The following is a 288,358-nucleotide window of genomic DNA, read 5'->3' as shown; positions in this document are numbered from 1 at the left end:
CATTGCACTGCATTGTGTTATATGACATGATATTACATTTATTACGCTGTTGGTGCTTCTCTGCTGAGATTTTTAGTAGAAAGTTCCTTCTATTCCATTTCCCACAGTGTTTACCATCTCAAAGTGCCTAGAAAATCTATTGTCGTTGCTTACAAGAGAAAGAAAATACATAACAAAAATTTTGCCATACTACTTTTCTCATCTGGATTCTACACGTCTTATCTGTTCTATAAATGCAGGAATCTGCATCAATGTGAACCATACTCTCAATTCCTGGGATACCATTGTTACAGTGTAAAAGTACAGCTGGTGGCGTTCTCAGTGAGAGGGTTAATCATGCTTAATGAACCTAGTGAGATGGAAAGCAGAAATTCACTCACAGCCAGTTTTAGTTTTCCATGGTCCTAGTAAATTGTTCAGTAAAACTCTTTACTGAGAAAGAAATGCTGCAGGATGCTGTTGTTAATGACAGGACACTGTGAAAGGCATATAACGCTTCTCTTGTTTCTTTTGTTCTTTTTGTTGGCTATAAACATAATCTGTGGCAAGGCACTTTACCGACACGTGTAAATGCTGGCTGTTGTACTGCATGCCTTTGACGCTGTTGCTGAGGATGAGGGCTGAAAGCTATCAGCAGTGGAAGCTGATTGCACTATGAATAAGTCTCAGTGCTCCCAAAGTCCTTTTTCAGTGCTCTTGCACAGCTTTTCTCTGCCTAAAAACCAACAGGAGCATCTGTGAAAAGGAAGAGAAAAAACCAAACCTCTTGGAGGCCCAATGAATTTCTTCACCATGCACCAGCTTTCTCCCAGACACTGGGACCTTGCAGCCATTGGGCTGTCATTGTCATTTATTATAATTTCTTAGCCTGTGCTAATGGGACAATCACCTGAATGCACCAAGGGTTTTCCTGCCAGGTTGGGACCAGCAATATTGCAGCACTGAGGTGCGCTTGCAGCAAGTATTTCCTGTGCCAAGCCAAAAGCCCCAGCCTTTGCTGTTTAATCAACTGAAAAAGCTGTTTATTGCTGTCTATACATGAATGTCTGAGCACCCTGCCTTAATTAACTGTGTCAGACTTGGCTGTCACTTGACACAGGTTTTATTGGAATAGATGCTAAATCCCATCTTTCATAACTGCTGTCTTCAACACATCTGCGCTGAGCACTTTTATGTAATAATTAGTTTCCAAGAGCTGTCTTTTATTCACTTTGTGTTCACTCAAGGGTAGCCTCATCAAAGTCTACCATGGTTTTCTCCTCTTCCCTGCCTTCCTCAGCACTGAAGGAAGCTCTGGCCCAGGCATCTCTGCCCCAGCCCTGAGGTACAGACCCAGGAAGCACCTCTTTTGGAATTTAATTAATCTTCCTGAACATTCCTTGATTCATGGAGCCCTCGTGGTAATGCTGTCCAAACCAACAGTGTGACCTTGTTCATTCTGGAGAGTCTTGCCCTGGCAGATCCTTGCCTTCCTCTAAGCACTGTTCTAGGCCCACCACTCTCCCTGATGTGTCCTAAGGACACAGACCACTCTCCAAGGGGACTCAGAGAGCCTTTGTTCTGCACAGCCCATAGGCGGGTCTCACCTTCTGCAGCATCTCTGATCCACCGACTGACTGAGGCTCTCAGGCCTCCATTATTTCAGCTCTTGTTCTTTACTTTCTCTGCCTGTTAGCAGGGAAATATGCTCATAGTGTTTGTCAGCTAATGTCACCTGTCTGCTTACAAGTTAAGCAAAATTGCCAATTTCCTCTTCATGACTCTTCATTAGGTACTTAGGAGCACTTTGATACCAGCCCTGTGCTTGTACATGCACTAGATCACTCCCAAATGCATGTTGTCTCCTGTGGCTCTCAGATACAAGCTGCCTGCCCCACCACTGCCTGCTTTTGGAGATAAGGAATCTGAAGACAATAAAGGTATGCTAATTTTCATCCAAAAGTGCTTCAGACTCCGGGGCTTTGTATTTAATGGCGAGGCTGAGTCAATGTGCACACCTATGAATGTCCTCCAGGACTGTCACCTAAGTGAATTCGTGTGTTATGGGTTCAGGCTGCCTTGACATCACAGATCTCTAAATAGGAGACTGGAAAATTTGAGAATAAAATTGCTTTCACAGTAAAGACTGAGGTGGTGGGTAGTAAGGAGAACCAGGAGTATATTTTCCTGTACAGTGTAATGCTATCACTATTGTAATTGCACATGAAGCCTTCCCATCATTTTTAAGTCCTTTTGGGAGACAATATGAGACCCATCTTTCTGTACAAAGATATTTAGTGATGAATCTTGACGGAACTAGCTTGAAAGCGTCAAATATTTGTATTTAAATTTAAGTCATTGCTACTTGCTCAGGCATTTGGAGAATGATCAATTTTAGTATTTCTATGATGTCTACTGTGATCTTAGGTAACACTGCTTGTCATAAGAAAGGAAACAAAAGAATAAATCACCCTCTCCTGTTTGCATATACATCTTTATTACTCTAGAGGTGACCAAACCACACTATTGGTGGCTATGTATGCCAATATGCTAGAATTCCAGTCTGTCCTCAAGAGCTTACCTATAAAAATACTATATATATATATAAAATAGTTCACTTAGTGAAGACATGAACCACTTGTGGGGAAAAAAGAAGTGCCGCTAAATTCTTTCCTGTAAACTCCTACTGGCAGAAGTGGGGATGACTGGCTTTACTCTGAGTAGGATACTTCCTTTGGAGACTGAATTAATGTCAGTGGGTATATAGCAATGATATATTTCAAATCCCTTCTGCAAAAATAAATAAATATACTGCCATCTTCTCCTAGATATGTCTTTACCCTACGTGCAGCCCCTTACCAGACAGTGACATCTCCCAAAATAGGATGCTCTTTTCAGCCATTGGCTGTCCCAAAGGTATCTAGCAATTATAGATAGCACATATTTTTGCCATGTTATCTACATGAAGACTTGCTGGATATACAGCAGTGAGGACAATCCTGCAGAGAGAGAGAGTTCAGGGCTGAGGTTATCTCTACCAGATCTTCACATTAGTGCCAAAGTAGCTGCACATTGACCCATCTCCCAAGGATTCAGAGATTAGCTGGCATGAGCTCTGTTTCTATTTCTTTTTTCTTCTTTTTAACTTTATGTAGGATGTCTGTTCCAGTGAAAGTAAAGCAAAATTCAGTGGTAGCAGATGTAACATCCTTGCAGAGGCACAGCCCACGCCACTGCCTGCCATCACACCAGCATCACAGTCTTTCCTAGACAGGTGTGTACTGAGGAAAAGTAATAGGTCTGAACAGTGTCCTCTCTCACATAACTGATATACATCAGGTTTGTGAGCTCTTTCTCCCTTGCCAGCATCCATCACATTTTCTTCCCACACACTTACACTTCACTAAGGCTATCAGTAATGTCTTCCTTCTCCCATGTATTTCGCCTTTTTTTTTTTTTTTTTTTTAATATATTTCTCCTGATACATTCCTGGCATTTTATCAATACTTGCTCCCTATTATCCTCCCTCTGACTCCAGCTTCTCTCTTCAGTCCTAGCACAGTGCAAAACATTTAAAACAAGTAGCTTCCCCCCAGTATGTCCAAATGTCCCTAAAACCTATGGAAGCTTCATGACATTGTATAGAAGTGAAAGGAGTGCATGCCCTTCCCCAAGCGCCCACTACAGAGGCACAAACAAAAAGCTGATGCTCAGCAAGGAACAAGGCACCTTGTCCTCCCTCAAACATGGCAGCCCTTCTTTTATTTATGTTGGTCTCCTTCTGACAGCACGATGGTCTTAGAGAACAAAAGAGAGATATCTCCACTGATGAAAGGAAATAGTTTTGTTGTTACTGGATGAAGTTTATTTCTGCCCTGGTTCAGAACGGCAGAGTGATACAGGGATTCTTCTGGAAACTACAGGTAGGAAAAAAGCATCACTTATTCCATAGAATTCTGCCTATTTCCCAACTGTACGAAAAGAAGTTTGACACACAGATATCTTGGCAGTGGTCACTGGGTTATGGGGTAAGCTGTATGTTGGTGTGGTGAGCCAGAGCTGTATCAAAGCCAATTTGCCATTCTCCCCAGCATTACCTTCATTCTGCCCTTCAACTTCTAGCTGAAGTGGAAAGAGCCAGCTATGAGCCAACACTGGCTGTTTTGACCTATTTTCAACTTCTTATGTAGAAGTTCTAAATGCCCTTTTGTTGCACAATGCAGTGCATTAAGTAACATTGAGTCCCTATGTGACAAAAGCACAGAATCCGCTTTGATCTAGTCCCTTGATAGAAGTACAAAAATGATCCTGCACAGCCTCTTGCAGAGAGACCAGAGGCAAAGTTCCCCACACCAACTGCGTGTGGACCCTCTGCCAAGCTTCAACATGACCACAGCTCATAGACAGGGGCACACTAAGCTGTGGGGCAGGTTATTCGTTTATCAAAGCAGGAGCTTGTGCAGAAGCCCACAGATCTCAGGGAACCATTTGCTGCTGTTGGGTCAGAGTCCGTTTCCTCATTTCTAGCAGATACTGCAGCACGATCCCATCACTTGCTCAGTGTCGCTCTGCTGATGCTACTCTGTTGTTTTGCAAGGGGGTTGTTATGATATATATATTTTTCTTTTTCTGTAGCATCCCAGCTGGAAATGTAAGATAATATCCAAAATAATTAAGAGCTCCTCACACTATATTTCCTGCTTGCATTCTGTCTCCAAGACATCTTCCATGGGAGGTAAGTAAAAGGGAGAGCAGAGTGTCAGAAAGCTGACAGCCGAGGCGGACACGAGAAGAATTATAGGCATTCAACAAACATTATAAGGACAATAACACACTGGCTTATGGGTATTTATTTTTTATGAGCGGCTTTGGCAGTATTTTGTTTGAAGTTTTGATGGCCATATGTTTTCCAGGGAGGCACAGCACTGTTTGTAAACTGTGCTATAATTGAAATTGAGTTTTTATGAAATCTATGTGAAATATGATAACACATTAAAATACTCTCCTTTGGAGAGTTTCCTCATTGATTTTTGTTGCATTAAATCTGTTTACACATCAAAGGAAAATATTACATTCTGTCTGTCTTCATTTCAGTCACACCCTTCCTTTTGTTTCCTGGAGACTGCACATGGCAGAGCAAAATCCCCTCTGTTCAGAGCTCTTCCAGCACTCACACTTCTTTTAGTGAAATGATGCTTTACACTATAATTGGACTTCTTTCTCCCATCTGCTTAGCAAACCAGGAACTTTACGATGCTTTTTTCTTCCTTCATCTTTTGAGCAATTCAGCTCTATGTATACACTGGGACCAATTTTGCCCTACTGAAAATATGTGGAATTTCATGGCTGACTTCTCCAGGATCAGGATCAGTCCACAGAGGTATCTGCTACGGACAAAATCTGTAGCTGGAGTTGTCATGGCTCAGTTCACCTCAGAGGAGCTTTGCTGCTTTGTCTGAGCATCTGTCCCTGGAAAAGTTCTTTTTTGCTATGGTAGATGATGTTTTAAATTCCATCAGCATGCTTTATCTAGGTCTTCTCAGGTGCCACTGAGCTTTCTTCTATTTTTGCACATGAAAATATCATTTTATGTATATTTATATAAGTGTCTATCAAACAATTCTATATGCCTTTGAAAAGTGAATGCATAGGAAGGAAATAATGTAGTCACAGCAAAGGCATGCTTTTGCCTTAGTACTAAGGAAGAACTCAGAGTGAATCCATCTTAATGACAAAATGAAAGTGGAAAGTATTCTCTGAACTGATAACTAGATACACGGTGATAAAACTTACCTTGTTTTACTCACAAAGCTCCTTGTCAGGGCATCAGCGCTGTGATAACACTGTTTGCATCATCCAGTCCAGGCTGTTCTTCTATGGGGCTAGGACAAAGGCCTATTTCAAACACTGTTTTGGTGTTTTTCTCTGTCACTGTAGGGATGACAGATAGATGCTATCATCAGTGCCTGCTGGATTTGGTTTAGAGTTAAGCTCTTGCCAAATCTTATTTTCATTTCTCCTCTGCCATCTGAAAATTTGTTATGTGTTTGTGTTGTTTTATTTTTTCCTCCTCTTTGCACTAGTTTGGCTTTCATTTTCATCTTTTTTCCAGAAAATATAATATGTTGTGTGTGTCTGGACCATCAAACCCCAAAGCTGACCCTGCACCCTATGTACAGAGCCTCACCCTGACCAGCAGAGCTGTGTAGGGTGAGCCTCGTCATGGAACTGTCTGCACTGTCTGGAGCACAGGTTTGCAATGCCATTATAGTGTTTGCTACTGTGGTGTGACTGAAAATGCTTTTACTGTTGACAAAACCTATAATTCCTCATAAAACTCCTCATAAAATACCTCTATGGCCTCCTAGTTGGGCAGATACTCCACACTGTTGGCAGCTCATAAGACATATTTTCTCTATGCCCCTGCTTTCTTTTGCTGTGCCTTTGTTTTGGTTGATGTTTAGGTGTAAAAGAAGTTCATTTGTAAGCAGTCAACAAAGAAATCACTGAGGCCTATGCATGGGATTGCCATCTGTGACTGAGATGGAGGAACACCAGCTTGTGGGGCAGTGATGGTACAAGGATGGCTCATAAAGATAGAAGATGAAATAAAAAATCATAGTTATGTGTAGTGGAATTTAGAGGCAGAACTTGGATGCTGAGGCCACCTCTAAAATGGCTGTCCAGGTACTGAGGGAGGATAGTTCCTATGTGAAGCATAATGTATACGTGTAAGGAGAACAATCTCAGAAGATATTGAAACATTTATATTGATGCTGCTTTGAAAGTGCTTTGAAGGAACAGCAAAGTTAACACGATTTAATTGACTTATTGATCTCATGAATTAATATTCCACAAAAGAGCTGTAAGATTGCAATGAAAATTTGTTTTCAACTCACTGTGTTTTCAGTGCCTGAATGCAAATTTGGTTCCATCCATGAAGGCCCTGGTGCATCAGCCCCAGAAGTTTCTTCTCCCTCTCTCCTTATGGATATGTATATGGCAATGTGTCTGAGGTGTGAAAATTCAAGATCTGGGGTTGCCAAAGATTGCTGCAAAGCCTGGTGAAGACCACAGCAGTTGACCAGTGAATTTTCTACCCGAGGGCTGCATGATCCAAAGGGGCTCCTTGGCAGCAAGGTGGGAGAGGTGCATGTCTGATTGTTCTGCACATTACAAATGACAGGTGAGGCCTTCTATGTGTTATTTGCTATTAGGAAGAGTGGAAAGAGAAGTGGGAAGTGAATATTGTATGTAAGACATAGCTTTCACAAAAACCGAGTTGTAACACAGTGCCCAAGTAGGCATTTGAGTACAGGAAAGTATGAGATATATCAGGCATTTAAAAAATTAAAAGAAAGGAAGAAGGGGGAAATTTTGAATGAATTGGGGAAAATTATATTTCAGTCTAGCAAACTTGAACTCTTCCACCTCCTTGTGCATTAACCAAAGAGTAAAATCTGCCTCACTCTGTGGTTGTGGTGGGCCCCAGTTCAGCTCAAGGGGAGGTGGGACTGCCTTTGTTCCTGGCAGTTGGCTTTCAAGAAAGAACAGAAGCTTTTAAATAAGTAAATAAATGTGAATCTCTTTTTTTTTTTTTTTTCCTGAAATTCATACTTGGCTAGTTACCTTCTAAACCAAAAATAAAAACAAAATGAAACAAATCCTCAAGGAAATGAGGTGAGACAGAACAAGAAAAGGGTTTCTGGGCATCTCTTCCTCTCTTCTCATGCAGGTCCCTCCTGGCTTGCAGGGCTTTATTTTTTGCTGTTTTTCTGTACGGTTTTGTTTGGTTTTTTTTTTGGTCCTTTTTGTTGTTGTTGTTAATTCAGAGTTTCTGAGCAGCAGCAAACTGTGCAGCCCTCTTTCTCATTCCTGAGCAGGTTTATTTGCTCTTCTCCTCTGAGGCCAGGTTGTCAGCTCCCCCTGCTTTACTGCAGCTTCTCTCCTTGAGCTACAGGCTTTCATAATTGTAGTTTTTCTCTTTCATGTCCTTTGCCGCATGACATGCTAGGCAGCCAGCTCCAATGCTCCAGCCGTTGTGCTGCATCTTTGCTTCTATGCACACGGGACCATTTGCTCCCTCCTTTATCGGCCTCCAAATGAAATGGAAGAAGCTCAAATCAAAGCTGCAGCCCAGTGGAGTAGGTACAAGGAAACAGAGTGGGATAAAATGAGCAAGAGACATAAAGAGAGAGAGATAAAAATGAGGAAATAAATAAATTTAAAGGAAAGAAAAGGAAAGGAAAGAAAAGAAGAAAGCAGTAGAATGGAAGGGCAGAGAAGAGAGAATCCACAAAACAGAATAGAAAGGCAAATATAGTGAAAGTTGTAGGACCTTAGCTGCTGTGAGATCAGAAAGACAGTTTATGATGAGTGGGAAATCACAGTTTGTGTGTGCTGTGCACAGAAACTTTTGAAGAGCTTATTTCTTCAGGGCAGGTTCTGAGCATGCCCTGAAGAAATAAGAATATTAATAGATATTTTTGATGGGGAGGGTCTGTGTACAGGAACAGATACTGAGGTTTCTGCTTCTGTGTAGACTGTATGATGAGTGTAAGTGTATACACACATGTGTGCGTGCATATGGATATATAAATTATATTTATTTTATATATATATAAAATGTACCTAGATGTGTGTCAGCTTATCTTTTTCAGGGTAGCCTCCCTGTAGCAGTGATTCCTACCTGTGAGGAGCAGACAGCCTTCGGGAGGACTTGTCCATATTTACTTTGTGTCCCCATCGTGCTGTCCTACAGTCACCTAGCAGCCAGGTAAACTCTTGGGGTTTGACATCTCAGCAGCAATGGGAGGTTCATTGGCAGTCAAAGGTCAGTGTTTGTGTGAAAATAAGAACCCAGTCTGTGGGTCACTGTGAGTATACCCAGTGTTGAGTCAGTGAGAAGGACTAGGAAAGCTAGAAACCAGTGCATTTCCTACAGGAATTGTGGCATGCATTAATTATGAAGTAATGTCACGTTGAGGAGCCATACAACAAAAATAACAGCAGCATACAATTTGGGTAATTTCACAATTGGATTAATTATCAAGACATATTCTGGATGATAGCAAATATATGGCTGGTTAGCTTTGACATAATACAAAATAAATGTAGACGGTAATAAATAGCTATGCGTTTCTGCCCTAACTTTGATGTTAATTGTACATTATGTGTTCTATAATACATGAGCTGTTTTTCTATTAAATGAACATATTGCACAAAGTATTTATTATGTTTTCTCTCTGTCTACAAAAAGAATAAAATGCAATAGCTCACCAAAGTATTTTCATTTTTTAAGTAATGATAGAAGCAATGGTCTATGCTATGAATACATTTTCAAAATTATATTTAATAATTGTTCCTGTTTTGGTTCTGTGTATTTCTTGAACTTTCCAATCTTCTCAGGAGAATCATGTTCAAAGTAATATTTAGCATAGAGAAAAATACTAAATATTTCATTATACAATTTTCTCTTATTAATGTAATTGTCTGTACAGCTTAGATTAAAAAATTACAAGAATTCGTTTCTCTTTCAATAGAAGTTGTAATTTCTTAAGAATTTCCATAAATGTTTTGAGATTAATTCTCTGCTCTGGGAATCACTGGAAATATTCTCATTATTTGATACTGAATCTGAAGTTGAAATTGGCTTTACACTTATTGTTCTCTTTATAGCCCTTCCAGAGATTCTTTGTCATAGAATTAGTACTATTGTAACTAAGATACAAAAGATTAAATATTTTCCTTAGCAATTGCATGAGTAGACTTTGACATTTAATTTCTTATTGATGATTATTGCTTTTCTTGAGCAGATATTTTAATGTTTTAATACAAATCCCTCCACACAACCAGTAATGTTTTTTAGTCTGAGCAGTTCAATGCAATTCCATGTCACTGTTCACTTGTAACACTGAAGAAACTGTATGGCAGTCCATGGATGCAAAGGAAGAGCACGTAGGATTAGGGAATGCAATCCATTCACTCCCACAAGCCCCTTGCCCATAGTAACCTTTCTGCTTTAGTCAGGAGCAATAACTAGATCAGTTCTTTCCTTTTCTGACATTTCTGTAAGTAAAGAGACTGTATACTTGCCATTCCTGTTCTTTAAAAGTTTCCTATTGTTGGACTGGAAAAAAAAAAAAAAAAAAAAAGCAATTTCCTTTAAGGAGTATGAAGGGAACATTTCTGTTTTTCTCCAGTTTCCTAGACCTTTTTTAATTAAATTGAAAATCTTATGATGTTGCCCTGAATCCATCAAATATTCATCCAAATGATTCTGTTTATTGGCATCTCCACATTAGCATATCAGTCTGTTAAAATTCCTGTAACCATCCATCTGCCTTGTGGCTCCACTTCTAAGCAGACTTTCTTTCAGCTGCTAGTACCATTAAAACCAACTTTTTCGCATGAACTTACTTTCATTTAAGCCACCACTAGTGTAGAAAGGAGCTCATTTAGTGATGCTTTTTCACCTTTTAGGTTAACTCTGAATGCATCATTAACAGAAAGATGTTGACTAATTTGGAGGGAGTTTAGGGAGAAGCTATAAAAATGGTTAGTGGGTCAGGAAAGTATGCACTCTGCAGAAAGATAAAATGAACTATTCATGTCTAGACTGGCTGGAAATCACAAATAGGAATTTTTAAAAGGTGTAAACATGAGTAGTGGAAGAGTTCAGTGCATTAAGACAGAAGTTATGAGGGAGAAAGTAGAAAATTCTACTTTGGATGTTCATGATGGCAATTTGGAGAGAGTCGTGACACCACAGTGCAGGTAGACAGACTAGAGGATTGCAGGAGCTTTTGTGTTGCATACATGTGTGTGTTTTGTACTTCTATAGGGAAAAATATGCTGCCAAGAATCAAGAGAATAAGCCTAAATATGAGAAAATTGCCATTTACTTGTAGCCACATGTCTTCTGATGGGCCCCAAATTAAGCTGTGAATGTGTCCTTTTAGAACTGCTGGAGGGCTTGGCATGCAGGCCATTAAAAATCACAAAATAGTAATAAAAATAGGAAGCAATCTGGCTTTGCTAGAGATTTTTGACCCAGTTTCCCACAGTGGGGCAGCTCTAATAGTACATACCAGGGCCCAACTGCATAACTCGATCAGAGGGACTCTGGGTGGTCTGAGACAGTATCCACTTGAAATTTGTTGCTTGTTTTACTTTGATTTGACTCACAGCTGGGCAAGATGGGGATTCTGAATTTACAATTTCAGCACCACTGCAGAGTACACACACAGTGCACGCACATCACACAGGCTTTGGGTTGTACCTGCCTTGCTTCATATGGTGATCATTTACGCAGAGGTCCCAGATTTTGTTGCTGAATGCTGTACAGGACTTTGAACCGTCACAGAATAGTATTTAATTTGTGGTTAGACTGTAAGAACACTAGGTGATGGAGTTTAAAAAAATAAATGATGGGAAGATTTCAAATGCAATATCTTCTTTAGTGAGTGAACTCATTCACATTCCAACATTCAATTATAAAATGGCCTCAGGAAACTCAGTACTCTCTATGGTCAGCAGTATTGGCAATATCTTTGAACAATATCATGTTTTGGTTTAACTTCCAAAGAGGAAACCTATTAAGAGGAACGTGAAAACCACTGTAAAGGTAAACATTTCATAAGCCAACTGACCACCACATTAGAAATATTAAGTAAGCTTAGAAAATGTTATCTGGTTTGCCTACAAATTTAATGTGCTTGGAGAGAAAAATGTTACCTGACTGCATCGCAGGATCCAGTGATTAAGAACCGAATGAGACCTAAAGACCATCTATTTCAGTAATCTGTCTCTGTCAGTGGTGAGATGCTTGAAAAAATCTAAGGAAGCTCTTTTCCCAAGCTCAGGCTACAAAGATACAAAACACGCACTAGTCACACTCTAATATCTGAAACATGAATGTTTAAACTTCATTCTGTTTTCTTGGCGCTATTAATTACATCTCTGGATACCTTGGATGGCCACAGATTATCTAGTTCCCTTAAAAACTCTTGTCCTCAGGCAAATTTAATCTACAAATGAGGCTATAATTTAGGGAACACTATTGCAAATGGATGAAATTCTTGTTTAACTTCAAGTAAGGATTCATTCAAGTTATTTTAAGCAGTTCCAGTTGTTTGCTTTGTTTCTGTGTAAGTGTGTGCAGCATGAATGAATGGTAAAAACTTCCTACAATCCTTATTGGACATCTCTCTCTCCTTGCCCCACGGAAAGCAGTACAGGCAAGGGGCTCACTGCACTGACTGTGTGGTGGTTCCAGAGAGTAAACGACTGCAGTTATAATAGACATTGATGCAGCACATACTGTCAGGAACACATACTGTCAGTTCATACTTATGCTTGGCTGCAGTCTTTTATACTCCAAAAATTCAGATGAGAAAGAATCTGCTGAGTGTGAGCTGACCACGGTGTCCATATGTCCCAGGTAATTTTGTTCTAGAGATATTCAAAAGGAATGAAGTGAAGTAGCTTTGTCCATTCCAATAGCTATCTATGTGTCTATCTGTGGTTTATTGCTTTTTTTTTCCCCCAGATCCATTGACTGTTTTATTCCTAAGGAAAATTTTTGTAATAATTGTGGTGGATTTTACTGCAAGTCCATAATACAAATCACTGTTCCAGCAGGTACTGCAAGTGGCATTTGATCCAAAGGCCAAAGCTTCTCTTATTAAACAGCAGAAAGGAGCACATACTTTCAAGGGAGTGATGTGTGCCGAGCAGGAAGAATAATATAATATCCTCTCCTGTGAGCTGGATTGACTCTGAGATGGCAACCTCTAGATTGCTTGTTGTGCTTAAAAAACTGGTGAAGCATGAGTATAGCTTGAGGGAAATGCTGATGCGAAAGATACTCTAGGAGAAAAATGATGGGTAGAAAATGTAATTTATCTTGACCTTATATCCTAATAGTCACAAAGAAGAAAAGAAAAAGAAAAAGAAAGAAAAAAGAAAAAACCTCAAAACAACACCTACCACAAAATAACAGAACAAAAGTAAGGAAAAAGGAAAGACCTACTGAGCTGCAGTAAGCAGCCCCTCGTGTTTTATACTCTAAGAATTTCAAAAATAGTTAAAATCTAGGAGTATGTTATTTTTATTGTGTTAAAAAACATTGATATTTTATAGCAATACTCTCATGAATAATTATTGTCTTGCTGTTAAGCCAGATTTTTTTTCTAATATCATTTTGTTCCTATTTAGATCTGGGGAAAAAAAGGCACTTCAGAGTAAAACAGTCCACAGCGGGGTTTATCTATACAAGACTTACAAATTTCTGGGAGACTGGTGGTAAAATGAGATTTACCCAATATTACTGCAAATTAAGCTGTCTTTCTGCGCTATAGCATGGCTCAGTGAGAACCAACAGATGAACGAGGTATGCCAAAGGTAAAAAATGTTATGTCGCTCTTAAAAAGCTGAAGTATTATCATTCAAAGAGGTGCAAAGATAAGAAATGTTTATTGTTTCCAGTTCTTCTAGTTCCCTACATTCAGCAATATGTATTATCACAATTAGTTTTCTATAAAGTTCAAAGCAAGTGTGTTCTTGTACACAAATTTAAGCAAATTTGTTAAAAGATGCCTGGTATTTCTTGGCTGGAAAACAACACAAATATGCTGAAAACATTTGATCTACACCAGTATAAAATCAATCTGGAATTGAGTGAACCATAAAACAGCATCCTCCATCTCAGCACCTGGTCTGTTCCTATCTTCATCCCTATCTCTTTGCCTTTCAGACAGCACCAACAACGAGCAATTTCAGAGCCCCAATTAGTGAATTTACTGACAGCTCATGGTAAGAGGGTGAATGCATGCACCATTCTATTACTCTTAGCAGACTATTGGAGCTTGATTGTGCTTGTACCTAGACATGCCCTGTAGTTTTCCTGGGCACTTTGCGTGTGAAACATTCAATGCATTAATTTTATTTCATTTTCATCTTTGATTGATATGTATCCAAATGTGCAGCAGCCAAAAAGCATTTCATGACAAGAAAAGAACAAAAAATCTTATTTTTCTGAATATGGTGAGGAATTATCTCTACTCAATGGGAATTCCCTGTGCTAGTTCTGTGGAGAAAAGCATTATTTCAGAGTTCTGCTTGGATTAACTGATGTGTTTTGAGAAATGGGAAGTAGGGAGAAATTGAGTGCCGCCATGCTCTGACCACAGCACTACCATTCTCTGCTGTAGAACATATTATTACCTATAATTAAAATATTATATATGCAAGATGACAATGTCATCATATTTCCCCCAACCAGCCAGGGAAAACTGTTTTATATAGGCACTCCTATATCACAGTAAATACAAATATTTAAATTAGATGAGGATAGTGCATTAGTGTTTTTCAAAGGTTACTAGTCTGTGCTTTAGCAACAGAATGATTAAGATTTGCATGAAAAGTCCATTACAAGATCAATCTTCAAAAGCTCTTATTTGAGTGCCATGTCCTGCACTAATGTAATGGTGACTTGGAAGAAGGGTGTCCAGCTTCTCTATGGTCACATATTGCAGAAGTCCTCCATCATATGCACTACTGTTTCCAAAGTGATTTAGCTAATGAGTTAAAACTAAGTACAGCATCGTGTTGGCAACAGTTAGAGCTGCTAATATTATTAATAAGGATATTATGACTTTTTGGCAAATCTAAACCTAAATATTAATGAACCCAACTGATGTTCAAAACTGAATGTAGTTCACGTTAAATTTTAAAGCTTTGAATTACATGAAGATCTTCGCAAGTCCTAGTTCAATCGACAGTAATTGCAATTTGCCTTCAGCTACTGTGCCTCTGTGTTATTTTTCCCTGTTGGTGTGGGAGATAACAAATGTGTGAATGACATTTCAGCCTGGTAATTGGGCCATTTATAGTTCCTTGTTAGTTCTTGCTGGATAAGGGCTGTGGTGCTGATTTTACACAAGGATCAAGCACCTCATTAAAAGCACAGTGCTGAAAGCATGCCTCTGATACCTGACTGCAAGACAAGTGTTGCCATGTAATACGTGAAAAATAAATGACTTTGTACCTGCCATTATCATAAAAAGATGGCACTTCTGACAACTGACAACCTCTTAGTCTTCTTCTGTATTGACATCTAATTTAGAGAAGTCTTTGTTGGTTCAAGTGGTGTTACCCCTCCTTGTCCCAGCTTTGTTTTTGCAGGAGCTGAGCCATCGTGGCTCAGCCCTACTCCTGGCTGTTTGCTGGGACCAAGCATGGGGCAATGAGATACGAGCCAGCAGTGGGTCTTAGAATCATAGAATTGCCTGGATTGAAAAAAAGATAATGATCATCCACTCTCTGCCCTGCGCAGGGTTGCCAACCACCAGACCAGGCTGCCCAGAGCCACATCCAGCCTGGCCTTGAATGCCTGCAGGGATGGCGCATCCCCCCCCTCCACTGGGCAACCTGCTCCAGTGCATCACCATCCTCTGAGTGAAAAACTTCCTCCAACCTAAACCTCCCGTGTCTCAGCTCGTAAACAGTCATCCTTTGGACAAAGCCCTGTATGGGCTGGGGATGCAGCTCGCTAAGCCCAGGTTGTTTTCCTCCCATCTTTTTGGACATTTTTCCCTGTAAAAGCAGTGGAGATGTTCTGGATGCCAGTTTACAGTGAGATTTTTATTGTCTGTCAGTGACTGTGCCAAAGACAGCAAAGGTTAGAGGATTCTTCAGCATAGTCGGCATGAATTAATTGGGAATTCATTGTAGGAAGAAGACCAATTGCTTGCAGTAGAAGAAAAAAGAAAAGAAAGATATTTTCGGTCACAAAACTTGCACCAAGGGCACAGACACACTGTTCTTCTAGCTACGCCAACAAGTTTAATAAAAGGTATTACCTCTCCCCCCACAAACCTTGTTTCTATTATATTGCAAGACCATCACAGTAATAACAATGCTTCTGTCATAATATTAGCAGGAAAATGTTAGTAGTATCTATTCAGCTGCAAGCTATTCCCTGATACCATCAGAGAATATGATTTTTTTTTTATTATTTGGATATATAAAAGCAAGATGTTCAAGATATACTTTTTTTTTTTTTTTTTTCCTTTTGGTAGAGAAAGAGGTTTTCATGCAACTATCCACTGAAGGTTTGTAGCTTTATGCTTGTTTTTGGCTGCATCGTTTCACTGCAGCTGTTGCTGCTGAAATTGTTCAGTAGCAAAATGGGAAGAACTCAGTGAACGTGTAGGAGAAAAAATCTGTCTAGACTTGTTGAGATTGTCATTTAGGAAAAAAGCCTCTGTGAAACGCAGGTTGCATTTAGCACTATGCTAGCAATGACTTGGAACTCCTATTATTATTAAATTCACAGTGTTCACAGTGCTCAGAAGTGACTGTGAAATGTGCCTGACTTCTCTAATGGGTTTTGGAATCAGAAAAATATGTAAATGCCTGAAGATCTTTCCAGTGATATTGTCATCATCCATCTGCATTACATTTTTGCCTTAAACTAGAACATTCTTTCATAGTGAATAGGATGCTTGAAGGGGAAGTTTCTTTTGCCTTTTTATTGATTATTAATGAAATCACAGTGCTCTCAGCATGTGAAAACTGCAGCTCTGAAATAAGGCTAGGCAGTGATAATTGTTTCTCTTAAATCAAATATAACAAGAAAAGGGAGCTTTCTAGGAGACTTCGTGATTTATGAAAATTGAGTAATAAACATTGCTTGATTTGCTGGGAATCTGGAGAAGTGTTTCAGGCAGCTTAGGAGAATCAAACATATTTCAGTTTTCTTCAATTTCAGGCATTGTGTCAAGAGGAGTGACTGAAAAGCCCCAACAGATAATGATGAAAAATGTAAGTACAGTGAACATTCTTAATAAAAGCACACTATAGAAAGCCACTGTCTGGCTTAGTAGTTAAGAAAACAGAGAACTAATGATTATAAAGAAGAACTACATATGTTTAAACTGTTTTTCAAAGGGCTGTGATGTACTGCATAGCTAATAAATTTGCCAAATGAAGCACGAAAGCAGCAGATTGACAGAAGAAATTCATGACTGGGTTGTGAAAGCACAGGGGGACACAGCCCCTACAGCTGTCCTCCCACATGTTCTCAGAGTGAAAGAACATCCTCTACAGCTACGCCAAAGGATGTTGTGTGCAATGGATTCCTTCATCTGTGCATATTTTATTAACAAACCTTCATGCGCAGATTTCCTGCTATTAACATGAGTTTCTCCACTGTCACACTCCAAGCAGCATATGTTGTCCTGGATTGGAAAAAGCCTGTGGTTTGCATTGGACTCAGCATGAAACCACATCTGTGGGCTCATCCCATGGATACACATTGCAGATGTGATCCTCACCACCTCTTCTGTGGCTGCAGGGCCAGATCCTAGCAGAGACAAATGCCCTCATACAGGCTAGCAGTGCAGAACTTGAGGTGTTTACAGTGATTTCCACATGAATTATGAAATGCTACCCATGGCTATTTCACTACTTTGTTTAACTCACGACAGTAGACATGCCAAAACATAGAACAATGCACAGATAGATGTGGTAGCTCTCATCCTAACACTGGCTGCATCGTAAGTTTGGGAATATGCCTTAGTCACTTATTTTCTTTGCCTTGTCTCAGAACAAGCTATCTTTTCACATCAATATTTTCTTTCAATTTGAAAGAAGGTAGAAAGAAAGCAGACATTACATCAATTGTGTAATATCAGGATAGTGCAGCACTGGAACACGTTGCCCAGGGAGGTGGTGGATTCCTCATCTCTGGAGAGACTCAAGGTCAGATTGGACCAGGTTCTGAGTAATATGATGGAGATGTAGGTGTCCCTCTTCCTTGCAGAGGAGTTGGACCAGCTGGCCTTTAAGGGTCCCTTCCAATGAAAAACATTCAATAGTTCTATGAATATAATATATATTGTAAAAACCTTAATACTGGGCTTTTGACAAAGATTTCAATCTTCCTAGTAAATCTGTGCTTGACCAGACGTGTCCCTAAAAAGACAAGGCCAAACTGTCTTACATGCCAGTGTGCCTTGCCATGATGACACTGGGAAAATTGATGTTGTTTATCAGGGGATATAATTATTTTGTATAAATATGAAAGATGCTTGACATAGTAATCCAACTTAGAATATGGCTGAAGCTAAATGTTCAACTAAGTCCCGTGAGATAAAAAAAAAAATAAAAAATTAAATCAATTATTCAAGAATTATTGGAGGAAGTGTTTTGGAACAGCCAAATAGGTTTAAATTAAAAATTTTAAATTGCAAATGGCATAGCATTGTTTCTTAAAATTCATCAAGATTAACTAACGCCTCTGTTCTGGCTGCGTAATTCTAACCCAGCAGAACAGATGCGTATGGTAGAGAAGCTGGTGACATTTTGTGTTATATTATCATCTAATTATTCAATAAAAGAATTAGAAAGCACAGTTGAATGTAACTCTTTGGCAGAGCTAATGCTTATGCTCGCCTGGCTTTGCCACACATTTAACAACACGAGACTATACCTCTGCCAGGCACCGATTGATGAAAATCCTCATTCCCTTCATTTTTGTCATTTCCCCAGTGTTTCTATGGAATTACCATGCCAGCAGGATCAGGTGATGACTGGTTAATATGCCTCAATATGTGCTGCTTGGTTATAATTTTTATGTTTTATTGCTGTGTGTTCTTTGTCTGGGCAGAAACTTCCCTATAGTGCTAAGGTTTCCATTTTATTTTTTCATGCAGGACATTTCTTTAACTACACCTTTGAGTTTCTGAGGGTTTGAGAAGGAGCTGAAATGCTGTTTCAGGACGGTTCATTCTAATTTGAACAAAGGAAGATTTCCAGCTTTGACCATGTCTTCTTAAATTCAGTTCTCGTAAAGAGTTTGTATGGACTGAGCACCAAAGCAGGTATTGTCTCTTCTTAAATACCTTTGTAGGGATATTCCTTTCTAGTTTTGGCAAGGGATTTGCTTAATAGTTGCCAGATAATGATAAATATAATATAACATTAATGTTTTTAGCTCCTCCACTCGATTATCATCTGAAGGAGTAAGTCAAAATGACAAATGAATAAATAAATAAAAATGACCAGAGCTATTGTTTTAAAAAGTTATGTAATTTTGACTGCAGAAAATATGAAACACCTGAAAATTGACACATCAGGAGAACGTATCATCTGGAGGCTGTTAAGTAGTACAAGTTTTCACCTTTAAGTAGGCAGAGGGGTTTAGCAGTAAGAATTTTGTTTCTGCTATTTCTCAGCAGTAAACGTTCTTAACATTTGGGGAATTAAGAATTTAGAGCACTTGTGAAAAGGATTAATTTTACTATGAATTTTTTAAGCCCACACAAAGGCTTCTAAAAATGAGATCTTTTCTTGCAAATGGGGATGAGGAAAGAGCCATGTGTGTACACCTCAAGCTCCCTGCTGCAGGCTGCTGGTAGTCATGATATGGAAAGTGAGAAGGCAAGGGAAGCAAATCTGCTTAAGAAAAATTTTGCAGATCCAGTTTCCTTCCAGACCAAAGAAAAAGGCCACGTGCTCTCTCATTTCATGGGTGGAAATGAAAGAAAAATGAGACCAAGGCCATAAAAACTTCTTCTTCTTGTTTTGTATTTTAGATGATATTGTTCTTCTATGTGTCTCCTGACAGCAGTCTCAGACATTGTCTTCATCCTCTCCTATCTCTTTTCCCTGAAACCCACCTCCTAAAATCCACCTCCTATAATTCCTTTCACACATCTTAAGTTAGAAGTCTGAGACAGACTGAGGAGAACTGCCCAGGCCAGTCTGATCTTCTCCTGTCTTTCCTGTCTTCCTCATTCTATCTTCTAGGTAAGACTGGTCATCCTTAGAACTCATCTTTTTCTGTCCCTAATGTCCCACTCCAGTGCACTGTGGCTCTCCAAGGCAAAGAGGAGAGAAAGTAGATGGAGATGGAAGAGCTGGAAATTCAAACTCATCTTGCACTCCAAGGAGACAGACAAAGAGCTCACCCCCCTCACATCATTTAAACAGTTCTTATCTTTGAGGTCACCTTGGGCTTTATCTGAATGAGTCTTTCCAGAGAATGGGATGAAATGCATGTAAACTGTAAAAAAATGTATCACTACTCTGTTTGCACAATCATTTATAATTTGGTGCTTATAAAGTTACTATCAAGAGCACCGTGTTGTAATATTTGTTTTGTATTTTTATTGCATATAATGCTTCTTCTAATGGCATTGTTTCAAAGATCCAGAAAGTTAAATATGCCTACAGATAATCACAATCTCCTTTTGTTTTTCATATCGATAGCCATCATTTAATTTAAGTACTTAGGATTCATTTTCTAAAGAAAAACGAGATTTCATAATCGATAAAAGGAATATATACATCTGTGCATTGTGTATATTTGGCAATATCTTTCTGCAATAGTCTTTGAACTCAAGTAGTTATTACGATAAAATATAAAAAACTTCTGCAGATGCTGTCTGATTCATATGGACTGCTATTTAACGAGTATCAACTCTATCAAACTATGGTTATTTAAGAAACAAATCCTTCAGGTTCCTTTGAAAATTTCTAGCCTTAAAACTTCGAATGAGTTTTTGTCAGAGCAAAGTTAATGCTTCATCTCTTCTAGGTTATTAAGTTTTAGTCTTACACTACCAGTAAGTACAGTGATAGGTACATGGAGAGGGCAATTGACTGTCTCTAAAGGTTAACAGTCTTCTGGCTGAAAATGAGTACAATTACTCACCAAAAAGCAAATGACTAAAACCTTCATCTGAGGAGTTTTCAAATGCAACCGAAATGGACACTGCAACTCACAGAGGATGGAATTTATAGAAAGAAATAAAAAAGCATCTAAAGAAATGAAAGATTAAAGTGATTCATGAGAGTGTTCCAAAACAAATGCAGATTATTTTAGCTTTGGGAAGAGAGTACGTGGTTTACCATCCTTTCTGAACTTAGTTGCCTCAAAGCATAATTTGGTTAGTTGTGAGGTGGGGGACTGAGGGAAGAGCATAGGTCACTGCATGGATCAGTTCATCCCTGTTTGCAGTGCCATGAGAAAACATTATCTACCAGGTTGAACTAAGCATTGGATATTATTCTTTTTGGGGAAAGCCTGACTGTATTATAACCAATGAAAAGTCTGAGATATAATTCCAGGAAGATGAGGTAAGGACTCTGCAGGTGTAAGAGATGTAGGAACTCTGCTGGCTTGCACTACTGAGCTGCAAGCTTTCAGGGCTGGAAATAACACTGTGGAGAAGTGCCGCCCTGCTCTCACCTCTCCTGAAGCACTGGAGCACTGAGTGATCTTAAACCACCAAAAGAAAACAGAAATGAAGTGGAAAAATTAGTAGTGCCCTGTAAAGATAATTCAAATGTGATTTTTTTTCTCTTCTTTCTTGCATGTTAAAGAACAGTTCAGCATTTCATCCCTCTCTAAGAGTCCAGACAAGCCCACTGAAGCACAAGTGAGAATTATTTCCACATAATGCTATATTATATTGGGGTCAAATCTTTACAAGGGTAGATAATGGCAGGACAAGGGGAAATGGTTTTAAGTTGAAGGAGGGAAGATTTAGGTTGGATATCAGGGGGAAGTTCTTTACCAAGGGAGTGGTGAGGTACTGGAACAGGCTGCCTAGAGAGCCTGTGGATGCCCCATCCCTGGAGGTGTTTGAGGTCAGGCTGGATGGGGCCCTGGGCAGCCTGGTCTAGTATTAGATGTGGAGGTTGGCAGCCCTGCCTGCAGCAGGGGTTTGGAAGTTGACAGTCCTTGAAGTGCCTCCCAACACAAGCCATTCTATCATTCTATGGTTCTGTGATTTCAGAAATGGATGTTTTCTGTCTCTCCAGGATGACAGGGAGAAGAGAGGGAAAGTCTGAAGAGCACATCACAGAAACACAGTGTAATTTGGACAAATAGAAGTGCTTAATTCCACTTAATGTGGTAAGTTCTGTATCATTTTCAAGTTACAGTTGGTTTATTTTTTGTCCCTAAGTAATCTTTTAAATGGGAAAAATCATAGAGTTTTGTCCAAAGCAAAGCATTTCCATCTATAGAGTCAGAGTGCTTGTGAACAGGTCCCTTTTCCAGGTGATGTGAAGTAGTGAGGTAAGTCAGATGCCTGATGGCAAGTGTCAACATTATCAAATTGTTTTGTTCTTCATCTGTTTGTACTTCAGCCTCCTGCAACATAATCAGCAGGCTACTGTCCTGTGGTTGTGGCATGGAGGTGAAGATCAATGGTCATTCCCCACAAAAGTGGGGAAACAATTACTGTGGTTAGAAAGTCAGTGTGGAGATTAGCAGCTCTGTCCACAAAGCAGTGTTTAAACCATGCTGGTAAATATGATGCAACCGCACAATTAACAGTGGTGCTGAGATAAAATATTGACTAGCCGTACTCATTAAAGGAGCCCTGGTTGATCTGTGCACCAAATGAGTCAGGGTCCTGTGGAAATACAAGCGTGCCATGGTGTAATTAGAGAGCACATCAATATAGTGTATGAGAGCAAAAGAGAAGATTGTCCAGACATGTTGACTTATGAATGTTTGACATTGCAATATTAACAACAAATGTTAATAAATTATTAACATTTATATTTCGTGGTGGGTATGAAATGTAACAGAAAGCTTCTCTAACCTTTGTGTCAGGTATACTTCGACAAGACATGGGCCTAATCAGTAGCTAAGACACATGCAGATGTCTTTCAGCTCCGCTTTCCTGGGACCCTAAATTTGAGTTGCTGCTGGGAAGAGTGTTTTTCCAATCACAGAAAACAAGCTGAGAGTTTTAAACTGAAGCAAACTTTTCTGGTGAGAAGGAAAATTCAGAGAAACTGTTAAGTATGGGAAAAAAAAAAAAAAAAAAACAAAAAAAAAAAACAAAACCCAAAAAAACTGAATAAGAAATACATACCAAATAAACACACGCCTTCCTCAGGGATTTGGCCCCATTTCTGAGCACTGGATTCCTCCTAGACAGGGACTGTGGCAGCAGCCATCAACTGCTCCATGGTGCCATCAGATGGTGCTGCATGATCCAGATGTCAAGCCCTTTGTCAATTACTGCCTCTTGTTCCCTTGCTCTTGGACTAGCTAGTGAAATTGCTGGTCGCTGTTCATAGAAAGTCAAGAAAACAGAGTGTTAATTCCATTTAAAAAACAGAAGATTATGTCAGGAACAGTAGCCTAAATGGCATCATCTTGTGAAAGCACGCTGGCATGCAGGGGCTTATTGTCCAGAAATGCCTTTTGCAGGGCTGAACTATTTCCTCAGCTTGCTATCTAAGCAGAGAAATGTTTTTGTTTTTTTTCTTCATTCAGTTCTCCATGAATGTGAGTGGAACAGAAAACCACAAGCACTGTAGTGATGCACATCTCATTATTTCGAGGCCAGATAACTGCATCAGTGCAATGTTTTGTGCAATGTCTGAGGGGACGTGTCATACCAGCAGTGGGTAACAGCCATGTTGTTGTGTTTGTCCTGTGCTCCAGGAGGCAGAGAACTGCTCATCCAGCTGGCTAGCATTAAATTAAAAGCTCTTAAGACCAGGTTTCATAGAGAAACTCAGTTTTTTGCCAAGTAGTAAATAATAGGGGTTAAAAATATTCTGGTATTCCACTGGCAGCAAAGTTAGTTTTTCGTCTGTGAATTATATACTTTAAATGTTACAGCAAAAGAAGGTAAAGGGTAACTCTTAGTTTTCAAAAAAAATTTTAGAGCTCTTTTCTTAACAATCGACTGCTAGCTCAGTATCCTTTGTTTTTCTCTATGTCTAATTGATTTCACTTATTTAGGCATAAGCCATAGCAGTTAGCTCTGTCACATACCTGTCAGCTTCAATTCCATTCCTCCAAGTCGTTTGTGAACTATCTATGCTGCTGTGTACCGAAGCCAGTTGGAGGCATCATCTGGATGCACAAAAGCTGCAGCTGATTTGGAGCTATCCCTTTGTATCTTCTGGCTTTAATTAACAAAAAAGTTTTGCCTTTTCCTCTCCTTTTCCTTTACTTTTGATTGATCTTAGCTGACCCACAGGATTTCACATGAAACAAAGTTTTTTCCTAAAGCTCCTTTGAGCACATGTCATGTTGTTTCCTAAATTCGTTAACAGCTCCATCTGTTTGGCAATCTTCATTTTCAAACATCGTATCATAAGATATTCAGGAACTGTAAAAGGTCATTTAGGCCTTAAAGCTTTGTTCTCTCTATCTCTGAGAGTTTCGTATCCAGCTATCTCACATTCTATCTGGTCTCTTGGGCAATATATTTTAATAAGCCTCTAATGCCAAACTTAATTATCTGAATCTGAAAATTCAAGCTCCTAAGCATCCTTTTTCTTCTTTGCTTCGGAGTGCCTATAAAATACAGAGAAGTATCTCATGTTCTTAATTACAGTTTGGGTTTTTTTGGCCATTAGCTGCACATTAGTAATATGTTTAGAAGCAAGTCATTTTGTAGCTTTTGTGACCAGTTTCAATTTTTATTGGTTAGCTCTGTCTGCTTAGCATGGAACCCCAGGTCTTTTGCTTGTGGGACGTGACTCTGCACTGGACAGGGTTGAAGCTACCTGCTAAGAGACCTCTGTGCACAGAGGAAATCTCAGAATATGGCACATGGCCATAAGGATGGCTGTGAAGCTGTTCAGTTCAGTTTTTTATCGCTGGCAGTGGCTGTTGTCAAGTAGCAGAGGAATGAGAGCGTGGTTTAGCCCTTCTGCTCTCACCCTCAGCTCAGAGAGGTGGCAGCCACATCTTGTGATGATTGGCCCCAGATGTGCATTTCTTCCCTCTATTGGTTTAATTGCTCTTGAACTTTTCTATGACTTTATTATCCATAAAACCCTATAATAGTCAGTTCTTCAGTTTAATCATGGCTGCACAAGAAAAAAACTTTGACCTTTGCCTATTCTTAAATTACACAAATTAATTTATTGCACACTCCCAAACTCTTCCATTGCAAGGGATTGTGAATAATTGCTGCCTATTAACTTCTTCTGTCTCGTTCATAACTTCCTCCCATGACATCCCACCTCAGGCATCGCTTTCCCAAACAGATTATGTTCAAACCTATTTAATCACTCCCCACGCAGAGCCAGTTCCTATATACCTCTCCTAGCACTGCCACATATCTCACACTGAATAACTATCTACTTGATTTCTAGTCTGAGTTGAAGCAGTTGAATTACATAAAGTCAGCTCCACATAACGCATGTAAGAAAAAATGTATCCAAAATTGTGCTTTGATGTTACTTCAGATGCAACTTCAGATGAGAGATCAAACTAAAGCACTAAATAGAGTCCCTCTGTGGATTCATACGTATCCATGGAGCAGTACTTAGGTTTCTCTTGTAGAAGACAGTTTCACAGTTCTCATTTTGAAAGTGCTGCCTGAGACATGATACATGCGAGAGAAACGAGACCCTTTAATTGTGCATTCATTCCTCTTATGTAGGCAAATAAAGTCCTTTCTGTCATTTGCTGTTCATTAGCCTGGGCTAGGCATCAGGCTGGACTGTTCCAAGAGCAGTAAACCCCAGACCTGTGCCTGACAGAGGGCTGTCCACTGAGCAGGAAAGGTGATAACCCCTGTTACAGAAGCTAGTTTCTGGTGAAGGCTTCTGAGGATTTGTACTAATTGTATTTGAAACGGTTACTTCTGCTTGCATATAGTTAGTAATCTGATCCAATATGATGTGCCTGTAGGGAAGGCATGCTCAGCCTGAACACTGGGCCTCAGGAGCAGGAAGCTACATCAGCCTCACCTCTGCCTGCCTGCTGTATTGGGGAACTCAAAATGTTTTCTATGTTGAATGACAAAAAACAACTTTGTCAACATACAGTTGCTAAATGGCTCAATGAGTGTTCTTTTCTTGTGTGTGCATTCTGCATTTAGTTGTTGAAATTTACATGGTTAAATCAAAGTTTTTAGCTATTTTAGCACCTTCAGGAGAGCACTGATGGCTCAGGCTTAAAGTTTGATATCCAAGATTAGGGAAAATTCATTGATTATTACTAAAGAAAAGCTAGAATTCTGCTCAGATCTATTGAATTAGTGCAGTTTTGATGGAACTGACTAAGATGTTTCAATTAGACCTAGAACCAAACATTTTTACAATGCAAGCATGGAGTTTTCTTTGGCTTTGTTATAGTGTATGATTGTACCATTAAAAACAAAAATTAACCCATCCCATCACTTCCCTCTGCTTGTTCCCAGCTAAGATGCTTTAGGGGAATCATCAGACTTGCTGTGATTATGTCAGAGGTATGATAAGTAAATTACAGACTGTGTGTTATGTGTTATTTTTACCAAATAAGAAACCTACAACTGAGTGGTAATTACTGCACTGGCTATCTCTACATTGCTGCATCCTTAGAGGCGGTTAAATTATACGTTGTACATCCTTGTGAATAGTAATAACATCCTGAACAACTTTAATCATTCACCTTAAGATCTGTCTCATGGAAATCATTAGCCAAAGCCCTATCTTAGGGTGAAGGTCTGGCTGGGTAGGACATCAGATTCTAGTGTAAGTAGCAATCTGCCGGGAAAATGATTCTGAAAATGTAAATGAGAAAGAAGATGCATTTCAGATCATCTTTGATAACAAAGGAGAAATAAACAACCCAGCTGGGATTCAGTGGCATTTTCTGATTTGTGTAGGTCCTGTTCCCACCTCGTTACCAGCATGTGTGCAAACAGTAGCCATGCATTTTGTACTGATTAGCCTGACGGTTTGAAAGATTAGCTTGGTTTGACGTGTAGCAGTGAATGCAATTAGGAAAATAGGACCATATGTTATGAGGACCTTAGCTGGATAATGAGAATGGAGGAATATGAAAAGTGTGTTCCAAAGTCTCGGGGAAATGATACGTTTAGCAAACAGAGGCTGTCAAATCTCAACTGACTAGACAGAAGGGCTGATACATGTAGTTATTACTGCAGAGGATTTACAAAACATGGTGAGTAAATGGCACATAATTTCACAAAGCAAAGACAAAAAAGTTAACAAATACAGAGTCATCAAGAGTCTACTCAACAGAAAACATTGTCACAGTCACTAATCCCATTTTAAGTTACAAATAACATATCTTAAAGACAGAGCCTACCAGATGATGGTAATGTGCAAGTTGTTTGGGCATCAAATCAGTACAAACTTTGTGCACCACTTGTTCTGGCAAATCACGGGTAGAAAAATGTGTCCTCAGTAGCTCAGACTGTTCTCTAATGTTTTCATCCTCTATCTATGAATTCACTCTCTGTACTGCCTTGTCATTTAGTACCACACCTCTTCTTTCCACATCAACAAGATGGTAGCCATGTCTACACACCTGTAAATAATGAGAATTTTATAAGACTAATGCTTTTGATTGTTCCCTGTTAAACTTGAAGTTTGTTCCTTTTGAATATCACCATAGCACCTTTATTTTATTTTATATTTTATTTCATTTGATATTTTTCTCCTTCTCAATTCCACAACTCATTAAGATCCTTTCAATTTGAGTACACACCTTGTTATAAAAGAATACAGTTTTCCCTGCCACAGTTTTTGATGATCTTGTTTCATCTCCTACCCATTTCCCTACTTTCAAACTACTTGTTTGAAAAATGCATTGGAATAAATCATTAAATAAACTACTTTCAAACAAGTAGTTTGAAAGTAGTTTATTTAATGATTTATTCCAATGCATTTTTCTGTTAAGAGAGGCAAAGTGGATTGGTTTGCAAATCCGTCTCTTCTGTTTATTCAGAGTTAAAGGCTTTGTAATCTTCCAGTCTTCCTTTTCCTCACGCATTTTCAGTACATTCTAGCTGACAAACTCAAAGTCAGAAAGAGCTGCCTGTCATAAGCAATCTTGTTGTTGTAAATCATTATCCAAAAGAGAACAATCTATTTACAAATGCTGCTTAAAATCTGCATGCTTCATTTTGCAAAACATCAGCAGCGATCCTTCTGGGATCGGACAAATGCAAACACTTGGAGAAAAGATGAAGTCAGCAGAAACCACCGGTGTGCTACAGGATTAACCAAGGATTATCAAATATTTAAAAGAGACTTTTTACTTGCTCAAAGTGATTGGACTTTTTCTCCCTTAAACACAGAGAAGCCTTTTTTTCTAACATTTTTTCTAATTAAAAACAAAATAAAAATCCCTAATAAAACAATGACTACTTCTTGAGGCCATCGTCTCTCCCAGTTAGTCATTAATGCCAAGGAAATGAGCCATACTTGATTGTTATTGCTACAATGTAATTTAGAGCTTCCTAGAATCAGATTTCTTGAATATATTCTAGTCCTCCTGGTCCACCTGAGAATGTGTGCATGATTTTATCTACATTAAAATTAGAATATGGTCACAATAAAGAAAATAAAGGAGTTACTGAGGAAAAAATAATACATATATATTGAAAACTGCAATGGAAATGATAAATTTGATTTTAACAAAACTTTTATATCAAGACTGTGTGACTGAATAGCCTGATCTAGTGGGTGTTAGTTCTGTATGTGGATGGGGTTGTAACTAGGCAATCTTTAAGTTCCCTTCCAAGCTCAGCCATTCTATCACATTCTGGCAGACAGACACTAGGCACGACTTACGGAAAGTGGGGTGCATTGACTCAGATTCTCTTCTGATATCAACAACACAACAACAACAAAAAAAAAAAAAAAAAAAAAAAAGCAAGGGGAAGGGGAGAAAAGGGGAGAGGAGAGGAGAGGAAGAGGAGAGGAAGAGGAGAGGAGAGGAAGGAGAGGAGAGGAGAAAGGAGAGGAGAGGAGAAGGGAGAGAGGAGAGGAGAGGAGAAGAGGAAAGGAAGAGGAGAGGAGAGGAAGATAAGTTTGGGGTTTGTTTTGTTTTTGGTTTGGTTTGGTTTTTTGTTATTGTTTTTTTCTTATATTTAAGAAGTTCTAAATATTTCCGTATTTTCAGGGGATAATATTAATTGGATCCTGGAAAGACAAGCACTCCAAAACTTCGTCTTCATCATCTGATCACAGTTGAAAAACTGATGCATTTGAAATGGCAGAAGCTTTTTAATGTGGAACTGTTTGGCAGCCAAGATAGACTCCACTCTCAGTTTTAACAGTATAAGTACAGAACATAGTGAACGACAGAGGAGAAAAATAAAAAATAATTTAAAAAAGAAAATCAATATACTGCATAGATGGTGAAAAAATGCAGCAAATCATGTAAAAATGACTTACTTCGGTCTGGTGAGTGACTGAAAAATATCTCTTTCTTTTTGGGACTTTGTTTTAACAAGCTGGCAACAAGTCTAATGAGATCAGGATCTAAGAGACAGGCTGTGAAAACGATGTGAGTAGTATACCTCTAGTGGAATCTTCTGTCCTCTCTTCCATGATTGTCACTTCCTAAATGAATGTGACAGCAGTAACCCAAGGTTTGGCCTGAGTTTTGCAGCTGGAAGCACTGTGTTAAGAACAAGCTTCACAGTTTGATGTAATCCCTGACCTTGCTGTTATCCATGGCTATGTTCCCAGTGGCTTCCCCAGCTCTCATCCTGAGCCAGATGATAGAAACGAATTCAAATGATTGAAAACCCCATGAAACTGTTTGGTCTCTGGACTGTGATTTCTAAAGTGTGACTTAAGACCAAAGTCTTAGTTATGGAGCACCTAAATACATCTCATTCTGCTACCAAGCAGCTCTGCTTCCCTCTGCCCCTACCCTGGGTTCATCACTTAGGTTTTTGGGAGACTCACAGGTGTTCATAATGGGACAACACCACAACATGGCTATCCTGCAGAGCTCACTAGATGCTATGCTGTCCAGGTGAACCAGGGGACATATATCAGTAATAACAACTTCCAAAACTATCGCTGCTGGGTCAGTGAGATCCAGGAACTCCTTCAAAAAATGTTTTTGCTGTTTTCTATTTCCTATTCTATTATATTATTTTTCCTCTCTACAAAGTGATTGTTTTCAGGCTGTTATGATGCATATTTGATGATGCTGGCTGATTAGTTTGAACTTGTGTTGCTGCCTTCCCCACAAACATGTGATGAGGCTGATGCATCCCTTACTCCCTCCAGCAAACAGCGTGGAGAGCTAACTACCAAGTGGGCATGTGATGAATGCAAAGTATCAATCAGAATAAGCTTAAGATAGTAATAGGAAGAATGTGAACGTGGGATCACATCACAGCTATCTTAGCTTGAACAGAACAGAGTGACTGGTGCTTAACAATCAGGAAACAAGGAAAACACCAGTTTCTGTAATAACACCCAACTGCCTGTGAGTCATCATCTATGAGCAATGCACATCTTTGCTACGTTGTCTTAAACCAGTACTTTTTCTACATTTTACAGAATTAGCTTTCAGAAGTGTTGCTGCTGTAGCTACTTCTCAGTGCACACATTGGTGGCTCAGAGGCTGGAGGGGAGGACCAGTGGTACTGCAGGACCCCTGCTCAGTGCCTGTCATCAGTGAACCCTACTGCTGCACAATGCATGTCTGACCCCAAAGCAAAGGAAGGTAAAGGAGAAACATTTATGTGAGCTTCAGTAAACTTTGTCCTAAGGTCTAACAGTAACGATTAAATGAAATGAGGCATAGTGAGAAAAAAGTTTCCCATGGAAGAAGGGTGCGTTTTAGTTGGCACATTAAATTATGCTTTGTTATATTTGGTTTATTTGCTGCCTTGCTCTGAATATAATTTAAAAACTGGCAAGTCAAATTGTCTGCGTGGCCCCGGTGAAAAGAAAATACCTTAGAGAAATTCTGATTTGATAGACAGCATAATTGTTGGGTGCTTCAGGCTATCGAAGAGCCCAGAACTTAGATCACAGGCGAAATGGGAGATCTTTATACAGTGTGGTCCCATCTGTAATTAGTTAGTGAAGGGGATTGTTTTCTACATTTCTGGTATGTACAGAGCGATTTCTGCTTCACTGATGATTGTAAACATTGTTCTAAGTACTATTTTATGATCCCTATAGGAATAACAATGTAAACAGCATAATTATGTTCACCTTTGAGGCATATCTAGAAACTTTGTTCTTCCAGAAGAGTGATAACAGAAATGAACACTGCTGACAAGGTAAACAGAGAGACATGGCAACCTGCTTGTTAGAGACAGCTAATGCTTGAGGGAACTCTGCATTCAACACCAATGCAAGGAAAAAATCTTAAGGTTTGTATATTTATCTTGTGCACATGTTGAGATTTATTCATAAATGTATTACTATGTGGGGAAAATATTAAAAGCAATAAATTTTAAGATCTGTTTTCTTCTGGAGAAAACACAAAGACTTACTATTAGTAAACAGTATTTCTGTATATATTTATTATGAGCACCATAGATCACATGCATATTGGTGTCTGTTTTTACCATCCTCTTATTAACACCAGCAGGATTCCTGCAGAGTAGATTTGCATTTGGAAGACGCTCATTTCAAATTTTACCTTTGTTTTGTCTAAGAAGAGCATAACAAAGCCTCCTGCTTTAACCTCTTTGTTGTTTACTCTTTACAGAGAGGAAACCTCAGGAATATTTCCTTCGCAAATTGTATTTTCAAGGCCTTTCAATACTTATGATAAACATGTAGGTAAGATTAAGGGTTACTGAATGTGATTTAGCTAAATGCTTTAGCTTTAGCTAGCAAAATGCTTGCTTTCTTCAAAGCTGCCCTTTTGTGACTTTTGGGAGATGGAATATCATCCGTCTTCTTTCTTCGAGATGAGTTCCACTCATTGGGGTGGATTTGCTTCTCAACGTTTTTCACTGAGGTATCATTCGAATTTGGCTAGGAATCTTAATATATTTTTGACTCTAGATTACTACATTAATTTGATTTAATTGCATTTATGTGGCATATTCTTGTTGACAGACTTTGGGGAAAATGCTGGGTGAAAAAACCACTAATCATGATACAGTAGTTTCCTAACACTGAAGAAAGTTTCGTAACAGAAGAAAAACTCTATAGATAGATGCACTCGCTTGTCTGTAGATGGAGAATATAAATGCGTTATTGCTGTGGAACTTCATAGTGCAATTTATGTATTTGATTTATTCATAAATTATGTTCACATTTTAAGAATAAACATATTCAGCTTTCCACTGCAGAGAAAATTATTCTTAGATTTTAAATACTACTTTTCATCAGATTAGTCTTGTTTGTAAGACAGTATAAGGTAATAAAGGTACATTTTCCAGCTAAACGCATTTGGGGATGGAAAACACCTAGCGATAACAATAACAGCAATTCTTGGCATTACTATAGCAACTTTCATCCAAAGATCTCCAAATGCTTTCCAATAAGTAATTAATTAGGCCTCACAGCACCCTGGAGAGTTAATTACAAATTATCAAGCATACTCTCAAACCATTTCTATTGAAATTATACTTGTACCCTTTCCAGATGAAAACAAAATACACTGGCTATCATACCATGACCTTTCACTTCTGTTATTCATTTTGAAAATGTAATTAGATGAGAATTTGAATGCATCCAGTTTTAGGAAAAGCTAACATAATTGCTACCTGACCACAAAACTCATTAGAATGTTTTGTTTTGTAAGATGATACTTTTTAATCTAAGTCTTTAATAAAACAGTGACATCCACAAGAAAAAAATGAAATACTGCTGGATATCCCGGTAAAATTCCAGAGAGATTTTAAATTGTGGACATCCATCTGTTCTTCTGTCACAAGAGTGTTTGGTTTTGAGGATGTTTGATCCAGACTTTGCTTCTGACAGAGTCAGAAGAGGAGGACAGATCAGTGTTTCCTCCAGACTGAGCATCCCTCCAGGGATGTGGTGAGCTCTGCTAATTCAAATGCTGCAGTCTGGGCTGGAGGAGGTATTTATTAGAGAATGTTGTGTCCCACAGAATGTAGGAGGGGGCAGAGAAACAGCAAGAAAAGGCTGAAATCTCAAATCTATTTATAATGGAAACATCCTGCATTTCCTCAAGCATTGATAGTACAAGGTATAATTCCTTCCTACGAAAAATCTGAAGCTGTAATTTTACCTTCATCACATAGAATCATAGGAGTAATTAAAAACACTTTTACTATGTCTTTTGCAGCAACATACTTATTGTCTTGTTTTGATGTAAGATTAAAGTAGTTTTCTTGCATAATTTTCTGAAGGCAAAGAGTTTTGTTCTTTCACATACTAGTTTTGTAGGAAAGTAAAATAATGCTCTTGTTTGCATGGGCAAAACTTGCGTACAACTTGGAAAAAAAAAAAACTAATATTTTATTGATGAAAATATTGTGCAAATGAAAATATATCCAAATCTCATCTGTTTCAAAGGCTGCTTTACTATGTACATTAAATTAACTGCAAAGACCTATTTTTCCCTCCTCTAGTACAAGTGTCTAAAAGCTATGATGAAGGCGCCCATCCCTACTTCTATAAGTGAAGATCTAAGCGTTAACAGAAAGTGCTTAAACACAGATGTGACAAACTGAAGCAGTATAAAGACGATGAGATTCCTCCCCTTTAAAAATAAATAAATAAGAGGGAAACAGCCATTAGGAAAATGAAAAGTTTGTGAGGTATCATGAGATAGCAGAGGGAATTACATTCCAAGCAAATTTAGTGACAACTAAAGACAACCTCTGGGAGAATAACTGAGGGCTCTCTGTTGTAAGTGTGTGGTTGCAGTTGGTTTTGCACCACTGCTTCATCCCAGCAGAATAGAGAGCCAGCTTTCCAAGAGCATTAGTCCAGTACCAATTCAGCCTTCCTGTTGTTTTCTGTTTTTACATCCACATACACAATCCCAGTAAAGTTGACAGGTTTCCACTGGTGTGCTAAAGACTCTGTCCCCTTCTTTTCCATAGCTCCCCTTTGGATACTGAGGCTGCTATCAGGTCACCTCTCAGCCTTCTCTTCTCCAGGCTGACCAGCCCTAGATCTCAGCCTGTTCTCACAGGAGGTTTTCCATCCCTTCCAACATTTCTATGGTCCTCCTCTGGATGCACTCCAACAGATCCATGTATCTCCTGTACTGAGGACTCCACATCTGGATGCAGCACTCCAGGTGAGGCCTCACCTGCACAGAGCAGAGGGGCAGGATCACCTCCCTCACCCTGCTGACCACACTGCTTTGGATGCAGCCCAGGATATGTTTGGTTTTCTGGGTTGCGAGGGCACATTGCTGGCTCACATCCAGCTTCCCATCCACCAATCCCCATCCCACACCACCACCCCCCTCCGGTCTTTTTCATCAAGGTTGTGCTCAGTTGTTTCATCCCCCAGCTTTTCTTGATAATGGGGTTTGCCTCGACCCAGGTACAAGACTTTCCATTTAGGTTTGTTGAACCTCATTAAGTTTACCTGGGCCCACTGCTCAATTCAGTATGATTAAACTTTTAAGTATTGCTTGGGCTAAGGAAAATATGTAGCAACTCCTGCAGAGAAGTTTAGTGCTGGTGAAGGCAGAAGGAGGTGAAGAAGAAAGCCGTAGGAAAAATCTGAGCTGATATAATTACATAAGGGAACAAAGTTGCTGGTGTGTGCTGTGGCATAACCATATGCAAATAAGCATATTAACTGCTCAGACATTCTGTTTTTCAAACAAAAGCAGTATGGTAAGAAACAAGAATTTGTAATTACACTGTGTGGCAGAATTGAAGTGAAGAATCTTCTTACAAGAAACCACAGCTCTTAAGCAACTGTTACTAACATTAATTATACAACTCTTACAAATGAATGCTTGAGTGGCAGTCCCTCCTATAGAAATATTGAATGAATAAAATCTATCTGCCCAGCTGCAAGTGCATGTCAGCAAAAGTATCACAGGGAGAACAAGGGTGATTTTACTCACTGTTCTGGGAGATGGAAGTTCTATGTTTATTTTAAATGAGTCAAGCCAATTAGAGGGTCTTGATCGAACTTTTCTCTGTTTCATGTTTACTACTACTTTTAATAAGAGTAGAAATATTTTCCTACATCAGAAACAGGCTAATGCTTGATATTTAGGATGGTTTTAGATGATGAAATCTCCTTTAATGTTGGTCTTGAAAAGAATGCCAAAGTGAGTCAATACAGTGTTAATCTTTTGCCAGTAAAGCTATAAATTTCCTTATAGAATTTAAGCCACTCTTCTTATCTTTCCTGGAATTTACCAGGCAAAAAGGGGCAATTACGATTAGTACAGTTCAGATTTAATACAAAGCACAATATCTAATATGGGAGCTCAAAAAGAAAGCTCAAATGTTGTACATATACCAACAAGCAATATAGCAAAACTAAACCATTATATTTATGCTGCTCCAAAAGTAATGCCTCCTATTTTATGATGTTAATACAATGATGTCAAAGGAGGATATCCGTGGGATGGCAATAGTGGTTGAACCTTATTGCTAATTTTCCATGACATTTTGTTGCTGTGTGACAGGTGGCTGCAGTGGGGCAGTCTGACAGAATGGCCTCTGACATGGAAGTGCGTATGGAGGAAAGGCATGGGATTCAGTTCCCCCATGCAGAAAAAAAATTGCACCTATTGACGTAAACTGATGCTTTCTGAACATTTATGGAAACAAAGCAATAGATGTGAACACAGTGAGGCAGAGAGTGGTGCATTTCAGCAGCAGTGACAGCTTCATGAAATACAAGGCATATTCCAGATAGCCATGCAGAAGTTTGCAAGCATGGCACAAAGACTCTCATGGTAAAAATGCACACTTATGGTGGTGAGTATATTAAAAAATATTGTTTCATATCTGAGAATTCGCTCTATCAAGTAGTGTTATTGTGCTCTTTGTACCCATTGAAAGTTTCATGGAAATAAACAGAAGGCATTACTTTCGGAGCAACCCTCATACATCCTGTAAAAATAAAATAACAACTACTAAGCATCATTTCTAGTTTATTTTACCTTTATATACTGACAGTGTAAAACTATTTTGAAGCTATTTAGGCTCTATTTATCATTAAAAGCCTAACCGTGTCTTTATCTCATTTTCAAATTAACAGGCACATGAATCCAAATGGAATCCACCTCTCTTTTAGAAGAAGGAACTGTCCACAGCTTGTTCAGAGCACACAGGTTCTGCTCGAGAGGAATGCAGAGGGCTCTGGGCAGGACACTGCTGAAGACAAACTCCAAACATGCTCTCTTCAGGAGTCAGATAGAGAGTAAAACGATATCTGGACAAGGTAAAGATTTTTTAATATATTTTATATATATTAAATATATATATAAAGATATATATATATATATCTTTAGTAGTAGTTGTTGTGGTATAATTTTTTTGGTGGGGAGGGAGGGGAGGAAGGAGGAAGGGAAAACGCCGAAGTCATTCCAGAAGAATTATCAGTGTTTTATGTCTCTATGTGGACAGGAATTCTGAGTATTTCTGAACATATGGGCCTTGATCTTGGTAAATATATATAAAGGGAAATATATCTATTTTTTCCTGATGAGTCTCTCCTGAAATGTTTCACGTGGTTACATTGAGAATGGAAGCTGGCTTTGCTGTTGATGTAATAATATGAGAAGGAAAGTAATCGGCTGTTTTCATGCAGTCTGATAATGAACTACAAGCTGTGTGAAATCTACTTGCATAGTAGTAAGAAAGATGTACAATAAGCATTGGAGTGATTAATTATCTGAGTATGTTTGTATCCAATTTAGAGGCAAAGACTGACATAATCAGAATATTAAGTCTGTCTAGAGAAAATAGAAGCGTGAATGAAAGAAAATTATTAAGTGCAACATTTCCCACAATGCTCTTGAATTTGGTTTAGAATATTAAACCTTGGTAACAATTAGTAGTATGTGCATGACTCCCATTATTGTTAATGGTGAACATGTGCTTAACATCCTGAGTGCTCTACCAAAACTTTATTGAAATAGCTTCACAAGATGTCCAAAATGTTGCAGAGATTAGAGTAAAACAGATTGCTAATGCCAACTAATGTGTGCAATAAAATCCATGGCAATGGTGCACTGATTAGGATGTGTTTTTCAGAATCTTATCTTTACAGAATATTTAATCTTGAAAACCCAGCTGAAAAACACCACACTACACAGGGCACATCTTGCTCTTGGATACAATCAAATAAATCTAAAGTACCTTCATACAAGTCAAACTTATACAGCCATAAAACCGGTGAGAGAGTAGACTTTGGTCATGTCTCAGAGCAGTATTATGTTGATGCATTCTTGATGTGCAAATGTGTGTGCAATCAAAGCTTAAAATGAATCATGTTGTGATACATCCTCAGTTCTATGGACAAATTTTTTTAAACCAAGTGCATAGTTCCCAGGGAATGCATAATTAAGGAATGGCAGATCTCAGCATAAATATTTTGAAACTTGGGTGGAAGAAATTCAAAGTCTTTGCTACACTAACTTGAACCAACTTTTGGCATCTTGCATCGCCTCCTTGTGTTAATTTGCCCAACTTTCCAAAATCTGTTTTTTTAAAGCTCCTGATGCCTTAAGTTTTTAAAATATAAAGAAGGTTACCACTTCTGATATCACTCTCCAATCCTTTTTTGGTACTTTATGAGCCACCAGGATGCTCTCCTGGCCAGCCTACTCCTCCCATCCATAACTTTGTGATTTGAGACTCAGTCATTGACCAGCTCTTCAAAAAGTGATAACCAGAGCCAGCAGGCACCAGACAGCAGTTGCAGCCATGGCTCTGTGTCATTGAAAGCAAAACCCCACTGAAAATAGCAAGCTGCAAAAATAATTTAGGATAGAAGAGGAGGAATTATAACCAGAGTGGCTTTCATAATGGAGCATTTGATACTTGGAAGCATGGCTGAAAAACCTCTTTACTGTTCCTATTTATTTGCAAAGAACCCTACTATTTCAGAGTTGTTATTTGTGATCAATACAGGTTTAAAGACCTGCAGAGTAAATCCAGATGACTAGAGCTCAAAGTCTTGTTAAATTGCTGGCATTTTTTTTCCTGAAACTGGCTCTTCCTTGGCTCACAAACCAGGGTCTGCAGGAGCAGTGGTAGGAAGAGGAGTGATATATGCAGGGAGTGTCTGGGGCTCTGTTCACTATTGAATGGGAGAAGAATGAGAGGAAAGCACAAAGAGAGGAAATTAGCTGTGCACGGGTGTAATGAATATGTGGCACAAAGAGGTAATTAAATGAAGAATGGTTTAGCAAAGGAATAAAGGTGTAGTATTTATCTTCACGGAATAAACAGGCTGGGGATTTGTATAAGGTTCCCATCCCTGAGGACAAATCCTTCCTAATGCTAGGTAAATATAAAACTAGCGTGAAAGAACAAAAACTAGATGGGTGTATTGTGACTGCTTGTAGCTGTGGCTCCTGTGTTTTTGAAAATGGATACTATCAAGGAAGAGCCTGTGTGTTCATCACCAGTGATACTACTAAAAAGTTGCCCATAGTAGATGAGATGATCACACAAATAAGTGCCTAGGGTATAAATTGTGAGCTTATTCTATGTGCTAAGTTGGTTCTAGTTTAGGGAAAAAATGTCTCTTTATGTCCAAGTGGAATGAAATGGTTTGGAGCAAAGACAAAGCACTTCAAGATGCTTAATAAATGTTCATTAAAATTGCAGGTGAGGTGCTATGGAAGTGTAAATACAAGCAGAAAACATTCAGCTCAAGTATTTGGAAGCAAACACAATACACACACACCAGGAACACAAAGCAAAATATTTACCAAAAGTGCAGAGACTTTATAACTCAGCTGAGTTTCAGCATATTAACATTCAAAGTAAAGATATTTATTTTAGTTGGAGTGCTGAGTATTCTAATAATGCTGATGATTCCAGTACTTATGCAACACTTCTGTGAATGTATCTTATCATGAATGGTTTATTAAACTGGTTCAAGTGGTCAACAGGCATTGCAAGTGCATTTACTTTAACTTTAATGTTGCATGTTACATTAGGAATGGCTGGCTAAACATATTTAAGACATTTAGCAGTGTGAAGTGCTACCCAAAAATTCAAGCAAATGTATTTTTAATAGTGGTTGATGTGTTATGACTAGCCTGTGCCATAAATGTTATGTGTATTATTTCTGAGATATTTACACATTGCTAGATTCCATCTGTAGTACTTCTCTGTTTATTAAATTATATAAACAAACATTAAAATGCGCCATAAGAGTAACAGTCAAGTGTAAAGTTCTCTCTCAGATCTGCACAGCAGGTACCAGTTTGGATATCCCACCACCATTAAACGTTCAGGACTCTCATGGTAGGAAATACAATCAAAATTACAGTCCAAATGAGCAATTGAAGTGTTGGCATGTTTATCTGAGTTTTATTGATATGGAAATCTGAAATGGCAACCCTACCTATTTTCAGACAGCCTTGGTGAAAGCAGATAAGATAAAACTTAACATGTTAAGGCGAGCTCATGAGGACTGTAAAACAGCATAAGCTGGAGTGTTTCCTTACAGCTAGACTTCTTTATAAGTGGTAGGGGATCCATATCTATAATGAGAAATATGATATGTTTAAGTTGAGTTTGCCCAACTGTTCCCATAAGCAATTTCTAATTTTCAGTTGCTTATAACTTTCTCTGCACTTACATTTGCTTCTGACTGCATAATTTATGCCACATTGTTTCGCATTTAGTCTCTGACTATAGGTATGAGGAATTTTGGCAGCAGAGCTGTTCTGCATCAAAGAGGTGACTTTTGCTAACTTTGTAAGGAAAAATTCCCAAAGGGGAAAATCTTTGCAATCTTTGGCTCACTTCTGCTTAGCAGAGATCAACATTGCTGGTGCTGGCAGCAGATAGAGGGTGAGCAAGAGGGTCTTGCTCTGATGATGAAGGGTAAGGACTGAGATGAATGAAAGGAAGGAAATGAAGGAGAGAGACCAAGTGAGGTCATAGGAAATGGGAAGGATCTGGGGTGAAAGTAGTTATAAGAAAACTGATGACAATATTAGGAGCCATAAAGAAGAAAGAATAGGAGTGATGATGCTGGTAAAGAGGAGACCTGGATCAATGAAAGGGCACCATCAGAGCAGAGATGGGGTAGGAGATAGGAAAAATAGCAGTGAGAAGAAACAGCTAGAGAAATGGAGTTAAAAGCAAGAAGTGAGTTAGATGCACATATGAACAAATAACAGCCAAGCACTGGTGCACTCAGCTCAGCTGTGCTTGCTGAATAGACCTGATGCTTGGTACACTGTTACTAAGGACCCTTGTGGAAATGTGTGGTCTTGTGCCTATGTATAGTACACAGCTATGCAGTGTGTTGTAAAGCAAGTGCACAAAGAGGACACAGCAGTTCATAACTTCTTTATTGTCTGGCACTCACCATAAGCACACTCTTGAGGCACAGGAACAAGCACACTTACGGAGGTCAATCATAAGATGTCCCTGTTAGATGCGTCCCCATGGCTCTATACCTATGCTCTTATTTGTCTGTGATGAAAAAGATGGATCTGGGTAATTCAATTCTGGAATGGATAAGTGTCAGAGAAAGGTCTCTGGCTCTGCTAGGCAGAAAGGTCTGCAGGGAACACTAAGAGGATGCAGTTTGTGAGGAATGAGATTGGGATAGAAGAAAGAACCCACCAGGAATTGCCCAAGGGACAGTTAGAGCAGCTTCCCATCTGGCTGTATGGAGATGGAGGGGGGATGTGATGGGTATGTTTGGCAGCTCCCCCTTCCTCATTCCTTTCCTGGCAGGGACTGTGAGATTCTGAAATGACCCGAATCATCATGCGGTGTGTCATATGGTGAGGTGGAGAGGTTTTGTGTCTGCAGTTGGGAGTGTCCACAGTTCTCTGTTTGCTCTAATGAGAAAATAGATCTCCCTGTCTGAACAGAGCGCAATCATTTCCATGATTTTACGTTCTATAAAAGATCTTACTGCATTTTATACAGTCTGAATGTCCTTAAATGAAACTTTTATCTCAAAAGCCTGCAATATTTCCAACCTGGGAAGAGACTTGCTGAAAAATGAATATTAGAACATTTCAGTACTGTCCCCAGCTCTTGCTTAGCTCTAAATTATAAAATTTGTGAATTAGCTACTGTCTGTTTTCTGTAGTTTTCCATTACAAGGGGTCAGGCACCAGAGGAAATAGTTTTCTGAATCAGAAAGGAATATTAAATGACACCACCGATAAGTATGAACAGTGGTGCAGAAGATTTATTGAGTAATGTGTTAGGTTGATAAATGATAACATTTATTTGCAATTTGAGGATGTGACCCAAGTGACACTCATTAGCTCAGCTTGTGTAGAACCGATTAGTTTTGTAAATTTATTATTTGTCTGGTGCTATTGGAAGAAGAGTCTGTTTAAGTGATTGGAAATCTGTTTCATTTCAGCAAGTATTACGTATTCTGTTCTTAATTGTATTCTGTTGTTTCCTCCTGAATGTCAGGGAGATTACAGTCTATTACTTGAGTGGGGGAGTGCTCGGCGCCTTACTAACAGGCTGCAGCAAATGCATTAATCCACACATAGAGGGGTGGTAATAAAGCAAGGTTTCAATTACCTACCGGGCTCCTTAGGAATACAAGGCTCACAGTATCATAGAATGTTGGAAGTTACCAAGAATCTTTGGAGGTCACCTGGCCCAGAACCAGGTTGGATATTAGGAAAAGTTTCTTCTCACAAAGAGTGGTAATGCACTGGCACAAGGTGCCCAGGGAGGTGGAGGTATCACCATCCCTCAAGGGGATTGAGAACTCTGGAGATGTGGCACTGAGAGACATGGCCTATTGGGTTGTACTGGTGGTAGGTGGGCAGTTAGTTAGACTTTGATGATCCTAGGTTCTTTACCAACCTTAATGATTCTGTGTAACACCAGCTCAAGAATAGCTGTCTGGAGCAGGACCATGTCCAAATGGCTGGTTCTGTGGGTAAAGCCACAGAATAATGACACGTGTTCAGCTTCCCCAGTGAGGCTCCTGGATTTAAAAGCATAATTCCAGAATACATATTGTTGTGTTTGGTTGGTTGGTTGGTTGGTTGGTTTTTTTTAATGTGAGATTAGATAATGTCTGTCTCTCTTCAGGATCCACTGTACTTAAGTCTAGGGATTTGGAGAACCTGAGAGGAAACTGTTGTGTTTGGGGTTTTGAGGAAAAAGTCCAGTGAATATGGACTTTTTTTTAATTAAAAAGACTATTACTATTCCCTGCAGGAAATACTCCAGAATCTGGAATAGAAAGTGGTGCCTTTCTTTTAGTAGGGTTTGAAAAAATCCTAAACGAAGTCAGAGGGTTTCTGCGAGTCTGAGCTGTGCAATACTCTGAACTAGGGAAGAGCTTCAACAGTTATGGGAAATACTGACAAGTAGAAATTGGGAAGAATATTATCTTCACAGATATTAATATAAGACTCTTCAGAGAGGAAAGCTGTCACATTATTGAAGAGTCCCCTTGCAACATTTTCTAAACCCAGTAGGTATGTTCCAATGGCTGGAGATGAGTTTTGTTTTGACACTTTGTTATCCTTTAGTGAAGTGTAAACATTAGGAGATGAAAACTGAAATGAAACCTAAGAAAAATAAAATCCTTGAGTAGACCCATAATAACTCCATCAGCCTCACAGCCCTCATGAAACAGAGGGCAAGAGTAGGCTCCTCATCCTCACCTGGCAGCAACAAACCTTCAAAGCATCAAAAACTCTAGGCAGACAGGCATTCAGAATTCCTGCTTCCGGCAAACGTGCTTTAGTGTAGAGTAAGCCTGCAAATACAGGTGGCACAAATTTACATATTCTGTGGCTCCTAAGAACTTCTTTGCCTTTTCACATCCAGCTAAACCTTTAAAAACTTCTGAAAGATCAGGAACATCCAATCATTTCCTTATACTTGTTTTTCCTTGACTCTTCCTGAGTTTCTGAACTAGGGCTAAGGCATTTCAACCTAAATGTGGCATTGCAAAATTGTATGGCTCTCATAAAAAGACAGATAATTTTTTCCTTGAGAAAGCTGAGGTCTGGTTTTGGAGTCATGGGACAAACTCTCATCTCCTTGCACTGTTTCATCTCCTTGCACTGTCAATGCTCCATGGATCACTGAATGGAGAACTGGATGGAAAAATGTAGTCATGGACCACTGATGGGAGAAGGCTTTTTGTCTTGTTTGTTTGATTCATACCTACATGAAGAAATACAGGTATACTAATCAAGAAAGTGACCTTTCCTTGTACAACCCTGTTAACTGTCCTGGGTATTATTTTGTTGATAACTTCAGTGTGGATATTTTTCAACCTGAACAGAATTTGCAGTTGGAAAGTATTTCCTGACAAGATTTGCTCAGCTAGTATTTCCTAGCAAAATAGGCTTAGCTTTGATAAATTATTCTACACTGGTGGCAGTTCATTTTGTACCAGCTAGATGTAGCTGGTACTGATGTGGCCTCCTTGTTTGTGTGTGAAATCAGTGCTCAAGACATGGTGACAGCAACCAGCTCTGCCACAAGGCAGGACAGCTCCTGCTGTGTTAATGAGGGACCCTGCACATGCACAGGGCACATACATTTTAAACTATAAAAATGCACATGGAGCCTGCTCTTTCACTTTGACATGTAAAGCTGCATTGTAATTTTGTGTTGCCTTTGTTTTCTTCAGAATGGATTTCAGATCCATCTTAAGAGATAATATTCACATATCCAGTCTCTCTGTATTCTCATATTACTCTCAGAGCCATTTTATTTCTTCTTTTCATATCCTTCAGTAATCACACTGCGTTTCATGCAGTTATGAGCAAATGAATGGAGCTCACGGATAAACCTATGCTACTGCAAATGTGAAAGGCAGCTGCAATGGAGCCCTGAGGGCTTCTGATGTGCATTCATACAAATCCTGGCAGCAGGGTTTGTACCAAAGTTGTGATCAAATAAAGGGTGTGAAGTGGTAATGTCAAAATACACATTACCTCAGGAGATGTGACCAGAGCTGCCATACCCAGGGTGGGCTGCTTACGTTGCACTGTCATGGCTGTGAATCCTGTATCAGATGTGGATAAGGTTGTGAGACTACCTCTGCACTAGCTATTTTCTAGCATGAGGGAGATGTACATAAAACGTACAGAGTAAGATGACAAATACACGGTGCTCTATTAATTACTATAGAGATATATTTTATCCACATTTAAACTTTCTGATACAAAGTTTTGTCTTCTGTTTTCTGCAAATACATTGGCTGCTGCTGTGGAGCAGAAAATGCTGAGTGGCTTCCAGTGAAAACATAAACTTGCTCATAACTACTGAACAGTTACTTGCGTCTCCATAACAGCATTATCCTTTTTGTTGTTCACACATTATAATTTGCAGTGCAAAATAAATATGCATGGTATAACTGCTAATGAATAGCATTTGGATGCAGTTCTAGGGTAGATCTTAGGCATGATGTGGTGGATGCGAATAAGTGAAGCTCTGCTAGTTTAATCAGCAAATCAAGCCAGGGATGGTATTTTTTTTCCTCATAACTGTCACCTTTGGCTAGTTCCACTCTACCAGCTTTCAAACATTTCCCTGTTGTGCTTTATGTATTAGCTGTTCTTTTTCTGCTCAGAACTTTTCCTCCTTTTTATACAATCACAAAAGAAGAACATACAGCAGCCAAGCAGAACAGCTGCAGCTCATACACGAAGTTATAGCTAGGAACACTCATGCTAAGTGCTACACAGTGCCTATCTGCTGTGCTTGCCTCACAGCAAATGAAAGCAATACAGGCATTACCCACTATCTTGCTTGCACTTGCCTGACCTTGTCCACAGTGCTGCTGCCTGGCCTCACTACTAAGCACTTGCTCCAGCAGACTTGTATGTGTCTGACAGTCCTACTGCATATATCCCCAAATCAACATAAAAATCTTCATATTTATACAAGTATGGTACATAACTCTGAGATTATATTTTGTATGCTTGCTTGTATGTAGAATAATTGATAATCTTTCCCTAGTATAAAGTATGTCAGCCCCATGAGGCTATGGACAGTGCTGAAAAACAATGCAGCATTTCCTCTGTGTTCTCTATTTATGCAATGTACATAACTCAGGGATATAGAAATTAACACTGCTAAACACTGAGAGGGAGGATGTAGTCATTTCACTACTAGCCCTCTTATTAGACCAGGAGAGACAGTTACTATTATTTGGTGCTGTAGCTCAGTCCACGGTTTAGTGTCCCATGGTTTCCTCTCACTAATAAGTCTTTAACAGAGAAATAGCTTTGTAACAGAATAGCCTGCAGGTGCTAGGCCAGAACTTGGTAAGTTTTGCAGAGGATTTACTCCATTTCCCACCAAGGATCTGTGGGCTGCATAGTAAGTGAGAAAGAATGCCTTGAACACATATCCTTCCTTCTATCTGGTGTATTTGCTGATGCTGGGATTCCAAGGTATTAGTGAGAACCAATTCAGGCCCTAATATACCCAACACAAACAGCTAGCATGAGGAATTAGCATCCACCCATCCAAAGTCTCTTAAATGGCAGCTTCTGTAACACTCCATGGTACCATGGAAGCAGGCTTCTCTCTTCAGGAAGGTGTAAGAATGGTATCTTAGTTTGTGATACATAACATCGTTAAATCATCTACTAACTGAAAAGCATGAAGATTGAAATACCACCTTCAGCTTTCATTCTTCAGACAGGTTTCAGAACAGTGCATGAAAGGTCTGGGGTTAAATTTATGCCATAGAATGGTTACATGAGAAAAAGTCTCAGAAAGTATAGCATATTTATTCTGAAAGAAGCAGCAGACTGGCTGATGATCTCATTATAGTCTCTAAATATATAAAAAGATTATAGAAGAATCTGATCGTGACCTACCTGGCTGGACTCTGAAAATTAAGGGAAGATATATTGCCCATGACGGACAATGAAATCTGCACAGAAATGAAACAGGGAAAACCTTAATGATGCCTTTTGAATGAACTGGAGCACAAAGTCTTGAAATAGAAAATGCATATATAATAGTTTAACTAATAATCAAAGGTGAGGTATAGAGACTAGAGGTGAGCACAGTATTCTTAATAATGTTTCTGAAACAGTAGCATTGTGAAAATTATTATGACAGCCTGATGGAATCATTTTGTAGAAGCTGTGCTCCAGTTTGTTGTCTGAAGTAGTGGAGGAGGATAGTTTCAAACACGCCATCCATATGAGGTAGGAAAAGACTGCGGTGCTGAGGAGAAGCCATTTCTGGAGCTGGCTACTCAGCTGAGGGCTGTATGTATTGGCCCATGCCCAGCCCTTGTGACAGATATCTGTTATGTAGGGTATATATGTGTAGTGTAACAGTAAGATATCTTAAAACTTTTTCCAACTGCACCTAGCATAAAAATGCAAAAGATGCTGCCAACAGATCTCCTAGTAAATGAACAAACAGGCAATATTTTTAGCTACTGAGTCAAAATAAATAGCCATAAGTATAACACTCACACTGGGGACAAATTACCCAGGACAGCCACACAACCTCAAAATCAGGAAATTAAGATCAATGAGGGAACTCACTCATGCAGGGCTTTTTACTTAGGATGGAAAACACAAAGAGTAAGTTATCAAGTAAGGTCATAAGAGGCAAAAGGCAGAAATCATCTTAAGAGACAGCTAGACATTTTTATGGAGAGAAGGGATTGAAGCATTCAGAGCCAGTGACAAATCAGGGAGATGGGACTGAGATAAAATTAACAAGGACAGGCTTGCTTGTGGCCAGAGGCATTTTACTGTCCAGCAATACCTTATGTCTTCCATTATTACATCCTAATCTGACATTGATATCTGAAGGTAGTGAGAAATCATTTACATCTCTTGGTATATTAAAGAGGAAAAAGTGCTTTTGGAGCTTTTTCCAAAGAAGAGAAACATAATGGTGTTGTTTCATTTCAACACATGCACAGATTTGCAGTGGATGATCTTTCAGATCAAGGAGAGCAATCAGAGATTCCCATGCCATTGCTCTGCTTTGGTGTTGAATTTACTCATCCTGCTATTGCAACATCTCTACTTGCTGATGCAGCGCCATGTGCTGATGAGGCAGCAAAATGGCTGTGGTAGATTTTGACAAGGTGCCCAGGCCCCCAGCAGCCTTGTACTGCATTCAGAGGTGTCTGAAGATGTATTTTTTGTCCCTGATGTATGAGGGCATGATGCAAAAATCTGACCAAGTTAAGGGAAGAGCAGCTCATGCTGTGAACTGTATCCAGAACTGAAAAAGAGCTGTGAAGTGAGAAGTGAGCTGTATGCCAGAAAGGAACTGTGTCTGTCCCACACTGTTTAGGAGTTAATGCTCATAAAAGGAACACTGAAGGAAATGGGCCTTGACGTTTTGGAGAATGTAGGTTTACATTTGTTCCAGTTTAAAAGCACAAGGGCAAGCAGAAGCCATGGACAAGGATATTCAGGGTAACAGAGCAACTCCACAGACTGACAAGAACTAAAAGCTGTGTCTTGAAGGACATATGGCAGAAGGACTTTTCTGGGTATTAGAGAAATCTCAGGTAATGCAGGAACCCTTCTGAGACCCCACTAGTCACCTTGAGACAGCAGATCTGCCTGTGGCCCAGAGTGCTTTCCAAGTCCAGAGAAATCACCATCAGATACATCATGTACACTGTTCTCAAAAAATCATAGAGGTCTTATGTGGCTGCACTTTGTGGTAATTCTGTATCAGTATTCCTAGTGTCTTCTCTCCCTTTATTCTTTGCAATGTAGAGAATGGAATAGAAAATAAGTCCGGCTCTTCTGGGTGGCCAGCAGGAGAGGAGCACAAGAGTCCAAAATCCACTTTGGATGCAAAAGGCTCTCTGGAGGCACATCAGGGTAGTGTGCTTTGCAGTATGCGTGTTCTGAAGAAAATATCTTGGACACAAAATCCTTTAATGTTTCCATCATGCTGAAAACATAGTCATGTTCCCTTGTTGGCAGAATAACTTTCCTTCCTGCTAACAGCTTTATCTTATTTATAAATGTTGAATTTGACATCAAAAAAGCATGGCATTTTTTGTCTCTCTAATGCATTTGTGGTTCTATATAAATATACAGTCTTTATACTCCTCTGTAGAGAAACTTAGCAGATTTTTATGGTGTCCTCTTTAAAAGAGAGCACATTCCCTTTTGCTGTAACTTATTTCTTAATCTAAACCTTGCTAATGAAGGCTAAACATAAACAATGCTAATCTGGAAGAAAAAAAACAACAACCTGATACTCTTAAGCTTTTGTTGAACACAACAGCAAGACTAGTATGCATTTTCCTTCCTCTTTAGCTGCTTGCACCGTAATCTGAATATCAAGATCTTAAATCCATCAGAAGCCCAGCAGGCAGCCCACCTTTATGAACAACTTTACCCTTAAAATAGAATGAAAATGGCTATTACGAGCCATCAGGGGATGGGCAGCCCTGCAGGCTCAGTGTGTTTAGCTAATATAGAGCAGGAGGAGGTGGAAGTTCTTGAATTTGTTTTTGTTTTAAATGGCCCCTCTGCTACCCAAGGAGCTTTATTGATGGACTCTGAAAGAAAGCTGAGGTCAACTCTTTGTGTTGATGAGTTAGTGGAGAAATATTTATCTAAGGACTTATGAAAACTACTTAGCTGTAATAATAATGTCAAATTGCTGTTAAATGTGCTTCAGGAACTGTCATTAACAACATAGCTGTACAACCTAATTCTATTTGTTTAAATAAAGATCTCCTGAGCTCACATTATTCTAGCATGTATTTAAAAAGCTTGCCTGCTGAAAACAGAAAACTGGAGACAGAGAGCAGATTTTGGATGATATCCAAGCTTTGTCATATTCATTCTGTATTGTGAGCATGTGGGGACAGTGATCTCAATAGAGCTTTATGGACTCTGTAAACAGTAATACTGTAGAATTCCTTTTTGCCATTCTGTGATGCAGCTGCAAAAAGAAATCACCCTCTCCATCTCATCATGAGAATCCTGGCAGGAAATATTTATGATTGATTATGATCAGGGGGGTTGGAGCTACATGATCCTTGAGGTCCCTTCCAACCCCGGGTAATTCTGTGATTCTGTGATGGCACAGAGGAAACTGCCCATTTACCTCTTTTTTCTTGGCTTTGTGGAGAATTGCTCTGCAGTGAGGGCAGGAAGATGTTGCATAAGGACAGGATGGGAAGCTACTAGTGAGAAAGATGCTTAAGGCCAAACCCAGTAAGAATAACATAAAATACAGACTATATTAAATAAAATGAACAATAAAGAAATAAAAAGGTAGATTGCATTTAAGAGCATCCTACTTCATCTATTAAGCTGACAAAGATCCAAAACTAATCTGAGAGCAGACATCTGCAAAAAAAAAAAAAGATGCAAATGAAAGAAAAAGAGGAAAGTGTCTTACATGCCAGTACCGCTGCAGCACAGGTCTCTCACTTGGGACTTTGAAGCCTTGCCATCATCCACTTGAGTCTCAATTGAAATCATCTAATGAAGAGGGTTATCTAGGTGCTTTCTTTGAAGGACTGATGAATGCTCACTTAAAAACAGGATAGTTTGCTAAAAGTGGAATGCTGCTTTCAGAAGAGTCATTTTGCATTTTTTATGAGTAGGCTGAGGTTAGGCTATCAGCCTTGTGATAGGGATGAAAAACCTCCTCAGCCAGAAGTGAGATGAAATTTATGCCTCCATCAGAGATGTTTTTAGTGAGGATGCCATAATCCCTCCCTCTACCTTCAGTCCGCTGTTCAGAATGTAAGATTCATTAAACCAGGAGAACTGAAAGTGGTGCCCCCCAAAAGCACTATCATCTACAAAGGAATCACTGCAAAAGCGACATGGAGTGGAAACCCTGTTTCTCAGTATCAGGAGTATATTTCTGCACAACACCTTCTTCTAACAGAGATAATGATAACTTGAATCCCAGATGGAATAATTTCTTTTAAAATTTGATTATATCACCTGAGGGGAAAAAAAAAAAAAAAAAAAAAAAAAAAAAGATAATTTAAAAATAATATTAAGAGTTGGCAGACATTGCAAAGGTTAATTAACAATGTAGGAAACGTTTCAAACTGACCTGACACATCAGTTATATATTAATATCTTACCTGCCTTAAAACATCTGTTTCCATTTTTTATTTCAATAGATCTTAGGAAATTAGCTTGTATTTCACAGTTCTTGCAGTCTGGATCACATTTGTTTTGTGTTTGAAGTTTGTTCTTGGATGAATTTGAAGAACACAGATATGCAATTAAGAGTAGTAGTGATGAATTTTAAAGATACAACACAAAAGTGCAGTTCATAACAGTGGAAAAAATAACAGGTCAAAAGTGGCTTAAGCACCTACTTCAGGCCAACATTGCCTGGAGTGCTCCTTTGTGCACTCAAAAGCCCTGTAAGAAGCACTTTAGACCAATATATGCAAAAGAACTTTTATAAAACCACTGAGAGGAGGAGATAAAAATGGCAAATACCATAGCTATTATCTAGAATAATATGTTTGAAGTGGAGAGATGGAAACTCAGAGTATCTTGACGGAAATGTCAGGATTCAGATGAAATGCTTAGCTAAGAAGATGTTTCTTTTCAATCTGGAAATTATATCAGCCAGTTGCTTCTCCTTTCTGTGGACAAAACAAAACTGAATTTCTTAGGAGATGTAAAAAACAAAACAAAACAAAAACCCTGCAATATTTGGGTTATTACTTTGAGTAAAATACTTCACCTATCCTACATTCAATTTCTTTACCTAGTTTCTGAATTCCTTCACTCTATATTGCTGGTGACTGATGTATTCTAGTCCCCCACTGGGGCAGGACTGACATACAAGGATGGTTCCCTGAGCAAGGAAGGAGACATTTCCTTTAAAACAGCATTCAAGATCTGCTTTCATTTGAGCCTGTCCTGAAGTCAAAGAAGTTAATGTGGCTTTATCTGAGAACAGAATTTTGTCTAAAATCTTCATAACATACCAATTCCACAAGGATAATTCATAGTTAAGGCCTCTGAACACATTTAAAATAATCCTCTTTTGCTTCATATAATGAATAGAATAGATGGAATTGCTTTCCCAGACTTTCTGAGGAAATTGAAGCGATGTGTTAAAGTTTTAACAGCTTTTATTTCTCTTTTCAGATCTTAACCCAGTATCAAATATTAAAGTCCTAATACATTTAAGAAAAGCAGAAGTTGCTGTGATAATTAATTTCCTATCTGAGGGGGGAAAAAAAAGGTATTGCTAACCACTTTTGGAAAGAAAGTAAGTAATCCTTTAAAAGAAAACCAGAGCAAATGTGTGCACATGTACAAAAAGCTTTCTTTTTTTCCCTAAGCCTCAGCGACATTTGTTGTACTTGAACAAAAAGACATAATTTCACTTGAGAATGCCACATCACATCAAGAACATAAAAGTGCAAAATGTATTTAAGACATAAAACTTCCAGATTCCACAACCTACATACACTATGTGTTGGGAAACAGGCTGAGGAGTAAAAACATTTGATGATCCCACAAATATTTCTACCAGATTTTCACCTTGTTTAAATAAGTATGTAATTTCAACCCAATTAAGTGCAGGCTATGAAGGAAGATTAATGCAAGTAAGAGTCTGGGAAGTGCATAAATTAGTACAGAAAGATGGCATCAAGATATCTAATAGGCTATTTGCTTTTCTTTCAAATACATCAGCTCACTTGCCCGCTTGTTCTGATCACCTGGAAGAACATGCAATAATTTCATGAAATCACACTAGAAGAGAAATAGGGTGATTTCACAGGTGGGCAATAGAAACATTTCTAAAGAACCATTTTCCCATTTTTTGTCATCAGAAGGGCTACCATTTCAAGTGTTCACCTCCTTAAGGATCCCCCTTAATAAATGGATAGGTACCCCGTTTGACAAATGGCTCATCTCCATGTCCCAGGAAGGGGTGAAGCAGGATGAGCTCACTGTATCTGTTTAGGGTCCAGTGAGCAATGCACTCCTAGATGAAGTTTGGGCTGGAGATAACCCTCATGTGTTGTCAATGTCAAGCCCAAGGGTTGAGGTAGGCTGATGGCTGATGACTCAATTTCTGCAACCACACACCCTTACTTTCCTCATCTAGCATGAATACATTGCAGGATGAAGAGAAATCTTTTTTGTTTGTTTTGAAGGATAGAATGTTGGAATAAATAACAAAGTCCAAAGAACATAGCCATCCCTTATATATGCAGTATACGAACAGCTTTAAAATTATTGTCATGTTCCAGTTTGCTTAGGCATTCAAACAGTCAGTGGAGACATCTGGTGCTTTTGCAGCTAGATGAACACATAAAAATACAGTAACAATAGGAAAAAAAAGAAAATATCCAACAGTTAGGCCACAGCTGGAAGAAAAGTGATATCTGACATAACCATGACACACCATGTCACCTGTTTTGATTTACCCTTCTGTATGCTATTACCTTATTTTTCCTCTCTCTTGTTCAACTTTATCAAAGATTCATTTAAAATGCTACTGTTCTTCACACTATTATTTGAAGTTAAAAGAAACATATGGTGCTTTGCAACAAAAGATAATTAGATTTCTCATCTGCCTTCAGTATTATAGTTTTTAATGCACTTTAATGGAGTTTACAAATAGAATAGGCAGAATTAATGATAGAAAAGATTAAGAGGTTTGAGATGAAGATTTCTGAGTTTCTGGGTTTGTTTCCTGTCCTATGGTCTATCTACTGCAGCATCCTGTGCTCCTTCAGGCACTGCGCACTTCTGCTTCAGAAGTATGATAAATTTGTTGATGCTGGAAAGAACAGATCAGACCAGTATCTTCCTCCTAAGCACTGCAGTTAACTGCAGCATAGGGCCTAGAGCACAATGACTTGTAGCCCTTTCATTCTGTCCCTGTTTGATGTTACAGTCAGCATTTTCTTCATCCACACCAGTGATGAATCTTTACTTTGAATCTTTCTAAACTCGTCCTCAGTGTAACGTCTGAAATGAGTTCACCAAATTGCATATGCATGGTCCAAAAATGAGTCCATTTTATTTTATATTTTTTCCTTCTCAAAGAGATGCTGATAATGTAACTGAGTAGTACTTTATAATAAGACCACAGGGACTGTAAATAATCTGATCTATTGGCATACATCCCACATACAATGTGTAGAGATTTTGATGCATCTGTTGTGCTCACCTCAGACTGTGCTTGGAATGGAACGGAAACCTGAATGTGAGGAAAAGAAAGTAAAATTCTCCACAAACTTACTGAAACTAAACCATGGTGATATTTTTACCTATGACATATATTTTTGAAAAAGAAAAAAAAAGAAAGGAACAGTAACTGAAAATCTTGTTTTTTGGCTTTCATTAAAGCATCTGATATGGTACACTGTAGAGACTTATTCAGATAGAAAAGATGTTGATGAAGTCATCAGCTTGACATGTGAAAACGCAACATATAGTACTCGGTAGGATTCTGCCTGTAAGCTACTCTGTAGGGCATTAGAAAAACAGCAAGTACAGCTTTTTTTTCCAGTGCAAATGATAAAATATTTATGCTACTGAATACGTCTCTGAAGTGGATTGCTGCCTGCATTACCTGTTGTCTATCTTCAGATAAGATGAATCTAGACTGGAATAGGCACAGAGAAGGGGTGAAGGATTAGCAAATGAGAAGAGCTTGTTTACAATGACAGAATCATGCCTTTTAAAACTTTGAATGGGAGAAGGTATATTTACACCTGATAATTCATTTTCTGAAGTGATTAGTGCCACAACCTTTTCAAATCCAAACTCAAAAATACATGGGCCACAGTATCAAGGTTTGCATTCAAGAGGAACAGCTTTTATTTCCAAGTGAAGTGATAGCGCATCACAAGTTTTTGTTGTAGGAATCAAATATACTTAAGTCCTCTCTAAAGGAAGGCAAAGTACAGCCTTGCCTATATATTCTCTTCCTTAAATTCACTGTGACCTCTGCCTAAATTGATTTAATCATTAAATAATATCATATAATTTTTCTTACTCATGGACTGATTTCATTTTGTGAAGGATTTTGCATTATTTTTGCATCAACATGTTATCAACAACAGTTTGTTATGTAAATTTGTAAGATAAAACTTTAGATCTCTATGTCTTCATATTTTTGTACAGATTCTCAGCTGATGTATTTGCTTTGCACTTAACTCTGGGTAATTTTATGTCATTATTCTCTTACATAATCATTCAAAAAGTACACATAAGGCTTTTTTACTAAGACTTACATAAATTCTTTCTATTAAGTATGTGATTTTTAGTCATTAATGAATCCCAAGGCCTACTTATGAGGTGGTGTAGGCAAAAGATTTAATACCTTGCTTGGAGAACAATGAATAGCTTCCAGGCTGTTTGTAACCATATGGGAAATTGGTAATCACAGCCTGAACCTCTGATTAATCAGCTGAGGCAAGTGTTGGGTCAGCTGTGGGAGCACAGGTGAGAGTAATTTAGCTGTGTTCCTGGAAGGGGTAGAGCTTGACTCCACCTCCTCTAGAACTCATTTAAGGGCTAACCACCGCTAAGGCAGTATCTCTTGGAGACTGCTCCCTGGTGGAGATTGCTTCAGCATTTCCCAGTGAAGGCATCTATATTGGTGAGTCCTTCCTTATAAATAACCTTTTGAATATCTGCTACCGTCTTTGTATCATTCCACCTATAAGTAACCCAACTTGGTCTATATTTAAGATGGAAAATAAGAAGATTATTACAGAAAGTCAATTTAGAATTTCAATTTAGAAATTGATAAAATGAGGTTTAAAAAAAAATCAACCCTGATAAACAATTAATAATAACATTGAATTTAAGCTCTAAACTAGTACAAGCACCAACAGATCAAGTCACTGTATTCAGTGAATCCTGAACTATGTGTGAGAGAAGCTCTGCAGATGATCACAGGGATAGATATGTATTTCAATAATGTAATTGTCTTATACAGTAAGTTACATTGTTTTTAGTGCTTCCAAAAATATTTGCACAGAATAATTTGACTACTAGACACTAGTGATTCCCCAGGGTTTATGTCTTTCCCGGGCACTGATCCTCCAGAAGGAGGGGGGCAAGAACATGAGTAAAGAGGCTGTCCTATCTCCTGCAGAATGAAACCATCAAATTTCCCTTTTGAAAATAAAGAACAAATCACGAGTTGGCAAGGAAAAAATAAAAACAACCAAAAAACTGTGTTTAAAATGGTTGTTGTGGAGACCTAGTGACAAGAACCTTTTAAAAACTTGATTGGAAAAAAAAAAAAAGAAAAGAAAACAGAAAAGAAAACAAATATATCCACCTCTTGCCAGCACAACAAGGAGGCCAGGTTTGTTTAAGCTGAGGAATGGGCATGTTTGCCTTCAACCCTTTTGAAAGAGGTGACAGATATTGTGCCAGAAACAATTTACTGACACAATTATTGTTTCTTTGGTCAATGTTTGACCTAGACCTAGGGCAAAGTGTGTTTACTCTCCTAACATAATCTCTAGAATTTTTTTTCCCCAAAGGTGAGGAAGTTTGCAGTAAGAAAAAGAATCAAAGTGCACAGACACACTGAAAGCTTACAAGTTGGTGGCAACCCAGGGCTAAAAATATTTGAAACCCTGTTCTAGCATGTGGGCATATCTACTTGAGAGTCAGAGCCTGTTTGTACAGCCAAAGCTTGGGTCCTAGCAGTCTGCTCTAGACAAGTCCTTCCTTCTGCTTTAGCTCCTTTCCCCTTAGAGGCTGCTTATAAATGTACCATGACTGTCAAAACAGATCAAGGTTTTTGACAACAATTAACATTAAGAAAATAAAAAATAGATACTGGGGAGTTTGGGGTTTTTTGTTTTTTTTTTTGTTTGTTTTGTTTGTTTGTTTGTTTTAATTATTTATTTAAGTGTAGAAGAAAAACATGTAGATCCATAGAAGAACAGAAATTGAGTTCAGACTTTGACCAAATTGAAAATACATCTTTCCTCCAAATAAGCTCTTTATGAGAGTTCAAGTTCTTTTCAAATCATTTCTTTTTAAATGTGTTTGCACAAAGAAGATTCTAAGTATATGTCTGTGTATTTTTGCAATATGAATGTCTTCTTTCTTAATATTTGTTCCTCTTCTTTGTTAATTATTCTTTCCTCATATACTTATTAAATTTCTGACCTCATTTCATCCACTCATCTAGAAAAAATGTAGTTAGAAATGTATATGGGAATCCTCTAAAATTAAGTAACAACTCTGACAGCTACGTGTTCTCTAGGGAAAAAGGACAGTACACTTCTTGACACATTTTCCACTTAAATGAGTAATGCCAAATCTTCTCCTTGTATATCCTGCATGATTTCACATTGCATTAATAGTTCTGGATACACATCACTGTTCTGTTTGTATTAGTTTACTTTTATTATGAAATATTTCAAAATTTGTCCAAATGCCCTGGTTCTCCTCTATCCTTGTACTGTTACTCTCCTCTCCATCTTTCTCCTTTGGTGCCTTCCTCTCCTCCCTTGTATATGGAGAAATATAAACTTAAGTATCTCCCTAGCAGACATTCTTTATGCTGAAAATAAAAATCCATCATAGAACTTTCTGATGTCAAGGATGGACTGCAGTATACTTCACTGTAATTGGTTATGGCTTCTGTAAAGAAATTTTCTTCTTGTAACAGAAGTAGTGGCTTCAGTTCAGTTAGGTCAAAACATTATTATGTTTCTCCATATCTGCTTGTTTCTTTCTACCATTGCTTTTACAATAATTGAGAGTATTGCAACACTTCAGAGCATTACAGTGCAAATAACTGAAGTGGATGCAGGTTATCCATACCTCTCTAGATACTGTGAATTGTGCTGGAAGAGCCAGACCTATGGACAGAAACACATTTGTGTGACTTAGCCTTTTGATAAGTCCTCCATCAGTAGATACTGAAAAAAGAAAGAATAAAGATTCCCATCTGACTCATTCATTTATGTTTATCTGAACAGATGAAATGAAGACACGCAGTGCTTTTGCAATCAGAAAAGAATTCATTCTTACTCACCTCAGTGTCAGGGAAGGTTATGGGACAGATCACCACAAGTGCAATCACACAGTGTATGTATGAGACAACCAGGGGATCAGGCCCAGCCAGTGTGGGTTCATGAAAGGCAGGTCCGACCTGACCTTCTATGACCTCATGTCCTTCTATGACCAGGTGACTTGTCTGGTGGATGAGGGAGATGCTGTTGATGTAGTCTACATAGACTTCAGCAAAGCCTATGACACTGTCTCCCACAGTATTCTCCAAGAGAAGCTGCAGCCTGTGGCTTGGAAAAGTATACTATTTGCTTCATTAAAAAATGATGGTGGGCCCATACCATGTGGTGGTGAATGGAATTAAATCCAGCTGATGACTGATCACGAGTGCTGCTCTCTAGAGGAGTCCTCTTTAGTATCACAACTGATGATCTGGATCAGGGATTGAGTGCACCCTCAGTAAGTTGCAGATGACACCAAGTTGGGAGGAAGTGTTGATCTTCCTGATAGAAGGAAGGCCCTACAGAGGGATCTGTGCAGGCTGTATAGCTGGGCTGAGATCAGTGGGATTCGGTTCAACAAAACCAAGTGCAGGGTCCTGCACTTCAGTCATAACAAACCCAGGCAATGCTTCAGGCTTGGGGCAGAGTGGCTGGAAAGCTGCATGGAGGAAAAGGATCTAGGGATGTTAGCTGACAGCTGGCTGAACATGAGCCAGCAGTGTGCTCAGGTGGTCAAAGAATTTTCTTTTAAGGTAGTCAGAAAAACTAGAGTCCTTAATGTCCAGACAAGTAAATAAAACTTGCTGAGGAGTATATGACTGAAAGATTTTCTGTCAAGATGAAATGATAAAAAGCCTATATAGAACAGACCAACACCTCCATGCAGCAGCTGAGGTCATTGATAAGCAGTGGAGAAGAATAAGAGAGGAAACACAAAGTTATCTAGAATTCTATATAATCTTTCATAGGATTATCCCTTGCAGCAAGGGATCTATGGCAACAAGTATTCCTAATCACTTTTAAAACTCTTCTTGTCCTATCTGAATTTAGTCATAAAGATGAGCTGGTTTGCTGTGGAATTCGTTTTCCAAACACAGCCCTTGCTGAGAACCATGACATTGCTCTGAGTGCAGTACTGGACTCTGTTGTATTGTAGATTATTCAAAAGCATGGCTACTGCTTTGTGGGCACAGGAAAAAAATCAGTGAAACTTTTTGAGAATGTGAATGTCAAGGGCAGCCAGATGATTTTTGCAGTGGAAGATTTTAATAGCAAAATCCTGCTCATCCCAGAAGAGCAATTATGATTTACTGATATAAGCATTTAAGAGAAGCTTAGTCATAAATCCTAGCTGCAGTCAATGACAGTGAGTCTAGATTTAAAGCCTGACTTCTCGGTTGTCAGGGTGAATAATCTGAGGGCCTGAGTTCGTGGCAGCAACCTTAGCTGGATGATCGTGATGTATTGGCTGGTGACCCTTGAGATAGGGCCGAGTCTCCATCTAAACTCAGAGCTAGTAAAATCAAGTTCCTCTCCAAAAATGTGTGAGTGATTGAGAACTGAACTTTTGTATTCCAGAATGCAACAATGGTGAGTATTTGATGAGCTCAAGCCACAGATCTGCAAACAGAAGAGCTATAGTTCAGGAAGGCTTTCAGAGAACACGGTAAAATTGGAGATGCAATGTTCAGCTTCTTATGCTTGTAAGATCTGCTAGTTTCAGAGGTAGAGCAAAAAGATGCTGAGAAGATATCTGTGAGTGCTGGATAGAACAGGGCCTTTTTCTTCTTCGTTAAAATGTCTGATGTTGAATGTGAAAAAAAAGAGAGGATTCAGATTACAATGAAACAGATTGTGTCTGTGCCAAAGCAGGATCAAAGGAAGCAGTATATTCTCTTGGAAAGCTTTAGGTCTGGCAGTCGAATAAAGAGGATATTTTTCAAATAATTTCTTTGGGAAAAAAGTGCAGAATTTGAGCTTTATCTTATATGTGACTCAAGAATGTAGGTCTTTTACTTCTTATTCAAGATGAAATCCTGTTACATGGCTGCCTTTTGAAGGATTTAATTGCTCCAAGGATTCATGCTTACACAGTATTCTTCACCTCTTAAAAATCACCGTAAGTCCTACTTTAGTAATGCTATTCTTTGATGAGAATATTTCACGTCCTGTGTAAAGTGGGTTAGGACTTTCCTCATTCCCTTGTCATCACATATGAATTCTAGCCAATATAAATGTCCTGTCTTATTGGCAGGGACCAAAGAGAAATCAGACATACTGAGAGGATTGCAAATGAAGGACTTTTACAGCTACAGTAAGTAATGGTTTATTCTTCCAAAAACCAGAATATTTTGGAGGAAAACATGGAGATCAAGACAACAGTTCTTGGCTGCTATTGCTTATATTATTGTCTGTTTTCTGGGTAAACAATAGCTCCAAAGCTCTGCTTTTCAAATAAGGAGATAACTGTCTTCTTCTGCCAGTTAAGAGTGTAGAGACAGAAATGTGCTGATAATTCCCACGAAAAGTGGGAAGTTTCTGAAAGTCATAATAAGAAAACAGCTCAAAGGAAAAAGTGGTTTCAGTTTTTAAGGTCGTCATTTTCAGAGTGCCATGTGTTAAATATTTCTTTTCTCAGTTCTTGCTTTCATTCTGGCACAGGGTTTTTATTTATTCATTTATTTATTTCCTATAGATTTCACTGAAGTGAAAATCACATTGCAAAAGATAGTGGAAAGCAGAAAACTCAAATTTCCTATGTGTTTCTCACACCAACAATAAATACCTTTTTAGGTAAAAATTTGTATTTTCTTTTGTTTTCTTAGGCTTACTCTTTCTTCAAAGTTATTGCTTCTCAGTTCTGCTTTGGTTGACGAGTAATTCCACTTGCAGATCAGCCTGAAACACATTAAATAAATTAGAGGATCCAATTTGCTAAATTACCATTTTGAAAACATTCCATACTCCTACAACTACAAAACAAAGTTTGGATCCATTATTTATTGTATTTTGTAATGCAAAGCTAATTTGTTATTTACTGGAAATTTAGTTTGTTTTGAGCAGATTCAGGAAGTTTCCCAACCATGCCTTTTTTGTTTTAAACTGTCATTGAAATAAAGATTCAGTTATTACCATTTCCATATTCTGAATATAATTATGCATTAAGCAAATGAAGAACAAATAGAATTGGTGAGATAGAATGTGGTTTTTTTGTGTTGTTTTTTTTTTCTGGAAATCAAACTCTACCAGAAAGATCCTTTCATTCTCTTCTATTTATTTATTTATTTTCCCCCCATGAATTAAAAATGTGTTTGTAGTTCCACTGAAGTAACTGCATGATGAAGAGAAACACATATTAATGTTGTTATTTTGGTATTGTCGTGGTGCCAAATGACAGAGCTTTTATAATATTTGTGAGTTAGTGACTGTACAGAACAGTAGTTCCTGTTGATTGATTGTATTAGACAATTATATGAGCAGAGGTGAGAAAGCTGCTGCCAAGAAAAAACAAGACAGCAATGAGAAGTACACCAATAATAAATATCTAAGGATGCGCTGATGCACATAAAACCATGTAGATGACAATATATTTAATGGCAATGATGTCAATTTCAGTGAGAAGTAAGATAGCACTTTATGTTGACAGTTTGAGTAGGTGAGAAAATCAAGACATTATGCCGGCTTGCAGACATTGAAATCAAAATCTCTCTTGGAAAAAATAACATAAAGATCACTAAAGTAAATATAAATTTTGCCTAGATTTAAACCTTCAAAATAAATGTCCTTCAAATTTAGAATAAAGTATATAGTAATCGCTTTCATCAATATAATTGCTTTATCTTTCAACTGACTGAAGGTCATGTTCAAAACCTTACTGAGGTCAGGTTCACAGTGAGCAGGGCATGCGATTTCAGTGTTGCAAATAGGGACATGAACTGGTTTCTACAGAGCATTATCCATATGCTCAAAGCTTTTTGAACATCTCAGGCCAAATTCTGTCTTCAGAAATATGTGTGCTGATTCCAGGTGGTTTGGGGTGTTTTTGTTTTTTTTTGTTGAATATTTATTTTAAAGTCACCTTACCTATAATATCATCTCCTCTTTTGTTTATTTTACTTTATTTACTTACCTTTTTATTTATGTTTATTTTACACTTACACTTACACACATATAATTACGGTTAACTTAACAATGATGGCTCAGGGAATCTGTTTAAGGAGAATTTATCAGTTCTGAGTAAGGCTCTGAAATTGTCCCTTAATTGGATGCTTTAATACACACCAAACCAAGTATAATCTGCCATTGGCATCTTTTTATCTAGCAGTAATGGAAATCACTTAAAGCTTGCTGGCCATTTAGGCAGATGGACCGCCAACAGACCCAAAACGTAGTCGCTGTTTTGGTGCAAAATCACTGCACAACAGCTAACTCCTCCTGCAGGCAATCTGCGAGTCAGCCTGAAATGGGACTTAAAATTGTAGAAGGGAAGGTCCCTGTACTAGACACGTAAAAATGCTTTAGCTGGCAGACAAATGAAAGATGATGTCATGGGAAGCCCTTCTAAAGCCATACTGCAGTCTGGCTTGGGAGAATGTGGAAAGTCCAGAGGGAAAACCTGATTCAGAGCAAAGGGGAAGTGCTCACCCAGTTCCTTCTGATGTAGAGAGACTTGAAAGCATTCGTGTTTGATGATGTGAGACTCAAATGCTGCAACTTTGTGACTGCTTGTCTGGCTGGTTCTTAATGGTGTTATTTGCTATCCTGAATGGACAGGAGGATTTCTTCTAGGCAGGACAAGGTGGGGAATGATTTCACGAGTTTCCTGCTAATGCTTTGTCAATTATTATTATTATCATCATTAAACAGAGCATTAAACTACATAGAATCTCATAACAGTAAATGACACTTTTGGTATATTACCTGTTTAATACTACAGTAATTGCTTGTGATTATATATAACTAATAAAATGTCTTCTTGCCAACATGATGTTTTTAATTAAGTATTTCATAGCTTCTAGTAAAAGCAAAATGTATTCTCAGTTGGTGTAATATCAATCTGGGACACCAGCACTGATGGTTTGTTTTTCTGCTTTTCCCCAGTGTTACCTCTGCAGTTTGACGCAAGAACTGAAGGCTATTGATGTCACTTTCTTCAAACAGTTCTGCTGACCCCTTTTTACCATAGCTGCAATTATTCAGATTTTGACACCACCTCTTCCTGCGCTCTGTAAGTGCAGTCCTGAAGGAGTTTACGACTCAGTAATGTGACTCCTACCAGTTCTATGAGCAATTAAATCAGACTTGCTTGACTTCCAAATTCGTCAGGAAATGAGCATGAAAGCTTGAAAAATGTTGAAGTTCTCTATGCATAAGCAGTTAATGTTAAACAGATTAACAGGCAATATAGCTCTGACAGGTTTATTGGCATCTTTAGAAGTGGAAAACATAGATAGAAACACCAAACTTCATCCCAGCCTTCATAGCACTGATACTTGTGAACTCTTACAAGGAAACATCAGGTTGTTTCCAAAACCTCCTAAGTTTCATATTACCATTCTGTCCACCTAAAATCAGATCTTGAGGTTTGGATCATTATCAAATATTAATAGCCAGTTGAATAAGGTTTCCTTTAATCATCTTTCAAACATTTGTAAGAAGAATTTTCAACAGCATTCAATAGTTTTCCATTTCTGCTTCATTTCAACACTGGTGTATTTTAGCTCTTCACTCTGAATCTACACCTACTAGTGTTTCTTAGGGACTAATAAATGCAGATCTTTCTATTATTGTGCTTTTGGAGTCTGTTCTCTCCTAGCATAGCCACCCTAACCCAGAGACACATTCCTACAAATCCAACTGCCGTATTATCCCACCCTGCATCTTTAACGCTCCAAGTATTAATTCTTCTTGTGTATCTGTATGTCGTAGAGCTGGGATGGTAACATATTGTTTATTTTAATGGCAGAGGATGGAAGTCTCTCAAGATCTTTCCTGATAATACTGAGGAAGATGTCATTAGCAGGAGATGCTGCCTAGCATGAGACTACACTCTCATGAGACTACATGGTCTGGTCACTGGAATCAGTCCGTCTGTAGCTCAGGTACTTGATCAAAATTGACAGGTATCCAATGATTGCAAAGTAACTGTAGGTTGAGTTTTAACCCATTTCTTATGTTTATTTTGATTGTACTGATTTTTGCAAGTTAAAACTAGAAACACAAGCAAATTTCTTTCTCCATCTGTAACAGTAGGAAGAGAACGCTTCTAGTACACATATCTCCTGAAAACTGCTATTTTGCACAGTCCTTATGTCACAGTTTTCAGTTTCTCAAATGATTCGTTTCAAAACTATGCTGACACAGAAAGCTGAACAGACAATGTTTGCAGAAGGGGAAAAAAAGACAAATGAAATTTTTTTGGGATCATTTCATATACTTTTACAGTGGGTCTTCAGGCTCATACTGGTCATCAGGGACTCCTTCAGGAGGATATTTAGTATCTTTGTAGATTTCATGAGAGAAAAGATGCAAAATATGTAATACAAGTACACTTACAATTAGACTATTTATTACTTCTAGCTGTAAAATGATTGTAAATATGGCTTTTCTGGCATAGCTCCTGGCAAGCAAACTAACTACAGAGATGCAAAGTTGTGGAATTTCCATTTCATTTCTTGCCTCATTAATTTCATTAACTTACAAATAGATGAATACATAAAATTAAAAAGTAATTTCCCTTTAATATTTTTAAATTACTCTCTCAAAGTATTCAAATCTTTTAATCTGCTCTTTTAAGGTCTCCAACTAATTGCTTTTACGGAGACATAATTGAGGTTTTGTGAATCAGAAATCAGTGTGATTGATTATAAAAAAGCTAATCAGAGAGTGCCATTCACAAGACAAATGCAATTGTTTCTAAAATATTTACTTGCAATCTCTACCACTTACTAACTTTGCAGCATGTGCAAAACTATGTGTGGGTGCGATGTGTTAAGGTGCGATTTTATGCAGGGAAATCAAACCCTAGTCATGGAGAGAAGTGTGTTTCTTCTTTTTCTTATACAAGGACAGATTGCATGGGTATTATAGTGTTTCCCATTTAATAGAAGTAGCCTTCATTTTGATGTTTTTCCCAACAGTGACAAATGGCAGCTAAAAAGAAAAGAGGAGAATGTAATCAATCTTCCCACCTTTAAAAATAGTGAAAAAAAGGAGAAAAACTAAACTACTTTAAAACCTCATTTGAGATGAACAATTATCTGCAAGATAAGGTGAGCACAGAAAATGACTGGGACTGGATGGCCTGGTCTTGGAGCAGGCAAAAATGTGGCTCTGTTTCTCCTATCTGTTTGGAATTCCAGTTTCCGTGGGCAATATCGAGCAGCAGGTATGTCCAGAAAGAAGAGTGCTCACAGAAAGGGCCCCAGGGTAAGTCTGAGAACAGAAAATATGTAAGGAAGGAAGAAACTAGAAAGAAAAATGGGATTTTATTTCAAGAATTCCAAAGTATTGGTTAACATTTCTCTAAAGTTAAGAGAAGCCACAATAATATAAAGTTGAAAAATTCACTGTATCCTTGGGAATCAATTCCAAAAGCTTATATTACAAATCAAAGATGAAAATATGTAATGCCTTGATCATTTTGCTGAACTTGGTGGAAAGTTAATCCTGGAAGGATTAGATTAGACTCTGCAATTGACAGTTTTGGTGATGGAATGCTTGGAAGGGAAAACTTGTCACTTCTCAGTTTGTGTAAGATGTGGAAAAAACAGGTCTAATTAAGCGGTCAGTTGTATATTCTGGTATTAAAAATGGTACAGTTGATAAGCAAATATGAGCATAGAGCCAGTTCACAAAGCAAAATTTGTTGGATAATTGTTTCTCTGTCCCATTCCTGATCTGCCACGTTGAGATGAGAACAGCAGTGAGTAACATCCTTGTAGAGCACATAGTGACATTAGCAGCTAAAACACATCTGGTAATCATTTTGCTGAAGATATTTTTGTCAACATAAAGACTCCTGAAATAAAGCAGTGAAGCCCAAGAGAAAATTGTAACAAAGTGCCAGAAAAAGTGGGAAAAGTTATCAAGGCATCTGACAAGCTCAGCAAATGCCAAAATTCCCTCCCTGGTGAATTCTGATTTAAAAATCCACTGTTTCCATTCTTGTTGAATGATACTGATGATGTATGAATGATACATACATAAATACATGTACGTACATATACATGTGTATGTATATGTGTGTGTGTGTGTATATATATATGTGTGTGTATATATATATATAACAAATATATATTACAAAGAGGCCGGAATGTATTTTCCACTTTCTCATTTGGTAACTGAACCATAAAGAATGAGGTGGTGGTATAAGAACTGGGGAAAACAATTTAAGTCACAGAAGAAAATATGGCATTTCAGATGTTGTGGTGCTTTTTTCTAGGAAATAAACAAACAAACAAACAACAGTATACTAGCAAATTAAATTAACTTTCTCTACTGAAGGAAACTTGTCACTGACTTCTCCACTTTTGCTCTTGAATTCTTATTGAGACTCAGCATGAGGAAATGGCACGGTTGTTTTTGCAAGTAAACTAGAAAATACATCCATCAGTGCATACCACTCAGTGTGTTGTCCAGAAAGCTTAATTCTGCTGCTTATACTTGTGTGCTAATTGTCATGATGAGTTTTGTTGTCTATCCAGTAAGCCGTGCATCAAAACTCAAGATTCAGTATTAAAAGATAATGCTCATGGAACAAAGCAAGTATAAATGAATAATTTTTCAAAACAGTAAATGGTGATTTAGACTATTGTATGTGGGGAAGCTGTATTATTTAACGTCAGGAAGACCTTCAGAAGTATTGTTACACACTGGTCCCTGTATTACCTACATTTACTACTAAATGCATGACCTTCAGAAATGCATTTGCATGATTCGCTTTACCCAGGTTACGCAGGTCTGGGATAGAATAATTTTACTAACAGAAAGTCATATCAATGTGGAAAATGTATTGTAACCAACTCTTCACTCAAGGACTTTTTAAATGTTGTGGTTAACGTAAGTGCTGATTAGAAGAGAACGAGTCTGACAAAGGGTTGTATTTTAATATGAAATTTTCTGTAGGGAAAGAATTACATGTGGATATGTGTGAATGCTTCTTTCATGTCTATGCTCAGTGGTAAATCTCAAAAATGTTAATATTTCTTAAAAAGATCTTTCACTGTCATCTCTATTCCAGTCTAAGTGGCAATATAGCTTGAACACTTTGGCAAGTGTGAACTCAAATGAGATGGATGTGCTTAGCTGGGTGACCTTGCTTGTGCAGTATTTTTATGTCATAAATTTTATTTTATTTACATTTGCTGCTGCCCTGTATTTATTTTTCAAATTATCTTCTCCTCTTCTTACCTTCATTTATTATTATTATAACTTTGTTATCATTATTAACATTTAATTTTTCCACTTGTTTTATCTGCCTTCTTTCCTGTGAAAATATGGTCATATCTATCTTTCAAAAGAGGATACTGTAAACAGATTAGCTCCATTTTCTTTTAAAGCCTTGCACTCTCAGTAACTTTAATCCTATAACCTCCCATATTCTTATAGTTTTTGAATGGATTTGAACCAATGACCTGCAGGTGAAAGATCATTTTCCACCAGGAACATTTATGTTTCTTATATTGCCTTTATGGCTATGCTTTATGTGGCATTTTCTTTTGCTCAGGCCCATGTGTATGTGTGTGAAGGTTAACTGTAGGAATCACCAGCCGGCTTCTCTCTTTTTGTTAATGTGAACTACCCATATCCAGCAACGATTTTTGACACAGCAGTGTCTTCATTTGTTCATTTACTGACATCAAGGAAATTGATTTCCTCAGGAGAAGACTATGGCATCTGACCCACTAGAAAAGTAGAGATTTAATGTTTCGGGTTGGGAATCAGAGCACAGAGCCTGGGTGCCACACAATTTGAAGCATCCTTCACAATTACATGTCAAAGCCAATCACAAGTTTTCTAAACGAATAAAATCGGTGGTATTGATAACCAACCAAAAACAATTCCCAGGTGAAATATAGAAGTAAGTTTTACTTGAAGTATTGTCTACAGAATCTGAAAGAAAGAGTCTTCTAAGGTTTGGGGTTTTTTTGTGTTTTTTTTTTCATGTACTGTTTGGAGGACTTTAGACACTGCAAATAAACTGGAAAAAGAGGCTAAAGCAACATAATTTTTGTCTTCTTCCAGTGGAAGAAAAAACCTACAAATTTATTATACCCAGATTTTTGCTGAGAAACAAGCATTTAAGGTCTATTTAACATTAATTTTGTAAGATTTTTTTTTTTTTTTTTCCAGGAAATAATTTATTTTCCTTCTGGTTAAATCTTGAAATACTAAAAAGCAGTATGAAAGAAACACCTGTAGATAAGCTTGAAAATTCCAACATTTTAGTTTGCTTATGCATTCACCTTCGGCTTATTATTTGCAGTCTAGTAGTCTTTGTGTCAGACTAAAACCTTTAATTTCCTCCATAATATATATCTCCTTGAAAGTGAACATCTCGGAAGACTACCAACACGGCAACAGGCAGCCCTTTGAAAATGTTTTTAAGGTTTCATTTGAAAAGGAAATTATGCCAACAGGCATTAATCATTTTGGAAGCTTCATATTGCTTCACAGATATTTATAATGTTAATGAAAACAGTGATGCTATTATGAGCTAGTGAATCAAGAAGTTCATTTGCCCCAGTAACAGCAGGGGCTTGAAATGAGAAAAAAATCTTTCATACAGGGATGCTGCATAGTTCTGAGACTGCTAAATCTTATGAGCATTGTTACATTCAAAAATGTCTCCAATTATGTGTTATGCCAAAAAGCATGTAAATAGGCACATGCATATCTTTCCTTTCTGCATTTCTTTGTGTTGTAAACTACACAACAGCATTTTTTTCTGCCTATATCACTTTACTTAACAATACAGGGCATAAAACAATCTTTTCTGCATAATTTGCTTTTTTTTTTTTTTTTCTTCAAATAAGCAATTAAATTCCCAGTTGTGTTATATGTTACATGATATGTGATATGTGGAGGGAAGACAGGAAGGAAGGGATTTTCAAGAGGGGTAGGCTAAAAAAAAAATAGATTTAAAGTTACACAGAGTTTTTTCTGTGGGGCTATGCAATCTGTGTGTGATGTTGGTTGTGGTCGCATCTGGCAAGATGTTGAATATGGTCTTATTTGTGTTATTAGACATCTTCTATTTAATGCCAAGGCTGTAAAGGGTGGTACAAATGTTGGCTTCATTTCAGAGTCAGTAGTACCAGCAAACACAGCCCAGCTAAAAATAACAGTTTTTCAACTACTTATTTTCCTATTTTGTCTTGTTGCCCATAGCTTGAGGTTAAGGCACTTTGGCATGCAAACCTTCTGCAAGACATATTTGTGTCTACCAAATGTAGTTTAGCAGGTAATAAAATGCATTTTTTCATTGGGGTCACGCTACCTAATCAGATGCTAAATGCAATTATTCATGGTCGAAACTCAAATAAAAAATTAACAGGAGGACTGCTTAAAGCATGTTTTCAGTCTGCCAACATTCCCTTTAATTATTTTTTGAAGTTTTGTATAAATAGTCAAAAGGCAAAAAGAACAAGCTCTGAAAAAGTCATAAAAAAAGTGATAGTATGTGAGTGTCAGAAGGATGACGGGGAGAGAGAATGTGATAGAAGTATAGGAAAAGGAAGTACTAAAAAGATGAAGAAAAAAATAAAGAAAAAGAAAGAAATAGAGAGAGAATGGAACTCGCATATAGCCCTTGATAGCTGTAATTGCTCTGCTCTTTATAAAGACTTTCTTTTTCTGATTAGAGAATTTAAGATAGTTACTACCGAAAACAGTATTTAAAATTCATTCTTTTCCTCCTTTTTCTTTGAATTCTTCATTATGTAAAATATGTACTTTAGTGCTCTTGAAATGTTTTGTTCTCTTCATTAAATTGCTCCATTTTTATTTTAATATCCCTGTAGTCTGGATTTTTCTCTAAAAATGTCTGTATATCTGTTAAGAACATTTGTTCTTTCAGAACCTGTTTTCCATTTTATTTTTTTAAATCTTTTTCTGAGTGAAAATGTGATTTTGTTTCTTTTTTTCAATACCTATTTGTCCTTTTTCTTTTTTTTCCCCTCAACAATTCTTTTACATCAGGAAAGGGCCCATCATTCTGTACCACATTCATTTTGTCTAAATCTGGCTAAAGAAGCACTGTGCATGATTAGTATATACAATAGATGAGTAATGATGATTTTTCTTCCATCAGTATTGATTTGATTCCCTTGCCAAAGATTACTTGTAAATGCTCACATTTTAAGTGCTAAACGTCACTCCTATTGATATTCTGGAAATGTCAGGTTAGTTAATTGGGGTAATATACAGATACAAGTGTCTAAACCTGCATATCAAACATTTCCCACCATTGGGCTCATGCCCTGTAAGCTAGCAGAGGAAAGAAAGCCAGAGAGCAGCTCAGGCCACCATAACCCATTCCTATCTGCTGCTCACTACTCCTTTTTGCTCCCCAGAGTGAGTTCAGCAAATGCCTATTTAGTTGGACCAGTTCTTTTGATATAAGCTTATATGTCTTCACTTAAGGAAACACTTTTATTGAGGGAGAAAAGCCTTGTGATGGTATTTGTTTTTACTGTGAGTTTCAGCACTGCAAGAGTTATGGACACCATCTAACCAGCACTAATGTGCAGAAGCAGTATCGGGCTGATATACTGAGCATCATTACTTACCGTGGTCTTTTAAAGAAGTTGGGAATTGAAGGCTGAAATCTCAAGACAGTCCTCTCAGCAGTCCAAGGACTTAAGTTTAGAGTTATCCATAAATTCTGTTTATGTTTATCCAATAAGAACTCAGCCAGTGAGTGCTGCAAATAATCATTTACTTAAACATAAATGGGAATTAATTAGTCTATTATTATCTGGAAAGAAAATTCTGAGCCAGGAATGCACTCATAGTCACAGTAACACATCATAACTTTGCTGGATGTACCTAAAATTTCTTTTAAGTGTGACTGCCAAGTCATCAAGATTCTTTTGTTTATTAGCCAAAAATCCTACCAAAATTGGAAAACTCGCAGTCTTTCCTATGAAACTTATTACAGTAGCTGATTTCTTATTAGAAAATATTCCTCTTAAATAGATATATATACATTTTGTTATTTATTGATTAGGGCTTATTTTTTAATGGAGCTGTTTCGCAAAGATTCAGTGTCAGGTGCATTTCTAACACCCCAGCTCCTCTATTCTGTGCATCAATTGGTATGCTCATCAGTTAGCCAGTCCTGCAATAAAATAAATTAATGGACTATCCTATTTCATTTCATGGCATCCGGCTGATGGAGTACAGAAACTGCTATAAACCCTGGGACTCAGTGGGACTGCTGGTATGAGGAAGGAGTGCAGCATTTGGCCCACATTTTGCACTGAACAGGCAGAACTGAAATTAGCACAGCAGTTTGCCTTGAATGAAGCAGAAAAGTGTGGTGCAGGCTATGTAGACTCCCAACTATTAAAATGACCCCTTCTCCCTTTTATTGTTCCTTAACTTAATTTTTGCCCTACTGAAATAAATGAGACTACTTATATTATGAGAAGAAGGATTGGATAATCTGGCCAATATAGCGTATTATAATTATATGTATTCTACGGTTCATAATCAAATATGATTCTCTTCCTGAAATAAGCACTGTATGGTAGTAGTGATAATCACTAATGGGTCAACTGGGTACAGAGCGCTGTAAATTCAGGTGATGAATACATGGAGATGCTGTAGAATTCTGCTTTGCATTATTTTAATAGAGAGCAGAGGAAAATAAGGGAAAATTTCCTCTGAGGTATACCAATAAAATCTCACTTAATTATATGTTATAGATCTCACACTGCTTAATTTTTTTCTTAAAGCTTCAGCTCTTAGTATCAAATTATTTAAAAATGGATTTGCCTGGAAGGAATATATATATAAATATATATAAATAGAATTTTTCATAGCTGGGAAGAAAATCTTTACACCGGAAGCTTAAAAAACAGAGAGTAAACGCAAACAAGGGTTAAATGTGTTGATATAAAAGCCCAAGTCATGGATTCAGAACACGATGGCTAGCACTGCAGTAACATATCGATGTTCTTCAGCAAGGTTCCTCAGGAACAGTATAGCCATGAGCAATGGGAGGACAGGGGAGGAAACAAGTATTTTCTGAACAACAGCTATATTTTCAGAGATATTGGATGCTCTCAAGGTACTTAGCTACAAGCAACAAGGACAGACATTAATACTTTTCCTTGCCCTTTCAGATGAAACAAATGCAGCAGGTAGAAGAATTTTGCACTGCAGAACAAGAGTGTGATTCAGCATTATAACATATTTATATTCTACACTTTGTACAGATGAAAAATGGAGGACCAGGGGTGAAATCATAGGCTGAGTGATGTCATGGAAATAATGTCCTTAGAGGAGGACTTCATGCCAAAACCCAGGAGCAGACAGATTTCTGAGAAAGATCTTGATCATCAATAACTCCTTCTAATTCAGTGGAAATCACAGGTGGGCACTCGATATTTTGAAACTCCCTTGGTATGCTCAGTACTTTGAAACTCCCTTGCTATGTTATCTTTCCTGTTCTATTTCTGTCTGCTTTTTATTCCTGTATTGATTTTAATGGACTTCAATTAAGGTCTCTTGTCTCAGAATCTTTAGTGCTTTATTTATACAGAGCACAGACTGCTTTCATTTTTTCCCCCCTCGGAATCCTTAAAGCACTGGAATTTTTATTTATTTTTTTCCCACTGGTATATTATTTTAATTGGGATAAATTTAGAAGCATTTAGATACCTTTCAAACCATCTGTAGTTTCACTGATGCGTAATGACTTTATGGATATATTTTGATAATTGACATTTTATTTCTTGCCATCCGAATGATATTAAAAAAGTTCAGATTTGGTTAAAACTGTATTTTAGTCTCGAAGAAATTCATAAACCATTCCATCACTAGCTACAGCAAATGGTACAAGAGTTTTAGATCAGGAGAACATAATTCCCTATTCAATAATTAACATCACTTCTTCCTCCTCACATTTCACATTTATGGGAATATAGCTTGAATTTTAAGATTAGCACCTCTGTCTACTGCCAACTCCTCCCCTCATCTTTCCAACCACTGTAAATCTTCACTACCCACTGCCAATGAAGCACAATATCAATTATGTACAAATAAATCTATGTAAAACCACTGCACAATTTCCTTCTTGAAAAAGCAAGGGCAATCACAATCAGCATCAGTAACCAGAATCTTTGGAAGAGAATATTTTCATTCAAAATTATGTTCTCACTAATTGGCTAGATTTCCACTGTCACTCTGGTATGTTATGTATATCTGAGGGATGGAATTGCCCTCAGAGACTCCAAGAGTGGCTTTCAGGGAATAGAGATCAATGAAGCAGAGTCTTGCTGTGGTCAGAGTTTGACTTACTTTGTACATATGCACATCAATCTCATAATAAAGTCATAAGCATGCAATCTATGATCCTTTCTTCTATAAACTTTAACCCATGTACCGCAGTTCAGTTCCCAGAAAGCTATTCTATCTTGGGAACTGCCTTGAAAGATAGAGAATAAAATGAAAGAACATGTTCTCAGCTATCTGACAATTTCTCTCAAAGGATTGCTCTTCAGGAGAACAAAGGATAACAGAGTATTTTCTAGACAAAATCTCTGCTTTTCCTTTTTCCTTTTAAATAAACAAACAAATAAATAAAAATTATCTAGTACCTCCTACTGTGACATGATAAATCAATAATACTTTTCACAGAATGACAGTGGAAACAAATATGTCTATAATCAAGTTCCTCCTTAGTATTTAAAACCCACTCTCTCACATGCATCTGCATGTTAAAATTGGATAACCTATTCTTCATTATACCTCAGATGACTGAAGTGGTTTTACAGGCACAGAAAGTTTCTTCCACCACAGAAATGAATTTTCTTTTGGTAATATTATTGTGTATAAATCACCCCTTCCACAACAAATTTTAACCTCATGCTCCTCTTCTTGGTAACCTACCCAACAAAACCTGTGGCTAAACTTCATTTTCCTTGATGTGTACCTATCTAGTGGCCAGGAAAAAAATGGACCTCTGTGCCAGTATGCTATAAAAGAACATAAATTAAAAAATTCCTAGGTCAAGACAACTTCCCTTATTTCCTCTTTAACATCCCGTGCCCTATAGTGCTGGCACAGCTGAAGAGAAGGTGTGGAGCAAGACTGCTAAGTGAGCACCATGCCATCAAACCAAAGGACTCTGTTGGACACAATCTGTATTTCTGGTTAGAAAACCAGCACCAGCTCCTGAATCTTCAAGAGAGAACATTTGCTTTTTGGAAGTCCACTTTATCCACTCAATTTGCCGATAGATAAAGCTCCTTCAACACCACCTCTTATCTCCCAGCAAGGCAAAGGTAGCTTTAAACACCACAGACTTTTAGCAGCATAATACATTTCCAGGAGCAATAGCCCACATCTTTATTCATGGTGTGAATGATGATCTGAGTAGTAATAATGAAATAGGGTGGCAAAGGTTTTCCATTGTGAACTAGTATTAATCTAATTTCCTACAGGATGCTTGTCTAAGTCAGAAAAAAAGCAAGCAGTTTAAAATTCTTTGGCAAGTCCCTGATGAAGAGTAGCCTGGGAAGTGTTAAGGATTGCTGGAGAATGCTAAATTACATTCACTCAGCTCTACTGAGAAGGCTAAGCTGATTTTGGCAGGATTTTCATAGTATATATCCATTGCAAATTGGCTTCTTATTTTTAGGAATATTAAGAGTTATCAACATTAAAAAAATCCAGCAATGAGCATTGAAGGCTTTTGGAAATGAATAATGACAATTCTACCATACTGTAGATTTTTACATAAATATGACAAATGAAGGGTTTTTAAAATTATTAAATATGATATTATTTCAGACCAAGTAGGCATTTTGTGGCTGTGTATGTCAAAAAAAATTCTTCACCTGGTTTTAATGGCCAGCTGTTTCCAATATACAGAAGAGGCATCGGCTGCCTACTGTCATGAACCCATTTAGAAGATGGCAGCAGAGCAGCTTCTTCCTGCAGTTCCCTTTCCATTTGAATGCAATTTCTCTGTTTTACCAGTATAGAACACAGGTGCTGCTGGTTACGGGTTGTGTCTTTATACTTCACAATGCTTCCAGAAATGATGGAGCCCAACTGGTTCCACTTCCATGGGGACAGGTTTGAGTCTTTCCCAGAAAAAGGACAGGTTGATAGCTGGACTAATTAATCTTAGCTGTTTTTCCAACTTTGATGATTCTATGATTCTAAATATCAGCTTCTTGAACTCTTCTTACAATTCCTAACAGTATTTTTGCTATCTTCCCCACTGAGACTGCTTCTAATGCTAAGGAAATTAATAATTAATAATTTTTTTAATGGCAATGAGCCTTTCCACATAGGCGTACCAAAGGGAAGGTTGTTTACTGTTCCAGTTCTGCTTTGTACTTTGGTACAGCCTAAGCTGGTGCCGGTGCTGGAAGATATGCAGGGCCACGCTGGAAAGCCAGGTTGGTACGACCGTTTCTACATTATATTGGGCAGTCACTATTCTCCACAGATGTGACCAGAGAGTCTCTGGGAACTGGATCTTCCATTTAAGAAGTAATTCCCTAAATCACGGCATGGGAATATTTTACAGGATGTGTCAAATGGCTTGGGTGAATTAGCATATCTGACAGGCAAGGAATGAAACTAGCATTCAACCTCATACTTAATGAATAGTCCATATGTCCAGAGAAGCAGGTAATTTATAGTCTAACATTTTCTTTTGATCTGCCATTTGCTCTTTCTCTCTAGAATTAAATCACTTCAAAATGCACAGGGGAAGAAGGCAAAGGGAAGAAGTCTTTTTATTTTTAATTAGAATGTGCTAAATGGTAATAAAGTAATGTGAATACAGTGGAGACCTCTTAAATCCATAACAGTAAATCTATTGCTGCAACAGGTCCATACTTTATCTAATGTTCATTGAAGAAGGTTTCACCTGTAGTGTAACAGTGACATGAACTGATGGTAATAGAGCAATACATTTAAAGAATTCAATAAAGCATCTGTTGTAGATAGTGATATGCCTTGTAATTTTATTGACAAAGGTTTGTTTTGTCCTGAGACATATAAAATGCTTGGGTAAATGGTTTGATTATACAGTGCTTTTATAAAATACACACTCAGCTGATTTCTTGTGCTATGCAGCTTGTCAGTGATTAGCAAGAGATGATTTTTAAAATGAAAATAATTGGGTAGGCTCTTAAAAATTAGGATTTTCCTCACTTGGGAAGAAACTGTAATGTGTGTGGAATGAGCAGTAATTTCAGCATTGCATTCCTTTGAATGCAAGTCTTAAGGCATTAGGTAAAGCATCACGAAAGAGTGTTTTGAAATCATATAGGAGGGAAAGGAAAAAGATTACTGACCAAATCTTAATGTAACCAGAAATCTATGGGTTTTTGTCTGTATTAGTGAAGAATAGTATGCAAGAGTTTTGACACATTTCCAGGAAGACTTTTTTTCTCCCTCTCAACTGCTTGATTCTACTTGGATTAGTGGATTTTGGAAATGATTTTGTCTAATAGGATATGTATGGTGTTTGGACACAGTGCAGATTAATATGGGGATTACTTATTTCTAGGTTAGCAGGAGACTTGTTTTTCAAACCATCACAAACTGGCATTAGGCAGGATGGCTGCTTGGTCCAAAAGGGGGTTATTTGCCTAAAACACCTCTCTTTTCTTCTTTTCTAGGCATTTGGTCCTGGGCCAAGCTCTCCTCCACCTGAGCCCAATGCAGCTCAATGTTGCAGTTTTAGTTAACCCACTTCTTCCATTCCCCACTCAGCTTCACAGTAAGTATGTTTTCCTTTTGTCAGAATGAGAATTTATGCCTTTTTGTTTCAACTTGCCTTCTAAAAGGGAAAGTAAATGATTTATCTGAGGGATTATTGGACTTTCAGGACAGGGCTTTGAGGTGCTTACGAGATACGTGTGTGGACATACAGTAGAGCTCTTCTACTCGATGTTTTGATTTATTTATTGTTGGTACACTTTGTTCTTTTATTTTTAACTGAAATATTTTAAGAGGTACTGCAACGTTTCCTTTGGTAGAAGCATGTGTGTGATTGCACACATCGTAAGGTTCTGTACCGACAGCTTTTTGCTTTAATCTTAAATGACAGCTACATCTGTTGGAAGTTTGTTCCTATCTCTTCTTTTTTAAAGCTTGACAGGTTGGAGGAGCCCTTTTAATGACAGTCTGGGTAGCTGCAGATAGTTTTTGAGATGCACTTCACAGGCTGTGAGATGCTTAAGGCTGTTTTTTCCTCTTTGCTAGAGTTTCCTAGACCAACTAATCTTACCCTAGCTGTTCTTTTTGTGTAAGCTGGGCTTCATGTCTTGTCACTCTGGGGTTAAACTCAGTGGATAGGCAGGTGGATTTAGGTGGTGGAGCAGGGCCAAAAGTTGTCACAGTTTATAGAAGCAGCTCCAGCCAGCATTGTTCCATTTCCCTTCCTCTGGAGCCAGGTTTTGTTTTACTGATGCAATTATTTGTCAGACTTTTATTGATTCTTCACTGATGATCACAGAACTGTAGACCATGGTACCACAAAGTACAGACATTGTACTTAAAGGTCATTGATATGATTAATTCCCTACGTATTATTTTTGCAAGGACATGTCATTGTTGTCAAGGTTAGCATAAAAGAGGTACATGAAATCTGTGTGATTTGAAGTTCCACAACTATTATTGTGCTGGGTAAAACTTTCCAGAAAGAATAGAAACAGAACAGCTAGAAATCACATTCTCCTTGCCAAAACAGATGGAAGGCATTGGGTGCTGGATGGGCTTATTCTGACAAGGCTTTGCCAAAGATAAATGGGATACAAAGCATTACTTGCTGCAACTCCATTAGTTCCCATAATTAACAAACAAGTCATCACTTAGCTTTTTATTTGTTATGTCTCAGGTATACTGAGTATGTCTCAGTATTTCCATCTCTTAAGCTTCCGCTTTTGATATTTGGGTAACTGTTAAACACAAGATACCGAAGAACACACAGTGGCTGCATAGAAGCAATTCACAAGTTTTTTTAACATTTAGATGTGGTTACTCTAATCATATAACTTAATTAGTCTTTCTTTTCCCCATTTAAAATTAATATGTAATCTTTAGGCAATTACAGTGACTAACATTATTCAGTAGTAACACTAAGTAATGCTAAGATGCCTTAAATGCAATCTGATAGCAATTTAATACAAAACTAGTTACAAATACTGCTACTAAATCACCAGTTTTAGTAAAAAGCTAAAACATTCTTAGATGTGAAGAAATACTGAGCATGACATGGAAAACATGAAGAGCAAAATGCACCATTTCTAATGAGGCTGAGGGCAGCAGAAAGAGAACTGGCAGCAGTGCTTCTCAAAGCTCCTCCAACTCCCTCAGGTTTTTCTCCCTCCTATGTTTATTTTGATTCCTGCTCAGGCCATTTCGAGTCTCTCTGCTCTCTCAAGGAGTTCAACATACAAATATATTAGAAATGCAATCTGTTTTCACACTTTTATTTCATTGGTTTCCTAACTGTTACACAAAGCAGGAAAAGCTTATCCTAGGTGTATATGACCATGAAATTATGCAACACATAAGCCATGATGACTTCACTGACATTTCCTGCTGGGTTATATTTTGGTGAGGTTTCCCAGCTGTAATGCATAAGCAATGTATCTGTATGTGGCAGCAATCAACCTTTTTTGGGAGGCAGCACACACAGATAACACAAGTATTGCTTCTACCTCAGTATCTGTTCTTCTCTACATTGGGAAGGATGTGAGAACAGGGCAAAATTAGGCTTGCATAGCTGCTGGGTAATACTGGAGCACTTGAGCACCAAGTCAGAGAAGCAGAGAAAAAGTGACAGGTTCTGATTTTCCAAGCCATTGTATCTGAAGTGATTGGCCTCGATATCAAGAGAAGATGAAACCCAAATCAGAAGGGTTGGAGAGGTTTTACTTTTTCTCACTGAATAGTGTTCTGCTGGCTATGGTCAGAGAGAAGACATGGCAAAAACATCCAGTTGGGTTTTTAAAATGAAAAAAAGGACTGAACTGCAATTCGTTTTTCAAAGGGAACTTACACATAAAATATATGGTTATTAGCTACCTTTAAGAGCAACAACAAAACAAACAAACAGACAAAAAACCACAAGACTTTTGTTTGGTTATCTGTTCAACAGCACAATGCCAGTAAATCAAATCACTGAATCAGTGAAGTTGGAGACACTCACTCTTTAATGAAATTGCCAACCTAGGATACTTGAACACAAAAGAAGCAACAACAGTCCAATAGTTTTCACAAGATGACCGGGGCAGATGATGAGACTGAAGAGAGAGAGGCAAAAACTTTGCATCAGGCAGGCACCCAAAGCTTCTTCAACTTCTTGTACTCTTAATAAATATGTCATTTCTATACCAGCCATGTTAATGCAGTGATAACAGCAGGAGAATAACTCTCTTTGTAATTGTGTGAGACAACCAGATATATTCCCCTGTCTCCCTGACTAATGTTTCCAACATGACTTGTTAGCTTCTGCAATGATCAAGCAGCTATTAAAGATAAAACTGTGTTAACCTTTTCAAAAATTAGAAAAGCATGACTGTAACTGGAACTACAATAGCTTTCTGGAGAATAGAGCAAAAGGGTGAAAGATCATCCTGCTGAGTTGTTGGTAATGGATTTATTATTTATTTAGTATGTCTGAAACGCATATGAAGACTGTAGCCCAATCCAAATGCCTGTTTTGTGTCACTGTGTTGGTAATCTGATCACTATAAGTAGGTAAGTAGGAAGATCATTTTTTTCAAAGATAAGTCAATTTTCTGTTTAGTTCCCTCCTTGACACAGGCATTAGCAGACTGATAATAGAAAAATAACTTTTAAAACTGATGTTTAGCATATTTTTCTCAATTTTGAGTTCAAACTTGAACACAAACTGTCTTAATTCCAGTGATTTTGTGAGAACCATCCTGTTCACAACAGTTTGTTCATGCTTATATATTCAGTCAGTGACCTGTGGATTAGACACTAACATAATGCACAACATAGTTATACTGTGTGTCAGTGGGGGTGTCACAAAGCATCCCATGCACTGACAAACTAGAAATTTAGGATGTTCAGAAATTGGCTTGTATGATTTTAATGGACAGTTTAAAAATAAATAAATAAATAAATAAAAATCAACCTTGTCATACTTAAGCTGTAATCACAGGCAGCTCTTTGTTAACTGATAAGTATAGCCTGTAGACTACAAGTGACAAACAGGCAATAAATCCCAACCAGAAGTAAGAATGACTGATGGTCAAAAACACACTCATGTGGTCTACTATGGAAACATTTTTTGATTGGTTTCATTAAATAAACTTTTTACTGAAGTTATCAGAGCTGCTGACAATAAATGTAGATAACAGCAGTCTGAAAGCTACAGAAATGCAATATAAAATCCCAGACACATGGAATACTTATGAGGTCTGACTTCTATCTAAGTATTGTCTCAGTTGCATTTTTTGAGATTTTAATCTCTGCAAGTAATTGATTGTCTTCTCACAAGGATTAGTAAAAGGATCGTTTAAATGAGTGTGTCCATATTAACCATTTTCCTCTCTCCAGTCAGTTTGGCAAGCACTGTGAATCATCTCTTTTGATCCCTATGTACTTGTGTAGAACTGGAAAAGCAACATCCACAAGGAAATATATGAAGATCTAACCTGCCCCATGTGAAAACGTTTATTTCATAATGTAGGAGCTTCTGTTCTACAAACACAGGTGAAAAACAGCCCATAATAATTCAGGCAAGGGAAGACTGGGTTAAGGCAATGAGGGAAAAAATAGAGATAAAAGTTAGACTTCTCTGTTATCTTGGAATTTTGTTGTAATCCCCAGCATCAAAAATAAGCCCCAAATGGTCATATTGCCAATGATTGACTTCTTCACCTTGATGGCTACTAGCAAATACAATCAACTCCAAAAGTCAAAGAAATTTGGGGTGGTCCCTGTGAAGGAATGGGGCTCATTGAGGTTACTTTTGGGGCACCTCACAGCGAAGGAGAAAGAGCAGGCCCAGCTGTAAGTCACCTCTCACTATTTCTCAGTATATTCTTTCTATTTTACTAAGAAACCAAAAAGCAAAACAAACAAGTACAAACTGTTTGACAGAAGCGTTTTGTGCTCCAGGCAAGAGTATCGTTTTCTTGTAGCATCTCTTCTCCCTTTATCTCCTCTTCCCACAACCAGCCAAGAAACGAATATAAAAGCATGTGCCATCTCAGACAAAAGCTGTCTTTCTCTCTTTGCATCTCATGGAAGACTTTGGAATTTTGGGACAAAACTGCCTTCTCTCATATCAGGCTGAACAAAACAGCTATGTCCAGAGATATTACATGCTTTCCTATGAGAAGGAAAATTAATCTTCACATTTTTATTTATGGAGGATAAGTTTGTACTTACATGGTAATATTTATAAATATTTATTAATATTTATTCTGAGCTAAATTTATACAGAATTGTGCTGTACAACTATAGCAAGCCCTAGCCCATGTGCTGGGAGATTTAACACTAAAAAGAGATGGAGAGGTAAAGTTTGCTGGAAAAGGAACCTTAAAAGAATAATAAAAAGCTCTTCTCTGCAAAGGGAAGTATCAGAGCATCATTTCTCAGTAGGGTGTCCGGTTCCACATCTAATCTGAGCAGAGCTGTGAGAAGTTTGGAGACTTCAACCTCTTCCCACACAGCGACAGTCCCAGTGCTGTGCTTCTGCTGAGGACTGAAATATACCGGATATAAAATTTCTATTGAACTGGGACAAAAATGGGGTATCATAATACTTGTATGCAAATAATTAGAGAATAAGAGGGCAATACTAAAACTATAAACTAGAAAATGACTTCAGCAGTGTAGCATATCATTCTTTCAAACATAAACTTTGTGAAGTCAGAGATATTAAGAAAAAAAATCAGTAAATCCCTCTGGCAATAAGCAATGGAATTAAAACCCAAGCGAAATTAAATTTGAGAAGATTAATGTTCCTTTTTATATTTTGATGACAACTATAAACATAATGTAATTTTGTGAATTTACTATTTTAAAATGCAAGCTGATACCCCACAATGGTGCAATTTAAGTCACAAAGCAAATAAGTACTTTTTATTCTAATGTCCCAGTAGATAAATTCTGCAATAGTAGTGGAATGGCTTTGAACTTCTTAACCACCATTTAAAATAATGCAGAAACAAGTAAGAAATTTATAATTTAAGCCTGGCTGTATTTAAAACGCATGTAGCAGGGTGGAAGAAAATAGGAATGCTTGTGGATCAGTTAGTCAATATGATGTCTGAAGGAAGCAGGAGGGACCAGAGAGCTCCTTCACAGAAATAAGGCATATCTTGCATTATCAGGTTGGATAATATTAGGAAAAGTTTCATCTCAGTAACAGTAGTCAGGTGCTGGAAAGGGCTGCCCAGGCAGGTGGTCAAGTCAACATCCCAGGAGGTGATCAAGAAATGTTTAGATGTTGTACTAAGGGACATGATTTGGTGGCAAATATTGGTGCTAGTTGGATGGTTGGAGATGATCTTGGAGGTCTTTTCCAACCTTGGTGATTCTGTTCTACTGTGCATGCCCCACACTTACCATAAACACATGGATGCATACAGAATAAAGGGGGAAAATCCAAAAGGAGCTACAGGGAATATCAGATCACATCACTAAGAAACAAGACTAATTTATGAGAAGGTAAACTGTGAAAGACATGCTCAGACACTGTGTGGTACTTCAAGTTAATTCAAGTGGCAAGAGACAAGTCGTGCTATTCGCCTTAGTACCATGTATATAGTCACTGTGCAAGCATTGTTCACAATCAGATGAAGTTCAGTGAGAACGAGGGTTCTCATCAAATAACATAAATTAAAAAAATTAAAAAATAAAACATAAAACAGGATTTCTCTACATGTTTTCATGCTCTGAAATTATGCTAAGTTTACCTTAAATAATACTTAATCTTGGGTATTTTCTATGGAACCTTTGGACAAAATGAACACCTTAGCTTCACATTAGCTTTAACTCTTCTAATTACACTGTAAAATGAACCTTGATAATCAGATCTCCCCATTAATGTCATCAGAACTCTTCTTTTGTTAGACAAAATGCAAACACAAACATCTTTTAACTTTTTTCCACATTCATTTGACCTATCTGGATAAAGTAATGCTAAAAGGACATTTTAAGTCTATTTTCTCACCATTTTATTTATTTATTTATTTTCAGGAATCAGCTCTCACAGAGCACAAATGTGCATAATAATCCACTTAAATGAATAAGCAGTCAAAAAATTAGAAGTAAAGAATGTCACATCAGTGCCATAGAAGTGGCACAGTCATGCTGCAGCCTGACAGGCTTCTGAAAAGTCTGTAGGGGATTTCACAATTCAAGGTCCTGCTTCCTCTGAAAATTATAGCAAAACCTCCATGAGATTCACAGAAGCCTGTCTTGCTCTGTGGTGGTTGCAGCTGGGAATGACAAGAAGGGTGGAAAGCAGGACAGAATGAGCTAGCAAGGACAGGGAGGAGAAAGCACATTCTTTTCTTGCTTTCAACTACATCCAGAGTGTCTTGCAAGAAAAACAGGGATTTTGCTATTTCTTTCCCAGAGAACTAGTGCTTGCCTGCATCAGAGCTGGTTTTACCTTGCCTTGCCAGCTGCCCCTGGCCATCCTTTGACAGTTTTTCCTTCTCTACTTGTTGAGTGCTGCTCTGGCTTCCTAATCAATGAACACATTGGTCCTATCAAAAACAAACATAGATTCATAGAATGACAGGGGTTGAGAGGGATCTTAAAGTCCCCCACCAGCTCATGCTGTTCATGGCCCATCCATGGCCTTGAGCACCTGCAGGGATGGGGCACATACAGCATTTCTGGGCAGCAGTGCAGGGCCTCACCACCCTCAACATTTGCAGCACTTCCCCCGACATTCCTACACAAATATTTTTAATGTAGAATTTAACAGCCATTAAATATTTAATATTAAGTAACCTGTGGGAATTTACATATTCTATTTGAAGACCAAAGGTAATAACAAAAAGGTGAGAAGAAATGCAAAAGCTGGTTCGTCTGAAAGCATGCAGCAATTTTAGGATGTATTTTATATATGAACTCATAAAATTCATACAGAAGAAATTAAATGTATAGAATGATTTATAGGTGGATTTAAAAGGCTTGCAATCTTTTAGTTTCATACATCTTCATGAAAAGAGTTATAAATCTCTATAACCTAAATTGCTTATCCAAGCTCTACAGAAACAGCATAAACAAAGCAAGCAATTATCTGTAATAAACTTTTTCTTTAATATTTTGACACTTGCCCTTTTGTTAAACTACATGAAGTAATTTATCATGTGCTGTATTAGAAAATCAGATTTTATTTGCTAAGTTCATGTATTTTTTGCAATTGTGCAGAAACTGTCATCTTTCTGTCATGTTAATCAACTCATTAAGCATTAATACAATGATGATGCAATATCATCTATGCACAATTATTTATATGTTCATATGAATGCAAATACAATTGTATTTTGCTTCCCGTATACCATAATAATCTCAAAACTCTAGAAAACTCCCTTTGTAAGGGAGTCCAGCTACTTGTAGTAGCTGGAAATTTGGTTTTCATAATGGACAGTGCTGACATTTTAAATGATAATTTGAGTGGTGTTTTCTGGGGTTCGGGCATTGATTTCTACACCCATTGACGAGGGCAGAAAAATCTCCACAGCTTCAGAAGATGTGGGATTTTTCAGAAAAGCAATTTTAGCCTTCAATCTGTGTCCTAAAATACAAGTGAAGTGTTAGCGTTTGCTTGGAGTAGCACTTAAACTGGAGAGACAGGGTTCTGTGAAACACAGAACAAAACTCAGAATAAAGGTAATTCAGGAGAAGAATGACATTGGTGCATAATTCCTTTGGAGAGCAGCAGCACTCCAATCGATTGCAGTAAACGCAGAATGTCTTACATATATATTGCAGTATACAAAAGCTCCAAAAGTTTGCTTCGAATAAAAGACAAGCTGTTGAGAATAAGTTTTATTTTGATGTAAAAAGAGCTATGCTTAGGCTGTATGATAGTTACAGAAAAGGGAACACTTACCAAGAGGAAGCAAACGTGACAGCGCTGGGGATCAGGCCTCAGGGTGTGCCACCAGGTTTTTCTCCTAAAGAGATTATGGCCAGAAATACGTTATTAATTTAACATAACTCCCTCCCCATGTATTAATGTACAAAGAGATGATTCTATGCAATGTGCTTTCATTGTCATATCCCACAGCCTGAATTCTGCATGTTAAACTTCATGCAAATTGATCAGATTTTGAGGTCAGGGTTGGCAGTTTTGCCCTGGGCAGCTGAAGTTTTGCATCAGCTGCTTTGTGGACACCCACCAAGTTGCTGCAGGCATTGATGGTATCAAGGACAGACCCTGGAGGATGAGGACTCCAAAAGGCAGCTCGTAAATGAAACTGTCTGATACTGTTATCGGTAGCTGTAGACAGCTTTTAATCTCTGTAGGCCTTCAGTAACTCAGACATACACATCCTGACTGCAGACCACACAATGCTTCACCTTAGCATGAAATCGATGTTGGCTCTTGTCATGAAGAGGCTGGCATAACTGATGGCATAAATCTGTGTCCAGTGCCCCACGTACTGGATAAATTAGAGCAAACCACGTATCTGTTCAAACAGAGCTCCTCAGAGTAATCAAGACTGTAGTTACAGCTATAAAAGTACACTGGTTGCAAATTGCACGTTTAGGCAACCTGTGTAACCCAAACTGAACAAGCCAGCCATGTGCTTGAGCTCGTTTGCAGCTCAGTCTCAGAATTTGGCTCGACTTTGCAGAGTGATTCTCGGAAGCTTTCTAATCTGCACTGCAGGAGGCTGGTTTTCCCAGCAGCCGTGGGCATTCTCTGCTTCATTGTCCATAACATGGCAACATCTGTGGGTGACCATCAGGATTTTCTCTGAAAAGGAAGAAAATAAGACAAAATATCTCTAGTTTATATCAAAAGAGCAGTGTGATCTGTTAAATATGACACTCGTTCACTGTGCTCATTTCTGCCTTCTACCCCGTCAAGAAACCTTTGGGAAGTGGTACCTTTCCATTGTGTTTTTCAAAAGCAGAAGGATCAGCACACTCCTCAAACATGGCCCAAATTGTTTTGATCCTACTGTAAAAGATTTCAAACAATTTCCATGCCTCTTTGCCTTTAGTTTTAATCTTTCTAAATCCTTTCGCCAGATACTGTTAGCAGCAAGGGCCAGATTCAAACAGCAATTTGACCTCTTTAAAAGGAAACCATTTCTGGCTTGAGCAGCCTCTGTGAATTGCTGGGATTAATAGCATTTTGTTAAGCTCTAGTTACAAACAGAGAAATAATTGCACTAAAGTTGGCACGGCTACAAAGATAAGGTAGCTGGCTAAAGCCTGGTGCCCTCTGTTTCACCAGCTGTATGCGCTGATTTGGTCTATCTTAAAAACTATCTGAAGCACCAGAAATAGCTTAGGCTGGATAATTTCTGTGGTTTCTGTCCCCACCTGAGTCTCCCCTAAGGCACTGCTCCTTCGTAGGGTACTCTAGATGACCTGACAACTACTGAATCACAAATGCAATCAATTTAATCTAAAATAAGACCCCTAAGTACTAATTGCCAAGTGCATTGCAGTCTTCTTCTCATCCTTCCTGCTGTACCAAACACCTTCCTGTTCCACCCAAATTACAGCATTGGACTCTGGCCCCTGCTGTTCTGAGGTGCCAGCTCCATTCTCCACCACAAAATGATTAACACAAACTGATTTATGAGCTGTTGACTCTGATCCACATTATGTCGAATTTGGGTTCTTCTTGACAGGCTGACAAAAGAACTTTGTCTGAAAGCCTGTTTTCTAACTATATTAGTTGGTTTAATAAGAGGCATTACCTTTCCTTATAAAAGTTAAGCAATGCATTGATTCACAGAAAAGGTGTTTTGTTTGTTTGTTTGTTTTAAATTCAGTGACAACCAGCCCAACTGAGCAGCACATAGAAAAACATCACTTTGGATATCACTTCCCCTGCTAACAGAATCCCTGCCTCAGTACCAGGGCAAACTGTAATGCCAGCATTGAGATGCAACCAGCCCCGTCTGTTCTCTGAGCCCAGCCCTCTCTCAAGAAGCCTTGATCCATCCATAAATGTGTGATCATCATCTGAGATTGAGCATCTCACCAGCCCGGTCTGGCTCTGCCCACAGAAATGTTGCACAGTGCGTCTCAGCCAGGAGCAGTTCCCACCGCTTCCCATCAAAGCATCCTCCCATCAACAGAGGAGCTGAGAGCAGAGGAAGAGCACCTTGATGTAAAATAATAGAAGCTCTTTTTGCTCCACTCCTCAGACTGTTCTGCACTTCTTTCAGGCAGGATGAGTCCTGCCGTTTCACTGCAAATGCTCTGTATAGAAAGTATATGTACATTAAATTGCCTCTGTGACCATGTTTGACTCCTGCTCTACAAATAAATGGGAGTAGATAGATAGCTGCCTTCCCTCAGGAACTTCTGTCTGCAGAAAACTGTGGATCATTGAGATATGCAGATGAAACATCTCTTTCCCTCCACCAAGATATGAAAGCAGAGAGCTCCTTCCCCTTCTGAGCTTTAGGCCAAGGGGCTCCGACACACACCGAGCAAATGGGAAGATGTGTGATTAGGTAACTTCCAAACTTCAGAAACATTTCCATTTCAAATTCTGACTTCCTGCAATGCACATACTCTTCTGTAACCAGGCTCCGAGGCAATTTATTAACAACTCCAGAGGAGTGATATCTGCAGAATCTGTTTTTCAGTTTTTGACAGCTGAGCAGGGCTAATATTCCTGTTCCAGACTGCCATCACGGGAGCAGTGCATATTCTGTATATTCAACAAAGAAGTGTCCTTTGAAGGTGTAAATGAAATAGCTTATCTGAAGTAGAGATAAAAAATCAATTTAAAACATTTTAGATCGTTTATCAGCACGTAAGAAAAAATAAACAAGATTGACCAGACTTTATTAAAAAGGTTTTAAACCGCAAACTACCAGGTTGCATTTCCTGTTCACTAAATTAAGCATTTCAGTGGATAGCACTGCATTTTATAAACTTTTTGGTTTTTTTGTTTTTGTTTTTTTTTTTTTTGTTTATAAAATTATAAACAAATAAATAAACAGTAGAATAAAACCTGCAAAATGGTTTCAGTATTTTAAATTCTAAAATACAAAAACCTGTTGAAGTCGCTCCTAGAACCTTAAAATCTAACAAAACCCGCTGAGATCATCACTACATCCAAGATATGAAATGAGGAGTTTAAAACAATACCTGAAATACCCTAAATATTAACTAATGAAAAGTTAGAGAGGTGTTCAGGGAAAGAATAAAGGCAATTTTGTTCACATCAGGAATTTAAATGAAAGTGAAGTCATGGAAGTCTTAACATTGTTCTTGAACTTTCTCAGAACAGAGGTCTTCCTTGGATGAATGTTACAAGGAGAGTGGAAGAAGGACTTAGACTAAAACAGGATTGACATGCATGATGAATTACAGTTTATTAATCCAATTAATGAGTAATTCCAGAAGCTTTAATCCCAGATAAAGCTCTTTATTGCAGCTCTGTTGGCTAGTGATGCACAAACTAAAAGCCTGTCAGCAAATCTATCGTAAAATTCTATTAAATAAAGCTTGCCATACATTGCCATAGCTTGTGCAGTAATATTTTGTCCAAATATATATATACATATATATGAAAAAGAGAAGAGGGAGAGATCTCTAACCTTATTCACCCTGATTTGCTATATAAAAGAGTTCAAGATATATTTAAAATGATGCAAGCCAGCTGAATGCAACTTCAGATATTTATAAGCACTCTTGATTTAGAAGGTAAATGTGCGGCCCGGTTTCTGAAGTCATCTGTGTGTATGATTTCCTCATACACATTCTGTTGACTAATGGAAGTCAATAAAGTACATCAGGCTGCTTTGGGAATAGTCTGTTTTGTTCTTGGTTTATTTTATTTGTGGTGCCACTGCATCCAAGTAATTCTTTCTGAGCATTTCAGAAATAGACTCTGTCCTCCAAAAGTCTCACAAGAGAGAAGAACAAAGAAAGGAGATAAGGAGGAAAAAGTTGAGAGTTGCCTTCACTGCCTGTGGAATCACAGCAGAACAGCTGACAGAGCATTAAGTATGAAGCAAGCATTTGAAATTTCAGCTTATACCTAAAAAGTCAAAACATGATTTAAAGTCTACATAGCAGAAACAACAGTGTTTCACAGCTTCTCAGAAAACCAGGAGGACTCCCTCCTAGGAAACCATTCCCCTCAGACTGAATCAGGCTTTGTATCACTGTTGTAACAACTCCCCACCCCGCAACAACCAAGCACTTCAAATATTCATTTGCCCACCATAATGGAATGAACAGTGGACCTTCAACCAAAACCCTTTTGAAAACAGGCATGCTGGCAACTTGTAGTGACAGCCATGTACTGACTTCTATGTAGTGACTTTGATTTGTTGAGTACTTGGCTACACCACCCTAAGAACATAAATGCATTCCATTTAACAATGGAGAAGGCTTGCATTATCATGAGAGGCTGTGCAATCCACACAAATATTGATCCTGATCCCTTCAAACAGCTGTGTCAAATTACCTTCTGCATTCTCAGTTTGTAAAAGCTGTGTTACCAAAGAGACAAGACCCTGCTATGACGACTATTTAAGTAAAAGTGCATCCTTTCTGATATTGCCAAAGAGTCTGTTGTGGGAGGATGGCAGTTCACACCCAATTACACAGCATGACGGATTCACATTTCTTGATCAATGGCTTTGAAGCCTTCTGGAATAATACTGCACAATGACCCTTCATCTTAAAGGCCAAATAAGATGATTAGCGACATGCAGAAGAAAAAAAAAAAAAAGGCTCAGAATTTCATGCATGTCAGAAAAACTCTTAACCACTTTCTGTCTGTGGCAGTGCTCCTGAACTGGAAGAAACTTCAGTCACTCCAGCACAGGGAAAGCTGTTTGATGGAAACAAACAAGTGCTATTTGACTATTAGAACAGTAACACCACTGTCCCCAAAAGGCTTCCATTTAACAAAAGCTATCTCACAATTTGAAACCAAAAACAAAATACTTGTGTGCCTCTTGCTAGAACTTTGGATTTCTAGAGTTTGAAAATACAGTGGAAGTCACAAGTGTTAATGAAGAGTTGGTGCATGTCAATGTGATGAGGCATGTTACTATAGCTGACAGATTTTGAAAATCAAGGCCATAAGCAAGTGTGGCTTTAGGAAGATCTTTTATGCTACTAGTGCTAAAAGTTTGTCCTACACCATGCAAAGTAAACTCTACATACTTCAGAAAATGCAACTGTTGAAGGAAAATGAACCTGATCCAGAACTTAAACCCACTGTATGAATGCAATCCTGAAAACATGATGTCTATCCAGGAGAAGCAATGTGTGAATCAATATTGGACTAATGGAAACAATAATTCCTGTAGTGGTTTTAATAACCACCATGGCTGAGAGTGTCCTAAAGGATCAACCAGGCTGTGTGTAAGACTGCTCAGCATATTAGAAATCAAAACAAAATGAAAGTGGGAGTGGAAAAAGAAAGTTCTCACCCTTGCAAAGTTCCAGGGAAGACCAGAGCCACTCTGAGGGCATCTCCATATGGGAATGTCAGATCCCATCCTTCACCTTCTCTCTGCACTGACCAATGCTGGGGGGGGGAAACCAAGAGGGTGTAGGGCACTTCTGCCACCATTAAAAACTTTGATGACTGCAGCTTTTGGCCTCCCACCACAGCAGGAGCATTAGCAGCCAGGTCATGAGAGGAACTGCCAAACATATGACAAGTGACATGAATTGAAACACTTTGACCTTGAGCCATGCATGGGCCTGAAGCAGTGCATTTAGTGCCTTGAGAGGAGCAGGAGGTGTGAGATGTGTACTAGAGAGAAGGTGAAAACTAAAACTGATAAAAGCACAAGATTAAAAAATGAATGAAAATCACCAAAAAATGACCAGGCTGTTTAATGTGAGGAGAAAATGATCATGCTATAGTCCTCCAAATGCTTTTAAAGATGTATATCTTTCCTTCCACCTTTGAAGCTTCAACTGTGAAAGTTAATCTAAAGGAAGGAAAATGCAGCCACTCTGTTCAGACCATTTGATATGCTATTGCTTGCAAACTCCCTTTAAAAATATCTTCCATAACTAAGAAAATTGCCACATACTCACTGGCTTATAAATGGGAAATTACAGATAAGAAAGTCTGAATAAAACAAGACTACTCAATATTAGCATTCCAAGCACTTGGTCAGTATCAGTCAATTACCTCACTGCTCTTCTTTGCCATTCCCAATCTCACTGAAAAATAGAAGCCCACAACTTCCCCACGAGATGGATGTTATTAACCCATTTTTCATATCTGAGAGCCGAGACACAGGGGAGATGGGTGACTCCCTCCGGGTCACTGTGCTGCTAGTGTGAAAACTGGAAATAGGCCTTGAATCTCATTTATAAGACAAGACACAGGGCAGTTTATTTCAACCGGAGTTGTTCCCACATTGGGATTTTGCAAGCTTACATCATATGGATGAATTAATAATTTGATGTCTCAAAAAGCCTCCCACTTCTCATAGAACTCATTTTAGTTCCTATATTATATGTTTTTTGGAAGACTGAGACGAGCAGTGTGAGGGCAGAAGTGTGGTCTGATGGTATTTATCAGTATCAGTTGTCACCTCACAAAGCATTGCAGGATGTACATTTCCAGCTTTCAGTGTTTGCACTGATGGCAGATTGTGTGATCCCACTTTATTGCCTTTCGGCTTTTTCCCTTAAAATCAAACAGCATACTGTTCCCTGGAGAAGGCAGGTAGTGATTTTTACATCTAGTAATGAACCAAAAAGGAATCTATTCTGGAACACTCATTCATTTTCATTGTGAGAGCTCCTGCCCAAAGTCGATCCAGAGACCAGCTAGATGCAAAACTCAAGTCGTCATATCATGGTCTGAAGGTAGCTTTGCTAATTGATTCAACAGTGGAGCCATGATGTTGTGAATAAGACACACATAATTACCTTTATAGACATAAGGAGTAGCTACAGTGAAACTGCATGAAAATGAATGTGTAAACTCATGCACATGCATAAAGTTACACTTTTGTGTGCATAAGTTTACTTTAATCTTGGTAACTCTTGAAGCACGAGGTTGTGAGTTTAGGGGGTCCTTCTGAAACATCATCCAGGGAAAATATATTCATCTTCTTTTTAGACTGTGGTAGAATAGAAGGCCAAAAAGTTAGTTAAAAGTCAACTATCATCTTAGTTTAAAAATACATTTCACAATATCCACAGTTCATTTTATAAACATGTTTCATCATCTCCCATTTACATTAGTTTCATAATATGAATCAAAGAGAGGAGTTAGGAGTAAGAGTGAGATTGAGAGTGATGTATTCAGAAGAGCTCACAGGTGAATGCAATCATACTGAACACCTGATGATCTCCAGGTGTTCCCGAGCTAATCTCTTATATAGGTTAGTGAGCCACATAAAGCCTGGTTCTTGTTATTATGCCTAAGCTCATTTTGCACTACTGGTCAGGCAGGAGTTGGGAAGCTTTGAAATGCTGTTTGAAAGGTTGTTAAGACCTTAAGAGGTTTCTGTTGCAGTCTGCTTGAAGCAAGATTGTCACCCAGAGATCAGGTCAGCCATGGTTAAAAGTTACTGGTGACTTCTGCTATGAAGGTTGTTGAGATTGCTGGGCAGCCTTAGCCCTGTGGCTAGCCTGGTGATGGGCTTGTGGTTGGACGTGATGATCTTAGAGGTCTTTTCCAACTTTAATGATCCTATAAATGGAACGACTCTCCCATCGCCAGTCTAGATGGCAATCAGCTGGAGCAAGCATACAGGCAGGAGAGAAAAACTGAATCTCCTTTATAGCTGTGTGCAGCAGCAAGCATCTGTTGCAGCAGAGTGAGTATGTGAAGGCAGACTGCAGACTTTATAAAACTCATGTCTTTTGCCCACTAACCAGCTACATTAGAATTAATAAAAAAGGTAGAAAGAAGGTTTTAGTTTAATTAGCAATTGAGTATGAACAGCACTTTATTATCTCTAGATTTTAAGACTCTGGTGCAAAGCACACAGGAAAAACTGAAGGAATGCATTTATAAGTCTCATAAATTTGCACTGGAATCTGTATACATAGAACTGTTTGCATGTATAACACTCATTAGAGTGCTGAATTGGGTATTACAGAATCATGCTTCCAGAATTAACCTTTCTGGAAAGTACTACTGTAAATGAAGACCAGTTTTTATTCTGGCTCTGTGTTACTTATAATTATTGAGCTGGTTCCAGTGAAGAAAAAGAAGCTCAAGCGACTGGTCCAAAATTATACAGCCACACTGATGCTCAGCTGGCAATGGAGACTTGCTTCATCCAGTGCAGAACATCACTTTACATCATGCAGCTTGCAACGATAGATGAAGGTAAGATTGACAGTTGATTTTCTCCCTTAAGTTAGTGTTTGTTACATGCTTATAACTGTTTTAATTTCACAAATTTATAGACTGAGGCTATTACACAGTGATGAAATAGCTTAAGAACTTGAAGTAAAAGAAAGTAGCTGAAGTCTTAATGTGTACCACTTCCTCCAGCTTGTTTTGTAGCCTTTCTGGTCTGAGCTTACTGAATTAAGTTCTTGACTTGGATGAAATACTGCAGAAGGGACTTTGAAAACCAGCTGGCAGAGATGGGAGGATTGAGTTTGCTCCCCAAAATCACCAGCATTAAAACTCTCATTGACTTTAATAGGTGAAGGGTGAGGTCTAGAATGACTCGGTGCAGCAGGGCACCACTGGTTGCAGAGACCATTCTTCATGATTTTTTGTAGAAAAGACTCTATCCAGTTTTTGCCATCAAACTGAACTTGGTACAGACTGGGGAATCCACAGTATCTGACACTGAGGGCATCTAAACTTTTAGGAGGCTAATCATGTTTCTCAAGTGAAAAACTTGAGCCACTTTGAAAGCAAGTAGCACATTGCCATCTTGCATAAATGAATATCACTGATATCCCAGTATTTTCTTAATGTAATGAATAGCATATCAAATGGTTTGCTCCTTTAAAGGCAGGTGGATTCTTAGTGAGATGACTGTTATCTACTGTAATACTTTTTTGAACCAAGCTAGGTTTTCTAAAGGTCAGCCATGCATTGATTCCAGTGATTGTTGCAAGTATTACAGATTTCTATTCTTATTATTGTATATGTACTCTTATTATTATAAGGATTATATAAATAATCAGGCTTGATATTTAGTTTTGAAAAAAAAATGTGTTTTTCCCCTACCCTGCTGTAGTAACTGCTGTCATACATAGGAGGGTTGTTTGTTTGTTTTCTTTCATTGAAACTGTAGGGTAAAATGACTGCTTCAGAGGTTAAATCTCAGTTTGAGCTGTAGATCTAGCAAAAGAACAAAAAGAAAATGTTTCTTTGAGAATAGTGCTGTAATGATGAATAATCATGATGATGGAAATGAAGGAGAGAATTGTAACTGAACAGATTAATAATGACCCTGGAGTTGTGGTGTTGTTAAATGTTAAAAATTCCTGGTAAATAGAAATAGTTGATAGAGGCTGCATGGACACCTAGTAGAACAAACCCGTAACTATTACTTTTTGATAATCCTGATGGACTGTTCACTGGATGACACATTTAAGTCTTTTGTGGCTCAGATTGCTTGATGGCATCTTCTATCTTAGTACTTTAGATATAGGCTAGACTAAAAAAAGGGGGAAGAAAGGACATGAAAACCTCTTGCAGTGCAGCACATTGCCCTAATCAAGTTCAGACTAGATTATTACAGATCTAATTCCCGTGACGGTTATCCTGTGACCCTGTTCTTTGCATCGCATGAGTGAAACTTACCATTTCTCTAAGGTCTGCTTCAAGCTCATCTTTGTGCTGAATGTGTGCTATTCAGCATGCACTACTTCTACTCTTTCTACTCTCTTTCTAATCATCTGTGCAGAAACGTTCTCTGGTACACAGTCATTCAACAGACTAGAGGCAAGTGTAATTGAAAGGCTCTTTTTCACTGGGGCTCATCAAGAAAATTTCTAAGACACGTTTAGTTTGTGAATTATTTTAGATATTTTGAATATTAAGAGGTTTTGGTCCTGAAACACAAAGAAGAAAGAAATAGCTAGAAGTGCCATCCCTGGAGGTGCCAGAGGTCTGGTTTGATGGGGCCCTGGGCAGCCTGTTCTAGTGGGCTAGAACATGCTGAGCATGCAGACCAGCTGTGCATGACTGTTCATGTTTGTCACCACTACTGTAACTCCACATTACAAACTTTGTTTCCCAAGCAAAGAGCATCTGCTCTCTGAGTGACATGTTTTTAACGTGCTAATTTATCATTGTCAAATACTGGATTTTTATTGCTGAAATTTGAATATTGTATTTAAGGCACTATTGTGATTGCAGATGTTTTAAATATAAATTGCTTCAGATTACAAAAATATTCTCTGTACTTCTCACGCAGTCTCATTCTGATGTGCCTTTCCTGACTCTGCATGGGTAGGTGATGGCCAATAGGACAATGATGAAAGGTTTCAAACTAAAAGAGGGAACATTTAGACTTGGTATAGAAAAACAGTTTTTTATGATATGGAGAGTGAAGCACTGGTACTTGTTGCAGACAGAGTTGGTGGATGCCTCATCATTGTAGACACTAAATGTGAGGTTGGACCAGGCTCTGTGTACCTGAAAGTGCCCCTGTGCAGTGTAGGGCAGTTCATCCAAATGGTCTTTGAAGATCCCTTCTAACTCAAGCGTTACTATGTGAATAGCTGTCTGCTTGAGGTAGCAGCCACCCAAACTGCAGAGCTCCAAACTCCTTAATCACACTCCCATAATGTGAGATTGGCTGTAACGGCAGATGAAACAGCCTGGAAACAGAAGTTTGAGTCCTGCCCACTGATTTCAGCACTGCAAATGCCCTAAAACTGGGGCCAGAAGTGCCAGAAGCTGAAGATGTGAGTTAAAAGTTGAATGAACCAGGGAAAAACAACAGATAAAAAACACCAAGGTATTGATGGTAAAGACCACTGGTAATTAATTAAGTAATCCTACAGACGCTGTGGAGAATCCTGGTGATCCCATTAGGAGGCAATTGCACTGCCAGGCCGGGGCCAGAGAGCAGATTAGAAACTTCGTGGAAAGATATCTCTTGAAGGAATACTCCATCCCACTTGCAAGAAGGAGCCCTCCCCACTACCACCAGCGTTTCCATCAAGACAATTGTAGCTCTGTACAATTTAACATATGTATCAGTAACTTTTATTTCTACAAGAAGGGATGTGAGGAAGCTGAGTGCAGCAATAGGAGCCCTGAAATTCTGCAGCAGCTGTTCCCAGGGAACAGAGTAGTTGAAATAACACCACCATCTACTGGGCAGCCGTCAATTCTGCGAGCAGAGAGGTTGTGCAGATGAGAAGTGTGTGTGACTCCTCCCAGCCGCAGCTCCCTTGCTATGTAACAGAATTACCCTGATAAGCCCTCATCATGTAATTCCTTGTTATTTTTGTTATTCGTGTCGACTGGATTTTCAGGCTGCTCTCTGTATGAGACATAGCTAAATAGATGTGTAATAAGAAATGACTGCCTCGCATGGATGTGCACGCATAAGGAAATGGGGAACATTTTTCATCACATTTCTGAGTGGGGAGCAGCACCAGCTCAGCAGCTGTGCCCTGTAAAAGATATATTAATTTTATTCCCATCAGGACCGATATTATTTGCTTTTACAGATCTGTTGCTAGGTCACATACAGTTGCATGCATCACGCCTGCAAAGCAGAAACTGGAAATAGCAACATCCCCTGACAAGTGGAGATGCGTGCTTTGGCCAGACGTGGGAAGCAGCATGTGACAAACACACAGAAATTGTTTGTATGGGATGTATAAATGCTGCAGGATTTCTTGCTGCTGTGTGTACTAGATGTGCTGTAGCCACCTTCTATGCTTATTTCTGATACAAACAACTTCCAGTAGCATTGTGGGCTATACTTGATACATAGGAGGTATTCTGCAAAATTGATTTGAGAGCCTATCAGCTTGGTTCACGTAGTTAAGGCACGTCTGCAGCCTAAGGCAAAACCAAGGACAGTGCGGCTGGTATCTCATGGAGCACGTTTTGCCTCCCCTGCCCAACTGCCCAGGGACTGCTGGCAATCAGCTCAGTGGAGAGCAGCCATCCAAAGGAGTCAGGAACAAGGCTGAAACAAGGCGATAAGATCTGCTGCTGTCCCTTAAGTCCAGCTGAGTAATGGCCCTCCAGCAAAACACAGTGAGATTTCCTCTTTCTGCAGCAGGAGAATGTATGGAGCTCTGTGATTCCCAACCCCATCAGCTATTTTAGTTTTTACAGCATTATAAAAAAGCTTTTAATGCCTCTGGCTACATCAGCCACCCCAACCAGGGAAAAGGGACAAGGATAAAAGCTCCCTGTGAAGTGCTGCTGGGTGGGAATTGTGATGCTGGGCACAGAACTTGGTTGGTTTGGGGCATGTGCATGGGGACTGGGGAAATCCTCACTAATGGGGATGAGAATGGACTTAGGGACCTGTCCAGGGCTTTCTCAGTTGAAAAAGTGTTATCCAGGGTACTTCTGATGGCTTTTGGTTATTTTTTATGATTTTTTTTATTATTATTATTATTTTTTTCTGAATGGCTTTTAGTTTAGATCCTCTTAATGTGCATTTTTATAGCTGAACACTGGTAAACCCACAACCTGAAAAAACAAGCCTCCATATTTATTTGTTTATATTTACATATAAATGAAAATTAATAGCCAAGGTGCATTTTCTCTGTCAGTAGTAAAAGGAAGAGTAGTCCCTGTGCATTTATTATGATTAGATATGATCAGTGTCCGTCATGCATGAATGAAGCCATACCTGGAGCTGACTTTCTATCTTATATAGAAAGAACTTAGATGGTCCTCTTAATTATTATTATTTTTAACCTGCTACCTATTCTGAAGCCAAATTCTGGTTTATGCAGTGGTATCTCCACTGTCCCTGAGGTTCATCTCTCTCAGCCAAGTTCCAAATAGTCTACAGACAACACACCCAGCAAACTCGCATGAAAGTACGAGCAATTTTAATAGGACTACTGTAAGCAATTGCATTACTTAATACCATAATGTCAAAAGCAAGGCTATTATAATATTGCCAAAATATTTATCAAATAACATACGCGGAGTATATTTTCAGTTCAGTGGTGAAATGATTGCATCTGAAACCAGCCTGGTGCTTCTGAACACCTGGGTTCCTATACATATCCTGCACATATTTTTGACTTAATTTACTGTCAGGATGTGATAGCTGCATACTCTGTGTATGTAAGTAAAGGAGGGGTATTACATCTCCTGATGACATAACTATAAAGAGCACCATATGGAAGGAGGAGACATTTCTTTCTAATTCATTATTACAATGGATATTCTCAAGTAGTTCTTTAGCTTTACAATTAGCTTTCATGCAAATATCAAGTTTTTTTTTTTTTTTGCATGTTTTTCTTCGATAGTTTTCTGAAAATATTTTTTATTAGTGTTGCTTATTTTGAAGCATCAATTTAGCTCTTCTAGCTTCAAATCAAGTCTCTTTAGTTACCTTAGGAAAATACTTTTATTGAGGATACAAAACCCTATCAATGCAGTAATCAAGTACTTGCTGCAGAAAATAGAATACAACCTATATTGAGTCCACTAACAGTAACAACGAATCTTTTCTGGCTCTAGAGGCAGAATTAATTATTTACATGTTTCTCATTAACTTTTTACCTACTGTTAACAGTAGGTTTTTAAAAGAATTCCTTTCTGTCTGTGATCAAAGTTTTCAGCAAGTCCATTTACAAGCAGTACACTTAGCCATTTTTAATTATTTGCAGTCTATCACAGAATGACATTTGCAATTTGTAAGCAATGTTGAAACTCTGCAGGTATTCCAGAAATTCCTGACAAGTCTTTCTGAGCAACCAATGGTTTCACTCACTGCCCTTGGCATGCTGTTAGATCAGATAGCATGTATGTCTTGTCTTCACCTTCCAAAATAATCAGAATCTCCGAAAGAGGCTGAAAGCTGTCTGTGTATTCCATGAAGCTAGAGGTTATGTGATTCTTTTGAGTTTTATCTTCTCTTTGGGATGTTCTGGTAGCACTATCAGCATGATTAGGGCAACAGGACATGAATTCATACTGGTATACCAGGAAAAAATCCTTTTTTTTTTTTTCTTCTCCCATGCTACATATTCTTTGGCAAGTCTGTCTCAGAGAAACCTGTGAAAAAGATGTCTTCACAATTCATCTCAGAATCAGGAAAATTTGCATTAATTTCAACAAAAAACAGTGAAGTTGATCAAAGTGGCTCTCTTAGAACCCAGAGTTTGAAGAAAACCAAAATGTGCTGCAAGGCATTCCCATTTCTTGTTAAAAAGTCCATGGATTATCATGACTTTGTGAGTTTATGTAACTGAATCATTTTTTAATCTGTTCACCTTCAAAAAAAATAGCAAAGAGTATAATAGGAGTTAGATTCTTGTATCCATCAAGCCATGCAATAAAATGGGCCATGATTTCCCAAAATGGCTGCTGAGCTTTCTCATGCTCCTAACTGATGTGTCTTATTGTTCAGCCCTGGCACCATATGCATGTCTCCTTACCCAGGGAAGGCATTTATCCAGTGGCTAAAATAATGGCTAATGCAATGGCTCCTGTACCATGAAACAACCTGTTTCTGTTCTGTGACCCACTGCGAATGTGATAGGCTTATTGGCAACGTGACAAGCCCATACTGTTGTTCATCTTACTGAGCATAGGTAAGCACCAGCTGCTCCCAAGGAAAGCTCCACAAACTCTAATGAGCACCCAGGGAATAACAGGTTCAATTGAGGAGTTTCTTCTTCGTCTAAGCAGTAGTTGGCTTGCTTCTTTAATATTTTATTTCCATTATATCTCAAAAGGATGTGCAAGGTCTTGGTTTTCATACAGGCATTTAGCCTACATTTAAATACATAGAGTAAATTTATTAAGTATTTTGTAATGTTATTGAATGTCATAGATTTAAGATTTATTACCAAAGGAAATTACACTGAAACAATTTAGTGGAAGCAAAACAAAACCCATGACTTGATGATGGATGACTTTGTTCTATAGTCTAAGACTAATTATTTAACAAAGTCTTTGTTACTTTTGACTTTAGGCCAGGCAACATTGTGAGTTGACATATTCTAGAGTAATTAACAGAAATAGTCAAGTTGTAATGCAGTACAAAGCCTTCAAAGGAGCAAGGCCCATTTAGATGGTATTATCAAGGTAAAGTGATTTTATAACGTCACCATTGGTGTTCAGCCATAATTTAGCTGGTGATATTTAATCAATTCTACTAAATATGTTAAAAAATAAATACTGTAACAATAATTGCAAGCCCCATGTCTCTCAATGATACCTTATGAGCATCCTCTTCAGTGAGATGCCATCGCCTGCTGTGTTTACAGGTTCACAGCATGGAAGTCAAAAGCAATCTTGGCAGGTGCAGAAGATGTGTTCTTTTTTATAGTTGAAAAAAGATAACTGTTCTATAACTTGTAAACCTGCTTTATCTCAGACCATAGGATTTTACAAGTCTCTTTGTGCTGGGGAAAATGCTTTCCTATCTCCTGTGCAAGTTCCTGAGACCCTGTTTAGCTTCGTCCCATCTGCTGAGCTTAATAGGCAAAGGGTTTTTTCCCTAATTTTGGTCTTTTTTAATTTGTAAAAAAACTGCAGGCTATTATATTAGATTAATAAGTGATCTTAGATGAACAGTATGTACTGAGAGGAAACTGTTAAGAGGAGTGCTTTCTTGTGGATGCTTTACACACAGAACAAGTGTGCTTTATTTCCATCACAAATGTACTTCTTAAAAAGTGCTTTGTGGCACCAAACTCAAACCAAAAGCTGCACAACAGAGCACTCAGCTGGAAGACAAGCAGAAGATTCAGTTGGGTTGAAACAGAAACAAACATTAACTTTTCCACACAGCTATTAGAGAAATAGGTGCTTTAATGGGCTTTCAACCGTTAAAAGGCTGAATTAGATGCTGAATTAGAGTATTCAATTAATAGGTAGTCAGCTGTGCAAAACCTAACCTGTGACATTAATGCTCTAAAGTCCAAATGAGTAAATGTGATTAAAGTATCTAATAAGCAAAAAGGTTTTCCTTGCTTTTATACAAATAGGTACCATAATGTTTATATGATATTTGCTGTGGCAAACTATTAATTTCAGTGCCTGTGTTGCATCAGTTTGAGCTGAGATAAAGGGTAAAGCTGGAAAACGAAATATTTTCTCTACTACATTTGCACTGTTTTCATGAACGCTCAGAAGCAGCAACCAAGGAATTGTTGGGTAGTTAACAGCAAATCTCGTATTGCCAGTAAAAATGAATGGATGGAAAAGAAACTGCAGTAGTGAGAAACAGCAGTAACTGACTCTAGGCAATATCTGAATATTATGAATGTTAGAAGCCAAGGGCTATTTTTCTCAAGGTGAAATGTCCCTTAAAAAGTGGCTAAGAAAAACTAATCTGAAATGAGGTCATAAAAATGCCCGTACTTTTTGGAATGGATAACAGAAGTTGGGCTAAAAGAAAGGATGCATTCAAAATTAGCCTGTTGGAGGCTTATTTGAGAGACGCTAATCGTGTTTAAGCAATGTAATTATTTAAAAGCAGCCCATTATCTATTGCCTAAAAAGCAAAACAGGTTTGTAAAATGAAGTTATAACTCCAATTTGTGTAATATTTGGAGTGAATTCTCACCTTTAGTGGAGAGGGGGGGAAAAAAAGCCATAAAAACTTCAGTAGAATGTTCATTTTCTTTAAAATGTTATGATAAACATTATTAATTTTCACAGGAAGGTGAGTGAGATGAGATCTCTTCATGAGAGATGAATTTATAAGACAACTATTAATTTTAAGAGCTGAAATAATAACATTTGGAGTGCTACTGATTTTATTCAACATCTGCTTTTCCCATTACATAATGGGTTGATATTTAATGCATCTCAAAAGTTGAAAACCTGGAATCCGAAAAAACCCCAGTTGAGAGAATGGAATAGATAGAAATTATAGAAATAAATAACTTAAATAACTTATAGAAATAAATAACTGGGCTGACTGTAAATTGGCACTTTGCTCGTGTGAGGTCTTTCTAAGCTCACTGATGATAACTTGTTTTTTTCCATGAGATTACGTGTACAAATTACTGATTTCAGTAATTTTTTTGTGTAATTTATTGTGCAGTGAATGTACTGGAGGAAAACTGCCTGATGTGGTGGTCATGGGTTGATGACTGGACTAAATTATCTTAGTGGTCTTTTCCAACCTTGATGAGAGCCTATGGTTCTATGATAATTTCTCTAGTTTCAGTTATTTTCAGGGTGGGCTAAACTTGGTAACTGCTTTGAACTTTTATGACAATTTTACCAGTAAAAAGATGAGATCTTGAAAAAACTGTTTCCATAAAATGAGAAGATTTTCCTGTTCATGGCTGAAAGTGTGTTGTTTATGACCTATATTTCAGAAACTCCTGTTCTACCTTCCAAGTCGACACTAACGACCACCATCTCACACTCCTTACACACCTAATACATAAAGTTGATAATTATTGTTTAATGCAGAAAAGAGGTTCATCAAGATAAGCTCATAAGCTTTACTACTACCCTTTGTTCTTGAAGAGGAAGAAGTTTAAGAAAAACAAGCAAGGAGTAGTAAGCCCCTGTGGTTGATAGTTTGGGTGCCATAACTGATTTATAGGTTTGGGAAATATCTGTAATGCCCATATTATACTTGCTCTGGGGATAAAGAGAGGATTTAATTCTCTTGTGTTATCAATCTGTTACCTTTCAAGGCAATAAATTCACTAAAAAAAAAAGGCAATTCAGCTCCATAGAATTGTTGTTGTAACATATAATTTATTACTTGCTATATGTAAGTACCAAAAGCGCAAACATTTAAAATCATCACCTATCAGAACTATGAAGAAATGAAAGAAAAATATTTCACAATAAATCTCTGTCCTTTCCAATGCAACCTGCTCTGTGATAAGGATGAAGGGTAAAAAGCAGGTTACTGAGAGCTTGAAATAATTCCAGTTTGTTCCATTATAAATGCTTCAACAGAGTTGTTAAAGCTCATTTCCTATTTNAGACAGGTGGCAGAAAAGAGGGAATTTGACAACTAGACTGTTGTGAATTGGTTTCTTCTGCAGTGGTGCAGTGGGGTTTTTTCTAGGAGACATCACAGAGACTTAAACTATGTGTTATTGGAAGTATCCTGTGGAGGAATCTAACTGTCCTTGTGCTGGGATCCTTGTCTCCTAGTCCTTCAAGTTAATCTGATATTGATGAATATCCTGATTAATACTTTAAATTTATTTAATCTATAATATCTGAAAAGAAATAATATTTATAACTTCTTTTTTTTCTTTTTTTTTTTTCTTGAATGAATGCAGAAAACTTTAATCAAATTAGGGGACTGATCTACGTTGTCATTCATCCATTAGTTAGTCATGTTTTACATTTTAATACTATTTATATTGTATTTTCATTACAACAACAATGCTTTTTATTGACACCTCCCCCTCCTCCTGCATAACTTGCTTGTTCAGCAGCCTAAAGTACCCAAAGAGGGAACATCTGTGTTGAAGAAATAGAAGCAGCCACCACGTTTGCTCGAACAGAGCCCTGCCAAGGCTGCTCACAGTAATTGGGATTTCTTTGAATGCAACATCTGCTCATATACATCCTCTTATAGGATCGCATTATGAAGGCCAGGATGGAATAAGAGGATGAAAGAAGAGATGACAGATATATGGACAGTCAGAGTTTTGATACCAGTTTATGCTAGTTTCATCCCAAGCCAAATTCCCTCCTTTTGTTGTTGAACCTGGTGGTTCTGCTCTGATTCTTGTTATTGCTCCTGGCTGGAAGATCTTGGGGGTTTGGAACCTCACTTTTCACCTTTTAAGATTTTGACTTCTTTAAAGAGAAAATTTCCAGAAAAAAGCTGAATGAAAATGGTTGAAGGTAGGAGCAGCCCCTTCCCACCTCATGCTTTTACACTGTTAGCACTGATAAGAAACTCCTGGGAAACACCTTTCTGATGTTGTTTCAAAGGAAACCATTTATTCAATGGAAAGCTGACTCTGAGAAAATCCTGTCTGCAGTTTTTCTGAGTAACAGTGGGTTTTGTATTAGTGTGATCTGTCCACAGTCAGTGCTACGAGTAGACATTTTTCTTACTCCTACTTTTTGTTATCTTGTCAAGAAAAGACTTTGGAAGAACAGGCAAAGACATTTATCAGTAGAAATTCAATTGCTTTTCTCTGCTCTATCCTGTGTTATTGGACTAATGCACTAAAGTAAAAGTGTTTTGAAAATTTCCACTCCCTAAGAGTATTGTGATACTTCCACACTTATTTGCCTTAATTTTGAAGAAAAACAATCAAAATGTGGGGGTTTCTATTGTTATTAATTGTGTGTGTATATGTTTGGTTGATGTTTTTTTGTGGGTTATTTTTTTTCAACCAAATATTCCACTGCACTTAAGTGGAACAATATATGAAGCGGTTCTCCATGGAAGACAGAGCCATGACCAATTCTGACACTAGAGAAGCTCACAATAAAAATGATACATATACCAAGAAGATCTAAGAACAAGAAAGATAAAAATAATAATCCTTTTTACTGATTTTGTGGAAACTACATGTTTTCTTCTGAAAATAGATTCTGATCAGAAATCCCCAGCTGGTTCCAATATACACCATTTGAACATGGGTCTCTTCTTTTTATTAGCCTTTACTAATTGCCAGTATCTTCAAACCAAGAGGGATTTTTCTATGTGGAGCTGCTGAGCAATGACAGCCATTCTGTTAGGTATATCTTAGGGCACTCTGTACCAGAGATGTATTACAGATGTGATTTATATTGACATCTCTGCAATAGCCTGGCATTTTCCAGTTAAATAAGGAGCTCCCATGAAGAATGCTCACCTCATTTATGGCACAGCACTAGTGAATGCTGACTTGCAGGCTGCTGAGATCCTGTCACCTAGCTTGGTGACAGAATCCATCTGAGAAGGGCGCTGATGGTGCATGCTGCAAATTTAATAAGGACATACTGTGCCCAGTTCAGATGGCCAGGGCAATGTGCATGGAGAACCAGGAGCAAGAGAAATATGCAGAGAACACCGAGCTGTGTGTGTACCAAGTCAGATAGGAGATTTCATCCAACCTCAACCCATTCTGAGCAACAACATATTTTGAAGGAACTGATTTAATATCTCTAACAGGTTTATTTAGACCTTAAGCACTTATTCTCTGTCTACCTTTAAAAATGCAGAAATAATGAGTGGGTTTCTTCATCTTTTCCTTAGAGTGTGAGTGCCCATAGTTTGGCCCATCAGCTAATGAGGAGTACTGTACGGAAATCCACTAGAGTTCTCCCACAAGGAAATTAGAAACTGAAGGATAAACCCGCTGAATGTGCAAATCACTCTGCTCTCCAGGAGCTGTGCAAAGGGGAGCGTGTTTCTGTATAATGATTTATTATCCTAAAAATGGCAGTTAGTTCTCACTAAATGAAGAGCTTTGTCTTGTGAATTATGTGTACAGCTTCTCATGTTATTTTCTGAAGAATCCTACTAATGAAAATGAGTGACTTCTGTTAACTGAAAGGTCTGCTGTACTCTAAACAAAACAGAGGACAGCCCAGCCCTAATAACCATGTGACCATTGTTTATTTCCCCAAACCAGACACAAGGCGAGACAAAGTGTTTCCCATTTAGTTTCATTTACTTGAAATAACAGCGGTGAGATAGAGAATAGTTGTTTGAGTTACCAAGGTAAGTGAATGTTGTACTTTGGATATAAGAATATTGTTTGGTTTTTGTCCAATATACACAGAGTTGAGTAACAGAAATGAGAGCAGAGGAGAATTCCAGAATTGAGAACCTTCTTGGCCCTTTTTGTAGAATCCTTGGGGTTGGGTCCCCCATGCTTGAGACTGCTAGGATTTGGTTAAAATCTGCTATGTTGAGCTTTCCACCTCTTCTGAAACTGCAGAAGAGTCGCAAGTCCCTGAACTTAGGCAGCTCATATCAAGAGAAGAGGAATGGACCTTAGGAGCACAAGGAGCTTATTTTTTGTTGCTGGAAGAGACAGGTATTTTCTGTCAGATAAGCCAAGCAAACAGAAAAGCACAGAGGAGGCTTCTGGCATAAGTAAATGCATAAATTCAGACTTGCAGAAAATGTTATGCTATTAAATGATATGTCTTTTTCCTCTGAAGGACTCTGTCCTACTAACAAAGTGTACGTACATGCAGGGTCATGCTATCTTTGCCAGCTATGAATAATGAATCCTCTCTGCCGAGAAAGCAACCCCAAGAGACAGCCTCATAGTGAAGATACTCCTCATAAGAAGGAGAAAGAAATAAACTCAGAGTATTGTTTCTAGATCAGTTTCTAACAAGTGCCTGTGCTTAAAAAGGAAAGTGCTCCCACAACTTCCACATTTCCACTGGCTGTTGCAGCCGGTTCCCAGCCCCACAATGCCAGCTTGCAAAGTGGGATCTTCTGGGCAAACACTGTCTCTTTCTTGTAAAAAGAAGAATCTGAATACCTAACATGCGTAACTATCGAACAATTTTTGGCTAAGGCTGAACTGCTGTTGCCAGCTCCCAGCTGTGACTTCTGGCCGGTTTTAACTCCCCGTACTCATTTCTGCTATTCAAAATGAGTGCAATACAAGGTGGATTAGTGTAAAGTCTTCAGAGTTGTGTTGCCTTGTTGTATAGACAATGAAGATAATTGTGTCAAGTATCCTCAACTTTCTGAGCAGTTTCCACTTCTCTTACTTGAAGCTAATGGTGTCGGAACTGAAAGAGTATTTTGCAGTATTTCTTTGCAGATTCTCCATGGCTTTCGTTTCCCGTTATTTTTTGGATTAATAACTTGGGGAGGAAGAAGATCCTGTTTATTCTTTTTCTGACTTAGGTAAGGCTTTGTCTTGAGCTGGGAGGTGGGGAAGGTTTACACGTTATTTTCTCACCTGAAATTGTTTGTCCTTGCAAATTGAAGGGAGACAAATTCAGCCCTGGAAAACCTCCTGCCTGGGACAATAACATGTCATGTCATCTGTACCAGCGATATCTACCTTCAGATTCTCCCTCTGGTTGAAACCTGCTTAAGGAGACGGCAGGTAAGGAAATAAGCAAGCCAACTTAAGCATCTCTTCTTTCTTGTATAGCAGATTTTGAATATCTTTCATGGATTCTTTTTTCGGCTAGTTACTTTTTCTGTCTGAATTCAAAAGGCCTATAATGGCTGGAGTGTTTGTGGAAAACTTTCTCACTTTGTTGCAGATTGCTTTTGCTTGCCAGCATTTTTATTTCAACCCAATCCGCAGCAGATTTCAGAGGTTTTATGAATCCCCGTAGATAAATATTAGAGTTGCAAATTATTTTTAGAATCCTAGAACCACAGAAGCCTTAGGTTGGAGGGGAACTTAAAGATAATCCATTTCCACCTCCATGTTGTAGGATTGTTGCCTCCCATCATATCGGGCTGCCCATGGCCCCATCCAACCTGGCTTTGAGCATCTTCAGGGATGGGGAACCCACAACCCACATTAGGCACAAAAGCAGTGTCAGGGCCTCACCACCCTTTCAAGTGTTTTCATCCGTTTGTGTTAAGGAGATGAATGAAGATCTACTAGGAAAAAGAAAAAGAAGAAAAAAAAAAATGATTAGAACAACTGGGTTTAAAGTCTTAGTGAACTTGAAGGAATATATTCTAGAGGTCAGTAATATCAATGGAAAGACTCCTAGGAAGCTGTGGAGTTATAACTCAGGCCCGTGACATAGCTCATCCAATAAGACTGTTCTAAGCAGCTGTTTTTCGACATTTAAATCCATAATCAAAATTAAGAGAGAGGTTTTAGAAGGTTCTTTTCAAATAACCTATGGGTCTCAAAGAATCCAGTGGTAAATCTCTTCAAAGGATGTAGTTAAAACAAATGAGCAGCATTTGGAACATTTGGATATGCTGTGGAACATTTTTAATGGTTTTATTTACATTTTTAAAGGCAATGCTCCTCATAGTGATGTGAGTGGATTGTTTACAGAGTTCTTTATTACTGTATCATCAGATAATTCACTATATCCTTGCTTAAACAAGCAGAAGCAAAATAATCAAACTTGACAAGTCGGAGAAAAGAAACACTGGCAGGTATGGAAAACAGTGAGCAGTGGGAGAGGATATGATATCCCCTGAATAAAATGGCACAAATACAGAGCATAGCACGTATTAAGAGCAAATTCTTCATACCACACTTTAGGTTGACAGTATATATTACCTTACAATCAACACTGCTCAGAGGGACCCATGCTGAGATGCTTCAAAATTAGATAAAACTTAAGAAAAATGTGATTGAAAAGCACGTATGACTGAACTCTTTCTGTCATTTGCTTCTGTTTTCCAGCCTTCTGTTTTCCCACCTTCTGAAACACAGATCTTTTTCTCACGAAGAGCTGACAGACCAGATGATGGCAAGATTTATTTCAGTAGCAAACGATGATTCTCTAAAATAGCGTGCAAAGGTGCATCAACCCAGGACACAAACTTTAGGACAGAGTGATTCTGTAACAGGTTTGAAGCAGTGGAATTTGAAAACAAACTACTTGTGTACTCATATTTTAGCATTTTTATACTTCTCTCCTATAAAACACGATGTCAGATGTAACTGCAGTGGCTTGAACTCAGTGTCGACTGCCTTGACAACATGGTGAGCAGGCAGGTTTGGTTTACAGCCCCAGTGTCTTCAGGCTCACCTCTCACCACCCATCCTGGCGGTACGCGCTGTTCTCACCCTCTGCGGGTGCGTGTGTGCGCGGGTGTGCTATGGGGTGTGTAAATCAGAGCAGCTGCAGGGAAAGCAGCTGCAGGGACACATGCGCTTGGCTGCTGAGTGCGTGGGGGGGTGAGCGTGGTTTGTGTGTTGCTGGAGGGCTTCCCTCTTGGAAATTCTGGGATTAATGACACATTAAGCCCTCTCTGAGAGACTGGATTGAAAAAGAAAGGGGGGGGGGAGAGTGAGGGGGGAAACAAAGAAATTGCAACAGGCAGGCAGGCTGATGTGTTTTCCTGCAAAGTTTAGGACTTCAAAAGTTAACTTCTAAGCAACTGCAGATGCGAGGATAAAAGCTGCCTTGGACACTATGCAGCAGCCCTTACCTTCCCAGCAGCATCTCCAACTTGTTGCCTGCCTCTGCTGGATTCCCCTGTTGGCCATTAGCAGTGAGTCAGCTCCATTAGGTAAGGATTTTTTTTAACTTTTTAATTATTTGATAGTCATCTGGGAGACAGAGTTCATGTGTATTTTAGAGCAGAGATGATCCTGTTTACATTTACTATTGAATGTGGGTTAGAGTGATAGAGGGCTATTATTAGAGTTGCCAAAATAGAATGGAAGTAAGGTTAAAATAAACAGCTTCTAAAGTAATGAAGGAGGTCACAGTGACAGCCAGGCATGCTTATGGCACAAGATGTTTATTGTCCCTTAGAGGAGGGTTGTATGGTGTCTTATTTTTAATAGAGACATTGCAAGCCTCTGAAAATTGTTACTTCTTACAAGAAAATTTCAAGAGATTTAAAGAATAATCATAATGTTTTCCCATAAATGAATCGTAAAAGAAGAAAACACTTTAAAATCAGAATCTATTCCTCTAACGAAAGGAGTGCACACACTGTATATTAGAGCAATGTTCCAGATTAGTTAATTACACATATAATAATATGCAGCTATATAGTCTCTGGCAGTAAAAAGTTCATAAGTAGTTTTTCTGCTGCTCTGTGCATTAATTGCAAGGCTTGTTTCACTGTACAAGGCACAAGGTTCGAAGAGGACATAGATTTTACATACATAACTTGTTTATTCAGCTTTATTAATCCACCGCAAGAACGCACTGAAAATTATGTCAGATGTTATTCAGCCAGTAAAAACAGAGTTTAAACAGAGTTAAAGCAATCAATCAGACAAACAAACAAAAACAAGAAGAAAAGCCATAGGACCAAAGCACAGTGCTGTCATAATTGTGGGTATAGCCTGGGTGAATTTTGTGGAGGTACTTCATGGAAGAGTGTTGCATATTTTTTCCAATTCTAATTCCAGGAGAGTTTTGACTGGTTTTAAAGGTGTTTGTCAGCCAGCACTCATTAGCTGTATGAAGATAAAACAATTTAAAGCGCTCTTCATTTGAATATCAAAGGGTCACCCAACAAGGTTTGCCTAAACACAAGGCAAATGACCTTCTCGCCTTTATCTTCAAACAATGCCTTTAATTTCTGAATCCTTTTGAAGGGTTGCCAGTGATATGGAGAGTAGTAGCTCCTTATCTGATAGAACAAGCTTTTCATCAAGGGGAAATGACCTTTTAACTCCTTGTAACAAAGTAACTGGTTTCCCACTGTATTTCTGTTACTGGAGGTATTATACTTCAACATACTTATTAAGCTGGAAACACAGAACAAGAGTCAGAAAATAGTTCAACGTCTCTTAGGTGATATAGAAGAATTCTTAAGACTGTGGTTTTTTTTCTCTCTTACTGTGAACTCGAAGTAAACCGCTCAGAAAAGTTTGCATTCTGACAGATTGCATGGTGACATTATAAGGATATTAACAGAGCCATATGCTGTTTACTTTTGTACTCTGAGTATAACAAATCTACTAATCCCATAAGAATTTAACTATGAATAAGGAGCGTCTGACCAAACAGCTTTTTGCAGATGCCTCATTAGGAGGGAAGCGAAGATGAAAAAGTCTTTTAAAGACCAAGAAAGAACTTCATCATCTTCTGCAGTCTTATTTTAGGGAATGAAGCTCCCAGTGATTGCAGATTTTCACATTATTTGGGTTTTTCCACCATTTCTTGTGATCGAAGAACAAGAAAGGTTTACCAGTAATGTCCATAGCTGCTCTGGGTAGTAGATTAAGTGAAACATTAGGCACAAAAGCAGCTGAGTGAATCATAGATGTGGGAGGGTTGGCACAACACAGCCTGTCAGACTTTTCTAAGATGAATGAAATTACATGAAATTCAGTAAATAAGTCGATCAAAAGAAAAAAAAGGAAAGACAATGGAATTTTTGTGGAGGTATTTTAGACAAAAGTATCCATCTTAAAATAGATAGCTGCTTGCAGCATCACCGTCTAGATTGAATTGCTCCCTGTCCATTCTGGAGACTTTTTATTATGTATAATTGGAAAAGTTTGGAACTTGGGTACATTTCATGCAAAGGCACCAACCTGCCATCAAAGCCCACAAAATCCACTGGAATTCTTGGAAAATTACACTGCCAGGTGTTGCATAGATGGTAAAGTCAGATACAATTATTAGTGTGTCCAGTAATGTTATAAATGCTGCTCTTGCTTTCCGTAAAAGAGCAAGATGAAAATCAGAATGTGTAATCTGCTTTGGGCACTACCCATAAGCAACTCATGATCTCATCTTTGAGCTTCTGCTGTCAAATCTGAGCGTTATGAACTTTCCATGCTTTCAGCAGAAGTCTGCTTATGCTGGGAATTAAGCAAAAATAGGATGAGCTGGGAAAATGTCCCTCCATGTGTATTTCAGATGGAGTGTTTCCAATTATTCAGGATCTTTCCCACACGCCACATACACCTACTGCAGAAGGCAAACTCTTGGTTGGGCTTCATTGTGGCCTTCCAGTATTTGAAGGGAGCATATAAACAGGAGGGGAATGACTTTTTACAAAGGTGGATAGTGATAGGACAAGGGGGAATGGTTTTAAACTGAGACAGGGGAGGTTTAGGTTAGATATTAGGAGGAAGTTTTTCACCCAGAGGGTGGTGATGCACTGGAAGAGGTTTCCCAAGGAGGCTGTGGATGCCCCATCCCTGGAGGCATTCAAGGCCAGGCTGGATGTGGCTCAGGGCAGCCTGGTATGATGCCTGGTGACCCTGAACATAGCAGGGGGTTGGAACTGCATGATCATTGTGGTCCTTTTCAATCCAGGCCATTTTGTGATTCTGTGATTCCAAATGCCACCCAAGGCCGTGAGTGAGCTTGGTCAGGGACATTCCAGTGACATAAGAAATTACACTGGGATTATTCTGGCTCTATGTCTTCACTCTGTGCAAATGACATTCACAGCACTGTGCAACCAAAAAATACCCGTCTGAATGCTTGCCTAAAGAAGTAAAACCAAGACTGGCTTTACGGCTAACAGGCATTAAGGGCTGCCAAAGTGTAAGGAACAGCAGTTACATTGTGTTTGTATTCTGAAATCATTTTTAATAATCAAAAAGTATTTTCGGGGTAATATTTACTACTCTCTTATTAAGGCTTTTGTCAACATTAGGTAACCTCATTGGCTTCATGGTCTGGAATTAATCCAGTTTGTGGTGTTTGACTCAGGAGTCAAATGTGGTCTTATCTGATTACGTGCAGTCAAATGCAGAGCTAGCAGCAATGTTGTACGGTGATTTCTGTTTCTTGATAGCTTTTGCTCTCCTTTTTTCCTCTCCTTTTTTTACCCAAAAGATGACAAAGCTATCCTCACTGCTAGGATAGTGCTTTTATAAAGAAGGCAAAGTGGAGCAGCTGTTGCCAGCTGAGGCTGGAGGAATCTCTTTCTTTCACCTCACAAGTATGTTTGTGTCTCTCCTGCATAGCATCAGTATGTCCCCATTGGATGTCAAGGCCTTGCAGTTTGATAGATAAATGATTTTTAGCTCATACATTTGCCCTTCAAAGTGATGATGAAACTAATGTACATTTTCAAAGTTATACAGGCTTAAAAAATCTGTTTGGTGTGATAGGGCTGCTTCTCAAGGCTTTGCCTGTTCCCACTGACCTGTGAAATGTACACACTCTTTAAACTTCTAAACAGCTGTTTATTACTCTACCCTGCACTAAAATCAAGGATCATTTTATTAGACACTGTTTACAACAGTGTAGGACATTCATGGACAAAATGTTTACTTTAATGGCCCAGTTCCTCAAAGTTATTTTGTCTCCAAACGCCAACTGCTAAGAGGTATTGTATACATCTAACTTCCTTTGCAATCGATAGGAGCTGCAAGTAGTCAAGACAAATCAGTGTTTGTTCTTAAATTGACAAGACAAATTGCTGCAGAGAGGAAGCACCATCATTCTGTTTTACAGATGGGATAGAGATGTGAAGTGGCTCAAGGTCACACAGAAAATCCTTGGGCAGAACTGAGATCTGTACCAAGGCCTGAGAAGTGACATCCCAGCCCTGTTAACTGCAGCACAGCTCCTAACTGAAACAAAAGCCAACACAGGAAATAGGAGTGTAATAGAAATGCTCAACCCTTCTTCATCTTCCTGATAAACTCCAATGGCTGCGCACATAAACGCAAGGAGACACAAAGCATTGCTGGTGATATTTAAAGGTTTTAGCATATTACAGATGACCAAAACTTGAAATGCATCCCTTCTGATTTCAGTCATGAAAGGGTTCAGTCCCTCCCAAGATGTTATATTGAAGAACACATCTGTAGCCTGTAGGCTGTGTTAGCAAGCTTTGGAAATGTCTCTTTCATTACAGTATCTTTCCTCCATTTTTTTTTTGTGACCTAGACTGTCTCTTCTAAAAGCCTGTGGAAATGGTGACAAAGACCATTTGTGGCTATTAACTGGATTTGTACCAAATCCCCTTAAATAATATGCTGAGAAAAGCTCTGAAGGCAGCCAAACTACTGATTTGTCTGACTTTGGCCTGAAAGCTTGTTTTCATGGCCATCCCTGTGTATGTTCTGACTTTTTGTCTCCTGTGTTCATGGATAGCCATCCTGCTGTTACACAGGTGGACATTCGGTGCTGGATGCTGCCAATGCTCATTACAAAAACACAGTCTTTAATGCCGAGTTGACAGTGTTGCCTTTTCCAAGCTTTTTAAGTTTTCTTCAAAGCCATGTAGTTTACCTTCAGTTATGACTTTTATTAATTTCATGATGGCAGCTACACTGTGAGTTTTGCCCTGAAAGGAGATTATTCATGGCAAAAAAAAAAATACAAATAAACCATTAGTTTGAGGAATATTTTTCATCTGACTTTGAAACACAATTATAACCATGTGTTAGTGCGTGCAATTGTTTGTACAGCTATTCTGGAAGGAGCTTTGTGTGCTAAGCTCTTAGGAGATTTACTTAATGAATGTATGTACTTACTTGCTTCTTTCTGACATATATTATTTTGATTATTCCGACGTCTATTACTTTGATTGCTGTATTCACACTGCATGGCATCCACAGAGAGCCATGAGGGAATATTCTACATATTGAAAGGCAAAAAATTGATTGCCTAATATAGTTGAGGGATTGTAGTCGTATGTTTTGCTCCTTTTGCTGGTTTTATATTATTCATCGATTGAGAGCAAGTTTATCTTATTCCCCTATTTTGTTCACAAAGCAGCTTCCATGAGCTGGCTAGCAATTTATCTGCATACTGAAATAATGTAATGCATCTCCTGTGGTAGCTGGAGCATTTTACAACTCAACTATCCCTTGGCAGCTTTGTGTGTTGACAGTTTCAGTAAATGGTCCCTCATGTAGAGTCTTGCTCATGCCTCAGTAGCTCACTGGCCCTTGCAGCTTCTACGAACTAGTTGGTGGGTACCCCAGATTTCCCCATTCCTTATGCAAATAAGAAACAGCACACTATTTCATATTCTGGACTGGCAGATTTTTCCTGTATTTTTTAAGTAACTACGTGAGTTGCATTTATCTTTCGTTCGCTGTTCTCAAAAGGCAAACGCCTATGCCTAAAATCTAGATGACTACAAAATGATGAGGGAAGGTTATCAAAGTTCCTGAATTAGTAGTTCTAATAACAAACTTAATATCAAACATAGATAATAGTTTAGGAACTGAACAAGAGCATTCCACTCCAAACAAGAGTCTTTCTTATGTCAGCTCCTTGTTTCTCATCTCAGTTTAAAATCACGTCTTGATGATGCTTGACTGTCATGCAAACTTTTCACAGAATTTTATCTTCTGCCTGATGATATGAAGAGAAAAAGGAGACAAAACTCAGTCATTAGTTTATGCACTAACTAAGCTAACGCTTTGTTATTTGTATCTATCTTCGTAATTAAAATTTTCTTTAGAATTAACATTGGATAGAACTCGTTGCATTAATCAGGTATGTTATTTTTTGATCTGGCCCAGCTACTGAAAAAGGAAGATTGAAAACATCTTTCAGAGATTATTTTTAATAGTCGACTCCTTTGTCCCTTTCTGCCAATTATTTGCTCTAGAATTAACTATGACTATACTATAAAATTAGTTGGCTGTGACTCAACCTCCCTCAACAACAGAGCATAGATGCTTTGATTCACTTATGCTACCTTATTTTCAGCTCTATATTTTCCTCAATGGATTAGAGAAGAAAATATATAACAATTCCCAGAGCCATTTGCTCAGTTCTTTTAACAGATGCTAAGATTAGAGCTGGAAACAAAGATATAAACAGGGTGAAATCTAATTCATTCCTTGTTTCTCTTTTGCAAGAAATATAAAGAAAATAAAGCAAAGTTTCTGTCCTACCCTGATATACTGGCAACTAATTTTTGAGTGCTAAAATACGTTGTTTTTTTTTTAATGAATGTATATAAGGTAGCATAAGATAAAGTTAAGCAAAAGCTGGTGAGACACATCCACCTATATCTGTAACATTTCTTGAAGAATTTGGGCTCCTTTCTCCTATAAAATTTTTGGAAGCCTCACTCATGATTGTTTAATATACAAACCCTCCAATTTCACATAACATTCAGTCCTTTTCCTGGACTGGTTAGGTCAATTGATCCAGTAATGGAAGTCCCTAGCAACCCACTGTGAATAGTTGTGCTGGGAGAACTGGAGTGGCCTGTAGTGTTCCTGGTCTGGAGTCTATTTGTTCATCGTTCATTTGTGGAATCTGTTCTGGGAAATGGCCAGTCTTGCCTCTTGGGTTAATATATCCCATAAAGCATTAAGACTCACTTATAACAAGCACTTCTCATGGAGCTGAAGGTCTGGCATAGCCTTGATATGATTACAAAGAGATAAAAGATTATGGCTGTGTGGAAGTATTCAGTCTTGGATGCAGAGGGACAAAGGTTTAAGGGGTGGGTTCCCAGTCTCTTGCCTGTGCTTATTTGAGGGCACTGAGCCCATACAAATGTTGTTCAGGATAGTTGAGTTCCAGCTGCAGGCTGTGAGCCCAGCACAAGCTATACATCTCCCAGAGGAATTTTACAACTATTTTCTCCTCTTGACATGATTGCTTCCTTGCAATACAAATAGCTTTGATATAAATCATAAATCTAACTACCCAGCATCTTTCCTTCCCTGCTTCTTACTTTTTCATGTTTTCCCAATAACTGATATTCTAGTCAGGAAAATCACCCACAGTTATTCCTGCTGCTTCGTAATGCTTCTTACCCATGAACATTTCTTGTTCTGTTTGCTATTACCTGCACTCCTTGCACGGCTGTGTAGGCGCTTTCTTTCATTAATCGACTCCTGACAATATTATTCATCTGCTGTTTCAAAACAACTTCATCTTCTGTCTTAGGGCTGAGCCTGCAGGTTGCCTCCCAAGAATGTCGAGCACTCTCATTAAGAGCTGCTGGGACAGGAGGGGACCTGGTGCATTGGTCCCACTCAGCCCTTTGCAGCTCCAAGGGCAGGACACAGAAGGACTCACACAGTCCAAGACCTGCTTAAAAAGAAGATCCAGTGAGTTGGCTTTGCTGGTTGAAAAAATAAAATCCTAACCAGTACAAAGACAAGCTAGGAAACAAGCCATCTTCCCAAGTCAGGTCTTTCTGGCAGTGTATTTTTCATTTAAGTTGTAGTACTCTCAAAGCAGAGTGTTACTCTGGCCTCTTTTAGGCAGTGAGAAATCTCTCCCCGGCAGTGATGCACAGCATTTCTGAAGGACCATCAGTGAGGTTCTCAGATTTAAAACCTCACAGCTGGCCAGCACACAGGGATAAGCTGTGCTTTCCACAACCTTAACATATGCTAATGCTTACTTATGTTACTTGCAATGTGGCTAAACTTAACATGAAAGTAAAACGTGGCAATGCTGAGAAAAGGTAGGACAGATGGTTACAGGTATACGTAAGCAGAGAGGACATCACTGTGGGCACTGCTGTTATCAGTGTTTCATGTGATTATTGCTAAAATTAGTGCTGTAGTAATGCTGCAAGGAAAATGATGAAGGACACCATAAATACCCCTCACAAATCCAGCCATTAAACTGGATTTTTGCTCCTGAATATCCTTCCCAGTTCACAGCTGGTACGACCCAAATCTGCACTGTGATCATCTGCATGGCAGTTTACAAACTGTGGGACTTTCCAAAGATGAGCAACCTCAGGTTGGGTAACTGCTGTTGATCCAGACAGGAAGTTTTTCTTCTATCTGATTGCTTTAACAATTGAAAGCAATTTAAGAATTTACTTTTCCACTGAGTCAAAACACAGAGAACCCCAAAGCACTAACCAACGGCCTGATGTTTTTTAATCACTCCTGACAGGAAAGATGTTGCGTTTTAGTGTATAGGAGCTGAATCAATCTCTTCTGTCACAGACAAGTGCCCTCAGAACTAGGATATCGATTATGCCAAGGGAGAATATCTGTAGGTCTCTTATTCGAACTGTTTCACTTTTCATTAGTAATTAAATACATCTTACAAGAAGGGCTTCGGTGTCATTCTGCCATGTCTTTGTCTACTGTAAAGGTTTAAATAATTTCAATGGACCACTGGTCCACTCATTCTCTTACTGTGCTCTTATGTATAATTGCTATTTATACCAAAATTTCAGTTTCAGTACAGGCAGATAGACCAACCATTCAGTTGATCAATATGTGGTTTGGGTCAAAACCAACCTCCCATGCACACAAACCTTGCTTCATAAGATGAAACTTGTAACAACAAGAAGCACAGGTGCTCTTAAAACTTGCAGATTTCTACAAACATTTTTGCTAACAGCTTTTTAAATAACGAGCCCTTAAAGTCTGCCCTTAGACCTAGCCCATATGTACACTTTTCCTTAAAGTAATGAAAAAAAAAAATATATATATATATATATATAAATGAAAAGTGTATTAAATTTCAATACTGTCATATTTCAATGATATCTGATTGCAGTTAGATAAGATAAAGAAGTGACTTATGCCCACTTTTGCCTATGAAGCAATTATTCTATGGATTGCCAATGAAAAAATGTCCTTTTCAGGAAAACAAGAGGCACAGAGTAACTTGTATGCCCTATTGCTTTGTGCTTAACAGAGAGCATGGGGAAAATGGGTATTTTGCTTTAAAATAAACACAATGTAATTTGTTCTTCATAAAAATCTCATGGAAGGAAAGAGAATCCATAATACAGGAAACTTGATTTAAAGCTCCAGAGCTGGGGATAGAAGGTATGTGCTGGCACACAGCAGGCAGCTAAATGTAGAGCTTTTGTGTAAATCTTGTATATAAAGGGCTGTGAATTGTTATGCTTTTTGTTCCATGAGCTGTTGCATTTAACCTCTTTGAGGCCTTGGGATTATTCCTGCTCCTTAAAGCTACCTTAATTTCCCAAAGTGTTGTCAGGAGCTAAAGTGCACTGTTACCTGCTGCCATGTTTTTCCATTCTGGTAGAAATTATTGCTTCATATAGTTTGATTTTAAGAGTGCATTCTGGCATCCATGAGAGGAAAAGGCACTATATAAAAGCAACATTATCACGAGGGGCAGTTTTGTATTTCGTGGGCTTTTTCATCAGCTATAAAGAATAGTGGGGTAGGAGAAGAACGATATCAGTTTTATTTAGACAGGGGGATGAGAAGACAAAGCACAGAAGGATGTGCATTTCTGTGCACGACCAGGAAAGGAAACCCAGCAGCTCTGCAGGGCAAAGCAAGTCTCTGCTCTCAAGGTCTCCTGCTTCTGCTGCACTGGGCTTCAAATCACTGCAAAAAAGTATATGAATCTGGGTAAAAAAGAGGTGTTTTTCTCAGTTTTCATTAGACAAACTGGCCTCTGTGGCTCATAGGGAAGCTTTGCCTTTGTGCAGCTCTGAGAAGGAATAAAAAAGGGCAGAGAGCAAGAAAAAAGCACTGAGCCAAACTCTTCCTTGAACACCCACTGAACTCCACCTGTGCTATCTATCATATAGAATCAGAGAATCATGGAATGGCTTAGGTCAGAAGGGTCCTTACAGATCATCAAGCTCCAACCCCCTGCTGTGGGCTGGGTATCCCCAAGCAACTCAGGACCCATCCAACCTGGCCTTGAGTCCCCCCAGGGACTGGGCATCCACAGCTTGTCTGGATGGATCTTTATTAAGTAAAGCAAAACATTCTTCTTATCTGAGCAAGCTGTCCCTTTACGTAGCCTTGGAGAAATCCTCCTGCAGTGGAAATCAATTGAAGCAGTGATTGAGCACCTGGTAGGAAGACAGGACCAACCCAGGGGAGCTCAGGTGCAAGCAATGTACCTGAGTGATTGAAAAGGCCCAAGCCAGGACCTTCTCCTTCCTAGATCTCACTGGAGGGTTGGCAGTGCATGCAATTAAACATATCTTGCTGGAGATCCCTGCATACCTGAGGCCTTCTGAAGGTAAGCAACTTTTTTCCCTAATTTCTGTGCGCAGTGCTGTTGTGTCTGAGTGAATCTTCACTCGCTATAGCTTGCGATCTTGCTACTCTGCTGTCGTTGTTGTGCTTTCCATTGCATTACACCTCCCAAATCATTAGTGCTTTGTTGAAGGCCATCTAATAAAATTAAAATTAATAGGGCTATATTAGCAAGTGCCCTATCATAAGGTGGTAAAACAGAACAGAGAGAATCTTGTTTGAGTTTGGAGTAAAATTTCACATCAGAGTGTTTTTTCAGCATGCAATTATATGAGAGGGAAATTGCACACAGCCTTTTTTTTTCCCCCCCCTTTTACCATGGGCACGCTATAATACCATTTTCATTAGGAGGAAATACCTGCTGTCTGTAGAAAAATAATTTGTCTTGGTTTTTGAAAACTAAATTATTCCCTACAGAAGATCAGCTGAAAAGCTGTGAGTAGACTTCTAAGCGTTCCGGATTAAATACAATATTTTCTTCTTCTGATGACCCCTAGTGATCTGTTTTGTGAGTGAGTTTTAAAGTGAACCCAATGAGTTATTTATTTCTGAGGCTTGGATAAGACACCTGGAAGATTTTATCAATGTGATTTTGGCCGTAATTAAGGAAAATGGGAAAAACAATCTAAACAGCTTTTCAGTGTCACATGGTCCATTTGAAACCCAAGCAAAGCTGTAAAGCAACATGTGAGCTCCCAGCCCCTGACTTCTTTTAGGGCTGCCAGTGAAGTAAAGTAGCGAATAAAATGAGGGTTGGGCTGCAACACCAGGGAAAAAATAGGCATTAAGGGGAAATTTATTGATATTATCACAGATATCTGGTGTACAGATCAAAGCTTATTTCAAACCTTCAAACTTATTTCAAATCCATTTCATGAAGGTGTATGAGAAGGAAGTCTTTCTCCCTGTTGCATGCCCACTGTATTTCATGACTGTGAGGCATAGCTTGTTGAACATGTAATTCCATCACGAGAGAGTGCCCCTTGCTGTGCACGCATTGCTGCATTATACGAAAGGCTTGGAATAAAACAAAACAAGCCTCCAGCTAGCATTACCCTGATCCTGCAATTGTAGGCTCTCTCTCATACAAATAAGAGTCATTCCTCCAACAGATACATTCCTCTTGCATTAATAATTGTAAGGTGGTCTTTTCTGTGATGTTTTGGTGCTGTTGTGCCATGCATCACCATCCCAGGACTTTGCTTTCATCCCTTCTGTCCTGCTGATATCTGTTATTTCCAGCTCCCAGGCAATACAGAAGCTTGGACACTGTGTCTCTCCCACACTGTCCTTTTTCCAGGGGAGAAGGGTAGGAAAGTGTTTCTTGCTTCATCTCTATTTGTAGCAGCAAGGAACAACTTCTCATTTCTTGCTGACCCTTTGCAAATCTGAGTATGCTGATTAAGTAACTGAATTTTGATTTGATTTTTAAAAAAAAAAAAAAAAAAAAAAAAGTTCAGCTCTGCTGATTTTCATTGCAAGTCAAAGAATCATAGAACAGCTTGGTTGAAAGGGACCTCAAGAATCATCCAAGTCACAACCCCCTCCCGCCCCCCCCTGCCATGTGCAGGGCCACCAACCTTCACATTTAATACTAGGACCAGGTTGCCAAGGGCTCCAGCCAACCAGACTTGGAACTCCTCCAGGTACATCCACAGCAGCTGTGCCAGCCCTCTCACCTCACTCTCTCTATGTGAAGAAACTTGGTCCCCCTGACATCCAATCTAACCTTCGATCCTTGAGCTTAAAACCTTAAGTCTACCCTAATAATAAGTTAACTCCCGCTTCTTTTTATAATCCCCTTCTATATACTGGACATATGGAAGTCATACAGAGAACAAATTTTGGCTCACTTTTACACCCCAAAGGATACTTTCAAACCCACTTTCATCACACGAAAAAACCCAACCACCCCCCTGAACAAAAATACTGGTGTCAGCCTTATGTATCACTGATACCCACTGCATGTTTCTTCACTGATTCCCTGCAATTGAATCAGTGAAAAAATAGCATTCACCGCATGAATATTTTGACTGCTAAAGTGAAGAAAGTCAAGAAATTTTCCCTTCTGTTTTTATAGCCAATGATTTAACCCAGTTTACTAAATTCTGCAGTGAAATAACTAACATAAGTGTTTGATCTTGAATTCTGAGGCTTTTTTCTTGGTTAAGGAACAGATATTTTGATTTTGAATGTTTCTTCAGTAGAATGCAAATGTTGCTCTCTTCTCACAACAGGTCAGAATGAAGTCAATAAAATATGCATGGAAGAAATGCAAGCAGCATTTGGCTCAATATAAAGATTGATAATGTAACCACTCCCCCAAAAAAGCTTTATTAGTGTCATAAGTCTTTCTTGTTTTTTATAGTTTGCACTGAGCAAAACAATCCATCTTACTTGAACATCATGCGCATTCCTGAAGCCAGCAGTTAGTACAAGTCAATTTTTAATTATGATATTTTTATAAAACCTACAATTTATTTCCTGATTTGGTAAAACACTTTAAGCAGCAAGTCATCGATATAAATTATGTAAATCTCAAATGGCCCCAAAGTCATTAATCTGACTGAATTTCATAATGAAACATAATATAGCAATAACCCGCTGGCTCTCCATCTGACATCACAGAGCAACCAAAATGGCTACAACGGTGATGAAGTTTTGTTCTAGTCTAGTGTGGAGTTTAACCTTTTAAGTAAATTGCTTGCCTGTTGTGTACAGAATACCTGCTCTGCTCTTAGATTTAGGGTCAAAGGAAATTGAGTCTGACATTTTCTCTAAACTCTGAAAAACAGAATAAAAATCACAGAATCATAGACTTGCTTAAGTTGAAAGGCCCCTTAAAGATTATCAAGCTCCAAGATTATCAAGTCAGTGTGATGACTAAGGGAAGAAATCAAACCAGATACAAATGTCTGCCATTGGAAATCTTCCCCTTCCTAGAGGTCAATTCCCACATAATCCATTACTTCTTCAGCACCAGAAATGCCTTTTCTTTCCATGCATCTAGTAAGTAATACAGCCTGTATTTCAGTTCATACTTTTTAACTTCATATGCTCATCTCCATATTGGAGCATCACACCAGCAAATGCATATCCCTATTTACACTCCTTATATTAACCCAGCTACACGGTGGCAATAAAATTCCGTAATAAGAAATAGGAGCTCTCACTGCACATTCACAAAGCCCTCCAAAGAACAGAGGAAGAACAGACCGTAAGTCTCATAAATCCAGCTTAATTTATTCATGGTGAGAGTCTACGAATCAGACATTTTTATATTCCAGGATATTTATGGTGAGATGGTGAATGTATAAAAAAAAATCGCAAAAAAATCCAATGATTGATGATAAAAATAACAAAACAGATAATAGATTTTGAACTCTTTATCAAAAAGTGAAATATTGTAAACATTAATGATGTGGCTTATAGGCACTAAATCAAATCTGTGGTAGGTGAGGGCAAGGTGAGCATTTCAAAACTTTCCTGCATGAGAACCTTTCAACTTCTCTGCTTCAGTAGTGGCAGTAATAGGGAGATATTTTGCCTTTGTCAAAGATGCCTAAGTAACCTGTCAAGTTGATTCTATACATCATACTCATTTTCAGACAACAGGTTTTCAAGTATTTCATCCAAAAGAAAGGGGGATAGTTTGTTAGAGGTGTCCATGTGCTGTGCTGGAGGTGTCTTTGATTCTTTAGGGCCACGTGGAAGAAGGATTTGGTGAACACTACTGTGCAGACCTTAAGCAACATTATAAATGCCCTTGCTATATGGTCAATGCCATTGCTTGTGCTTAGCCTGAGCTCTTTGCTATTAAAAGCCACCATGAAATCCATCTGAGAAGTAGGATTTTTCTTTTAGCCATCTCGATCTTTATGTTTCTTTGGGTAGAAATTTCCTATTTTGCACCCTTAGTATGTTTGTATTCACTCTTATAGCTGATGTTCTTACTGCATTCCACTTCAGCTTGCAGAGCTCCCTTCCCTCTGTGCACATATCAGCAACACAAAATGCCTCCTCACTCTCCTTTTTGCTATGCTAAGCAAATTAATTTTAATCTCTAGTTACAAAGCAAGCTCTTCATTCCCTCTGATTATCCTAATAGCCATTCCCTCTGCTAGTACAAATCTGAGCATGTACACAGGGATCCAACTGAAGTCTATGCAGTGGCATTAACTTAACTGTTGCTCTACTGTGTTTTCAGCACTGTAAGTACCTTTTCAAATTAGATTTGAAACAGTGCAACCAGACGGTATGCTCTGGTCTTTCTCTTTATTAACCCAATTCTACTATTAATCCTCAGGATTGTTAATGTACTGCTCTGTGCTGGAAGTATGCAATTATCATTTGTATGAGAACAGGACTTAAAAGATTCTTTGGTGATCATTCCAGATAACACTGGATAAGACCTGAGCATACTCAGTTCAATTGTATTTGTGTTTTTGTTGTTTTGTTTTGTTTGTGTTTTTTTTTTAAAGGGAAGAAAATGAATGTGCAGCAATAAAGGAAAATCTGTAACTCAGATAGAAATTTAAAAAGCAAGAATCCAGTAACTATCAGTCTTTTGAGATAACGGCTTTTGCCAATCAGCTATTCTTTGCCAGTTCCCTATCTTAAGCCTCTGTAGCACCCACTGATGAGAAAGAACTTGACCTGCAGAGCCTCACAGGAGACAGCAGCATATGCTGTAGGTCTCTTCTTAGGCCTCCTAGCAACTCTGAATGTTTTTAGGTTGATCATATAGGTGAAAAACTAAGGAAATAGAACATTCCTAAGTGAGGAAAAAATAGGGTAGTTCTTATAGACTCTATTTCTCCTGTTTAAAATTGCTCAATTGTGTGTCAAGGTTGATCTCCTGGGACAGAGCAGCCAACACTGCAACATTTGTGCTTGCTTGATTTCTGTGTGATTATGAAATTCTCTTGCTACTTTTGGGAATTCACAGAAAACCAAACAGTTTTGTCTTGGTCTTCTCAAAGAAAAGTCAGCTAAGAATCACCCCTGTGAATAATGGGCAGCAATGCCAAAGCCCATCTGCCTTTACTGCTTCTTCCTCCCAGAAGAATATACCATCTACACAGCTAGGTGGGACCAAGACCCATCACATGCTTAGTATTCACAGAGTGCCTTTTTCAGAGGAGACACATGGGGCCTGAAGAAGGAATATGGCAATTTAATAGTGGCTCAGCCACATGTTGCAGATGAAATGCAGGAAAACAGGCTGGGACAGACACACACTGATATCAAATGGCCATTCCACAGAAGAAAGGAACAAGTACGTACATAGATACCTATTTTATGTAAGCCCTGTAAGAAAATATTTGGTTTAGTGTCTGCAGAGAGTCACAGTGTTGCTCTTACTCACTAACGATGCACTGACGTTCGTTTCTGTCTTCAGCAAGCGCTCACAATTAACAGAAATAGGGTAATATTTATGCATTAGTTTCTGTATTTGACTTCAAGAGCTAGATGAATAAAACTAGCTAAATGTCAACCACAGGTTTTAATGTGTTTCTGGAAACAGGCAAGGGAAATTTTAATTACATGCAGAAAGGTTTCAAGATCAAGAAAACATCAGGGTTGGAAAGACCACTAATATCACCTAGTCCAACCACCAACCCAAGTCTGTGACCCCTCAGTGCAGCCCTTACCCTTTTCATGAACACTTTAGGGGACTGTGACTCCACTACCTCCCTGGGCAGTCTGTACCAATACCTCACCACTCTCCCTGTGAAGAAATTTTTTCTAATATCCAAACTGAACCTTCCCTGGAGTGACTAAAAGCCATCACCTCTCCTTCTATTGCTGTTGCTTGGGAGAAGCAGCTGACCTCTGCCTTGTCACAACCTCCTTTCAGAGAGCTGTAAAGAGGGTTTACTGTGATCATGTCTATCTGATACTAATGATTTCAATTTCCCAAATCAGATTCCAGAATATGCAGCCAGGCACAGCACCTATTTTGCTCAGATTACTTCTCACAAAAGTAATAAAACAGCCAAAAGCCCAGGTGGCACTCCTGAAAATGTACATTTCAGAGCCCTGAGACCTGATCCAGCAGCTGCCAGCTTCACCCCGTGAAAACCATTAGCAGCTGGCTTCACGTCTAGGAAAAGAAAATGAAATATGCTGCATTTTCACAGCCATCAATCAGCAGAAGCAATGCCAGGAAAGCTTCATAACGATGCAGATATTGCCAATTGACACTGCAAAAAATTATTCCCTTCACGAGAGAAACGCAGAAGCAAAAAACAACAGATGATCTCAGGGCACACTTGAGTGCATGAGGCAGTGACCCCTCTCTTGTGGGGAGGGAATGGAGATGGGGGAATAACTCCTCTTCCAGCAGCACTCACCCTGACACCCAGGGATGGATGGCAGCAGAAGGGCCCATTTCTCAGTGCTCTCCGGGGGACTGTGCAGCTGTGGAGGCAGCTGGACCCAGCCGCTGGGTGAGGGGAGTGACTGCCTCAGTTTTCTGCTGCAATTCCTGGGAAGAAAGTTCTGAGAGCAGAAGATCTTAAAATGTAAAATAAAGGTGGGAAACTTGGACTTGCAGAATGGATGCATGGGAGCAATATAAAAGCATGAATAAACAGCAGTTTGTTCTCTATATATTTTTTAATGTTCTGCAAAAGGACTGAGAGTTATCAGAAGCATCTCTGCTCTTAAATGTTATATTTATTTCCAAAGGTTCATCTGGACACACTCCTTTTTATTATCTTTACTGACTTCCTGACAGAGATACTGAAATGTCTGACTTGACTCAAGCTGTGAGCAATATTTTTGTAGGAACTAAGTGAAACAAACTGATAACAAGGGTGATTTCATTAATAAAAAGCAGCCAGGTGACTGGTTACATGAGATGTGATTGAAATCATGCGTGCAAAATGCTACATTATCATATTGTTTAGATCATGTTTTTCCATGGCACAGGAGAAAGTATCTTTGTCAGCTCAGTGGAGAAAGGTTGGAGATGATTGAAGTAAAACAGCAGGAGGAGGCTGATATGATTGAGTAACATCACCAACTGACCATGTACAACACGGTAATGGAGGTGAAAGTAGAGGGCAAACTAAAATTAAGTGGAAAGGACATGGAAGACAAAAGGCTACACACAAAGGACAAGGAGAGGATGTACAATGAGCTGATTTGTATAGTGAGCTGAGTGCACAAATTTCATGCCCTCTATTTAGATATTTCCTGTTCATAGTGATGCAAATGCTGTACTGACTTGTGATGAAATGAAGGGTCTCTTTAGTGAACATACATGGAGAAAGGCGTGTTCAGTTAATTTTATGGTCTTGGGTAGAGAGGTCAAATTGCAGCCCATGAGTCAGATCTTCAGCAGCCAGATTGGACAACAGGAGGAGGAAATAATATCTGGGGAGAAAAGCAAGGTCAGCTCTGGACCCACTCTGGTAATTATTCATATGTCTTCAGCAGAAAACAAAAAGTGTTAATCTTGGTATAAGCCACCAGGTAAGAATTTCATTATTATAGGAAATCTTTGTTATTACAAAGCCAGTATAGTCTAAATTGGTCCCTCTGGCTATATTCAAGTCACGAAACCAATGGTCACATAAGCCACAGGGCAATCAGGACGTCAGCACTGTAGTGCTCTCCGAGGAAGAACTGATCCATAAAAAAGCCATTAGAAATGTCTGCAGTTTGGAGCAGAGGCTGCTGTGGGTCACGCTGTGTCAAGTTGGCATTGGGTCCCCAGTAATCTCAAGTAAACAATATTGGGAAAACAAAGAGCTTCCTTACAAAGAAGAGTTTTGGCAATCATCTTCGTGGCACTGGTTCAGCTTTTCTTGGTGCTGTTTCAACTTGAGGCCTCAGTTCACTTCAAAATAATTTTCACTAATAGTTTACATCATTACATATACTCACAAAGAGCTATGCAATACACGATTACTATCTCCATGTGTTTCCAGAAGAGAGCAGGACCACATGGTATGATCATGCAGTCATCAAACCCAAAAGAAAGAGGTGCTTGATAGAAAGCGCTGTAAATTTATGCAGTTGCTAAGAACACATGATTCTCTGTCTGCGGATTGGGAACTATAAAAACAAAGAGTAACAGGGTGCTGGTTACCATCTCAGCTAGGAGGGAACTTTTTCCAAGGCAAGGAAGAACTCATTGCTTTGAGGAAGCTGACAAGACACTATCCAGCACTTGAACCAGAGTGAGTGTTTCACCATAGAATCATTAAGATTGGAAAAGACCACCAAAGTCACCAAATCCAACTGTCAGCCAATCCCCACCACATCCACTAACCATGTTCCTTGGTGCCACATCCACCTTTTGCTTGAACACCTCCAGAAACAGTGACTTCACCATCTCCATGGGCAGCCTGTTCCAAAGTATTACCACACTTTCTGAAAAGAAATCAATTCCTCTTTCAACCGCCATCACACAAAGTCATGATGGGAAACATTCACTAACCAGGAAACCCCAGAGCCAAGGTTGTTCATGCCACCTTAATTCGCTCCATGTGCTTCTGAATTATAATCCAGTCTCTAGGGCATGATCGTGCAGTGATTTGCTCAGGGACTTGTGCTTCCTTCAGTGCCCAGGATAGATGGCACTCAATTACTGAGTCAGTAGCTTGTGTCTTTCTTATTTGTGAGCATGTGGCTCTAATGCACGTATGCCACAAAATAGCAAAACCCATCTTGGAAGTGCCATTCATTTCCTGATAGGCTTTTTCCTTCTTCATTATAGAAACTGGGTGTTTAATGTGCAGTCATTAATTTACTTTCAGAGCCCTTGTGGGATGAAGGGCAAGTAGTATTCATGTTATCACAGCAAAGGAAAGTAGTGTTGGTCCATTAAAAGGGGAGGAAAGCAGGTAAAATGACATAGAGAATATCAATTCATTCGGTCTTTGTTGCTTCAGCATTCTCAGAGTAATTTAATTTTAATCAGATACTTAACACAGTTAATTTTAAGAAGGCTATAGGAGTGCATGGCAGAAAAAGCAGCTAAAATGGGTATATCCAAGTTGGCAGTAACTGATGAATCCACTTCAAGTAACAGCCAAATAATTATTTGAATCATTAAAATCTGTCTTCAAAAATTATGGAGGACCTCTGAAATCCAGAGGACAAAGGCAGAAGCACAATTTCACTGCTTTATATCAAAAAGTGAAGAAAGGATGATTTGGGAACCTGCAAACCAAGCAGAGTGCCTTCAGTACAGGTTCCTAATGACTCAAAAATTCCAGAGTTAGTTATTAGGAAGAATTAGGAAGAATACAATTTGGTACTGAGAGCAGTGCACATGAAGCACACCAACTCATTAGACCTGTGCACTCAGTCTTGAGAGGTTACAGCTGGAGTGCTATGTCTGATCTTGATCATCAAATAAAGCTGGACAAATTGGAGGCACTACAGTTCAAAAAAGGAGCAGCAAAGTTAACAAGAGGCCTGCAAGTGTGACCTACAGAGAAAGTTAAACAAGATATTCTTGTCCACAAAATGGCCTTCACCTGCAGCTTAGAAAGAGAAAGGCAAGCCCCTTTTGTGTGTGGCTCAGTAATACTAAATCCTGCATCAGAATGGAGGAAATGGTGATTTAAGAGACATGGAAAAGGGATTAAAAACATCTAATCCATGGAAACAGATCTCTGAACCTAGAGGATCCTGAAGGGGAGAGTCCAGTAGGAAGATGATCTCCACTTCCAATGAACATATAAAGACTTCTTTCAAACTCTTTTAAGCAGGAACAAAACTCTTTGAAATGTTTAGTAACAATGCTTAGAAAAGGAAACAAAAAAGGGTCCTCTCATCCCCCTCTCCCCTGCCAATCTCTTAATAGCCATCAGCCCAGGCCATAACTTCTTCAATCTGAGAAGGTTTGATGGGGCTGACTCAGAGCAGAGACCAAGGCTCCTGTTTTGCAGTAGTCTCTCATGGGCTTTGATTATTCATAAAATCTCACAACCACATTTTCACTGGAAATACACAGTTCTGAGAAAATCTCAGCAGTTTCAACAGTTTCCAACAGAAAAATGGTTCACTGCAGTGCTTGCAGCCAGCTCTGACATCAGGATCGCAGCAGCAGCTAAGCATTAAGTGCTTCACGTTTCTGCATAACAGGATCATCAGTCAGGCACCCAGAAAACAAGGAGCACAGAAGTAATGACCACCTCTGACACGGCTGGAGTGACTTAGCCAGCATGCCACCAACCCTGTGGCAGCCATATCAATCAAATCCTTGGGGAAGCTTTCTCAGAGTCTTTCCACAGAAACATCAATATTAGCTAACGTTTTTAAACACTGTCATCTGTTTCAGTCGATCTTATTTGTCATAAATTCACTCTTTTTGTATAGGCAAAACTGGAAGTTCTTTGATACTATCAGGAGTCAAGAGAACAAGCACCACAGAACATCATCCTTTCTCTTGCCGCTCACATTTGCTTGTCTGAGAAATAAATGCAGTGGCAGAACACTCATTTCCACCCCAGAAAGTGAGTAATAGTTCTGATGTACCGGCCTCATACAACACATCTCTTAGCTTTTTAAAAAAATTCAATGTTCAGGATCTTTGCATGATCACAGATGGATTTTTGAGGCAGTTTGATTTTGCTGCCCACCTTTCTACTCATTTTTTTTTTCCTCCTTCATAACATTTGGATTATTCAGATAAAATCTTAATGGATAAAGCTACTGCTTTTCCAGCCTGTCCATGCAATTGCCTTGATGCATTTATATGAAATAATCTCACACAGAGCTTATACTCTTCACTTTTATCAGCCAAAAAGCATACTGGAATTAACATATGGTATAGCACTCTATTCCCTTTATACCAATTCCAAACACTCAGGGGCAAGTTGTTAGCAGACAGAAGGTAAAATGAGTGTGCACCATCCATGCCAAGCCCTAAGCAGATAAGGGTACAAACAAGCTCCCCCTTGCTGGGGAGCAGCAGGGATTGCTCAGAGCACTCTCCTCAGAGAAGCCATATAGACAGAACTTCAGGGCAGCCCCCGAAGGCCTGAGAAAAGAATTTGTGAGGTTCACAGGGAATTTCTGAGAGCTGCTCAGAAAGATAAGTTCTGCACCAAATCAACACAGCATGTGCAGAGTACGGACTAACAATAGTAATGTCTCTAAAGTCCACGCATGCTATCCCACAAGTGGAAAATGGGATTCTGCATAATCCATGGTGCATGGTTTTGAGTGCGGATGGATTAAGTAACTTTCTCCAGTCCTACCCTGTCTTATTTGCTTGGACCTTTTATTGTATTTCAACAAGTGTCTCACAGTTTCTTGCTGCTGGCTCAGGCTAGATGTTAGGACAAGTACAAGCAGTCTGTTTCCTCATGTATTTTGCTCCTTCTCCTTCTACCAAGGTTTCATCTCATAGTCAGGGATTCTCTTATCATGAAATTCTCACCAGCAGCATTGCAGGGGCTAACTCAGCTCTAGCGTTTACTTTACTTAAGCTGAAAGAAATTATTAATGGTTATATTTTCTTTAATCTAATGTCTGCTAGCAACTCCAGCTCCACCTCCTACTTGATCTGGCAGAAAAAATACAATCCTTATTTCATCAATTATACATAGATAGAACTGTCTTATAAAAAGCTGCAAAGCAGACTCTTCTCCATATACCACATGCACCCATGACCAGAGATCAGTTCACTGCATTTTGTTCTCCTGTGAAAGGAAATAGTTTAATGACTACCTGCACAGCCTTTTGCAGAGATGGACTGCCATTTCTCATGAAATCACAGTCAAAATAGCCTTCTGTTCTTAACCTCTAAGAAATCTTTGAAATTATTTTGGCTATGCAAAATGACTGCAAATTATTATTGCAAACGATTCAATCCCTACAAAAACCTATTTCACTCTTGGAATGAGCCCATAAAGTCTGTGGAGGATCTTCAGAAAAAAAAAAAAAAAAAAGTTCACATTGAAAAAGAAAAGGTTATTTTTCCCACCTTAGAAGAGGACTTTAAATGATGGGACGCATTCCAGTAATAGGACAGAGAAGCAAATCTGAAAGCTGCTACCCCATGATCAGAGCGATAATGCTTTAGGTCCCTGATTAAAGAGAAAATTTCAGCTTTGATGTACCCTCTGTAGTCGAGGAGTCATAATGAATAAGTAACAAATATTAAGAAATGAGTTCAAGAGGAATACAGACATTCGCTGGTAGAGGCAGCTGCTTCAAGTCAGAGCCAAAATATTATCCATACTGGGGCTTTCTAGTGATGGAGATCCTGATGGCAGACCAGACTTACTGGCAACATGATTGAATTTGGGCTAAGAAGAACTGTGACCTAAAAGGATGCAAACCACAGGAAGAGCACTGTGTCACAGGACTGAAGTCTGCAGTTTGCTTTTGAAGGAATATGTTAAAACGTTTGTAAGTCACATACATATCCAGAACATTTGGGATACATATCCAGAGTCATTCTTAAATGTGGTCGATCACTACAGCATAGAAAAGAAATGAGAATTAGATAATCTTGCTTGAGGGGGAAGACAGAGGAGTCCATCTATTACAGAAAGACTATCAAAGGAGAGGGTGGTCTCCTTGCCCCATATTCCCATGGTCAGCTGGCTAAAATGGCACTGCTGACACCATCACTACATCATCACGATCTACTGTAGCTTCATTCTGAATATGACGAACTATTTAGACTATAGAAAAAGAGGTACATTTTTTTTTTAAGTTGAAATATTCCCTTTCAACATTTTTGAAATTTAAATGACTCAATGATTCCTATTTCTGAGTTGAACAGGCATTTAGTTTCACTTTCAACTATTATCAGCTTTCCTTTTTTATTTTAGAGACTATTGCTCTGTAAAAAAAATGAAAGGTTTAATTTTAGGTTGAAGTAAGTCACTTTTCTTCATGAGACCACTGAATTGCTTATCTACTTCATATATTTTCCTAGTGCCTGCATCATCTGTTCAACACAGTACTATAGAGGTGTATTTTCTACCTGCCATCTTTCCCTTTCTGCATTGCTCTGGATCCTGTCTGCACTCATAATATTGCTACAGAAAAAATGCAGAACATTAGCAGCTGTTAATCCTTTTATACCTAGGTCTTCAAGTGTTTGACCAGCTCTGCTTTGCGTTCTGCCTGTCTGCATATAGAATAGCCTCAAGATTCCAGATAAGGCTAAATGACCCAAAACAAAGCTGGGCCTCACAATGCTTCGAGAAGGTTATTTTAGAATTCAGATAATTCAGTGATTTAAGAGTGTTCACTGGATCCCTAGGGACAAACCTCTATCCCAGTTTGCAAGGATTTAGCCATTCGGTTGTTATTGAGTCACACTGCTGAATTTATGCATTCTGTAAGGAAATAACCTAGATTTCAATACTTCCTTTTACGCTATACACTTATTTCAGCAAATTATAGAATGGGTGCAATGAAACTCATCCTTAGTCTAGAGTTTCACCCTAGCATGACAGGGAAGGCATGAGAGTCTAGAAATAGGCAGCAAAGATCATCACAGTAGATATGGACCCTGGCTTGTCATTCACACCACATTTGGGGTAAAAAAGAAAGTTAGAGTTGCTGCCAAAAGGCTTAGTTGGGGCAGGTGGGTAAACAAAATGAAAGAGAGCTGAAATCATTAAGGGAAAAATAGCATTATTTCAGTCCTGAGATCTCAGTGTGATTTACCTTGGCAGGCATAAGAGCTGGTTCTTCTGGTGTTTGTCAGAAGGAAATACACACCTGTTCACAACGTGCTTTGAGTGAGAGACGATAAGCCTTATAGTGCATACTTCTGTTGATGAAAGGCTGGGTTTTGGACTGCTGAGACTGAAACGTGCCAAACATGATCAGCTGCTGAATCACTCTGGCTAATGCAGAAGAATAATAATTAAAACAACAACAAATTAACCAACCACTTTTTCAAAAGATACAGGATTCATTGAGAAACCAAGAAGGTAAGGAAATTCCTTGAGAGGCATGATAACATCATTATAGACAACCCTGTGCCTCAATCCATAGATTACTTTGAATTTTACTCACAGCAGATAAGATTTTAAGTGTGAAGGTTGCTTAAATAACATGAGGTGAGAGTGAGTGGCCAATGTGAATATTTACTCTTACTGCAGTGCAGAACAAAGTGCCCGGCTCACTTGAAAGATGAGAGAATGGACTCACCTGGAGTGATTCAGCCTTGATAGCCAACAAAGAGCCATTTTCCATGATGCAATACTTCCAGGCAAAGGTGGCAGGGAAATGACTGAATTCCCCCACTGTGACCAAGGCCAATGGGAGCAGGCTAACCTTGCCCTTTAGGGATCTTGCACCTTCCTCCACACCTGAAGATATCTCCGTGGAAAAAGCTTCTCCCACAGTTAAATGCTTCTTCAAGACGGTCTCTCATCTAATTTGTTTTTACAATAAAAAAAGAGAGAGAGAGACATTTTCTGTCTGATTATTGCCAGTATAGTTAGGGCAAAGAAGAAACAGTTTTTAGTATCCCACTCTGCTTTGTAGTGGGGAAATGAGCCCTGATTTCTACTTCACAGGGCAATCAGGAAGCAGCAGAGCATTTTGGTATTTAGGTAGATTTTCTTGCCGAAATTGCTAAAGGAAAGGGAAGGGAAACAGTTTTGGAAGCTGGCAAAAACATAGACAGCATGTTCTTATTTATAGTTAAAACAACATAAAAGAGAGCAGCTGCAGTGGGAGAGGGACCTGCCAAGGGATATGCAAGTGCTTGAACACTGCCCAAGCACATAACAGACCTGATTTCAGGTCAGGGAAAAGCAGACAGTTCCAAATTGGCCGGCAGGATCCCAAACTCAGCAGAAGATGCCCACAAGTCATCTCCCTTTCTCTTGCTGGTTTGTTTGCCTTTGCTGCTCTGTCCCCTGTGCTCCAAGCGTATCCAGTGCCTCTCTGAGCATACCCAATGCCTGTAAACAATATTCATACAGCTCAATTTGACATCAAGGCCAAATAGGTTAATGGGATTCTCATTTCCAACTGCAGAAAAACGAACAGTGTGGAGAATAAAAAATAGAAAGCCCTCTTGAGGTCACCCATGAATAAATGGGAACAGGTGTAAGGTCTGCATAACAGCATGTGGCACCACCGCTTCTGACATCCTGACACACTCAAAACCCTTTTTATTAACAGGTTCACAAGTGTTTTATTCAAACGATGGGGTTAAGAATATCATCACATTTCTGCAATATCCCACCCACACAATGGGTACTGTAAAGAGACATGATAGTGAGGTGTGCACGTGGTTACCACAGCTGACATGCATTGATTTGGGGATGCTGGACTGCAGTGTGATGGGGAGGGGCAGGGAGAGAGGAAAGGAGGTAAAGAAAAAGGAAAGAAGAAAGGAATAAGGAAAGAAAGAGGAGAGAGAAGAGATGAAAGAGGAAGGGGAAGGGGAGGGGAAAGAGGAAAGGAGGCAGAAGAAAAAGAGGGGAAAGAGGAAGGGAAAGGGGAGGGGAAAAAAGAAGGGAAAGAGGAGGGGGAAGGGAAAGAAGGGGATGAAGTGGCAGGGATTTTGTGCTACATTTTACCTATGTGTGCTTGTGCCCAGTCCTAGAAGGATCTGCCTTCAAAAAGTTGTATCTAGACAACTCATAAAACACAACACAAATGACCAAAACCTGACATTTAGTAAGTTTCACATAATCAAATTTTACAAGTTTCAAAAGTGACTCAACAATTACTGTGAACTGCTAAAGAATAAAGCAGCAAATGATAAATTGATTGCCTGCTGTTTCTTTCTGTACTAATTTGTGTTATGGCTTCCCAATCCAAAATTGCTTGAGTAGATTGTTTTTGCTGCTTTTTTCTTTTTTTTTTTTTTTCTTTTTATATGTATATATTTAGCTCAAATTACAAATGAAATGACTGTGGTAAACTGAATGCATCAAGTGTAATGAAAAATTGATCAATTGTAATGTTGTAGGGCTTTTCTGAACAATGGTTTCTAGCCTATCTTTTTAAGTTGAAAATTATAGTTATTAGCCAATTACCAAGAAAGAATGCAAAATCAAGTCTGTTTTTTTGATAATAGAAAGATGGAACAAAATCTGAAACAGAGCATATCTGCCTACAAATGTCTTGTTTTGCCTACAGGTGGTGATAAACTGATCACATTTTTTGTTGAAATATCCACTAGAGGAAGTATTAGGCTCTGGCTACTTCCTTCAGTAACAGCTTTTTGAACCATGTTTTTCAATAAGAGGTATAGCTATATTTTACAAGCTAAAAGTCTACACTGTTACAAGTAAGAAGGAGGTGAAGAATTGAAAGCTCAACATGGAAATGGCTTCTTGGAAATAAAAAAAATATGATTCATCTTCTCTGGTACTGTGTTATCAAGGTCTACAAAAGAGAGTGGTTCCCATCAAGAATAATCCATCTATCAATCTGATTTCTCTTTTATTTAGGTTTATAAAACTACGAAGTGCCAGTGCTGCATCTCCTACATAAAACACTGGTAACACATGGACTGTGGTGGAGGAAATCCTCATCCCATTCTATCTATCTCACCCTATCCCATCTCATCCCATTCCATCCTATCCCATCCCTACATGCACATCCCACACAGCCCAGATAACCTCCAGAGGATGGCCTGGTTTTCTCAGCACAGAAAACATTCGGAGGATGCAAATCTCCCTTCCATATTTTGAGTTGCTTTTAAGAAAGAATAAATTTTAAGCCACATGAAACTACGCTGTGATCAGAGTTAGTTCAGTGTAAATGAGAAAAAAAAAAATCAGTCAGTTTACCTTCTGCATGGCTGATCCTGATCAAAACACATCTGCCCATAATATGCACCATATGGGGTAACAATTGTCTTGTATTTATTCCTGTGCCTCCCTAATCCCCTGTGTCCCCTGCAAGTGTGCATATCTGTATCTGCAGCTCTAGCTAGATACCCAGAGAAAGGCATCTTGCTCTACGCACATGTAATTATGGAGATGTTTTTCTTATTATGGTAATTACATCCTAAAAGACTGCACAGGTAGCAGCTGTAAATGTAATGAAGGCTCAGCCAACACCAGCTGAACTGGATTTTCTTTTATATCAAAAAGCAGCTTATCACTGAATTCCTTACAGATTCCCAAAACCCTGCTATATTTACGAATGCTTCTGATATTCCTGGTAAATTAACAGAGATCTGTGGAACAACCAGAGCAAAGATAACCCAGCAAAATGTGAACCTCTCAGCAGTGAGTGGGGACACAATTCCAGTAAACAAAATGAGCAAATGTATTTATGGAGAAGTTTTCATGAACTGGTGCTTAAGGCCCTGCTCTTTCATGGCACAATCCAATGCCAACACATCTCATTCAAGTGCTAGGTGCAAAATGAGCATCTTTCTTCATAATCAGACATGCAAGTTTCCCCCCCAAATATCACCATAACTGTAGGAAATTGCTGGCTGAAGCTGCAAACATCTTGTTTCTATAGCAGAAAGGTGCTAATGTATTTTAATATTAGAGCTAATTATATCTGTCTGCACAGAAACTGTATCTTTCAAGTGCTGAAGGAACAAACACTGAGGATCACTGATAAACTTGGTTTATGGAAATCAAGTAGAATTAACATTGCACTCCACAGGTGGGAGCACACAGCTTTATATTATCTCTCTGGCCAGGCAAGCCTCTGACTATTTCTAGCTCATGACCTTTTATTTTAATATTTTTAAATCCATCCAAAGTACAGTAATGGCTGCAAAGGGTTTTTGCATCCTCAGAGCTGTGTACCAGAGCCTGTTCTGTGACAACCCTCTAAGTTTCAAGGAGTGGGCAGCCCATGAGTGGACAGACAGACAGGGTCAGTAAGACCTGGATTTTGGTCAGGAGGAGGTGAGATCCTTCTAGGAGTGTGCATTAGTTGGGAAATGGAGCATGTCCACGTACAAGCAGAAAAAACATTGCTGCAGAACAGTAATGAATACAGCCTTACTGTAAAGGCAAGAGCAAACCCAACCATTCTTCCTAAACATCAAAGCGTTGACAGAAAAACCCATTATAAATGTGTGAGGAGCGCTTGGCTGCCAAAAACACTGTTTTGCTGGTGAATGGAATGAACAATAGTGATGAATAGTAGCAAAGAAATAACAGGAAAAATTGCCTCGTCACCCTGCATATATTAGGATCTAAATCACACCCAGGACATGCGCAGGAATCTGATGTTAGGCAGCTCTCAGTTGCCTTCATCTGGTGTCCCCTTATCTTTCTGCCAGTCTTTGCTGCATCCTGGATTCATGGACAATAAGTTAGTGGTGACAAGTTCCCCAATGCTATATCATCCGTATGCAGAATTAAACTGGAGAAGTGGAGGAAATGTCGCCAAAATTCAGCATTTACCAAGGGAGCAGTCGGGAAAAATGTGTGGCTCTCAAATTGTAATTAGCTTGCATTGCAGTTTAGGTATGGAAACAGCTACAACTCTCAAAGGGATAAACCATGGAATTCAAATTTCCATCTGAATAGAGCCCAGTGGCTCTAAAATCAAAACATGTGAGTTTGTTTTTGCTGCTTCTATTTAGGAAAGCTGCATTTGCAAATGTATGTTCAACTGAGATTAGGGCGTAAGAAAGAACCTTTTCATATTGTGTCATTTTTTCATTCTGGGGGATGAGAGCAAAATAGACCAATCAATAACAATAATTATAATTTTCTTCCTATTGATTGCTCAGAAGTCCTTAAAGGCATCCCCATTAACTTAAAGATAACTTGAGGAGATTTATGAGGTTTTTAATTCTCTTCTGACACAGCAGTAGTGATTTCTGTATTCAGAAGCTGAGCCTTCCTGTCTCTGAATTCTGAAGCCAGGCCAGAATTAGCGGGGATGAGACTTGGTGAAGTATAATTGAGCAATTGACACAATTTGGCTTTTTTGCTTTTTCTAATTGACATATTCAATAAATGAGGCGACCCTTTGCAAAGCAAGGAAGCCACAGAATTTCCCCATCCCATCTAGCCACACCGAGCTTTTATCTAAGTGATCATGTGTCCTTCCAGTTATTCCACAGCACTATTTGTGGGCAAATTGTGTGTTGGTGAGAGAGAGCATAGAGAGCTCCAGAGATGGAAATGTTTCAGAAGACAACACTTCTACTGGAAAATCAAGGTCAGGTGTTTGCTAGTGTGGTGTTGTCCCTGAAAGGAGAAGCGCGGTTCCCTCATCCTGCTTAATGAACACTGAACAAGATGCTTTCATAGAATCAGAAAGGCTGGAAAGTCCACTAAGGTCATCTAGTCTAACCACCAACCCACCCCTACCATGCCCGCTAGACACAAGTCAGTGTGACTTTGCAGCACACCTCTAGTGACAGTGCTCCAAACTCCACATCAAGCTGTTCTCCAGACTTTGCTCACCTTTGCAGGAACTTCTTGTTGTCACCTCCTTTGTCAACCGTTCTTGACATCTTTTTGGTCTTCAGGTAAGAGATGCTTGGCTGCCTCTATCCTCATACTCCTGTGGGGCAGTGCATAGCTCACCGTTCTGTGAAGCATTCAGGGAAAACACAGATGAGAGGAGAGCTTGCATGTAATCAATTCCTTCTTTCCAAGCCACAAGTTAAAAATAGAAATGCATGCCCAGATAAGAAATGAATAGTATGAATAGATAATTGTTTCCTCTAGAACTGAATGCTGGCCCCCAGTTTGTCAATAGTATATTGCTTTACTTCACAAAAGACCAGAATGGTAAGTGACCTTATTCCTAGGTATATGAAACTCAGATATACCATACAGACAACATCTTCAGATTGCTGGATGATTTTTTTCAATTATACTTTCTCTCAGGGCTAACTCTTTTGTGCTGAAAGAAGAAAAGAATTCCCTAAGAATGAAGCATTATATTCACTAATCCTGCCTGGTGGGAGTAATCTATAGTAAGAGTTTTAGTTGCATATACTGCAAGTAGAAAATATTGAGGGTATTTCATAAAGTATCCATATGACTGAGGGGAGAAGGAAAAGAATGTCTTCCCACTTTGCTGCTTCTGACACTGGTTAGTCTACACTACAGGAGAAAGTGTTTCAGACTGTGTTTTATCTCAGACTGTAGCAGATCCCCAGAGCTGAATGGTCTAAAGGCTGCCTTAAAAAAGAAATGCTTATCCGTAAGAGACATATATGTGAAATGGTTTGTAATTGTGTTGAGTTGCCTGGGTTACCGGAAGATGCCTTATTTTCAAAACAGTGTAATATCTAAGGGGAAATGTTGAGCAGCAGACTCCTCGAAAACTGTGTCCCTGTTTGGCCTGATTTTTCTTCTTAATTCCATCTGTTATTCAGTACAAATAATATGCATGAGACATGTCTTTTCTCTGCCTGTTCTGTTTCTTTCTAGGTCAAAATTTCTATAATTACCTTCATTTTATGCAGTAGTTCATTTATCTCTTTCAATTTCATTCTGTGAACAAATTATGACTTGTTCAAGAACTGGTCATTATGAGTGTGTGGTGTTTATTCACTGTGCTTCATTATTATTTCAGTTCAGTAGGAAGTTCTTTTGCTTCTGAATTATCTGAAAGTAGCTTTATTTAGTAGATACGATGGATATAAAAAATATATTATGTTTTACCTATCAGAGGAGCATGCATGGTTTGAGCTTGTTATTTTAGTTGCCACATTCATACAACAAATTTCTGCCTCTGAATCATTTTAGGAATAAAATTTCTCTCCTCAATATGCAGGATAATTGCATTAAATAGTAGCAAATATTGGTGAAATAAGGCATGTGACTTCAGCCTGTAATACACTGCCAGATTTTTCTTATCTGCAAATAACTTATCTATCTGCTAACGGTGCATCTGTAGCTTGCTTCCACCAGAAGGAATTTTAAGATGTTATCAGATCAGAGTCTTCTACATTTATTTTGCGCACATCCATTAGCAACTTGGAAAGAATTTCCCTTTCCCACTGACTGCCTTCTTTTCCTGCCCAAGCTCTCTTTCAACATACAGTAAATCATCCTTTTGGGAAACGGATGGCACTGACAGACTGAAAACTTCAGAAGCTTTCACCTGTTACTACTACATCAGTGTAATGCAGCTACTGGCCATGCAAGTGGCTGGTGATGAAAAGCCTTCCTTCCATCTCTGAGACAAGAGAAAAAAGCTAGCACAGTTCTGAGCTATTGCTGGTATGGAGTTATGGCTTAATATGCTATGCATTTTGGACTGATCTTTCCAAATGAAAATCTGTCCTAATTTTCCTGTGAAGAGAAATTCAAACGCCCCAGAAAACATATTGTTCAACTCTGCATTTTAGAGCAATTAACAAAAAAAAAAAAAAAAAAAAAAAAAAAATAGAAAATTTCATAATCTGCCAAGGAAGGATTTCACAAAATAACAGTGCTTCATATGAATGTAAAAAATAAGAGAATTTTCACACATAACTTTAAGTAAGCAAATGTATCACATTTGTATGACTCCAAGCTCTCCCAGTGCCCAGCCAGAAGAAGCCCAGTACCGGGAACCCCTTTCCCAGCCATAGGGCAATCACCAAAAGCTGCTGTTGGTTCCTATTATCTGGCTCAATCACTGGGCATTTATTCACCCTCCACACAAAAATTATTTTATGGTCTGCCAGCTATTTTCTGGAGCTTTAGGATGCCCTTTAAATATATTGTGTGGCTGGCACTGCTTTACTCAAAACAAACACACACCTCAGGCTTGCAGACTATATTTTTCTCAGGGTTTTTGAGCTGCCATCACCTATTGATATTATTTGATTTGCTGCTGCTATTCAAAACAAATAAACAAAATCTCAGAGCTTCGTAAACCTTTCTTTGTGTAAGCCACTGATATTTACTGGGAGTGAGACTGACAGGCAGAGCCATCCCACCCACACTCACCTGCCCTCAGAAGTAAAAGCAAATGTTTCGCGCATGATTTCCTTTTGAGCTTTCAGCTTTCTGTTCCAATGTTCCTGATGTCCCTTCCAACTGTGAGCATCAGATGGAATGAGTGGGTGTCTGGCTGTACCCACAGAAGCATTTGCACTCAGGGAGGTGGTTGAATCACCATCCCTAGAGATGCTCAGGAAACGTGGAGATGTAGTACTAAGGGATGTGCTCAGCGGGCACAGTGGGTATGGGTAGGTGAATGGACTTGGTGATTTTAAAGGCCTTTTCCAACCTCAATGGTTCTATGATTCTGTGATCTGTTCCACCAGCATCACTGCCCAAGAAGTGCAACACTGGGTGACCCACAATGGCACCCACTATGGATAGACTTGATACTAGATGATCTTTTAGGCCCCTTCCAACCCAAGCCACTCTATGATTTCATGCATGGAACACCACAGCAGAAATTCACTTTCTGACCATTTTCCAAATGCTTCTGCCTTCTGCAGGCAGCTCTCCTTTCACTGGTCAGCCCATAGCCACTGTTCACTTCATTTGCATAGAACAACATCCTGCACATTAACATCATGTGAATCTCAACCTCTGCAGCACTGATGGCAGCTTTACCCATGCCAATGGGGAGACAAATTTTCCAAGCAAACCTGTATTGTTCCACCACAGATACACAAACACTGTTTTCATTTAGCAGCTGCAATTGTAATTGGTTTTGTTTGCTCTGAGTGTGTCAGAGCTGCTGAGTATTGCTTTGCAGCAAGAAGCTGCTTGCTGAAGTTGAGTGAAGCAAATACATCAGAGCTGTTTCTCAGATGATATGGAGGACTGGCAGCAGAAGCAGCTCCTTGCAGGAGGATAAAGCAGATGACATGTATAGCTTTCTCATATGTAAAGAAATAAACATCTCCTTTTAGAGACAACCTAGCCTATACACACAGGAGAGCAAGAGCAACTCCATACAAGACATGGACTTTTATTAACCCCCACAGCAGGAGGTACAACTGTGATATTGAGCATTTCATCACTGTACCCAAACTTGACATCGGAACCTGGTATGAATGAATATGACCAGAAAGCTCCATCTGGTCACTGTGTGGCTTCAGGAGGCATTGACAGGCATTCCATGGGTGAGCCACCTGCAGGGCTCCATTGTTTCTTTCTGGGTTTTCTTTAAATAACATTTTTGTGCTATACTCTGGCTTCAGTGATATCTTATTTTCTATGGGAAAGGCAGTACAATTTTCTTATAGAATCATAGAATTATGTTGTGACCTGCATGTTAAACTTTACCGTGATTATCATATGGCTGCAATAAGAAGCATATTCATGAGGAGCTCAATAATTAAGGGGTTGTCCTGCTGAGGGCTTGCTGCAAAACATGGGCAAACATTGGTTCAAGTTCTCTCCTGCTCAAGGGTTTCATGAATACACTCTTCAGGGGTGAACACACAGTTGTTGTCTCAAATACTGCCAAGTTTAAAGAGTGAACACCCCTCTCCTCCCCAGCCATTCCTCTTCCATTTCACAGAATAATTGGGATTGGTTTGTGTTTTGCTATTCCAAGTCCCTCCGTGCCCTTTGCACGTCCCATCTCCAGCACTAAACACTTCTAATGCTAATTTGCAAAGTAGTGTTTTCTAAACTACTGCAAACAAAACTATGGGAAGGATGAAAATAATTAGCTGTGTCTCAATGCCTAATATATTTGCATTGTTTAGACAGAGCACTTAATCATTAGTTGGGCCACAATCTGTTGTGTGAATTTGGATTATTACTAATACGGTTGAGCAGAAGGTTATTAATTACATGTAAATGGAGTTTTTGATACTATTGTTATTGAGAAACTGAATGTTATTAATTACATTACAAGGGTCTCACAGGATCCCTGTGCCAAGGCTGTGCATAGAGCCATATTTAAATACCATTCACTTTTAGATGCTTTTGTTTCTTGTTCAGAATGAAGGAACTTAGAGCAAGCAATCAACACCACAAGCCAAAGCCCTGTTCCAATTAACACTCCTAAAGCTGTGAGTGATATTGAATGAGGCTGTAGGGGGGAGGAAGGCTGCCTTTTTTAAAGGTTTTTAATAATAAGGTAAACTTTTCTCTTTTATGACATACTTGGTCTGCTGCAATGTCACTTCCTTGGGCTGGGACTTGGCAAATTGGTCCCTGCTGCTGGATGCAGATCCCCAAAGAGGACATCTGAGGGAGGGGATCAGATCCCAGATCTAACTGGTGCAGAATTTCCAAGTGTTTCTTTCTAAAATGGCTCTTACTTATATAAAAGTTTGAGGCTTTTGAGACTATTTAACATTTCTATTTAAAAAGGCAATTGTATTAATTCAGAGGTATTTTGCATGGGAATTGTGTTGCAATTCCGACAGTTAAATTCTGTGAAATTTGCAGTGAAGGCTCTGTTATGCTACATTTTGTCCCCATTTGTCTTGTATACCATTGCTTTGCCTTTGGCACAATAAAAATTATCTTTAAAAACAGTGCCAGAAATGGATTGACTTTGACCTTCTCAGTATCTCGTCAATAAAATTAAGATGATAAATCTGTTTCAGAGTGCCACTGGCATAGCATAAAAGTAGAGTGATCATTCAAAAAGAGGCATTTGAAAAATGATATTATGGGGAAGGGTCTCATTCTCTGCCAACGGTGTCATATAAATATGCTCTATTTACTGTGCAAAGGGGTAATTTCGCTAACTGCCAAGCTTGCTCTCAAAACCAAGTCGTGCAGCCCCTGTGATGAGCTCTCTACCAGCTACATCACTGTTAGCAATTAAAGACTACTTCAGCAAGAAACAAGATGAGCCTTCTGTTGCTGATGTGCAGAGCAGCCCAACTCCGCCTCATCCTCCTCTTGTGCCCCACTCTGCAGTGCTGACACAGCCACAGCAGGCTTTGCAGAAAAGGAACAAATGGTTGCTAAACAAGAAAAGGCTTTGTTTTTCTACACTATCAGCTTTTGCTAACAAACAACTTCTTAAACAAAATAAATGACTGGAAGGCTTCCTTTTATGAAGTGACAGGAAAATACTGAATATTCTGCACTGAATCATGAGACACATGAAAATAAACAGAGTGGTAATGTAAACAAACATACTCTGAGGGGCAGCAGTTTAGAGTCAAACTTAGTCATGCACACACAGGAGCTGTGATGTGCCTGGCTTTATGGGTATCTGCCTCAGGTAAGTCTGACCTGTGGCTACAATAGGTGCAAGACTGACTCAAGCTTATTTCTAAAAAACACACAGTTGGCTTTTCTCTTTTATAGTATTTCTTGTTTTCATTATTTTTATAAACACGCGTTTTAAAGTATGTGAATCATAGAATGATTTGGGTTGGAAGGAACATTAGAAGGAGACAGTCAAATCCCTTTCATCACTGCCACCCCTATTTTGATGCAAGAGAACGTTGTTGGTGATAGTGATTTCCATCAGTACGACCTTTTAATTTTCTATGTTGAAATACTAAATTTCATCATTTCCCACTGTTTGCCTTGATAGCCAAACCATGAACGTAAGCATCATAGAATCACAGAATGTCTTGGGTTGGAAGGGACCTCAAGGATCATCAAGCCCCAACCCTTTTTGCCTCATGCCGGGCGACCAATCTCCATATCTAATACTAGACTGTGGATACACTCAAGTGATTTTCAGTGGTTATTGCCAGAATCCAACTGACTGCCTTCTTTAATCCATTATTTCTTACCTTTCAGCTCCTGAGTGCTCCCCAGCTGGACATCGCATCCTCCGCAGCCCGTACCGCAGCACCAGGTTTGACTCACTGGAGCTGCAGCGAAAATCTGCTCAGGACCTGGTGTGTGACCACTCACTGCCACCAGCATGGTACCGGTTCATGATCAACAACAAGCCTGCGGAAATGCCAACGAGATGCATTGAAGTCAGTAAAAATTATGCGGTAACCCTGATGAACGTGAATGAACCCTTTTCCTTTCCAGCCAGCTCTATACCCTCATAGACAGTAGAATGCAATGGGGATGAGTGGGAGGTAATGGGAAAAACTCTTTCATGTATCACTACTCTGAAAAAAAAAAACAGTTCTTTTCTGTTTTTATGTGCATTTAATGTGTATGACAGTAATGTTTAACTTGCAATCAATTGTTACTGCTCCAGTAGCCTGAGACACTAAGCAAAGTTGTTACCATATCACACAGCCCAGTTGCAGGAGATTAGAACAATATCAAACAAATCATTCAACAAAACTACTCAAAAAACAATAATAACTGTAAGTGACTTTACAGATGATATATTCAATCTAGAGTGTCAGGAAGTTTAACTTTAGGTGATGTGAACCCTGCTGGAGAAATGAAATTAACAGGTAGCACTTCACATCCATACAAAACAGACCTGTGAACTCGAGTCACAACATGTATATCTTCATAATCTAACATGAAATGAAAAGCTAATAGATATTTGTTGCTTGTGTGGGAATTCTAGCTCTCTGCATACACAATCCATAAATCTAATTAATGTGAACAAATTGACATGATCATTATTGAAATAGTCATTTAATGGCCGTTATCCTCGAAACAATATCCCAGTGCACTATCTGGTTTATTTTAAAAAATTGTTCTGTAAGTATGTATACATTCTATAAGATTATTTAATTTGTCATTGTATTTCAGCATTTTTCAGTATGTAGCAATTTTCAACTGCCTGACATCTATTTCTGACAATGTATCCTTTGTTTATTCTAATCTCTTCTATGGAGTTTTTTATTCAAGTTTGTAGAGCTATATTCATTAGTTTAGTTCTTTATCTTGTAACATAATTCTTACCATTGGTTTCTTCATTATCCTCCAAATGACAGTAAATCTCTGTTTTGCTGTTGAAGGATTACATCTGTTAGATGTCACGATTGGAAGAATATGCTTCTTTCAGATCTTCACCTTCTAAGTCTGCCTCTAAGTTCCATCACTTCCACTTAATTAAATCATTGTTTAATTTGGTTTTCCATTTAATTTGAGCAAAACCTCTGGAACAAAATAATTTAAATTAATAATTGCACAGCTTCCACTCCCTAATAAGCAGTTAATATTGGGCATTCTAGACTCTGGCTGGAGTGAGCTGATTTTAATTAAATGAATCAAAGACAAAATCCTCAACAGACAGAAGTGAAAAGGCACCAAGTAAAGCCTGACAGTAGAGCTTGGAAGTTAAAAAGTACATTACTCCAAAACCTTGTAAAATATGTGTCTCTGTTATTCTGTTGATACTAGCTGTATGCAATTAGCTGGTTATCAATAAGTAACATTAACTTCTTAATTCAAAGGCACGGTAGGTAAGGATCTTTGTCACCCAACTGAGCTCAAAGGGGATTTAAATGATATCAGAGATTTAGAAGTCCTGTCCTAAGAGATGGCTGCAGGAGGAGAAAGATCTCATGATAGATGGGCACACAGGAGGTTACAACCACAGAATCTGAATCTTGCCACAAAGAAGCTCTACAACAATAAAAGAAGGTATCTCAATATTGTTGAGTAACCACAGAAAGCTCTGGGTTCAGCAGAAAGCAGAAGCAAGTCACAAATGGAAGTAAGGAAAAACACTCTTAAGAAGCACCTTCTCACCCAGCAATTAAACAACCAAGTGAAAAGCAAAGGGAAAAGGCAGGGAAAAAAAAGGTTATTTTTGTCAAATTGAATGAAAATATCAATTGTATTCCAGAATTCTCCATCTCTGGAATCTAAGTGCTGTCCTTAAGCATTTCTTCTTCAGGTGGGGAAAAACTTCAGATTCCAATAGATTTCAAACTTTGGCTTTGTCTGCTGAATTATCCTGGGGGAGTAGAGAAAGATCCTGATCTTCAATGTTTTTCATAGAATCATAGAATCATAAAATATCCCAAGTTAGAAGGGACCCATAAAGATCGTCAAGTCCAACTCCTACTTCTTTGTTGCCTTTCCCCCATGCTCCCAAAGAAGGCACAGCTTTCCTGAGTTTACAATCTTGTCCTGAGCTTACAGTCTTGGCCACAGCCACTTCCCCATCCAACAACAAATAGTAGCAAAAAAGCAACACAGACTTGTATATTTTGTATCCCCAGGTATCAAAGCTATGGCCTACTGTTCAAAAACAATAAACTGTTTTTAAAACAATTGCCAAACCCACTGTAAAATGGAAAACAATAAAAATAAAAACCACAAAAGGAAGATTGGGTAAATAAGCCCCTACTGTGTTTCAGAATGGTAGCAATATGATGTTCATAGACAATCTATTAAAAAATACAGAGATGTATTTAACAACCAATATGAGGGGGAAAAATGACATCAGGCACAGAAACAAGCTTCTGAATAGAGGTAATATAGGGTGTGCACATACATCTGCATGTAGTCATAGATTTACATGTACAGATGGGCATGCCCTATCAAAGGAATGAATACTACAAAGAAAGGAGAGAGAACACAACCTTCAGATAAGAGATCACTCAGAGGAGCAGCACACCTTGCTACCTTAATGCAAATACAAACCATGCCAAGCTATACCTGACTCCTTGCAAGTGAGGCCCGCAACTCACAGCAAACCCAGAAATACAGCTGTACCTTCCTTCCTCGTGTTTACACAAGGGTAAAAAAGAAAAAAAGCGTAGATCTCATTGCAACCTTAAGGAAAAAATGTCAATTAAGAATTTGATTATGCAAATAGTAATTGGTTCAGGAGCCAGCAATAATACTCCTGGTACTGCATGCATGAGTTGGATTCATTACTTCTCAAAGCAATGCTAATATTTCCAGCTCTGGGTAATCAATTGTAAATAGAAAATGTTAAGTTGAAAAGAAAGGGATTAAATCCAGGCTCACCACTAGAACAACTATCAGTAGCTCTCAGTCCTCTGAAATGGAGATTTTTAATATCCATGGTGCTCCAGCAAGGATATCTACAGCAGAACTGCAGATGTCTCACTCTATGGCACCATTTTAGAAATGCCCAGTAACAATACCTACCCATGCATAGTGCTTTCAGAGCTGGTGTTTGCTCATCAGCTGCATTTGTAACAATATGAATTTACTTTTACACACATAAATACTAGGCTATAACATAAGCTCATGCACTAATCTTTGGTGTATCAAACAAGGACACTTTATGGCAAGCATGAGTTGCCTATGATGCCTGATATTGTAGCCCCTGGAGAAGAAGATTTCTTTTTCCCATGTTCAGTGTAATTTCCTCCCCTACTTAACCTGTTGTAGAACATTTTATAATCACAATCAAAATAAAACATTTCAACTGTATGCTATTATTTTTTTATTCTGTTTCAGTTTTTATTTTGCTCTAAATCCATTCCTACCTCAATTTGCATTTTTTTATGAACTTAAAAGCAACTAGCACTATCAAGGTACTATTTCATGTTTTCATCTGCAGTTCTCTTTCTTGTAAGTATACAAGAATACTTCAACATCATAATGGTAGGTATGATGAGGTTTTGTTTTTCTAGTTTGTTTTTCTGACATGCAAAAAGCATTCTGTAGATAAATTGCAATTACAGTCTCTATTGTTCAGAAAGAAGTACTTAAAAGAAACACAACACACACAGTGGCTTAATTGCTGCTACAGATATTCCTGACGTAAACCAATTTCTGTGGCATTCAGCCCCAGACTTCAAGAAAAAGAAAAAAAAAAATCTTATTTACTTTAACTTACTACAAAGAAACAGAAAAAAACAACTGAGGCAAAGTAAAGTTTTGAGTGGATAACAGATGCAAAATCACAATGCTTTAGCATTCAACCAACAATATACCGAAAAGCCTCCTATCCTGCTAACTACAACAATGCATTTCTCACATATGGTGCTACTTATTTTTAACAGCATAATTTCAGTGCAATACCCAAGTGACAAGAACAATCAGGCTTGATTTCTTTGTGCAATTATAAAGAACCTCCGAGAGTTCCATCAATCAAACTAGTTGATTGTCCAAACTCCAACTAAATGGAAGAAGACATCATTGGATTACATAGTAATGGTGTGTCCCACCATCATTGGCAACAGGAAACAAATTTAATTTTTTCATTTAGGTTTTGTGAACCAAATTATTTAAAAGATTAGCAGGTGCCTAATTGTGAAGCAGAAATACCTAATGAATGCTTACCTGCCACAAAAAGGTGTTGTGAACGTTAATTAGAGCATGTTTATAGAACTCTTTGAAGATCAAAACCAGCGCTTAACTACTACCGGATAAAGTACAGAAGTACACTGAGCACTCAAAAAGCATAAGCAATGGCATAAAAATGGCTTTTTATGTGTGCTAGAGAAGCTCTCTTTTGTCTTAGCTGTGCCATTGAGCTCCTAAATACAGATGCAGCAAATGACCTAGGTTTAGCGTTAATAACAATACAGTTTATGTCACTAACGTACCATTACATGGGCAAAGCGCAAGTCCAAGAAAACACATCAAATGAAGTAATCAAATGTATCTTATCCACTATATGGAATTTCAATCAAGCATCCATTAAGATTCACCATCTTCAAAACCATATAAGAAAATTTATAGGGAGAAGACTATGTACTTATAGACCTACAAATGGACTCAGAAATAAAAAGACAAACTTTGGGCAGCATTGCTCTACCGTAGCTTAGCTTTCTTCCTGCTGCACAGCTCCATTTCAAAGGAGAAAAGCTGATAATTTCCCTGCCACAGCACTAGTGCTGCCATGTGCAGTAAATGATGCAGACTGCCTAGATAACTGCAGCAAACCCATGGTCTGATTCTCACCATTGACTCCTCAGCAGACAAACTCCTGTCTGTAGAAAACTTTTGGAGTCTGCTCTGGTGCGGAGGCAGCTGCACAATTCTCATTCTTCATTTCAGAAGTGCTACTGAATTATGGTGTGAGATTCCCACGGCTTTTTTCTATTCTTAGAGCAGCAATGACTGTAGTTATTGCAAGTAAATGCCTTGCCTTAAATGCCAGTCTTTTGCTACCTCTGTATTCAATTTTCTGTTTACTCTCCCAAATGACTGCTTCAACATTTACTGCTAATTATGCCACAGCTGGAACCTGAACATTTTGGCTCTTCGAAATCTCTCCTCCTAGACATTTTGCCCATTTTTCCTTTGTTTTATTTTGTTCTTATCTGTGCTGCTCATTGAATACATGAATATACAATTGCCCTTCTCTTCCCAGCTCTGTTTCCTGGTTCACAGAGGCCTTGCACAGCAAATCCTTTTGGCCAGCATGGGGCAACTTGCCCAACTAAGGTAGACAGCGTGTATCTCAAAGCAGAAAGCAAACTTGCTGGTCTCATAAAGCTGCCAGGAAAACACAAATTCTTGATTTAGACCAAAATTCTTTGTTGGCCACCGTATCATAAAATTTGTTCCAATCACTGTTTTCTCACAGTCTGCATTTCCTGGTTACAAAGTCAGTCAAAAGGGTTTGCCATACCTTGTAATTTGTGCATATTACATAATAAACAATTTCACTTGAATGGTTTCAGCATGAGATTCGCCAGAATAAAGCCAGGGTGCTGTGGATCACAGCAGGGGTTTATCGGAGAGCTTGCACACAATGCTGGGGGCTGGCTCCAGCAGGGCTAATCCATACTTTCTCAAGCATTGAAACAGCTCACAGACTTATGGCAAGGATAAAATACAAAGAGGGAGAAAATCACTACCTTCTGATTTCAGTGGATTCTGTTTCCTTGTTTTGGTTTATTTTTTCTTTTTCCTGTGTATTAAAAGGGGATGCAGACCCACTTTAAGGTACAGATCGCATTTTGCAGCCAGAATGCACTCGCATCTGTCTATTTATCTACATGGCCTGCAGCACTGTAGATATATGAGTCTCGTTAATGAATTTGTCTTTTCAGTACTGCTGCAGGGAAGCTCTAACAGCATTCCAGCAATCCCTTATACCACTGTTTTAGAGATAAGGAACAAAAGCACATCAGCAGCAAGGGGTTTTGCCCAAGGTCAAGCAGCTGGCAGGGAAACTGAGGCACCATGCCTACCTACATGCTGAAGTCACTTACTCAGGTCAAGGTAGAAATGAATAGATGGAAGAACTCGCTTTCTGGTCTTTCTACTTCAACCATTCCTACAGTTATCATAATTAAAAACAAAATCATCTTAAAAAGTGTGGCAGCAAAGCTGGCTGGGCCAATGGGAAAAAAATAGATAGCTCCCAATGTGTTGTGTAGCCAAATGTCCACAGCAGGAGGGAGCATGTTGCTGAAGCTGAACAATTAGATATAGCATTGTTCCCCACCGTGGGCTGAGGAAATGCAAAGCGGTTGCAGCAGACACTCTCTGTGGAATATGACTAATATATGAGAATTGATTATTGCTGGTGCTTGGTTTTAATTTGCAAACCTTAACTCAAATATCACTCTACTTTGCATACTGGCAAATGATGGGTAACAGCACAGAGTAACAAGTTACCATTACGATTGACTGAATATTTTATCCAGTGAGGATTTTGCCTAAACTCCACGTTGAAGTAGCAAAATTAAAGACAGCTTTGGGTAATCACGCATCTTTAGCCCACATCAGATCTGAGATGCCTGAACATATTTCTGTAAGATAAGAAAGGTACATTTGATGCAACTTCTAGCCATGACCCAAAATGCCATAGTCTTAAGTATTTTAGGATCAGCCCTTTCCCATGTGATTGGTTGCAGTACTCAGTGACTTCAGGGACCTAATCTGTGGATTTGATTGAATTTGTTAGTATATAGAGAACTGAAGGTATGAAACCCCAGAACATTTGAGCAATTCATATATAACTTGTATCTGTTTCCCTTCAAAAACAAGGAAGAGGGTTAGCCTGAAAGACATACCTAGGTCATCCTGGGAGGTGAGGAAAGAGCTGTCAAGGCAACAGCAGCTGCAGCTGGGATGATCTGGAGTAAGGTCTCTCAGAAAAGGAGGTAACAGCCTTAAATTGCTGCAGAGAATGTTCAGGTTGGATATTAAGAAAAAATTGTTCTCAGAAAGGGATACAAGATACTGAGAGAAACAGTGGAGTCACCAGCCCTGGAGATATTCAAGAAATGAGGAGGTACAGCACTGAAGGACAGGTTTAGAAGGCATGGTGCGGGTGGGCTGGGGTTGGACTTGTGATCTATTCCATCACAATTCTAAGATTCTAAAGCATTGGCTGGGATGTTCTGAGCACTGTGGACTCCTGCTATCCTACAATCACAGTCTCTGATGGCTCTCCATTCAGTCCAACCACCTTCCAACAAACTTTCTTTTGTGCACATCCTCAGATGAACAAATGTGGGACACAAGCTCCAGTGTGGCTGTCACTGAAGTCCGAATCCCTGCCTGCTCCGGGTGAAAGCAAGCACCTGACAGCCTGTGCTACCTGGCAGGTCTTCGAGGGCACGAAGGACTGCTGCTTGTTCCAGATACCCATCACTGTCAGGAACTGCATCGAGTTCTTTGTTTATCTCTTGCAGCCGACTCAAGGATGCATGGGCTACTGTGCAGAAGGTGAGGATCAATGAAGTATTCATCAGTAAGACTGTCTCTGTTACACTTGCTGCTGTTCAGAGGTCCTGGTATTGCAGTACACATCTCAGTGACCTTGCAGTCAAGCATCACTCCCAGTAAGATGCAGACTATGTAGAAAATAAATCAGCCACTCTCCAAGGTGCTCCCAAGGTACAGATATTATTATCAGCACACAATGGAAGCTGGTTTGTATTACTGAAAAGCTTACGTGGTTACAGATCACTTGTTACCTTTCCTACTGTATTTTACTCCATTTTGGCTGGAAGATGCACAGCCAGTGAGTGGAAGTATCTTGGTTATGAAAAGGGACTGTATGCAGAATACTGTTTCTAAGGCTTGTTCTTATCTTAAATAACCTGGTATCACCTAGAAAGATAATTCTGAAACTAAGAGGAAAAAAAATTCTGATAAAAATCTTTTTCATGACATATATGTAATTATTCTCATCAGAAATAATTTTCATCCTACTACAAGGGATCTAACCTCTGTTCGGTAACTAGGAAACAAAGGAAATAGCAGAAAGCAATTGCTCACTCTGTTAAGCCTTCTGAACTTCAGAGCATGTTCAGGTGCATATAGATTTAGTCAGAAAATATGGTTCTTCCTCAAAGAGGAAAAATTACCGTTGTAATTTCCTTTCAGCATTTTTGGACAGAGACATGACACATTGTGAAAATAGGGTTATTGCCTTTCAATTAGAAAAAAAATGCAAGTTGAAATAAATTTTAAAGGGAGAGAGAACGATGTTCTTATCTTTATCAATATTTTAACATTCTCACATGGAGAAAAGAAGACAAAGGAACCAAAAAGGCTTAAAGAAAGTGAGATTAATTTACTATTTCAAGAAAAAAAAAAGAAAAAGAAAAAAGAAAAAGAGAAAGAAACACACATTAAAGTAAATGAAGCTGCTCTTTAATTTTCATGATTCTTTCTCAGAAATTTATTTTTTTTTTTAACCTGAAAACCTTCATTTTTCAGTAAACTTTTGGTTGAAGAAGCTGAGCTTTCTCCCACACTTGAAGATTTTTTACCAATACCATTTCAGTGATTAGTTCTGTTCTTTCTGCCCAATCATATGTATTCAATAACATTAATCCACCTGCATTATCCATAAAAAGAAGATAATTTTTCCTTTCCCCTCTATCCCAAAGCAGTGACTTTCTACCACTGGTGTTGAAGCTTTCCACTTTAATCCCCCCGCCCCAACATATATTTCAGTAATTCTCTAATTTCTTGATTTAAGGATGCTTTCGCAATAATATGCAATGGATGGGAAGCACCCAAAGCTGAAGTTCTGGAGGGATGTTGATGCACTGTCTGAAACCCACTAAGCACTGGACATATCAGTTCTTCATTCTGCCTCATGCCTTACTGCCTTGGCCTTCCATAACATTCTCTATACTCCTTCAAAAAAGTTTCTTAAAATATCCTTTCAAAGCCTCTGCACCAGTTTCTTGTTACCTTTGAGTCCAAGACTCTGGAAATGACAGAACGTTGCCCTACAGTATTAAACATCTTTTTGTTTCTCCTCAAGAGGAAGAAAACTTTCAGAGTTCATTCTTTATTGAAGCCTATAGAAATAGGCTGTGTTTTTAGAGCAGTAGAACTATTCTGGACAGAGTGAGACTAAACTGAGCAAACTAGGAATGTCCCAGCACAGCCTGGGAAGGATCCTCACACCACGGTGATATGAGCTGGATGCTATTTGAGTTCACTTCTGCAACATCATTTGTTCTCATACCTCCCCTGTAACTTACTGCAAAACTCAGGTCAGAAGGTTCTGCTTCTGGGAATGCAAAGCTGGCAGCCTTTGCTGGAATAATTAATTTGTATTAACCCGTATGCTTCATTTCAATAACGTTCTGAATGCAAAATGAAAAACACAATATCCCAGGTATAACATTATAGCAATGGGCAATCAGTAACGAAATAGCTACTTCTGCACTTCATATAAAATAAAGTATTTTGCTTACATAGTTAATAATCAAATCACAAGAATATAAAGCAGTGACATTTCTCCCACATTCAGTTACATTGAAATCTTCCTGTTGAGTGAGCATTAAAAATGTTGTCTCCCGAATCCTTCTGCTTTGCCTTTCAGAAAAACTCCCAAGCCTGACTTTGCAGCCAGTGATAACCCCTGCACTCATGCGAGGTCGTGCCCACCTGAAATGTGCCTACAGCTCACCTGCCTGGGGGCTGCGCTACGTGGTGCTCTGGTCACGTCTGGTTGCACCAGGCAGGCAGGAGCAGATCCATCTGGACACCACCCTGCAGATGTGCTCCTACCTGGACATAAGCAGCGGACATCTCCGGCTGGGAGACACAGTAATGCAGCAATGCGTGGTCCGGTACTCAGTAGGGTCAAATCCCATCTGAAAGCTCCTCCAGGTGTACTCTAGGGCTGCACCTCACTCGTTACATTTGCATCTAAAGTGGGAAAAAAATATCAAAATGAAAGCCTGATTTCAAACAGGCTTATATAGCTGTTACCAGATTTGGGACATGTAACATTACTTTGGACTGCATGGTGTTCATGGAAGCTGTCCATTTTACTGTTTTCTAATGGCAACGTTACGCATCCATTACAGCCTGAACGCCATAAAGCTGGTACAATAATAGAAACATGTGCCTGAGAGAGTTCTATCTTGCTGTTTGTTGTACTGTGCAGCAGCAAGAATCTACACTGGAGACAGACGCAGTTATATGTACACAGTAATTTTTATACTTGTGGACCAGAGACACAATAGCATCTTCCCACAGAAGAGAAAGTACATTTTAAAATAGAGCTAGGTTTACTTTTATGATCTTTTTCACGGTGTTCTGCCTCTCTGATTCCAAATTTGTGGTTCAATAGTATGCTGAAAGATAGAATTCATTATAAAACAATCTTTAAGAAGTGTGTTTGATGGCTTACATGGCAACACTGATCTAGTGTCAACAACAACAAAGCTGAAGCCAATACAAGACATAGAAAAAATTGACTTGTGTATGAATTCACGGCCTTTCATGGTACTAAAAAAGACTTTTAAAGTTAAATTAGGTTCATAACTTTTACAGGCAGAGAGCCATTAGTGATGCTACAATGAACTGAAAGAATAAACATGGATAATGGCCTTGTGTTAAAAGTAGGTTGGAAATAGTCTTGACATTTCACAGCTCCTCTTTGAGATAGTTAAGAAACGCGAATAAGCTTTTTGCAGTTCTTGAAGAGATGAATCATTTATAACCATGGCACAATCTAGATAGGTTTTTCTCTTATTCCTCCTCATAATTATGCCTCCTGAGTTCAGAATCTGACGGATGCAGCCCTCACTTATAATACAACACAATGCAGAAAATTATGCCAGTTTTCAAGACAAGTTTGTGTTACAAAGAGATATTTTCATCAAAGCAATTTCACGTGTAATCACTTCAAATCTAGATTTAACAGTCCTGAGGGATTCAGAGAAAATATAGTTCTACTAACTAGTTTCATCACCAAATCCTTATAAGACCATTTTTATTATATTAAGTTTTCTGCAAGCCCTTCTTGTCCTCTGCTGAAAGCCATGTTTAATTTAGCTAGTTTGGTGAGGCTAAAATGTTCTTTTTCTTGCTAGAATTTTTATCTATTTATTCTTCTTGAACAGACTTTGTGGCCTTCTTGATTAATTACAATTAGCCATAAATTGTCACTGTTGAAAGCCAAACAACAAAGCCCCAGCTGAAGCTGGGAATTCAGTTTTACATAGTAGGGGTTTTAGAAAAGTACACATTTGCCATCCCATCCAAGATTTCTAATAACAGTCACAAAGGGGTGGACGCTCCTTTCACTTCTAGAGGTGTAAACCTGAAGCAACTCCACAAGCATTGATAGGGTTACCATGAAGAAATGGTAATGCTACCATAGGGAGATGCTTGAAAACTAAACTTTGCTGCTCAGATGTGGTTTGGGCCTAGGATGTTGCAAACAAGATGCAAGTGGAAAAATTTTTCATTTAATTTGTTGTTTAATTACTTTCACAATGATTTATATCCAAGCTATATTTTATTTATCAGAAAGTCCCCAGGTAATGGGTTAGTCATATATTATCAATATATTTTAATACTCAGTCAAACCTTAGAGAGAAGTAGAGATTTACCAGCCAACATTTCTGAACTTGTATTGACTAAACAGCCAGTTATCTTTTAATGGCTGTCAGGTGTGCATTTCTCCTCCATCTTTTGGCTCCAATTTTGTTATTTCAGACAGTAATGTTGGCAGCATAACATTTGTGAAACTATTGCTGCTTAAATAAATCTATAACACACCACTGTCTATATTTGAGCTCTGAAAGAAGCCGACTCCATGTGATACAAAAATCCTGGCATTCTGAGGCCTGATTTATGCAATGGTGAGAAAGGTCATTTAATTCCTTGAGGCACAGCCACCTATAAATTATAGCGGCACGCTGTGAGTAATGAGTTATGCTAAGAAAGGTGTTTAGAAGAAAACTGTGCAATTTTGCTCAGCACGGCAATCTCGAAGTTCACACAATGAGGAGCAATTGTCACCATACGTAAACTATCATATAGTCATTAAGGTTGGAAAGACCTCTAGCATCCTCTAGTCCAACTACTGACCCATCCCCAAAATGCCCACTAATCATGTCCCTCAGTGAGGCATCAACAAGTTACTTAAAAAACTTTCAGAAATAGCAATAAAATATGATAGGCATTGTAAAAAGAAAGTGTTTTACTTAAATATTTACTTAACAGACTGGGCATTTTGTAGAACACTGCAACACAACAAAAATAAATCCAGCCAAAAGACCATAAACAAGTATTTAGATATATAACAATGCTCATTTTCACTCAAGAAAAAAAGGAATGAATTTTCCCAGTGCTTAAATGTGAAACCCATCCCAGCCATTAGACTTGGCTCAACAATAGAAATAGGGAAAAATCACCTTATTGTAGGTTATGCCTCCTCTTAAAATTAGCTTCTGAAACTTGAGACAGAGTGCGAAGAGCATCTCAACAGAAACAGTGCTTCAGATAGGCTTGGAATGAGGGAGAAGCAGCGAGAAGGGGAACTCCTCAAGAGCTACCTCACTGCTTCCCCTGGAATACTTACCTTCAGATCTGCTCCTCCTTTCTCCTTTCACAGGATCTGAAGCACAGCTGCTCCCTATAGAACCACTCATCCAGCCCCAGCCCATTGGCATTAATCTGAGCAGAACAGGACATCTGGAGGTCTTTTGAGCCATCACCAGACACCTTTCACCTGTCAAAATCAATTCCCTGCCAATCCTTCTCTTGCAAGCCATCTGTGTGCATGAGAGGCTCTACCTTGCAGCCCTTTGCCTACCTTTTGACATGGGCTGTGCTGTTCCAGTTTGGGAATTAATAGAGAAAATTCATACATTCTTCTGTACTGTACCCACAGCACACAGGCATTAAGTCAGTGGGCACAGGTATCCCAACTGCTCAACCCTAATGTTGAGAAGAGAGCTCTCTACAGCTGGCCAACATTAATTACTGACCTGAGCAGCATGACCTGAGATGGGACTCCACCCATCTCTCACAGGACTGGATGTCTGGGTCAGAAACCTGCTTCCATCCACTCCCAGTACTCCAAACTGGCAGATCTCCTCATTTTGGGGACAAGTGTCATGGCCCTGGGATGCTGTCAGGGAGGTTGCCCTCACTACACGTTCAAGCTTCCATAGATGATTCCTGCAATGCATTTAGAACTAATTAGAGATGTGGAAAAGAATGGAATGTTAGGGTCTTTTCCTGTTTGACATTTAGACTCAAGAAGCTTTGAAAAAATTATGATGATTTTCAAGTTTTTAAGGGGAAATTTGCTAAAGTTGGTGACACCTCCCAGAATTAAAATACTCTCCCAAATCAATTCCCAGAGCTACCCAACCTCCACCAAATCGATGGCTGTACTCTGCTTCTCACTGAGTATGCAGCTCACAGGATTCACTGTGAAGTGGGAAGAAATCTGAGTCCACTTAAAGGCATAAAACTGCTTCAAAACACAGGAAATAAGACATTTCTTATCTACTAGGGCATTTTTCTAGCAGGAATTTGTGCCTATAAGTAGTTTTCTGCCCTATAGGAAGATGCACAGAGAAGGAGCAGCCCACAGCTGATAGGGATCAAGTTGTCCCATCTGAGGACACCCTTAAACTCATATTATTTGATATTTGATCTGATGAGTTTGTGGAAAGCCAATGCCTAACATGTCATGGCCATCAGCATATGGCTGTCAGTGCTGCTTTAATCTCTTTGCTTTAAAAAAGCAGCATTCATAGATGGAGAAGGGAAAGAGGAGAAAGAAGTTGATTACTGAACTGAAGAAAAATGAGTGTTTAGCTGAAGGCAAAAAAAAAAAACCTCACAATGACTATCATAATAATGATGTGACAAACTGTCAACCTGTAGCTCCGTAGCCAACGAACATGGCTTGGTTGAGCACCTCACGAGGTAAAGGCAGTACAAGCAGAGCTTGTGACAGAGAGACAGGAATGAAATGTAGCTCATGATGGGTGTCTGTACACTGCAAGTTGGGTAAGCTCTGCTCACTTCCAGAGATGCTGTAAGTAGAGACAGAATGAGCTGACAGACTAATAATATCTCAGCACATCTTTACGAGCTATTCTTGATTCAGGTTTTTTATCAGTAATACACCATCTTCTACAATGTGAAAATATACAGCTATGTGCAGGGAATGGGGATGGGGATTGCCCAGGGGTTTCTGGAAGATGCCCTTCACCAGCACCGCTGTGTGTGCAGCAAGGTGACTCCATTCTGGGTAAAAAGCAGAAAAGCACAAACAGCACAGCATTGGAGGAGAACAGTAACTCTGAGGTAACAAAGAGGGATTTTTTCAACACAGAAGGAAATACTCCAGAGCAGTGAGCAACCCCTGTCCACAGGATCACGGAATCATTGAATTATTAAGGTTGGAAGGGATTCTTAAAAGTGATCGACTTCTACTCCCCTGCAATGAACAGGGACACCCATAGCTCCATCAGGTGCTCTGAGCCTCATTCAGCCTGACCTTGAGTGCCTCCAGGGATGAGATATCCTCCAGCTCTCTGGGCAACCAGTGCCAGTACCTCGCCGCCCTGAATATAAAAAACAGTTTCCCTATATCCCATCTAAATCTCCCCTCTTTTACTTTGAAACCATTTCCCCATTTCCTATCACAACAGACCCTGCTAAAGAGTCTGTCACATGAACCTGGAAATGTTTTGGCTCTGCATTGGTTTTACTGGCTCCAGCCATGAAAGTAGTGCCTGAGATGGCCAGTGAGAAACATGAAGAGCCTTAGAATCTGTCCAAGGGAGCTCCTCACCACAGAAAGTAAATCACATCAGTCTGCTGCTTCTTCATGGGTCACTTGAGGCTTCAGAAAGACAGCAACTGTAAATATGCCATCTGCCCATTTGGAATTGATTTACTGTGACACAAGCTCTTATTCCATTTCCGAGAAGGAAAAAAAAAAAAAAGTCCCCCAAAAATGAGAGCTACAGTTTCAGAGCCTGCTGTAAGTTTGCTTTAAGGAAAAATTCTGTAGTTTAATCTTATGATCCTAGAAATGATGTTAGCAGTTTGGGTTTCGTGAAAGCAATGAAACATTAAGATGGCAGATGGTGCATGGGCTCGGCAGAGATAAAGGTTGCGTGACTGTGCTAGGAATCAGACATAAATGGCATGGCACAGCACACTGTGTTTGGTGGGGTTGTTTTTGTCGTTGTTTGGGGGAAATTATTTTATTATTTTTACACTATAAACCTTGCAGGTACCTCTGCATCATCTTTTTTTTATGGCAATAAGAAAGAAGTAACCTCCATTGCTGACATTGTTTCTGCGTCTGGATGACTGTCAAACTAATTTAAATTAAAAAAAATAAATAAATAAACATTTAAAAACAGTGGGTAGGCTGAAGCCTGGAATCCAAGGGATGGAACACCTTCTCTATGAGGACAAGCTGAGAGAGCTGGGGCTGTTCAGCCTGGAGAAGAGAAGGATCTGGGGAGACCAGATAGCAGCCTTTCAGTATCTAAAGCAGGGCTGTAAGAAAGAGGAGAGACTCTTTAGCAGGGTCTGTTGTGATAAGACAAGGGGAAACAGTTTCAAGCTGAAATGGAAGATTTAGCCTGGATATAAGGAAAGAGTTTCTCACAATAAGGGTAGTGGAAACAGTGGAATAGGTTGCCTGTAGAGATAGTGGATGTCCCATCCCTGGAGACACTCAAAGTCAGGCTGGATGATGCTCTGTGCATGTGATGGAGCTGTGGGTGTCCCTGTTCATTGCAGAGGAGTAGGACTAGATCACCTTTAAGAAACCTTTCCAACTCAGACAATTCTATGATTCTGTGATCTCAAGGCCAACATCCTAAATTTGACCACAAGCCACCCACAAACAGTGCAACTCTCCCTAATTAAAATGATTTAATATTAAAACCCTAGCAAGGTGCTTGGGTAACTGAAAAAGAAATCGTGTTTTAATATGTAATGTTATTAATTGCTGAGATGGAAGCTATGTTTCTTTGCTTGTTAAAGACATCAAAAAATCTTTCAGTTCTTAAGGTTTATGCATAAATATTTTTAACACTTAAGCCTCCAAAAGCTTTTTCAATGGTAAAAAGAAAAAAAAAGAGAAAAAAGCAGCCCTACAAGCCAGATAACAGGAATATACATAGCTATATTATTTCCATTCAACAAAAGCACACACTGTTGACACTGTTTTTTTGCTGCAGGTCTTCTGCACTGTCACTGCATTTGAGAGGAACAGTCCTGAGCAGCGGTCATTGCCTGAGCAGAGCAAAGGTTTCTATGCTGGGATTAAGGTAATGCTGTTACCCCTGGTTCACTGACTTCTCCAGCATACCCCTGGGGAATATTTATATATTATCTGACACGCTCTGGAAAACAGGGCACAGAAACACAGGCCATAACCAGCATTGCTTTTACATTCACTTTGAGAAAAGGTTGTAATAAACTATGTGGCTTTCAGTCTGTTTGCAAAATGCCCTGAAACACTCATCAGAGGAGCATGCAGGTGTTGACACTAATGCAGCATAAAGAATGTGCACAACTACATCTGCTAGTAAACCCCGAAGTACTCTGTGGTTATGTATAATTGTAGCCACACCTACAAACTGCAGACTTCTATTCCAACTAAACCAGAGCAAAATAAATGAAGATATGGCTTTTTATCTACTGGCACTACAAAGAACATATTGCTGAGGATAAGTCATACTCAGCACAAGTTCTGGGTCTGATCCTGCCCAAGGATGGGACTGTCAGTCCGGCAGTACTTTGAATATTTGAATATCCTAACTTGAGCTCTATGGGAATGGGATCTAGAATATCTGGAAGCCTGTTCAGTGTAATGCTGGAAGAATAGTTAAGGGCTGTCAGGCACTGGAACAGGTTACCCAGAGAGGTGGTGGATACCCCGTCCTTGAGACACTCAAAGTCAGGCTAGGCAGGGCTCTGAGCACCAGATGGAGCTGTAGGTGTCCATGTTCATTGCAGGGGAGGTGGATCAGATGGTGTTTAAAAGTCCCTTCCAACTCAAACGATTCTGAACAGGAATCCTCATTTCCTGCCTGGACCCAACTGCTGCTTCTGCTCCTGCCCCAGGAGAACAGACATGCAGGAACCACCCAGCCCGAGCTCCTCTCCCAGTGCACTGAAGCTGTAATACATCATGTACAGAGAAATCCTTCTTCCTGCCATAGCAGGGAAGAGGAATTGGGTGAAAAATGCACTCACTTTGCACTTGGGACAGAGAACAACTACAGAGTGCATAATCAAGAGGTAGTGCTGCACTTCAGGCTATGAATACTTCAGGTATTTCTCTCAGCGCACTGCAATAGGATCTCCTGTCAACCAAAGATGTTAAATGTGAACAAATTCTATGGTAATTAACAAATCTATTGTAAAACAAATCTATGGTAATTCTATTTTCAGCCTTAATAAAACACTGCTTTGAAATGAGGAAATGAGAAATAATTAGATACTACATATGATAAACAGATTATTTTATATATTTTTAATTTCAAGGAGCATTAAAACATTTTAACAACAATTTTACCTTTGGAAAGTTGAAGATGATTGATTGTTATGAAGATTACTGTTATCATGGAGATTACTGTTATTTTAAAAGCAATTATCTTGGCCTGCGATTAAAGACATTCAAAATTTCATAAATATCAGCATCGTCTTCCTTAATCTGTCAAAAGGATCTAAAAATGATCTTATTTTCAGTTTTTACCAGAATCGTTACAAATTGCAGAAGATGGCAAGGAGCATGTTTTGACCATCCTGAGCACTGTTCCCATTACCTGTTCCGGGTACAACAATTCATGTAAAATCACCTTGCGGCTCAGTACTGAGGATCTGGGTGAGTCTTATGAGTCAACGTGATTACCTTTTTGCTGCATTTCTGTTACAATATATCTGAAGGAAATCTAACAGAAATTATAAGACTTTAATAACTAGGAAGGGCAGAGGCCATAAAACCCACAGCCTCAGTCAACAATTTGCAGAATAAAATAGATGGTATCACTCAGGCTTTTGGCATCAGAAATACCTGAGTAGTGGCAGTGTGAACAACAGTCCACAGAGATTTATGGGTGAAATAACTGTGAAAAGAAGAACTTTTAAAATTCCAAGAGTATAATATTCCATTTTAAATTTTTGTAGCAGCAATGGTCTCAGCTAAGACAAAAATAAAAAAATAAAATAAAATAAAAAAAAATCATCAATTATCAATAAGAAGTTCACCTGCAGATTTATTATTCACTAAATGTGTATTGAAGCCTTTTTTCTTTCTTCTTCTGGATTATAGTTGATGTCTCTCTCAATATAGAAGAAAACATCATTCTTATGATAATATATTACTCTCTCACTAAAGATATTTTTTTACTTGGAAACATCGACAATGTCATTTAGAAAATTCTCTTGCATTTTTAAATGGTATATGCTTTCTGAGGTTAACCTGGTGTAATATCATGCTTAACCAAGGGGAATATTCTAACTTGCCATTTGCACTAAATAAAACACCCATCCATTTTTCTAACAAGGGAATTATTTTTCTTCCTAAGATGGTTCAAGAGAAAAATGTTTAGAGAGAAGATTAAAGTATAAAAATCCAGTTTCAAAACAAAATAAAAAGTTACCAAAGTGTGGATTTGATTCCCTTTCTGAATCCCTCTCCTTTTTTCCCCCATCCTCAGCCAAACAGACAGGCAAAAACCAAGAAATTATTCAAATGATATCATAACACAGTGATCTTAAACTGAACAGTACCTTATGGTTCCAGCAGCTGTGTTGGCTCTCATACATGGAGTACTTTGCGTTTCTTCATGGCTCAGTGCTGCTCCCTTCCCCATATTGCTCTTGGCTTACTGTCTTTGCCAGTCCACCATGCAAACATTTGCTGAGCTCATGGGAACAGATTTTCTCTGATATGGAGTTAGCTGAGAATGCAGGCTGCTACGTGGTGGGATAGCCCTGAAAACTCTGAGCAACAATCACACCTATAGGGATCAAATGAGAATTAGTCACTTAAACAATCAGGGTACTTTCTGAGTATAGCAGATTGAACTGAGGTTGATGCCTTGCCACAGTCTTTTCCAGTCCCATAATATGCATTTCACCGAGAAAAAGAGGTGAGGCAAGAGATGCAGAAGCAGATTTTCAGGTTGTCAATGGGCATGATGTGTTGCTACCAAGACTTGCCAGGATAGAGACACAACTCAACCAATTAACTAACCTTTGAAGGAGCTAGTCACTAAAGAGGCAAATCTCCATCAGTTTAATCAACACATTTCTGTAGCTTAAACTAATGACCAACTCTGACCTCTCATTACTCCACACTGAGGGTGCTTCTGTGCTTCACACTTAAGCCGGTGTTAAACAGTATATCTGTATGTACTTAAGGATGATTACATATTGCTGGGTGCATGCACAGTCACAGGTTTTAATATCTGTTAGGTCGATTTGTATGTCTGAAAGAATGCTGTGGGCTTCTGTAAAACATAATGTCGACCACGGTGCTATAAATTGAAAATAAAAACAATTTCTGTTGAGATTCGCTTGTACTGAGTAAATTAACAGAGAAGCTCCTTGTCTGACTGAGTCCATCTAACAACACCATTCTGTTAATTATGTAGGGAATAAGTGATAAGAAAGCTAATTACAAGCACGGAAATATCTCTCTAAGTTCAGACAATATCATAACGAATACCAAGGCACAGCAGAGCAACTGGAGTTCAGTTTTTGTTAAGTTTATCACTGCTATTTTGACAAGATGATTTCCTTTGATTTTAAACTTTTGTTCTGGGTTGTAAGCAGAGCTCATAAGGCTGTAATGGCAATAACTATTCCTCATGGAAACCTCCAATTTAATTGAATCAAGAACCTTGAATATGAGCCAGGAGTTTTCTATAGGATGTAAGGCATACTTTAAGGATTGGGAATGAGAGATAATATGCTATTAACATTTGCAGGCTTTTAGTTCAGTTCCTGGAGACCCCTACAGGGTTAATTTCAATTAGGCTTTATGGTTCATTTCCATAAGGAGCAAAATGTTGCTTATTTGCTCTATTTAGATATACCATCCTAATGTACTTGAATACCATCTCCTATAAATTATTAAGCAATTCAACAAATTGGAAAAATTATATGGAAATCACTTATTTTCATATCAGATTCATTCCATTGCCACAGTTTCTATAACTGTTCTTATCTGCTGATAATTATTGGTCTGGAACAGAAAAGTAAATACCAAACACAAATGTTAGCAGCCCTGAAATCAGTAGTGGGATTCTGGTAGGCTGGAAAGGCCACTGTTTCTTTCTTTACCCACCACAGAATTCATAGAGGGTTGGATGACTTCCTGAGTATCAGACAATCATCCAAAATACAGACCATGCTGTCATGATTCAGTGCTCATAAATAATATTAACAAAGTAATTGTAAGAAGAATTTTTGTTGTGTTGGTTTTTTTTGTCCTTTCTCTGGGGCCTTAGAATGGAGGATCAAGACTCAAGGGAAATGGACACTACTAGCCTTGCTGCTAGAAGACATTCCATTTGGAAAGATACAACGATCAAAGCTGTGTGAATAATTTGAGTTGCCATTCCCATATTGACTTTTTTCAATACCCATCACTTCTCCACCCATCACAGATAAAGAGCTAGTATCATCGTAACTCATGGCATTTCCATAGATTTTTAGGGAATTTAACCTCATGACCTTAATCTTGTAGTGATTGGATAGTAAAGCACAATAATCTAACATAGCCAAATTAAAGAGAAAATCTGTTACTTATCCAAATGTGCTGCACTTATCTTCCTGTGATGAATATAAAGTTCACTAAGAGCTGACTTGAAGAACTCTACCTTTCCAGATCAGAAATCCTCTGTATCTCAAATTAAATAACTCCCAGCGCATACCTTGTTATAATAAAGCTAGTGAAAGATAAATGTTTTCCATAAGCATAGATTCATCTCTTTCTTTGTCACAAGAACAAATCATCTTCATTTCCTGGTCACGGGTCCTTAAAGATAAGATTTTAATTCCTGAAATATTAGCACCTGTTTAAAGAAAATAGCATCAGTGTGTTTCAGAATGTTGTCTACTGGAGAAAGAAAAAAGAGAGAGAGTAGAATGTGCTAAGAGTTGCTGGATTGAGCCAATTTCAACCATCTTTGTGGAAAACCCATCTGGTTTCAACGCGTGTCTTGGAATGTGAAACATTTGTGTTAGATGGGGATGGGTGACTGTTTGGATGCCTCTTGTCAGACTCTGTGCTCATGTTCATTTTAGATAGCCAATTACTTGGGGCCCCAAACATCGTCCTCTCAGCATGCCAGGTGGATCTGGTGCCGGCGCCCTGCTCAGAAAGCAGCTGTGCAACAGCTGTACTAACAGTGACAGCCGTCACCGACTTCACTCAGGATGGGAACCGCATCAGCCACATCAGAGCCGAGCCAGTTGGACACAGAGATGTGCTTTGGAGGGCTCACGCCTCAAAGGATGTAAAGGTGGGGTCCTAAAATAGTTTGAATAATGTATCAAATTTAAATAGAAGGTGTAGTAGCAGATAAAATGAGGCAACAATAAACCTTAACCACACAAACATTTGGGCAACACTGTAAATCAACAAAACTTCTATACATGCCATGAAAACAAACAAGTGAAGTGTTTCCCTTTAACAAATGTAGGTTTCATTAGTAGTGAGCCCATCAGTAAGCCAAATAGATGAATTATACACGCAACTAGACAGTGGTTTGGAGAACAACACCCAGAAAAGCAGAGGAAAGGCAGTGCCTTGGAAGTGGAAAGGAGGAAAGGGACTTGGCAGTGCCATGTTCAATTTGTGACCATGCCAAGAATCACCATGACACCTCTGATGACACATACAGCCACTCCGTTTCTTCATTCATCCCTGCACAAAATGTCCAAAGGAAGGATAATGGGAATCGATCACAGAGGCAAGGCAGACCGTCCCCGCGGGGAGCTTGGCCAAGGAGCGTGACGAACAGGAGCTGGCTCACTGTCCGTGGAGCTGTTCAGAGCCACAGCTGGGAGCTCCGAGAGCCATAATCCCACAGCCCAGGGGAATGAGAAAGGAGGTAGATTTGACTCAGCTAAAACTCTCAGAGCAGCGGCATGTCCAAGCTGGTGCATTTGAAAGAATTGAAAATAAGCCCCCAGTTAAATCTGTAAGTTCACTGCCCTGACTCTGGTGGATTTACTCATGGTAGGATAAGATAATGGGACCAAAGGAATTTTTGTCTTCAAATGTGAAATGCCTTGCATGTGCTTATTCCCCCTCCTCTCCAGCACAGCCTTTTTTCACAGAGATTCTTTGAGCAGAAATCGCAGCTAATTCAATGTAGTGCACTCACAGACATATATTTTTTCTTGTAACTTAAGAATGCTTTCCATTAAAATATGAAAATGCAGCAAACGTGAAATGGAATTAATCAATTTTAATAATAAATTCCATCTATCTCAGTTAAAATTTGATGTATGGATACATAATAGACATTATTTTCCCTCCTCCCTGGTTCCCCCACTGCTACTTTGCACTTAATTAGAAGTATTAATGTAAAATTGTTCCTGCAACACATCAAGGAGAAACCCATACATTAAAATACACATAGTATTTAGTCCTTCAGACTTCTTCAAATATGTTTTGTTTATCTTAAAATGGAGTAGAAATGGTGGGCAGAATATCCTGGCAAATTCAGACACATAGGAAAAGAAAAATGATTTCTTCGGCAAACGAGGCTGCCTGTAACTAAGACTTATGTCCTTTGCTGCTACTAAAAAGAAAAAAGCAGAGCAGAGTAGGTTGTGGACATGGAGAAAATGGGAAAATTCAGAGATACTTCTTAACTTCACTCCAGTAAATACAAATGATACAATTGATTTCAGATCAAAAAGCTGCTCAGTCCTTCGTTCCTCCAGACAATCACTTTAATAGTCTGGGATGCCAGACACCTGTGGGTGTCTAAGCAATGTTTCTGTGTGATGGTTAAGGGACATTTTGAAATACAGATGACGTATTGCCTCAGGTGAGGAATTTTATCAGCTACTGTGCTTCTATCTTCACCCCCTTACTCATTTATTTAATTAATTTAATTTATTTAATTTCACCACTGTTTCTAAAAGCTAAATTTTGCTTTATCACTAAAAGGTTGCACAAGGATATAGTGGCCATTCTTCTTACTCTGCAGTCTGTGGCAGTACTAACTGAATTGCACCTCTGGATTTCTCACGGGCAGTAAGCGAGCAAGGAATTAACAGCCCTAACCAAGAAATAAGGCTGGCAGGCTGGATATGGGAAAACCATAACACTTCATCACTTCTATCAGTGTGACTGGGAGCTCTTCATACTGCAAATCACTGTATACCCCAGTTCTGCACTTCTGGGAATTGGATAGTAGGATATATGGCCCTGACATAGTGCCATCTCCAGTGGATGAGACAGTGCGGGCCCAGCACGGCCCAAGGTTCAGATCTTGCGACTTCAAAGGGATTTGCTTGATCTCTCTTTTTTATAGACACACCTGCTTCTTGCAGGTCACTGGGACTCTTAGGTCTCCTCTACGGCCAAGTTTACGTCCAAATAACAATGAGTTTGTGCTGAAGATGGTTGTTCTATTAGATCCTTTCCTCTTTTGTTCAGGTGCCAAATGCAGACAGCTCCACCAGCCTAGTTTGGACCATCACCACCAGCACCCAATCAATAATGAGCACATTAAATATATAAATCAGCCATTCATATGCTGTATCAGGAAATCTAAGGTCAAACTAGGGGACAGACAGCAACTATTGCTAAAATATGCTAATGCTACTTAATTACAGCATACCTTCTACCGTACTTCAGGCATTAAAATTAGTGCAATTTAACGAGCACTCTACTCTCTTGATAATTTCATAGAATGATCTACTTCTTAGCAAAAATTTTATTAGAAAATCTCTTTTCACCAGCCAGCACACTACACTGGGTAGAATGGGAGCACTTTGAACTCCCATACTGCATGTGATTAAACTCAGTTGCTTGAAAGCAAAGCGTATTTTGCACCCACCTGCAATCATGTTTTAGAAGTCAGATTTTAGTTTGTACTTGACACATGAATCTTGCTCCTAATGTTTTGAGAGGAGTGGTAATGAAGAAAAACTGCTGTGTAGACTGTATTCATTACACATTTCATTTTAACTAGGTCACAGTTCAAGACCTCCCAACAGGGAACTGCTACTCTTTCACTGATCCACACATTATCACGTTTGATGGATGGTGAGTATTGTACTTTGAAATAATTTGGCTCAATTACTGCAGTTTTCAGTTTCTGGATATAGCATGCATTTGGTTTTACATTAGAATATCAAAAGAGTGTTGTATTAGTTTGCTTATAGTGATTAATGTAGTGCCTCAGTAATACACATGGTTTCCTTCCAGCTGTTTATATTCCTTTTAACAAAAGAACTGGAAATGGATTAATCTTCAAGCTGCTATGGTTTTGAGAATGAATAATTTTCAAGGTCAGGCTCCAACATGCTCTTTAAACAAGAGTGACGTTGATGACTTCAAGAGGGTTTCTATTCCAGATGGCATAGTGTTAGAGGTACCCCTGTTTCAGCTGGGTGAGCCATTATGCCCCTTATGCCTCTGTGTCCTTCCCAGAAATTTAGTAATGCCTGATAAAAATTCCCACGGTTCAAGGATGCTTTTGTATTTTCCTATCTATTTCCAGATTTGGTTTACACACAATCAGGAAAAAGTAGATAAAAATGGATACACTGTCTCAGATAAAAGAAGTTCAGCAAATAACAGGGACAAGTATCAGGGAAAGTGTGCAAAAAGTTCCAAAAATAATTTTACTTCCTTCTGTCTTGTCCAGCGTCCTCCTGCATAAGCTGGTTGGAGGCTTAATGAGTCAAAGCTGGTATCTTTGTGTTTAAAAACCTCTGCTGCATCCTAGCTATTCAATGCAACAAAAAGTTTTTAGAGTTTGCATCTGGCAAGTTTGAACAGAAGTTACTAATATTTCAGATCACATTCCATTTTGTCATTCTGCCGTTAACCTCCTAATGGCACAGATAATGACTTTATGAGCACAGTGTCCACAGGGGCTCAGCAGGAGTGATATTCTAATTTTGATATTCTAATGTCCCAGTTTCAATCCAGCATGCTCTGGAGGCACCGGCATGTATTTGTCAGAACAAAAACTCTAAAATGACGTTAAAACTGAAGAAATATCTCAATTAAATGAGGACAGTGGCTCCTTTAAAGTCTACACAACTGCCTCAAATAAAGACACCGCCTAAACTGAATAGTCTCAGCCAAGAGATTACTTCTGCACACTTTGGACTTTCCAGTTTCCCTCCTTCTTTGATGCGTATTGTCTATAATGTGGTCAAGTTTTTTATTTCTAAACATAAAGAAGCGGAGAAAGAGCTAAGAGTGGCACACAGATGTGCTTCTTGGTATCTGCCATTATTTCAATTCATATATATTTTTTAAAAAGTTTGAATAATATTTTAGAACTCTATACATTTGTGTTCTAAAGTATTCCCTTCTGATTTAGGGCTAGGACCAGACAGGGACCTAACAAGCTGTCACGTTTAGGAAGTCATAAAATTATTTCTTGGCATGGTGGAATGCTCTCAGCCATGTAGAATATTTTTATATAGCTTCCATGGGGAAGAAAAAAAGGTCTAAAGTAATATAGAGAAATTTTATTTTAACAGCTGAGTTTGGAACCCTGTTACTGAAAGCACACAGAAATGTTTCTAAGCAATTTACAATTCCATTTGAGCACAGGGAGTTTGGGAGCGCCCATCCTTCCTTGGCATCCTGCCTTGGAGGCAGCAGAGACCCAGAAACACCTGGTCCCTCAATAACCACATACTGCTTTGCTGTGGACATTCATTACTGCTTTGCCCAGTGTAGCTTTAAATGAGCCACCACAATAACCAGGTTATTTCACTAAGATATATCACTTCTTGATACTCAGCCAAGTTTCTTACCCATCATTTCACAGTCCCATTACTCCTACTTATATTCCCATTTATTACTGTAAATAATATCTCTTTCAATTACTGTAATGATTATGCTACCCTATTAGATGTCAGTTAAACAACTTCTCTTCATGCCTATCCCAAAAAAAAAAAAAAAAAAAAAGTTAATTTATTCAGAACAATGTTTAAACTCTGTATATAGGGTGTGGGGAATGCAATTCCTGTATCTTTCAGGGTACAAAACTTACAGTCTATAGACAAAGGCTGACACAGAGCTATGGAATTGAAGCATTTCCCTTTGTCATGAGAGAGCATGTGGTGGGAAACTACCAAAACTGCCTCTGAGATCAACAGCAAAGCATCCAGTAAGCAATAAAACCCTGGGAAATCATTCCACCTAGCATACTGTAGGTCAGCTTACCAGAACTGCTGCTGTGGCAAAATGGGCATCAGTTGCTTCTTTGGCAACTCTTCCATCCACTCTCAGTGGAGTCCTGCGGAAAACCTGTCATACAGAAAGCAAGAAAATGCACGTAAATACAGACACTACAACAAACACTACAAAAAGCAAAACAGTAGGAGTATTTTCTACTCAGACAGGCCACATATAAACAGATTCCTGCTTTTCATAGGTGTATGGGAAATTGGTAATCACAGCCTGAACCTCTAATTAATCAGCTGAGGCAAGTGTCGGGTCAGCTGTGGGAGCACAGGTGAGAGTAACTTAGCTGTACTCCTGGAAGGGGTAGAGCTTGACTCTACCTCCTCTAGACCTCACTTAATGGCTGACCACGACTAAGGCAGCATCTCTTAGAGATTGCTCCTTGGTGGAGATTGCCTCAGTGTTTCCCAGCAGACTGAATGCTTCCACCCAAACTCACACTTCTAATGACAGCACTTCCCTTTGGTGTGCTTCTGGCTGGTCTGCTTCTGTAGAAATATCTATCTTGCCATTATTTTATTCTTTTAATCAAAAGAAAAGATGGGAAATCAAGGGAGAATGTGTTGTATTTTTCATGTAGGCACAATCAATTTCTGTATATTGGTGCATCCTTGTGAAAAAGCATTAATTATACTAACTAAAATCCAGAGAGAGCTCTTTCTTTTACAGTAAAGTAACTTCAAAATTAAACAAATGTGAAAGCCTGGTAAAGCAAAAGCAGAGCCCTCATTATTAGTTATAGCACAGTATAAACATAAAAGCTTTTCCTGACATAAATTGTAGGTTCTTAAATGTAAAATGAAGTATTAGCTTAAAACTAAATATGGAGAAAATCCTTGTGAGGCAGAATATAAAAAGGGAAATATTTCTTGACTCACAAACTATATATATCATTCACATTATATTGCATTTTACCTTAAAAAAAAAAAAACAAAAAAACCTCTTTTTTAAAGATTCCTCACACACACAAACCCATCCATCAATATTATAACAGAAGGAATGACACCATTTCCTCATAAAGACAACATCCCTGGCTTGTAAGGCTTCATGCTTGTGGGTGGCACTTAATTTTAACAGCACTCATCACAGTAGCCCACAGATAAGTGCTGGTCATGAGCAGCCCTCATAGGACTGCTGCTCTTACTTGATAACCCATGGAAATTCCCAAAGCATCCAATGGCTGCCGAAGGTAACCCAACAGACTGAGAACAATGCAGCCGCTCTTTAGTGATGAGCTCTGAAACCAGAGAACATCCTTCAGCATCACCCAACCCTTCCTAGGGTCACAACTTGGTACTTGCAAGGAAAGAGGGAGTCCTGAGGAATATGTCAACAAATAAACATCAACAAATAAACAAAGCTTTGGAGGATAAAGTTCACATGAAGCTCCAGTAAGAAGTGAATTCAAAAGACAGCTTGGTGGTGATAGAGTGTATTGCATTAGTTATTCTAATGCTACCAGTGGTAAGGTTTTTTTCTATTTCCTTCTGTACCCCTTACCACAAACCAACAAAAATGATTCCTTTAACATCAGACAGACATCACAAAAGACTTGGGAGTACATTTATTTACTTTCTTGGATTGAGTGCACAATTTCAGACACAAATTCACCTCAGGACAAGAACTTGATGCATGAAAAATACATGCCTGAGGAGAGAGGAAACCACATCCAGTACCCTCATTGCTATAGGCAGTTAGAGAAGCAGAATGGGAAAGTGCACTATGGAGAGTCATTTAGAAACAAGCACTAGTACCTGGTCACAAAAATATGCAGAGCTCCCTTTTCCAAGACCTCCAGTAACTTCTCTTCATGATTTTAGCTCCACAAGTCTGCAATTTCATTTCTCAAATGTTGTCCAAAGGATCATTATCACAATTACAATTGTATAAACATCACAAAAGTTTACCTGATTACATTCAATTATCCATTTGTGTAATTCAAAGGCAGCTGAAAGCTCCAATTTAGACACATCACAAGTTTGTTATGTGCTCTGCAATCTGTCATGACTTAACTGGAGGACTGTAAGTGACTTCCAATAGTGTTGGACTAGGTCCACTGTCAGTGCTTATTAAGCAGTAAATAACTCCCACTACTGGAATGTATATGCTAATATAGTCTTACTTACCAGATATAGCTGATTAATCTGGATGCAGCCATTTCAAAGCATTATTTTCCATCAGCCTCTCTAAACATCTTCCTTCTAGGTTCTTCCTGTTGAAATGTCTGTCAAAGGAAACTGAGAAAAGTGATTCCTGTTAAACTTCTGGCTTCTCAGTCTTTCCAGTGCAAAGGTCCAAATGCACCTGATTTTACAAGACTATTTTTTATGTTGCCCTTAATTCTAATCAGTCTTAGCAGCAGCACCTGCACAGCGTACTTAGGATTTATGTACCTGATTAGAAAATAAGATGAGGCAAAACCATTCAATATCATATCATTTTACGGCCAACTAAACTAAGTTTTTCAAGATGAAGTATAATGTCAAATGTGGCTTCTTGCAGAGAAAAGCAGTTGGAGTTTAAGTTCTTGCTGCGTTTTCAGGTACATATTTTTCTATGGCTTTCATTCTAGAAAGAAATAAAATGCAGATGTATGCATGTTAAACATTCTTTGTTCTGGAGCCAAAATACAACAAATTATTTTCTCATCTGTACAGGAAGCATCCACTGTCTGAAAAATTATCGATGTTTTCATGACATAGAAATAATCCTGTTATTTAGTTTAGGGGTTGATATTTTTATTTTATTTACTTATTTATTTTGAATGTTCAGATTTACATTTTCGTTTCTACTGGAAAAAAAAAACCAAAAATGCTTATGACTTAGTTTCCACTATGCCTATTTTCCTAAAGATGAAGTTTAAAACTAAGTGCAGTGCCTTAAAAGGAAGCAGAAGAACCCACTGCTTTTACAGACGGCAGCTGTTGGCTTATACGGGGAAATCTCCAACCACATTATAAAAAATACAGCCCCTATTTTCTTTACTTTTAAACATCACATGGTGATAAAGCAGAGTGACAGTCAAACAGGATCATGGTATGAGGAAACAGAAGAACAAGGAGAGAATGATGCTCTTGCAGGTCCTATTTTAGCAATTGTATCTGGTCTGTGCAGAGGGGTAACACATGCAAAATGGTTTTGCTCAGGTGGAGCAATGAATTTCATAGAGAGAAGGATGAGAGGATTGTTCCAAACCATGCAGTACATTGGCTGGCAATCCATTCAGAGAGGAAATGAAAGTTACCATGAAGTTGCTGGGGAGGGAGGGAACCAACTTTCTTTTCATAAGCTTTTAGCAGTAGCTCCTCCCTCTCCCTGGAGGTGTTCTAGGCCAGGTTGGATGGGGCCCTGGGCAGCCTGGTCTAGTATTAAATGTGGAGGTTAGCGGTCCTGCCTGTGGCAGGGGGCTTGGAGCTTGATAACGCTTGAGGTCCTTTGCAACCCACATCATTCTATGATTCTGTTATTCATATGAAATGCCCAGACACAGTCAGACTAGGAAAAGTTAGTGGTTAGTTGCAGATGAGGTTATCTGCATACTGATTTTGTTTTGAAGAATACCAAGCTGTAGAGCATCCAATTAGAACCAAAACATATTTTTTAAGGACTGGGATCAGGAACTTCTTCCTATTTGCTTTTTTCAAATGTTTATCCCTTTTATCCATGCCTGTTGCCATAGTAGCAGCTCGTAGACAGCAACCAGGTTTTCTCAAGAATTCTTCTGTACTCCCAAGTAATAACAGCGACTGCATCAGCTTGCTCATGATACTGAAGAGATGCTTCCATGTCCAGGCTCTTCCAAGGCAGCTGTGATGCTGGAAGGGTTCATACATCCGTTCCATGTGGATGTGATGGGTCTCTAAACGCTGGCTTTGTTTCTCCTTCTTTAGGCGTTATGATAACTATAAAATTGGCACCTTCCTTTTGTGCCAGAGCACGTCGCGGGCATTCGAAGTGCATGTCCGTCAGTGGGACTGTGGGGGACACCGCTCTGCTACTGCCTGCAACTGTGGGGTGGCTGCATGGGAGGGGAGCGACATCGTCCACCTGGACGCCTGCAATGGGCACTTTCGGGACAGCAGGCCGCAGCTCAACGTCCAAAGTACTGAGGCATCGCCACAGGTCAAAATCCTAACGTCCTACGGAGGGAGAAAGATAACAGTACGTGGAGATTTGAGTACTCCCTTTGTTGTCGTTAAAAATGTGAGCTTAATATTTCTGAATTATTAACGACGCTGCTGTGAAAAGTATCCATCTGAAGCCATCAGAGCGTCTGCAGCAAAATGTACTGGAAAATGAGACATGGGGAAGAAGCTGGTGGAAGCATTGATTTAATCAAATGTAAAACAAACAAAACAAGGATATCTAGAAATTAGACATATCAAAGTGCCAGTATTGTTACTCCTCATGCTGCTCTTAGTTCGCTCATGCTAAGTACTACCAAGCCCATGACGCAAATTCTGTTGCAGAGCTTTACAATATAGATATTGAAGTAATGATCACGGGTAAAATAATGCAGTCTTAAACTAAAAGCAAGGCAATGTTAGCCAGATACAGACAGATAACATACTCAAAAGCCATAAAAATGGGCAACAAATGTGTGACATTTGCTATAATTTAAAGTGTTTGCCTAAAAACATTATCCAACCACAACAAATTTTGCATTAATTTCTCCACACTAATCCAGTAAAATCACTATAAGAATGAGAGTGGGCTGTACCAAGGGGTTTGGTGGGGAGAAGAGGGGTGAAATTACAGCCAAGAAGATAATTTTATCCTAAACTTTTGTCATCAAGATTTATTGCCAGGAGACATTTTGGGTGAAGATAGGTCCACAGCAGAGCCAGAACGCTGCCAGGGAGTGCCTGTGTTTGGCTGTCCTTGCAATCTCACTTGGAAAAGATCTTGATGAGGTAGTAATTGAAAGTCTGTTAATTACAGAATAGAGGAAAAGCTGAAAGCAAGCTGTCATTTCATTTTGCAACTGAATGCAATACAATTACTGTTTTATTACTAGAATAATCGTAGCAAGAAACCCTATCCTCATTTGCACCTCATGTAAGTTTCACTGATTTCCTTTGTGTTTAAAATAAATTAGGACAGCGCTAGTATGTGAATAGGAATGCTGCCCTGATCTGAATGGAATTGTAGACAACAAATACTGTCCCTGAGTTATCACAATGAGCAGTACACCTCCATTTGCACAGCATTACGCCTTTCTGCAGCAGTTTTCAGCAGCCCATCACCTTCTTCTCTTTAAGCTGAGGTCTCAAAAAATAGCTTCTGCAGAGTTCCTGCCAGCAGTTTTAAATCCAGGTGGCTTAAGAAAATCTGGGCTGCGGTCAGCTCCTCCTTGCAGATGGCTTGCCTTGCCCAAGGGCAGCAGGAAAGGAAGGGTTATAGACTTCTGCAAATAAATCCACCTGGAAATACCCATTCACGCAGCACAGAAGGTTGAAACAGCAGTTTTGGCCTTAAGGATTTCATAGACAGCCTTGTGGGAGATGCTCATCCCAACAGGAAAGCACATAACTCAAAGGTCTTTCTAAAGGAGGAAACCAAACACTGCCCAACAGTATGTCAACTGCAGTTGTTCTGCTCTATGCTTTGAAACAACCGGCTTTTTAAGCTCCCTTGGAAAGCAAAACATACAGCCAATGTCTCAAGCTCCACAGAAGTGTTCTCCTTGTTGAAATGAGGGCTGAGAAGTTAAAATGGACAAGATAGTTATTTATTGCAGCCAAAATGTAAATCTGGATTCCAGCACATAAATACAAACAGAAGTTATTCACTTCTCATAGCTATTAATATGTCTGGTTTCGAAAAGACTATAAAGGACCAAAAAGAATAAAAAACAATAGGAAAGAAAAGCAATGGATGCTACTTGGCTGAATCAATTATTCTCAGCCAGGAGTGATTTAAAAAAATGAGATACTTAGAAATCATTGTAATGAGATGTTTCCATCCATTTAACGTGCTTTTCAAAATTCACTATTAACATTCAATTGTGGATCAAAATACTAAGGCTACATATCCAGATAGAGCACTCTTCCTTCCTCTCCCAGCATAGATCAGTTTCACAATCATGTTCTTCTTGCCTAGTGAAATAAAAGCAAGAAAACAAAAATACAATGAAGTTGAACAGATTTTTTCTTTTCTTTTTAAATTTGTTTGGACCACCAATCTGAAAAATCCATTATCTGCACAGCTACTTCTTTGTCTTACCCTCACCATTTTCTTTTATTTTTTTTTCTTTTAAAGGTCAGTATAAGCCTACCAGAAGTTCTTTAATGAGAAAATTGCTTTATCTACTTTAAAACACAATCATTTTCTGGGTAATCCAGCCTTGGAAAATGAAACGATTTTTCAGAGGGAAGAAAGCTGTTTTTCAAGACTTGGCAGTTTATCTAAAAGAAATGATTTCCTGGCAAAGACACGAGGGTGGCTTGTTCTCATGGAAGTGGCTTCAGAAATTATCTGGTAACTTACCAGTGAGAAAATCTCAATGAATTTAATTATTACTTTAAAAAGAAAGTACTTACATGGCTTTATGTTTATGTAACACTGTCAGATGGTAGCAACATAAGAACTGAAAACAAGTTAAATAATAGCACAAATAAATAGTTGCAGTGCATCTGAGTGATCTTAAATAACCACCAGCATCACCATGTTTCTACTTTGATATTTTCATTTATAGAAAGGGGCACTTTTTCTTGCATAAGAAAAGCTCAGTGGTGGCTTCAATACACTGTGTTTTTCTGTCCCTTCAGATCCTGTTCCCTTCGGGAGCATTCGTTCGAGCCGATGTGAGCGAGTGGGGAATGGGCTTGACAGTGAGGACGCCAAGCAGTGACTTCAACAGCACCAGAGGTTTGTGTGGCCGCTTTGATGGGATCGGTCACAACGACTTGAACAATATGCCTGAGGAAGACTTCATAGAGGAGTGGAGGTACAAAGTGAGAAAGGATCACAGGCTGGGAGATGCCCTATAGCAGTTATTCCAGGGATGCTGATGCACTTATTTCATTATGTATACCCCTAATAACCTGGAATAGAGATCAGCTTCATCAGACAAGGGAAGCCTGGAGGCCCTGTCATCCAAGCAGCACAGTGGCTGGCTTTTCAGTCAGCACAATGAGCATCAGCAGTTACCAGGGAGAAGTTTTATATTCACAAGTCATGTCAATTTAACAGCTGTGTTAAGATCCCACTCAGCTGTTAAAAAATAAAAAAAAAAAAAAAAAAAAAAAAAAAAAAAAGATGCAGTTCTCACCTGCACTGGAAAATGTAGATAATTGACAATAGGGATTAATTAAGGGTTTGGTATTTCCCTTGTTCTTTTATTCCTGAACACTAATTGCAATATATGAGTATAGGTTAAATGTTACATTTTGACAGAGCATGGTAATGTACCATGCTAAAAGTTAATATCTACTCCACTGATGATGATGGTTGGTTCTAAAACCTTGAACTTCCTGAGAGAGATGGTCTGGAACCAGAGCCAGGAGTCCACGCTTTAATTTCATATTTTTGAATTTAAAGAACACCTAAAAGGTGTTTCCAAATCTGAAACAGGTTTGATTGGCTGTGTAGGTTTGTGAATTGTGTTTTTCAAATAAAGAAAAATTAAGGTGGACATGGCCGGTTATGTTTACCTGTGAAGATATCTCAAGACCATCTCAGGCCATGATACTCATTTCAATCCAGTATGGGAAGAGCATGTGAAAACCTGGTACAGTTGAATCAGATCCAAACTGTAGTCTGATTGGTCTGTATGAAACTTAACATCTTACTTAATCTGTGCATGGGAACTTAGCACACAGTAAATGCAACAAAATTTAGACTTATTTCATTTCAGGTAACGAGCAAATGCTTCTACCATACTCTAGATATATTTGACCAGCCTACATAATGGCTATCTAATGGCAGTTTTGACATGGAGTTACATGTTCTACTTAGAAATCAACTGCCATCTCTAATGCCTTAAAATTGTAAGGATGAGTCAGGGCTTGCTTCTGGGAAGGAAAAAGGAGAAATAGTTTGGTGCGAGAACGACAAACTTCTTCCTACCTGAAGATAGGTTAACAAGAACATTGGGAGCAGCTGTTCAAAACAAGTTTGTCAAAAGATCAGAAGCCAGAGCAGAACATAAAGGAATTCACTTATAAAACAGTGAGGAATGTACTAATGCTTGGCGCATGTGATGGGGGATACCTTCAGGAAAGGTATGAGAAGCTGCAGCTGTGTGCAAAGGGCAACAGTGGCAATGAGTTTAATTTTGGCAAAGATGGAGTCTCAAGGACTCTTCAGAGCCAGATTCAAAAACCAACTAAGCCAATGAAAAAGCTACTACTACATCCAGGAGAGACTGGATCGGTCACTGATCCACCAATGGAGAAATGGTGCAATAAAACACACAGCCTGGAGGGTCACTGTACTGCTGCTGTTTTTAATTTCATTTTAAATAACACTTAAAGCATGCTATGCTTTCTGCAGAACCTGAAGCTAGGCTGAGTGCTCACCATCTGACAGCTCAGATTTTTCACTGGCTCCCTCCTTTCCCAAGCAGCCAAAAACAAATCTGTTTTAAACACTGGCTTTCCAATGCAATATTTAGACAATAAAACAACATCAGAACCTCCCGGTCTCTAAATAGCACATGAACAAGAAAGAGATGATTTTTAAACATGTATGTTAAGTAGATAGAATATCTTTTTCATACTTTCTGCAGTTAGTTATAGAGAAATCAGGAGCATCTCTATTCATTTTGGACTCTCGCTCTGTATTAGCATCCAATTCACCTTGAAATATTTGCTTTCAGATCTACCTTGGTTATGGGCAGCAAAAAAGTATTTGTTTAGTTATCTTGTGCAGAGGTCCTTCCTAGCTCACAGAAGTGTATGCCTATAGGCATACACAGGGGTTTCCGGGGCCTCAAGCCTTTCCAAGGCGTACATCCCCATCACATATGCCATCTTCAATATATACTGTTAAAACTGGATGAAGTCAAATCGGCTTTCTACAACAGTATCTAGGGTTTGTCTTACAATGTTGACAAATGCTTTCACCTTCTTGAACCCCCTATATTTTGGCTGCAAGACAAAACTGATGCCAAAATAATTTACACTTTTGGTAATGTTTCAAATTCGTCTGGAAACAAAGTGCTGCCAACTATTGAGACAAGAAGCATATCTTTTTTTCTATGAAGCTTCAGGATTCCTCTTGCACAGCACAAAAAAAGATCATAAAACTTCCAGAGAAACTTCAATCATGGCTGTTTATTCAAACTGAACTCTCAAGAAGTTCATCCATCATTAAAGTGGCAGTAAATTAAAAAGGGGTGGAAAAATCACCTTTCATTATGTGATATACTAACCCTGCGATCAAAAGAAAACTGCTTTGTATCAAAAGAAAAGCTCAAAGAAAGTGCCGTTAGAGGACAGAAATTAAGCATGCCAACAGAAAGACATAGAGATCAACTCTTAGAGGAAGTATTCTCCATTCCCCAAGCTATATCTGAGTCACACTAGAGACGAATCCAAAGCCTTATTTCATGTCTGATATGCAAAGGGCAACCTGTACCTTAGAAAAAGTCCTGCAAAGTGACATCCCACAATTAGGCATTGCTCCAGCAATGCACTTAAGCATCTGTTACCAAAAAGTTCCAGTTTCATGCTCAAAAAAGTACAGAACAACTCAAGAAGGGCAGTGCTAAACTAAAGAAAACAAAGATTTAAGTTAAGCATTTTCTTACAGACTTCATTAGATTGAGAATTTATACATTTCCCAACCTTGGGGAAAGAAAGTTTACCTAGCAGCATAGATCAATTTGTTCAAAGTTTCCTCCCTCTAATCTCACTGTATTTTTAAACCAGAATACCTCCGGGGAAGAGTTTATTTGACAAAACTCCAGCATCTTCAGAAGGGAAGCAAAATAAAAATTACTACAGATGCCAGAAGGAGAGCTCAAAGTCCATGCCCTTGGTAAAGACACTGAATGCCTTTCAGATGCAATCTCCTGGTTGCCATTATGATAATGTGGATTACACTTTTGCAATCCCATATCTGGATGTGACATCAGAGTTTATCACTCACTCAGGCAAAGAGTTTGCTTCAAGAGATGATGGGGAACCGTCACCCAAGTCTTTTGATCAGAGATCTGTGCCTAAATCAGTCAAAAAGCGAGGTAGCCACGAGGAGCGATTAAAACATTTCTCACATAATGCTTCCATGAAAAACAAAAGTTCCCTTAACTTTACCAAGCCAACAGAAGAACTACAGAGACCAAAAAGACAAGAAGACTACTTTGAATACTCAGCCCTTCACCCATTGCATAACCCAAGCCAGACAGACACGGAAAGCTTTGCCTACTTTTTCCCAGAGGATTATTTTGAAGGGATTCGGATAAAACTCCCACTGGGATGGCCCACTCCCAGTGGCCTAACCTCTGCCAAAGCTCAAGAGATTTGCCACCAAATTCTTGCAAATTCCACCATTGCCTTAGTGTGTAAGGCTCTCCTGGGAAAACTGATAGACGAGGCCATCAATATATGCATGTTAGATCTGCAGCTCAAGGATGACGTGGCCTGGGTGACAGCACTGATAGCGCTCTTGGAGAATGAATGTGAAAGACAAGTGCTAAGGAACAGAGGTAAAGTGTTTCGTGTTGGAAGCCAGCCATCTGCTACCCAGGAGGAAATCCTTACCATTCTTCGCTGTCCTGCTTTCTGTAACGGCAATGGACAATGCACAGACATGGGCTGCCAATGCTTTGGAGACCACAGTTCCTATGATTGTAGCACTGCCAAAAGTAAGTAAAAAATTCTGTTTGTTCCTACCCTAGCCATCTTTCCATGGTATTAGAGTTATTAGGTAGAACATCTGCACAGAGTTGTTTGCTCTTCAAACAGTGCTACCAGTAAGATATTTGATGAATTAGTAATCAGTTTTTGACCTTGAAGAGCTGATCAAAATATGTGGTTGGCTGGTCCTTCGCTTTTTCGCCTCAGTAACTTTTTAAAAATGGATTTTACAAGTCCCTTAGCAAATTGGTTTTGCAGAAGTGATTTTCTTTACATCTGATCTATCACCAGCATGCTGACAAGCAAGTTTCTGACAAAAAGAGGGTCCTGTTCACCTCACGGTCAATATTCATGTTAACATTGTACAGATACTCTTTTTTTTTCCCCCTATCAACAGAGAATAAAATGTGAAAATAAATTTTATACATTGTATTAGTTAAAAGAAAATAAAATTACATGACAGAATGAACAAATAAAATGACCAAAGCCATAAAATAGCCACGGGACCTATTTGAACCTGCAGACCTGATTACACAAATATTTTTGAATCACCTTACATTTACACACATGATTATCGTACTAGATTTGTTTCTTCTTTACAGTTCACCCCTTCAATGGATGAATCTAAGCCTAGTGTGAGCACTGACAGCACTTGAAACTTAGCACACATATAAATGCTAGCACTCCCAGCAAACCCCATCAGCTTATGTTCAAAGTCACAAAGGCTCGGCCACGCAGTCGGGTTCCTGCAGCTTAAGAAATATACTGCAGCTAAGCTGAAATAACAAGGTATGCTCCTTCATCCATCCCAAATGTGAGGGAAAGCCTTTTGCTGTGTTGCTGAGCCTACTGGATATTATCCTGTATTTAGGACATCAAAAGCTCCTATTTGAGGTCTGTGCCTATGTGCCCAGAGCTCAGCAGCACATCTGATGCTCCCAAGACACTAGCTAGGACAGGATTACCCATATTCGTTACAATAAACACGTCTTCATTGCAGTGATTTAAAGTGGCTTCTTGCTAATGGCATTTGCTTCTTGTTAATGGCAAGCTAAAATTTATAGGATCATTTCCTACCTTTTCTAAACTTCTGAAAAATCCATTCTCTTTCACACAGAGAGTTGACACCAGCGACTGAAAAGCAGTCTGAGCAATTTTGCAATAATTATTCAACATTTAACTTCATTCTCTGTGATACAGCCAGGGGAGGGAAGTTGCTTAGAGTAGATGTTTAAATTTTGTTTTGCTTTTCTATGGTTGAAGTACTTCAGATTAAAGGAAAATAACTTCAGTATGACCTTTCAACCAAAAGCTAATGGCACCTTGTCTTCTTGCTGTTATATCAACTATAAACAAGGGCAAAGCCCAGAACCTGCCCTGGGACTGCACTGGGAGGAGAGCACTGCTCCAGTTCTCCTCTTCTCCTGGGCTCCACTTTGATCTGCTATGAGTGAGAGCTGTCCTAAAGACACTGAGGTTTGTCATTGCATGTTCAGAGCAGCCTCAGGCTGAGCCAGGCCCCTACAGCAGCACGCTGGGCTTTGGGCACTCAGAAGATATATACCACAGCAATTGGGAAAATACTGGTGCGAGTTTGTTAGAGGCACAGCCAAATTAATATTCACTGCTTGAGCAATTTGCCTAACAAAACACAGAAGGCACTCTTATAAAATTCCCTTGACTTTTCCCAGCTTCTCAAGGCAATAGGGTGTGCTCTGTCACACAGACCTCAAACTACACTAACCTCAGTGCTGCCACATCTATAACCCCACAACCGCCTCGCTCTGAGTTTGTGCCCAGTTAGCACTTTATTACAGCATAACTCATGAGGACGGCTTTGAGGCTTAACACAGGCTCTACCAAGAGCACTCCTCCCAGCTCATTCACCAGGTCAAAGAGCAGTAAAATGATCCATGTCTGTTGTACATTACGGCTTAATGCCACCTTCCCCAAGCTTCCACAAGCTCCCTGAGCTGCAGTGCACATTACAGCTAAGAACCTGTATTTTATAACTAATACCTTGAAATATTTTCTGTAGACATAAACTTTAAGTACAAATATTATTTTTCATTTGAGAAAACCTACAAAACACATCCATAACTACAGCCCAAGAAGAGCAGAATGCTCTCTAGCTAAGTAAAGAGAGCTCAGAACAGAAAGCTTTAAATACAAATGTAGTAGAAATTGCCATGTTGAGCCACCACTATTTATTTTTCTCTTGAAGGAAAGGTAGGGGCATGACTTTTCAATGTGCAGACATGTCTTCCCAAGGGTGCCCCTGACCTGGGGAACAATTCCCATTCAATTTTCTTTTTCCCCACCATACCAGTGAGATGATATAGTGCCTTCTCATCAACAGCTGTTCATCCCAGAGAGGTAAGGCAGCAATCACCCATGCTCTACTTCACATCCTGAGTATATTGGAAACTTACACGTTTGTGCAGAACATAAAACAAAAACAGAAATCAAAATGTCACAACAGGTTGGTGGAATTCACTTCAACACCTAAAATCTTCTCTGCCAAATATATATATATATATTTTTCTATTTGTACTCCACCTGCCAGCTTGTACAGAGTAAAGCCCAGACCACTTAGCACATTTCATAATAGACCCCATAATCCACAGAAACCCCTAAGCTGTTTTAAATATGAAAATAAGGATCTCAAACAGGAAATGCTGGTACCTAGGCATTCATGTAGACAGTAATACTATTTAGCAATTCCACATCCTAAAGAAAATATATGTTCAAAATATTTATTGATAATACTTTACAGGCTGCTTCTCATTAAAATGGGAGAACTGGGATTTAAAAACAGCTGTTTAACTAAATGTAGTTTTCATTCAATTGTATTTCTTTTCCCCTAAAAATACAGGGAAAAAAAAGTCATCAACATATGGAAAACAATTGAGAACATTTTTGATTATTGGGTAAAGAAGGAATCTTCCCAAAGCACGCCACCCAAAGTGTCCTCAGCTCTTCCAAATAGCAGATGAGTGGAAGGCAGTGTAAGTTTCCCCTAATGTCAGTGGTAACAGTATGAAGATTGTCATTTGTTAGTCCTGATACAGGGAAGGGTAGACAAAAGTCGAAGCTTTAGACTTTGTAACCTGAGTTGACTTACCCCTTCAACTTAGAGGCAATGGAACAGGTTGCCCAGAGAGGTGGTGGATTCTCCATCCCTGGAGACATTCAAGGTCAGGCTGGACGGGGCTCCAAGCAACCTATCAAGCTGTAGGTGTCCCTGTTCACTACAGGGGAGTTGGACCAGATGGCCTTTAAAGATCCCTTTCAACTCAAATGATTCTATGAGGTTTGTTCCAGTATTGACTATGAAGAAGGAAGAGTGCTGTGATGACATAGAGCAAAGCAATGTGATATACTATAGTGAGCTCCATGGATTGCAGTCTATTTATGAATTCATTTCTGAGTGACCTCGAATACTTTTTCTCCATTCCTCTATATAACACTACAGAAGCTATGTACCTATAAAAGTACCAGATCTTGGAAACACAATGTAAAGGAAACCTACACATCTAGACAGAGGTCAGATGTCCTACAAGGAGAAATAAAATTTGAGTTCTGGCACTTCAATCACTCAGACATTATAATGCTTAGGAAAGGTCAGCTAGCTAATTCAGTACAGACAAACAAGATATAAGTACCAGAGCTAGCTTCACCTTTAGCTGTTCTTGATTTTAGTTTTATTGGCAAAGTTCTTTAAAGATATCTGCTCCTTTTTACATTACACAGGCAGAAATGTACTACTCAAACAGCATATGATGTAATATCTATTTGCAAGCAAAAGTACTGCAATATGCAGAATAATGATGTGCTTCTTAAATACCAGTTCAGAAGACTGGATGTCCTCAGACTCCTGCTGATGTCACTAAAGCCAGGATTTCACACCAGAAAATGCTATTAGAGATGAAGAATTAAGATTAATCTCAGAAATAAAGCTGCATCTTCTAACGGGAGCAGCTTGAGCTCCCTGACAGGCAGCTCACACAGCCTGACCTGTCCAGTGAGTGCAGGCAGCCCTCACAGTGCAGGCAGAAGCAGGATAAGCCTTTGGGCTTTTTTGTTAATAAGCACAGGTTGCATAGCAAGGCAAAAAAAGGAGTAGAAATTAAGATTTAGGGTTCTACAGGACATATGAAACTGCTGCCTCTTTCAATTTCCATAAAGGAAATCAATGTCTTGAATATGACAGAATGTCTTTTTACACATTCTAAGTTTAAATGAATGTATTTTAAAGAGAAAGAAACAGAAAAAAAAAAAAAAAAATGAAGTATGTTGATTTTGGACATGTTAATGTTTAAATTCCACTGCTAGGAAAAGTTACTTTCCTGCATTACATGGGTAACGAAGGAGAAAGCAACTCCTCTTCTTGGCCATATATTCTCTCATTAGTTCCAAAACAAATCTCCGTCTAATTTTCTCTGGCTGAAATTTTATATGTGAATTCAAACTCCCCTAAGATCAAGGAGGCCATCAATATAATTCAAGTATCTTTTCAAGGTCACCCAATCTCATCTATATTGCCAATTCAGAACAATGTGTTCTGCCACTGGTTTTGACCAGCACACGCACACTAAAAACAAAGATGGCCACTCGGTATTTTGAGGGATCAGAATACAATCTGTAACATATTTATAATAATTTAAGGGGGGGGGTGGAGGGGGGAGGGAGGAAGAAATGGATAAAGAGGGAAGATGCAAAGCTGCCCTCCTTCGCTCTGCCTGCCTCCAGCAGGAGCGGTCCAGGTGGCCGAAGCTATAATTATCCTCCCATGAAAACTGCAATTTGGAGCTGAAAGGCACCTCTGAAATTTGGCAATGCTCCAGAAGCTCTGGCTATCTTAATGTTGCTTAACATTTCATAAACCACTCCCCCCCACACACCCCCTCCCCCAACACCTGTATAAGGTGCTTAAAATGTCGTTACCGCCTGTAATTAAATGCAGAATCCAATTACTGCGCATAGCAAATCAGGTTGGTGCTTACCGTTTGTATATATTGACCATGTTGATTATAAAAAAGAAAGTCAGGACTAGTAAAGCACACTTAGAGGAGTGTAATATGCAGATTGTATGAAGCTCTAAAGAGCAATTACAAGATAAAAGGTAATGAGGAATAATAAGAACAAATTAGTTTCAGTGAGGTAATGACACTTGAAGTTTAAATTTCTATGTGGAAGGTTCTGGAAAAAAATATAGACAGCAAAGAGAAGAAGTGAGCAAAAAGGACAGTGAGAAGATGGAAAGTTAACACTTATCTCGCACACTCAGAGATGGAAAATCATCACATCACAATGTGTGTCTGCCCATTTGGATACCGTTCCTAATAAATTCTGTGAATCCCAGGTGCATTTTCAGGGCTGTGAACCACTGCTATACAGGTCCCTTGAGCCTATCAACAACAGTGGGATGTATAGACCTATCTTAATTTATAGGCCGATCTGAATTCATCATATTGCTTTCAGTCAAGTCCTCTTCATATGCTGTAATTAAAATCCTAAGTATTTTAAAATAAAAGTATATTGAGTAGCAGCAATGGGTCAGCTGTTGCAGGCCAAAGGCAGGGACTTCAAATCATTGAATCATAAAGGCTGAAAAAGGCCTCCAGGATCACCAAGACCAACCCATCCCCACATGGCCAGTGGCCACGTCCCTCAGTACCATGTCCACACATTTCTTGATCACTTTTAGGTTCATGAGATAAGTACTGGTTTAATCTCATTGTCTATACAATTATGTTTGATTTTAAAGCTTAATTCCTGTTCCTAAGGATGAAACGTGAAGGAGCCGTTTAAAGGTTTAAGTTGTTTTGAGATCCTGAGGTGAACAGTGGATTTAAGTTGTCTAAGTCAAGTATCTGCTCTTCAGATTTTGTGTTCAAACATATTGACTTTGTAATAAATATTTCTCCTCCTTCGATCAGTTCAGTGGTCTTTACACTCCAGATCATGGTGCCATTATGGTTATTTAAGAGCCGTTATTCTGTCAAGTAAATGGCTTCTCTTCAGCTCACATAATGCATGCTTTGCTGGCGTGATACTTCACAGCAGCATAGGAGTCATTAGGGTGTACTGGGTCAATAGAAGCTTGTTGTGCATAAATTAGTCTATACAAAGTATAGAACACATACCGGACTCTACAACAAAAAGCAGTTAATTCCTTAAATCAGTAGGACGTCTACAAAGAAACACACTACTCAGCAGTGTAAAGGTGGTAGCCTTTGCTACCAGCCTGCAGTGCTGGTATAACATAGTGAAAAACCTTCAGTGAAAAACCAAACCATTTATATCTCCAAAAGTGCCTCAGAAATAGACAGATGCTTGAAATAATGGAATTCCTACCTGATCCTCTCCACAGGAACTGACTGATCTTTAAAACTGGTCTGTAGATTAGTAAATAAGCAAATATACACCACCAAGCTTTTGGCTGATTGGGCAAATCCCTTCATATGGTACTGAAGCAGCACCACAGTGCTACAATTACAATTTTCTGGCCAAAAGAGAAGTATTATTACTACATAAATATGAAATTATTAAATGGGCATTATTATTTTAAATACATATTTATTTATTTATTTATTGCCAATTAATAAATCTTTGGGCTTAATTTTCCCCTTCATTACAAGAATTCCGCTGACTTTGATGGATACAGTATTAGCAATGTCATCATTACTAGCACTTTGATTAAGTTTACCTTATCAAGGAAAAATTAGGTATCTTTACCAATATTCCTTTCTTTTCTCCTTTTGCTCATACTGATTACTGCCTTTTTCTTTCTATAATTCTGAGTTTCTCATCTATCCCAGTGAGGAAGGATGTTTGAAAATTTCCTATGTCGTTGTTGCCCACGTTCCCTTGAATGTGTACTTGTGTTCATTTGACAACTACTGGACAGTAAATAAGGCATTGTTATTAGATTACAGTTTGGAAACGAACTCAACTGTTTCTATCAAATACACTTCAGTAATAATGTCTGTAAGGTATGGAACACTTCATGAAGATCCCTATATACCATAGCCACAAAAATACTGTTTAATACACTGCTTCAATTTCCCTGGGACCATGTTCTTTACTTAGCGCTCAAAGACATTATGAATTTATTCTCACATTCCTCAGGATGACATTAAAGAAATGAAGGAATTTTCACAGAGATATCAATACTATCCAAAAGAGATTAAATGCAACTTGAATATGAAAACCTTAATTTTGAGAGATATTATCTGTGCTTAATAACCAACTCTTTCCTCAGCTTACCAGATCATCCTCAAAAAAGAGTTTAGAAAATAAATATGAAAACACATATTAAGTAATATTATTAGCTTCAATTATTCAGCTTTTTCCCACTTAAACCAATTTATAAAGGGAAATTTAAAATTCATATATTTTTAAATGCTTATTTAGAAATGTTGCATTTCATTCACCAAGACATCCACAGAGAAGTGGGCCTCATCTGCATGAGTTAACTACTACTGCTACTAAGCTAATTGCAAACTAATAACAAGTTAACTGTTGCTAACAACAGCATCTTAGATGAATGAAGTTATGTGATTAATAAGTAACTATTGATTTTGACCCAAAAAATTTACTCAAATATAATTTAAGAAAGAGAAGTGACCCCAAACTAACCTACCATTGATACCACCTTTTATATGGACGCAGACAGTCTTTTCTCTGTCACAGAAAACATATTTCTGCTACAGTTTACTGAGTTCTCAGGGACTGACGGGCTTCGTGTCAGTTTTGAGGCTTTTCTTCTTTTCATAGCTATTTTCCTTTATTTTTTGATATAGCAGACACTATACACATCCAAAAAGACAAACATCACTTCCAGCCTTAGTCTACAGGTTTAACTCCCAGTTCTTTCCACTCAAACCACAGACCTGGCTGAGCTGTAAAAGTGCTATTAGTCCGATAGTTACAAAGTCAATAGAAACTAAGTTTTAAAAGGATACCAAATCCTCATGATAAGGGACATGGAAGGTTGCATGCTTAGTGATCCATAACATTTCCTGCAAATCAGATCAAGGAGATTAGCTTCTTCTGGTGATTAGTTTATTTGCTTCAATGCAAAGCAGCGAGGGAGGTTCAGAGAGACATGCAGTTAAACAAAGCCATTTTCTGAAGTACATAGAATTAAATGCTGGAGAATTTTACAAAATTACAGATCTGATTTAAACCGACCCAAGCCAGACAATCCAGACATGTGTATAACTTCTTTAAACCATGCTGTTTGCAGGAACTGCAGGAAATTTCAGCCTTAAATCTTGTTAAAACCAAAGCAAAACAAAAAGCTCGGAACAAACAACAACCTCCTTCCTCAGATACACACACCCAAACAAGATAAATTTATGAGCTATAGAATTAAAACTTACTGGATGTTTAAAGGTCCAGTTTAAACCGATCAAAGGCAAAATCTAAGTGTAAATCTAAAACTTCTTTATGCTGTGCTTTATTTCCTATAAATCTATCCACATTCTATTCTAGAATCTATCAGTATATAGATTCATAGAATTGTTTGAGTTGGAAGGGTCCTCTTCAAGGCCATCTAGTCCAACTCCCCTGCTGTGAACAGGGGCATCTACAGTTTGATCAGGTGCTCAGAGCCCCATCCAGCCTGACCTGGAACATCTGCAGGGATGGGGCATCCACCACCTCTCTGGACAACTGGTGCTAGTGCCTCACTAGAGGCACTCACTATTGTAAAAAGCTTTTCTTCCTTACGTCCAATTTAAATCTTGCCTCTTTATTTTGAACGCATTTCTTCTTCTCCTGTCAAAACAGACCCTGAAAAAGAGACTGTTGCCTTCTTTATGTTATACACATATATATAACGTTCAAACAACTGTGAATAAAAATGTTCAGAATACCTGGATCTTACTCCAACTCAATAAGTATAAAGAAGGAAAAAATACTAAAAACACTAGCTTGGCCATTAGATCCATGACGATGCCCACAAGCCCCTTCCTGCCAAAATCCCTTGGAGCTCCAACACAGCAGCCTTTGCTTGGTGTGCTGCTCTGTAGGGTCCTGTTCTGAAGTGCCTTCGAGAGACTGACAATGAGATCTGCTTTGGTATGACAATGAGCTCTGTGAACGTGCAAACCAGATCTTATATTTTACTACCTTTCAGGGCCATTTAGAAAAGAGGCAATATTCTATAGTTAACAGCACACTTTTCTTCCCCTTCTATTGCTGAAGTAAATTGCTAGCGAGCCTTTTAAAAATAGAAGAGATCAAATAGACATAAAATGTCACAGTGAGCTTTCTAAAGCAAAAATAATCTACCATATTGTAGCAGCACATGGATGCTTTCAGTGTGAAATTGAAGCAGTCCATTTCTCACAAGCAGGGAGTTAAAGTACTCACAAAATGCCTTTGCCACCCTCTGCCAGGGCTTGCTCTTGCTCTCACTGCAGTCCCTGGCACTGATTGCTGATATGACAAACCAGAAAATTTAGAGAGAAACAATCAGTAAAAAGAATGGCAGGTAAATGGGGGTTTAGTCAAATGTGATATTTACCGGAGATGACTTTCAGGATAGATTCTCAGGCTTCTGTTCAGATCTCAGGTTTTGGCCACCTTTTATGGCCATCCGGCATGACCCAAAATGTACCCTGACTGCAAAGCTTGGCTCATGTGTAACAAACACACACTGCAATCCACCCTGGATACCACAGACCATCAAAGCAGAAAACCAGGTCCTCTCCACGTCAGCTAAGGAGCATACATCTGTAACTTGCTACTTGGATAAACTCAAGTTCTTTGAGTTTTACAAGCAGGGACAAGCATGCTCCTTTCCTAGGAGCCAGGGAAATAACTGGTGTGCAAAAAACCTGAGAGAATAAAATAGCTAGTCCTTTTTTTTTAGGGAGGATTTTCAAATGAGATTTGGGTTAAGTACATCATGAATTCCAGAATAATACATTCAATAATTGTGCATATGATTGCTGTAATAATACTAAATATAGATAATAGTTTTGGATGTATTTGAAAGGAGGCAGATTCAGACTTGCTTTGCCCAAGCTGTGAGATAACCAAGCACCAGGCTGCCTTCGCCAGACCCTTCTCAGTCATGTATCTGGGCACCCACAGCCATGCCAGTAAGCCCTGGAGCCTGCTCAGACAGCTTGATAACTTCCAGCACAGGGCTGGCCTCCAACCAGCCACATCAGGATACAGCAAAGCGAGTTTGGCCTGTGTGCCTCCACCTTCTTCTAAAAACCTGCTTTATAAATATTGTATTGGTCTATCAACAGGGGCAATTTTCCATTTGAACAGCATGAAGATCACCTCTGATGCTTATGATATGGTGCTTGATTTGCTTTTCATGATCTAGGTGCTTATTTATCACCCTGAGCAAGATACAAAGGCACTCCATTCCTTTCTTATTATTTGAACAAACTTCTTGCCAGTTTTGATTTCAGGTCTGCTGCTCCAAGCCCAAAGTTACACGTGTAGCTTTCAAACACTGCAGAAGGATGTTTATTTTTTGTGCTAGGATATATTTCTAATCAAAGGCAGAAATCAAACATGAACTATGCCTGTCCATCACTAAGATTTCAATATGTGTAGTTTTACAAAATTCTTGATTTTGTGTCAAATGTCGACATTTTACTTCGATGTCTATGCACATTTATATAATACACTACAGCAAATACCTATAAAACCAATTGAGTATTCATGCAGGGTTTTTTTACATCTATTATGTAGTCTGTGCTCCTTGTCAAGTTTGACTCATGTAAATGCCTGCAGAAGGAGCATGTACCATCAGCAGCACTGAGCTTGCTGATCTTTCCAGTACATTCCTTCTGTGAGTGAAGCAGAGGGATGGGGCTTGCTCCCTGCTTGTTGCTTTGCACAAAGCAAACATTACCAACCAAGTGGAACTGAACCCATGCTTCTATCTAGTTACCCAAGATCTTGGGGGCCTTTTAAAAGAGACCTTGAAGTCAAAGCCCTCTTCATGAGTTGGACTGTCTCCTTCCTCTTTAGTTTGCCCCAACATGGAAATCACTCATTGTTTGTCATACCTCCATGACTCTGTGCATACCTGAACTTTTGGCCTTGCTCTCACCTCTGTGAGTTTCCCCAGCTCTCCCCTCTACTTCTGCCTTCCTCCCCACTAATTTTCTGCTGAACTACTGGTAGCTCATTTGCTGGGTCTTTTCAGGCTCTCTAATTTAATTTCCTTATCACACATGAAACTACGTGGCCCTTGAGCATTTGTCATACATAGGCTCATTAATTTCCCCTCCACTAACACCAGAAGCAAAGCGCAACAGCCTTACTTTAGTTTTCCCCATAGAGGGTATGGGTGAGTACCCAACTACTGACTGCCAGGACACTTCTCCATAGCTAACATCACTGAGATTTCCTCTTCCACGTTCAGTTGAAACTGGTTCACACATGCCAAAAATGGAAGACAGAGGGATAGACAGAAAACCATCTTCAAAGTAAATGCCTAAAATTCCTACATCCATTAACTGTGATGTCTCATTTTCAAAAAGCATTAAATTAAAAGTAAGTAACATTGTTTTAAGTGATGGGCTGCATATACTGAGGTCTAAAGCCTGAGCTTTAGTCCCTTCCTTCCTAACTGCCTTCATCAAAGTGCATTCTTCTTACATAAGCATTTCACCCCTTCCACCAGCAAAGAATTCTCCTTTTCATCCTGATTAACCCACACCAGCCCACACATCTTGGGAGAAGGTACCCACCACATATATTGGAACATATTTCCTCCAGATTTAGAACAACTTAAAGATGCTGCACACAAGTGCATATGCAATGGTTTGAGTGAAAGAGACATGAAAGTCTCTACTGACATTGTAAGTCACAGAATCACGGAATGATGAAAAGGCCACAAAGATCATTTTGTCCATACATCAATCCATTCCCACCATGACCACTAACCACGTCCCTCAGTGCCACACCACCACATTTACTGAACAGCTCCAGTGGCTCCACCACCCCTCTGGGCAGCTCCTTCCAAAGTCAATTCAGAAAGCACTGAGGCTGACTCATTTTGCCATGGCCCCAACACAGCAATGCCAGGATGCCCATAGACATGTAAGGAATCATCTCGAAAGCACACATAGCTCATCAGAAAGAAACCAGCCAGTAAGCCTGGTGCTGGAGGAGGAAGGTCTGCTGAAGTATGCTCCTGTGCCTCCTCACTCCCAAGTTATGGGGTTTTACCTCACCCACAGAAGCCTGAAAAACCGCAGTGAAATGAAAATGTTAATGCAATCTGAGCTACTTCAGTACTAGTAGGGGGAACTATTAAAATCTCATGAAAAACGTAATGAAGCTTTTTTTTTTTTTTAAATTATTTTTTTAAGCACTATCCACGTAAGAAAGCAACTTATCAAAACCGTTCTATCCGTCTGACTAATATTTTTGTACATTGCAGGAATTCACAACTAGCACGAATGCTGCTAAGCTGTAAACCATTTCTCTTCTTGTAAATATTGCAAAGTGTCCGACAGCGCTGCTAATACTGCTGCAATAAAATCTCTAACCAAAAAAAAGAAAGAAAGAAAGAAAAAAGAAGAATTTCAGAAGTACAGAAAAAAACCCTTTCACTATTTCTCACATTTATATTGCTTTCCTTCCTTTCTCTGAAAAAAAAAATAAATAAATAAAAAAATAAAAAATAAAAAAGAGAGTCATGCAGCTCTACTGTTATGGGCTGCAATCTGGCAATGTTTAAACAGCATTCATCCTCCTTAGAGCATAAACAGCACAGCCCTAAAGGAACAGCAAGGTATGGGGAAGGTTATCAGCTCAGCTAAGGGCATTTTGCCCCTTGAATCAGAACTGAGCCAATGTACCATTAAAATATTAAGCTTCTGTTTTAGTTAAGCTACAGCTCAGAGAAAACTGATGGGCAATATTATTTTGCTAGAGCAACAGTGATGGAGAAGGGAACTAGAAAAGCTTTGCAGCCTCTCCCTGTCATGCAGGAGGCGAATAGTTCATGGTACACCATGCAGGAGTGTGTCGTGCCTCCCAGGGTTCCCAGTCATACTCCTACTGTTAAATACTGTCTGGGAAACAAGAAGCAAGTCTTCTATTTTATACTGTTTGTCATCATAACAGCTTCTCCTGACCACAAGAACTACAAATGGTATCAAGGAATACATGAGGCCATGGTCCTGACAGACTGCTGATATTGACAGAGGGTGTCAGAGACCTCCCGAGTACTGTGCTATCCCAGAGCCTATGCTGAACATCTGCAGAATTAAACTACACCCACAGCTTTTAAAATAAAAAACAATGCCTTTTACACAGATGTTTCATCTTATGAGGAGTCTGGTGGCTCAGCCATCTTCAGATATCTCCACTTCCCACCCAGATGCTTCTGCACACTACACCATAAAAACCATCCTTCCAGTCAACAGTTTAACAGGGTCAGCTGAAGCAACACTGTAACAACAACCACAAAACCTCTGATAAACCAGAAAGGAACAGCACGTTACAGTCTAAACTCTGTCATTTCAGAGCAAGCTCTGGAAATCACAAGCTTGGAAAACAGGGGCCTATGTGACATTCGCACCTCTGACTGCAGCCGTGTCCGGGTGTTCGGCATTGGCTTCAAGGATTCTCCCCATCTGCACTGCGAAGTCACCAGATTAATTGTAAGTAACTTCCCATGGGCTCATTAAGTATTGATGATACAGTCATGCTGTGTCACATTTGCATTAAACTCCTCAACCCTGAGCAGTACAGACTGCCTTCCCATTGCCACAGTAGTTACAGATCCCATTACCGATATGTTTGCTATGAGTGGGGGGAGCTGAAGAAGCTCAGCCCTTTTCTGATGCCTTGGAAATGCAAAGTTATATCTAGTCAGTTTTGTTCTGTGGGGTTTTGTTTGACTCTTGTTTGCTTCAGCTACACTGTAGTCCAGTGAAGCCCAAAATCACAACTATTATTTCTCATTTTGTGCATCTGCAATGATTGGTTGCTTTCTTACACTTGTTTGAATGCTAAGTGTTGCAGTTAAATACAAGGCTTCCTCCGCACATTTATAGGCTCCAATAGTTCAATACCAAGTCACAGGTTCCACTGACTATTAAACCCATCTCTTCTGCTAACATAATTTTATTATGAACACAAGGGCAATGCTAGGACTGAATTATTTGGTACATCTGCATGCACAGACAGGAGATGCTGGATTCATCTCATAAATCTACCTCATAAAAAGATGTTGAGCCTGATCCCTTTCATTCTTAACAAGACACAGCTGAGATTAGCATACCTTGCTCTCTTATGATATCACGTGCCCTGAGCAAGTAGTCAATGATGCAGTCAATGTAGCTCAGCAGCAAACATTGCCTGAAGGTGTCAGAAGGTTCTCAAGCTGCAGAGCTCTAGGAGCAACCACAGTGCTGCTTCACCACATTCCCCTGGCTCATCCTAGCTGCTCATCCAAAATGCCTTCCTAAAGCAACAGATCGCTTGCATGCATAGAGCAGCATGGATGGCTTTTTGCTGTGGTTATAGTAACAACATTACCTCTTTCAATAAACCATCTGTAAACGCCTTCTATTATTAACTGGAAATATAAGCATATGTTGACAACTGGAACTTCTTTGTATGAGCCCTCAGTTTCTGCACTCTCCTTCTGTTTAACTGTAGCATCTCAACGGCGAATGGATATCAAGAGATCAAGAAACCACACGAGCAGATTTTCTCAGCTCTAAGGCTGTTGACTGCCAGATTCCTCTCCTGAACATTACAGAGATGGAGGCTGTGCACTTTGTAGCTGGCGATGAGCCGTTCGCGAGATGGCAAGTGAAAGTAGGAATTTCTTCTTATGTTTCTAAGACATGATTTAAAAGAAGAAAATCAGTTGTCATGGTAAATTAAAATGCAAAGTGTAAATGCATCCCTTCAGAATAGGAGATGCCTCACATTAATGTCATGGAGATGGGGGGAAAAAACATAACCAAAGCAATGGGAGCTAAAAACAGGTGTCTATATAGGCAATCCAAAAGCACAAATTGCAATCACTTCTCCAGGTAATCACCTGAGATTGATGCAGCTGGACTAATCAATTGTTAATCATTAGTATTTCATTTCTGGAAACTCCATCTCAAACTCATGATTAGGAAGCAAGCGCAAAGTTGTTCTGACCCCTGGTTTCAAGGCAGCCATTTGCACTGCACAGTGAGGAGGCATGGCATGGTGCGGTCTTGGACGGCTGTGTGTGCAGTGCCTGCATGAGCTGGGTCAGCTCTGCTGTGATTTTAGCCTCTTTTGTGATACTTAAATATTTCTAAGACACTGGTGTCTTGCTGACCTTGTGCCTGCTCACTTTGGTCTAGCACTCAGCCTGGCTGGTTATTTCAGCAGATACAGTTCCTTTGCTAAGACTAAATTTATTTAAATGAGAAATATATCCTGCAATGGAAGGAAGACTGCAGATGTGTATTGAACATTTCCACGTGTAAAAATAAAACACTTGGGTGCAAAATTTCTGCCGGAGCAGAGCTCGTCTGTCAGCCCTTTATCCAGTGCAACCAGGATAGGTGGCATGCAGCCAGAGTGCATTACACTCAGTTTGCTTTCAGGAGATGCCTTCCAGCCATGAGGAGTTCTGTGTGATTTTTCTTACTTTTTTCCTCCCAAAACACATCTAGAAGGCCTTTTTCCTTGCACTTGAGTTCAAAGAAATCTCTGTGCTTGGGAGCCTGCTGCCTTTCCCCTCACCTCTGAATGCTGAAGAAGAACCAGGGCCATGGCTGGCAACGTGTGCACATTTAAATCCCCTTGGTCCCACACTCTGGCATGCTAACCCCAGTCCTCCCATGGACTTCTTTGCTGAATGAACTGTCAAGGAAGAACTCAGAGCTTGGTTTCAAAGGCAGTGAGCAACACATGACAGCACAGAGAACAAAATGATGGATCTTTTCAAGATTAAAAAAAAAAGGGTTTGAAAAGATTTCCACAAGCATTCAAAAATTTGCACTCCAGAAAATTCCTGGTATAACTTACTGCAGTGTTAAACTTCATGTTTATATTAATAGATACTTTTTCAAACGCAGGGAAAAGTTTGTTCCCAAAATCATAATAAATATTTCTATCTAAAAAAAAAAAACAACATTCATTATTTTCAGAATCTCTCCTCATTCTCAAAGCAAATTTCAAGGGAATCAGCAAAGTTTCACATAAGCTTTTTTCACTGCTGAAGCTGGGGGAACAAGAGCTTCCCAAGCTCTTCTCAGTGCTCTTTTATGTATTTGTGCTTCATTTTTTACTTATTCTTCCCATGGAATGGTGCTGCATGTGAATAAGAGTACATGAGCTACAGTACAACTCATGGGATAATTGGTTTAAATACCAAAACACAACGCCCACTTGGGCAGCAGTTGAGAGAGGCTGTCCACGCAGACACCTGGGTGAAGGGGTGGAAGAGCCTGGCAGGTACTTACTGGATTTGGGAAGCAGTTTTGTGGTTATCTTCAATATGTTATCATTGCCTGTATTTGTCAGGAGCAGGAAAAATATTTGCTTAGAAGTCAGACTGGCAGAAGCTGAATTTGAATTCAACAAGTTCTCACAGCTTTCATTTCTCATTTATAAAACATTCATATGAGTCAAATTGTATTTCAATGATGAGCAACACACCAAGATCACTTCATGGTGCATGAAATGCACTTTGTGTATAAAGGAAAGACCTCCTCCCTGTCCTGGCTGCTGGTCCAGAAGCAGCATCTCTCCCTTTCCAGGGGACTCGTGCATTCAAACAGGCAAGAAACAGCTCTCAGCAAGCTTTTGGCATTTAAGGGTCAACCCAGTCTGAATAGAGGTTTGCCCCAGCTCAGTTCTCATTGCTGCTTTTGGACTTTGTTTCACATCACTAAGGTGACTAATGGAAAAGCAATTGAAACAACCATAAATGGACCCAATTCTAAAAAGGCATCAAAATGGAAGTTTGTAATAATCAGTAGAAAAAATATATATACAGGTTTAAAAAGAAATGGAAACAGTTACCTTCTATTCACAATGCTCACTTCAGACATAAAAATTAAGTCTATTTTATAGCTTTTTATATTTTTCCCTGTCTATTCATTTCACCCACTATTAGTGCACTAACACTGAAACAACACTGGACACTCTGGTTAAAGAGAGAAATGGAATATAAAATGCATTAAGAATAATGTATTCATAATGGAAGTTTTGCTGCCTGTAAGCACTGCAGTTCAGAGAAGAGACAGCCCTGGAGTGCTGCCTCTCTTGTTTGTTCTTCTCACAGGGAGGAGGATAAGCTCCTTGGAGTCATAAAATGACTTGGGTTGAAAGGGACCTCAAGAATCAGCAAGTTTCAAGCCCCCTGCTGCACGCAGGGTTGCCAACCACTAGATCTAGTACCGGTACTTTACTTCTTCAACAAATATTTTTGTATTTGGGATTTCCATGCTATTCTGTTATCTTTTCACTTTTATCAGGGAAAAAGAAAATTAAATTTAAATGTAGATTCACATAAACCTTTATATTGTGTAAGTAGTCATATATTAAAACTGCCAGCCTAAATTAAGGCTTTCTAAAAAGCCTACACGTACAGGGCTGCCCTTCTAATATACCTTCCTATGGAAATAGGACCGTTGCTGTCTGGTATTATCCACCCCAGCACTTTTTAGAGGTTAATATAAAACATCCTTTCCTTTTTTCTTCTTCTTCTTAAGGTTATTGCTAACTGATTTACCACATTGTAAGAAAGAGATCCAAAAGTTCAGCCAAATATCTTACTTTCATTTCACACCTTCCTGGAATCCATCCTTACAGTATTCAAGTCTCTGTGCAGCCTCCACAATCATACTGAATAAAGAAATAAATAAAAACCTAAGGAAAGAAGCACCTCACCGCAATCAGAAAAGTTGAATGCCAGCTGAGCCAAAAGATCTTTTAGTTATTAATGAATAGTTTCCACTTTGGAACATTAAGCAATTTGTTAGCTTGCTGTAGAGCGACTCATGAGTGCTTTAATTTGTCCTACTGGCAGGCATCCAGTTCAAGGGTGCAACAGTATACGCTCCAAAATGGGCAGACAGTCTCCATATGGAACATTATTACTTATAAGGATGATTTTTGTATCATTTAGATCACTGATGATGGCTTCCAGTACAGTAATTCCAGAGTGCTGACCCTGTACGACGCAGTCTGCCAGGCCTGCGAATCCCATCCAACTGGACTTTGTAAATTAAAGGTAATTTAAAGAGCATAAATGTTCAATATGGGTCATTCATCTCCTCCTTAGCCCTCTCTCTCCCTCTGATGCACTGTGTGCAATAACTGTTTTAGAAGAGGAAAATCTATTTCATAGTTCAGAAGAACAGCCTGATACTTCTTGTCTTTCACAATCTCCTGTCTGTGTATATGTATATAAATATTTATATGTGTATATATACATATATTTGTATATATATATATATGTATTTATGTATGTATATGTCCTCTCTGTGTTGGACCTTTCTCAGAAGGGCACTTCGCAAAGAGCATGGCAGACAATAGGTATGTGGGCAAATGTCAATGGCGGTAAATAGGACTGTGGCTGCCCTACCATGAAGCTTGTCTCTGCTGTTGAAGTATCCTTCCTAGGAAGCGCTGTTAGCTCTCCCAGGCTAGTTGGATGGGGTACTGCAGCTGTAAGGTATTTCACTTCTACACCCATTTTCTGCTGCCTCGAGAGATATACTATGACGTATGTTACGTGGTCTTTGTCATATAAAAGCACCCTTGAGAGAACATCAAACATTCTTGCTTACATTAAATAACACTAAGTACAAACATATAGTGCTTTGACAGCTTCAAAACCATAATCAAAAGCCTAGTGCTATGTTTAAAACTGCCAGCACACTGGGAACTGCCAGGAGAGCACTACATCCTTTTGTTTTCCTGTGAACTTTCCAGTGTAACATCCTTCATCCCTTGCAAACGAGATTGCCTGCTCTTATTTTCTATAGCACTGCATTAGGCACCTTTTCTCTTTTGCAAAGGGGCTTTAAAAAATAGTTTTGCTGATAAGAATATTTGAATGTGCTAATCCTGCTTTCCTATCCTGAGGCAAGTACAAGGGAACAGGAGACCACCGGTCTTCATTCTTCTAAAATGAAGATTAATCAGGTACATCTTAACCTATTTGCCTCGCTGTTCTCATTAACACTAATGGGAAAACACAGTTTTCAAAGTTGCACTGATTGCAGTAAAGTAGCAGTTACCAAGATAAGATGAAAGATCGCATTTCTCTAATAAATCAGTAAGCAGAACTGGTTTATAAGCCCAAATGAGGGCAAAGCTATTTCAATCTAAGAATAAAAATAATTATGTCATAACCACGTCAATTAAAACTATTTGTTGTTGGTTTTTTTAATGACAAAGGCTTTCCGTATTCTTTCACTTTTGGAACTCAGAAATATACGTGCCATCTCAATATGCTGGTTTGCTCTCGGTGTCATAATAATTTCTAGCCTGAGATGCTTCAAGGGATTATTTGAACTAGGCTTCCAATTGCATGAAACCACATTCTAATTACTCCACTTATAACATCACTTTGCAATACCTAAATTGCTTTCAGAAAAGGTGTTTCAATTAAGGGACATTTTATACCTGGCCAGTTTGCATTCTGTGTTCCTCTTTTATGGAGCCTATTCTCCACCACATTATCACATCAGAAAAACAGCAGCTTTTTCATCAGAACTTCAAGCCTTTGAATGCAACAATGTAATAAAATCTAATTCACATACAAATTTCAGTGTTGGAAATCTGACATGGGGAAAATTATGACTCTTTTTAGGTTTGGGTTTTCTGCGTATTTTTTACTTACTTGTTGCACTCAAAGTTGTACTGTTTCACCACCCATACTGCCCACTAACCCGTGTCCCTTAGTACCACATCTACACAATTCCTGAACACCTACTTGAGATTTCACAGAACTCACTTCTGACAGCTACAAAATAGTCGCCACATCAGTAATCACAGCTGGAAATAATGATCACATCCACTACATACTGTTAAAATGAAAACAGAATCGTGCTCACATTCATCTGGGATAAATAGCATTACAAGTTACCTAAGAAAAAGGATTCAAAGCTACAGGGATGGTACATGGAAACTGAATGACCTCCACATCATGCTTTCACCCTGTCAGAAGAAAGCACCAGCATATAAATTGATATCCATTTATTGTTTCAAGAGACAGGCAAGATCCTGCTTATCTCCAAAATCCACCCACCCATTTTTATTTCCTTTCTTGACAGGACAATACTTGTAATATAGATGGACTTTGCTATGGAGAAGGAGAGTCAAGCCCTGCCAGTCCTTGTCTTCTCTGTGAACCTGGCATTTCAAAGTTCACCTGGTCTATTAATGAAAGTAAGACAGCTTTTTCTAAGATTTAGAAACACTTAGCTTAGAATTTAGTAGTCTATGAAATGCACAGTTCCTCAACATGTTGCTATGGATCTATTCTGCATAGTGCTTGTGGACTCTTTGCAGTGGAATAATAACTGGGGACACAGAAAGAACTCCACCATGTGTACTAAGCATCCTCTAGCTTCTTCTCTTGTTCTGGCTGAAACCTGACCAATCTTTAATTAATAAAACCAAACCCTATAAAGAAGTTTTTGATATGCTGATACCACATGCTGGGCCCTTATCTGTCAGCAAAAGGTGATGGACCCTAAAAACAACTATAATCATCTCACAGGTACAAATCTTTAAGGGAACGATTTGAGGAAAACACTACTTTTAAAACACTAATGTATGTTTTTTTTCTATCTGTAATAAATGTTTTCTTTCTCTGAGCCAAATACTGTGAAATGCTCCACAAAAGACCACAGACTGGCCCCGACTCAAAGTGATAAGGAAACAAGCAGCTCATTGTGCAGCCCTTCGTAGCAGGGGTCATGGGGAAAGCTGCCTTTCAAGCATTCAAGCATCTCTTGAATGCTAAGGATGGCACTGGCATTCTTAGCCACCTGGGCACTCTGCTGCCTCAAGTTCAGCAGACTCTCAACTAACAGCCCCAGATAAGATCTGATCTTATGTTCTTTTGTGTCTATAACACCTCATTACCCTCCATCCAGTAAACACCATCTTTGTGTTTATCTTTAAATGCACCTCATCATCAATATTTCACTGATTACTTTGGGCACAACTCTTATGGGCTCCACGGCTTTATTGTTTGTGAAGTAAAAATTAAATTAATAGATGGGAGATCTCAACAGTTCTGCTGGAGAAGCAGCTTAGAAAGCTTTGACACAGCAGCAATGAGTGCAGAGGCATTTAAATAGCTGCATAATGTGAGGCATGCTATGAAAAGCAAAGTGTGATAGGATATGCACACATAAAAGAAACCCTGATGATGCAAAGACACAGGTTGTCTTTATGAGAACAAATACACAGTCCATAATTTTAGAGAGTGACTTTAAATGGAATTCAGTTGTTTTTGATCAGTCCACATCATAAATATTCTCTAAGTTAAAAATAATTGTGGACAAGTTGCATTGTAAGAAGATTCCTGTAAATATCAGTACATGTCAATTTGTACTGCTGGTTAAAGAGGAAAGAGGCTGGAGACAGAGGAGGTTTCTGACACTGAGATGAAACTTCCAGCCCTGCATTGTGCTGTTGTCACCTGAAGGTATTCATTTGATCTTACTTTCCCTTGCTTTCAAATATTAAAATGTAATATTTTTCTCCACTTTGTCTTGCTCGCATCTTTTCATTGTAAATATCTTCAGGCAGCATTTGTCTAGTACTGTACAATAGCCCAGTATAATTAGGCTTTTATCATCATTAACAAAATACCAAACGTAAACAACAACAAAAACAAAACTAAAAATAACAAGGCCAATGTTGATATGATATGCACTAATGTCTCCAAGGATAGAGAATTTCAGTATCACAGATGTACATCTCCTGGCACTGAGAAGATCATTATTCCAGAAATGTCCAACTGAATTCAATCAAACTGCTGAGGCTTAATTACCACTCACGTGTAAAGACAGTAGAAGCTACTCAATGGAAGAGTTACACAACTTTTGCCCCCAAAAGCTGCCCAGCCAATTTGTCAGTCAACATTTTGAGAACTGCTTTACATATATTTAAACAGAGTAGGGTAGAGTAGGGTGGACCAGTATAGGTGCGTTAGAGATACAGTTAAAATTTCAGTAAGAACTAGGGAACATGGAGCAGTAGGAGGTTACAAAAGACACATCCCCTCTCCCCCATGTTTTTTATACACAACAGTAATCAGAGTACCATATAGAACATGAGAAAAATAGGAGTAAAAACGTATGTGTTTGGTAAAGATATTTGCTGCCTCTAACATCTAAATTGTTTCCTCCACCAGTCTCAGGATACTTTCATCACTGAGAGAACCCCTACAAAGACCTGTACTGTGAATCTTTACACGGCAGAAACAAGAATTTATGTAATCATGGTTTCATTTTGCTGTTTAGACAACCTGCCTCCTGTGTTCCAGGCCCCCTCCAGCCAGCTGCTGACATTTATTGGTGAGAATTTTGTTTACCAGTTAACAGCGGTGGATCCGGAAGGGTCAGCTGTGCTATTCATCTTAGAGGCTGGGCCACAGGATGCCAGGCTCTCTCCCGCTGGCCTTCTTATCTGGAAAGTTGATTCAGAAGAAATGCAGACCTTTGAATTCACTGTGTCGGATGAATGCAATGCGCAGAGAAGATACACTGTTGAGGTAAGGAAAGAATACTTAAAAGGAAAGAATAACACACCTGTTTATCATGTTCTCATTTTGGTGCAATTGTTACTGAAACTAATAATTTGTTACTGTCTAAAAACAAAAACAAAAAAAATAAATAACTCATAAACCCTTATATTATGCAGCATAGCAATAATGATCAATTAATGGAATAAATATCTCTGAGAATGTAGAAACTACATATACAGTGAACAAGAGAGAGTGCTGTTGATTGCTGTTTGAAAGAACTCTCTTTCAGAGCCTGTTAATGGTTCATTAATCTGCTTTAAAATTCACATTCTGCATTTGGATTGCAGGGAAGAAAAAAATAAAAAAGCATATAACATAAAAGACTGAGTTTCAGCTATAAAAGGGAGATTATAACTCATTCTCAATGATATCTTTAGAGGGTGTCTTGCTCTTATGTCATTACTCCACACTTTAAGTTTCTTGGCAGAGCTCGTGCATGACTTTATTGCATAGCCTAACATTAATCCTGTGATAGGATGAGCTAATAAAGTGGGATGCAGAACCTTGACAAGAGAACAATTTTGTGAAGAAAAGGATATTTTTTCCCTAAAGACTCCAATTTCCACTCCTTCAAGCTACTCACATCAAAAAATACTGATCTGCTGAACACAGACAGCAAAGGGGAAATGTTTCAAACTAGATTTGCATTTAACAAAATGGGAGAGTACTGAGGTTTGAATCTGTTGAAATCCTGTCTTCATCCATATGTAACACGACTGTGGATCTCTATTCCTTGAGAGAGAAACTGGGTAAAGGATGCCACAATCCTCATCCTGACTGGGAGCCATTTATAATGTAAAACAATAAGGAAGATACACAGGCAGGTAAAGAGATTTTTCATTTCTTTGAAGAATGAGGAACAAATCTTGCCCTCAGACACTGTGTAAAAACCGCTGTTATAGCAAACAGGGTTTCTTTCTCATAAGAAGTTAGAATGTGCCCCTAAATGATGAAGAAAAAAATCCCTCTAAAGCCAAGATTCCAGTCAGATAAATAAGTATGCTGAGTACAAGACCATCTATCTAGACAAAAGAAATGGGTTAGAAATAAGTATTCATAATACTAGACAACGTGTTTGCACTGCAAACCTGGCCCTTCCTGATGGGTACCAATATACCTCTCAGCAGTGATTATTCAGAGGAATCTTATCACAACTCTCTTTTGCCTTCCGCAGGTTCGAGTGAAGCCCTGCAGCTGTCTCAATGGTGGATCGTGTGTTACCAATATTAAATTCCCTCCAGGCCTTGGTGAATATCTGTGTTTATGTCCAAGTGGATTTGATGGAGGGCTTTGTCAGGAAGATATTAATGAGTGCAAATCAAACCCGTGCAAAAGCGGAACATGCGTGGATGGTGTGGACAGCTATGCTTGTGAATGTCCCCCTGGTTTAGGAGGTAAGACATCCTTTCTTCCAGCTCTAACCAGAGACAAATTGCATTTCAGTAAGTTTTGAGTGCAGTGCAACCAGAGGAATATGTCAAATGGTGAACATTTTATTCCTTTTCTGACATAGCTTTTGACATATCATATGTAAAAGCAGCAATCTAATTATCCATGCTCAAGGAAGGAATGGACCTACAGGTCTGCATCCTGATACAACCATGATAGTGTGGTCAGCCCCCCTGTCTCAGCTTCCTCCAGTTCATTTCCCAGCTATCCACATGTGAGATGAGCTAAGCAAAGTCTAAGCTTCTAAACTGTTCAGGGCTGACCACAATATGATTTTAAGGGCTATAGGCAAGAGGAATGAACACTGCCCCCAGAAAGTTCCTTTCAGAAATGCAGAATATAAAGCACAAAGAGGAGGAATAGGAGAAGGAAATGCAGTTGAGGCAGAAGAGGTGGCTGCAAGACTAACAGTGCAAACAGGAACAGAAGGAGTGAGAACCTGAAGTGTCAGGTGAGAGAGCAGCATCTGGTGAGATCGCAGAGGTGAGAGCTGCTTGGAACTGTGCTGGGCTGTGTGGAGCTGCTTCCAGGTGTCACACAGAGTCTCGCACATCCTCCACACCAGGACCCACATTCCAGCTGCTGGAATCACAGCTTGCTGCCAACACAACAAGCTTTCCCATCAGCCCAAACATGCTGCCTTCTGGAGCCTTGCTGAAGCCTTTTTGTTTGCAATTTATCCTTTCAGGAGGCAGACAGCAAACCTGAACATACAGGATTTCTAAACGTGGCCTTTTCTTAGCTTTGCTGCTAGCATCAGTGCCATTTAAAAGAGCAGCCACTTGCATAGTAGTCATTAGTTTGATTAGTCATTGGAAAGGGAAGGCTTTGAGTTACTATCCATTCATGTCAGAGTCAAAACAGCCTCCCAGCAGTGAAGGAAGGGTACTAACAGAAACTGTGTTAAGATACTGTTTGGGTGAGCACCATTTGAAAAGCAAGGGAAAAGTATAGGGGGGAAAAAAGAAAAAAACAAAAACAAAAAACCAAACAATAAAAAACCACCTTAATCTGAACTCACATTTTCATGCTTGAAATCATTGTAAAAAAACCCAAAACTGGTCTGTTCACATGTGAAAGCGTGAACGAATTCATGACACCCAAAATATTGACTTCAGTACAGCGCTGTATCTTTGAAAATTTCAAGTAGAAGTAACATCAAAAGCATGTAACTATTACTGCATATGGTACCTATATACAAAAACCATGAGCAGATTATTCTCTGTGGGTTCACGGAGGCAGGAAGGCAACCTTTCTCTCTTTCAGGAGTTAATGACACCTTCTCTGTTTTAGTTACGTGGGATTCAAAGTTCAGGCTTTTTACATATAAGATTCCAACAGAAATGAAACAAAAGCAATTCAGAGTTGGGAGCTCATAAAAGTGGCCCAAAAGTTTCACATCGTTCTGATAGTTGAGTACAGGTAATGGGACAGCACAGCCAAAATCTGCTGTCTGAAGTGTTTATGCCACAAAATACTAGCAAGAGAGCTACGCACAAGCCTGTGCATACAGAAACATGACAGAAATATTGATCAAAATACAACACTTCAAACAAAATCAACACATTTGGAGTGGGACGGTCTTAAATTCCCCTGGAAATGACTTCCCCAGGGAAATCGGGGAACATCTTCAGCTGGATTTGGTTAAATACTTTAAATGCACTGTTGAGAATAATTCTTTGTCACCTTCAAGGAGGTAGATTAAGTGGACAAAAAACAACTCCATGAGGTAATAACGTCAGTGTATCTGCTCCTGTTCACTGACCTTCACCAGTTTCTCACTCCTGAACATAGATGGAACAGAATGAAATCAAGCTCTATTATTCCACATATAATAGTTCACCATAATAACAACGCTTTGTTTATAAACTCCTATGGTGTATATTCTAAAATGTGGTTCTTATTCTTACACAAACAGTCAAGAATGGAATATCCAACACTTCAGAATAACGTGCCTGAAAGCAGCATACAGCCAGCTCTGAAAATAAGGACAAGGGACACCTTAATGGCCATAAAAACACTGCTTTCCCAAATCCTCTAGCCCTGTCAGCTTAGATAAATGTGCAGTGCTTTTGCTGTACCTCCCCAACACAAAAGCTAAAACAGAATCAACAGCAAAATAAAAATATGATTGAGCAAAACAGAAATACATCTCAAAATTTTAATAGCAGGTTAGAAATTATAAGCAAGTGGAGCTGAAAGCCAGCTGGGAAGATCATTTTACTTCAGGGTAGGTTCTGTGACAACAATAAAAGCTCATCCTTGATGCTGTGTTTATGTCTCAGTTCCCCACAAAAACATCAATAATCTAATGAGAAGGCAATGCTATACTGCTCAAGTGACAGCATCATTTCACCATCAAATCTTTACAAATGATAGGGAACAGGTAGTAGAAACAAAATGTTAACTCTCTTAAGAGCTTCCAAAACACCACTGCAGGAGAAGGATAAAGAACAAAGTATTTTGCTGAATGGTAGCAATTCAGGTGCATCTGTGTATCTCTGGCAGTCTAAATGCATAACGTAGAAAAGGGAACAAGGCAGGGGGAGCCACAAGAAAATGTGAGAGGATGATGACTCCAGAATTATTAATACTTTCAATTTCTGCAGAGGCTAATGCATGCTTATCTCATTGTGCATTCAAAGCTCATTCATTCTCCTGCACCAGTGTTAACAAGAATTCCTATTGTTTCTTCTTTTGGTCACTGAAAGCAAGAATCTTATCTACTTGAGAACAGAACACCTCCTTGAAAAAACTGCATCTAAATCACAAAACCATCCTTTCTTTCCCTATGTCTCCATTCACTAATATGGGGGCAGAGAAGAAGAAAAGGAAACTGGAACAACAACAAAAAAAAAGTGTTCATGGTTTGTAATAACTTTACAGTCTTTCAATGAGATTTCCTCTTCATTTAGATTCAGTTTAACTTGAACACAGTCAAAAAGTCTTTCCCTATATCTGTAGGTGGTCAGCTCCTCTCAAGGCATGAAAGGAGTTGATCTTCTCAGCCAATTTCTCATGCGGGGACGGAGAAATAGAGCTGGCAAGGAAACAGATGTTTCAACCTTGCAACCTGAAGATCTTTTATTCCTAATGTTTTTGTTTGTGTGGTAGCAGTGTCAACAGAACTGGGACTCCCTTGTGTTGCAGCGCACTGGAGGTCACGCAGGCACAGTAACTGACATTTCTTGTGGAAGACAATTTTCTATCAATTTCTACTGCCTCTCCAGCAACCTTCAGCAAAGTTTAAGACTTTCCAAACATTCACCTCAGACATTGTTGGATTAACATCATGCCAGCACTGATCAGATAGCATTTAAAATTAAGTCTCTTAGAGCAAAGTGAAGTGGTGCTTGCATAGTTCTACGCTTAAATTAGCTGGGTGGGTGTTAAAATATAGGCTGTTATTTATGGTTATCCTTTGTTTTCTCTAATGCTCTCATTCCTGAGACTTTAAAGTCAGCCCTCTGCAAAATAGTGTGGGATAAGGATGGAAAAGAGGAAAAGGGATTGAGGGAGAAGTAGATCTTGTTACATAAACTGGGAACTCCATTCTTACTTTGATTGCCTGTTATTGTGTTTCATCTTTAAACTACACTTAGGGAAAAAAAAATAATTACTAATCTAAACAACAGAAAACTCATTCAATATTCCCCACAATATGATGTCTAATAATCTCCTAATGTGTTATCAGAAAGCAGTATCAGATAGAAACAGCATGATGCTATCAATGTGCTAATTAAATTATACATTATAAACAAAATGTAACAAAAGAGAAAAACTAAATTAATACCTGTAACACTAAGTGATGTCCAAACAAGGAGTGATTTCCTAAGCAAGAAGCATGCACAAGAAGAACAATCTCTATTCAGATGGCACCAGAAAAAGGACATGGCTTTTGTTCTGCTGTTCGTTTTTTTTGTCTGCCCACAAGACAAAGCAGGCATGAGAAGGTGAAGTCACTAGCTATATTGAGGCAGTACAACCAAGAGAGACTTCAATTGGATTTTCTTACATGGAGATGCTATTTTAACTTGAAAGCAGCTCTGGAACCTATCTGAAATGCTGAAGAAATGAGAGATTATGCTGCAGAAGATGAATAACAACGTTCTGTTTCTCTAATTCATTCCTCTGTGCCAAACTTCTGTTTTGAAGAAAGAAGTTTTAAGAATAAAAAGATAGAATATCTTAATCAACCTGAATATCCAATAAGGAACAAGCCATTCTGCACCTTATGGTATACTTTGAAGAAGTCATTTGGACTCCCCAGAAAGCATCCCAATCTCGTTGGTTATTCTTACAAGGAGCAAAGAACAAAGAACATTCCTTAGTAGAGATATTATGGGATAATTCAAGACTGGGATGCATATTCCAGTAACCAACAGCAGTCAAGCAAATTTTCTCAAGTGCACATATTGAGCAGCATGCTTATCTAAAGCCCAAGTGAGCCTGTAAACAACAGCGTATATGATTACGCCACATCACTTCATGTTGACATAGTCATTTTAGCTTTGGGTTCAGCCTCCTCTACAGGTAACCATTCATTCATTCATCCGGTGCTGTGACTCTGAACATGAATTACTTCAAGGGATTTTAAAATGTTTACAGACAAAAAACCAACAGCAGCCAAGATCTATTGTTTGGGATTTAGATCCTAGGGCAGCTTATCTTCTGAACGCCAGCTCTGTGGCTCAGAGACAGTTCCTTCAAATTTTAATTCAAATAGAAAAAAACTGTTTTGTTTTAAATTCGATCATTTTGTCAGATTCACCTTTAGCCAAACCCTGTCAGGCTGTTGTACAGTAAGCTATTGATAGTGTGACATTCCCATAGAAATGAAGAGCACAGTGTCAGTGTGGGGCTCTTTATATCCTAAAGCCAAAATGGGTACATTGGCTGCTTTGGTGTATGACAAAGATCTTGCATAAACATGATAACAAGAACAGCAGCTAAGATATAAAAGGCAGAGTTGTTATTTAATATGCACATGTTTCTAGGAGGAGTAGTCCCAAGTTCAGCACTCCTGGTGCCAACAAGAACAGTACTAAACAGTCTGATGAAAGTATGTTTAAGGCCAAGCGTGGGGAATTTGATGCTAACGTGAGTGACATCCCATGTAATGAGTTTACAGATGAGAAATAACCCTCAGTCTGAATGAACATTTGAGCTGAAGTATAAACAGGGAATATCTCCTGATTATTAACCTCTGCTTGTTTTGCCACAGGGCTTACTTGTCAGGAAGACCAAAACGAATGCGAGGAGGGTCTATGTTTTCCTGGAGTGTCCTGCATAAACACCTTTGGATCATATGTATGTGGAAATTGTCCGAGTGGGATGGAAGGAAATGGTAAAACTTGCAAATGTAAGAGCATGATTTGTTATAATAAAAGGGTAAAAATGGGCCCACTTCTACTGCTCTTATTCTCAATTGAGTACTTTGTCATTCACTTCAAGGACAGAGTTTTAAACATACAAACCAGACTACTGTCATCTTATATTAATATGGATAATTGCAAATTGGTCTCAGTTTGCTGTTTTTCACTGCAGTTCAGTTTCATTTTGATTAGAATGAACACCACAGCATACAAAAAAGGTATTTTTCAGATGTCAGCGAGATAATTTGCCAAGGATGTTCTCCAGGTTCCCCACTACCTCTATCATAAATAAATCACCTAGTAACAAGAAGCTGGGGAGCACCTCCAGGATTAGTTCTGTTCTGAGTGAATGCTGAGTGGGATTGATGTGGGGTAGGAGGCAGAAGGTCCACCTGCAAATCCTTCACAAATTTCACCTCTCTCTGCTGTGTATTTCATGAGAGGACAAAGCCCACGGCCGCTGAGCTTACATTTGACATGAGATCATGCCACAGACCCCAATAAGCAAAGTAAAAGGCTGGGGACAATTTAATATGTATGTCCAGTATGTGTTGCTGAGGCAGTTCTCTGCAAACTCTTGAGCAGGAAGCTACAGTGACTTTGCACCATGCTGATACCTTTCCACTGCATGAAAAGTAAAATACCCACACCCTGCTTTCTTCAGTCACACACACAAATCCAGTAATGACATTTAGTGAGCAAGGACAAGAAAACTCACCATTCAGTGTGTTCTGCATTAGCTGTTGGGGTTTCCAATCAAGTCCAAGAAGAAAATGATGGAAATATTTACTTTTTCTTATATTGACTGCCGAAAGGAAAAAAAACCCTCGATCATGTTGCCAAACATCTGTATAGAGATGTTTCCTTTAATGTCTTGTTTAGCCATGCTGATTATTTCAAAGTGATTTGGCACCTGTTTTGTGGTTTTCTATTTTTCTAGGTAATTTGACTAACAAGGAAATTTATACAAAATTATGCTCAAAATATATCAGAATCATAATTTCTCCCTATGCATTTTTTAATTGCAGATATATTTCCTTAGTTCTAAAATACATGTTTGTTAGAACAAGCTAAACAGTTTAACTTGAAATCATCCTTCCTCCTTCTAACACACAGGCTTAGCTTGCCCACCCATGCTTCCTTTGCTGAAGGGTAAAGGCTTCTCAGAGGAAGGAGAAACCTAAAGTAATATTATAATAGCTGAAGTGGGGTACAGCTCATTGCATTATTCAACATACATACAGGTCATAGTCTCGGGCTCTGTTAAGAGTACAGAAAATCCAGGAGACACAGAGCAGCAGTTGTGTAACTCAGAGCACACACACATGCAGACTTAGCAATCCCCAGATCATCCAAGCAATTCTCTTCAAATTTTGTATAAATTGATATTTTTCAAAAGGTTCCAGCAATCAACTTTTCTCTTTGCATTTATATATAGTTAGCACAGATATTTTGAAGCATACAAAGTTTGTACCTGAACTAAAACCAACAAGCACACACACAATGCAGTTTCAGGCAGAAGCTTTCAAGGAGAGGCAGGAACCAAACAAACTTCAGGTCCCAAGCATTTGTTTACTGTCTCCATCCAACACCACACACTACACAGAGACCTGATGCCTTCCTACTGCCCTTAGCTCAATAAAAGATCACTGTGCATATTAAGTATGTTTCTCAGATAAGCAAGGATTATTGAGTTTGTGCATTGTAATTTTTTCTATATTTATGCAGAAGCTTTGCTGAATGTCAGCAGCTGACTCACCTGATTTGCCTTTATTTGCTTGAGGGTCAGCTTCCAGAGCAAACTGATGGCAAACTATCTGACTTGCTGTTACTGTTGCTTTTTATCATCAATCACAGATAAGCCCTTAACACCTCGTTTCCTCGTCTCCATGTTTTCTTTCCACAGCTGTGCTTGCTGCTGACTTTACAAAAGCTTTAATCATGGACAACAACAATGGCAAAGGTGAATTGAACAAAACTGAGGTTCAGTGGCCACTGCAACCCTTAGAGGCAAAGAATTCTCCTGTAATTAAGCATTTTAACATTAGCCATAATCACGGTAGGTATACAAGAATACAAAATATTTTTTAGCTGTTCACAGACTCGTTAAGGTCAGAAAAGATCACAAGGATCACCTATCAAAACACCTAGAATCAACCATCCAACCATACCACTGTGTCCACGTTACAGTTTACATATTCTGAAATCATGCATTTAGCCATTTTAACAATAAACATAAGCTGTTTATAACACATCACAGAAAGACAGAGTTAAAATCTCCACAATACATCAGCCTGTAGATTGCTGCTAAACAATTTTGCATGGGAAAAGAGCCCTTACAGCAGCAGCAATCAGACCGGTCAGGCTTAAGTACAATCTCATCAGTTTTGAGATAGAACACAATCACTCCAAATCATAGTGATCAATGGAAAACAAGATGATAAGAATGACAGCTTATGCCAACTTGCCATAAACAAGTGATGCTGAATTTTATTCCATCATCTGACCAGCAGTCACTGCATTAAGACCAAGCTTTGAGCATAAATCAATATGACTACAGCAGATGCTTTTCCCAGAATATTTGTCCCATCATTACATCAGGACCCAGAGCACTGCAGCACCTTCAAAATAGAGTGTATATTGCTTATGTTGACCCACTTATAATCAGTATTGCATTTTTCCTTGATTTTCTAGTGAGAGCAGGGAATAGAATAATTTAGACTTGGTACATCTGTCTTGTAGGGACGTATGTGGGAGAAAATAGTCTTTTTTTTTCTCATCTTCTTTTGTGTATCTGTGCCAGTCTAGCCAAAACGTGACCAGAAAATGACTTTTACACATCTGTCATATTGTTGTACGTAACATGCAATGACAACACTGGAAATGCTTGAGAATCATGATTGAGACCTCACTGGAGGCCATTATAAAAGATCTACAACCATCATTAGGATTTTATTCATCATCTGTTCTCTGTCGACACTATTAAATACTTCACAGGGAGTTCATATTCATGCTATTCAGTGACATCATAAGTGATAAAATACCATATACTACTAGTGTTTAATTTAGCACATATTTCTAAGATAATTAAAATAGTCTCTTGTCATACAAGGTTCAACACTTTGAAGATGATTTCTAGATCAGAAACATAAGTACTTGTCAGTGAATTCTTAAATTTAAGGTATATATGTACTGTGAGGTTTGGTGATTACTTTCCAATTATAAGAGACCAGAATGATATCTGAATAACAGTTTCTTACCCAGTTAATCTTTCACTTATGCTGAAAATTACAGTTTCTATATTATCAATGATAAATGCCTAACAACTTTGAGTTATATACTTGTAAATATGTAGAAGACTAATAAATCTTGCTTTAATGAGAAACAGCTGTTCTGTTACACTCTGCCTACAGGACATTCTCACACTTGGCGCAAGGTTTGGGAACATTCTGCATTAATTACTCTTCAAAAGAATAAAAGCAGTTATAAAACTTTAGATGGGCTTAGACATACTTACTTGCATACGTGCATCTTGTTTGAGAAATGATAAATAACACATGTTTGAACTCCCATTTTCTTTCTAGGCCACACAGCACATCAGCCCCACGTTACCACCTGTGCCAACAGGCCATGCTTTCCTGGAGTGCTGTGTTTTGACAGGAAACCCCCTTATGTTGGCTATGTCTGTGGCCGATGTCCAACAGGGTTTTTTGGAAATGGCCGAATCTGCAGCAAAACCCCCAGACCAGGTACTTTCTAATTTTAGGATGTTCTGAAATAGCTTTGCAGACAAAGGCTGTCAGTGAACCTGAAGTAGTACGGCATTACAATACAGTGTGCTTTAAAGTTGAACCCCAGTGCCTTTCTTCCAACTGTGAATTCTCCTCCCTGACAAGCAGCGCATCTTATTTCAGGAGTCCCTGTCTCTCGGGAATGAGATTCACCCTCTCATTTGCCACTAGTAGAATTCATCAGGACAGGACTTACTAGATGTACGAATCACCACATTTGTATTTCTGCCACCGCACAGACATATGATTTCAAAACATGTTTCCTCCTCTGTGGGATAGGAACATGACACATGCCAGTACCACTCTGCTTTCCTTCCCTCCTAATTTATTTGTGGCAAGGCATCTGTTCTCCATGGTAACCTGTGAAGATGATGATGAACAAAGTGCCATGTAAGAACAACCTTAGCAGCAACACAATGGCAACTGATAATTAAAACATTTCAACAGCATCTTTTGTAGCCTGAGCAGTATTCTTCCTTTGGGAGTTCTGAAACTCAGCTGGCCCATTAATCTCTGAGGACTGATCATTAGAAGAAGTCTTCTGTTGTGACAGGAGGAAAGCTGGGTCCTGACCTCAAGCAGAAAATGACAATAGCAGAGCAACTACTTATCAGTCATCCAATCTTGCTCTCTCTCAATGAAATTCTCATAATTCAATGCATAGTTCTCTAGGGGCAGTCTGGATGGCTGTACTCTTTGCACTGCACTGAGTGATTTGTCAAGAGAACTGTTGTTTACTCCCACATAAAAGTAGTTATTAGGTCGGGTTCCCTGTTTTTCCTCTAGATCTTTTTCTTAAGCATTCAAGACAGACTCACTTGAAACATATTAGGGTGTTCCCTGACCTCCAACACTTTCCAAACCTACTCTCACTACTCATTCTGTATCCAAATCAATGGCTATTGCCTAGGTGTTGTACTTAACGCAAACTTTCAAAGCCAAAGCAATTTTACTGTTTAGAGTGGGTATCATCCTGTCTTTTTGAACTATAAATTGATTTTAGCCAGTCCTCAGAATTTAAAGGTCACAAAAAAATAAAACTAACATTTTCCTTGCTCTGTCTTGCGATGGGTACGTACATTGTATTGGTTTGTCAGAGGCATAACGTCAGCTATTGACTGTTCTGTAACTTGGCAAAGCTGTAAAAGCAGTTGAGCAAAAAAAAAATGTGAATCACTGAGCATATAGATAAAACAACATTTCTGTCACTGCCCAAAGTTCCACCCTGCCATCAATTGGATAATGGGATATATGTTGTATACTGCAAAGATCATTTCTGTGCTGCTGAGTAAAACAAATATTCTACAGCTATTTGTACCTTAAATCAAACAAATCTTTAGCTCTCTTCTCAGTCTTAGGAACAATTTTCATTTTTCTGGGCTTGAGGAACTGTAATTGCATTACTTTCCATCATTCTTGCCTTATGTAAGATGTCTGTATGTTCCTATGCCATGGGCAAGACCAGCCTTTAAAACAGTCATGTTCCTCAAGATTAAATGTGAATAGTCTTTCATTTTTGTATTTAGAAATGAAAGAAATTTCTGCAGCTTTATGTGTCCTAATTTATAACCAACAGGATCGGTTTAGCTCTCTTTCACATGTGCTTTGCCAGTTCAAGCAGAAGGATTGTACAGCATTGATGTTTAAAAGATACCAGACAAAAAGGAATGAATTTTCAATTAAATTTATGTACAGTCATGGATTAAGAATATTGTGAAATCCTCTCTGTTAGAATAATAGCTTCTCTCTCTTCTAACTTACGCTATCATTCTTCAAACAGAACAGAACAAATCCTCTTCAGCTTGCTGCAGTGCTTATGAAGGTACTGAGATTACATATGTCCCTTTTTTCCAGCTCTACTAACTTTAATGTAAAAAATGTTCGTTAATTCCTACTTTGTATATTTATTAGCTCTTTTTGATGTGAAGTTATACTCAATTGTTACTATTTAAGGATTAATGGACAAGTATGCATTCATACAGAAATCACAAAAATTACCCAACTGCCTTTTTAGACTATAGAGGAAAGAAAATTATGCTTGAAGAAATTTTTTTCCTAAGTCCCTTTGACAAAGAAGATGCACTTAGAAGCCCTTCAGTTTTGATTTCTAATCAGCAAAATACATTTGCTCAGCATTGATATGGGACAGGCATTAATTTTTCAATATACTTGGCATAGTGCAAACTCCATAATTTCCACAAACAGTTTTCTAAGCCCTCTTTGGTTGCTCTGCCAACAGTGTAGGGCCTCATTCTCTTCTCACATGCTTTACCTGGTTGGTACCAGTAGTCTGTATCAGTTTAAATCCATCAGACTTAATTGCAATAATTTTTGAGGTCCATCAGATGAGTCTCGAGGAACAAAAATTCAAGTATCAAAACCCTTACGGAGATTCATACATAAATCAGAAGTTTTAAAAATGCATTCTCATATGTAATGTTTTCAGGTGTGCAAAAGAAAAGTATTTGTCTCCCTCCAAAATCCATGCAGCAGATGACCTGTATATTTGTTAAATTTACTAGAAGCATCAACAGTCTCTTAATTTTGTTGCCAGTGCAATAAGAAGGAAAGTCTGAGGAATTTAAATCTTCACTGGGCACATTTCACATTTGTATAAAACATCTGTTACCTTTTTGTTGGAGAACCACATCTATATCAAACCTTGCCGTATCATAGGCAATGTTCTCTGAATAAAGAAAATGAATAGATCTGGATGGGGGATGCCAGTGATGTGACTGCAGGTTCCAATATTACATCTCATCAGATGTTAACGGTATTCTTCTGGACTGTTTCATCACTCACAGTCTTAGAGATACACATCTGTTTGAACTTTCTTTCTCAGGTTAGTAACGTAGATGTCATCACTAAAGACTTATTTTTTTCCTATTAGTAAATCAGCAACTTTACTGGACAAAGCAGAGCCACATCCATCACAGATAAAAGATCGCTCAGAGACAGCTTGTTCTGCCTCTTCTGGTTTAGGTAGCCAAAGATCAGGGGAGAAAATTATTTTGTGATCTCTGTAAGTGAGTTCTGCCCTCCATTCTGAGCACCACTGCAGACACTCCTGCTACAGCAGTTAATTTGCAGTACTGTGTAGACATTTGCCACTTGATATAGTTTTGGATTTGCCAGATATTTGTTATGTTTATGTCCTCCATTTTACACTATTCCAGCACCTGCTGTGTGCTTCTGAATTCACTTTGATTTTACATCAGGGAAACCTCTGTGACCTTCTAATTTGTACCACTGTCAGATCAAAGCTGAATACAATATTTGAATTAAAAGAAGGGATGCATTTGAACACAGTGCTCCAGAAGAGAACTAACATATACAAACATATTATTCTTAGCTTTCAGCTTTGAAATCATTGTTGTCATTGTTAGCAGTCATCAGTGATTGCTGTCAGTGAAAAATAAGTAACTCCTTGAAAACACGACAATGAGAGTTTTGGTTGCCAACATGAGGTTCCAGCTCTGGGGCTAACTGCAAGAAGTAGGGACTTCTTGCTGCATGAAACTAATTAAATGACTTTACTTCAAGAAGCAACTGAAGAACATAGTGGAATCCTTTCATCAAACAGAATTGATGAATTTGCATTAAAAAGATCAAGGCTCAAATTCCACTCATACTTACAAGAGTGTAAATCAGAAGTGATTCCATTAAATGAAGAGCATTGCCCTAACAGCATGAGCCTGGGGAGGATGAAAAATGTGTAAATGTAGGCACATCACACACAGAACTTGCAGCTACGAAGTCTGTATGCACTGGCAGATATAGATACAACACATACACTTTACAGCATTCAGAGGATGCTGTACAATGAGGAACCAATCAGTCCTGACTGTTTATGTGACAAGGCAGTGATATTTCAATGCTTTAGTCATCAGCTGTGAAGCTGTCAGAGAACCTCACAAAAAAAAAAAAAAAAAAAAAAAAAAAAACCAGATTCAGTAAAAATACAAAATAAATAGTAAATTAAATACTGCTTTGATCTGGCTCTGTATGGTAACACATCCCAGCTGCTGATTCTTGTGAGCTCTGAAACTGGGAAGCATTGCCTACAGCTGACTCCAGCCATCGAAACCCTGGACACAAAGTCCATCTTTGATCTATGAAACCTGTGTTTCATAAACTGTGTTTCCATTTTCTGTATCTTAGGCCCAAACGTACCTTTTTGCAAACTGACTGGTCGTGTTGTGATGGCTCCTTCTAGGAGTATGTGATGAAATGGCAGATGAAGTGTGGTTAGAAATGACACACAACGACATTCCATACAAATTAAGGTTCATGAAAAATACATTTCTGCAAGTGGTATACCAGTAATGATCAAGATGGTCAGATGGACATAAGCTGTGACCCTTTTCTGTCCTCTGAGTAGGCACCTGCCTCTGAAAGGCCACTTCTGTACTTATCAGAGTAGAAAAAGAACCTGAGAGTCTTTTAGATGGCTTTTTCCTCCTTAGGAATATCTAATACAACATCATGCACTTTCAGAAAAAATACAAGAACCCACAGAGTATATGCTATGACCCACACATAATAACTAAAGTAGGCACAGTGGGAATAATATGTTTAGATAGTTTAAAATATAAACAGTTTCCAGCTTCACTGATCCTTATACTCTGTCAATCCAGAATTTGTTAAGTGCTTCCAATCCAGATGATATATTCAGGAAATGATGTAGCTCAGCAATAGAAGCCCAATGAAGCCCAAGTCATAAAACCACTAGGAAAGAGGACTAAGCTACATGCCATGAATAATATTTACATTCAATCAGAGCATCAAGCGCAGATTAAATTTCTCCCCTACCAAGAATGTACCATCTTTTGCTTAAGCAATCCCCATGCCATCATGACTTTTAAGTGATAATAACAACTCAGTCTCCAAGAAATAATCTATGGAGGATAGAGGCTCTATAGGGGGTCTTTGTTGATGCTGTTTTCTTTTATTTTGGCTTTTTTTCCCCCTTTTTTTTAACGTTAGCAGAATAGAAAACAAGATTATCTCCTCTTAATATTCCCAATCCTATTTAATCATCTAACTGTAATAGCTGCAGCTTTTAACGTGGACCAACCCTGTTTCCTCAAATTTGATAATGTCATTGTTTTCTTAAAGGCACTTAGAAGCCTTTTAAAATTATAACTCATCCTGAACCGATATCCTGACATCATTCAAGCGATGCAAGAGTTCTGCCACTCAATATGGAAGCAAAGCCAATGATAACGAAAAGGACTGGTAAACAGTACAAAGCAGAATACATTACAGTGGGGAGAAAGGGAGACCCATTATCTTCTTCATAGCTATTAAAGCCTTATATATATATATATATATCTGCGTGTATATGCATAAGAAGAAGTATAGATAGATGCCACTCCTATCAGTTGAAGATGTAGAAAACTTGTTAAAGCACAGTTTCGCTCAAGGTATTTATATCTGCTTTTAAGGTATTAAAATAGATTCATTACTGTTCTCCAGCAAGGCATAACTCAGATTGTTTCTTGGCTTTCATATGTAAAGTAACTCATTTTTATGTGTTTACAGCCCAAAACAACATAATTATTATTTCAGACCATTTACTTCTTGAATTAAATAGAGGAAAAGAAAAAAAAAAAATCAGTAAAATATTCAAATTTAAGCTATTTTTCCTTTGATGAACTATTATGGATTTTCTTTTGAAGAAATGTTAGAAACTTTCTTTATAATCTGCTATTGCAATTCTAAAGGATTCTGCATAGAAGTTTCAGACAGTTAGACAGGGATGCTTCAGAGAGGATCTGCCTTGATTTTGCCCGTTTTGCATATATCTATCAACTTTTTCAAGTCAAGAGAGTCTGAAGGGCCATGAGGCATCATCAGATAAGAACACAGCTTTTAATAATTTTTCCCATCTCTCTGAACGCTGAGCTGAAGTAAAATACACTACCAATCCCTGAATAGAAAATACAATTCCGTTTTATGAAATCTATCTTCATGCTGTCTTTATAGCTGCTGAAATAATCCAGTTGTGGACTAAAATAATTGGAGAAGGAAGGACAAAAAGACAAGAGTAAAATCTCGGGTCTGAAAGGTGTGCAAGGAATAACAGAAGAAAGGGCAATGATGTTACTTTGAGGGCATTAAGTGAAGGATCCATAGTGCATTCAAGCACACCTCTACTTCTTTACTTCCTGTTTTGTTACCTGGAGATTCAGAGAAAAACACAGGAAGAGCACTTCTAAAAATTGAAGCAGAAAATGTTTTTGAGCCAATGAATGCATGGAGCAGAGAAAGAGAGTAACAAAGGAACAGAAAGCAGCATGTCTTCTGTGTGAAGGGTGAGAGCTCACCAAATACCTTGAGCTTCCCATCCCTGGAAGAGAACTTTTCAATTCAATTTATGAACAGCTGGTTCATAAATATCTATAAACAATCTGAAAAAGATATTGAAAAATATTGAGAAAAACATCTAGAAGAAAACGGAACACTGGGGAGCGCGTTCACATCTCCTCAATCAATAAATCTCACACCATCTTTAGAAAAGACGACCTCACAAAACACGGCCTTCAAAATCTCCCTTGAAGGCTTACAGAATGCATCATAAAAGGCAAAAATAAATGAAGAAATCCACAACAGAACAAAGCGGCAAAACCCAAGACTCAACAGTGCTTACAAACAAAGGAACAAACTACTTTACTTTCCTCAGAGGCTCAGTTTTTCCATATAACTTAGTGCTTCTTGCAATGTCCTTGTACTTTTCCTTCAATGCTTTGTCCTAAGAACAGTACTATCTAAAAGCTAGATACCTCCTAGGAACACAGATACATGCACCTTACATAAAGCTGCCACGCATTAGGGTAGGTCTCATATTGCCCCCTAAGCATAATACGGTACTGTTTGGCTTAGTTATGTGTCTTTGCATACGGTACCTTGATTGTAGATTTAGAAGTCATAAAAATTGTTTTAGAACAGTTAAATAAGAATTTAACTTCCTCCATGCTGAAGACATTTAGAGAATTAACTTCAGGCTGTATTACTTCAAGGAATTTGAGACTATCTACCAAGCTTTCCTTCAGGGTGAATGTTTTTCCAAGGTCCTCTGGAACTCTGTGCACTGTAATGTAACATCGCCTCTATGTTGAGGTAAACAGAATCCTCAGTTCACTATTTAGGAACTTTGAGTTTGGATGCTTCTAAGTAATGCCAAAGATTATCAACAGAATGCTTACAAAGCAGCAGACATCTCCCTAGATCCATTTGCTGATATTTGTGGGAATTATTTACTCTGCAAACAGGGAGAATCCTAAATGAAGTTTAATGGGTGAACTGGCTGCAGATTCCATGCTTTTTCCTTCACAACAGGCACTGAGACAGAATTGAATGATTTTATGTTTCAGACATACAAAATAAACTTGTATTGTGAATTATGACTGGTTTTGCAGAATGGTGTATGTACAGCTGCAGCCACATTTGATAGACAAAAGAGTCTGCAACCGAGGAAGGAATGGTTATAATGCCAGTTCCATAGAATATTCCCTACTGCTCATGGTATTTTGGTAGGTGAAGGGGAAGAGAATTGCTCAGATAGCAACAGCAGCAACAGAAGCAACATAGTTCACAGACAGCTAACTAGATGCTTTCCTTCTAGTTTTATGAATAAAGCAACGAATGAGTGAATTAACATAGAAATGATGGTTTGGGAGCCCAGAGTTTACTGAGGATGCATATGCCTATATAGATGGATGCAGACCAGGGCAACTGCTTTGCTCATGGGCTGACCTGTCTGGACGCAGGGCACATTAGGTTCACAAGCATTTGAACTGCATTAGTCCAGCATCAGCCTAATAGTCTGGCTGACTTATTCTGTCCACCTATACACAGCGAGTGGCATAGACATAAGCTTCACATCTCTTTCATCTTTGGATGTTTGGGGAGTTATTGTTTGCAGTTTGCTTAAAGGGATCTCAGTGACTTGGGAAGTTCAACCAACTTCCAAATGTAGGGAAATTCAGGATGTTTGAGAGCAAGAAAGGGAGAATCAAAGTTTTATTATTGGACATTCAGGAGGGGAAGGTTTTAGGTCACGTTTGGATGGCCAAAGAGAAGATGTAGCAATTAAATAAATTCTGAATAGAGAAAAAAGTGATGCCAGAACTTCATCAAATAAAAATTAAGAGCTGACGGAGAAAGAATTTCCCTAGAGCTTCCTATTGACAGCTGCTCTGTTTCCCCTTTCTCACCAAGTAAACACAGAAAAAATATTAATGTGGCATAGCAGAGAGATAAATGGGTTGATCTCTAATGCTCTGGTAACACGGCTTCTTAGACCAGTGTAATTTTTTTGTTCTCTCTTGACATTTTAAATAAGATATATGTGCTGCTGGATGTTTCAAATTTTAAATGATGACCCACATAGTGTAATATGTCAAAAGAGCATTTCTCTTTCGAGGTTCTTCTGAATGAGAAATGTGCTACACAGCATGTACTACTAAATGTTAATAGCTCTAAAACTACACAAATTGTAAATTTATTGAATTGTGCTAATAATGAGATGAATTCTGAAACTACTCACAGAATTCTGAAACAGCTGCAACCTGATCAGAATTAAAGGTGTCCATAATGCTCCAAACCGACAGGTGGGAGTGAAAACAGACAGCTGATCTCGCTAAGGAGAAGAAACTAATCTCCAAATGAAGAGTTAGGATTAGAGATTAGGACTAGAGGGAATGGTTTCAAGCTGCGGCAGGGGAGATTCAGGCTAGACATTAGGAAGTATTACATCTCAAAAAGGGTGGTCAGGCACTGGAATGGACTGCCTAGGGAGGTGGTGGAGTCACCAGCCCTGGGAGTGTTCAAGGAACAATTGGACGTTGTGTTGAGGGATGTGGTTTAGTGGGAGCTATTGGTAATAAGTAAACAGTTGGACTGGATGATCTTTTAGGTCTTTTCCAACCTTGGTGATTCTATGATTCTAGGCTGGTTTGGGGAATTTTAGTGGGTTAAAGGGCAAAGCAACACCTGGGTTACACAGAGACCACAGGGCAATGCTGATGTGATTACCTAAAAAAGCATGCTTACATTAAAAAATAAAAAAACAAAAAATAAAAACTTGAAATTTCTAACTAATAGTTGTGAAGAGAAGCACGTCAATGGAACGATAGGAACTACTCGTGTCTATAAGAAGTTTACAGCAAGAGTGTGAGCTGTCAGCTGTGGCTCAGGGTGTCTCCAAGGCATTACTATGGAGGTGATTGAGTCTAAGACCAGTGAAAACTTGGATGAACAGCACGGAGGAATGAGGTTACTGGCATGGTCCACTCTGTCCCAGGCAGAGAATTAAATTCCCTCTCTCTGAGTAATGACTGATGCCAGAAAGGGATGGGATTTTACCCAATTCAAGTCTAGAAATAGCCTGTTTCTGAAATGCAAAAAATACCTAAAAACTCAAAAGAGAGAAAATAGATTAGATTGCTCTTCAGTGTTTCAGTGTTGACAATTCAGCTTGGATTTTAGAGACTGTTGAGTGTCTGCTCTGTTTGTGAACTGCTATTTTCACTAGGCTTTATAGCTGTTTTATTACCTTCAGAATGAACATGATCCAATTCATCTACGCATAACTAGTAGGTACTATAAAATGCCATTCAGGCAAGAGAAGAAATCAGAATGTGCCGTACTTTAACAACATCATTGTGGCTTTGGCATGCATGAACCATATACTGATTATGACGATTCTGATCTATAAACTTCATACAAGCAACACAAAGACTTTCAAACACTGAGTAAACCAACGGTGGATGGGTTCTCATGTGGGGGACTTCCACACAAATGGAAATATCCCAGTATCCATCCTGGTGTTATGCTGTACTTACAATAGTTTATCTCCACTGATAGGAATGGAGTATCTTCCACACAATGCTGGAACAAAGCATCAAATTCTCAGTCTTTTATGCAAGACCATGAAAAATAAACAGTCTCTCCCACTTCTGCACATATCCCAGTTAGTACAGGCAGAAATACTTAGGGCAGTGAAAATGTATTTTTGTACCCCTGTATAACCTTGAGCACTTTGTCTTGTCATTTATTTTTTGTTATTTTCATCCAGTCCAATATGTAATCATACAGTGGCATCACAGAGAAAACCAGATTCACACAATCACATTTCTGCATTAATAATGGATTATACATTTGAAGATATTGATCGACTGCAAGGAAAATAAATTGAAGTGATATAGAATTTGAGAGAGCTGCTGACTACAGACAACTGAATCTGCAGTCTTTGGGTATATTTCTTTGTTTTGGTGTATTTAGATATCTGGAAAAATGCAGAAATAATTTTGCAGGTACACCAGAACAATTCTATCTGTTTCTAATCCTAACTAAATGTTACAGTATCTTTATAAGTAAAACTATGGAAAAATGAAAGCTGAAAGGACACCGAAGCAGACATGTTTGATCAATGCCTGGTCCCCATTACAGCAGATTAGGAAGTTTGATGGTCCACTGAAATAATGGGATGAGAAATCTCTATCTATACACGTTGTGAACAAGCAACCAAAATGTATCTCTGGTCTTTGTAGGTAGTTCTATTTGAGATGTAAAAACTGCACTGTCATAGGCACACTCCAACTACATCATGTTCTCACTCACAGGGAAGGCTGAAGATTATTTGAAAGATGATATCACCTATATCATCTCTTAAGGAATTAAAAGATTTCCCTAACTCGGGTAGCCAGTAGATCTTCTCAGTAGTTGCTAAAACTCAGCTACAGGATAAAACATTTGATTACAATACAGTGGAAGGAGCTCAAAGTTGTAATCAGGGCTCATTTGGGAAATTTGTCAGAGAGGTTATTTGGCCTTTCGCTGCCATTTATGTTACTTCTGAATCAAATTTTCTAAAGACATCAACAATCATCTGCTACTTATAACTTTCTGCAGGGATATTTCTTTCATCTTTCCCAGGTTCATTGTTAAAAGTCCTTTGACTTCAATCTTTCATACTCTTGTCGCTAATGTCCTTCCTGACTCAAGATCTCCTTTTTTCCACTCCATGAAACGCATCATTAATCAGCCTTGTCTTGCACAGTAAAGCCATATATTTACCTACTGCTGATGTCCATAGCTTGAACCAGCATCACGTACCACTCCAAAACATCATGCTTCAGGGCAACAAAAACTCATCTGCCAGCAGAAGGATGATACTGCTTACCAGCCAAATAAACACAGTTTTGGATGCCAGAATTTCCTTTGATCTAGTCAACGTTCCAAGTTTCTTTTTGACCTTCGCCAAGTGTCTTTATCTCTTTCCTTGCTAACTATGACTAATTTCTACATCAATGGGAGTTTCATGAAATTGATTAAAATTTATATTCAAAAGGTAGAGCTACACCTCACATAGGGTTAACTCTAGAACCTCATGAGGTTTTTTTGTTCAGGATCCAAAATATTCTGTTTCCTATGGAGTGAGTATGCCAGAACTGGTTAAAAATAGCTTCTTCCATTCATTAGAGTCAGCAGATAGCCATTAATCTTCCTGAAAGTATTGATTCAAACTACTCGTCTCCACTTCCAAGGCTCTTCACAGACTACCCTCTCTCCATCTATCATCCCTCCTTACAACGGAAAAGGAGGCTGGCTCTGTAACAAGTGGGTGACAGTTACAAACCAGCACTCCTTCTTACATGCTGCCCCTCACGTCTGAAGGGAGCTGTACACACTATTAACAAAGCTTTTCCATTTGTCTCCTTTACATGCTTTCCTCAAACTTTCCTTTGCCATAAGGACTGCAGAAGTCATACAATGATGAGATGGGATTCTAATCTGCCTAGGACATGATCTTGCCAAAGACTGTCTTATCATTTCTTTATTTCTCCATCTCTGATCTTTATCTGTCCCAAACTGCATTGTCTCATCCTACTCTTAGACTGCAGGACCTTGAATGCAAAGTCTCTGTATTATGTACTGCCTAGGAGAGCATCTCTCAGTACACTACTGCAACATACACAGGTAACCAGAAATAAATATTAGCTCTGCTGGTCATGAACTGAACAGAGCCCCAGAGAATAGCACACAGTCCCAAAATATCATGGACTAGAGTAGGCTAAACCTGGTAAACCAGCATGGAAAGTGCTGTTGCCTCGCTGTGATCTGTAATCTCAAATAATGTCCAACCTTCACAGAGACTTACTGTCTTAGGCTCTGTATTAAGCCAATATAAACATATTTCATCTCATTCATAAATAGCTATTCTGCAGGTCCCCATGCTATTACCTATAGAAGATACACTGTGCTATTTCTGTATCAGCCAACACACATATGCCCTGAGCACAGATGACAGATTATCTCATTTTCTTCTAGAATTGGAATTCTTTTGTTTACCTATAATCTAAATGGCCACAGTGTTTTCTTCAAACACTAGACGAGCAAATTCAACTAATATCTATCTTCCTTCTGCCCTAGTTTCAAGATCTTCCCAAAGCCATACAGATGTTGCTGAAAGAAACAGTGAAGATGCCAGAGGCTCTCATCAAGAAGGCAAGACATCAAGAAACATTTATGCCCTTCCTTCCCAAACTCAAGTTCCAAGGCAAGAAGCTACATACGCTGTGGAAAGAAACCACACAGTAATTAATACAGCGTCCTTTACAATGAAAAGGAAGATTTCACAGGTTCAGACTCTGTCAGCAAAAATACCTAATATGGAGTCCGCTGTTTCTGAGAAACAGACTTTTATTGAAAAAAGAAGTCATGCACACACTTTCCTTCTGCAGGAGGAGCCAGATCCCAAAACAGCAGCTGTCAATGCGACAACTCCTACCCCTGTGCATTTTAAACAATACAAGCCAGGAACAAGACGGACCATTCCTTTTCATCTCAACACAAATGCAAGCTCATTCTTCACACGGCTGCATGCTGTTCAGCAAGCTCGTTCCAGGTACAGCCTGTCTCCCAGGAAATGGCCCAGTCAAGTTACAGGCTCAAAGACTGAACTCTCCAAAAATCTCACAACAGAGCAGCAGAGAGCTTCCTCTTTGGAAACACCCCTCACATTCCCTTTGCATGAAATAGGTTTTTCCCTTGACACAGCTCCACAGAGTGCCAGCTTCCTGCCTGGACCTGCTCCCCCAGCAAGGCTTCCAGCACAGACCACAGCAATAAGAAATGCATCCAGTGTAGCGATGGACCACATGGAACTGCCAAAACCCATCAGTGGGTCCCATCAGAAAGCCCACTGTGGTTCAACGCTATGCTTTAATGGCGTGCAGTGTGAGCTAGCCAAAGATGGAGGATTTAAATGTGGGTCTTGTCCCAGTGGATACAGTGGTAATGGAGTTACATGTGAAGGTAAGGGAGGGGAACCTCATTCAAATTCTTTCATGCCTCCAAATCCAATCACTCTCCAAAGTAATAAATAATTTTCATGACAAATGTAGAGATTTTTGCAAGCTGGAATCATACCGGTTTTCAAAAACAATTGTATTTTAGAATAATGGGAAAAGTTATCCTATAACTGAGAAAAGGTCCTTTCTGTGCACAAAAATGATGCATTTATTTGATAATATCTAATCTATTGAAACCAGAGATAGACTGTGTTCTTGCTTACCCTTGCTTAAGGCCAGATTCGTTCTAGTGAAGTCATTAGATTTGAAACCATACAAAACTTCTCTGAGAAAGAGTAAAATTGACTCCATTTGTTCGTACAACTATATTCTATGAAAAAACTAATAGTTCTACTATCTCAAAAATTACTTTTAAATAATTATCTCATATCCTAAGTACAAAACCAAACCTGCTATCCAAAATGGATAGCACCAGAAGGGTTTTCACAATATATTGACTTATTTATTAGACAGCTTAGAACACCTCAGCAAAGCAACAGTATTTCACACATTTTTAAAACAATGAGTTCCCTGACTTAGCTCTCGTTAATTACACCTTTTGTTGAAATCCCTCTGATAAGTTGATGTCTTAATTGGCCTTTCACTACACAAAGCAAAAAAGTGTTTGCATGGCTTGTTTAATTCTCTCTGTGTGTGGCTGCTCACATTCTGCACACATGGCACAGAGGCGTGCAGGGTAACAGCAGCAGCTCAGCATCCTGGGGATTCCCTGCTGTGCACAAGCCCCAGCAGCACTGAGCTTAGCTCAGTCCTGGGGACACACTGCAAAAATGCATAAAAGCTTACCATAATCCTACGTGCCACAGTTTTCACCTGCTTGCACATTACCAAAATGACCATTCTAAAGGGCTGAAGGTTAGTTGGTGTGAGAGAGACCCTGCCTTTCACCCCTGTTTTATTGCAGCTCTGGGTATCAGGAAGCCCGGAGAAAGCCAAAATGCAGAACGGCCTCTTCTCAAAGACTCGGCCTATGGACACATGAATGGATACAAACATAGACACACGCTGCCCTTGTATAAATATATTTAGTATGTCCATCGGCATAGTCCTTAAAACATAAATCTACCTGTGCCTTCTGCTGTCTCGCAAGACAATATGTTTTCTTCAATTACTGGTATTTCTGAAAATCCCTCTGGAGAGTCCTTAAGATGAAATACTTTATTACCAATATCATTCTCCATCTCGGGACTTGGCAACACAACACACAACCATCCTTTATATGTCTCCTGTCACTGAGCACGTCACCTGGCTCAACAGCAAACCTTTCTGCCTCCTCCCGAACCCCTCTGCACACCTGTGACTGCCAACCCAGAGCACAAAGGTGAGGATAATCCCTTGCAATAATTAAGGACTTAACACAATGCCTGCTGTCTATTGTACCAGCTGCCTTCAGAACAGCAGTACCCTCTCAGATGGCAGCAAAACTGAACAAGTGACCAAAGTTTAGATGAGACCAAACTTTGTGCACAGAGCTGTCACCGTGCCATTTGATATCGAAATTCACCGAGATAAAAGGAACAGTCCACTGGTAGCAAGGTTTAATTCCCGTGGAGCTTGAGGGGATTTGACCTTTGTTTAATAAGAATGTCTGAAAACATTGCAAGATAATAAATGCTTTACCGAATGGCATTTATCTTGTGACAGAATGCAGATTTTTTTTATGTTTCATTTGTGCAGATTCAAAATCAAGGTGGCAGAAACTGGTAGGGAAAAAGTAAGTGCATCACGAAAATGAATTTGTCTTCTAAAATGCATTGTGCTAGTTTTTGTTTCTTTAATATCTAAAACATAGGAACTTGTTTTTACCCATCTTACAAAATAAGTGTTAGAGACTGAATTCTCTCACATCTGGCAGGAGCCAATTGCTCAGCAGATGAAACAAAATGAAGTAGTTCTTCAAGGATCTTACTCATCACTTCCTCATCCTTTCCTACTCTGGAGAAAGCTGACATCACCTATAGCATAATTAAAAATAAGCAGGAGAAATAAGGCCTGCTGCTGTCCACTGGATTCTTCTGCACATTCACTTGCAGAAGAAGCTTGCTTTTCTTTGTGGTGTAAACTTCCTTTGGGAATGAGTAAGGTTACTAAATCTATAATTTGCCCTCTACATGTCACTGTACGTGGCACTGAATCATTAAGATTAGAAAAGAGCACTCAGAACACCAAGGTCAACCATCAGCGCATCCCCAGCATGCTCACTAACTACGGCCCTCAGTGTAACATCTTTTCTTGAACACCTCCAGGGGTGGTGACTCTACTATCTTCCCGGGCAGCCTGTTCCAATGACAAAAATAATTGCTATAAAAACAACATTTCATTATGGTAGGCTCTTAGCCTACAGTCCCTATCACCTGCCAGATCTGCACTGTAGGAACGTCCTAACACCTGCAGAGCTTTAAATATATTCAGCTCACTATGGCAAGAATTAAAAGATGAATCCTCTTATGATGAACAGTTAGTTCAAATAGGATTGTTTTCAGAACATTTCTAATATTTTCCTTAGCCCAATGTGACACATGGAACATGACACTGTGTAAGGGTTAAGGGTAATGCTCAGAATACACATTAGCGCTGCTACCACCCTAGGTCAACTAATGGCCATCCTGTTTCCGTTTTCCATTCCAAAACAGGGGCATAGGCCTGCACTTTCAGTGACACTGCATCCGTTGGATGAGGAGACAAATGCTGTCTTTTCCCTGGGCTCATTTTATTCACCAGGGTCTGTGCATATGGTACTGTCTGAGAGCAGCTGTTATAATTCTTGAGCTCCTTAGGGTGCCCTAAGGTGGAACATGTCCTTTCCACTCGATAACAGAGTTGAAGCTAACTAAAAATTCTGCTTTGGGCATTTTTGTTGTGCTTCTTTCCAAGAGACCTAAACCAGAAGAGTGAAGAATAATTAGGATTTAAGCCTAATTCCTGGTCTTGATTTTATTTCTCAAAACCCAATTTTGTTTGATAAAGAATGTCTGATTACTGAACCTAAAATAAGTCAAAGACTCAGTTCTGCAAAATACAAACCATTACTTAAAACAATTTTGGATTAGTTGACAGTTAAGGATTATTAACTTTCTAGGTTTTAGTAGACAGAAGTTCCTTAGAATTCCTGTGGAGAATAAAGTTGTACTACTTTGGAAACAAGTATTTTCTTATAAATCTAAAGTCAGTTCAACTTTGGAATATATTGCAGACTTTGTAGAGTGTTTCCCAAGGGAAGGGGAAATCTCAGATGGTAGCCGTCACACATTCTTCTCAAGGGTTAAAATACACCATTGCCTTGACATTACAAAACCACATAATGTTCAGAATAGTGGGAAAGAAAAAGTAGTTAGGAATGTATTACGACCTCAGGATACGCAGCTGGATAAAAGTGGGCTAAAAAAAAATCAGAGAGCTGACATTTTTCTGGTCTGACATTTTTACACCCAAAAAAGCTCTGCCATAACAAACCAAAAGTCCTTCCCTTGTCTCCAGCAGCTGCTAACAGCAGATACCCAGAATTATTTGGGAAAGAAATATAAAGATACTGTCCAGAATAGAATACTCCTGGTAACTTACGTATTGTGAGCTTTAAAAAGCAAACATGAAGTCTTTATAAGTGGTATTTCCCAACAAGTACTTCTTTCATGAATTTATCCAAGTGCTTTTTGAACCCATACAAAGTTTTGCTGTCCACCACCCTACCAACTAAAAACACTGTGATTTTAGAGACCGTAGTTTTTTTCCCAAAGAATTAATCTAATTACACATACTTTGCCTGTACAAAACCTTTTCCACAGCTTTGGTCATCCTTACTACTTATCTTTGCATCTTTCCCACCCTTACTATAGCTTTCCTGAGCTGGGGGATCAGAACAGCACATGGTATTTAAGATGCAGCTCACCATGGCTACAGGCCATAATAAAGTCTGGCATTTTGTTCTCTGCTCATTTCCTAACAATTCCCAACATTTTATTTGCTTTTTTGACTGCAGATGAGCACTCAGCTGACATTTCACAAAACAAAATCCATTAGCACAGCCTAAGCAGAACTGTTGTCTGCATTTGTACTCCCAATTTATTCAGTCAAGTTAATCTTGTTAATTTTCTATTTGCTATGATGGGTATTTATTTCATAAATGGACTCTGGACTGCTGGACTATACAAGTGTGCATCTGAGTTCTTTCAATTGCACTAATACGTGTTTTAACCCTCTGCTTTACTGTTTTTTTCTGTAAAAGACATTCAGAAGCAAGGCTTCACTCCATAGCCATTAAAAGGGAAAGCTGAGGCTGCAACATAACTCTATTTCACTTTTCTTTCTCTCTCTCTTGTGCTGCACACATCCAAACTTCATCGGCGCTTTAAGGAAAGTAGGTCAGTGCACTTTTGAAAGAAAATAAAGGCAGTACAATAATTACAGGAAACGAGGCAGATGACACTATGCCCTTGTGAAGTCTTCCTGACCTGATTGTTTTTCACATTTTTAACTAAAGCTGCAGGTAATGACCTCACAGCTACAAGCCTTGCCTTCGTGGTGCAAGTCCAGAGCCCATCTGGTTGGCCTGAGCAGCAGTTATTCCCTGTTGAGGTGCAAACATGTAACTAGAGGAAACAGCACAGCATGCAGTATTTCTGATTTGCCCCAAAGTTATGGTGGAGAAACACATAAAAAAGTGCATGATCTCATTTTAATGGAAAACAAAACAAAAAACAAAAAAAAACAAAAACAAAAAAAGTCATTTCAAGATATTTTCCAAAAAGCCTTTTCAAATAAAACAATAATGGAATTCTCCATTTTCACCTCCAGACTTTAAATTATAAACAAAAACATAAGCACATCTGACAGCAAGATTGACCATTTGCAGCAATGCTTTTCTCTTTCTTACCCATTATCTTATACCATCTGAAAATGTTTAGTATAAAAACACTGCAATATCTTTGCACAACTTAGCAAATGTTTATGGAAAAAAAAGTTCATTCTAGAAGGTGAAAAATAGAAGTCTTGGAAAAGAATTTGACATGAACACTATATTTCTATTACTGAGAAAAATGTCTTTGAGGTGAATGCTTTTCTCCCTCTCCCAGTGCAGCCAGTGTTCAGTTTTTATCCTTTGCTATTTACCAGTAATAGAATAGTTTTAAACATTTTGCTATTAAATGTCACAATAAGAGTAAAATGTTTTAATATACAAAACACCATGTTCTTTTCTGACAGTTCAGATGCATCTCGAAATGTGCAAAGAGCAGATGGAAAGTAGTCTATTCAAATGGACACATTCGCTCTAAGTGCTATGTACAAAACACATTGAAATAAAGCGTAATGCGTTTGAATGTCACTGCGTTGGCACAGTGCGGAGGCACCTGGAGGCTTTATGCAGCCACGGTACTGCTGGAAAGGAAACACATTCCATGTACTTCACAAAGAGCAGTACATTTTCCCCAGGTTTCCCTGTCTCTACACAGAGAGTATCATAGAATCGTTTGAGTTGGAAGGGACCATTAAGGGCCATCTGGTCCAGCTTTCTGCAATGAACGGGGACACCCACAGCTCCATCAGGTGCTCAGAGCTCTGTCCCCCTGGCCTTGGGTATCTTCAGGGATGGGATATCCACCACCTGTCTGGGCAGCCGGTGCCAGTGCCTCACCACCCTCCCTGTAAAAAACTTCTTTATGTCCAATCTAAATCTCCCTTCTTTTAGTTGAGACCATTTCCCTTTGTCACAGCATCATAGAATCATCAGAGTTGGAAAAGACCTCCAAGATCATCCAGTCCAACTATCCTCCTATCACCAATTTTTCCCCACTAAACCATGTCCCTTAGTACAACATCTAGAACACAAGTCTGTTGACTGTGTATGTCCCCTTCTTTCTGGTGGCCCCTTATATCATTCAGTTCAACCCACAGTTAATTTCTCATTTCAGATAAATCCCTTGCAAGCATGCCTTGTGCTTCCCCAAGCACAGAAGTCTTAAATGTTTCAAGTGTGCATTTGCCACAGTCAGGCTGAGATGCCTTCTGAAAGCAGAATGCTGCCGTTAACTTCAGCAACATCTATCATAAGTCTCTGAATGTGAGAGGTGACACAAATATAGTCCTGCCATTTAAAAAGGATAACAAATTCCTTTGAAAACAGCTTCCATTCCTTTCACCTTTCTTCCCCTTGCTGTTTCATCACAGGCCACTACCTGCTGCTTGTCCTAATAGCACGAGGCCCCAGGCTGCCCAAGCCTCTGACCTGCTGCAGCTGCTGGGGCTGGATTAGGATTTAGGGAAAGCAGAATACTAACTGCTTAAATGGGTCTAAACCAAACCTATTCAGCTGCCCAGAAAATGTGGTGTTTTTATTCCTTTTTATTTTTTTTCCCCAGACGTACACTTCAAATTTCAGCTGAATTGCAAATGTCTAAACCTTATAGCCCATCAAATCAAAACTGAATTTAGCTTAATGACATTCTCAGCATGAATAGTATGGATCTGAACTACATCTAGTTTTCTGTGCTCAGGCATGTCCAATCCTAAAGTTATGTTAATATGATACTGGGAATTTCACCTTTAAAACAAAAGAATGGTAGCAAAAATACTAAAGTACCTGAAAAGCAGATCTAATCCCAAATGTATTTCTTTACAATTATTTGTGTGGAAGGGGGTTATTTGAAGATACTTTCTTGGAGCTCGTCATTTAACGACAATTGAGAAATGTGTGGTGGCTTTCATAACATTTGGATGGCAAAGTTCATTCGCCATGGCTGTCTTTGAAGGCTTGGTGACAGCACAAAGCTGAGGTGGCCCTCAGTGCAAGTGCTTTGTTGAACTTCCATGGTGCCACAAATATCCGTCCTTCATTCAGCTTCCCAATTACACAGTGCATTTTCCAGTCTTAAGAACTAAATGTACTTTGGCTTTTTTTCCCTTCAAACAATACTTAAAATGAAAGATGCTTTCTTTCAGATCTCTGTAGCTTCTCCACTATTGTGTGGTTTTCCTTGAAATAACCTTGCTTAGCTTCAGACCCATTATAAAATATGCATCTCTGCCAGTAAAGTGTGCCAAAGTACATGGCATTTTTCTCCACGTTCACTCCTCAAGCACATGGATAGATATTTTTCACGCTGTTATGTGATGTGGGTTTTTCTTTTGAGGGCATAAGTAAGCTCCAGCTGACACATACCCCTTGCTCTTGCTTCTTAGGATAAGGTTCAGTGCGGTTCCTACAGCAGTGACCTCTTTACTCTCTTGAACTTGGCATACAAGAATACCTCTTGTTAAAGGGTTACAACTGCAGACACCAAATGTTAGGTCTCTACCTTAAGGCATTAAGTTTAGGACGTTAAATCTTCCAGACCCCTGAACAATTAAAGCCATTAGGAAGTGCAGAAATCAGACTCTAGATGGGAATCATGAGTGCTAGAACAAAAAAACAAACAACAACAAAAAAAAAACAAAACAGCTAAGCAATCTGAAACTCCCTCAAAAATTCCTTTTAATTCAGTGTCTCCAGAGCTGCAATGATTTCCAGCTTTATGCACTATCTAACCTCACTTGCTCTAACCATCATCCACAGAATAACACTGCCTACTGCAATACATCAAGAATTTATTATACAACTTTCTGCTTTTTCTGCAGCTCACAACATCTTATTAACAATTATTAAACATCTAAATTGTTGTTTAGATGTTGGTCATTTTGATGACAAATTTCCTTACAACCCATTTCTATGCAGAGGAGACACTTCCCCTCTGTTAGGGGTAACTTCTCACACCTGTGAGGCCTCACTGAACACAGAATCATAGAATCAAGAAGGTTGGAACCTCTCAGATCCCCAAGTCCAATCACTGACCCATCCCCACCATTGACCACAGCCCTCTGTGCCGCATCTCCACGGTTTCCATTGCACTTACAAATGGACACACTCAGAAGCTAAACAAAATGATCACGTTGGCACTCCATTACTAATGCGATACCTGTTTTTATACTGCACAGTTGGTTGTTGGGTTAATAAAACAGCTTGTGAAAATCAGAAACAAGTACTGTGCTCATAACCGCACAGAACTCAGTGCTTGAGCTGTTCGCTTTTCCTCATGCTTTAGTCTTTCTATGCTTTTTGCAGCGCAGTGTGACCCACCTTGTGAGCATGGAGGAACCTGTGTCGCTCAGAATACTTGTTCTTGTGCCTATGGATTTGTTGGTCCTCGATGTGAAACGAGTACGTACAAATTCTTTGAACCTTTTCTCCTCCCTACGTGTTTGAGTTTACATAAAATGATAAGGCACAAAAAAAAAAAGCCTTTTTATATTCCTATATTTCCCACTAAAATGGTGACTGAGTACAGCAAGGAAATCAAAGCATAATATTTTGTAGTAATGCAGCAGCTGATCTATTTCAGCACACACATTCACCAGCAACATAGCCGTATTATGTAAAAATATGTACATCTGTGTCAACATATTCCGCATAAAATTGCCTCTGGAAAAAGCAAACAAGGAAAAAACTCCATGTTATTTATAGTAACATTTATGAAATGTGAGGCTGTGGGAGCGAATGTAGTAATAGTGATTGTGAGAACATAAAAAGGCCGTGCCAATTAGCCTATTAGGGGTAATGCTATTGTGCAAAACAAGTCATGAAAGAGGTTCAATATGTAGAAAATATGTACAATATCCAAGGAAAAAAAATCAGCCTTCAAACTGTTTCATATAAGTTGAATGGTGAAACATATGCAGTTGCAATATTACAGATCCTGCAGCTGACTTAAATACTAGGTTACCATTGACAGGAATATAATTCTATCTATGAGCCAAGGTAGCTTGAATACTTCAAGACATCATTTTAGATGCAAGACTTCTGATGGAAAGAAAGAGCAAAAAGAGTAAGAAAACCAAGGGAAGGGGCAGAATCATCCATTGGTTTACCTTGTGGAGTAAAACAGTTATTTGCTGTAATCAAGCACCTTTATGATGCACATCAGTATAACTGATAACAGATTTAAATGCTTTGTGTGTTTTGCAGTGGTGTGTAACAGGCACTGCCATAACGGCGGGGTCTGTGTGTCACCAGACGAGTGCAAATGTAGAAGTGGATGGAGCAGCCCGTCCTGTGAAATAGGTGAGCTGTTAGAAACCATTGGTCACTCCTTTCTTTTCCTGCTTGAAAACCACCTGAACTGTATAATTCAGCAGTCAGAGAAATTGCTTGAAAAAATGAAATGTAAGAAGAGCAGGAGACATAGTAAAGGGCAAAGCCTCGGGAAACCTTGAAATTATGTGAGTATTCATAAGTTTTGCTGTTTAGCTGAGTCTCAGGGTCACTTACGGGAAAGCCACAAGCAGAATGTTTTTGCATCTTGCTTTAAGCTCATGTGATGCTGGAGTTTATCCTTAGCGTCAGAAGTTATTCACCACGTCAGCAGCTACGACCTCAAGATGCTTGATAGCTTCTGACAGTGAGGATAATTATCAGTTGAGATTTTGGCATTATATTAATTTACATTCTCAGTGGAAATGCTTCAAAAATCACCATGGCCACGGGCATGAACTCGTTCTGCATTGGCCTTGTCCATGCCAAGCTCAAAGGAGTCCTGCCCCACAGTCCCTGTGCCTTGGTGACAGTGGTGAGGGCAATACATTTCTCTCCCTACACATTTCTCTCAAGGTTAGGAGAAAGAAGAATGGTTTGGCTTTTGGTGATTTGTAACAGGATACAGTCAAACCTGTGCTTCGAAATACAGATTATGGAGACAGAAATAGGATGGCTGATTAAGCTAGGAAGACAATGCAAGCAGGTCAGCATGACTTCTGCTGCTAAGTTAGCAAATACAGTTGCTACAGCTCCAGTACTGTGTAATCTAAGGAAGAAAAATGAAGCAGAAGAAGGGAAGTTATCAGAAGCCTGCCTATTAACCATGGGTTTTTTGGTCTATTTCTTGGACTCCATTTTGCCATTCCAGAAGATAACTTGTAACAGTGTAAGACAGATCTGGTTAAGAAGGAGAATTTAACCACTCACTTCCCCTGATAACTGTAGGATATTTAACTGCTCCTTCTGACTTCACTTAATACATGCAAAGCACCTACAGAACGTGCACTCAGGGAAAAACCACTGCCAACAGTCAGCACAAAATGCCAAGGTGAGACCCAGAATTTGCTATTTCTGGTCAGGACTGATAGCTCTGAACCCTATTAGAATAGCTGTAGCTCAGACCTTCCTCCCAGGGCCAAAGTACTAAAAACTGGAGCACACATGCTTTCCTCTCAAGGCACAGCCCCTATAGCACTCACTTGGGACAAGGCATGCAAAACTGAAATTGGAAAAGAAGCAAGCATAAGAAGTATCTTACTCCATGCCAGACCTCAAAGCTATAGAGGCAATCTGCCTTTCCTGTGGCAAATATTAAATGACTAATACACCTTCAGCCTACTTTATCTCTCCTGGCAGGTAAGGGATGTCATCTTCACCTCCTCCTCCCTGAGATTTTTCTAAATGACAGACCCACTGAGGACACACAGATTAGCCTAGCTAAGATCCAGTGTAAATGACTGGGATCCCCACTAGCTATTCTGGCTCCCCCTATCTCCTACTCTTCTTGCCAGAGATTACTCTCCATGCATTTTACACATGTATACTGGCAGCAGGTAAGGACTTTAAACAGGATTATTCTAAGGGTAGGACAAGCAGCAGCAGCAGCAGAGGTGGTAATTTTCAACCCAGAACAGCAGATCTGGGGCTAGTTACCTTAAAATACCTTAAATGAAAGAATACCAGCCTCAGCTCTCCAGCACCATCCTGCATGTGCTAGGCAGGGCATTCCATGGATACTGTTGGGCTTTCATTCTTAAAGGGTTTTTACAGATGGAAATATAAACACTGACATTGCGTGGACATCTGTGAACTAACTGGGACATAGGGGAAACTAATCCAAATTTACCATTAGCGATGAGTAAAGTCCATTTTGACTTCTCAAGTGATTGCTGCTTAGTCAGAATAGCCTCTCATCTAGACGACAATTTCACTTTTTTCTCTCTCCAAATTGACATTTTATTTCTCCTTTAGTTCTTCTGAACTTAATTTATTTAAGCTTAAATTTATTTAATTTATCTAATGGGCTATTATGTAAGACAATGAAAGGCAAAAGGGAGAGAAGGGAAAAGCCTATTCTAAAAGCGCCACTCTATAATAATATCTGCACAAATCGTCCTTATTCTTCACCCAGCGACTTCCCAACTGAAATAGTTCCCAGCTGAAATGCCTTTTCTTCTTCTCTACAGTCAGGTACTTGCCACATAGAAATATGTCAGACAGCCTTTAATTCCTAACGCCTGTTATATCATCTATAGTCATAACAGATAAATAAACAGGCAAAGCCAGTGGCTTTGTTGATGATACATGAGCCAATATGTTTGTGGGAACTGGCATTTAAATGAGGCAGAACAAACAGAGGTTTTGTGGTGCATACCTATCCAGCTTCCCTGAAATGCCACTCTGCCCTGCTGCACTCAGACAAAGCAGCAAATGGCCAATATCTCTTTTCCAGGTTATCCGGACTGTTTGCAGTGTGACTGCATTTTGTTACCTGTGGGTTGTGGGTGGTCAGGATACCAACATGAAAGCAAACAAGCTGGGCAAGCCAAAGGAAGATATCGGAAATAAACTATAAAATAGTATTTTATTTCATCCCTTTAGCTATGCTAAAACACCACTGAAATGCACCCACTGTGATGACAATGAATAAATGCCACAGCCCATCTGACCAGCAAGGATCATGTGAAATTTATCACAGCATTGCTAGCAATATTTATTCTAATGACATGTGCAGCAGCAAAAGAGCACCTGGTGTAAAGGTTCAGAGTGATAAGAGATTAATAAATCTATCTTACATTCACATACAGCTGTGTGCAATCCCGTGTGCTTAAACGGAGGAATCTGCGTGCGACCAAATACTTGCACGTGTCCTTACGGTTTCTATGGACCCCAGTGCCAGAGAGGTAAGAAAGTTCTATTCGTCATGTTGATAAAAGATCCAGGCTTCAAACATAAACAGCAGCCTATATCATCGCCTGCCCCCACACGCAGTATATCGAGAGATCTGCCTTGTCATAACTCCCTGAGAGTTCTGTGGATGCTATGGTCTGTAGTAAATCTGCACTAAAGTGTTCTAAGCGGTACTGTGAAGAAGTAAGCACCTATTTAGGATGGCATTAATGACAACTGAACAATTAATCTAAAACTATTCAAAGCCAACTCTATCACTAATTAGCATCTAGTCAATTAAAGTATAGCTCCATTTTGTTCATTTTGCATTCTACCGTGGGCATTATAGTGTAATTCAGAGCCAGATTATGATTTTTCTTCAGATGGGCCTCACCATATCACCTGCTTGACCATTCTAACATGTTTTGGATGGGAGACTTACATAGGACTTCCTCAGGTCTCTGCTCAAATATCTGATCAAATATCACACAGTCTCATTTTGTGTAGGATCCGGATTGGAATCCATGTCCTAAACAGGAGAGCTCTAATCAGAGGCTAAAGGTGCTACAGAAGTCAAATTAATCATAGAATCATTAAAGCTACAAAAAACCTCTAAGATCACCAAGTCTAACCCCAACCCACCCCACCACGCCCACTAACCATGTCCCTCATTGTCCCATCTCCACAGGTGCTGAACAGCCCCAGGGATGTTGACTTCACCCTCTCTTTCTGAGAAACAATTCTTCCTAATATTCAACCAGAGTAAATCCTCTTAACAACCCATTAGACCAAGCACAACAGACATGAGGAATGAACTTACATTTAGGGCTCAAATAGCTGAAAGACACCTGCACTGAGCTTGGCTTTAAAACTCCCTCTCAAATCTAGGAATATAAGTACACTAATTACCAAATGAACTATTTCAATATTAAATGTTTAGCTCTCTTTCTCTCTCTGTTTTGTTTCCCTGGAGTTCCTACACGAACGCAATCCTAATGCATGTTTTTGCAAGTGAATGATTAATGGCAGTACAGCTTGCTGGAAGCTCTTTGTTTTTGTGATGATGGCAGGGAAAAGAGAGGGAAAAATTATGCAGACTCTGTAACTTGATGATCTTTCTCTTGATGTTCAACACAGAAAGTGATTTTGAACATCTAGGTGATTTGGATAGTGGCTGGATGCTGAAGAAAAGCAAAGCCCTTCCTCCAGCTTCATTGAGGAAGGGGGAAGAATAGTGCCAAAACAAAGTTATCAAATAACAAACAATGATATTTCAAGAGCAGCTGCTCTTGGAGAAGCCCTTTATTTAGAGCTAAAAAACAAACTGCTTCTCTGGGATATTCTCACTATTTAGCTTCAGGTAGCTAAAGGTGATTAGGTGTGAGGCATTGTGTCCCACATTCCTTCCACAAACCAGAGAACTGAGTTCTCACCTGGACATCGGCCTGAACTACCCTTTGGAGAGACATCTTCTGTACCCCAAATAACCAATAAGCCCCTGCAGACTGTTCTCCCAACACACACACCTCAGTAAAGGGCCTATATTTAGGTATTGCTGACAACTGCTGCGGTTTCAGTGCAATAAATTTTCCCCTTTCCTTCTCTAGCTGTCTGCATTCCTCCTTGTAAGAATGGTGGCCACTGTGTTCGAACCAATGTGTGCTCCTGTACCGAGGGCTACACTGGGAGAAGATGTCAGAAAAGTGAGTTACAAACTCCAAGACTTCTCTGAAACTGAACCATTTTTCTTCCTTTTATACGAAGTCAATGGAATATTTATTCTTACTGATGTATATTTTTAGCATAGCACATAGAAGACTGGAAAAGGTTGCCCAGAGAGGCTGTGGATGCCCCCACCCCAGAAGCATTCAAGGCCAGGCTGGATGGGGCTGTGAGCAACCTGGTCTAGAGGGAGGTGTCCCTGCGTATAGCAGGGGGTTGAAAGTAGATAGTCTAAAAGGTCCCTCCCAACCCAAACCATTTTATGATTCTATGATACTATGACTCTATGTTAGGCCTTGTACTAACCTGTTAATTAGAATAGCACTATCTCAGGTCAGTGTGGGGAGCAGAACGTCTTGCTAGAGTCCTTAAATATTTCATGCATTCAGAATGACTAATCCCCGCTGTATTTGAAGATTAATTAATTATTCTGCATTAAAGATTTTGAGAAGAAAAAAAAAACAAAAAAAAAAACAAAAAAACAAAGCCAAAGGCAGAGCAGCAGAGAACCTTAAAAATACTGGAGTCTCATACTAATTGTCAGTAAAAGCTAATAATGCCTTGCCTTTGCTTGTGTTACTGAAAACTCCCTCTCTACCTTCTCATCGTATTCAATCATATTCATATTCTATTCTTCTAATGAGAAAGTAGGGGTTTGGGGCACTTTTGCAAGTAACATTGCTCAACAATTTCTGTCACTCAGGGAGTCTAGGACATGTATAGGAAAAGTTGTTATTATTATTATTATTATTATTATTATTATTATTATAATTTCTTAACCAGTTTGAAGTTGGCAGAAGTGGAGCTGCAAAAACAGCCATTCTTGGCAGGAACGATCTGTATGTTTCCAGAGCACTTTATGTCTCTCACACACAGAGAAAAAAGCTGGTAAAGAATTCCTTCCAGCAACAAAAGCCCCACACCACAGCTCTCCTTCAGCAGAGGGAATCGTGATGCACAGCTCTGCCTGGCTGGAGAGGATACAATTGAATAGTCTGTTCTGGCAGGAAGAAGCTGAAGGGAAGAAAGGAGGAAAAAAAACCTCTTGTTTGGCATTTTGTTTTTGAGGTTAGAGAACATTAGAAAAGTGCTGTATCCTGCTCTGAACACACCAGCACATCTGAAAACAGATCAAAGAGAAAGAGTTGATCGTGACTGCAGCCCAGCAAAGCCCTCCCCTAAACGCTTCTGCTGCTTCCAGCTCACTGAACGTTTCTAAGCTTATGAAGTTTCTGTTGCCTGCCTTGGTATAGTCTTTTGTGGCAAAACTTCCTGAGATGGTGAAAATAGTTTTCTGCCGTTTAATCTGAGCCTCCATTCCACTTCCACAGCCAGGATATGGTCTGTTTTATTTCATTTCATGTTGTAAGAACTTAAAGTAAGGCGCCGGGTCTGGGATGAATGAAGACAAACTAGAAGGCAAAGGCTACTATTTGCTTCCTGACTTACTAGATGATAAAAGCTGAGTATGTTTTAGGCTTTTTTTTCCTGTTTACGATCAAGTGCACAGGGACTGGTAGCATGCTCCATAGAAACCAATAGGTTGTTCACAGCTCTTCATAGCAAGCAGTTGCTGTTACAACTCTATGCCTTTGCACCGCTGGCATATGAGTCAGTTTCTCTAACAGAGGTTCCAGGTTTCTCCTCTCCCAGTTACATGAGGTTCTGGAGGTCACACAGCAGCAGTAAGCCTCAGCTCAAAACCCTCCCCAGCCAACAGGAAACAACTGGTCACACCGCACAGAGGTGGCCCTCAGCCACACCAGAATGCAGACACCAAAGGTCCTTTGAGCCTTTTTACCATGTGGTTTTAGCTACAGTTTAGGCATTGAAGTGATTGGTCAGCTGACATACTTGCTATACATTTAAGGATTAGAACTACATAGCCATGTATTATGAACTTATTTACACAGGCAAATGAAAAAGTGGAAAATAAATTTCACTACCTAACCCCTATTCCTTAATATTACAGAGCAAAAAAATACCACAGAATCACACCACAACACTCATTCTAGGTTCCAAAAAGAGATAGCAGCACGTAGCTCTTTTGCAGAGTCACTTGCTGCATATGTATATATATTTATAGAGCTACCAGATAGCAATGATGCACAATGACAGAAGAAGAACAATTCTAACCAGTTCTTTGAGCACTCACCCTTTGGATATTTTGGCATTGTTTCCACTGTTTTTAGACATTTCTCTTTCCTTCACAAATCTCTCCTGCACAGACAGAGAAACAAAAGCTTCTGTTTGCTTTTGGCAGCTTCAGATTGTCAACTGGATGAGATAGTTAAACCTAAAAGCTGTGGCAGCCAACCAAAGATAGGTGAAAAACCAAGCCCAGATTCACTACTGGTTTATTTTAAACGTAAAGCAACAGGCCTTAGGATGTTCACATCCATCCCCATACAGCTCGGGTGTTGCTGATACTCTGCCTGGCAGCTGTGAATTCACAGGGAAGAGTGGGAGCTTCATGCCTTCACTATTCAGCCTTAATCATCTTTGCTTCCTCAGTGTGCTAAGCATTCAGCCTGAAAGTTTGTGCTTGTTCTCTATGTAAATAAACATCACCTCCGAAGAGGCGTAAATCAACCCAGTCTGATTGGCTGCCAGCTGAAATACAAGGCTTTGCCTGGGGTGTTTGCTGATAAATAACTGCCTGGTGATTATGCAAACCAGACACCCACACCCAGGACGGGAGGGTGTCATAGCTGACAAGGAAATGTGTGGTTATGCATCAGCAGTCGTACAGCCTTGCATCCTTACTTGCTGCGTGTTGTTTTCAATACAATCGGTCTTGTTGAGCGTAAGGAGGCAAATGCTGACAGCACTTCAAAATGAAATATATTTCTGGATCAACTTTGCATCAAGAAAACACACTCTGCTTCAGTAATAAGGAAAAGCTATTTGTCTGTGGTTTAAAATTCCTTTTGGATGAAAACGCGCAGCTGTAGCTGTCTTGGAATTTCACTGATTTCATGAGACTCTACGATTATGTTCGCATGAATTCCCAACACATTCTTACAAACATTAAAAGCAAATAGATCAAGTGTTATGTATTCACACACGTTTTCATTGGGCCGCTTTATAAACAACTTTTTTCTATGGGTAGCTAATAAAAGCTGAGTTCACTTTTCATACGAAGGATTGGAGTAAAGAGAGGGAAAGGAAAAGAGATTTGTGGGACCCCAGGTTTATCCCTCCTCTGCTGCTAGCAAGATCATCTCCGAACAAAAAGGCAAGCCACAGCTCCCTCTGGAGCTTATCAGCAAGCAAAGTGCACAGGAGAACAAGGCTGAATTTCTCCTCCTCCTTGCTGCAGAATATCAAGCAAAACTCAGCCTGTCCTGCAAATCCAAGCCCTCCTGCCCTCATCAGCTGGATGGGTTTAGTGAATGGTTTCAAACAGAGGCTGCATTCCTGCTCACAGCTGTTCTACAGCATCACACACATCCAGCAGTGGGAGTTTGCAGATTGCATCTCAAAGTTAGTAGATAATTATTTCTCCGCTTCTCTAATTCCTGCAGGCAAGATTTACAGCCAGTACACAGCATCCAGTGTAACTAATTCATTCTTTTAGCTCTACTTTCTTCTCACCCCTCCCTTCTCTCTTTCCTTCCCAGCATCACAAGAACTTTACTGGTAGGAAATCTAGAGGCAAACTAAATTGGAAATGCAAACACTAGGTTTCAAAGGCAACTTTTACTATGCAATGTCACACTGTGAAAGTCACTGATTTCCTGAATTCCAGCCCTCCCATACCACACTGCTGTCTATTATTTCCTTGCAAGTTGCGTAAGCAGGAAGCTTTACTGCTCAACAAATTACACTTCTATTGAGTTATCATCTTAACAACCGGCAGTATATTCTCCGGTACATCCTCACTGAGTAGGCAGAATGCCTCAAGCCGTCCAAAATCAGCAGAGTTTGCAGACAAGAGCTCCAGCATCCCTCCCACACAGCTGAGCAGGGAACAGCCTCTGTGCCTAATCCAATGAGCGGAGCCATGCTTAGCCTCAGACCTGCTTTTCACATGTCGAGGAGCTACTCATTAGCAACAATGATTTGGCCAAGGTTTCTGGATGGCCATAGTCCTCAGCAAGCGGGTGTCTGGAAATAAGTTAACAGCTGCTCATGAAGAGAGGCTCATAACTGATGCAAACAGCATTAGTTATGTTGACAGCAGTAGAAGAATTAGCAGGTTTGCTTGTTGACTGGGTGCATAGTCTGGGGACATATGAAAAGGAAATAAAGGTCTCAGTTCTTACTTAATATTGAAGCTTACATAACAGAAGAGGTTGAATTAGTTGTCATCTTCCTTCCTTGGTCAAGACACACAACCGAAGACAAAGGAAAAATATTCAGGGCTGCTACTCTTTCCCATTCTGCTGAGCATAATGATCTGATCTGTGCATTTTGTGTGGGGTGAATGGGTTCAGCTCTGACGTCCCAGAGACAGAGAGCTAAACTGGTGACAGTGAGTGGCTCAGGGGATGGTCTGCTTGTGTTCTGCACTCAGAGCTCTTCTCTCTGCTCTCTTAGCAAGGATGTGTCATAAAGCCATTAGCTAGTCTTTTGTCAAAACTGTTTCATTCACATACACATAGCTAGTACATTTATTTTAACAGGAGCTTTGAGCTCTGTTTTTAAAGAGAAAAAGAATGTATTTGGGTAAGAACTGAATATATATCCCAAATAAGAAGCAAAGAAACCTTATTGAATTTTTACTCATTCCTTAAGGAAACATTCACAGGCTACAGAGTGATTTTTGCAGGAGTAGAAAATCTGGGGTTTGGGCCAATATTTCTTCAGATGTATTGTAAATGCACTAAAGAAACGTGTCTGATCTGCTGCTGTATGTAAACGCATACTGAAATAGCAGGGATTCCTGAATTGACACGTTTCCCTTTGCTGTGGGCTTCCACATGAGGATGTGTGGCTTTTCCATGAACTGATTTCAGAAACAATACATTTGGGAGCCCATTTCTAATTATACTATTTTTCTAATGTCTTCTCTTTAAAAAGGGGGTGTAAAATCTACCATGAGGAAAGCACAGGGAGTGGACAGTTCTGGAAATTACATTGTCTGCTGGACCACAAAAAAACCTTGGCAGTACATTGATTCTCATGTAAGACTTAGCCTTCCTAAGGCAAATAATAGCGCTATGAATAACAGATCAGTGCAGTGCCAAGGCAGACATCAGTTCCCTTTCTGGAAGGGCTCCCACCCAAGGCAGGTGCCGCCTTCTGTGGATGCGGTCCTTGCTTCCCAGCTGGCTGTCAGCCAGGCCAGGGACCTGCTGTTCTTCCTTTTGAAGAATGGGAGATGGTTTCAAGCTATCACACCACAGTTCTTTTCTGTTCCTCTGCCTCAGTCTCCCTTTTTATTTTTGCATGGGTGAAAATACACCTAACTGCATCAAGCATGGGTGGGCTTAGCCCGCTCTGAGCAATAAAGGCAAGCCTAAATGGCAGGTCATAATGCAAGGACTGAAACTGCAAAAACAATCAACAGAGAAAAACAATGTATATGAGAATCTCTTTTCACTTCTTACTCAGGCATGACAAGGAAACAGCTCTAGAGAACAATTTATACACACACCGTAATGGTTCACTGACCTAATAAAGAACAGAGCATTCCTCAATGAAGAGAAAATGTTACCAAGCGTGAGACCCAAACAAGATGAGAATATAAGTTGTGCTGAGAGTATATTTCACAATTCCCCACGTTAATTATATACTAACAGTCTCAAAGATGAGAAGAAAGAATAGCGAGACACTCTTTCAAATTAACAGCATCGCAATCAGACTAAAACCAATTGGTAAAAGCAATAAGGTTTTGGTAAGGATCTCAAAATCTGATGGTTCCCAGCAGAATATTCCCCAAATACACCATATGCACACTTGCATGTGCTTATTTTGTTTGTCAACTGAATGCTTATCATTCTGAAAGACAAAATATCATGCACCTATCCAGACACCTTAACAGTGCACCTCTTGGAAGAGTTTCACCTGATAAGAGACAACAGGGAAAGGGGGGTCAGAGGGAGGAATATTTCAGTCAAAGAGAAGTGGACAATCCCCTATCTGAATTGGAGAGGCAGTTCTTCACTTGTTTCAACAGTATTCTGGGTTTCAGAGCCTTGCCCACCATGCATTGCCAGAGAATCGTTCAGAAATACAGACAGAGAGACCAGGATCCTTTTCTGCTGGCAGAAAAGCTGTATCATCTGGTGAGAGCAACATAATGGCACAAATAGGAACCCAGCACATTGCGCATCGACACGCAGAGCTTAGTCTGGCATCTCAGTAGTTATGCCATTATTTTTCCCATTTTCTTTTCTGATCTAATACCTGAATTAGACTTATTTCCTGCTTTAATAACTCTAAAAGTTCCCCCAGGTACATCAGAGCACACATCAGAACACAGACTAAATGCAATTAGGCAAGGCCCTGGCGTCATACCGCAGTCTATATGGTCTATAATTTTTCAGGCCATTTTTTTCCTTCTGAAACGTGTGCTAGGTGATGCAAACTAACTCCTGTTGCCAGAGCTGTGTAGCAACGTGAATACATTATCAATGCAAACTGTCACGGCACCCATCACAACTACATTTACAGCTCCCTCTGTGTCTTGTAGTAATTTGTTCTCCTGCACTGCATCCCTCACAGGTTTCTACCAGATTATTTTTTACTATTCAGAAAGGTAATTTATTGAACAATTGCTTTGCATCTCTGTTAGAAATACGTGAAGCAAGAAATGGGGCTGAGCAAACTTCAAAGTAATTGGTAGCTTGATATGGATAAGGATCCAAATCTTTGAAGAACCTTGCACTTCTCATATTATTCTCATATTCTTCATAAGAAGAACTTGCAAACTTCTCATATGTACGAAATGTTGCTGCTTCTTAACATTTAAACTAAGGTTATAATAACTGATATTCATTGGATTTCTTATCTGAAGTGACTTTGCTAAAGCTTGGATATATTTACAAATTATTTACAAATCCAAATCAACATAAATGAGGAGTTTCCAAGAAAGTCAAGCTTTGGAACAACACACATGCCTAAAACTTAACATCTGTAAAACTATTTCCTGGCTGCCCTTGGAACAGAAAAATTAGGACTAGAAATTGCTATTGTCCCAACCCCACGACATGTTTTTTAGTGCTACATGCAATTGGGACCTCTGTGACAGCAGATGTATAGGTACATCCATCTTGCTAATGATTTGTTGAGCATCAGTTATACCTTCTGAAGTGTAGAATGACGTTTTTTACATCAACTGGTTTCTGGCTACTGTGAGGGCATTAGAATCCATAAAAGAGTGCCCTGGGTTAGAAATTCCCTTTTCAGCCAGAACACACCTGTTTTGTGATTCATTTCTTCAAAGTATTAAATATCATTCAGCAAGATCAACTCTTCATTTGGAGCCTGGAAGCATCCAGCCAACCCCTTCCTTACTGCTCTCAGGATAATGGTTCATTTGAGCACTGCCACTGAGATGCATAATGCATCCAGAGAGAAGGGGAACCTTGCTATCTATCAGTCTATCAATTGAACTGTGCTATTTCATGAAACTGCTGACCTGGCCCTCCCGTTCTCTTCCTATTAAAAAAAATATCAACAGCATCCTTACATTTTAAGGCTGCATTCACAAGGTTGCTGCATTCCTGGCACAGATCTTCTCCTCCGTTTCTGTGTTTTATGAATAGGTGATGTATATTACCAATAAACATTGGAAAAGGACTAGAAGTGCCAGTTTTAACACAGCAACCAACTGCTTTCACATCTATTGGCTTCGTTTTTATTCCCAGCTTGGGTTCTGTCATCTGTATTTTCCTGACAAGACCAGTCGTTGTTATTTTTAAACCTGTCCCATGCTCTGTGTCCTTACTGTGCTGTACCTCCCAAGCTACAGCTCTTTGTTTTCGAGAATGTCACACCGCATCAAGATAACCACTAAGAAGAAAGGAGAAAACGAACATTAAAACAACATGTACAAAAGCCAAAACTGTGACTGATCAAGCACCCTACTTCTCAAAAGAGCAATTGAGAGAGCAAGTACAAATATGCACTGTGCCCATAGAGAAGTCAGTCTGAAACCAACACCAGCCTGAAATAAAAGCCATGCCTGTGAAACACGTACAAATAACAGCTCAGGGATGGTGACTTAAAGGACATGCTGAAGCCTGTATCTACCAGTAGGTGTTCTTTGGGCCACTTTTCTGTGTTCTTTGTCAGTGAAGCTGTAGCCTGATGCATTACCTTAGCTGGCCCACACAGATGTTACTGCTTGAGGCTATTTTCTCTCTTCCATCCAAAGGCAGAATGCATTCAGAAACAGGTCAATTTTTGTCAGCGTATACGGGGGGGGAAGGGGGAAAGAAAAAGAAAAAAGTTATCTTGAAAACTACATCTTCTAATCAGCACTGCAGTGTGACACATTGTCTCCTCATCAGCAGCTTGGCTCAGGATACACGATGACAGGTAGTTCTTGATTCAGAAGGAAGAAGTCAGGGCACTCACTCTGTCAGGGAAGGACATGGATGCTCAGCTGCACCACAGGGTATTCCTGAAACATTTCAGAAAATCTCATTCTGCTGAGATTTTGGGAGCCTGATTTAATATCCCCTCTGTTTTGACATTATAAGGGCAGTGATGAAGACGTCTGACAAAACTGCAAGCTTTTCACTACTTATTGTTATACACTTCTAGTTAAAAAAAGATGCAGTGGGGTACTTGCATTGGAAGGTGGCTATGTTTCAGCCTGAAATGTTGTTTATCTGCTAATGCATAGTGAAAAATGAGAGTCTGATGGAAATATCTGCCTTCTGTTAATCACTGTAGACTGATGAACTGCTACTTTTGATTGATATTGTCACCGTTTGAACAAGACACTGCTCTTAATTGCTTAGAAAGCATGCAGAGAAGCATATTGTAAGCATATCCCTTCACAGTGCATAGCAGGGATATTTTGCTTGTCTCAGAGAAGTGCCCAGAGAAGTGGTGGAGTCACCGTGCCTGGAGGTGTTTAAGAAAAGCATGGATGTGGCATGGAGGGACATGGTTCACAGGCATGGTGGGGATGGCTTGGCAGCTGGACTAGATGATCTTAAGAGTTCCTTTCCAACTTTAAGGATTCTGTGCTCTAAGGGAAGTTGTATTGTCAATTTATTGCAAGAAGTGCAGACAAAGGAAGACACTAGAACTGTAGCTACCCGTTTCTGATGCTACATCAGAAGAACCTACTGGATATTAGAGACATTTAACGTTTTTGGTGTTTTTTTTTTCCCATAGCTTTTTCCTAATTCCTGGAAATATTTATTATAGTAGTAAAACTCTTCTCTTTGGCTGACAAAGCAGGAGGCTGACTACCTTGAGGTGAACAGCTAACTGTAGAGTTCCACCATAAAAAGAGCTGTATGAAGTACTACATTATAGAGGGGACACGCTCTACAAAGGGTCACAGGAAATTTCAACTGATTGTAAGGCCAAAGCGCTCTAAAGCCATCAAAGAGAAATAATGGCACAACAGAAACTTAGCAACTGGGGAGTCCAATTCAGAACACAGGAGAACTGTGTACATTTTGTACCATGTTCTATGCAGCACCTATGTTTTATCTTAGCACCTGCAGCCACTTGTTACCTTATCAAATCAACCCTCACCTGAAATACAGCAAGTAATCATGCTTTTACTTTAACCTTCTATACAGGCTTACCTTATCTAACTTCCCAGTTTTAAAAAACATCATATTACGGTTTTAAATTGTGGTCTTCACACTCTTCATAGAATTGAGTAACACTTCTTGCATACAAAATTCTGTGCTTCAGTTCTTACTGAGGAGCACAGAAGCACCGACGCTGATACCGAAGGAAATGGGATGAGGGCCTTAGCAGTACTCACTGACACCCAGGATACATAGATAGAGCAAGGCTCTCTCCACCCCCAGTGATATGCCCTATCAAACTGCAACAAAGAGAAGACACAAATGTGTTTACATCCGTTCCATTAAGGCTGGTTCCCAAGTCAGGTGGAAAATCTATCAAACCCCTGTTGTCTTTGGGTCAAGATGCTAGGCATTTTTCAAGGGGAGGGGAGGGGAAAAAAATGTGACTTTTCAAAGTCATGCCAGCGCCTGGGAGGATTAGGATAATTCAATTTGCTCTCCTAGTGTCTGATAATTTATTTAGTTTTCCTGTGAGAGGCTGTAACATTTTTGTTTGCTATTTTGAAATTGGAGCTCCTCCACAGAGGCCAAGGAGTGGGACTAGAAAGAATCAGAACTAGTTATAATCAACAAATGTTGAAGTCTGCCTGATGGGTACTGAGATGGAATTGTATTTAAGAAAGTCAAAGAAAGGGAGAACAAGGTAGAGATGTCGTACAGAAAAGGAGGGGAGATAACACTGCATGCATTTACATAGAGGTGCTCTGTGTCTTCCCCTTCACACTGAGAAAGTGTCTGCCCAGGAAGGCGGTGAGCCAAGAATGCCTGTCCAACCAGGTACTGCCCTGAGCTTACATCTCCCACTTGCGTTCTTCTCTTAGTTATGTTGGAATTGAGCTCCTTCGGATTTATTGCCTAAAGTGAGAGATGCTGCAAGCAATAAGCAACATTAAAGAAGTTAGTGCTCTATTTTCATGGTTCCTTGTTCATTTGTAAGGCAGCTGAACAATGAGAAAAATAGATCCCAAGCTCAAAATCTGTTTGAACTGTAACGTTTTACTCAGATCAAGACCAGACCTCTACTTAAAGTTTTACTGAATTACGAGGCAAACTAAGTTGGAACAAGTTCAGTTATACATAAACTGAAAACTAAAACTGAATCAAAAAGCCCAATAGTTGGACTCCCTGTAACTGAAGGAGGTATCTGGTGTCATAGAATATCTTAGATAACACAGGAAAACAGCACAATGGTTTGTATTAAATGAAAAGTACATGAAAAAATTAGAGGACAAAAGAATTAGAAACCTCTTTTTGAACAAGTACCACTGAGCGTGCACAGGGTCCATGTAATTTCTGATCTCAAGATCAAATCATTGGATTTCAGCAATATGATCTTGAGACTGGCAGTCAGCTATGAGGACTTCATGGTCTGTGAGTATCATAAAGCTGAGGGTTGTTTGAAATCTACATCTGAGATTTATGGTTTGGAGTCCGTTTTCTAAATAGTGAATATCTAAGCTGTTTTATAATTGAAACGAGAAGCCAAACACAGCACAATATAAAACTGGACGTCAAAAGTCTTTTATGGGTGACAAGAAATCAAAAAAGGAGAGAAGGAAAGGGAGAGGGGGGAAGATGAACTCAGAGTTACAGTTGTCATAACTCCTTAAATTCATCTAGGTTTTGACTGGCGTTGCAGCACTTTTTGAGAGTTCAGCAAGAACTCTAGATCCCTGTTAGCCTTAGTAAGCAGATGCCAAGATTACAGCATGGATCAGGAGAGATGGAGAAAGAAGGAAAAAGGAGATGACAGTTTTAGGGCTTGGGTCCAAGCAGCCCTTATAAGCATGGGTAAGTCTGACACGCCTGAGGGCAGGTCACCATGCTGAGAGACTTGTGAGCTTTGGCACAGAGCAAAATGCAAATGTGGCAGCCAAGTAAGAGCAGCCATGGAGCTCTTAGAACTGCCAGTGCTGCATCTGCACTGAAGGAAAAGAGCAAGTGACCAGGACACAAAAAGCCACACAAACAATAATTCAGTGCATCCCATTCTATGTACCTGTAGATATTCTGAGGAATAATCAGGGAATCCAAATCTGCTCATCTAAAGATGCCTGATCTTATGCCTAAGAGAGGAACAAAAGGTCATTCTCCCACCAGATAACACTGGTTTGTTTTATTTACATGATATTTTTAAAGCATAATTCCCATTTTGAGGCTCTGGGTGCGTTATGCTACTTTCAGAGCTCTGTGCCCATAAAGCTTAAACAAGAGCAGAAGCTGTTCCACAGTAGAGTATTCTCAAAACCTTGCCAGACTCCTCCTGACTTTCCTTCCCCAGTTCATTTACTGGGCAACACTGCTTTCTTTTCTTCTACTCATCGCTTACATTTACATCCTCCAGTTCTGGTAACAGTCAAGGAGAAAGAATAGATGGTGACTTTGGGTTCTTGCATGCGGCATCTTACTCTATCTAAACATTACAGTCACAGGATTTGCTTTGTTGGGACTGCAGATCTTTGATATGCCAAAACAGTGAGAATCTATCATTAGATGTTCATAAAGACAGGGTCTTTAAAACCATCTAGTTCCAACCCCCTGCTATAGACAGACAGGGACACCCACTAGACCAGGTTGCTCAAAGCCCCATCCTGCCTGGCCTCAAATGCCTCCAGGGAGGGGCATCCACAGCCTTTAAGATGTAATGAAGTCTCTAGTAAAGTCTTCCTTTTTTCTCCAGTCACTATGTTCTTCATTTGCTATGTATCTGCAGGTGTCTGTGATCCTGCATGCATGAATGGAGGGAAATGTGTAAGCCCAAATGTCTGTGACTGCCCGTCTGGTTGGAGAGGAAAGCACTGCAATAAACGTAAGCATTTCTACCGTCCATCAGACAGATTGTTGTTCATTACTTAGGCCGGTCAACATCAATTGTAACCTTGTCTTAACATTAAAAAACACTACAGTGAATATAATTCGTTCTGCTCCTCCAGCAGTTTGAAGAAAGGCAGTTTCAATCATAGGCAATACAAAATGCTATAAGTGTTTGTTGCATACAGAGAAAGAAAGCTATGCAGGTGAACCCCGGTTCTACTTTATGCTGCTGTCTCTTATACCTCTTGTTACGGAAATTCATTTTTATATTATTAATCCTGAAGCACTGATTTTATGTTTTAATACCTTCACATATTTTGCTGTATTTTACAAAGAAACGCCATATATTTCAAGATACAGAACTACTTAAAGCCTGCTATAAAGCCTTGCCAACTGATGTATTCTCAAGGTCACCAGCTACATATTGGTGCATGATTTCAGGAAAGATGTGCTCTGACTCTGTAAACTCTCCCATATCTGACTTAGGGTTATAACAATAGAATTAACAAAACCACTTACCCTAAAATACTTTCAAGGAATATTTTTCCTTATGTGGCTATTTGTTACCATGAATGTTGACGGATTAACTGAATAAATTTATAATCCAGATGACACGCTGTAAAATATAGGATAAATATCTATAAAAATACAGGTTAAAATACAGGATATTTAATCTTTGGATCCTAGGAGTAAGTAGGATTTCAGAACCAGTGTTCTGAAATTATAATGTGAATAATTTCTTCAGAAATGATGCAGGGTATATGTGTTTCTCATGTGTGTACATGAAAACATGCATTTACTTTTTTGGGAGCCCTGAAGACATACTATAGACAGTAAACATACCAAATCCTACTACGGGATTACTTGCAATGTGGAATTTGCTATATGCATCTAACACATGTGAATATACCAGATGAACATATCATATGGAGAGTATATTCTTACCTGGAAGTGAGGTAAATGTTAGGAATAGCCAAGCTACCAGAAGGCAGTCATCAAAGATACATTTCTTAAGAAGCAAATATCAAATAATCCTAAATACAGATTATCTGATGAAGAGAGCACATCCATTCCTTTGGAAATTGCCCAGTTAAAATGAACCCTAGCAGGCCGTTATTTCAGTCAGCTTTGGAACATCTGGGTATACTGTCTACCTCTTCTCACTTGTCTCATGTCACTCTGTCCAGCTGTTTGCCTGCAGAAATGCCTGAATGGTGGAGAATGTATAGGTCCAAACATCTGCGAGTGCCCTGGAGGATGGGTGGGAATGCTGTGCCAGACCCGTAAGTGCTGCTCTTATTATCACAGGCTCGTAGCCATACGTGCTGCACCGGAGATATTTACATAACCACTTTTCTACTATGTTTGCCTTACATGGAAAGGGCAACCATCAGTTGATTAGCATGTAAATTATGCCCTTTGTTTGTTAGAAGTATTGTATGCCGTCAGTAAAACTACTGCTTTCAAAGACATTTCTTAGACCGCACAGACTCATCCCTTAGTTCCATTAGAAAAAAAGTAGCAGATTTTAAGCTCAATGGTTTGAAAAACTATATATAAAAAAAAGGAGGGTCAGGGAAAATAGGAGATGCAATATCCTATTCAGCATATCCAGATGGCATTAAGCACGGGCAGAAGTTCTATGTGCCTGCTAACCCAAGAGTCCAACCCTGCACACATTATGCATTCAGTCCGACTTCTGAGATGGCTTTGTACGTGTGGGAAGCAAAAAACCTGGAGTAGAAGGAGACCCGTTATTGCCCATTGCATGTGGGGTCACTGCAGTGTGTGTGTGTTATTAGTTTTACAGTAAAAGGTCACGGGGAAAATATCAAGGCATTATCCATTCTAAAGGGTAATCTTTCTTTCCTCTCACACTCACGAAGCATAATTACTTATGGAAATCTTTTGTCAGTTAAATCCCAATGGCTGTGTAATTGTTTCTTTGTGCCAGCTGTCTGCTAGTTCAAACATTGTAATGTTTAAAGTTATTTATTAGTTGATGATATATTCCTAAGTCATTCTATTAAATAAATAAACAAATCATGCTTGCTCTGGTGCAAGGCAAGTAAGGTTTACTGTCATTACCCATTTCTGCTGTACAATGCAGGCACACAAGCCTGGGCCATTTTTCATCTATTTAATCAGCTCCTTTGAATCTTTCCTCCAGATCTGTTCACTTGATAGTCACCCTGTTTTTACTGTTTTTTTCCCTTGTTTCTGTTGTAGCATGGAATTAAATCAGTTCTGTGCCCAAAAGGAGATGCTGGTAAATCCAAAGTCTCACAACAAACACAGATAACCACCAAGTGGTTGGAATTTCACTGTTTTTTAAATAAAGGAATAGAGACTATAGTCAGAGAGCAGATGGTTAGGTCTTATAATGTTGCTCCAGGTTATTCACAATGGTGCAGGTGGGAAGCGGGGGAACAAGAAAGTCTTCATCCTCACAGATGTTACATATAAAGTTTTGCACAGAAGTGTAACCCCTGAAACCAAGTCTGGCTTTGTATTTTAACATGGGAGCCCAACCACCCAAATCTAGAGCGCTGTGAAAAATGTGTGTTAATCTCTCTGAAGGCATCCCAGCACTGCCCACTGTCAGTGGGGAAAACCCATGCCCTCTGCCAGAACCACTGCACTTCTGCAAAGGGGCATTGCACCCGTTGTACTGCTTCCCTGTGCAAACTACTTTGCCCAAGAATTTCAGCCTGCAAGGTTCCCCCTGCTTTTGACACTCCCTTAACAGCAAAATATTTGATATGAGTCCATTATATGTACCCATATAATTTTGGTTTAATAGAGCAAAAAGTCACTTTCTTTACACAAGTGAAATCCCAGCTAACTTTTCCCAGCAATCACTGTACCTTCCCCTGTGATCCAGAAGGAATTTGGGCTGGTTTGTGATCTTGGGACTTGTTCAGGCGCAGGTGGGACTCAGCTAATCCCAGTTTCATTCTCTGCTTTCAGCCTATTAATTCATGCAGCTGCCCTTATCAAGATGACAGAGATGGCCCAAGCTTACATGAACTGCTCAGGCTGTTTGGAGGCAGCAATAGATATAGCTGCCACAATAAAATCTTCCCTAGATCTCATCTTCCCCATCCTCTGTAAAACCCGAAAAAGCAAAAGATGACATTTCCCTAGTTTAGGCCACTAATAATTAAGTACTTCCAAGTGCAAATAGTGATGCCTTCTATTTTCCTGCCAACTTTCACCCAGAAAGAAGTACATAGATCTGTATTATAAGTGACAGTCAGAAATCCTTCAGCCTTTCAGCAAATGATACATTGACAGTAACCCAGAGCAGATTTTCTGTTCTGTTGCAATGAAGATTGGCACTGTCCAAGTCAGAATAATTTTATCTCTCCAGTATTTTGAAAATGCTTCAGAGAGCAAGACTGAACTCTGCTTTCAGATGTAGCACCATACGTTATGAAGCTTGTATCTAATTTGGAACAGGTCTGCTGCATTTTGGAGGTGCAATCATGCAAGCAAACACTTTGCCTCTTCTGCAATGATGTGCAATGAAATCTCATTCCGTTTAATGTGGTGAATTATGAATTTCTCAATGCTATGATCAGTCAAACTCAGTGACATTCCAGAGATGTCTGTGCAGGGTATTTTTCTTGCAGTTTTACCAGTCTCTGGCTACCACTATACTGCAGAATTTGGCAAGAGTAAGAGTAGGTAAAAGAGACTTTCAGGAGACATTGTTTCAGCAGTAATGGACAAAATCCAATAGTCCTCTTTTATCAGACTGCAAATAAAGAGGTCAGTCAAGAGAATGGTTTTCTTCCCCACTCATCTGTAACTGCACAGAATAGCTTCTGAAAGAGAATCAATAAAATAGGTCATTTGTCCCAACAAATACGGTGTGCTGTGGAATACACACATTATCCTTGATAAGTTCTTATGACTTTTATGGTCATAGTTTAAGGAGCAACGGTCAAGTTTCAGACAGTCTTGCAAACGTAGGGAAATTACTAAAGCAGGCTAAAAAACATCATTTGAAATATGCAATGTCTTACCCACAGACAGGAAAAGCTTCATATACTCATAACAGCAGCACAAATGTTCTAAAAATTCCCTCTTGGAAAACAAAGAAACAGTACCACAGAATCACTGTGTTTCCCCATCAATGATTTCCTTCCCATCTCAGACCAGATACCCATTCTAAATCCCCATGTCTGCGGGGTATCCCTCCCTCTTGAGGCGTTAACTCATCTCTCTCTTTTTCTTGAGCTAGAAAAGAACTATTAGACCAAAGCAGTGAAGACCTGATGGTACAATCTGACTGCCCCAACAGATTTAGACAAAACACAAGCCAGTTAAGTCAGCAGGCTTTTGGCCAAGGATATAAGACTATTAAAGATCAGAGTACAGGATCAAGGCACAATTCTAATAATTAATTATAAAATATAAGGAAGGTTATAGTTGTGAAGGATCTTCATCATTAAAATTCATGCTGCTGTCTTCTGTTCTAATATTATTGAACCTATACTGGCTTCTCATTTGCCCTTCAGAATATCTTCTCTTTATTTGCATGTTGTAAGTGTCAAGCTTAAAGCCTTATAATTTTCTCAACATTTGAGCTCATTCTCTCTCCTTCTGTCTTGAACATCTCAGACAGGCTTGCTACTAGTTTTCCTGTGTAACCCTTTCAATTCTTAAGAAAAGAAAACTCGTAAGAAAGATTGTCATTTGCATGCAAATTATAGCTCTGTTCTTTTAACATTCAAGGATAAGTCTCCTTCTGTAATGGGCATTTATTGATTATAATTTTATCATAAGCTTAGCTTACTAAATGACTTTCTTTGCTGAATCTGTACAGGATAATGCATACACAGCCTGTGTCATTTTTAGTGTTTAGAGGCTTAGCATCCCTTGTAAATACATCTATGAAATATTCATTTAAACTTCAGCTATGTTATTACCCTCTGTGATTTCAATTCCAATTTTCTCCCAAAATGTTTTTAACTTTTCTCCTAACCGAGCTCGTGCTTTTCTGAGCACTGCAGCAGGAAGCAGTGGGTGGAGGGGAGACTACTCTTTTCCTTACCTGCTTTTATTATACGAACTACCAACGAGATAACAGAAATCCATTTTACCTGTGCCCAAGTGCACATCAGGTTATATGTAGTAATATCATACATAGTAGTCTCTCTTCTAGAACAAAATCTACTGTAGAGTGGAACACAACTGGGAAAAGGCCCCTTCTGCTGACAGTGGGGGTTGTTTGATTCCCATGAATGAAACACTGTTTGCTATCTGTCTGCACTCACAGGACCAGCAGCTTACCAGGCTATACAGCCTCTTCTTTTGAGGATGTGTGGATTACCAGGAAGTTTCGTTCCTCATTCCTCTTTCCCTTAGCTCTCAGTCTGATGTTCAGAAGACAAATTCAAATGTTAGTATTCCCTAATATGGCAAAATCCCAACCTTCTCACTGAGTGCTAGCTGTCACAGTACTCTGATAGAGCTGACTACCTATTTGCAGTAGACAATGACAGCAAAATTACAAGATGCTCTTTTTAAACAACCACAGGTAGGAGAATCTTTGTAGCTTGTGGCTGGCCTTCCAAGGTCACCACAGCACTATTATAACTGTCCTCACATTTGTATACATTAAACTTTTTCAGATCGGATGGTATGGAACATAGACAGCTGTTGTCATAAGCTTCACTGACAGACAATGACATGTAATTTATATTTAGAACTTAACAGTGTATGGTCAGCAGCTTCCTATATGGGTTTCCCAGGCAAGAAAATAAAAGAATTCACTTGTTGATGTTTATTTGGCAATATGTACAGGAGGTTTAACTCGTAAGATCAAATTAAGATACTATGACGTCTTCTTGAATTGCTGCCCTATTAAATTGGTTGCTCTCTTTCCTCTATGCCAAAACAATGTCATAAACTGCTGATTAGGATGGAAAAATGGTTGAGATTTGAGTAAGTCAATTCATTATCTTTCTTGTTAATCTCTTAAAGAAAGATAAAGAGCACTGATTGTTTTATTAACAGAATGTCTTCAAATATAAGTGATGTGGCAGCCTAGATGAGATTAAAAGTTATTTTGATTCCCTTTCTGATTCTGTCGGACATGAAAATTACACACCCTGGATTCCAGAGTTTTGAAGCATGCATAAAATTCTCCCTTTTATTTGTTGTAATGGAACCACTCGGGGGAGAAAATATTTAACAAATCTTTGCATCTCGAGTCAAGAAAGTTCTTTTAAGAGCTGTTATTTCACTTCACATGGAACAAAAGAAAATCAATTTTGGCACAAATCTGACCCAGCCGTCAGTGCCCAGAATGTATCCTGGATTTCCAGATCAGAGCTTTTCTGACCCATTTTCCGCTGAGCTAAGGTAGTTACTTTGGCACACACTTCTCTTTCTCCATCAGCAAGGGGAAAAAATAAAGCAGGAAGACTGTAAATGCAACAGACATGTAGAAAAGCCAATGGCAAACATTTTGTAATGCCTAAGTATTTTTATTATCCTTTTCTCCATCACATGAAACCACAGAACCTTGATATTTTTTGTCACATCTTCATTGTATCATTTTCGAGGACTTCCTTTCTAATTACAAGATTTAGAATAAACGCATTCCTAAACAACTTTATCTTTCATTTATAGCAATTTGTGAGCAAAAATGTCTGTTTGGAAGCAGATGCATAAAACCAAATGTCTGTGCTTGCAGAAGTGGCTATACTGGGTCAGCATGTGGAAAGAAGGTAAGGTATCAGCCAAAAACACCGCATTCTTATAGCAAGAGAGACAAAAATAGCTGAATGTAACTGAAATAGTTTACAGGAAGAAGGATTAAAGTCTTAGTAACCTTATGGAAGATGTAAGTAAGGTTATAAAGTAAGTTTAATGACCACTAAGCTGCCAACTAAACCTGCATCCAAGTCCTGTACAAAATTCTCCCTTAAGGAACAGTTTAATCCTTCAAATACAAAACCTTAAAAAGCTGTATCTATTCTGATACTTAGCCTCATCCTTAATGCAGTGCTCCTGCCCAAATCCACTAATCATCTGCAGAGTATATCCTGAAGAGATGTCCCTGAATGCAGTCAAGCCCAAGCAATTGACCCTCACCACCAAACACTGCTCAGTTCTTCATCCCTACTGCCTTCCTTAACCAGCCACTTGCTCCAACATGAAGTCATTTGCCAATCTCCAGTTTTCAAAATGGCAGCTGCCCTCTCATTTACCTATACGCAAAGACTAGGAAAAATCAACATCTTTCCCTTTCAGTTACATCAGACATTAGAGATAGTAGCAAAATCTATTCAGATTGCCATTTGATTCTGTTAACGATAATTAGATTTTAATACCATAATTAAAGTCCTATATGGATTTTCTTAACAAGTACATCTTCACACTAAATTATAACTCCTATATCAATACTGATATGCAGCTGATGTAGATAAGATGAGTATTTCAGGTTTATATATATATATATATATATATATATATAAGCTATTAAACAGGTTGGCTGTGCAGTAGGAAAACGTGGTGTGCATTTTATCAGTGAATTAATGGGATAAGTCCAAACAAGTGCAAGAAGAAGCCAAGATAAAACAGAGCTGCTGTCTGCAGGTCTTTGTACCCAAAGGACTTTCCCATCTGAGGCTGAGAGTTGCCTTTTGGAAATGCCAAACTGAGATTACTAGGGGTTGATTTTGGAGTGTTATTTTAGTTGTGAAAGTGTTATGTATGATATTTTCCATTCACAAATGAAGTGGAACTTTGTTGCACTTCACAAAAAATATTAAATCAAATGCCAGGCTTCCTTTTTCACATGAATAAACTATTACACAGTAAATCATTACTGGGAAAAAAAAAAAAGAAAAAAGAGAGAAAAAATAGAAAAATACTTTGCATATTATGTATGTCCAGAATGCCAAGGCATCAATGATACATGTAAACACCCAGCTCTCTAGCAATGATTCATCTCACATTCTTTCAAGACTGTTTGAAGCACCTTTCAGTTTCACAGCTCATTCTGCAGAAATAGTGATTGGCGGCACTGATATGAACGTGCATTGCTTTGATGTGAGGAAGGAAACGTTCTGAATAAAAGAGAATTAACAGGCTTCCTTCAATCTGTGAGCTTTGCTTAGTGCAAATGTCACAGTTAGTCATAAAAGTGATAGGTTTAAGGGTGTCTTGTTTAAATTACATGGTGATATGCAGTCAAACAAGCTGCCCCTCTAAAAAGTTAAAAATTATAAGACATGATAATGCTTTTTAACTAGCACTGATTACACTGAATAGTGAACATAGGAACTCATATCCTTATTACTGCCGAAATACTGGGAGGACAGGCCTCCCAAGAACTAATTTATAAGGGAACAAATTGAACAAGCTTTAAAGAATTTTACACATTTAAAGGTCTGAAGACAAATACAGCCACCCCTCCCTGATTTTCTCTCATTTTCCTCAACTTAAACTAATCAGGTGTCAAACCCATTTCTGCTGCTCATGTCCAACCACTAACTGCCTCCCACTGGCTTCAGACTCTCTTGTCAATACATTTACAACAAGAGATTTACATTTTTCTGCTATAGCACTGTAACCAGTTCAGTGCTCCAAGCTGCTGATACTTAATGGCTTATTTTCCATTTGGCAACCATGCAGTTGACTTTTCCTTTGTGAGCACAGCCTTTATTATACCTTTACTTAATTTTTTTCTCATGGATTTCCAATTGTTTAACCCACTCATCAGAAAGATTTTTCATTCTCAACCTGATTGCATTGCCTCCAAGTGTGACACCGTTCAAAATTGTGACATCTCATTGCCTAAGACATTGATGACAGTACCAAAGAGTAGAAAAAAGTCAGGGCCTTTCAGTATCCATCTTGGCAGCAAACCATTGACACAGTCACTCTCTGATAATGCTTCTCAGACAGGAATATCACCCTGCTTATTTTGTTTGACCCATCAGCGTGATTACCACAACTATGTCAGAATTTGCCTTAGTATCTTCCCGGATACCCAAATGACTGTCATCACCTTGCTTTTCCTTTCCCTTTTTTTCTTATTAAAAGATATATACTGAGCTTTTCAGGAGACTGTCCTTTAGGAGTACTCAAAGCTAATGACTGCCCATTTAGAAACCCTATATTTAAGTAAGCTCAGGTAAACTCTATGAAGCCCTATTAACCTGTTCCATGTAAAATTCCTCTTACGAGCGAAGGCTTTTTATATGGGGAGTTAAAGTAGCTGGCAAACCATAAACTCAAAACCCAGTTTATTGCCTAGCCATTTCACCTTGTAAACTGACCTTCAATTTGACTTATCTGATCCTAAATATTCAGTTCCTTGCCTGCTCTCCCTTGAACTCCTGTTCTCTTACTAATTCTGAACATGTTAAACCTTTTGTCACATTTAACCTTTCTGTGAAGACAGAATATAAGGCACTGAACACATTAGCCTTGCCTGTGTCATCTACAATCCTCTCTTGTTAGATTCACCTCTGTGTTTTGCTATGGGAGTTAAAACTGTTGCTTTGCTCTGTTTCTGTAATGAACCTTCAAGTAGCAGGGAAAATACAGTAGTAGTGGCATGCAACATTTATCAAAAAAACTGGCTTAAATTGGAGTTGAGCAGCCTCTTCCCTTCCCTCAGCAGCAGCTGCCTAGGGATGCTCAGGTGACTGCACCTGCAGCTAACTCAATCTTGCCAACCTTCCTTTCCCAGGGAAGGAGATGCAAGGTAATTGCCCCTTATCCACTTTAGAAGAGCAATTTCTTCCTTTGAACTTTATTTCTGGTCTTCAACTTAGTCTCACAACAGTAGAGTGAAAGATTCATTTTAGCAGTATATTTTTCAGAGGATAGGCTGAACACACTAAGAAGATAGATACAGGGATCTGGGAATAAAAAGCTTTGCTGCAGAACTCTTTTTTTCCTCAGACTAAACAGTGTCTATAGGCTGGTTTAGCTCGTCTATTTGGAGTAGCTGTGCTGCCCATATTCATTTAATAAAGTTATTCCCCTTTCTCAGTTGTAATCTTTGATATGGTTCCCTTCGGTGCAGTTAAAATTCCTTGAGGAACAATATACATTTTCCCAAATTATTCATCATCTACCTCCTAGTTCTCACCTCTATGTTGCCAAGTGATTTGCAATTCATTTCCTGACATTTTTGGTTTACTTTGTTTTGGAGTTCTGCTAAACAAAGCCTGCCAAAAGCGTTCCTCAGAAGGCTAATGAACTTGCTAGAATAGCAATCACTCTCTTACAAACCCTTTGTGTATTTTTAATTTATATCGACTCTTTGAGAGATCCAGATAATTTAGCGAGAAGTTTTGTGGCAGACATGAAGACAAATGCTAACGCTGACTTTTACATTCAAGGCACTCATCAGAGTCCATTTGTTCATGGTTGGAAGGGGTGACTCAAAAGCAAAACCCCACACTATATGGTTCCCTTCTCCAGAGTAACCACATTTACCTACAACTTTGGCCTGAGTCCCAAAGAGACCAGGATAACCACTGCACCAATGGTAGAACAGGGAGCTTTACTTAAAGTTGAAAGGTATATTTGTAACTTCTGCCTTATCTAATACAATCATGCTTTCCTTCTTGGGTTGTTTGTTTTTCTTTCTAAATGGATTAAAGAAACAGCATTCATTAAGCCAACAGAATTCATTTAAGCCAAGCAATGATATCTAGTTAGATATGAATGCACAGCAAGCTATCATGATTACTGTGTTACCCCAAAAACAACTTAAATATTAATGCCTAGACTGGTCTGTCTGTTGAATCTATATTCCAAAGCATAAAGATAGCTTCTCTTTCAGAAAACAGAGAATGAAAAAGGCAAACTTCATAGCTGACAATTTTAACATGGGAATTTACCAGTAAACCAAACAGCAACAAGACATTCACATTCCATATGAATGAATTCAGGGATGATCTTCCAAAGATTAAACATACTGCTGATTTCAGTAATGTCTGAAAATGCACTTTGCTACAACCAGTGGCTTTAACATTGATATTACTTTCTTCTTTTATATATCAAAATATATTTTCTCCAAAAGAGTGCTCAAGCACTGGAATGGGCCACCCAGGGATGTAGTTGAGTCAACATCCTTGGAAGCATTCAAGAAATGTGTTGATGTGGTATTAAGGGACATGGTGTGGTGGGCCACATTGGTGATACATGGATAGTTGGACTGTGTGATCTTAGAGTTCTTTTCCATCCTTCATGAGTCTACGATTCTATGATCAAGAGACATTAAACCACGAGTCATCACATTCAAATTACACAAGCTGTGTTCAGCATCTGTAAATACGGACACTATTGACCTATGGAGTTCTAGGGGAAAGTGGCTTACATAAATTATATTACAAAAACTTGGAAGTACTAAGAGATAAGAAAAGAAAGTCAAATAAAAGCAGAATGGAGCTACCCATGCTGTGCATATTAGTCAGACAATTTGCTTACTACAAAGGAATGTAATTAATTAGTTAATTGAGCTTAAATTTGATGGCTTCCTCACCAAAACACTGAATGTCTTTGACACATATACTTGTTTGTGCATGCTCATTGTATTCAGAGGCATCATGAATCATTTTCACATTTTTACCAAGCAGGACAGGGCCTTTTGCAGCATTTCATTTGTATATATACATATATATGTATGCATATGTATATACGCATATACATTTACACACACAAATATATATACATCCAAAATCCTAATAAGTGTTTTAGTATAACTGTGTATGTAGGCATATGGAAATGCAGACTATGAGCCAGGCATGAAAGCATAAGTTTTTATCTGACCTGAAAAAATACATATTAGTCTTTCAGATTTTATGTGCAGTTTTTCTACATAAAATGAATCTTTACTCTAACCAGACCTGTCTGAGTCCCAGCAGGCACTCGTAGAAGTACCCTCTCTTTTCCTATAAACTAAATGCACCATGTACTGTTCACAAATAAACAACTGCTACCTGTATACATCACTATCAAAAACTAAGGTAAGGTATTTTAGAGTCAGAAAGGGAAATAGCACTTGGATACATAATGTTAATATCAAGGATAAGCTGTCATATCAAATACAGATATATCAAGATCAAGGAGGACCTTTCTTCTAGCCCTGAATAATAAATTAATACCAACATTTTTATATGCTTTCTAATACAGCTTTCTATAAAACTGCCCTTCAAAATGGGTTCTTAAATCTACGTGCTAGCATAAAATAAAGCTTTTCATATCATCGATTATCTTGTTTTGGGATAAAGCAAATTCACTCATGTATTTAAACCAGGATGATATTCACGGACAACTTCTGCTGTATGAAAATGGGATAAGTGCACTGAAATGCTTTCAGGCAAGAAGCCAACAACCTCCATGCATTACACAGAAGTGGCAGAGTGATTTTTTTTTTAAGGCACACCTGCTTTAGATGAAAGAAATTGAATTCCAACTCCATAACTGTCAAGCGCCACTGCAAATAATAGAGCCTAAGCCGAATCATTTCAGCAATATAGCTATTTTCCTGTTGAAGCGATGGAGCAGAAATCAGCCTTAGCTAGATGATATCACTTTATGTGCATGCTTTGGAAACAGTTCCATTCATCACTTCACTGCTTAGTCCCTTTCAAAAACATGTTCTTCATTCCCCGGTTAATAAAATCTTTGGTTATGTAAGTCAAAGTTGTGGAAAAAAAATGCTGCTTGTGATTTGGCCATAATTATGTTGAAAATCAAAAGCAAGAAACAGTAACTATAATAAATCATTTGAACGCCATGCGTGATATTTCTTACACCACATGCATAAGAACATCTATTCCATAGTTCCATAAGAGGCTGAATACTCATCTCTGTTTCTGCAGCTACCAACAGGATGAAGATAACATAACAGCAGGACAATGAAGACAATCATTTGGGTATTGATAATCCTGAACTGAGCGCATTTTTCATTTGGGAAGACACAGTGAGAAGACATCACTGCTTCTACTCTCCTATAGTCACAAAGAAGTATTAAAACACCAAGGCATACGTCAATAAACAGACCTCTACTTTCAAAACTGCCTGTGGTTTAGGATCACATTTCTGATCTGCAGATGGAACATCACCATCACAGTGACTACCCCTGCCCGCAAATAACACAAAGATTTTTAGTGTCCTGTTACTCTGCTTTCACTAAAACCTGAAGGCACATATAAATGTCTTCAGTTATGCCAGGCTTTTTGTTGTCGGTGGTGGTTTGTTTGTTTTAAAACAGGTTCTTTCTCCAGAGAAAATAAGTACATAAGATCCCACTTTGTCTGACAAATTCCAGGGACTACCAAGGGAAGGACCTCAGTAATATTTACTGATACCAACTCCAGCCTGTAGCATCATTCCACTGAGTACCTGCTAGAGCCAGACGCTTCAGTTTTCCAGGTTGCCAATGTGTCTGCATTTACTTAAGGAGGTATCAACACAATGCATGATGAAATGCTGGCATTTGGTTGCACCTACACACAGGTTCATCTTGCCCTCAGTCATAGCTATACATTGCTCCTATGCGAGTCAATGGCTGACGTGCTATGGATACGAGGTCCCACATAGCCATGACACCTTAATCCCTGGAAACAGTTTAGAAAACTAGCTTTTTAATGATACAACAAAGATGCTTACTGAAATACTCTCAAAAACTTGCATTCTATTCAGATCTACAGAATGCTACTTCTGACTGTTTCATCACACAGCATGGTTTTGATGTCAGATGGGATGGAGCAGTGGCACAAAACCCAGGAAAGAGATGGAAGGTGTGAAAAGAAGGACAGAAATAAATTAATTACAAGTTTACCTGACAAGCATTTTAATCTGTCACCTCACACAACTTTCAGGTTCAGTAAGGTAAACCCCAAATCATCATCTGGGCACTCGTGCTCTCTTTTTATTTGTATGACTGGGTTATTCAGAACAACTATAGATCAAAATGTCCATGTCCTGATGCAGGAATACAGAAGTTTTGACATTCCCTCACTATTCTAAAAGCAATTTGAAGGGAACAATCACACAAAAAGGATCTTTTGATTGAACCTTCGGGGCTGCAACAGTAACTAGATGTAAGGTTTGATCTGACCCTTGCTGCCAGTTGGTAAGAATAAAAAAATTCCAACTGAAAGATCTCAGAATACTGCAAATTAAGAGATGAAAAAGCTAGAAAAACTGACAGAATAATTCCTCCTCCCTTTGGCCCAGCTCATAATAGTAGTGTTTTCTTCTTATCCATGGCTAACTTTGTATATAGCAAAATGCTTTTATATGCATCTATTCTGTTTTCCAATAAATGGTTTTCTATTCTTCATTTCTGATGTTTTGCCTTTCATTTTATGTTAGAAACAGATCCAACATATATAGTTTCCCAATGCAAAACAATAAAAAAAATATAAATTAGACTTGCCACTTCTTGCAGGTTTCTTACTAAGCAAACATTCAGTTGAAGGACCAGCCTTCCAAAATATGTGTTATGCTTTCTTAAGTAAAAATAAGAACAAAAATCATGTAATCACAGAATTGTTCAAGTTTGAAGAGAGCCTTTAAAGGCCATTTGGTCCAACTTTCCTGCAGTGCACAGGGACACCCACAGCTCTATCAGGTGCTCAGAGTCCCATTCAGCCTGGCCTTGAGTGTCTCCAGGTACAAGACATACAAGCTCTCACCACTCCCATTGCAAAAACTTCTTCCTTGTATCCAGTCTAAATCTCCCCACTTTCAGTTTGAAACCATCTCCTCTTGTTCTATCGAAAACGACTCTGCTGACAAGTCTGTCCCTTTCTTTCTTTTAGCCTCTCTTTAGAAACCAAAAATCAACTTCATACTGATCTAGAACACAATTAGTAATGCTAATATGAATTTAAGGTTTTTTGCATTCACATTAGCAGTTCCAGGAAGACATTAATACTAAAACAGAACATTGGCACCAGATAAGTATCTACAAATTAAATTTAGGGTGGCAATTACTGTTTTCTTGAAGTACAGTCCCAATCGATAAAAAAGATTTCTATTACCTTGCCTCCATAATGTCTACAAGAGACAGTGCTAATGAACAAAATCCCTTGCCAAGATTGGATTTGAAAGCCTAAAACAAGCTTTCAGTGCCTTGCAGCCTCTTACTGTGTTTCTAGGAGTGACTGTTTAGGACAGGATACATCCCACCTATTTTAAGAAAATCAGAAAGTTCTTTTGCATCTTTGAGGACAGTTTGTGTGTGCTTTTAAATCCAGAAGAATGGTTCATAGAGGACAACACCAAGGTGACTCCCTGACATCAGACTACAGGCAACCTACAGGTCTGTAATGCAGCGTCACAGATCACATCAGCGTAACTCCCCATTAAGGCAGCAGTCTCACTAAGTGCACTCTACCAATAAAGGGAAACATATCTGTTTAGAAACTAAAAGCAATGTTATTTACTTTTGTCTTCTAATTATAACTGTGACTTCTAATGTTCTTTGTTTGCTGAACATTTATTTCCAAATCCCGATAAACCCTCAAACAAATTGAGTACAAGAAATCACTCTCTTGTTACAGGAGTAACAAACATAAGCGATGGTAGAAGTGGGAGGGGTAGGGGTTGGTTTTAGGTTGTTGGGGAGTGTTTTTGCTTAATACAGTCATTTTTAAGAGCACAGTTATTGGCAGACTTAACTCATCTGTGACATTCACGTAGATCTTTAAATATTCAAGTCCTGGTTATGTTCTTTTTGAATATGCATTGATTTTGCAAGGTTATTGAAAAAGAAGATGAGGCTAATGCTTCTCCTGCCTAGAGAGAAGGAAGGAGTTAATTTTTGTACCTGGTCTATCTTTACTAATCTTTGCCAACAAGATGGTGAGAGGGGCTACATGCACTGCACATATGTGTGTATGCACATACATGTCCATCTCTGAAATACAGTAGCTGAAAGCCTCTGAGAATTCTCTATGAAGCAAAGAAAACAATTTCAGTGGAAAAAGTATCCATACCTGCTGGCTTTTGAGTCAGATAAATATTATATTATATTATATTATATTATATTATATTATATTATATTATAAATATTATATCCTTCTCATTTAGAAGGGTTTCATTTTCCTTCTCACATTAGGAAGCAAAGCTGAAAGAAGTGAATCTACTCCCCACAGAACAGTATGTGGATACTGCATCTTATTTCCTTTAAGAATGAGTTTTGCTCCAGAAATGCACCACTTTCAAGGGCCTGCAGATGTAACTCCTTGGTTTAACCATAAACAAGTAGAGCAGTGGCTAAGCAACGGGAGCCAATAGTCCTGTCCTAGAGAGACCACCCAGAGCAGGGGGAAGCGTGCTCTGGTCTCTATGTGTATTTAATGCATCACCTTCCTGCCAGAAAACCCTGTTCCACATGGATCACTGAAAAAAAACAGCAGATGATGGATTGAAATGAGTTCATTTTCGGACTCAATTCAAGCTCATGACACATTGAGAGGGTCTGCCAACTCATATATCACATCCCAGATGAAAAAGACTTTACAGTACTCCACATACATAAATAAACACACATGGAATGATTCTGAAGATTATTTTCACTTTAAATTATTTAACTACAAAAGCTATAGAGCATGATATGCTCTGTGGGCCTAATACAACATCTTTATGCTCAATTAATTTTTTAACATTGATATCATTTGAAGGAGTAGGCAAATGAGAATGTGTGCAGTGTGCATAACAATATGCACCGCTAAGATCACCGTTGTTACTTCTGCAAGGTAATTCATACTCAGAAGCTCCAAGGATGAGCTGTCACATTCAAAATTAATGTTCATTATTAAGCACAAGCTTTCATTGCCACTGCATGGGGAAACTGGATCATGGGATCTGGTCCTTGGGCACTGCTGGTGGAGGTTGAGAATGAGAAGGTCTTAAAGGATGCAAATGTCACTCTCACTTCCATATTTCTAACAGCTGAGGTCTGGGAGACTTGACAACTTAGGCAAGTGACCCCTGGGGAGAGGAAAGTGTGATATGGGCTCTAATTATCTTAAATTCAAAATATTTGTGCTAACCTTGCTCAAAACCTAACCCTTCTGTCATAATAGCGTTCCCAATGGGACTAGTCAGTTTTCCAACCGATTTCCTTGATGCCTGGTCAAGGTTTTATCCTGCATTGAGGTTATTTCCTTTTCAACATGTAACTTGGTGGCACTTCTACTGTTGCAGGGAGATAGGAGTTCCAGTTGTCACAAGCTTTCTAAGAGAATATCAGCGCTTTTAATCAGTTTGCCTTAGAGACAGAGGAAGGAAACAGTTCAGCACTGCACTTCTCTCTTGGCCTCTTCTCCTTCCCAAAGGAGATTTTTGCATGCATTACCATGACTGATTTAGAAGACTGCTGGTTCTATCACGGTTTGTGACAGGTATCAGAGAGATCTGTTCTACTGTCCTAGTAAAACTACACTACCATATTCAAAAGCTTTTCCTACACTCCGTGCCAAGCCAACAGAATTTATTACAAACATCAGTATACATGTTTCTGTGCCTTTGTGATCACCAGATCTGGTTATTTCAAATTTTAACTAAACCTGTTATACTGGAAAAAGCTTTGATTGGCACTAAATGAAGCAGTCTGTCTGTTTTATGCCACTAGCCACTTGTCAACTTAACACTCTCGTTTGCCCTCTAATACTAAGACCATTTTGAAATCTTTCTCCTGCTATTAAAACACTTTCAAAAGCTAATGCACTTATAAACCAAGCAATCATTTTCCCCTCAACAGCCATGAACTGCCATCACCTTAACAGGCCAAATTGCTAACAAAGACTAGAGGTTCACAAAGTGGCAGGAAGAAGCAGCAGAGATTTCCTACAGGAGGAAAAAAAAATAACCAAAGAACTATTCGCACAGAAAAGGAAATTCAAAACTGGTCTTATTCTCTTTCTTCATATGGAATTATGAAGAGGGGTGGGAGGAGGAAGGGATGTTAGCAAGAAACTCTTTACTCAGAGAGCAGTGAAACCCTGGCACTGCTACTAGGTTGGGTGCCCCAACCCTGGAGGTGCACAAGGCCTGGTTGGATGGGTCCTGGGTAGCCTGAGCTGCTGGGGGGCAATCAGCCCACATCACAGGATGAAAGTAGATGGGCTTTGAGAACTCTTCCAACCTAAACCATTCTATGATTCCATGACATAAGCAGTGACTTTAAAAGATTTCTTTTTGAAGACCATAGCTAGGAAGATCAAGGTGGAAAACAATTAGTTATTGAAATAATGCAAGGCTCAAGCTGCTGTAGAATAAAACAATTTGGTGAATAGGTTGCCATCTGAACAAGGTAAAAGCACAGAGATTAAAACCGACTTAAGAATACATAAATGCTACAAAGCAAGACCGTAACAATGCCTTTCCTTACTTTAACAAAGAATTGGAGGAGACAATGAATCCAAAAATAAACAAAAGGAAGCCAGGCACAGTCTCAAAGCAAGAAAAGCAAGGATGAATTTTTAAGTCATAAAGCCTGGAGAAAAAAAAAAACCCTCACAGAAAAGAATCTGAGCAAGGTTACAGCTGCAGCAGAAGGAGGTGGGGGACAGGTAGGATTTAAATTATCAGCTATTACATTAGAGACTGCACAGATTAAAAGGAAAGATAACGATGGTTTACGTAAGATAATTGGAAATAATTATAGACCCATAAAGTGGATTACAGTCTACAGAGGAAAAATGTTTATGTGTGAATGGGAAACTTGGAAAGGTTAAAGCATTGATCATGAAGAGGTTGCCAATGTGCTGATCTTAAGCCGAGAGAATCTATCACTGGGAATGATTATATGATTATAAACTCTGTATAATCATAGCAGTTGTGATTTCAAATAACTGAGAGAATCAAACCGAATTCCAATGAGTTAACTTGATATAATTGATCTGCAGATGCTAACCACAGAGTATTGCAGAAAATGTGCGAATCTGCTCTTAACCTTTTTGCTTTAGGAAATGTTATGAGTTAGGAAGAGGAAAACCACATTGACATAAAACTAAGGCTCCAACAGAAAACCAAGCAATACTGAAAACTGACTCAAGGGATCATTAAATTTGTTCTCCCTTCTCAAATATTCCTGCAAATATACCATGTAACTGGAAAGTGGATTTTCCGCTGAGCTCTGACAAACGCCACCAGAACAGAAAGATGTGGGACCTGAGCACAGATTCAAACCCAAGTTTTCAAAGACCAACTCCTGAGCTGCATATTATATGAACACTCTCTTTCTTCCAGTCTATATACAGAAACCTATATACAGGAACTGAACAAACTCAAACCAAGCTTTAGGGGAAGTATTTATAAGGCTGTTCTGCCACTATTTAGCCCCTAGTCCAGCTGAGACAAACTTCAGAAGGCAAAGTTCAAGCCAACTTCAAACCATTTTAATACTCTACTTATAATGTGAACTTGCATTAACTTTCGCTCTTCACAGTTAAAGAGAAATCTGAGAACTAATAAATATCCCACAGCAATGTGAGAAACTGTCCCTGAGCTTAAAGGGAAAAGCTTAATGCCAGTAATGTGGCACCACAAACCAGTCCTAATATTTGCATGGCACTTTTGTGTCCATGAAAAGAAATCTTAATCTGCAATTTAGCACTGCACTGAGGACAGCAGTACTGCAATCCCTTACTGCCTGTGCATGCAGAGGGCTTGCCTGGGTGCTGCAGGCTGAGCTCTGTCCTTGGGCACAAGGGCACAGCAAGATGCAGCTGCACACCTAAGGGCTACATTTAACTGGAGGAGAAAAGGTCACAGGAAATACAGTTCCACTTTGGATCATTTCATGCTTGGATTTGGAGTCAGAAGCTTTAAATTCTCCTAGTTAAGAGCAGGCACCTGCAGTACACTCAATTTTATGCGAATTAGGGGTGCTCAGAGATTGTCAGTGAGCAAAACAGCACAAAATTACTAGCAGAAAGTTAAGGAAAGAAAAACTTAAAACAACAGCGAAACAAATTAAACAAGAGTTTAGAAAGGTTGCTGGTTAACTCTGAGCTCAAGCTCACTCAGGATCAAGGAGTTTCAGTCCTGACAAACACAAAGAAAGGTGCCCAAAAGAAAGGAGAATCTGCATGGCCAGTTGTCAGCACACAGCTTTGCCTGCCCTGCCAAAACCAGGCCAAAAGTCCTTCCAGATGGAAGCTTCCCACAGCCCCCTGTGGCCATTCCACATGCTTTATAACGCAGCCTCACCTATATTGGAGCTTTGGTCTTGCCCTTGTGTCAGGTAGCCAAAACGCATCACATCAAACATCAGTTTACCTACCTAAAAGCTATATGCATTTCCTCCTTGAGCTCCAGAGAAAAAGCACACAGGAACTGCTCAGTATACCACAAGAGTCCAACTGATCTAATAGACTTCCATTATAAATTACAAAATGATTGTTTACTTCAATTTGATACAAGTAACTACAGGAGAGCACAAATCCAACTAGACCTTTACTGGGCAGAATGCACTTTTTAATTAGCAGCATACAGGTAAAATAATGTATAACTCAAAAAGACACAATCAGATCAAACCTGAGATTTAGATTTCCAAACAATTAATATTCTACGTGCTTAATTTATGAATTTACCACCAAAATAAATCATTTCCTTCCACCTTTCCAATCATGTAAACAACTTCTAGAGAAGAAAATATGTTATGGAATCACAATGTTTGGGACTGGAAAGGAACCTAAAGCCCACCCAGTTCCAAACCCCTGCCATGGCAGGGATGCCTCTCACTGGACTAACATATGCAGAGCCTCATCCAGAAATGACATCCCACTAAGTGCAGAATGTTACATTTCCCCTTGTTGAACACATCCTATTTTAATCACACAACCCTTCCAAATATACCAAAATCATTTTGAATTCCAGCTCTTACATCCAGTTTACTTCCAAGCTCATTCTTGTTCGGAAATGCATGCTGTCAGTGCTCTGAAGGGAAGCACAAGCAGAGGTTTTAAATATATTATCTCTGAAAAACTGAAAGCAAAGCTGGTGGAATAGTTTGATACCATATTGTTGATAATATCAGGAGATATGACAGTGGCATATTTGCCACCATAATATCTAAACACATCTGAAAGCACACAAGCACAATGTGGATGGCTGCTCTCTTTCCAGTCATCCCCTACATGCAAGCGAACACACAGCTTGGGGCACAACTGACAGCACGCTGCTTGAAGTCTGGAGCATTTCTAATCCTCCAGACACTGTAAGAGAGGTCAAATACCATTTACAGTGTTTAATATTTTATTTCTAGGAAGACTGATGACATTATAGCTCATTGGATATTTATGAGGAGACTGAGTAGTCTCATTTTCATGGTTACCGAGTGTCACGGACAGAAACGTTCACACAAAACCCAGCTGCTGATGAGCAGCAAGGGGAATTTTTTGCTATCCTACTCAACATCAACACTTTTAAAACTGTCAAGCCTCATTCTGAGCAGAAAATCCTGTTTAGTTGGTGTTTATACACAGCGAAGCACATACGGAAGAAACAGAAATGAGCACGGAGCATTTAGCCATGCAAGTTCATTAAGTCAGTGCAGCACAACTTCATTTGGCTGTAGGACATTATTTTCCATGGAAACTCTGATCTGTGCTAACCCATCTCTACAGGAGGTCTAATCAGAATCACACGTACAGGGAGCACATGGAGACAACTTTGCACATACCCACTTCCTAAAGGAATTGCTGTTTGGAAGTGCAGTGTTCAGGCTGCTCTTCAGAGCAGGCATAACAGAGCAAAACAAATGAGTTCTTTTGCCCAGACGAGTCAAAGCCATCACCACAAAGCTGTGCTATCCAACAGGCATGAGCAGCCACTACAAGAACCCACTTTGCCATGGTACCTCTGCTTTCCTTGGTGCATTATATGGACACAGGAAGAGCCATGGACTGCTATAAAAGTGTCTGATTCTTACTTTCTGGGTGCAGAGCAGATTTCCTGCTCTTCAAGCAGGCGTCTTTCCTAGTTTAAATCCAATAGCTCAAAACACTGCTACCAACTCTGCCCAAAGGATGAGAAAAGTTGTGCAGACTGCTTACACTGGGGATACCAGGGGATGAGAGGGAGAGAAGGATGGAGATAAAGAAGGAAGAAGTGAGAAACCACAAACATTAAGCCTGTGAGTTTCCTTTAAAATATATATAAATAGAATGCAGAGTTATGATAATCAGAAGAGAGCAATAATATATCACCTACTAATCTGATGAATTTCAAATGCCTCTGTCGGCTCCACACAAGCAGGGCTTGTTAACTTTTAATGTCCCTTGGAGACTTGCACTGCCTTGACTACTTTGTATCACATTATATCACACATACAGTTTTCCAATTAGTGGGGATACTTGATGGATTTTTTTTTTTCCCCTTTAAAAATGTCAATTTTACAAGGAAAATAATGAATTCCTGGTGGCAAAGAAAAGCTTTAAAAGCAAGGTGGCATTTTACATTTTCATCATTATTCATTAATTGAACTTCATGTAAGACACTGTGTGGAAGAAAACAGGGATGGATGGATGGATGGATGGATGGATGGATGGATGGAGGGAGGAAATTACTTAATGTAATATCTAGAGCTATGCTGCTTAAATCCTGATTATCATCTAGAAGATGGAAGGCCAGAATATTTTAAAAGACTGTATTAAGGGAAATACTATTGTCACTGATTACAAGGCAGAATAAAACTCAGTATTCATCTTGCATGACTTGCATGTCACAATAAAGAACAATTGTTCTTTTTTATTATGGCATTTACAAAGACAAGGAGACACCACCTCCTTTGCAACTTGTTATGGCATTTAGCTCATCTGCTTTATACCTGAGCTCAAGCAACAACTTATCAACAAACCTTAATTTTGTTTTGGCTTAGTATGGTTTCACATCTAACACAGCCCATTAGCAGAAAGATATCACTGAGGTGTAAAACTCATTGCCCCTTCAGAGCTTCCTGTGTTGGTATCTAGCATTAATGCTAGAATAGAACAGCATGATGCAGCAACAGTCTGAAATACCACAAAGCCTGTGTAATAAACCTTATACAGGATTTAAACATGCATGACCCCATTCTGTAGATTTGTGTTTATCTTACAGAACAGAAACACACTAAACATAGGTACAGGCCTATGACAAACAACTCAAGCAAACAATGTGCTTATAAAACCTTTTATCTCCATAACTAATATACACAGGAGCCATTAAAAGTGTGCATGTTTGTCTCTGCCTCTTTCTGACTGTAATACACGGTGGCCACAATCAGATAAACAAATGGAAATAAACGCCTGGGAAATGCCCTTCTAATTGCAATGCATTCTGCTTGGCCCTGTCTATAAAGGCATCTTTCTGGGATAGTAATCTTCTGACATCTTGTTTGCATTAGGGGACATAAAGTGGTCAGCCTATTGACATGTATGTTGTTCTCTCATTTTGCTGCTGACTTGAAGATCTCCATTATTCTTTCTTCTGTTTCCAAATATGCATGGCTAAGTCTTATTTAATAGAATCCCAGGATCATTTACATTGGAAAAGACCTTCAAGTTCATCATATCCAACCATTTATATCATAGAAGGGAGTAGAAAACATTACAGTACTGACTTAACGTTATATGCCAACTTGGAAGACTCTGCCAACCTCCCATTTTTACAGATCTCATTTAGGAAATCTTTACAAAGACTGTGTAGACTGAGTTCAGGATTGGAGAAGGGGAAAAAAAAGAATTTTTATGGGTTTTTTAAAATGAAAGCATAAAAGATGATTAAAATCTTAAGTCCACCACAAATTTGCTACAGACCTTCAGCAAAGGTATTAGAAAGTTCTACACTTCAATGACCTCCATAATTAAGATGTATAAAGAGCTTTCCTTGCTTTGAAAATTTTTCCTTTAAAAGGATAACCTCATGAAAAGGAATAATGGAGAATGAATCCCTTATGGTCCACCAGTCCTCCAGTCAGTTCTCACCATTACCCACTGCAACAGTACATCCATAAGCATCACGCACACAGAAGGATTCTCAATGAACTGAACACCGTAAACACAGCTGCCTCCCTATATTTCTCTATTTTCTTATGCATTCTTCACCTCATTGCATTTAAATCATCTGTGTTTCAGTGAGACATCGTGTCTCATGAATTAAAGAGCTGTGAATCCCTTTGTCTTTAGACCACATACAGAGCAGAATCCTGGATTTGCTCTGATTTTGAGTCTTACTAGGAGTGAAAATTCATCCTTGGCACATGAGAATTCAACCCGGCAACAGTTCTCTTCCTTTGCAATTTGTGATAATCTTCCAGCAAAACAACTAACATCTGCAGCCTGGAATAAACTTTTGTTCAAATTATTGTCTACCAATATGTGAGCTGCTATGAGAAAAACAAAAGCCCTGGTCCAAACGTGATAGGTGTAGGAAGTATCCTGGAAGGAAGAAGTCCTTCCCTTTCTGCCACGTTCCCCCTCCCCATCACTTTCAGCAATAACAACAGAAGAGGTGGGCACACAATACCAGATAAGTGGGTGGGAAGGGAGGAAAAGAGCAATCAAGGAGATAGTTAAGAACCAGTTTGTTGTGGTGATATCAGAATAAGGGGGGGGAGGGATAGGCAAAAATTGCAAAGATCACCCAAGAAGCATGAAATAATTTCTTTATAATTGCAACTTCTCTCTTGGGATGGGCTGAGGTTTTGGGTGAGCAAGTGAGCTTCAGCAAGAGCTCAAATGAGCACACAGCAAATTCACACATCATTACTCACGTTTTGGTTAGAGAAATAAGCTAGGTGACTAAAATTTGGGTTGAAGCTAAATTCATGCTCAGTTTCAGCTCATTTCAAACAATTTGTACCCATTGCGGATGAATGATCCCTGGGCTTCAGTCCCTGGAAGATGGGCTGTGATTTGGGTCTCACTGTAGTTTTCACTGGGCTGATGCGAATTACAGTCAGATATTCTTACAGTACATGCCAAGCCTCAGAGGAGTCTGAGCTTCAAGGGAAGAAGAAGAAAGCTTAATTAAAAGCAAACTAAAATCATCACACTGAATCCTTGGAGAGTTTTTCACCTAGTTCTCAGTTTTTGAACACTTCTGCAGCAGGACTAACTGCAAGCAAAGGAACTATTAAACCTTTTGCAGAACTCATTCAGTACAAAAGCATGAAAGAAAGTTTCACGGCCAATTATAGACAAAACACATCACAGAAGAATGAGAACATCAGGCAGGAATCACGCTGCTTACCAAGATCAAGTTCAAAAAACAACAAATTCAATTTGTCTAAATTGTCAGGGATGGTTTTGAGACCTTGTTAAGGTCCAAGAAGCAGGGCGGAGTGTGAAACCAGACAGTTTTCTTCCTACACTTTTCATGGATTCTGTAAAACATTTGGCTAAAATAAAAAGTATCGGATGAGACAGGTTGTCACCTTCTAAAATGATCGATCTGTATTTTGCAAACATCCTCTGGTTGATATTTCAGACTCTTGCCTATAATGATACAAGAAATCCCACCAGAAAGCAATAAAAATCAAAGAGGTCTTTTTCTCCTCTGTCTAGATAATGGAGCCAATGCCAGACTATTGTATTGTAATGTATTGTAGACTGCAGTGGAGTCTTATAAACCCATATTTCTGAGAACAGAGTTTTCCAAGGAGCAGAACTGTCAATTGTCTAACCACAAGGAGCTACAAGTACCTTGGTTCCTGCCTGAGATTGGTATGGATTTCTCTGCTAACCTATCAGTTGGAGAATGAGCTGAGTCATTATAAACTTGCTTTTCATACTGCTGGGACAGATGCTCCTCCATTATTATATAAGGAGATGTAAACTAGTTAATACATTAAAGTTCCCAGCTAAATTGCATTGGTAATTTCATCTCCTTACTTTCCTGACCTTGATAGGTTTAAAAATCAGATACTTAACCTTGCATAAATGGCAGGGGTTTTATCGCACAAGATTACACAGTTAAAGCCATTGTTATAACCTCTGCTCCTAGGTATAAAAAGGCTGAGAGGCACTCAAATACATGCCAGGAAAACGATTGGTAAGAATGAAGAGGAAATCTTATTGTCATCATCTTTTCGTCTTAACCCTGTTATTAAACTCATCTCTCCCAGTTGCTATTCCAAAAGCTCTCAACCCTAACAAAATTATATGGGTATTACTAAAGGAGATAAGAGTGACACGTTCATTGTGGAATCATAATCCATGGGTAAGGTCTTGTGTCCCCGCAAGGAAAAGCCTTGAGATGTTATTTGCTAATATCACACATCTGTTAATTCCATGTAAAGTTCTAGTCAAGTCAAAAAGGTGTCACCTTTTTGAGATCATAGAATCATAGAATTACCCAGGTTGGAAAAGACCTTGAAGATAATCAAGCCCAACCGCAGCCTAACCAGTACCCTAACTCTAAAAACCCTACACTAAATCATATCCCTGAGTACCACATCCAAAAGGCTCTTAAATACAACCAGGGATGGTGATTCAACCACCTTTCTGGGGAGCCTATTCCAGTACCTAAATACCCTTTCTGTGAAGAAGTTCTTCCTAATATCCAACCTAAACTTGCCCTGGAGCAACTTGAGGCCATAATGAATTAAATAAACTATGAAATAAGCATCACCTTCCACTGCCAACATGCTCAAACACACAAAACAAAATCAACAACAAACTTTGAATCACTTAAAATCCACGCTGCTGAAAAAGTAGGGTATAGCTTGTAAACTGCTTTGTCGCTGGTGTGCACCAAATCTCACATCTGTTCTCAGTAGGATTTCACTGAGTGAAACCCCTGGAGATACTCGCGATAAAAGACCACTACCACATTACTTTGTAGAGATAGTTTGCAGGCCAAACCTGACAGCCAGACACTTCTCTGAATGTATTCTTGCACAGACAGTCCCTTAAAGTTTTGTTTATCTTAAATAAGCCTTTTGGTTGTAGAATTTCAGTGTCTGGGTCTTTGGAGCAAAGTAGATCAATTCCAACTGGAATGCCCACGTGTGCACTGATGTTATTCTTCTGTTGCATTAATTACCACTTGTGCTGCAGCATTACCCACTACGTCTGAAATTCTGTATGCAGTTGGAGCAACCCAGCAGTTACCAGACCTTATCAATATGCAATAAAAGGTGGCAGCTCTTGCTCATGCTATCACTGGGAATGCCAGATGGCCTCTTCTGGCTCATGACCCAAACAGATTGCTGGTTATGTTGTTAGTTTACTTCAAATGTCTAATTGTTTTTACTGTCACATCGCTGTGTTTTCTTGAAAAGAGGTGAATTTATTCTTTCAGCCACTCTTTTAAATTTTGATATTAATTATATACTAAGGATATATTAGCAGGATGGAAGTAAGATTTGTGTACTGAAAAGAAAGGAAAAACAACAAAAGCTCAGATGCAGCAAAACTTTAAACTTCACTGTATTCATGGGTCTTCATGGCTCACCTTAGATTTACTAGTATTCTTTGGAGACCTTTTAAATATAGTAAAGTGTGTGCCCTAGGTAAAATTGCCAGCACTTTAAAACAAAGCTTTTGTAAGTGGTGGTTAGTAGCACACGTGGGACTGGGAAAGTATGTTTTTCTTGTCTAGAAGATAAGTCTTATTGAGATGGCATACCACCTTGGAGGCAGTAATGGCTTTTCTCCATACTTCATGTTTGCAATAATACTATTTCTTGTAAGAAAGGCAAAAAGGTTTTTTGTGCTTGAGGTTGATGCTATCTGACATGGTATTGTTACAGTAAGATTCAGATTTAAAAGAACCCTTGTTCTTCCAAGCACAGAAATCATCAACTCCAATATAAATCACTAATATCCAATCTACAGCTGAACTTAAATCTCTCATTTTTCACACAGTGCTTCCTTCACATCTTCACAAGTACAGCTGTTTGGATACACACTGCGATCAATTTTAAAACAAAATACATTCCAAAGACAGAAGTCCATTACATCATCTAATCCAAATTAGGATTTTAAGAATACTTTGTATTTGTAAGTAAATGTATCTTACAACTGTCCCCAGCAATGAAATTTCAGAGCCTTGTCACTCAGAATCTTGCTGGTATCTCCAGCCACCTCCACACGCTGAGCCCACAGGTGGGCCGCCACTTCGCCACAAATGCCTTTCAGAACTGTTACACAGATACAGAACTTTGAAAGCCCACGCACTAATTCTGTTAGCTGGTGGTTCATTTAGTCGACTTGCCAAATGGAATTACAGCATTTTAAATATGCAGATGGTACTGAAATGTTCTACTGTAGGATGCCTGGTATTAAAGTAAATCTTGCTGAATGCACTCAAAGGCACGTGAATCACTGGAAGAAGCGTAACAGGCATGCACACTTCAATTATTCAAGTGTTTCACCTGTAAATTATTACTTCAAGCAAACTAGATTTAACAGAACATTGGCTTCATAGTAGTATCAATTTGTCAACTAAATTAGAACAATAAATATTAAAAACAAAAACAAAACTCTTGCAATAGACCTGCATTTTAAGTCAGGTTTAAACAACATAGAAAACAACTATCAATACAAAGACTCTTACAAGCAGTTTCTGATCGTAAGGACGGATGGGATGATGTAGCTCTCTCGTGCTCAGACAGCACTGGTCATACTATTCTAGATGTGTTCTCTGTGGCATGTGTTTGGCTGTGAGGATTCTTGACAGTCACACTAATATGGAGCTAAATGGCACTCACCACTGTCACCTGGTTCTCAGATACTGTCCCTTTTTTCAAGGAAAGCATCAGGCAAGCACAATTCTCCCTTTGCAAACCAATGCTAGCTGCTCCAGCAACCTCCTCATCCCTCACTTGTCACATCCACAAAGACTCGCTCCGCAATTTCCTTGGGCACTGAGCTGAGGCCCACAGGCCCTGGTCCCCCTCCTTGCCTTTTTGAAAGATTTCACATGCAGAGTGCATCATTTAAACCTGACATTTGGGACAGGGTCTGGATGTTTTATTTCCTATTTTATCCAATTATCCTAAAATTTCCCTCTCATTTATCTTTCCGGTGTTGCCTACTGCATTAGAGCTTAAAAGAAAGTTTAATAAGCAAAAAGACAACAACTTTGCTGCATATTATTCCATTAGTTCCAGAACCAACCTCACTAATTCCTCTGCCCTTTTTATTTACATTCTCTATTTGCAGGCAACTACTGTGTCCTTTGCTTTAATAGTTGCTAAGCCATTCTATGCATATTTAACTCTTAATCATTTCTCATTAGTTCATCCTTCCAATTCCTGGCACGCATTTGTGAATATTAATGAGTTTGTTAAGAACTCTGTGAGCATATGGGTCTCAGACCTGCTTTTATGGATACTGAGGACAAATCCCAACTCAAAGGACCAGGCAGCCTCTCATGCCATCAGGATTTCTCTGGATGGGAAGGAGAGTCATACTGTCCTTTCCCATCTCTGCTCAGAGCACTTTAGCCATTCCTCTGAGCACCAGCTGCTATTGACTCCTTAATGATTTTCAGCTGAGAGGATATAAAATAACCTATCCTCACAATAAATGGGGGATGCAAAGGAGCAATTTGTAGAAAGAATAAAGAAATATTTTAGTTAAGTATTAGAACAAGCAGCTTGTTTTGCAGCCGCTTGGTTAATAGCATAAATATTGATCAACAGCACAGAGTAATATTAAAATAGATGTTGTTTATCATGTGGAGGTACAGCTAAGCAAAGAGATGTACACTGGACTTTAAAAGAAAAAAAATATAAACTAGGTGATTCTTAGCATGGAACTTACAAGAAAAAAATGCAAGAAAAAGTGAGAAGCAGTCTAGCTTCTTACCTTTTGAATAAACACTCTGCTCTCATTTGAAATGACTTCCTTAATATTTCTTGTGCTGTTCATTAGCAGGCTGCAAACATCAACACCCTTCTTGGCATAAACAAATATTTTTCCAGTTTTTGACTTGACAAAATATTTGTTTTCATTCTCAGTCTTAAAAAGTCAAACTGTGAAATCTATTTTTATCCATATTCAATTCCATTTTCTCACCAAACTACATCAATAAACAATACTTGCTGGATGAAAGTCTATTAAGATGCTCAATTATCTACCACCATTTAGATACAGCACGCTTTAAACAGTATGCAGCATCTAAAGCATTAGAGAAAAGTGTTAGCCAGAACAAACAGAAACCTAGGGAGGAATGCTTTCAGCTTGAAAAAGTTTGCATCCGTTAATACCGTAGGTCACCTTCAACTTCTGTACTACAGAAACACTTATTTTTATGCAGAGTCCTATCTAACAGAGGGGTTTGTATTTTCCTTTAGGATAAAAAACAAATGGTACCGAAACTCCTTCAAGTCCCTAAGCTCATTCATTATGTCAAACGAACTAGAATATTAGTGCAGGAAACAAAGCGTTGGAAGAAGAAAATGGAGGTGGATACGGTAGAGAAACATTAGCGTGTTCCTTGTCCTCCCAATGCTCTAAACTCAGGAGGGGTAAGTGGGTCCTTGAGCACAACTCCAGTTCTGCTTCCCTCTCACAGATTAATTCTTCATTTTAAGAAAGGAGAGAAGAAAAAAAGGAGTAGATATGATAAGCACAGACCTTCCGCTGCAAATAAATTAAACTGCATGCTTACATCTTTCACACTATTGTTACGCATTTAAAACAGTGGCACTAGCCTGAGGTCTATTTGAAATAATTTGCATAGTTCTGTAAGAGCGGCTTTGAAAAACAGAGGGAGGCGGATACCAGGGATGACTTACAGGAATCATTTTTCAAATCCAGCCATGGGATATCTTCATCGCAGTGCTTTAAAAAAGCATTTTTCCATTTTCATTAAGAAAGATGTGGGCTCAAATCTCTGGGGCTGCATCAGACTCCATAAGATGTGAGCACTTCAGAGATTTACAGCTGACCAGTGGTCCTTTGGATCTGTCATCATTTTCAGAGAAGATGAAGGTTTCCCAAAGAGCTGACTGGCTTATATAATCATCAAAAACATGCTCTTTTTCAGTCATTGCTTTAGCACGCTTTAGAATGTAAACCTTTTTTTAAATCTTGTGGTATGTACAAACACACACCGTCATTAACCCTTCTGATTCCTTTAAGAAAAGCATCAGAAAAATTAACTGATCCAAGTCCAGAGAAATCCCACTGAAACCAATGAAGCTCTACTTGTATATATATATATATCATCATCATACAGGAGAGAGGAATTTAGCTCACTCTGTTCAATTGCTCAGAAACTCGCAGAAGCCATTAGTAATGCAACAGGGAATAGTGGTTTGCAACATTCTGTTCCTGCTCCAAGACCTGTAAGGAAGCTGCTGCCAGTTGGTAAAGAATTTCACCTGCTTCTGCTAGATGCGTGCATTCTTGAGTAATGGATTATCTAATTAAATTAAATGGTTCAGTAACACTGTTACCAAGGTTATTGTTAGTGTTGGACAAGGTATTTCAAAAGAAAATAAGATGCAACCTCCACTGAAAACTCAGATCAGACAGTCCTGACATCCTAAGGAAACTGCTGTGAGTGTAAGTATCTGCATTAACTTAAAAGAGAAAAGGATAATAAATAGAATATAGGCCTATCCAATGATTTCAAGGAGCTCAAGTCACTTAGTCACAAAATCGCCTGTAACACAAATAGCCTTATTTGACACATGGCTGAACAGATCAGCCCCCACAAGAGGTGGCACTGCACAAAGACTCGTCAGACTGGAAAAGACAGCAGCAATCAAAACACGAATAGCACAGAAAAGAATAATTACACGTTACTTTTCACACTACAACGACTGGGCAGAACCAAAAAGAAGTAAACGGAACCAGTTTAAAAGGTGAGGGGAAAACATGCATTTTGATGTACATAAGACACTCTCATTCCTTTAAAAGTTAGGCAGGAAAATAAGTTAGTGAAAACCTGCAGCCTGGAAAATAGCAGAGGGACTGTGATGAGCATCAGAAGCAGGGAGAACACACTGTAGGACAGCCTTCCTTATACATACATATGGTTATCAGACATATTTTCTTTCAAACAGAAGTAACCTGCAGGCTGTACACCGAAACATAGAATTTGTTGTTTTTAATTGTAGAACTCATTGTTAATGAATTTTGATGAAATCAAAGTAAATGGATCTAGAAAGGTGTTAGGCAGGTTTATCAGGGCTGCCAGGCATGGTCCAAAGGTAAGCACTCCTTAGTAAAGTGCTGTCTTACTTCCTTGAGCTAAGTATAACAAGGGAACATTTGCCTTACAGTCCTCCTGTTTCCTTTACTTAGCATCTGTTACTGGAAAATGCTAGAGACAAAGTACCAGACCCAAAGCAGTCCACTTCAGTCCAGAAGTAGTTGTGTTGTTGTCAAAGGAGAACAAGTGACATCCTCCCCCCTGAAGTCAGCAAGTATTCCACCATGGTCATCACTGCATCCAGCACACAGAATCACTAAGGTCAGAAAAGACCTCTACTAACACCCATTCCAACCATCCACCTGTCACCAATATTTCCCACTAAACCACGTCCCTCAGTTCAACAACTAAATGTTTACTGGACACCTCCACGGCCAGTAACTCCACCACCTCCCAGGGCAGCCCAGTCCAGCACCTGACCACTCTTTTAGAGAAGAAATTGTTCATAATACCCAACCTGAACCTCCCCTGGTGCAACTTGAGGCCATTCCCTCTAGTCATCATTTACATGGGATGTAAATCCCCACCTCACTACAACCTCCCTTTAGGTCTCTGTAGAGTGTCATGAGGTTTTCCCTGAGCCTCCTCTTCTCCAGACTAAAATAATTCCAGTTCCCACAGCTGCTCCCCATAGGACTTGTGCTCCAGACCCCTCACCAGCTTCATTGCCCTTCTCTAAATACATTCCAGAGCCTCAGTGTCTTCCTTGTAGTGAGGTGTCCAAAACTGAATAGCTCCCAGATGCTGACATCATCCCAAAAGTTCACCCCATGGATTGCAGTAACAGCCATGCAAGAGATGACGTTATTTGACCCGCCATTCCTTGCTCCCCAAGAAAGCAATAAGAGAAAATATCTCAGCATATTTCAGCCCAGTTTCAAAACTTTAAAGCACTGTGATAGTCATCGTTATTTTTCATAGCAAATAACACTCCAAACCCACACGGGTTAGGTAGCTTAAACCACATGTCTAAGAGATCCAGAAGATACTTCTTCACAGCAGTAAAGTAACTCCAGGGAGTGTAGTTATCATGATTACCATCAGACAATTACTGTCTAGCTACTGAAGTATAAGAGACCTTGAGTTGCATTACTTGCATCATAACACCGATGTTGCATTCAATTATCACATAATACCTGCTTGTTTCTCCAGCTTTATTGCCTAACTTCCTAGTTTGCATAAGGAGTGGAAAACACAAATAAACATATATAAAGGGCAAAGAGCAATCATAGGAATGTACGTGAAAAGAATGCATGCTAATGAGGAATTTTTAATTCAAAATAAGAAG

The 288,358-nt window shown here is 39.0% G+C and overlaps 1 protein-coding gene and 7 long non-coding RNA genes across 16 annotated transcripts; 5 read left to right on the top strand and 3 right to left on the bottom strand.

Annotated features, from left to right (window-relative positions):
* Positions 1 to 16,746: 16,746 nt before the first annotated feature.
* On the top strand, positions 16,747 to 21,425 carry LOC107316909. Its single transcript, XR_001556643.1, has 3 exons — positions 16,747 to 16,806; positions 18,699 to 18,866; positions 21,373 to 21,425. It is a non-coding gene; the product is annotated as an uncharacterized LOC107316909 (long non-coding RNA).
* Positions 21,426 to 30,299: 8,874 nt separating this feature from the next.
* LOC107316908 lies at positions 30,300 to 31,545 on the top strand. Its single transcript, XR_001556642.2, has 3 exons — positions 30,300 to 30,460; positions 30,992 to 31,118; positions 31,460 to 31,545. It is a non-coding gene; the product is annotated as an uncharacterized LOC107316908 (long non-coding RNA).
* Positions 31,546 to 61,927: 30,382 nt separating this feature from the next.
* LOC107317041 lies at positions 61,928 to 87,136 on the top strand. Of its 3 annotated transcripts, XR_004308035.1 has the most exons (7): positions 61,928 to 62,044; positions 62,783 to 62,918; positions 63,957 to 64,088; positions 71,262 to 71,418; positions 74,349 to 74,456; positions 75,690 to 75,790; positions 86,034 to 87,136. It is a non-coding gene; the product is annotated as an uncharacterized LOC107317041 (long non-coding RNA). The 3 variants fall into 3 exon arrangements; XR_004308033.1 differs by having other exon boundaries at positions 71,262 to 74,456; XR_004308034.1 differs by lacking the exon at positions 63,957 to 64,088 and having other exon boundaries at positions 71,262 to 74,456.
* A 17,387-nt stretch (positions 87,137 to 104,523) lies between these two features.
* LOC107316889 lies at positions 104,524 to 108,220 on the top strand. Its single transcript, XR_001556632.2, has 3 exons — positions 104,524 to 106,154; positions 106,239 to 106,359; positions 107,641 to 108,220. It is a non-coding gene; the product is annotated as an uncharacterized LOC107316889 (long non-coding RNA).
* Positions 108,221 to 108,254: 34 nt separating this feature from the next.
* Positions 108,255 to 269,242, top strand: LOC107317000 (von Willebrand factor D and EGF domain-containing protein-like). 3 transcript variants are annotated; one of them, XM_015869183.2, is made up of 30 exons: positions 108,255 to 108,473; positions 144,393 to 144,577; positions 151,907 to 152,132; positions 154,255 to 154,481; positions 160,895 to 160,984; positions 162,411 to 162,546; positions 165,978 to 166,195; positions 168,887 to 168,960; positions 175,017 to 175,287; positions 175,923 to 176,039; positions 177,897 to 178,075; positions 181,002 to 181,936; positions 195,450 to 195,586; positions 196,590 to 196,751; positions 200,056 to 200,160; positions 202,211 to 202,325; positions 204,416 to 204,666; positions 205,874 to 206,093; positions 211,373 to 211,510; positions 213,430 to 213,582; positions 215,108 to 215,272; positions 227,753 to 228,637; positions 236,786 to 236,881; positions 237,686 to 237,781; positions 240,562 to 240,657; positions 242,251 to 242,346; positions 254,810 to 254,905; positions 256,098 to 256,193; positions 261,556 to 261,653; positions 267,777 to 269,242. In XM_015869183.2, the coding sequence occupies exons 1-30, from the start codon at positions 108,377 to 108,379 to the stop codon at positions 267,789 to 267,791; spliced, it is 5,775 nt and encodes a 1,924-aa protein (XP_015724669.1). In that variant the 5' UTR covers positions 108,255 to 108,376; the 3' UTR covers positions 267,792 to 269,242. The 3 variants fall into 3 exon arrangements, with proteins under 3 accessions (XP_015724669.1, XP_015724670.1, XP_032301747.1); XM_015869184.2 differs by lacking the exon at positions 175,923 to 176,039; XM_032445856.1 differs by lacking the exon at positions 175,923 to 176,039 and having other exon boundaries at positions 154,255 to 154,499.
* Positions 113,866 to 151,888, bottom strand: LOC107317001. 3 transcript variants are annotated; one of them, XR_001556671.2, is made up of 10 exons: positions 151,475 to 151,888; positions 145,476 to 145,672; positions 144,386 to 144,548; positions 138,171 to 138,297; positions 132,964 to 133,189; positions 132,475 to 132,656; positions 131,783 to 131,837; positions 118,786 to 118,956; positions 115,659 to 115,903; positions 113,866 to 114,202 (listed from the first exon to the last, which is right to left on the bottom strand). It is a non-coding gene; the product is annotated as an uncharacterized LOC107317001 (long non-coding RNA). The 3 variants fall into 3 exon arrangements; XR_004307952.1 differs by having other exon boundaries at positions 132,529 to 132,656; XR_001556672.2 differs by lacking the exon at positions 132,964 to 133,189.
* On the bottom strand, positions 157,648 to 173,733 carry LOC107317003. Its single transcript, XR_001556675.2, has 5 exons — positions 173,253 to 173,733; positions 171,106 to 171,189; positions 165,605 to 165,745; positions 163,455 to 163,684; positions 157,648 to 157,853 (listed from the first exon to the last, which is right to left on the bottom strand). It is a non-coding gene; the product is annotated as an uncharacterized LOC107317003 (long non-coding RNA).
* LOC116653676 lies at positions 176,987 to 213,351 on the bottom strand. 3 transcript variants are annotated; one of them, XR_004307955.1, is made up of 3 exons: positions 209,942 to 210,159; positions 204,487 to 204,658; positions 176,987 to 177,224 (listed from the first exon to the last, which is right to left on the bottom strand). It is a non-coding gene; the product is annotated as an uncharacterized LOC116653676 (long non-coding RNA). The 3 variants fall into 3 exon arrangements; XR_004307953.1 differs by lacking the exons at positions 176,987 to 177,224; positions 209,942 to 210,159 and adding exons at positions 196,693 to 196,773; positions 213,283 to 213,351; XR_004307954.1 differs by lacking the exons at positions 176,987 to 177,224; positions 209,942 to 210,159 and adding an exon at positions 213,283 to 213,351 and having other exon boundaries at positions 204,440 to 204,658.
* Positions 269,243 to 288,358: the final 19,116 nt, after the last annotated feature.

The sequence above is a fragment of the Coturnix japonica genome, chromosome 7, assembly GCF_001577835.2.
Source record: "Coturnix japonica isolate 7356 chromosome 7, Coturnix japonica 2.1, whole genome shotgun sequence".
In the NCBI taxonomy this organism is placed as follows: domain Eukaryota; kingdom Metazoa; phylum Chordata; class Aves; order Galliformes; family Phasianidae; genus Coturnix; species Coturnix japonica.
This window is presented reverse-complemented; position numbering and strand designations above follow the sequence as displayed.

Bases quoted from the DNA above. Each gene is read 5' to 3' on its own strand.
- LOC107317000 (XM_015869183.2), top strand. From the start codon at position 108,377: ATGCAGCAGCCCTTACCTTCCCAGCAGCATCTCCAACTTGTTGCCTGC. The intron at 108,474-144,392 runs GTAAGGATTTTT...CTTACCTTTCAG, and splicing joins CAGTGAGTCAGCTCCATTAG to CTCCTGAGTGCTCCCCAGCT. The intron at 236,882-237,685 runs GTACGTACAAAT...TGTGTTTTGCAG, and splicing joins TGGTCCTCGATGTGAAACGA to TGGTGTGTAACAGGCACTGC.